Consider the following 288,358-nt stretch of genomic DNA (forward strand, 5'->3'; position numbering starts at 1 on the left):
AATGATTTGCATTTGTATAATAACCAGTAATTTCACAAGCAGAAACTTAAAACCAAACTGACAGTAGCAGAAGGGAGTGGGGAATGGGATAATGGGGGAAAGAAGGGGAAGGGTCAAGTCAAGGAACATGTATGAAGGGCCCATGGACAAAGTCAACAGGGTGGGGGAAGATTGAGTGTGGGAGGTGGGGGTGGGTAGGGCAGGGGAGAGTAATGGGGGAAATGGGGACAACTGTAATTGAACAACAATAAAAAATAAATAAAATTTAAAAAGAGACTTAGTAACAGAAAGAAACATTAGCACTTTTTAAATGACAAAACCTAAATCGTAAATGAGGGTTTTCTCTAATCTTAGGGAAAATATTAAGAATTCATTGCGATGTTTTAGCCTGGAGCTGAGGTTTCCATGATTCTGCACCTTCAGAGGTGGTGGGCTGGTCTTTACTGTTTTATGTCCTTCTCCTGAATGATGACGTAGAAAACCTGGTCGTGAACAGAATCACTACCATTTATTCCTTCAACAATTGCTTGTTGGATCCTTTATGTGTGGCCTTCAGGCTTAGTTTCTGAGAATGTAGAGATGATAAAGACAGCTTTTTGCATAATTTTTAATTGTTACAGAAAAGTGTGAGAATCTACTTTTGAAATCTCAGATTCCCTTTCTCATGTGTAATACAAGTAGTATTCTCCTTCTGCATCATCTTACTACTCACTGCTTTGACCTGAGAAGACGTTTGTGATATCCCATTTACATTCACTATTTGAGACATATTTAATTTTTATTTAATCCACGAGTTTCATAAAACATTTTGTTGCATAAGATGATTTCAATTAAATAGAAATTGTGATTATTTAATGATCTTAGATCCTAGACACTGTCTGAACAAAGATTTTTAAGATTATTTTTACTGTTTCTTTGGGAGACAAATGAAGTTAATCAACGTATATTGTTAGGCAATACATTATGCATACTGAGGTAGAGACTTTTGAAGCATAATAGCTGTTTAAACTCTAAGTAAACTGTTTTATTGATGATCAGTGTGAAGAACTTGAATAGTGTGCCATAAGCATGATGTTGAATTGCAAATCGCAAACATTGTCATAATAGTGTTTATATGATGTTCACCTGTAGATCTTAATATTATTTAGAATTTTATGTTATTGAGAACCTGTTATTAAATAAAGATATGTGGAAATTGCTTTAATATATGTGACCTTATGTTAACTTAAATGCATCTGCAAAGACCCCATTTCTAAATGTCATAATTACAGATTCCAGGAGAACATGAATCTTTGAAAGGAAAAATGCAAACCCATCCAGTACCCAAAACAAAAACTTCTTTTTCAACTAAATATAGTCGGATATTATTAGTTAATAACATTATATAGGTTTCAGGTGTACAGTTCTGTAATACATCATCTGTACATTGCACTGTGTGCTCACTACCCAAAAGCTACTCTCCTTCTGACCACGTAGTTGACAAGCCAGTACTTCCAACAGTGATTTTAGACAATAACATGCATCTCCACTGAGCACAGCAATGTGTGTGCTTTCTAAATTATTACTGAATCAGCTTCCTTTTATTAATGCTTATATATGTTTAATGTCATATGTTTTAATATTGGGTTAGAGGATTTTTCATCATCATTTTAATTGTGTATAACAAAAGTACTTAATGTTAAATAAAAGAAATAGTTAAGAAGCTGAAAATATTTGTATTTTAAATATATTTTTCCTGTCCTTGTTTTTATTTTAATGTTTCTACACATTCACTAAAAGATCCCTCCTTATGCACAGATCCATTGTATACCTTGTTTCTTTTGTCACACTTAATCAGGCAGCAGAAGCAGACACCCTGGTTTCAAAGATTGGCTCTGTTGCTATGGCTCCCTAGGCTGACTATCCCCTTAGCAGATCTGAACTCAGGACTGTATTTTGCCATATATAATGGGCACACAAGTTTTTGGCCCAAACAATTAGGAAAAAAATCTTTTGTTTTAATTTTTAATTCAATTATTTCCTCTAATTACAATTATATACATTTTGTTTTTGTATTATAAAGTAATTTAATATTTATTGTTGAACATATGGATATCATTATTGCTTTCTAGAGTTATGCTTTCATGCATAAGCATAAATAAAATAATTAAAAACATATAGACACAGAATTAATACTACCCTTGTATAATGCACATCCTTATTTTTCCCTCAAAATTTTGGGCAAAAATGTTTATGTCCTGATGCAACAATTTCATCCTGCAAAGAAGTACACTGCTCAATAAAACTTGCTTTGTATAACCTGTAGAAATACTTTTCATTTGGGATATTTTGATATTTAAAACCAGGTTTTTCTGATTTTCTTCAGTCGTGGGTTTTCAAATTCATTCAAACAAATCCAACATTTCTGTGAAATGTTCATGAACAATGGACTGTATGTACGAAGTCATCATAAAACTGAAGAAATGCAGTTTGGAAAGTTTTAGCAGTCTCTAAATTTGACCAGGTCTCTAATCACATTAGAACTACCACATCCTGCTGTAGTCACGTTGTATCACATGGAAGCATTGTTGATTGAACTATTATTTGGAATGTGGGACTGTGGATGTCATATGGATGAAAGCTGTAAAGAAAAGCAAACTTCTAAGGGGCAATTTAACAGTAAACACTTCATGTGGAAATGCCATGCTCTGGATTTTGTCACTGAGTATTTGCAAACCACAGCAGCATATATGGACAACTAAAGTGGTGAACCTATGTAATCAACCTGATAAAATACTGTATCATTTGTACTGAAGTGGGCACTGCAGCCACACATAAAAGTACCACTGCAAATAAACCAAGTGAGACAGGCCACAGAAAAACAGATGAACACGTGTCTTAATCTTCCAGCTGGTCTGTTTCTCAGATGTCATGGTCTCACTCTTTTTAAAAAATAAATTTCTACAGTTCTCCAATAAATGTTACTGCTGGGAAAAGATTCTCACTTTTTAAATGCCTTTACCACCTAGAGAGTAAGAGCCACTTTAAATGGGGTTTTATTTTCTCATATTTTTCTGATATTTGAGTTGATATTTTTTCCTTTGAATCATACTCTCTTTCTTGTATTAATGTTTTTGGTAGCTTACAGTATTCATGCCTTAAAGAAGTTTTTATTTTTGCTAGTTTATGTAAAATCTTATGATGTCAGAACGGATGGGGACTTTAGCATTATCTAATTCAAATGTCTTATTTTGTAGATGAGGAAACTGGAGATCCAAAAGAATAGTTTCCTCCAGTCAATAATGACAGAGGCAAGATCACAACTCATATTTTTGAGGCACTCAGCATCTAGTCAATGGATTACAGTAGAATACTTTCTGGATGAAAATAACTTAGTTTTTTAACATTTGGAACTTCTTCCAGGTGTATTTATCTTTTATTTTTACTTTAGAAGTAAGTGGTTCTCAAAAATGTTCTGTTTTTGGTGAAATGTGCTTCATATTAAAAGACCCTATGACCATCCATAACGTGAGCTCCAGAGACAATTCCTTTCCTCCTCTGCTTACACTTTCTGGCTCTGCAACTTCATTTGTGAAGATGTGGCTTTGAGAACCTGGTGGGAGTGTAGACTGGTGCAGCCACTGTGGAAAACAGTATGGAATTTCCTCAGAGAAATAAAAATGGAACTGCCTTTCGACCCAGCAATACCAATGTTGGGATTATACCCTAAGGATCCTGAAACACTGATCCAAAAGAACCTCTGCACCCCAATGTTCATAGCAGCACAATTTACAATAGCCAAGTGCTGGAAGCAACCTAAGTGCCCATCAGTAAATGAGTGGATCAAAAAACTGTGGTACATTTGCACAATGGAAAGTACACAGCATAAGGAAATAAAGTGGTGGCTAGTATTGTTGAAGGGTTATCGCTATTTCTATCTATGGTTCTGAAAAAAAGGCCTAGAAAACCCAGGCATATAAACTTTTTCAAATACGATGTCAGAGCAAGCAACCTTAATAGTTGATATAGGAAGTAGGCATTTAGAGACTTCTTAATATTTGTTGATTAATTTAACAAATATTTTTAGTCAATGCTACTCTACAATAAGCCCTTTGGTAAGCAATAAGGAACAAACTGTTATCTTTTGTTGAGAAATGCTCATAGTCCATTAATAAAGTCAAGAAAAATGAAATTTCAGTAAATTGTGAAAATTTCTACCATATTGGTAAGCATCCTGCACTGTTACCTGAGGCCCATGTGATCCTCTATGACTGTAAACTTCAAGAATACAGGTCCAGTGATATAGCTGGAGGAAAAAAAGGCAACTTGAACTTGACAACTGCAGCACAGGATACCTAACATCACAGGGATGCAGGGCATGATGTACATGAGAGAGCTTTGATTACTAAGAATTCAAAGGTTTACTGTGACTCAGACCAGACTGATGAAGTCATGCCAAAGTAATACCTATGAGTGAGAAAGTGAATTATCCACCACATATTCTATAGTCATGACTGAGATTAGTGTTGTGGATAAGTCAGAGCTCACTCCAAAAAGTACAGAGATAGCCACTCTACAGGTGTGAGGTGGTATCTCACTGTGGTTTTAACTTGCACCTCTCTGATGGCTAGTGATGTTGAGCACATTTTCTGATGTCTCTGGGCCCTCTATGTCCTCCTTGGAGAAGTGTCTGTTCAGGTCCTTTGCTCATTTTGTAATTGGATTTTTTGTCTTCCTCATGTGGATTTGTGTGTGCTCTTTATAAATTTTGGAGATCATTTCCTTGTCTGAGGTGTCATTTGCCACTATATTTTCCCATATGGTTGGTTCCCTTTTCATTTTACTGCTGTTTCTTTAGCCGTGCAGAGCTTTTTATTTTGATGAAGTCCCATTTGTTTATTCTTTCCTTTATGTCCCTTGCTCTAGGGAACATATTGGTGAAAACATTGCTGCATGGAATATCTGAAGTTTTCCTGCCTATATTCTCCTCTAGGACTTTTATGGTGCCCACAACTTATATTTAAGTTTTTTTATCCATCTTGAGTTTATTTTTGTGTATGGTGTAAGTTGGTGATCAAGTTTCTTTTTCTTTTCTTTCTTTCTTTTCTTTCCTTTTCTTTTTTCTTTCTTTTTTTTTTTTTTGCACGTAGCTGTCCAGATCTCCTAACAAACATGATTACTGAAGAGGCTATTTTTACTCCATTTTATGCTCCTGCCCCCTTTGTCAAATATTAACTGACCATAGACACTTGGGTTTATTTCTGAGCTCTCTATTCCATTCCATTGATCTGTGTGTCTGTTCCTTTTTTTTTTTTTTTTAATTTAAAAAAAAATTTTTTTTTTATTGTTATTCAATTACAGTTGTATGCCTTTTCTCTCCGTCCCTCCACCCCACCCCAGCTGAACCCACCTCCCTCCCCCCTCTCCACCCTCCCCCTTGGTTTTGTCCATGTGTCCTTTATAGTAGTTCCTGTAATCCCCTCTACCCACTGTCCCCGCACCCACCCCCCACCCCCGCCCTGGCTATTGTTAGATTGTTCTTAACTTCAATGACTCTGGTTATATTTTGTTTGCTTTTTCCTTCTATTGCTTATGTTCCAGTTAAAGGTGAGATCATATGGTATTTGTCCCTCACTTCCTGGCTTATTTCACTTAGCATAATGCTCTCCAGTTTCATCCATGCTGTTGCAAAGGGTATAAGCTCCTTCTTTCTCTCTGCTGCGTAGAATTCCATTGTGTAAATATACCATAGTTTTTGGATCCATTCGTTTGCTGATGGGCACTTCGGTTGCTTCCAGTACTTGGCTATTGTAAATTGTGCTGCTATGAACATTGGGGTGCACAGATTCTTTTGGATTGGTGTTTCAGTGTTCTTAGGGTATAATCCCAGCAGAGGAATTACTGGGTCAAAGGGCCGTTCCATTTTTAGTTTTCTGAGGAAATTCCATACTGTTTTCCACAGTGGCCTCACCAGTCTGCATTCCCACCAACAGTGCATGAGGGTTCCCTTTTCTCCACATCCTCTCCAACATTTGTTTGTGAATTTGTTTATGTTGGCCATTCTGATGGTGTGAGATGATACCTCATTGTGGTTTTAATTAGCATCTCTCTGATGGCTAGTGATGTTGAGCATCTTTTCATATGTCTCTGGGCCCTCTGTATGTCTTCCTTGGAGAAGTGTCTGTTCAAGTCCTTTGCCCATTTTTTAATTGGGTTGTTTGTCTTCCTGGAGTGGAGTCGTGTGAGTTCTTTATATATTTTGGAGATCAGGCCCTTGTCTGAGGTATCCTTGGCAAATATGTTTTCCCATACTGTTGGTTCTCTTTGTAATTTGGTGCTGTTTTCTTTAGCCATGCAGAAGCTTTTTATTTTGATGAGGTCCCATTTGTTTGTTCTTTCCTTTATGTCCCTTGCTTTAGGGGATGTGTCTGTGAGGATGTTGCTGCGTGGAATGTCTGAGATTTTCCTGCCAATGTTTTCCTCAAGGACTTTTATGGTGTTATGGCTTATATTTAAGTCTTTTATCCATCTTGAGTTTATTTTCGTGTATGGCGTAAGTTGGTGATCGAGTTTCATTTTTTTGCACGTAGCTGTCCAGATCTCCCAACACCATCTGTTGAAGAGACTGTTTTTTCTCCATTTTATGCTCCTGCCTCCTTTGTCAAATATTAATTGATCGTATAGGTTTGAGTTTATTTCTGGGCTCTCTATTTTCTTCCATTGGTCTATGTGCCTGTTTTTATGCCAGTACCAGGCTGTTTTGATTACAGTGGCCTTGTAATACAGTTTGATATCAGGTGTTGTGATCCCTCCTTCTTTGTTCTTCTTTCTCAAAATTGCTGCTGCTATTCGAGGTCGTTTATGGTTCCATATGAATTTCTGCAATGTTTGTTCTATATCCGTGAAATATGTCATGGGTACTCTAATAGGGATTGCATTGAATCTATAAATTGCTTTGGGTAGTATGGCCATTTTGATGATGTTAATTCTTCCAATCCATGAACATGGTACATGCTTCCATTTGTTTGTATCTTCCTTAATTTCTTTCTTCAGTGTTGTGTAGTTTTCTGAGTACAGGTCTTTTACCTCCTTGGTTAGGTTTATTCCTAGGTACTTTATTTTTCTTGTTGCTATATCGAATGGGATTTTTTTCCTGATTTCCGTTTCTGCAGTTTCGTTGTTGGTGTACAGGAATGCCTTTGATTTCTGGGTATTGACTCTGTATCCAGCTATTTTGCCAAATTCATTTATTAGGTCGAGTAGTTTTTGAGTGGATTCTATAGGGTTTTCCATGTACACTATCATGTCGTCTGCAAACAGTGACAGTTTCATTTCCTCCTTTCCAATTTGGATGCCTTTTATTGCTTTTTCTTGTCTGATTGCTGTGGCTAGGACTTCCAATACTATGTTGAATAGGAGTGGTGAGAGAGGGCATCCTTGTCTAGTTCCTGATCTTAGTGGGAAAGCTCTAAGTTTTTGTCCATTGAGTGTGATGTTGGCTGTAGGTCTCTCATATATGGCTTTAATTATGTTGAGGACTGCTCCCTTTATTCCCACTTTGCTGAGTGTTTTTATCAGAAATGGGTGCTGTACCTTATCGAATGCTTTTTCCACATCTATTGATATGATCATGTGGTTTTTGTCTTTGCTGTTGTTGATGTGATGTATTATGTTTATTGATTTGCGAATATTTTACCATCCTTGCATCCCTGGGATGAATCCCACTTGGTCATGGTGGGTGATCTTTTTAATATATTGCTGGATGCGGTTTGCTAATATTTTGTTGAGAATTTTAGCGTCTATGTTCATCAGCGATATTGGGCTGAAGTTTTCTTTCTTCTTTGTGTCTTTATCTGGTTTTGGGATTAGGATGATGTTGGCTTCATAAAAAGAGTTTGGGAGTCTTCCATCCGTTTGGATGTTTTCGAATAGTCTGTGAAGGATAGGGGTTAGTTCTTCCTTAAACGTTTTGTAGAAATCTCCTGTGAAACCATCTGGTCCAGGGCTTTTGTGTGATGGGAGTTTCTTGATGACTGCTTCAATTTCCTTTGCTGATATTGGTCTGTTCAGGTTTTCTGCTTCTTCTTCAGTCAGTTTTGGAAGATTATATTTTTCTAGAAATGTGTCCATTTCATCTAGGTTTTCAAATTTCTTAGCATACAGGTCTTCATAGTAATTTCTTACGATCCTTTGTATTTCTGTGGTATCAGTTGTAATCTCTCCACTTTCATTTCTAATTCTGTTTATTTGGATCCTCTCTCTTTTCTTCTTGATAAGCCTACTTAAAGGCTTGTCGATTTTGTTTATCTTTTCAAAGAACCAGCTTCTGGATTCATTGATCCTTACAATTGTGCTTTTAGTCTCTATGTCATTTAGTTCTGCTCTGATCTTGGTTATTTCCTTCCTTCTGCTTGCTCTGGGCTGTCTTTGTTGTTGTTCCTCCAGTTCTTGTAGGCATAGGGTTATGTTGTTTGTTTGAACTGTTTCTAACTTCTTAAGGTAGGCCTGTATTGCTATGAACTTCCCTCTCAGGACTGCCTTTGCTGTGTCCCATAGGTTTTGGGTTGTTGTGAGTTCGTTTTCATTTGTTTCCAGGAAGTTTTTGATTTCTTCCCTAATCTCGTTCTTGACCCATTCATTGTTTAATAGCATGCTATTCAGTCTCCATGATTTTGAGTGTTTTGGGTTTTTACCCTTGGGGTTGGTTTCTAGTTTCAGACCCTTGTGGTCAGAGAAGATGCTTGATATGATTTCAATTTTCTTGAATTTGTTGAGGGTTGCTTTGTGTCCTATCATGTGGTCTATCTTTGAAAAAGTTCCATGGACACTTGAAAAGACTGTGTATTTTGCTTCTTTGGGATGAAAAGCTCTGTATATATCAGTTAAGTCCTTTTCCTCTAGGGTATTGTTAAGTGACACAATATCTTTGTTGATCTTTTGTTTGGAAGACCTGTGCATTTTTGATAGTGGGGTGTTAAAATCCCCTACTATAATTGTGTTGCTGTCAATATCTTTCTTGAAATCCTCCAAGATTTTCTTTATGTATTTGGGTGCTCCTATGTTGGGTGCATATATATTTACAATGTTTATGTCTTCTTGGTGGATTCTTCCTTTGGGTATTATGAAGTGACCTTCTGGGTCTCTCTTTATGGCCCTTCTTTGGAAGTCTATTTTGTCTGATATGAGTATTGCTACCCCTGCTTTTTTTTCCTGTCCGTTTGCGTGGAAAATTTGTTTCCAGCCCTTCACTTTCAGTCTGTGTAAGTCTTTTGTCCTGAGATGGGTTTCTTGTAGGCAGCATATGTGTGGGTCATGTTTTCTTATCCATTCAGCTGTTCTATGTCTTTTGATTGTAGCATTTAATCCATTTACATTTAAGGTTATTATCGATAGGTAGTTATTCATTGCCATTATTTCCTACCTGTGTTCCTCTGTCTTTCTCTTTTCCTTCCTTTCCTTGAAGCAGTCCCTTTAGCATCTCTTGCAGAGCTGGTTTGGTGGAGCTGTATTCTTTTAGACTTCTTTTGTCTGGGAAACTCTGTATTTGGTCTTCTATCTTGATTGAGAGCCTTGCTGGGTAAAGTAGTCTTGGTTGCAGGCCTCTGGTTCTCAGTACTTGGAATATTTTTTGCCATTCTCTTCTGGCTTGGAGCGTTTCCATTGAGAAGTCAGTTGCTAACCTTATTGGGGCTCCCTTGTATGTTACTTCCTTTTTCCCCCTTGCTGCCTTTAAGATCCTCTCTTTGTCTTGGAAATTTGCCATTTTAATGATGATGTGTCTTGCAGTGGGTCTCTTTGGGTTCCTCTTGTTTGGGACTCTCTGTGATTCCTGGATTTGGGTGACTTTTTCTCTTCTCAGATTAGGGAAATTTTCCATCATTACTTTTTCAAACAGGTTTTCTATCCCTTGCTCTTCTTCTTCTCCTTCTGGTATTCCTATTATACGGATATTGTTACGTTTCATGTTGTCCTGCATTTCCCTTATTGCCTCTTCATTCTTTCTGAGCCTCTTTTCCTTTTCTTGCTCCTTCTGGGTGTTTTTTTCTACTTTATTCTCCAGCTCGCTGATCCGATCCTCTGCTTCATCAAGTCTGCTTTTCATTCCTTCTACTGTGTTCTTCAATTCAGAAATTGTATTCTTCATTTCCTCTTGGCTCTTGTTTATATTTTCTATTTCCTTTTTCATGTTTATATAGTTTGCAGTGAGTTCATTGTAGTTTCCTTGTCGTTTCTGGTAGTTCTCTTTGAGCTCAGAGAGCTCAGTGAGCTTCCTGATGACCATTGCTTTGACCTCAGTATCTGATAGTTGACTTGCCTCTTTTTCAGTTAGCATTCTTTCTGAGACTTCCTCCTTTCCTTTCATTTGGGAATTGTTTCTTTGTCTTCCCATTGTTTGTGAGGCTCTTCTTGTTGGCTTCTGCTTCTTAAATTGCTTTGTTCTGACTCCCTGGATTTATGATATGAACTTCTATGGTAGAATGCCAATGGGATTCGGTGGTGCTGTCTCCTTACTCTCCTGTGCTCACTGGTCTTGAGCTGACGTTTATGTGTTTAACACGGTCTAACTCTAGTCTTTTCAGCACTCCAGGTTTTGTTGTCTCACCATCAGATCTTTCAATGTCCTCTATCTTTGGTCTCTGATCTTCGTATATGCTGGAATACTGTTGGCTGTTCGCTCTGCTCCTCAGATCAGCTAGGTATTTCCCTGGCGCTGAGGGGAAGTGGATTCCGCTCCCACCTATGTTGCCGCCATCTTCCCGAAACTCTGTGTGTCTGTTCTTATGCTAGTACCAGGTTGTTATGATTACAGTGGCCTTGTAATATACTTTGATATTAGGAATTGTGTTCCCTCCTACTTTGTTGTCTTTCTCAAAATTGCTACGAGTGCTGGCAAGGCTGTCAAGGAAAGGGAACCCTAGTACACTGTTGGTGGGAATGAGGACTGGTGCAACCATTGTGGAAAACAGTATGGAATTTCCTCAAAAAGGTAAAATGGGGCTACCTTTCAACACAGCAATACTACTGCTGTGATTACATCCTAAGAATCCTGAAACACCAATTCAACAGAAGCTATGCACCCCAATGTTCATAACAGCACAATTTACAAGAGCCAAGTACTAGAAACAACAGCCTAAATGCCCATCAGGAAACGAGTGGATCAAAAAACTGTGGTAAATTTACACAATGGAACACTATGCAGCAGAAAGAAAGAAGGAACTCCTACCCTTCATGACAGCATGGTTGGAATTGGAGAGCATTATGCTAAGTGAAATAAGCCAGGTGGTGAAAGAGAAATACCGTATGATCTCACCTATGAGTGGAACCTAATCAACAAGACAAACAAATGAGCAAAATAGAACATGAGACATAAAGAAGAAATAAAGAAGAAACTGCCAGTTACAAGAGGGTAGGGGAATAACCGGGGAATGATGGGGAAGTGTTTCAAGGAACATGTATAAAGGACATGTGGAGAAAGCCAACTGTGTTTGCAGGGAGGATTGAATGTGGGAGGTGGGGGTCAATAGGATGGGGAATAGTAATGGGGAGGAAATGAGAACTGTAACTAAACAACAATACAAAATAATAAAATATTTTTAAAACAATTACAGAGTCTTGCCCATAGGAGACTGAATTTCCTTGCAGGTGTATATCACATCGGAAATTACCAATAGGAGAGTTGGCAATTCTGACTTTCTTTGCTAAAGTGATTTTCTGTCTCTAAGTTTAGAAATTCAAGCCTTTAGAATTAAATTTATTGGGGTGACATTGGTTAATAAGATTATTTAGGGTTCATGTGTACAATTCTATGATACTTCATCTGCATATTGCACTGTGTGCCCAGCGCCACCGTCAAATCTTCTCTCACCACATATTTGACCCTTTTACCTTTTACTATTCCCCCAACTCCACTTCCCTCTGGTAACCACCACACTGTTGTCTGCGTCTATTAGTTTTAATTCCAAAAGAGTAATTGTCATCTGAATGTTTAGTTTTCTGTGATACAAAATCCTCATAAGCCAAACCTGGCATTTTGGGATGGACTCATGGGGTATGTTTGTGAAAGAACAAATTATCTAAATAGCATTTTATTCTGCAATTCTAAATTTTTCTTGCATATGTTTATTTTGCAAGGTTTTTCCCCTTCCCAGAGAATTGGTACCATGGTTTATCTGGGGAGCATAACTCTGATTGGAATCACTGTTGTGATGTTTGTCAGCCCCATATAAGTTCCTATGAATTTTTATATTTCATACTTTAAAAGAAAGAAAAATCATATTCACTTAAAGAGACAAGTCTTAGATGGATAGGTAAAACATTTCCCTTTAAAACAATATTCACATTATAAAAGTGAGTATTGGTTTATAGAATTATTATTTTGTGCATAATAAGTTGAATCAATAAAATAGCTTATCGAAAGGAATTAATTATTACTGGTTGTTTTCTGTGTCTTTTCATATGATTCACCATCACTTCTCTAATTTTTACAACTGTTATTTGTGATAATAACTGTCTCAGCCCAGAATAGACATTTATTATATGTTTGTTTAGTATTTATTTGTTATTATATTAATTTATATTTATTATTTTACCTGTGAATTCTTACTGAACTACTGCAAATGTTGTGAGCAAACCTATCTTTTATATTGATATAGCACTTGGTATGTTTATAAAAAAGTAACTCATACATGTTTACCTTTCTATCTGTTACCTGAAATCCTACAGGCTGAAGATGGGATATTATATTAATCCAAATGACTAGCATGTGCCTGCAACTTAGTTGTTTAATAATAGACAACAATGTGGTAATTGTGGTAAAGGGGACTAAGTGGGTATGGAAAAAATACAATATTCACAATCATGTGAGAATTAGAAGAAATTGTCTGCAAGATTCTGATTCTGCTTATATGAAGCTGTTAATGTCCACACATAGATATTAAGGAAAAATACGGCATGGAAACTCTTATTATTTACAAGGTATCATCTTAGAGTATTCAATATATAGTATTGTTATTGGTTTTCTTTGTTTTGTTCATGGACTTAATTTGAGAAATATCCATCAGTGTTGCCTGGATATAGAATAGTCAGTGTTTGAAATAGTTTAACACCTCCTAGAAATCTAGACTGTGGTCACTAGTATCAATTCTTTCAAATAGACCTGAGGGAATAATAGACAGCAGTACACGGTAAAACTGAAATAATGATCAACCCAGGATTCCCAATGCAAGTTAGGGCTACAGGGAATCGTATTGGAGAGAGTTTTGATGACCATTGCAATTCAATTCCAAGTAACCTTTTTTTAAAAAAAATTTAGGAAATAATATGATTTTTGTAATACACAAGTTAATGACCAAGAAAGAGAATAAAAGTGAAAACTAAGATGGCCAACAAGGTTTATCAAATGCTTGTGATTCAAAGGTTAACATGAACATTTACAATTGTGCAATTGACCACAAATCTGCTAGAAGAGTCGGAAAGACTGACATTTGGTCAACATTACCTGTCCCATAGGCCACTCATATCTAAATTGTTGCACTTATCAAATTAAATTTTAATTATATTATTTTTCTTTGTGTTAGAATATCATATAACTTAGCAAGGATCACTCTCTTTCATCACTACATCCCCAACACCTGTCAGAAGTAAGTAAGACCTGAATGAGGTCACCACATATTAAAAGTCCCTTAGCAGTTCTGATATTTAACATAAACTTCTAGTCATAATGATTACTAGTGAAAACCAGTGTAAAAAATGAAAGAAATACTATTAGTCTGGATTTTGAGGTTAAAGAAAAGTGATTTAAATGCCAGTTTGCATGTTACGATCTCTGTGACAATGAACTCTCAACCTCAATTTCCTTATGTCCATTCACCTATAAATTAGAAATAATAATGCTCATGTTCTAAGAGGTTTTATAAAATATGTAATATAGTTTTCTAATAAAAATCATGTGTAGAATATTATCAAAGGATGTTATTTCTCTTCCCTACTTCCCAAATCCCTAAAGTCCTCAGTTCTAGATGCTCCAGTTAAAGCTCCGTTCTCCAGAAAGTTGAATTGTTATCAGTTTATCACAGTTTCATGCATTTTACTTGATATATTTTACATTGTATTTTCTCTACTAATATTTTAATTTTTAGAGGTAGTTAATCTAACTAATGAAAAATACCTCTGACTAAAGAGGAATAATAATTGTAGATACCTCATAAAGTAATTTGCAGGATTCAATGAACCAATACAAAGCAAACAATTGCTCTGGCATATAGTAATTGCTGAAAGAATTTTATTTTATTTTCTACCTTTCCTCCTCTTCCTTCTTCTCCTTCTCATTATATCAATAGCATAAATAATTTTAATATACATGAGTTTAAAATCACTTAATATATTTATGTAGGTGTTTAGATTTTGTTCCCAAGCCCCTGGTGATGGTGACTATTTGATTTCATTCAAATGCCACAGAAAATCTAAATTTTCTATTAACATTCATTTCTATTACCTGGTAAGAATGAAAAGTTCAGAATTTCAAATCTATCCCGGCATCTTACCATCAAACTAAATGCTCTGTCTCTCTTCAAAAGTAAATGCCTTCTACTGAAAATCCTAACCAGTAAGCCAGAAGTTTTTACTTCGTCCAAGTGCATTTGAATAAAACATTTGAATTTACAGAATATTCTGAAGCAACATTCAGCTTTTTCAAATTTACGGAGTTCAACATTTAGGAAATTTAATATGAGCATATGAAAGGAAAAATAACTGTAATGAAGGAAAGAGTGTTTTGAGAGAGTATGAATAACCGAAATCACTGATTAGAATTTTATTCTTTTAATGCTACTAGTACTTTCATTTACCAGAGAAAAAGATAACCTTTTGAATAGCATCCTTAAAGGCTTGCTTCACTTGCTGGTTCCTCAAGGTATATATAAATGGATTCATCATGGGAGCAACAGAAGTATTCAGAATAGCTACTCCTTTGGTCAAAGATGCCTTTTCTTTTGCTGAGGGATTGGCATACATGAATATGCAGCTTCCATAAGAGATGGAAATGACAATCATGTGAGAGGAGCATGTCGAAAAAGCCTTTTTTCTCTGGCTGGCAGAAGGCAGTTTTAGAATTGTTCTAGTGATGAGCGTGTAGGATAGAATTATTAATGCCAAAGTGAAAAGCAGGATCACTATTGCAGAGTAAAAACCAATCACTTCCAGGAGCCAGGTGTCTGAGCAGGATAATTGCAAGAGGGGAAAATAGTCACAGGCAAAGTGGTCAATGACATTGGAGCCACAGTAATCTAATTGGAGAAAAAGAATTGCAGGTGGGAAGATATTTAAGAATCCTGCCAGCCAAGCACAGAGGACAAGCACTATGCAGACTCTGTTGTTCATGATGACAGTGTAGTGCAGGGGTTTGCAGATGGCCACGTAGCGGTCATAGGACATGGCAGTTAGAAGATAAAATTCAGTTATACCCATGAAGATGAAGAAAAACAATTGAGCTATGCAATTATTGTATGAAATCGTTTTGTCTCTGGTGATAATTGTGCCCAAAAATCTAGGAATACAGACGGTTGTAAAGGATATTTCTAATACAGAGAAGTTCCTGAGGAAGAAATACATAGGGGTCTGTAGATGAGAATCCACCAAGGTGAGAGTGATGATGGTCAAATTTCCAGAGACACTTAATATATATGTGATGATTAAGAAGAGAAAAATCACAGTCTGAAGCTCTGGATCATCTGATAGTCCTAGAAGAATGAATTCTGTGGGTACTGTGTGGTTTCTCATCGTCGATGCTTTCCCCCTCTGTAGAACAGAAAATACATGTTTCCCCTACAGAACATAGAACAGTTAAAACAAAATTGATGACAGAGTATAAAATTTTTAAATATCTATGATGATAAATTATGAAATTCCAAACACAGTTCTCTTCAGCCACTCTCTCTCAAATAAAGCTTTTCATTTGACCTTACAATCAAGTAATGAATATTAGCTGAAGTTAAATATAACCTTTCCTTTGAAAATATACATACCATGGAAAAGAGGTTGTGCTAACACTTAAACAAAAGCTATTCCTTCTAATGTTTCTTTAAAGTAACCTTGTGATTATCCTTTAAAATATTTATCTCCTTTTAAATATGTGAAAATATTCTAATTGATCTTTTTCTATTTCTCAATATTATAAAAAATAATCTAAATTGTGGACAATCTAAATAACAGAGCTTAAAAGTTTACAGAGGTTAGTTTGGCCCATCATCACATTTTATATTTTGAGGATTACATAGTTTAGGACACTTTTACAAAGTGAAACAACTAGTCAACACAATAGTCATGTCACCCTAGAGCATACCTGTTTATCCATGGGAACACTTTGCTGGCACTCTGTTCCACGTTACTTTCTTAAGGGTTTGATTGGTGCTATTAGTCTCTCCACCTCATTTTCCCCTTTCCTGATAGAAAGGTCAGAACAAGAAAGGTAAACTTCTGTTATTAAAATAAATAATCACCTAGAAACAGTTTAATATATAAAAATTCACAATTCCGTTTTTTTGTTTTCATTATTGCTATAGCCTAGAAACAAGTGGACTAAATAGCACTTACTGAGGAGATATTCTTTCTAGTAGGAAATAATCCTATTAGAATCTTATTTGTCTAGTAGAATACCATTGCACTTAGCAAAGTATAACTGAACAACCCAAAGCTTATTTCTGAGTTCTTGCTTTAGGACTCCATGAATAGTTTTCTTGGTAGTAAACAATTATTTAACTTTTAATATTGAAAGGGATATAAATCCACAAATACCTATGGAAATAATATTTTAAAACATTTGAATAAAGTAGAATATTATATTGAAGAATAACAAATTTACTTACTTCTTGCCTCTTCTTGATGATTTAGCCTCAAATTTAATTGTCTAATTGGCTTAAACATTTACATAATTTCAGAGCTGATAAACTGAGTTAAAAATTTATTTGAATTTTCATTGTACTATCAGATCAAATGTGGCGGTTTAACTTTCTCAAGGTAACATAGTTCTCTTTGTTCTTAGACTAGTAATATTTGATAGTATCCATTATTCCTGGCATTATAAAATTTTTGGAACATTTTATTATCATACAGCTCATTCCTGCTTTTTGTCTTTCAGCCAAGATCCATGCACTAACTCAGTTACACCTGGTTGTAGACGGAAATAAAAAACATTTGTTGAAGATTTTCTTTGTATTTATGCAAATATTTGAAATAAATATTTTATAATTCTATGATTATATATCTATAATATCATATAGTTTTTCCTTACAATTCAGAGACTGTGATATTTTCTGTTTTAAAAAATAGAAAATAGGAATGTTCTTCTCTATATATGTCACAGAGGTAGAGCTGGACTTATTTTATGTGTCTTTTTTGTTAGCTCAGGGGAGTTCATTAAGTAAACAGAGTGCCAAGGAAAGGCATCATTAAAAGATATGAATGAATCATGTTTATAATATTGATAAAAGTTAATAAACAAAGTGATTGAGGTAATGAGGAAAATATATAAACAAGATGTGATAATGAGTGTATAAAGTTTGATTTAGAATATAACTCTTCTATGATTGTATAAGGGGTTCATATTTTTCTCATAGAAATCTGGACTTAACCTCAAGAGTTCTTTACTATGCCAGAATGAAATGATAGCTAACACTATTTTGAATTTCTAGTATTACTTATCTTCTGAAATGGAAAACATATTGAAAACCGATAAGAAGTTTATCCCAATAGGACTCTGAGTTCAGGGAAACCTTTCCCATGGCCTATGACTAATATTATAGCAATATTTGCTATGAGTTGCTGACTATGTTCCTTCACCATATCATTTACTTTCATTAAATCCTAACATTAACATTTTTTGCCTATATTTGCTATATGACATCTTCTCATTGTGAGAATATTTATAAACCAAGGATATAAATATTTGGAAATCAGGCATTCGATATATTTAACTTGTTTATTTCCACATTTTCTGCAATGAAAGATGCAAATTTTATAACTGAAATATAATACTCATTTACTATATATATATGCATGTGTAATGTGAACTTTCCACTTAGCAATTTAGCCATATTTTCTTCACATTGTAAATATGAACATAAAGCACGTGTGCACTTAATGCTGGGGTTGAAAATTATTTTTACAACTGAAAGATGAGCATATAAGTTCTTTGGCTTCCCCACCACCTGTATAGTTCTTAACATTCCCCTGTCTGTTTGGTACCTACCCAGTTATGCTTATAAATTTCTTTACTTAGCCCCTATTCTGCCCCTTCCTCCTCCCAACTGATAACCCTCCAAATGATCTCCACATCTATGATTCTATTCCTGTTCTAGGTTTATTTAGATTGTTTTTGTATTTTTTTAAGATTCAGTTGTTCATAGCTGTGAGTTTGCTGTCATTTTAATATTCATAGTTTTGATCTTTTTCTTTTTCTTAAGTAAGTCCCTTTATTTTTTTATTTCCTTTTTAATTGTTTTAATTTTTTAAATTGTTGTTCAAGTACAGTTGTTTCCATTTTCACCCCAATATGTCCCATCCTTGCTTCTGCCCCTCAAACCTACCCCATGTTGGTTTTGTTCATGTGTCCTTTATACATGTTCCTTGATGACCTTTCCCCTTCTTTCCTCTGTTATACCCCTTCTACCTCCCCTCTGTTTACTGTCAGTTTGTTCTTTATTTCAATGTCTCTGGTTATATTTTGCTTGCTTGTTTGTTTTGTTGACTAGGTTCCACTTATAGGTGATATGATAAGGTATTTGTCTTTTGCCGCCTGGCTTATTTCACTTAGCATAATGCTCTCTAGATCCATCCATGCTGTCACCAAGGGCAGGAGCTCCTTCTTCCTTTCTGTTGCGTAGTATTCTATTGTGTAAATGTAACTGATTTTTTTTTATCCACTCATTTATTGGTGGTACTTAGGTTCCTTTAGCACTTGGCTACTATAAATTGTGCTGTTATGAATGTTGGGGTGCATAGGTTCATTTGAATTGGTGTTTCCAGAACTTTACGGTATACACCCAGCTTTGGTTTTGCTGGGTGAAAAGCAGTTCCATTTTTAATGTTTGAGGACATTCCATACTGTTTTCCACAGTAGCTGCATCAGTCTGCATTCTCACCAACAGTGCACTAGGGTTCCCTGTTCTCCACAACCACTCCAGCACTTGTTTTTTGATCTGTTTATGATAGCCATTCTGACCGGTGTGAAGTGGTATGTCGTTGTGGCCTTAATTTACATCCCTCTGATGGCTAGAGATGCTGAACATCCTTTCATGTGTCTCTGGGCCCTCTGTATGCCCTCCTTGGAGAAGTGTCTGTTCAGGTCCTTTGCCCATTTTTTTAATTGGGTTTTTTGTCTTCCTGGTGTGAAGTCGTGTGAGTTCTTTCTATATTTTGGAGATCATTTCCTTGTCTGAGGTTCATTTGCAAATATATTTTCCCGTATGGCTTGTTCCCTGTTCATTTTATTGCTCTTTTCTTTGGCTGTGCAGCAGATTTTATTGTGATGAAGTCCCATTTGTTTATTCTTTCCTTTATGTCCCTTGCTCCAGGGGGCATATCAGTGAAAAAATGCTGTGTAGAATATCTGTGATTTCTTGCTTAAGTTCTCTAGAACTTTCATGTTGTCAAAACTTATTAAAGTCTTTTTTCCACCTTGAATTTATTTTTGCGTATGATATAAGTTGGTGATCGAGTTTCATTTTCTTACATGTAGCTGTCCAGATGTCCCTACACCATTTGTTGAACAGGCTATTTTTACTCCATTTTATGCTTCTACCCCCTCTGTTGAATATTACTTGGCCATAGAGACTTGGGGTTATTTCTGGGCTTTCTGTTCTGTTCCATTGGTCTATGTGTCTGTTTTTATGCCAATACCGGGTCGTTTAGATTACAGTGGCCTTGTAATACAGTTTGATATCAGGAATTGTGATCCCTCCTCCTGCTTTATTTTTCTTTCTCAAAATCACTGCAGCTATTCAGGGTCACTTATGGTTCCATATAAATTTTTGAAATGTTTGTTCTATAGCTGTCAAATATGTCATGGGTACTTTAATAGAGATTGTGTGAAATTGCTTTGGCTAGTACGGACCTTTTAATGTTAATTCTTCCTACCATGAACAACCTATATGCTTCCATTTATTTGTGTGTTCCTTAATTTCTTTCTTCAGTGTTGTGTAGTTTTCTGAGTACAGGTCTTTCACCTCCTTGGTAAGGTTTATTCCTAGGTATTTTATTTTTCTTGTTGCTATAGCAAATTGGATTTTTCCCTTGATTTCTGATTCCAACATTTCATTGTTGGTTTATAAAAGTGCCTTAAATTTCTGATTATTGACTTTGAATGCTGCTGTTCTGCCAAATTCACTTATTAGGTCAAGAAGTTTTTTGGTGGAGTCTATAGAGTCTTCTATGTACACTATCATAACATCTGCAAACAGTGACAGTTTTATTTCCTCCTTTCCAATTTGGATGCTTTTATTTCTTTTTTCTGTCTGATTGCTGTGACTAGAACTTCCAATATATGTTGAATGGAAGTGGTGAAAGTGGACACCCTTGTCTTATTCCTGATCTTAGGGGGAAGCTTTAGTTTTGCCTCTTGAGCATGATTTTGGCTGTAGGTTTCTCATATATGGCCTTTATCATGTTGAGGTGTGCTCCCTCTACTCCCACTTTGCTGAGTGTTTTTATCATAAATGGGTGCTGTTCCTTATCAAATGCTTTTTCCACATCTATTGATATGATAATGTGGTTGTTGTTTTTCTTTTTGTTTATATGATGTATTACATTTATTGCTTTGCTAATGTTGTACCATCCTTGCATCCCTGGGATGAATCCCAGTTGATCATGGTGTATGATCTCTTTAATGTATTGGTGGTTGTGGTTTGCCAACATTTTGTTGAGGATTTTAGCATTTATGTTCATCAGTGATATTGGCCTGAAGTTTTCTTTCTTTGTTGTGTCTTTATCTGCTTTTGGGATTAGGATGATGCTGTCCTCATTAAAAGGGTTTGGGAGTCTTCTGTTTTCTTGGATTTTTGGATTTTTTTCAGAAGCATAGGTGTTAGTTCTTCATTAAATGTTTTGTAAAATTCTCCTGTGAAACTGTCTGGTCCAGGGCTTTTGTGTGATGGGAGTTTTTTTTATTGCTGATTTGCTTTCATCAACTGTTATCTGTTCAGGCTTTCTGGTTCTTCCTCATTCAGTTTTGGAAGATTTTTTTTTTCTAGAAATTGGTCCATTTCACCTAGGTTTTCAAATTTCTTGGCATACAGTTCTTCATAGGAATTTCTTATACTCCTTTGCATTTCTGTGGTATCAGTTGTAATCTCTCCTCTTTTATTTCTGATTTTGTCTATTTGGGTTCTCTCTTTTTTTCTTGATGAGTCTGCTTAAAGGCTTGTCAATTTTGTTTATCTTTTCAAAGAACCATCTCCTGGATTTATTTATTCTTTGAATTGTTCTTTTAGTCTCTATGCTGTTTAATTCTGCTCTGACCTTGGTTATTTCCTTCCTTCTACTTGCTCTGGGCTGTCTTTGTTCTTGTAGATGTAGGGTTAGATTGTATATTTGAAATGTTTCTGTCATTTTAGTTAAGCTTGTGTCACTATGAACTTCCCTCTCAGGACTAACTTTCCTGTGTCCCATAAGTTAATGACTTTGTGTGTTCATTTTCATTTGTTTCCAAATTCTTTTTGATTTCTTACTTAATCTCTTATTAACCCATTCATTGTTCAATAGCATGCTATTTAATCTCCATGAATTTGAGTGTTTTTGAATGTTTTCCTGAGGTTAGTTTCTAGTTTCAGGCACTTAGGGTATGAGAAAATGCCTGATGTGATTTCAATTTTCTTAAATTTTTTGAGGCTTGTTTTGTATCCTATGATGTGGTCTATCTTTGAAAATGTTTCATGTGCATTGGAAAAGAATGTGTATTTTGCTTCTTTGGGATGAAAATTTCTATATATATCTGTTAAGACCATTTGATCTAGGGCATTGGTCAATGCCACAATCTATCCATTTTTGACAGTGGGGTGTTAAAATCCCACTGTATAAGTGTGTTGTTATCTACATATTTTTGAAGTCCTCCAAGATTTTGCTTATGTATTTAGGGACTCCTATGTTCAGTGCACATATGTTTACAATGGTTATGTCTTCTTGATGGAATTTTCCCTTGAGTATTATGAGTGTACTTCAGTGTCTCTTTTTTAAAAAAAAATTTTTTTATTGTTCTTCAATTACAGTTGTATGTCTTTTCTCCCCATCCCTCCACCCCACCCCAGCTGAACCCACCTCCCTCCCTCACCTTCAGTGTCTCTTTTTATGGCTTTTGTTTTGAAGTCTATTTTGTCTGATATAAGTACTGCACCCCAGCCCCCTTTTTTTTCTTCCTGTGCATTTGCTGGGTTTATTTTTTCCCAACCCTTCACTTTCAGTCTGTGTAGGTCCGCTTTCTGAGGTGGGTCTCTTCTAGGAAGTATATGTGTGGGTCATTTTTCATGTCAATTCACCTACCCTATGTGTTTTGATTGGAGCATTTAATCCATTAACATTTAAGGTTATTATTGATAGATACTTACTCATTTTCCCCATTTGTACGTGTGTTCCCCTTTCTCTCGCTCTTTTCCTACCTCTTCATACAGCAGTCCCTTTAGTATCTCCTGCAATGCTTGTTTCGGGGAGGAGTATTCTTTTAGCCTTCTTTTGTCTGGGAAACTCCTTATTTCACCATCCATTGCAATTGAGAGACTTGATGGGTAGAGTAGTCTTGGTTGCCCACCTTTGCTTTTCATTAGTTGGAATATTTCTTGCCATGCTCACCTGGCTTGCAGTGTTTCTGTTGAGAAATCAGCTGCTAGTCTTATTGTAACAGGGTGCAGCTGGGGCCCTCCCAAAAGAAGGATTTGTAATGGGGTCTAGAACTCAGAGTGTCCAGGCAATATTAAAAATATAGGATGTCCTCACCCTGTAAGTCTGAACTGGGTGATGGGACACATGGAGTAGGGCCATTGAGTTATTTAGCATATCAATAGTTTTGCAAATAACCTCTAGAATAGTCACTTAACATATCTATAAATTTTGACTGGTTTCATGGATATGTTAAATGGCTGTGGCCGAGCTTTGAGCCAGGGAGATGGGAGTGACTTCCATCCAGGATGTAACTGGGAGGCAACTCCCCCTGGCTTTTGCACCTGCTTGAGAGCTTGTAGATGGTTGGCTCCATGCCACAGGGCCATGCCTGTCCGGACTTACTATGGCAGCCCAGAAAAGCTGGAAAAAAAATGTGGGAGTGCTGACAGGTGTAGCCGATTGTGGGAAATGGGGATGCAGAGGAAGATTGGTGCCAGAACTTAAACCCAGGTGCAGCAGGCTTGTAGGTTGGAACCAGTAAGCTTTGATGCTCCATTTGCCACGGAGCTTAGGAAGCTGGAAAGCATGATGTAGCAGCGATGACGAACTCTCTGTTAGTAGTTTAGAAGAATGCAGGAGAGACATTGTGGGAGGAAAGAGGTAAAAGGACTCTTGCTGGTGGGCCATGAGAAGCTGCCCCACAGGTTTGGATTAAGAACTGGAGATCTCAGCAACACAGCTGATGGTGCTGGGAACTGCGGGAGGCCTGCTAGCTGAGCAGGGATTACTGCGAAGAACCAGGAGGTAGCTGAGCCACGGACTTCTTTGTTTTCTTGAGATAAGGTACCCCTGACTGGGCAAAGTGTGGGATGGAAGTACTGTGTGTGTTTTGGGGTGTTTTCAGGGACTTTGGGATTTTAACAAAGATATTAAGTCATTACTCTAAGTCTGTATAACTTTTGCATTAATAGTTCCTTTCCTTTCCACCAATCTCTGGCATTGAGAGGTATAATTACCTGGCAGTTGTGAAGGCTAACCTAGTACAGGGGGACTCCAGGAGAAGGGGGATCCATTTGGTAATAGTCTATCATCTCTCCCATGGGTCCGTTCTGTAACATTATCAGAGCTCCTTTGTATGTTACCTTTTGTTTCTCCTTTGGTACTTTGTCTTTAAAACTTGGCATTTTAATTATAGTGTGTCTTGCAGTAGCCCTCTCTGGGTTCATCTTGACCGAGAACCTCTATGCTTCCTGAACTTGTATGTTTTTTCCCCTCTGCAAGATCAGAAAGTTTTCTGTCATTATTTTTTCATACAGGCTCTCTATCCCTTCCTCCCTTTCTTCTCCTTCTAGTATTCCCATGATTCGAATGTTGTTGCATTTCATGTTGTCTTGAAGTTCCTTTAAGCTATATTCATATTTTTAAAATCTTTTTTCATGCAGTTGCTCTACCTGGGTATTTCTTTCTACCTTGTCTTCCAGCTTACGTATTCAGTCCTCTGCTTCATCCAGCCTGCTTGTAATTCCTTCTAGTGTGTTTTTTATGTCAGAAACTGTGTTCTTCATTTTTTCCTGGTTCTCATTTATAGTTTCTATTTCCTTTTTCATAATGCTGTAGTTCTTACTCAGTTTCTTGTAGTTGTCAGTGAGTTCCTTGAGAATCCTTATAACCATTCTTTTGAATTTCATATCTGAGAGTTTACCTGCCTCCATTTTGTTTAGCTCTTTTAGTGGGGAGTCTTCCATTCCTTTCAATTGCAGGTTCTTCCTTTGTCTCCCCATTTTAGATGACTCTTTTTCTTTGTTTCCGTTACTCCTGATCTTGGCTTTGCTTGCTGTCTTTGTAGGGTAACCTTCTATGGTAGGAGTTCTGTGGGACTCAGTGATGTGGTCTCTTTTAACTCCTTACCTGGACTCCCTAGGGTTGCCCTTTCTTCCCTTTGTGCAGGGTCTCTTGTTGTGCAGGAAGGTGAAGTGTGTATACCTACACCTCCATCCTGTCAAGGAGTCCCATGTAGTGATAATTTTTGATATTTTATTGACTACCAGACACTGATTCTACACTTAAATTATCTCATTTTCCCCCAAACAAAAATCCCTTTACGGTATGTATTTTTATTATTCATATAAAGAATTGGACACAGAAAGAAGTTAGTTCTGTACCTTATCTTCACCACATCTGTATTTGTGAGCAATTATGTCTTTATTGATTTCCTTAGATGAAATGGTAGTGAATACCTAGCTCATGAAGGATTGCATTTCATTTGAAACTTCTGTTAGATATGTTTCTTTTCCATTATGTCTTTTCTCAGAAACCTAGGTGCTGACTTCCCTGTCTGTCTTCCTTGATCACTCTTTCAGTCATCTTTCTCCCTTTATTTTTTATTCCTAGTCCCTAATAGCTTTCTATCTTTATCTACGTCTCCTAATAACTTACTTTTACTTTAATTTATTTATACCTCTTACACTTCTATCCACAAGCGAATAGGACTTCTGCATTTAAATATTGTATCTAATCATGTCCAAGGAATTATGGGGTTGAACAGTGACTAGGTTTCAAGGCAAGGAAATACATAGTTCTACTACCAGGTTTTACTCTCTACAGAGAATACAGGAAGAAATTCAGGTACAAGTAATATTTTGCCATAACATGTTCAAAATCCAAAAATAAAATTTATCAAATCAGAGTGGTTAAAGGATCCAGATATTTTTAGACTTCTCTGAAAAATATGCAAACTTGTCACAATATTATTGACTCTATGCCCCTTCACCTTTTCCACTCATCCTCCACCCCTGCCTCTCTCATAAACATCCCCTTTGGTCTCTGTTTCTGTGAATGTGCTTCTATTTTGTTTTGTTTGTTCAGTTGTTTTGTTTTTTAAATTCTACACTTTAGTGAAACCATGCAGTATTTGTCCTTCTGTGACTTATTTCACTTAGCATAATACCCTCTGGTTCCATATCTGTTGTTGCAAATGGCAACATTTCATTTTTTGTGTGGCTCAGTAATATCCCATTACACACACAAACACATGGTCTTTATCCATTCATCTATCAATGGACACCTAGGTTGCTTTTACATATTTATTGGCTATTGTAAATAATGGTGCAATCCACATAGAGGGTGCATATATCTTCTCAAATTAGTGTTTTTGTTTTCTTTGGATAAATACCCAGAACTGAGGTTCCATGGTTACATGGCAGATCTATGTTTAGTTTTTTGAGGAATCTCCATACTGTTTTCCATGGTGGCTGCACCAATTGTCAATCCCACCAACAGTGCACAAGGTTCCCTTTTCTCTACATCCTCACCAACACACTCTTTCTTGACTTTTTGATAATAGCCACTCTGACTATTGGAGGTGGTATCTCATTAGGTTTTCAATTTACATTTCCCTGATGATTAGTTGTGTTCAGCATCTTTTCATAAGTCTATTGGTCATTTTTCTTGTTCTCAGAGTTTATTTTTAGCAAGGAATGTTACCTAGAGCTCAGGATCTGGATGCTTTGTTGGCTCTTCACTATTCTGTTGTCATTCTTTGGAACTTTCATAGGACACAGAAAGGAAATACATTTACAGAAATAATAGCTTCACACTGACATTTCTTATTCCAGTCCATCAGCATAGAATTTTTCTACTGTTCTTATGCCACATTTGTATCTCTTTTCCTCTATGGTGAGAAACCTAGCTCCAACCATCTGCTTTCCAATTACTCCATTCTACAAAACATACATACTACAGTTTCTGAATTGTTATACTTCTATTATTTTATTAAAATTTAAATAAAGTTCAAAAATTTTTCAGTGTCTGTCTACTGATGGCCAGTTGTCAAAATACTATCTTGGAAAATTATTAGTATCAATTCATTATTCTTCCCAGCCCATGGTTATTGATTTATTTCACAATTATGTTCACTTGTATAGGGTTTCCCCCATGCTTGCTCTTTTAATTTTGTCTTGGGCATATGTGAAACAATAAGAATATTTTAAAAGTTAGAACTATTCAAATAGGTATATTCAAAATGTATCACTTATATTTTTACTACATTAATCATTCTGCCTTCATGACCCAGTGCATGTTTCAGTGATAGAAACTTTATATTATACTTAAATATTTCTATGATCAGTCCTCTCATATTGGCTTGTTTCCTAAGATTTCTTAATTACTACTGCATGTGTGATTTTCCAGATAAAGTTTAGGATTGATTTACAGAATTAGTGCTCTTCCACTTGGGTCAAATGATCAAGAAATTCTAATGTTATTCAAAGTGTCAGTGACAAATAGGGATGCTGTATGGCACTTCTGGTTTGCCACAACTGGAGGATTTACAACATAGTGTGTGCTTACGGAGCAATGTATTGCAGATGCACATTTTCCTTTGGAAGATCACTTCCTGGCTTACTAGTGTGACCTGGTAGAGACTATAGGTCAAACCATAGGATGCCATCAGTTGACAATTAGATTTGAGCTTGCTATAATTGGAGTGAGTGCAATTGGACTCTGAGTTATAATGCTGGTCATTCACAGCAACAATCTATCATCAAAGGGAGAGATATACTTAGGAGATCAGAGTTGAGCAGGTTGAGAAGGCACAAGTAAGGCTTATGAACAGATGACTCAGACTTCTTTAAAACAAATTTCTCCTGTATTTACATTCTCTTCCTCTGTCCACATGTATGGCCTTGTTGGGAGTACCTATCGTAGGTAACCAAGAAACAAAATTATGTACTGAGTCACAGATGTTCTGTACAATATGTTAGCCTCCACTCAAAAGCAAATGACTGATAAATAAAATATGTGATGTAAGCAAAATTTTTAAAAAACTGCTGGTGCATAGCTGCATCAACATTAGTCAATGTAGATGTTACTGAAAAAAAGTGTACTGCATTAAAAGAGGAATTCTTGTTTTTCATAATGATAACAAAAGTTATGTTCCAGAGAAGAAATGACAGTTTCAAATTTTGTCTGTATAAAAACACAGTGTTAAGATTTAAAAAAACCCAAACAATTGATATAACTACAAAGAAACCACCCCATATTTGTATAAGGATATTTACATAGCTCAGTAATAACACAAACAGTAAAAGTACAAATTTAAATCATGTGATTAACAAACTTGACCTAGTTAACTTATATAGAACACTGCACTCAACTGTCATTATACATAATTCTCAAATGGTCAAGAAATGATTACAAAAGTGACAACTATATTCTAGGCCATAAGGTGAGATTCAACTAATTTAGAAGGATTTAATGTAAAGAAAGTATGACACTATAACAGGATTTTCTGGATAATTTATGCTTCACCTATTTACAGCACTACATTGAAGCCAATACTGCTCAGTGGCCCCTCCCTCTGGAGGAAAGAAGAGTAGAACATGTGTACAACATTTGGGCTTTCCAGGGGCTGTCCAAGCACTGGTGTCTGCCAGGGTGACCAACCTGCAACCCGTGGTCCACATGCAGTCCATCATGGCTGTGAATGAAGCCCAACAAAAAATCATAAATTTACTTACAACATTGTGAGATCTTTTAGTGACTACATGTTGCAATGTATTTAATGTGTGGCCCAAGACAGATCTTCTCCTTCCAGTGTGGCACAGAGATGCCAAAGGGTGGGACACCCCTGGGTGATCTTGAGCCCTGATGGGAACTAACATACTGTTAATGCCTGAAAGCTGCTGAGGACCAAAGGAGCTGGGTGGGATCCTGGTGTTTACTTTTTTCCTAAATGAAACTCCACATATAAATTCACTTTTAAACATCATTATTGTTTAAGAAGTTGTGTTATAGTATACCTGAAATTAACATTACCAACATAAAATCTATACCAACTATACATAAAAAAAACATTAAATTAAAAAATTTGACATGTTCAGAAGAATGAGAGTCAGAAAGACAGAAGAAAAGTAACTTAAATTAATTATATAAAAGAAGTATATAAAATATATAAAAACAAACAGAAAAAAAAGACAATAAACCAGAATGACAGGGAGTTTACTGTGATTTGAAGAAGCTACTGAAATTTCATGCTTATATTTTTCCTTTTCCTGCAATGTGTCTCTAATTCATTATGCCACATTATTTAATTTGCTTGTGAGAAAGAGTCTTCCTCACCATGTTCATGAAGGCCTTCTTGACTTGCTGATTCCTTAAGCTGTAAATAAAGGGGTTCAGCATGGGTGCTACTGAGGTGTTCAGCACAGCAACTCCTTTGCTCAAGGACTCCCTATCATTCGCTGAAGGTTTAATATACATAAAAATGCAGCTGCCATAAGAGATGGAGATGACAATCATGTGAGATGAACACGTAGAAAAGGCCTTTGTCCTCTGGCTACTAGAAGGAATTCTTAAAATCGTTCTGATGATATAGAGATAGGACAGAAATATCAACGCCAACGTGAACATCAGAGTAAACACAGCACAGGAGAAACCAAGTGTCTCTAGAAATTTTGTTTCTGAACAAGAAAGTTGCAGCAGGGGGAAATAATCACAGGTAAAATGGTCAATAATATTTGATTTGCAGTAATCGAGGTTCAAGACCAACATGAGTCCAGGGAATACAATTAAGAATGAAACTAGCCAGGAAGAGAAGACAAGGAGTATACAGATTCTTCGATTCATGATGGTCGTGTAATGCAGAGGTTTGCAGATGGCAATATAGCGATCATAGGACATGGCAGCCAGAAGGTAAAATTCAGTGACTCCCAAAAGAATGAAAAAAAAAAACTGAGCAATGCAATCATTAAAGGAAATGGTTTTATCCCCTGAAATAATGGTGCCCAAGAACTTAGGTATACTGACAGTTGTGAATGAAACCTCTAATAAGGAGAAATTTCTGAGGAAGAAATACATAGGGGACTGGAGATGGGGATCCAGCAGGGTAAGGGTTATGATGGTCAGGTTTCCAGTGATGCTGAGCATGTAGGTGAAGAGCAGAAAGACAAAAATCACCACCTGAAGCTTTGGGTCATCTGACAGTCCCAGGAGGATGAATTCTGTTACTTCTGTATGGTTTCTCATTCTTCGGTTGCTTTTTTGTTTTCCTCCTGCCAGATCTATAAGAGAAAATACAAGGAACACATCATGAATTGTGGATGAAGAACTATCCATGTGTGGAATCAGAATTTGGCTGAAATAGTATGTTATTTTACCAGCAGGGGAAATTTAAAGGGAACCTATAACAGCAACGGACCTTTGATTTCTTCTCTTTCATATACAGATATCAGTATGGTGGTAACTAGGGAAGGAAGGGAATTGGAAGGGGTAGTATAGGAGCTTAAATATATGGTGACAGAGGATGGTTTGACTTTGGGTGTTGGACACACAATGCAAGGTACAGATTCATGTATCAGGGGAATGTACACTTGAAACCTATATAATCTTATTACTCAATGTCAGCTCCCTATAAATTTAATTCATAAAAAAGTAACTTTCTTGGCTTGAATGACACAAAGAGTCCTCAGGAAGACCCATCAAGTGTTAGGAAGGATTATTTTAACTGGATGCTGTTTCCGTGTGTCTACAATTCTTTTAGGTGACTACTTTCCTGGTGAAGTCTGCGTAATTTATATTTCATCATTTCAGTAATGTTGGCCAAATTCAATTCCCACAATTCATGCTAGTGTTCATAAAAATAGAGACAAAGTGCATATCATCAATCAAATTTAATAATAATTTTAGAAATAGTAACATATCTGCAGGGGTTTATGATGAATATTAACTAATAACCTCACACTTTTAATTCATTAGCTAGCCATCTACAATTTCAACAAGAAAAAAAGTAAATTAATAAGAAATTATGCAATCAGTGTTATTAGTTTATTATTTATGGCACTCTAAGGTAATTTATTATTATAGAAAGTATATGGATTAGGCAGTTAGAGAAATCTGGATTAAAATACAAATGGGCTGCTCAATGGATTTGTGACTTTAGATGAATTAATTTCTTGACGGTTTGTTTTCTCTGTTCAAAATGAAGTGATTATAATGAATAACCCTGTAATAAACTTAGGAGTGCATATATCTTTATGAGTACATAGTTTCAAATTTTCTGGGTAGATATTAAGAAGAGGGATTGTTGGGCCATATGACAGTTCTATTTGTAATGCTTTGAGAAACTTCCATACTGTTTTCTATAGTGGCTGCACCAATTTACATCCCTACCAGCAACTGAAATTTATATAATTTTATCAACCAACGTTACACCATGTTTAATTTTTATAAAAAATGATGTTAAAATTTCAAGGGTGTTTTTCTTAATTATATTTTTTCCACTACTGTTTAAGCCCCTTACTTCCTCCTTCACCTCCAACCAGCCTCCGTCCTCCCCACAATCACCACATTGCTGTCCGTGTCCATAAGCTATTTCTCTTTTTTCTTTTTTGCTCAATAATTTAAACAATATTAAACAATACAAATCAGGTGGCACTTAGTATGCTTTGTATAGAGTTTTTTTTATTACTTTAGTTTTCTTTTAGTTGGAGTTAATTCCCAACTTTGGGAAAGATATTTATAGTAATTGTGATTTAGCAAAAGCACTTTTTATCTTAGTGAAATGCTAAGGACTTTTATATATTCTCTCAGTTAGCCCTTACAACACACCCATGAAACTATTTTTATTCCCAGATAAAGAATTGAGACTCAGAGAGGTATGTACCTTTGATATATTCATATAACTGGTAAAAGTCAAATATAATCATAGACTACCTGAAATTAAAATCTGTTCTCTTACATAAAGTACTTCATAGTCTATATTCAATTAGAAACACTTAGACACAGAGATCATAATTTCCTGCCTTTATTTAATAGAGAATGACTAAATTGATATAATAAAACAAAATATGCTTAGCTCTTTTTACACTTTCTAATATATACAGCTAAAAATTTAACTTCAAATATATCTTATTTAACTTAAAGTTGTCTAATCAACAAAACAAGCAAGCAAGCAAAATATAACCAGAGACATTGAAATAAAGAACAAACTGTCAGTAACCAGAGGGGAGGGGGAGGGTGATAACAGGGGAAAGAGGGGGAAGGGTCATCAAGGAACTTGTATAAAGGACACATGGAGGGTGGGAAGTGGGGGTGGGTTGGGCAAGGGAGAGTGATGGAGGAAAATGGAAACAACTGTACTTGAACAACAATAGAAAAAAGTTGAGCTAGTAAGTGATGAATCAATGGTAACATTTGGGAGACTTTCATTGTCTCCTTCTTTAGAAAACATTTAGTTATTGATATGAGAGAGAGAGAGAGAGACAGAGAGAGACAGAGAGAGAGAGACATTGATTTGTTATTCTACTTATTTATGCATTCATTGGTTGCTTGATGAATGTGCCTGGACCAGAGATTGAACCTGTAACCCTGGTGTATGAGAATGACACTCTAACCAACTGAGCTACCTGGCCAGGGCTTCTCACTTATGTGTTGAAAGCCACAGATATACACATGCATATATATAGAAGTAGCTATAATATCCTTATGACTGACATTTTTCTCAAAATTATTTCATTATACTTTTATTACCCTTATTTATTTCCCTTACTCTCCTCTCCCCCACAATCACCATACTGTTGACAAGTTATACTTTAATAATCATATTTTGGTTTTGGTCTATTGACCTTAATCTTTAAATGACATACTCTAGTTTCTTAGTAGATAGAAATTATTTTCTTTGAATTATTTATAAATCAAAGAAAATGGAATATTGATTTTTGCATAGGAAATATTTAGGATACTTGTGGAGGAATCTGGTTATTTTTTAGCCAAGAGCAGTGAGGAGGGCATTGTCACCATCACTTACGTGGAAGCAGAAAGGGCTGTGCAGGCCAGCTCCAGAGACATTCCCAGATTCATGATCTCAGGTCACAGCCATTCTTAGGAGAATGGGAAAATTCCACTGTGTGTTTCAAACCACTTACAAAAGTAACATTGTTTCTTTTTATTTTTTTAACCTATACAGGTTCTTCAACCAAAAATGAGGGTCCTTTGTTTTCATTTTGTTTTTGTAGGTAGCTATAATACTGGGCAATTTTTGGTTCTGGTTGAACTAAGACAGTAAAAAAGACATGTAGTTATAAGATTTCCATTAAAAGATGGTTCATTTTTAATAATGGATCATTAGGTACACTATTGACTATATAACTTGAGTATATGATGGTTGTAGCCCGGATATGACAACTCAGGATTTTAAGCTGTCTCCATAGTCAAAGGATTTGCTTTTAGTTAACTTGTAATAAATGTAAAAGCTCACATTAATGTATGCTTGTATTTCCTTCTAAGAGCTCAAAGGAATTTTTTGGTGAGTAAAATACTGTTATTAATTTATTTATTTTAATTTAAAATGTATATTTTACTGTTTATGCTATTACAGTTGTCCTAATTTGCCCTAGTGTCTTCCTTATGCCCAACTTACCTCTGATTTTCAGAAAGGCTCACTAACAGTCAGAATATCTGGAATATGAAAAACAGCAGCAGCTACCATTGTATTCCAGAGAGCCCGACATTCCTGAAAATATTTCCTCTCATTTGACAAATTTGCTTTCCATTGCCAATGTTTTTGTATTAAATTTCCCACTTTATCCTGAGGGAATATATTTCTTTGACATAGAGAGTGAGAAAGGAACAAATACATAAAAGAGAAAAAATATCAAATGTTTTAAAACTCTCTGGTGTGTTTTCTATACAGACTTCACTCGCATAAGCTACTTCCTGTTTTATCTAGTCTCTCTGACCCTGGCTCAAGGGGACTAATTCAGTCAGAACAGGAATACACACAATACACTAAGGAATATAAAGGATAATACACACTAGTATTGAAATTTGAAAAGGAATCTTGGGGGTCAGTGTCCAGGGAAACAGAAAAACTTGCAACAAGCAAACCAGAATACTAAATGTGAAGTTTGTTTTTCTGTACATTTCTTTTCAGACAAAGATTAGCAACCTAATATCTTACTTTCCAATATAAATTTCTACCTAATACTCTATGTCATTTTAAAAATCTGATAATCTATCACATTGCACTAAGTACATTTATTAACTCTATTATTTTTAATCTGGCTTCTAATAAAAAACTTTGGTGCTCAAATACTGCTAATATTTTATGATTTTCTTTTCCTGTTCTGTCTGGCTCATCAGGAATGTCAGTTGAAGAATTTCTTGTTTTGATTGATTCGTGATATAATTTATATGCTAAGTATAATATTAGGAGTTACTACCTTCTGTGATAGACTACTACTAATAAATCACATCCTAATGAGATAAAGTGAGTTTAAAAGCCAGTAAAATTGTGCAGGTCATTAGTAAAGGCTATGTACAATTTGTAGGTACTTAAGGATTTTGGGTTTTGTTTTTTCACATCAGGCTATCTTATTGGCTGTTACAGCTCAAGACCTCCAACAAGTTATTCAGCTTTTCTGAACATCAATATACAGTTTGTAAAATCATCATCATCATCATCATCATGTCTAATCTTAGAGCTGTAAAGACTAAATAATATATGGTATAAAATATATCTGGCTCAGCATATGATACAAAATAAGTGTTCTGTATAGAAGAGATAGATAGTATTACTTATGAAATTCCTATCAAACTCCTAGTGGGCATAAGAGTAATGATGGCTGCCTAGTGCTTTTTTACATATTTTAAGAATAATACAGATAAACAAGGAGAGTTTATAAAATAAGACATACATGCCTTCAGCATGACTAAGACATATAGGATATAATAAAATTCAAATTTTTTGTAAGTCAAAAAATAAATATCCAAGTCCATCAGGTGAGTGGGAATAATTGAGCATATACAATCAATACTATGGAAAAAATGGTTGTTGTAGATGTTTAATTAATTTCATTTTTCATATACTTTCATGAAACTGTGATCTTAGTACCACAAGAGAAAACTTAAGAGTAAGTTGATTAAATCAGTGTATACTCCTTTAGATATTATAATATAAAGTATTTTCATTGTTCAGAAAAATCAATAAAATTACTTATATTCTAGAGCCACTGGCTTACTATCCAGATGTAAATCTGTGATTACATGGAACCTACCAGACAGCATGAAAGAAAAACACAACATAGTCACTTTTAGCTAAAAAAGAAAACTTAAGCAAATGAGGTCAACATTGCAGGTATTTGTGAGCGGGATATAGGGGGACACTGCAGAAGTTACAATGTCATTTTCTCCTTTCTTGAATCTTGACAGTGACATTCATTCTTGCTAATACATACTTTCATTTGTTTCTACAAAACACTTCTTTATGAACCAAGTTTGGAAAGCTTGCTTTACTTGCTGGTTACTCAGGGTATAAGTTAAAGAGTTCAACATGGGGGCAATTGATGTGTTGTGAATATGGCCAGCATTGTTCTTCCTTTGGTCAAAAGCCTGACATACATGAATATACAGACTATTTCCTCTGACTAGCAGACGGGAATCTCAGAATGGTGCTAATGCTGCACGTGTAGGACAGATCATTAATGCCAATGTGAAGAGCAGAGTAACAAAAGCAAAGTAAGAACCAATTCTTTCCAAAAACCATGTATCTGAGCATGAGAGGTGTAAAATGGGGACATAGTCCAAAGAGAAGATATCAATGACATTGGAAGCACAATAATCTTACTGGAGGATAAGTGTGAATGTCAGAAGATGGTAAGAAATCCTCCTAGTCTCAAACTAAAGACAAACAGGGTGCAGGGTTTTTTGATCGTGATGGTGGAATAATGAAGCTGCTTGAAGATGGCAACATAACAGTCAAAAGACATGGCAGTTCGAAGAAAAAAATTAGGCACACCCATGAAGATGAAGAAAAACAACTGAGCTAAACAATTGTTACAGTAAATGGTCTTGACATTAGTAATGATTGTATCCCCTGAAAAATCTGGAGATAGACACACTGGTGAATGTAATTTCTAAGAAGGAGAAATTTTGGAGGAAGTGATACCTAGGAGTAATTAGATGGCATCTATCAAGGTGAGGACAATGATGGTTGGGTTTCCAGTCATATTGAATACAAAGTAGGAAATAAAAGGATAAAAATTACCACCTGAAGGTCTGAGTTGTCTGATGTGCCCAGAAGTGCAAACTCTGCTATTGTTGTGTGATTTCGCATGCTGAGTTTTATTTTTTTAAGAAAAATCTATTCATAAAAACAGCACAAAAAGAAAAAAATAAGCAAAAGTAGAAATACTATGAAGATTTAAATATTGATATAAAACTCCAGTGAAATGAAGCAATGAACTTTTTCCCCATAAGCAGTTTTGCAATATCCACTAACTGTTATTAAAGCAGAGAAATTTTGCACATCTTCTATTGAAAAAGAAACAAGTGTGCAGAAATTTACGTTAAAAGTCCCCTCATCAGCCAATCATCACAAGCTAATATGAGACCAAGGTACTCAATTGTCCACAAATGATTGTTATCCAGTTGAGAGCATTCTGTAATATCCAGGATTCGAGGAAGACCCCATAGTAATATGAGTTAATGATGCTCAAACTTACAATAATATTAAAAACCTTTATTCTAAATAATCATTTAACTTTATGTTTGTCCGAATCAACTTTAAAGATGATTATTTACCAATGAAAAGAAATGACTTTATGTCTTCTACAATCACAGTATAATGTGGCAGTAATTGCCATGTAATTAAAAGAAGGTTATAGAACAAATATATTTTGTGCAATCCTTACATACTTGTAATTTGCCCTGTTGTCAAAGGAAAACTATTTTTGAAATTTTACCATGTGACATTAAATATGAGTATGCTTTTTGAAACCCTCTCAAAACATGACCTCCAACATACTCATATATCTGATATGTTTCTCACCAAACCTCACATTTGCAAACAAACCTTCATTGTTTCACAACACTTTAAAATAGTATTTCACTTTAAAGCATAATAATATTCCTTTTGGCAAGATCTATAGTAGTTTTCATATGTGTACACATATGGACATAGAATATGAGAATTAACTTCTTTGAATGCATTTCTATTTATCAACGGGATCAACTTTCTCTTACCCTCTTATTTTCCTCTTTCCTGTCTACCTACATACCCACTTATCACACGTATCATACATGTAGTGTACCTTCATTTAGTTAACATTTGCATGTTGCTCTCCCACACTCTTGATTTTCACTTTGCATTTGTATACTTGCTATAATCTTACAAAAGCAAACGTGTACTGTTTCATTTATTTATGAAAAACTCCAATAAATAATTCATAATCAAACAAAATTGTTTGTAACTTTCACTCTGTGGTAGTATTACCTTATATTTGAAAAAATGTAACCCATTCCTTGAAAGTACAATGGTAAGAAAGAGGTGAATGCTTAAGGGTGCACTTGTCTATGAGCAATAAGAGAAAGAATTTCTACTGTGGGTTGGGAAATATGTAGAGCCCTTCACATTAAGCTATATATCAGAAGAACAATCTGAAAATCAACAAAGTCAAAATACAGTTACCCTCTGTCCAGTTAGAATTCTACCTACTGTGCCAAGACAACCATTTTTTTTTTTAATTCATTAGAGTTGAGGGACTCATTAACTACAGGAACTAGACTTGAACTTCAGTGAGGGAGGCAGAACCATCTGTAAAAGGGACAGTGGAAATATGAAGACAGTGTTGTAGCTTTGCTAATAAAGGAAAACTGAGGCAGAAGTAATTTACATATTATCATTTCTAGGATAATCCCTGGAATGAATGTCTCACACCATTTCAGGTCCTGAGTTTGTTGTTTATTCATGTCAGTAAAAGGAGCATTTTTTTTGTATCAGCTGAAAAAGTCTGAATACAAAGTGAATTTTATCAAAGTAACTTAATTTGCCTTTGTAGACCATAGTTTATCTTCTCAATCATGATGGGCAGATATGGGGAAATCTGTGGTTAAAAATATCTATTATCTTAGGGAATATTAGCAAAGAAAAATAAGGTACATTTTGTATTCTCCATTGCACTGAAACTTTGCAATTTTTATAAAGGAAAACCAAAACAAAAATCAATATAACCTCAATTCTTGTTTTGATACCACATTTAATTTTTTTTTTAGTTTTTCTAATGTTTTAACTACATTGTATTAATGAATGCAAGTAGACATTTTAATAATTTTAAAAACTATGTAAAATGGTTTTTGAGATACAGAAGAATGCATTTGAGAGATTTCTATTAATACTTATTTCACATACATTTTATATTTATATGAGGTTTTTAGTGTCTTTATACAATATTATGTTTTGAATTAATTCATAATCTACTGTGATATGAGAGGTTATTTATTTACCTAGTATTTAGTTACACAGGTGAGAAATTTACCATCATCTATTATAACTTTAAACACTTAAGACCCATAGAAAAACAGGCATTGGCTGGATATAAACATATCTGATGGAAAGGCAGAAGTGAGGTGCTTAAATAATTTATCTGGAGAAGAACAGAAAGTTTCTATTAAGCTGTGCCTTCAGCAGTACACATTTCACATAATCACTTTCATTTATTTGAAAAAAAGACCATTCTCCAGACCATGTTCTTGAAGGCTTGCTTCACTTGCTTATTTCTTAGTGTGTATATGAAAGGATTCAAGAGAGGAGCCGCTGAGGTATTGAGCATGGCTACTCCTTTGCTTAAAGTCACCCTCTCCCTTGCAGAAGGCTTTATGTACATGAAAATGCAGCTACCATAAGTGAGGGAGATAACTATCACATGGGAGGAACAAGTGGAAAAAGCTTTCCTCCTTTGACCCATGGAAGGAATTCTCAGAATTGTCTGGATAATAAGTGTGTAGGAAACAGTAACTAGTGTTAGGGAGACCATGATGGTTACAATGGCTAAAACAAATGCCATAAGTTCTAGAAAGTGAGTGTTTGTGCAAGAAAGCTGCAGAACTGGAGAAGAGTCACAGAGAAAATGATCAATTATATTGGAGGCACAGAAATCCAACTGCAGTAGCAGAATTATTGGTGGACAGATGATCAGCAACCCTGTAAACCAGGAGCTAAAGACGAAAAGGGTGCAGACCCTGCTGCTCATGATGGCGGTGTAACGCAGAGGCTTGCAGATGGCCAGGTAGCGGTCGTAGGACATGGCGGCCAGAAAGTAAAATTCTGTCACCCCAAACAAAATGAGAAAGAAAAGCTGAGCCACACAGCCATTATAGGAAATGGTTCTGTCTCCTGTCCCAATAGTGACAAGGAATCTGGGAATGCAGACTGACGTGAGCAATATTTCTAGGACTGAGAAATTTCAAAGGAAGAAATACATTGGAGTCTGTAGATGTGGATCTGAAAGGGTGAGGACGATAATGATGAGGTTCCCGGTCACACTTAGCATGTAGTTAATGAGAAGAAATGTGAAAAGTACAACCTGCAACTTTGGGTCGTTAGTCAATCCAAGAAGAATAAACTCTGTTACTTCTGTGTAATTTCTCATGATTTTCCTGTTTTTTTTTTATGATGTACTGTTTTAGCTGTAAAATAGGTGAAGAAATAAGAAAGCCATGACACCAACAAACACACACATGTACACATACTTTTCATTTTTATTTATTTTCTTTTTTCCCTTTTCAGTTATATTTTATTGATTATGCTATTACTGTTGTCCTGGTTTTCCCCCCCTGCCCTTCTCCCCCCAGTGCTCCTTATTCCCTGAGACAAAACCCACTATTGTTAATGGATCATGTATGTAAGTTCTTTGGCTACTCCATTTCCTATACTGTACATTCCATCCCCACAGCTATTCTGTAAGTACCTATTTGTGCTTCTTAACCCCCTCACCACTTCACCCGTTCTCCCCCTTCCCCTCCTATCTGGCAACCTTCTGGTCACTAACTTCTTTTCTATTTCTTTTGAGAGACCCCCCATTTGCTTTTTTTAAAAAAAATTTATTTATTTATAGGGAGAGGTGAAGGGAGGGAGAAAGGGAGAGAAACATCCATGTGTGGTTGCCTCTCCTGCACCCCCTACTGGGGATCTGGTCTGCAACCCAGGCATTAGCCCTGACTCGGATTTGAACTGGCAACACTTAGGTTGTCAGGCTGGCACCCAATCCACTGAGTCACACTACTTTTTAAAAAAATCACTGCTGCCCTGACTGGTGTGGCTCAGTTGGTTGGGCATAGTTCCACTAACTGAGAGGTCGAGGGCTCCATTCTAGTCAGGGCAGTAGCGTGGGTTGTAGTCTACTCCCAGTCCAGGTGTGTATAAGAGGTAGCCAATTGATGTTTCTCTCGCACATCCTTATTTCTTTTCCTCTCTTTCTCCCTCCCTTTCACTTTCTCTAAAAAGACATAAATTTACAAAAATCATTGCTGTCTTTTTCTTTTAGAGAAAGATGACTTTGTAGTATATAGAAACAAAATATTTTTTAAAATTCTGTTTTGTGTTATGGCATATATTAAGTCATTATTCCTATATTTTCTTTATTCTATTCTCACATATTGCTGTATAAATATCTATTCTATGAACATTTTGATATATTCCTTAAAATAAAGAAACAAAAAAGGGGTTATTACCCTTCTCAAATAAAACTCTGGGAGCATTTCCAGCATACCACAATAGTCTTTGTAGATATGTATTTTTTGTTGCTCTCTATGTACTTTTTCAATTGTGCTACTTTGAATAAGCATTCCTTTCTTTTTCTGTATTCAAACTTTTCCAGTCTGTGAAGAAACACAGTTGCCCATCTGGTACAGTAATGTGTTCCTGATATAGTGTACAGAGGGATTTAATTAATGGGAGGCTACCCAATCTAATTCCAATACCTGCAAGGTATTCTAATTTTAATTAAAAGTCTGCTTTAATGGCTTTTTGTAAGATTTTACATATATTCTTGAGTGTATTTTTATTTATTGCGTACTTATCACGAGTCTGCTCCTGATACTAAAGCAGAAGTTTTACTTAAGTCCTAATTTTATTTTTGTAAACTGCAAGTGTTCTTTCTTATTTCTAAAATGATATATCACTCTCCCACAATATTGCCTATGCTTTTCTTGAGGAATGATAAAAGGAAATGGTTCAACGTTAAAGTTAAGTTTGGGGGAGGCAAATACTACTGCTTTTTCTTTTTCTTTTCCATTTGTGGCTTATTAAAAATAATTAAAAATAATTATTTTTAAAAAACAGGAGAAAGACAAATTTTAAAATGTTTGTGTGGAATATTCACATATACATGATACCATGAAAATCCCCAAGACAGAGAAGCAACAATAGGTATATATATCATTTTTGGATAAAGGAGAAGGGAGGTAGAAGATGGGGTATTCAATTTCAGGAGTGAGAATGGGTGATTTACAGGCAGTTGGGGGAGAGTGGAATACATATGATAATTCTTGATGTAATGCAAGATTCGCTTAATTGTGTTTCCTGTTTTAAATTGTTATTTTCCATCAAAGCTTTAGATGAATTGTCATCTAAGATCATTTTAAAAATTACTCAAGTTTTCAGATATCCTGCCTGTCTGCAATGTCTTATTTGTTTTCTATATTCTTCAGAGGTTTCAGAGCTTTCAAAAAGAACAATATTTTCTCAGGATTAGCCAATTAATAATATGTTAATGAACTTACTAAACATTTGTATCTACACAGTTTATGGAGGGGTATATTTCTACACTCAATCATTCGTTGTGTTTGTGGTCCTAAGATGTGCATTGTTTCTATCTTTTCCCTTTGTATGATGGGTGCTAGCCTTTACTGTCTGTGAAATTCACATTGTGAATAACTAAGACATAAAATATATCTTCTTAGTGTTAAGCACACCAATTAAAATGTTTGGAATCTTGTATAAAAATGACTCTTACATGGGATTTAAAACAAACTCATAGACACAGACAACAGTATGGTTGTAACCAGAGAAGGAAGGGAGTTGGGGAGGATAGTAAAGGGGCCCAATATATGGTGATGGAAGATGATTTGACTTTGGGTGGTGGGCACAAAATGCAATATACAGGTCATGTATCATAGAAATATACACTTGAAAGCATACGATCTTATGAACCAATGTCACTTCCAAATAAATTTTTAAAAAATGGTTACATGGTGTCTTGAATTTATTATTTTAAAGTGGTATTAGAGATATCTAGATAAGAGCACAAAATTCATGTAGTGTTGTCAATGAGAAAATATTTTTGTCACAATAAACAACAATGTCCTGTGAAACAAGTAAATTATAGTAGTTTTAAAATTGACTAATTTTCTGTAGCTCTTAAAAATTATGTGGTTGAGTTTGATTTATATTTACTGTTGCACATATTTGAGGTTACTTGTATAAAGCATAAATATACTCTTCTAAAGCAAAAATATATTCCAGAAAGAAAGTATCAATGATGTACTTACATTTTTGGTAAATATGACTGGTTTGTGCCAATACCATTAAAAATGGTTTCTTTGATTTATTTAAGCTAAGTGCTTTGGGATTTCTCAAAAGGCTTTGCCGTGCTTCTGCTCTGTCATTTTATGTTTGTAATCAGATATCCAAAATATTGATAATAAAAATAATTCCAAGAGCTCTCCAAGAATGTTAACAGAAAAGGGCATACATAAACCCATTTATCTATGTGAATCCAAATTTCTCTCAGGACCTGGGCTGCCAGAATATCCTACCTATGCAACTTCAGGACGCATTATCTTGATACTTGAAATAAGCTATAGTTAAAATGAGAGCGTGTGTCACATCTTTCCAAGCTTGGCAGGCAAGATGGTGTGATCTTTTGTGTGGAAATAATGTTTTCCAGGCTAACCATAATTTCACCTGCTTCTTTTACAATGGACTCAGGGGGATCAGCTGATGAATAAACAAAAGCCACTACAGAGCTGGGGATCTCAAGACACCCAGCATTAAACAATATCCAGATTAGTATGTCATTTAGAATAGAATGTATAAGAGGTAGTGGCCTCAGTTCAGAGCAAAACAATGTATAGAATGATTTGCATTTGTATAATAACCAGTAATTTCACAAGCAGAAACTTAAAACCAAACTGACAGTAGCAGAAGGGAGTGGGGAATGGGATAATGGGGGAAAGAAGGGGAAGGGTCAAGTCAAGGAACATGTATGAAGGGCCCATGGACAAAGCCAACAGGGTGGGGGAAGATTGAGTGTGGGAGGTGGGGGTGGGTAGGGCAGGGGAGAGTAATGGGGGAAATGGGGACAACTGTAATTGAACAACAATAAAAATAAATAAAATTTAAAAAGAGACTTAGTAACAGAAAGAAACATTAGCACTTTTTAAATGACAAAACCTAAATTGTAAATGAGGGTTTTCTCTAATCTTAGGGAAAATATTAAGAATTCATTGCGATGTTTTAGCCTGGAGCTGAGGTTTCCATGATTCTGCACCTTCAGAGGTGGTGGGCTGGTCTTTACTGTTTTATGTCCTTCTCCTGAATGATGACGTAGAAAACCTGGTCGTGAACAGAATCACTACCATTATTCCTTCAACAATTGCTTGTTGGATCCTTTATGTGTGGCCTTCAGGCTTAGTTTCTGAGAATGTAGAGATGATAAAGACAGCTTTTTGCATAATTTTTAATTGTTACAGAAAAGTGTGAGAATCTACTTTTGAAATCTCAGATTCCCTTTCTCATGTGTAATACAAGTAGTATTCTCCTTCTGCATCATCTTACTACTCACTGCTTTGACCTGAGAAGACGTTTGTGATATCCCATTTACATTCACTATTTGAGACATATTTAATTTTTATTTAATCCACGAGTTTCATAAAACATTTTGTTGCATAAGATGATTTCAATTAAATAGAAATTGTGATTATTTAATGATCTTAGATCCTAGACACTGTCTGAACAAAGATTTTTAAGATTATTTTTACTGTTTCTTTGGGAGACAAATGAAGTTAATCAACGTATATTGTTAGGCAATACATTATGCATACTGAGGTAGAGACTTTTGAAGCATAATAGCTGTTTAAACTCTAAGTAAACTGTTTTATTGATAGTCAGTGTGAAGAACTTGAATAGTGTGCCATAAGCATGATGTTGAATTGCAAATCGCAAACATTGTCATAATAGTGTTTATATGATGTTCACCTGTAGATCTTAATATTATTTAGAATTTTATGTTATGGAGAACCTGTTATTAAATAAAGACATGTGGAAATTGCTTTAATATATGTGACCTTATGTTAACTTAAATGCATCTGCAAAGACCCTATTTCCAAATGTCATAATTACAGATTCCTGGAGAACATGAATCTTTGAAAGGAACAATGCAAACCCATCCAGTACCAAAAACTTCTTTTTAAACTAAATATAGTGGGGCCCTGGCTGGTGTAGCTCAGTGGATTGAGTGTGGGCCTGCAAAACAAAGCATCACTGGTTCGATTCCCAGTCAGGGCACATGCCTGGGTTGTTGGCCAGGTCCCCAGTGGGGGCCACATGAGAGGCAACCACACATTGATGTTTCCCTCCCTCTCTTTCTCCTTCCCTTCCTCTCTTTCTAAAAATAAATAAATAAAATCTTTAAAAAGGGAATAAGAAAAAATTTTTTAAAAAGTAAATAAACTAAATATATTGGGATATTATTAGTTAATAACATTCTATAGGTTTCAGGTGTACAGTTCTGTAATACATCATCTGTACATTGCTTTGTGTGCTCACTACCCAAAACTACTCTCCTTCTGATCACGTAGTTGACAAGCCAGTACTTCCAATAGTGATTTTAGAGAATAACATACATCTCCACTGAGCACAGCAATGTGTGTTCTTTCTAAATTATTACAGAATCAGCTTCCTTTTTTTAATGCTTATATATGTTTAATGTCATATGTTTTAATATTGGGTTGGAGGTTTTTTTCGTCATCATTTTAATTGTGTATAACAAAAGTACTTAATGTTAAATAAAAGAAATAGTTAAGAAACACGAAATATTTCTATTTTAAAATATTAAAAATATTAAAAATATTTAAATATTTCTATATTTTTCCTATCCTCGCTTGTTGTTTTTATTTTGTTTCTTCACATTTACTCAAAGATCCCTCCTTATGCACAGATCCATTGTATACCTTGGAAATTTGTTTCTTTTGTCACACTTAATCAGGCAGCAGAAGCAGACACCCTGGTGTCAAAGATTGGCTCTGTTTCTATGGCTCCCCAGGCTGACTATCCCCTTGGCAGATCTGACCTCAAGACTGTATTTTGCCACATATAGTGGGGACCCAAGTTTTTGGCCCAAATGTTAAGGAAAAAAATCTTTTGCTTTAATTTTAATTCAATTATTCATTTACTTACATTTATGTACTTTTTTGTATTTTAAAGTAATTTAGCATTTATTTTTGAACATATGGACATCATTATTTCTTTTTAGAGTTATGCTTTTCATGCATAAGCATAAATAAAATAATTAAAAACATATAGATACAGAATTAATACTACCCTTGTATAATGCGCATCCTTATTTTTCCCTCAAAATTTTGGGCAAAAATGTTTATGTTCTCATGCAACAATTTCATCCTGCAAAGAAGTACACTGCTCAGTAAAACTTGCTTTGTGAAAGGTGTAGAAATACTTATCATTTGGATATTTCGATATTTAAAACCAGGTTTTTCTGATTTTCTTCAGTCATGGGTTTTCAAATTCATTCAAACAAATCCAACATTTCTGTGAAATGTTCATGAACAATGGAATGTATGTACAAAGTCATCATAAAACTGAAGAAATGCAGTTTTGAAAGTTTTAGCAGTCTCTAAATTTGACCAGGTCTCTAATCACATTAGAACTACCACATCCTCCTGTAGTCACGTTGTATCACATGGAAGCATTGTTTTTGTTTTTTTTTAAATTTTTATTGTTATTCAATTTCAGTTGTATGCCTTTTCTCCCCACCCTCCACCCCTCCCCAGGTGAACCCACCTCCCTCCCCCACCTCCACCCTCCCCCTTAGTTTTGTCCATGTGTCCTTTATAGTAGTTCCTGTAATCCCCTCTTCCCACTGTCCCCCCCCCCACCCCCCGGCTATTGTTAGATTGTTCTTAACTTCAATGTCTCTGGTTATATTTTGTTTGCTTTTTCCTTCTATTGCTTATGTTCCAGTTAAAGGTGAGATAATATGGTATTTGTCCCTCACCTCCTGGCTTATTTCACTTAGCATAATGCTCTCCAGTTTCATCCATGCTGTTGCAAAGGGTATAAGCTCCTTTTTTCTCTCTGCTGCGTAGAATTCCATTGTGTAAATATACCATAGTTTTTGGATCCACTCGTTTGCTGATGGGCACTTCGGTTGCTTCCAGTACTTGGCTAGTGTAAATTGTGCTGCTATGAACATTGGGGTGCACAGGTTCTTTTGGATTGGTGTTTCAGGGTTCTTAGGGTATAATCCCAGCAGCGGAATTGCTGGGTCAAAGGGCAGTTCCATTTTTAGTTTTCTGAAGAAATTCCATATTGTTTTCCACAGTGGCCTCACCAGTCTGCATTCCCACCAACAGTACACTAGGGTTCCCTCTTCTTTGCATCCTCTCCAACATTTTTTTGTGTATTTGTTTATGTTGGCCACTCTGACTGGTGTGAGATGGCACCTCATTGTGGTTTTAATTTCCATCTCTCTGATGGCTAGTGATGCTGAGCATCTTTTTATATGTCTCTGGGCCCTCTGTATGTCTTCCTTGGAGAAGTGTCTGTTCAAGTCCTTTGCCCATTTTTTAATTGGGTTGTTTGTCTTCCTGGAGTGGAGTCGTGTGAGTTCTTTATATATTTTGGAGATCAGGCCCTTGTCTGAGGTATCCTTGGCAAATATGTTTTCCCATACTGTTGGTTCTCTTTGTAATTTGGTGCTGTTTTCTTTAGCCATGCAGAAGCTTTTTATTTTGATGAGGTCCCATTTGTTTATTCTTTCCTTTATGTCCCTTGCTTTAGGGGATGTGTCTGTGAGGATGTTGCTGCGTGGAATGTCTGAGATTTTCCTGCCAATGTTTTCCTCTAGGACTTTTATGGTGTTACGACTTATATTTAAGTCTTTTATCCATCTTGAGTTTATTTTCATGTATGGCGTAAGTTGGTGATCGAGTTTCATTTTTTTGCACGTAGCTGTCCAGATCTCCCAACACCATCTGTTGAAGAGACTGTTTTTGCTCCATTTTATGCTCCTGCCTCCTTTGTCAAATATTAATTGATCGTATAGAATTGAGTTTATTTCTCGGCTCTCTGTTCTGTTCCATTGGTCTATGTGCCTGTTTTTATGCCAGTACCAGGCTGTTTTGATTACAGTGGCCTTGTAATACAGTTTGATATCCGGTATTGTGATCCCTCCTGCTTTGTTCTTCTTTCTCAAAATTGCTGCAGCTATTCGGGGTCGTTTATCGTTCCATATGAATTTCTGAAATGTTTGTTCTATATCTGTGAAATATGTCATGGGTACTCTAATAGGGATTGCATTGAATCTATAAATTGCTTTGGGTAATATGGCCATTTTGATGATGTTAATTCTTCCAATCCATGAACATGGTACATGCTTCCATTTGTTTGTATATTCCTTAATTTCTTTCTTCAGTGTTGTGTAGTTTTCTGAGTACAGGTCTTTTACCTCCTTGGTTAGGTTTATTCCTAGGTACTTTATTTTTCTTGTTGCTATATCGAATGGGATTTTTTTCCTGATTTCTATTTCTGCAGTTTCGTTGCTGGTGTACAGGAATGCCTTTGATTTCTGGGTATTGACTCTGTAACCCGCTGTTTTGCCAAATTCATGTATTAGGTTGAGTAGTTTTTTGGTGGAGTCTATAGGATTTTCCATGTACACTATCATGTCCTCTGCGAACAGTGACAGTTTCATTTCCTCCTTTCCAATTTGGATGCCTTTTATTGCTTTTTCTTGTCTGATTGCTGTGGCTAGGACTTCCAATACTATGTTGAATAGGAGTGGTGAGAGAGGGCATCCTTGTGTTGTTCCTGATCTTAGTGGGAAAGCTCTAAGTTTTTGTCCATTGAGTGTGATGATGGCTGTAGGTCTCTCATATATGGCCTTTATTATGTTGAGGACTGCTCCCTTTATTCCCACTTTGCTGAGTGTTTTTATCAGAAATGGTTGCTGTATCTTATTGAACGCTTTTTCCACATCTATTGAGATGATCATGTGATTTTTGTCTTTGCTGTTGTTGATGTGATGTATTATGTTTATTGATTTGCGAATATTGTACCATCCTTGCATCCCTGGGATGAATCCAACTTGGTCATGGTGGGTGATCTTTTTAATATATTGCTGGATGCGGTTTGCTAATATTTTGTTGAGAATTTTAGCATCTATGTTCATCAGCGATATTGGCCTGAAGTTTTCTTTCATCGTTGTGTCTTTATCTGGTTTTGGGATTAGGATGATGTTGGCTTCATAAAAAGAGTTTGGGAGTCTTCCATCCGTTTGGATGTTTTCGAATAGTCTGTGAAGGATAGGGGTTAGCTCTTCCTTAAATGCTTTGTAGAAATCTCCTGTGAAAACATCTGGTCCAGGGCTTTTGTGTGATGGGAGTTTCTTGATGACTGCTTCAATTTCCTTTGCTGTTATTGGTCTGTTCAGGTTTTCTGCTTCTTCTTCATTCAGTTTTCAAAGATTATATTTTTCTAGAAATGTGTCCATTTCATCTAGATTTTCAAATTTCTTAGCATACAGTTCTTCATAATAATTTCTTACAATCCTTTGTATTTCTGTGGTATCAGTTGTAATCTCTCCTCTTTCATTTCTAATTCTGTTTATTTGGATCCTCTCTCTTTTCTAATGCTGAGCCTACATAAAGGCTTGTCGATTTTGTTTATCTTTTCAAAGAACCAGCTCCCGGATTCATTGATCCTTACAATTGTGCTTTTAGTCTCTATGTCATTTAGTTCTGCTCTGATCTTGGTTATTTCCTTCCTTCTGCTTGCCCTGGGCTCTTTGTTGTTGTTCCTCCAGTTCTTGGAGGCATAGGGTTAGGTTGTTTGTTTGAATTGTTTCTAACTTCTTAAGGTAGGCCTGTATTGCTATGAACTTCCCTCTCAGGACTGCCTTTGCTGTGTCCCATAGGTTTTGGGTTGTGGTGAGTTCATTTTCATTTGTTTCCAGGAAGTTTTTGATTTCTTCCCTAATCTCGTTCTTGACCCATTCATTGTTTAATAGCATGCTATTCAGTCTCCATGATTTTGAGTGTTTTGGGTTTTTTCCTTTGGGGTTGGTTTCTAGTTTCAGACCCTTGTGGTCAGAGAAAATGCTTGATATGATTTCAATTTTCTTGAATTTGTTGAGGGTTGCTTTGTGCCCTATCATGTGGTCTATCTTTGAAAAAGTTCCAGGGACACTTGAAAAGAATGTCTATTTTGCTTCTTTGGGATGAAAAGCTCTGTATATATCAGTTAAGTCCATTTCCTCTAGGGTATTGTTAAGTGACACAATATCTTTGTTGATCTTTTGTTTGGAAGACCTGTGCATTTTTGATAGTGGGGTGTTAAAGTCCCCTACTATAATTGTGTTGCTGTCAATATCTTTCTTGAAATCCTCCAAGATTTTCTTTATGTTTTTGGGTGCTCCTATGTTGGGTGCATATCTATTTACAATGTTTATGTCTTCTTGGTGGATTCTTCCTTTGAGTATTATGAAGTGACCTTCTGGGTCTCTCTTTATGGCCCTTCTTTGGAAGTCTATTTTGTCTGATATGAGTATTGCTACCCCTGCTTTTTTTTCCTGTCCGTTTGCGTGGAAAATTTGTTTCCAGCCCTTCACTTTCAGCCTGTGTAAGTCTTTTGTCCTGAGATGGGTCTCTTGTAGGCAGCATATGTGTGGGTCATGTTTTCTTATCCATTCAGCTATTCTATGTCTTTTGACTGGAGCATTTAATCCATTTACGTTTAAGGTTATTATTGATTGGTAGTTATTCATTGCCATTATTTCCTACCTGTGTTCCTCTGTCTTTCTCTTTTCCATCCTTTCCTTAAAGCAGTCTCTTTATCATCTCCTGCAGAGCTGGTTTGGTGGAAGTGTATTCTTTTAGACTTCTTTTGTCTGGGAAACTCTTTATTTGGCCTTCTATCTTGATTGAGAGCCTTGCTGGGTAAAGTAGTCTTGGTTGCAGGCCTCTGATTCTCATTACTTGGAATATTTTTACCATTCTCTTCTGGCTTGGAGCGTTTCCATTGAGAAGTCAGTTGCTAACCTTATTGGGGCTCCCTTGTATGTTACTTCCTTTTTCTCCCTTGCTGCCTTTAATATCCTCTCTTTGTCTTGGAAATTTGCCATTTTAATGATGATGTGTCTTGCAGTGGGTCTCTTTGGGTTCCTCGTGCTTGGGACTCTCTGTGTTTCCTGGATTTGGGTGACTTTTTCTCTCCTCAGATTAGGGAAATTTTCCATCATTACTTTTTCAAACAGGTTTTTTATCCCTTGCTCTTCTTCTTCTCCTTCTGGTATTCCTATTATACGGATATTGTTACGCTTCATGTTGTCCTGGATTTCCCTTATTGCCTCTTCATTCTTTCTGAGCCTCTTTTCCTTTTCTTGCTCTTTCTGGATGTTTTTTTCTACTTTATCCTCCAGCTCGCTGATCCGATCCTCTGCTTCATCAAGTCTGCTTTTTATTCCTTCTACTGTGTTCTTCAATTCAGAAATTGTATTCTTCATTTCCTCTTGGTCCTTGTTGATAGTTTCTATTTCGTTTTTCATGTTGATATAGTTTGCAGTGAGTTCATTGTAGTTTCCTTGTCGTTTCTGGTAGTTCTCTTTGAGCTCAGAGAGGTCAGTGAGCTTCCTGATGACCATTGCTTTGAGCTCAGTATCTGATAGTTGACTTGCCTCTTTTTCAGTTAGCATTCTTTCTGAGACTTCCTCCTTTCCTTTCATTTGCGAATTGTTTGTTTGTCTTCCTATTGTTTGTGAGACTCTTCTTGTTAGCCTCTGCTTCTTAAATTGACCTGTTCTGACTCCCTGGGTTTATGGTATGAACTTCTATGGTAGAATAGCAGTGGGATTCGGTGGTGCTGTCTCCTTAATCTCCTGTGCTCACTGGTCTTGAGCTGACGTTTATGGGTTTAACACGGTCTAACTCTAGTCTTTTCAGCACTCCAGGTTTTGTTGTCTCACCTGTGGGAAAAAGAGAAAGGGGGGAAGAAAGAAAAAAAAAGATGGGAAGGAGGGAAAAAGGAAATAGAAAAGGAGGAAAGGAAGGAAGGAGGGAAGGAGGAATAAAGAAAGATCGGAGGCAAGATAAGAAGGGATTTTAACAAAAATTAAAACATAGAAATAGATAAAAGAAGGCAGGAAGAAGACATAAAAATGGTAAAGGATGGGAGGAAGAAGGAATGAAGAAAAAAAAGAGAGGAAGAAGGAATTCTGGGGGAAAGGAGGAAAGGAAAAAAAGAACAATCTTCTGTTGGCTTTAAACCTGTCAGGTTAGTTCTGCTGGTCGTCCTGTCTGTGCAACGGGAGGGGGTGGTTGGAAGGATTGGTTTCACTTTTCTCCCTTCCTGGGCCACACTCTTCGCTGTTGTTCAGCTTGCAGTCTCCCCTAGTCCTGCAGCTCCCCTCTGCTGGGTGTTCTGCCTTTGTCCTTGAGAGCTAGTAGGCCCTGCAGGGCTCTGTGCGCAGGTGTTAGGTACGCGTTGTAGGTGTGGTCCCTGGCAGGCAATCAGGCCGTTGATCAGCCAATCCAGGAGCTTTGTTCTTGGGACTCGCAAGCTGAGGCTCCAGCCGCTTTGGCTTGGGAGGCGTGCTAGCGAGGCAGCCGGATCCAGCCCCTTAGGGTTTGGGAAGCTCTCAAGCGGCTTTGTGCTGGGAGCACGCAGCTGGCCGATCTAGCCGCCCTGGGCTTGATTCTCTCGGGCAGGCGGAGCTGCCCTGGGACTGAATCACGCGGCACTTGGGTCCGAGGTTTTGGGCCTGTGGGTGGAGCTGCTAACCTCTGCTCCAGATGCACTTGGAGGTTTCAGGTGTGGGCGCCCCTCAGGGGTTTCATGTGTGTGCCCCCAGTTCGCTAATCTGCGTGCGAGCAACCGGGCCTCAGGTGAGCGCCAGGGCTGCTCACCTGGTGCTCGAAGTCCAGGGGCTGTGGGGGGAGGGGCGTCAGGGGCCTCGGTTACTACCGAGAGTTCTCTAACTAGCCCCTGAGTGTCTCTATTTTCTTTTTCTTTTTGAGAAATTCCTCCTTTTCAAGCCCCCCTGGTCCAATAAAGCACCTGGCTGCTCACAGCTCCACCTGGCCCTCTCCCAAGACTCCTGCAGCAGCCCCTGCGCCAGGGCTGGCGCTTCTGCCACCCTTGTACCCCGGGGACGTTATTGTCCTTGAGCACTCTTCTTACCGTCAGATCTTTCAATGTCCTCTATCTTTGGTCTCTGATCTTCGTATATGCTGGAATACTGTTGGCTGTTCGCTCTGCTCCTCAGATCAGCTAGGTATTTCCCTGGTGTTGAGGCGAAGTGGACTCTGCTCCCACCTATGTTGCCGCCATCTTCCGGAAGCATTGTTGATTGAACTATTATTTGGAATGTGGGACTGTGGATGTCATATGGATGAAAGCTGTAAAGAAAAGCAAACTTCTAAGGGGCAATTTAACAGTAAACACTTCATGTGGAAATGCCATGCTCTGGATTTTGTCACCGAGTATTTGCAAACCACAGCAGCATATATGGACAACTAAAGTGGTGAACCTATGTAATCAACCTGATAAAATACTGTATCATTTGTACTGAAGTGGGCACTGCAGCCACACATAAAAGTACCACTGCAAATAAACCAAGTGAGACAGGCCACAGAAAAACAGATGAACACGTGTCTTAGTCTTCCAGCTGGTCTGTTTCTCAGATGTCATGGTCTCACTCTTTTTAAAAAACAAATTTCTACAGTTCTCCAATAAATGTTACTGCTGGGAAAAGATTCTCACTTTTTAAATGCCTTTACCACCTAGAGAGTAAGAGCCACTTTAAATGGGGTTTTATTTTCTCATATTTTTCTGATATTTGAGTTGATATTTTTTCCTTTGAATCATACTCTTTCTTGTATTAATGTTTTTGGTAGCTTACAGTATTCATGCCTTAAAGAAGTTTTTAGTTTTGCTAGTTTATGTAAAATCTTATGATGTCAGAACGGATGGGGACTTTAGCATTATCTAATTCAAATGTCTTATTTTGTAGATGAGGAAACTGGAGATCCAAAAGAATAGTTTCCTCCAGTCAATAATGACAGAGGCAAGATCACAACTCATATTTTTGAGGCACTCAGCATCTAGTTAATGGATTACAGTAGAATACTTTCTGGATGAAAATAACTTAGTTTTTTAACATTTGGAACTTCTTCCAGGTGTATTTATCTTTTATTTTTACTTTAGAAGTAAGTGGTTCTCAAAAATGTTCTGTTTTTGGTGAAATGTGCTTCATATTAAAAGACCCTATGACCATCCATAACGTGAGCTCCAGAGACAATTCCTTTCCTCCTCTGCTTACACTTTCTGGCTCTGCAACTTCATTTGTGAAGATGTGGCTTTGAGAACCTGGTGGGAGTGCAGACTGGTGCAGCCACTGTGGAAAACAGTATGGAATTTCCTCAGAGAAATAAAAATGGAACTGCTTTTCGACCCAGCAATACCAATGTTGGGATTATACCCTAAGGATCCTGAAACACTGATCCAAAAGAACCTCTGCACCCCAATGTTCATAGCAGCACAATTTACAATAGCCAAGTGCTGGAAGCAACCTAAGTGCCCATCAGTAAATGAGTGGATCAAAAAACTGTGGTACATTTGCACAATGGAAAGTACACAGCATAAGGAAATAAAGTGGTGGCTAGTATTGTTGAAGGGTTATCGCTATTTCTATCTATGGTTCTGAAAAAAAGGCCTAGAAAACCCAGGCATATAAACTTTTTCAAATACGATGTCAGAGCAAGCAACCTTAATAGTTGATATAGGAAGTAGGCATTTAGAGACTTCTTAATATTTGTTGATTAATTTAACAAATATTTTTAGTCAATGCTACTCTACAATAAGCCCTTTGGTAAGCAATAAGGAACAAACTGTTATCTTTTGTTGAGAAATACTCATAGTCCATTAATAAAGTCAAGAAAAATGAAATTTCAGTAAATTGTGAAAATTTCTACCATATTGGTAAGCATCCTGCACTGTTACCTGAGGCCCATGTGATCCTCTATGACTGTAAACTTCAAGAATACAGGTTCAGTGATATAGCTGGAGGAAAAAAAGGCAACTTGAACTTGACAACTGCAGCACAGGATACCTAACATCACAGGGATGCAGGGCATGATGTACATGAGAGAGCTTTGATTACTAAGAATTCAAAGGTTTACTGTGACTCAAACCAGACTGATGAAGTCATGCCAAAGTAATACCTATGAGTGAGAAAGTGAATTATCCACCACATATTCTATAGTCATGACTGAGATTAGTGTTGTGGATAAGTCAGAGCTCACTCCAAAAAGTACAGAGATAGCCACTCTACAGGTGTGAGGTGGTATCTCACTGTGGTTTTAATTTGCACCTCTCTGATGGCTAGTGATGTTGAGTACCTTTTCTGATGTCTCTGGGCCCTCTATGTCCTCCTTGGAGAAGTGTCTGTTCAGGTCCTTTGCTCATTTTGTAATTGGATTTTTTGTCTTCCTCATGTGGAGCTGTGTGTGTTCTTTATAAATTGTGGAGATCATTTCCTTGTCTGAGGTGTCATTTGCAACTATATTTTCCCATATGGTTGGTTCCCTTTTCATTTTACTGCTGTTTCTTTAGCCGTGCAGAGCTTTTTATTTTGATGAAGTCCCATTTGTTTCTTCTTTCCTTTATGTCCCTTGCTCTAGGGCACATATTGGTGAAAACATTACTGCATGGAATATCTGAAGTTTTCCTGCCTATATTCTCCTCTAGGACTTTTATGGTGCCCACAACTTATATTTAAGTCTTTTATCCATCTTGAGTTTATTTTTGTGTATGGTGTAAGTTGGTGATAGAGTTTCTTTTTCTTTCCTTTTTTTTTTTTTTTTTTCTGCATGTAGCTGTCCAGATCTCCCAATGCCATTACTGTAGAGGCTATTTTTATTCCATTTTATGCTCCTGCCCCCTTTGTCAAATATTAACTGACCATAGACACTTGGGTTTATTTCTGAGCTATCTATTCCATTCCATTGATCTGTGTGTCTGTTCTTATGCCAGTACCAAGTTGTTATGATTACAGTGGCCTTGTAATATACTTTGATATCAGGAATTGTGACCCCTCCTACTTTGTTCTTCCTTCTCAAAATTGCTTAGAGTGCTAGAAGGCTGTGGAGGAAAGGGAACCCTAGTGCACTGTTGGTGGAAAAGAGGCCTGGTGCAGCCATTGTGGAAAACAGTATGGAATTCCCTCAAAGAAGGTAAAAATGGGGCTGCCTTTTCACACAGCAATACTACTGCTGTGATTACACCCTAAGAATCCTGAAACAGGAAACAGGATTCAAGAATCCTGGAAATCTAGACTGTGGTCACTAGTATCAATTCTTTCAAGTAAACCTGAGGGAATAATACATAGCAGTACACAGGTAAAACTAAAATGATGGTCAACCGAGGATTCCCAAATAAGTTGGGGCTAGAGGGAATTGTACTGGAGAGAGTTTTGATGGCCATTGTAATTCTATTCCCAGTAATCTTTTTTTTTTTTTCCCTAATGAAATAATGTGATTTTCATAATACACAAGATAATGACCAAGAAAGAGAATAAAAGTGAAAACTAAGATGGCCAACAAAGTTTATCAAATGCTTGTGGTTCAAAGGTAAAAATGAACATTTACAATTGTGCAATTGACCACAATTCTGCTAGAAGAGTCGGAAAGACTGACATTTGGTTAACATTACCTGTCCTATAGGCCAGTTGTACCTAAATTGTTGCACTTATCAAATTAAATTTTAATTATATTATTTTTTCTTTGTGTTAGAATATCAGATAACTTAGGGCAAGGATCACTCATTTTCATCACTACATCCCCAACACCTGTCAGAAGTAAGTAAGACCTGAATGAGGTCATCACATATTAAAAGTCCCTTAGCAGTTCTGATATTTAGCATAAACTTCTACTCATAATGATTACTAGTGAAAACCAGTGTAAAAAATGAAAGGAATCCTATTAGTGTCTATTTTGAGGTTAAAGAAAAGTGATTTAAGTGCCAGTTTAGGGTCGGGAAGATGGTGGCGAGATAGGTGGGAGCAGAGTCCACTTCCGCTCAGCACCAGTGAAACACCTAGCTAATCTGAGGAGCAGAGCGAACAGCCAATGGTATTCCAGCATATATGAAGATCGGAGACCAAAAAGATAGAGGACATTGAAAGATCTAATGACAGGAAGACCAGCAGAACTAACCTGACCAGTTTAAAGCCCGCAGAAGACCATTTTTTTTCTTTCCCTCCTTTCCCCCTGCATTCCTTCTTCCTTTCTGTCCTTCATGCTTTTTTCATTGCTTCTTCCTTCCATCCTTTACCTTTTTTATTCTTTCTTCCTGCTTTCTTTTATTTATTCTTTTGTTTTGATTTCTGTTAAAATTTCTTCTTATCTTTCCTCCAATCATTTTCATTCCTTCTTCTTTCCTTCCCTTTTCTATTCCTTTTTTCCCTCCTTCACTTCTTTTTTTTTCTCCTCTCCCACCCTTTCTCTTTTTCCCACAGGTGAGACAATAAAATGCAGAGTACTGAAAAGACGAGAGTTAGACCGTGTTACACCCATAAATGTCAGCTCAATACCAGTGACCACAGGAGATTAAGGAGACAGCACCACTGAATCCCATTGGCATTCTACCATAGAAGTTCATACCATAAACCCAGGGAGTCAGAACAGGTCAATTTAAGAAGCAGAGGCTAACAAGAAGAGTCTCACAAACAATGGGAAGACAAAGAAACAATCCCCAAATGAAAGGAAAAGAGGAAGCCTCAGAAAGAATGCTAACTGAAAAAGAGGCAAGTCAACTATCAGATACTGAGTTCAAAGCAATGGTTATCAGGAAGCTCACTGAGCTCAAAGAGAACTACCAGAAACTACAGGGAAACTACAATGAACTCACTGCAAAATATATCAACATGAAAAACAAAATAGAAACTATCAACAAGGGCCAAGAGGAAATGAAGAATACAATTTCTGAACTGAAGAACACAGGAGAAGGAATGAAAAGCAGACTTGATGAAGCAGAGAATCGGATCAGCGAGCTGGAGGTCAAAGTGGAAAAAAACATCCAGAAAGAGCAAGAAAAGGAAAAGAGGCTCAGAAAGAATGAAGAGGCAATAAGGGAAATGCAGGACAACATGAAACGTAACAATATCCGTATAATAGGAATACCAGAAGGAGAAGAAGAAGAGCAAGGGATAAAAAACCTGTTTGAAAAAGTAATGATGGAAAATTTCCCTAATCTGAGGAGAGAAAAAGTCACCCAAATCCAGGAAACACAGAGAGTACCAAGCAAGAGGAACCCAAAGAGACCCACTGCAAGACACATCATCATTAAAATGGCAAAATTCCAAGACAAAGAGAGGATCTTAAAGGCAGCAAGGGGGAAAAAGGAAGTAACATACAAGGGAGCCCCAATAAGGTTAGCAACTGACTTCTCAATGGAAACGCTCCAAGCCAGAAGAGAATGGCAAAAAATATTCCAAGTAATGAGAACCAGAGGCCTGCAACCAAGGCTACTTTACCCAGCAAGGCTCTCAATCAAGATAGAAGACCAAATATAGAGTTTTCCAGACAAAAGAAGTCTAAAAGAATACACTTCCACCAAACCAGCTCTGCAAGAGATGCTAAAGGGACTGCTTTAAGGAAAGGAAGGAAAAGAGAAAGACAGAGGAACACAGGTAGGAAATAATGGCAATGATAACTACCTATCGATAATAACCTTAAACGTAAACGGATTAAATGCTCCAATCAAAAGACATAGAAGAGCTGAATGGATAAGAAAACATGACCCACACATATGCTGCCTACAAGAGACCCATCTCAGGACAAAAGACTTACACAGACTGAAAGTGAAGGGCTGGAAACAAATTTTCCACGCAAATGGAAAGGAAAAAAAAGCAGGGGTAGCAATACTCATATCAGACAAAATAGACTTCCAAAGAAGGGCCATAAAGAGAGACCCAGAAGGTCACTTCATAATACTCAAAGGAAGAATCCACCAAGAAGACATAAACATTGTAAATATATATGCACCCAACATAGGAGCAGCCAAATACATAAAGAAAATCTTGGAGGATTTCAAGAAAGATATTGACAGCAACACAATTATAGTAGGGGATTTTAACACCCCACTATCAAAAATGCACAGGTCTTCCAAACAAAAGATCAACAAAGATATTGTGTCACTTAACAATACCCTAGAGGTAATGGACTTAACTGATATATACAGAGCTTTTCATCCCAAAGAAGCAAAATACACATTCTTTTCAAGTGTTCATGGAACTTTTTCAAAGATAGACCACATGATAGGGCACAAAGCAAGCCTCAACAAATTCAAGAAAATTGAAATCATATCAAGCATCTTCTCTGACCACAAGTGTCTGAAACTAGAAACCAACCCCAAAGGAAAAAACCCAAAACACTCAAAATCATGGAGACTGAATAGCATGCTATTAAACAATGAATGGGTCAAGAACGAGATTAGGGAAGAAATCAAAAACTTCCTGGAAACAAATGAAAACGAACTCACAACAACCCAAAACCTATGGGACACAGCAAAGGCAGTCCTGAGAGGGAAGTTCATAGCAATACAGGCCTACCTTAAGAAATTAGAAACAGTGCAAACAAACAACCTAACCCTATGCTTACAAGAACTGGAGGAACAACAACAAAGACAGCCCAGAGCAACAGAAGGAAAGAAAAACCAAGATCAGAGAACTAAATGACATAGAGACTAAAAGCACAATTGTAAGGATCAATGAATCCAGAAGCTGGTTCTTTGAAAAGATAAACAAAATCGACAAGCCTTTAAGTAGGCTCATCAAGAAGAAAAGAGAGAGGATCCAAATAAACAGAATTAGAAATGAAAGTGGAGAGATTACAACTGATACCACAGAAATACAAAGTGTTGTAAGAAATTACTATGAAGATCTGTATGCTAAGAAATTTGAAAACCTAGATGAAATGGACACATTTCTAGAAAAATATAATCGTCCAAAACTGAATGAAAAAGAAGCAGAAAACCTGAACAGACCAATATCAGCAAAGGAAATTGAAGCAGTCATCAAGAAACTCCCATCACACAAAAGCCCTGGACCAGATGGTTTCACAGGAGAATTCTACAAAGCATTTAAGGAAGAGCTAACCCCTATCCTTCACAGACTATTCGAAAAAATCCAAACTGATGGAAGACTCCCAGACTCTTTTTATGAAGCCAAAATCATCCTAAACCCAAAACCAGATAAAGACACAACGATGAAAGAAAACTTCAGGCCAATATCGCTGATGAACATAGACGCTAAAATTCTCAACAAAATATTAGCAAACCGCATCCAGCAATATATTAAAAAGATCACCCACCATGACCAAGTTGGATTCATCCCAGGGATGCAAGGATGGTACAATATTTGCAAATCAATAAACATAATACATCACATCAACAACAGCAAAGACAAAAATCACATGATCATATCAATAGATGTGGAAAAAGCGTTCGATAAGATACAGCACCCATTTCTGATAAAAACACTTAGCAAAGTGGGAATAAAGGGAGCGGTCCTCAACATAATTAAGGCCATATATGAGAGACCTACAGCCAACATCACACTCAATGGACAAGAACTTAGAGCTTTCCCACTAAGATCAGGAACAACACAAGGATGCCCTCTCTCAACACTCCTATTCAACATAGTATTGGAAATCCTAGCCACAGCAATCAGACAAGAAAAAGCAATAAAAGGCATCCAAATTGGAAAGGAGGAAATGAAACTGTCACTGTTTGCAGACGACATGATAGTGTACATGGAAAACCCTATAGACTCCACTCAAAAACTACTAGACCTAATAAATGAATTTGGCAAAACAGCTGGATACAGAGTCAATACTCAGAAATCAAAGGCATTCCTGTACACCAGCAACGAAACTGCAGAAGCAGAAATCAGGGAAAAAATTCCATTCGATATAGCAACAAGAAAAATAAAGTACCTAGGAATAAACCTAACCAAGGAGGTAAAAGACCTATACTCAGAAAGCTACACAACACTGAAGAAAGAAATTAAGGAAGATACAAACAAATGGAAGCATGTACCATGTTCATGGATTGGAAGAATTAACATCATCAAAATGGCCATATTACCCAAAGCAATTTATAGATTCAATGCAATCCCTATTAGAGTACCCATGACATATTTCACAGATATAGAACAAACATTTCAGAAATTCATATGGAACGATAAACGACCCCGAATAGCTGCAGCAATTTTGAGAAAGAAGAACAAAGCAGGAGGGATCACAATACCGGATATCAAACTGTATTACAAGGCCACGGTAATCAAAACAGCCTGGTACTGGCATAAAAACAGGCACATGGACCAATGGAACAGAACAGAGAGCCCAGAAATAAACTCAAGTCTTTACGGTCAATTAATATTTGACAAAGTAGGCAGAAGCATAAAATGGAGCAAAAACAGCCTCTTCAACAGATGGTGTTGGGAGATCTGGAGAGCTACGTGCCAAAAAATGAAACTCGATCACCAACTTACACCATACACAAAAATAAACTCAAGATGGATAAAAGACTTAAATATAAGTCGTAACACCCTAAAAGTCCTAGAGGAAAACATTGGAAGGAAGATCTGAGAATTTCCACGCAGCAACATCCTCACAGATATGTCCCCTAAAGCAAGGGACATAAAGGAAAGAATAAACAAATGGGACCTCATCAAAATAAAAAGCTTCTGCATGGCTAAAGAAAACAGCACCAAATTACAAAGAGAACCAACAGTATGGGAAAACATATTTGCCAAGGATACCTCAGACAAGGGCCTGATCTCCAAAATATATAAAGAACTCACACGACTCCACTCCAGGAAGACAAACAACCCAATTAAAAAATGGGCAAAGGACTTGAACAGACACTTCTCCAAGGAAGACATACAGAGGGCCCAGAGACATATGAAAAGATGCTCAGCATCACTAGCCATCAGAGAGATGCAAATTCAAACCACAATGAGGTACCATCTCACACCAGTCAGAGTGGCCAACATAAACAAATACACAAACAAATGTTGGAGAGGATGCGGAGAAGAGGGAACCCTAGTGCACTGTTGGTGGGAATGCAGACTGGTGAGGCCACTGTGGAAAACAGTATGGAATTTCCTCAGAAAACTAAAAATGGAACTGCCCTTTGACCCAGCAATTCCGCTGCTGGGATTATACCCTAAGAACCCTGAAACACCAATCCAAAAGAACATGTGCACCCCAATGTTCATAGCAGCACAATTTACAATAGCCAAGTACTGGAAGCAACCTAAGTGCCCATCAGCAAATGAGTGGATCCAAAAACTATGGTATATTTACACAATCGAATTCTATGCAACAGAGAGAATGAAGGAGCGTATACTCTTTGCATACTCTTTGAATGGATGGAACTGGAGAGCATTATGTTAAGTGAAATAAGCCAGATGGTGAGGGACAAAGACCATATGATCTCACTTTTAACTGGAACATAAGCAATAGAAGAAAAAAGTAAACAAAATATAACCAGAGACATTGAAGTTAAGAACTATCTAACAATGGTCAGGGGTGAGTGGGGAGGGGACAGTGAGGAGAGAGGATTACAGGAACTACTTTAAAAGACACATGGAACAAATCAAGGGGGAGGGTGGAGTTGGGGGAGGGAGAGGGGTTCAGCTGTGGTGGGGTGGAGGGATGGGGAGAAAAGGCACACAACTGTAATTGAATAAGAATATAAAATTAAAATAAAAAATAAATATATGCCAGTTTGAATGTTACGATCTCTTTGACAATGAACTCTCAACCTCAGTTTCCTTGTGTTCATTCACCTATAAATTAGAAATAATAATGCTCACATCTAAGAGTTTTTATAAAATATATGGTATAGTTTCCTTGTACAAATAGTGTGTAGAATATTATCAAAGATGTTATTTCTCTTCTCTACTTCCCAAATCCCTAAAGTCCTCAGTTCTAGATGCTCCAGTTAAAGCTCAGTTCTCCAGAAAGTTGAACTGTTACCAGTTTATCACAGTTTCATGCATTTTACTTGATATATTTTACATTGTATTTTCTCTACTAATATTTTAATTTTTAGAGGTAGTTAATCTAACTAATGAAAAATACCTCTGACTAAAGAGGAATAATAATTTTAGATACCTCCTAAAGTTACTTGCAGGATTCAATGAAGCAATACAAAGCAAACAATACCTCTGGCATATAGTAATTGCTGAAAGAATTTTATTTTATAATTACCTTTCCTCCTCCTTTATCTTCTCCTTCTCATTAAATTGTTATTAACGGCATATGTAACTTTAATACATATGGGTTTAAAATCATTTCATACATTGAGATAGATGTTTAGATTTTGTTCCCAACCCTCTGGTGATGGTGACTATTTGATTTTATTCAAATGACAAATACAATCAAACTTTTCTAATAATATTCATTTGTATTACCTGGTAAGAATGAAATGTCCAGAATTTCAAATCTATCTTAGCATGTTTCCAACAAATTAATTCTCTGTCTCTCTTCAAAAGTAAATGCCTTCTACTGAAAATCCTAACCAGTAAGCCAGAAGTTTTTACTTCATCCAAGTGCATTTGAATAAAACATTTGAATTTACAGAATATTCTGAAGCAACATTCAGCTTTTTCAAATTTATGGGGTTCAACATTTAGGAAATTTAATATGAGCATACAAAAGGAAAAATAATTGTAAGGAAGGAAAAGTGGTTTGAGAGAGTATGAATAACCGACATCACTGATTAGAATTTTATTCTTTTAATGCTACTAGTACTTTCATTTACCAGAGAAAAAGATAACCTTTTGAATAGCATCCTTAAAGGCTTGCTTCACTTGCTGGTTCCTCAAGGTATATATAAACGGATTCATCATAGGAGCAACAGAAGTATTCAGAATAGCTACTCCTTTGATCAAGAATGCCTTTTCTTTTGCTGAGGGATTGGCATACATGAATATGCAGCTTCCATAAGAGATGGAAATGACAATCATGTGAGAGGAGCATGTCGAAAAAGCCTTTTTTCTCTGGCTGGCAGAAGGCAGTTTTAGAATTGTTCTAGTGATGAGCGTGTAGGATAGAACTATTAATGCCAAAGTGAAAAGCAGGATCACTATTGCAGTGTAAAAACCAATCACTTCCAGGAGCCAGGTGTCTGAGCAGGATAATTGCAAGAGGGGAAAATAGTCACAGGCAAAGTGGTCAATGACATTGGAGCCACAGTAATCTAATTGGAGAAAAAGAATTGCAGGTGGGAAGATATTTAAGAATCCTGCCAGCCAAGCACAGAGGACAAGCACTATGCAGACTCTGTTGTTCATGATGACAGTGTAGTGCAGGGGTTTGCAGATGGCCACGTAGCGGTCATAGGACATGGCAGTTAGAAGATAAAATTCAGTTACACCCATGAAGATGAAGAAAAACAATTGAGCTATGCAATTATTGTATGAAATCGTTTTGTCTCTGGTGATAATTGTGCCCAAAAATCTAGGAATACAGACGGTTGTAAAGGATATTTCTAATACAGAGAAGTTCCTGAGGAAGAAATACATAGGGGTCTGTAGATGAGAATCCACCAAGGTGAGAGTGATGATGGTCAAATTTCCAGAGACACTTAATATATATGTGACGATTAAGAAGAGAAAAATCACAGTCTGAAGCTCTGGATCATCTGATAGTCCTAGAAGAATGAATTCTGTGGGTACTGTGTGGTTTCTCATCGTCAATGCTTTCCCCCTCTGTAGAACAGAAAATACATGTTTCCCCTGCAGAACATAAACTAGTTAAAACAAAATTGATGACAGAGTATAAAATTTTAAAATATCTATGATGGTAAATTATCAATGAAATTCCAAACACAGTCCTCTTCAGCCACTCTCTCTGGTTTCATTTGACCTTACAATCAAGTAATCAGTGTGAAGTCAAATATAACCTTTCCTTTGAAAATATACATACCATGGAAAAGAGCTTGTGCTAACACTTAAACAAAATCTATTCCTTCCAATGTTTTTTTAAAGTAACCTTGTGATTATCCTTTAAAATATCCTTTATCTCCTTTTAAAAGTATAAAAATATTCTAATTGATCTTTTTCTATTTCTCAATATTATAAAAATAATCTAAATTGTGGATAATCTAAATAACAGAGTTTAAAAGTTTACAGAGGTTAGTTTGGCCCATCATCACATTTTATATTTTGAGGATTACATAGTTTAGGAGACTTTTACAAAGTGAAACAACTAGTCAACACAGTAGTCATGTCACCCTAGAGCATACCTGTTTATCCATGGGAATGCTTTGCTGGCACTCTGTTCCACGTTACTTTCTTAAGGGTTTGATTGGTGCTATTAGTCTCTCCACCTCATTTTTCCCTTTCCTGATAGAAAGGTCAGAACAAGAAAGGTAAACTTCTGTTATTAAAATAAATAATCACCTAGAAACAGTTTAATTTATACAATGCATAATTCCTTTCTTTTGCTTTCATTATTGCTATAGCCTAGAAACAAGTGGACTAAATAGCACTTCCTGAGGAGATATTCTTTCTAGTAGGAAATAATCCTATTAGAATCTTATTTGTCTAGTAGAATACCATTGAACTTAGCAAAGTATAACTGAACGACCCAAAACTTATTTCTGAGTTCTTGCTTTAGGACTCCATGAATAGTTTTCTTGGTAGTAAACAATTATTTAACTTTTAATGTTGAAAGGGATGTAAATCCACAAATACCTATGCAAATAATATTTTAAAACATTTGAATAAAGTAGAATATTATATTGAAGAATAACAGATTTACTTACTTCTTGCCTCTTCTTGATGATTTAGCCTCAAATTTAATTGTCTAATTGGCTTAAATATTTGCATAATTTCAGAGCTGATAAACTGAGTTAAAAATTTCTTTGAATTTTCATTGTACTATCAGATCAAATGTGGTGGTTTAACTTTCTCAAAGTAACATAGTTCTCTTTGTTGTTACACTAGTAATATTTCATAGTATCCTCTATTCCTGGCATTATAAAATTTTTGGAACATTTTATTATCATACAGCTCATTCCTGCTTTTTGTCTTTCACCCAAGATCCATGCAGTAACTCAGTTACACCTGGTTGTAGATGGAAATAAAAAACATTTGTTGAAGATTTTCTTTGTATTTATGCAAATATTTGAAATAAATATTTTATAATTCTATGATTACACATCTGTAAAATCATACAATGTTTTCCTTACAACTCAAAGACTGTGATATTTTCCTGCAAGTGCTGTTTTAAAAAATAGAAAATAGGAATGTTCTTCTCTATATATGTCACAGAGGTAGAGCTGGACTTATTTTATGTGTCTTTTTTGTTGGCTCAGGGGACTTCATTAAGTAAACAGAGTGCCAAGGAAAGGCATCATTAAATGATATGAATGAATCATGTTTATAATATTGATAAAAGTTAATAAACAAAGTGATTGAGGTAATGAGGAAAATATATAAACAAGATGTGATAATGAGTGTGTAAAGTTTCATTTAGAATATAACTCTTCTATGATTGTATAAGGGGTTCATATTTTTCCCATAGAAATCTGGACTTACCCTCAAGAGTTCTTTACTATGCCAGAATGAAATGATAGCTAACACTATTTTGAATTTCTAATATTACTTGTGCTCTGAAATGGAAAACATATTGAAAACCGATAAGAAGTTTATCCCAATAGGACTCTGAGTTCAGGGAAACTTTTCCCATGGCCTATGACTAGTACTATAGCAAGATCTGCTATGAGTTGCTGACTATGTTCCTTCACCATATCATTTACTTTCATTAAATCCTAACATTGAAATTTTTTGCCTGTATTTGCTATATGACATCTTCTCATTGTGAGGATATTTATAAACCAAGAATATAAATATTTGGAAATCAGGCATTCAATATATTTAACTTGTTTATTTCCACATTTTCTTCAATGAAAGATGCAAATTTTATAACTAGAATATAATACTCATTTACTATATATACACAAGTGTAATGTGAACTTTCCATTTAGCAATTTAGTCATATTTTCTTCACATTGTAAATATGAACATGAAGCACGTGTGCACTTAATGCTGGGGTTGCAAATTATTTATACAACTGAAAGATGAGCTTATATGCAATTGTGACTGAAGAAAAAAATAAGAAAGGATGAACAAGGCACTAGTTCATACATAAGACAATATACATAGACATCAAGATGTGTTGACTTTATAATTGATACATGTTAAAATAGGCAATAAAAGTATTTATTCAACATGTTTCACTTGAAATAGTGAAATTAATTTTCTACTAATGAACATTGTAGTCATTAGTCTTTATTTTATATACAAATATTAAAACTATTTATGTTTTGTATCTTAACCTCTTTAACAATAATACATGTAGCAATACTTTTTTTAAGTATATTTTATTGATTATGCTATTACAGTTGTCCCAAATTTTCCCCCTTGCGCCCCCTCTGCCCAGTACCCTCCTTCCCTCCATCAATTCTCCCCTTAGTTCATGTCCATGGGTAGTGCTTCCCCACTGCCTGTATTGTTGTTAACTTTCCCCTCTCTATTATGTACCTACACAGTTATGCTTCTAAATTTCTTTACTTATCCCCTATACTCCCCCTCCCAGCTGATAACCCTCTAAATGATCTCCATATCTATGATTCTATTCGTGTTGTAGCTGTTTACTTAGTTTGTTTTGGTGTCTTTTTAGATTCAGTTATTCTTAGTTGTGAATTTGTTGTCATTTTAATGTTCATAGTTTTGATGTTCTTCTTTTTCTTAAATAAGTTCCTTTATTTTTTATTTCTTTTGAAAATTCTTTTTATTTTTAATTTTTTAAATTGTTGCTCAAGTACAGTTGTCTCCATTTTCACCCCGACCCACCCCACCACCCCACCCATCCCTGCCTCCCACCCTCAGACCTACCCTGGTTGGCTTTGTCAATGTGTCCTTTATTCATGTTCCTTGATGACCTTTCCCCTTCATTCCTCTTTTACACCCCTCCTACCTCCACTCTGTTTATTGTCAGCTTGTTCTTTATTTCAAAGTCTCTGGTTATATTTTGTTAATATGTTTGTTGTATTGATTAGGTTCCACTTATAGGTGATATCATATGGTATATGTCTTTCGTCACCTGGGTTATTTCACTTAGCTTAATGCTCTCCAGTTCCATCCATGCTGTCATGAAGGGTAGGAGTTCCTTTTACTTTCTGCTGTGTAGTATTCTATTGTTTAAATGTACCATTGTTTTGTTATCCTGTCATTTAGTGGTGAGTCCTTAGGTTCCTTCTAGCACTTGGCTATTGTAAATTCTGCTGCTATGAATATGGGGTACATACATTCATTTGAATTAGTGTTTCTGGATTCTCAGAGTATAATTTCAACAGTGGTTTTACAGGGTGGAAAGCAGTTCCATTTTTAATTTCTGAGGAAATTCCATACTGTTTTCCACAGTGGCTGCACCAGTCCTCATTCCCACCAACAGTGCACTAGGGTTCCCCTTTCTCCACAACTTCTCTAACACTTGTTGCTTGTTGATTTGTTTATGATGGCCATTCTGACCAGTGTGAAGTGGTATCTCATTGTGGTCTTAGTTTACATCCCTCTGATGGCTAGTGATGCTGAACATTGTCTCAAATATCTCTGGGTCCTCTGTATGCTCTCCTTGGAGAAGTATCTGTTTAGATCCTTTGCCCATTTTTAAATTGGGTTGTTTATCTTCCTAGAGTGGAGTAGTGTGAGTTCTTTTTATATTTTGGAGATCATTTCCTTGCCTGAGGTATCATTTGCAAATATATTTTCCCTTATGGTTGGTTCCCTGTTTATTTTACTGTTGTTTTCTTTAGCCATGTAGAAGATTTTATTTTGATGAAATCCCATTTGTTTATTCTTTTCTTTATGTGCCTGGCTTGTAGTTCTTCATAGTAATTTCTTACACTCTTTTGTATTTCTGTGGTATCAGTAATAATCTCTCCTCTTTCATTTTTGATTTTGTTTATTTGGGTCCTCTCTCTTTTTTTCTGGATTAGTCTGCTTAAAGTCTTGTCGATTTTGTTTATCTTTTCAAAGAACCAGCTTCTGTATTTATTGATCTTTTGCATTGTTCTTTTAGTCTCTATGCTGTTTAATTATGCTCTGATCTTGGTTTTTTCCTTCCTTCTACTTGCTCTGGGTTGTCCTTGTTCTTGTAGATGTAGGGTTATGTGGTTTATTTGAAATTTTCTATCATTTTAGTTAAGCCTGTATTGCCATGCACTTCCCTCTGAGGACTACCTTTGCTGTGTCTCATAAGTTATGGAGACTTATGTATTCATATTCATTGGTTTCCAATACCTTTTTGATTTTCTCCTTGATGTCATTATTAACCTATTCATTATTTAATAGCGTGCTGTTCAATCTCCATGAATTTGAGTGTTTTTGAGTGATTACTCTGAGGTTGGTTTCTGTTTTAGTCCCTGGGTGTATGAGAAAATGCTTGATATGATTTCAACTTTCTTGAATTTGTTGAGGCTTGTTTTATGTCCTATGATTTGTTCTATCTTTGAAAGTGTTCCATGTGCATTTGAAAAGAATGTGTATTTTGCTTCTTTGGGATGAAGTGTGCTATGTATATCTGCTAAGTTCATTTGATCTAGTGCATTGGTCAATGTGGCAATCTATCCATTTTTGACAGTGGGGTGTTAAAATCCCTTAGTATAAGTGTATTGCTGTTTACATAGTTTTGAAGTCATCCAAGATTTTGCTTATGTATTTGGGGGCTCCTATGTTGGGTGCATGTATGTTTACAATGGTTATGGCTTCTTGATGGATTCTTCCCTTGAGTATTATGAAGTGTAATTCAGTGTCTCTTTTTATGGCTTTTGTTTTGAAGTCTATTTTGTCTGATACAAGTATTGCTACCTCAGCTTTTTTTCCCTGTGCATTTGCTTTGGATATTTTTTTCCAACCCTTCACTTTCAGTCTGAGTAGGTCTTTTTTTCTGAGGTGGATCTTTCATAGGAAGTATATCTCTGGGTCATGTTTTTTTTTTCCATTCAGCTACCCTATGTCTTTTGATTGGAGCATTTAATCCATTAACTAATGTTAAGAATACCAACAAGTAGAAAAGAGGTAGGAGATCCTTTGGAGATGTACATCAATAACCATGATATTTCACCCAACTAGCGACATTTTTTAAAATGTGAAAAAGTGGTTAAGACTCTTACTAGAGGGGAAAAAGAATGTGAGCTGACTGCAGAAAGCAGAGCACTTATACTAGGTTAGTTGGTGAGATATAGTGAGAGTAGGGATAGCAACTTGGTGTAGTGTATGAGAGAATGAATTTAACCACACAGCAATAAGCTCAGGAAGATAGTAAAATGGACCAAGACCAGGAAAGTGTGCTGCGTGGGAATCGTAAAAACATTAATATGGAAAGGAATATATGATCTGAATAAAAAGAATAAGAAGTAAAAGATCAAGGGTAGTGTGTTATTGGAATACGAGTAAAGTGAAGGAAGAGAAATTAAAGTGCAATACGAAAGGGAGAATAAAGAAAATCAGTCAAACATTGAAATCAAACAGAAAAAAAAGAAAAGTAAATGGAAGGAAGAGAATAAAAGAATAAAATAATTATAATAAAATCATAATAATATAAAAAAATAAAAACGAAAAGTAAAAAATAAAATGCCAGTTCTATAGGACAGCAAAGTGAATTTTGTCTCAGCTGTTGGCATTAGCCTTTTGATCTCTCTCTGAATCTGCCTTTGATCTTTTTACAGCTCCAGATCCTATTGTCTTACACTTGGGAAAAAAAAGGGAAAAGAAAAAGCAAAAAAGCCTCTTGTTGACTTGAACCTAATGAGCAGGTTCCCCTGGTCTTCCTGAATGCTGCAGGCAAAAGGGGCTAGGCCTGATTTTTCTTTCCCTTCCTGTGGTTCTGTGTTGGGGGATTGGTCTGGGCTCCAATATTCACAGGTGTCCAGACTCCAGCCCAAGCCCTCTGAGTGCTGTGTGGCCCCCACTGTCCATGTGTGCCAGGCTGGTGCCTTTAATCTACCTCATTGTGTCACCCTTTGCTTAGTCTGGAGGTGCATCAAGTGGGAGCAACTCGCACCCCTCCTCCCTCTTTGCTGTTCTGGCCACTGCACATTAGAGTTCCTTAAACAGCGGCTGAGAGTCTTTTTTTGAGCAAATTCCCTTTGATTGGGCCAAGACAGCCCCACTTTCTGACCAGTCCTGAGACTATTTGGGCCAGCGTTTGTTGCAGTCCAACTTTTCTCCCATCTCCAGGTGTCACCTGACTCCCCAATTTCTCTGATACTGTCCCAGCCAACAATCACAGTTCCAGCTGGGGAATACCACCTCTGTGTGTTTCCCACTGTGTCTTTATCCTTCCCAGTGACTTGAAGCATCCAGGTGACTCCTGGTGTGGGACTGACTTCCCTGCTCTGGGAGGGGAGAGAGCTGTGAAGTTATAATCGCTGATCTGGCTCTCCTCCAAAATTCTTGCAGCAGCTGCCATCCCTGGTGCCAGGCCAGAGACCCCAGCAGTCATGGCCCTGGCCAGGGTCCCTGGGACTAACTTACTGTTCCTAAACAATCTCCTTATCATCTGTTTTTCAATGTCTTCTGCAATCTTTAGCTTCCAAATATCACATAAACTGGGATTCTGTTGGCTGTTCACTCTGTTCTTCAGAAGATTGGGTAGGTGTCCCAGTTGGGTGCACAAGCCAGAGGGTTCAGCTCCCACCTACCTCACTGCCATCTTGCATTCCCAGATTCTACTGTGAATACTTTAATCGTTTCTGTGATGCTTAAGAGTAGAAAACCTTTCTTAACTCCTCCTGATCATTTTAAATGATAACCCACACCAATGTTTCACAAAGTTATAAGATTACAGACTCTGTTGTTAAGTATTAAAACCCAAAACATGTATAAAGCTCAAAGCCTAGCCCATTGAATTTCTGAAGGTTTTTAATTACATCCGCAGGGTGTTTTGGGTCTACTGGTTAGTGAACTCTGGTATACTTTAGTAAACTAGTTTGTGGAAGTCCTCACACACACATAAATAGTTTATGTATTTTGAAAGCACAACTCTTGGGACTTTGTTTATTTTTAGTACTTCCTTCCATAGTTAAAATGTGTATTGAGATTATTTGTTGCCTTACGAATATTTACTAATTAATGCTACATCCTAAAAATTTAAAAATGTTTTATATAATTGCGTATAAAACATAATTGCATTAGTATCATACAATTATACAATTTTACTGTATTGCCAATACTTCAAATATTATGAATTGATAAGATTTATGCTTGTCTCACATTTTTATATTGTAATTGCAAAAGCTTCTTTCTTTTATTAATTAACCTTTGCATCAATAATACTATTTTCTTTATTTTTGTTAATTTCCATATATCTTTACTTTCTTTGTTTTCACACACTGAATTTTTCTTTTTTAACTATTAGGGTTTTGAATTTTACCTTTAACATCATATTCTCAGTCCTACTAATTTAATAGAGAGGGCACTTAGGGTGACTGTTGGAAAACATCAGGCAGATGACTTGTCTATTTGAGTACCAATGAATGATTTATCTGGTCCTCATGTTCATGTTAAATAGCCTGTAAAAATCCTGCACTGATTTCAGTAACGTCATGGCCTGAGTCTTTATGATTTCTGAATTCTATTTCTGATAATATGCTATGTCTAAAAATGTCACTCCATGCAGGGTAAAAGTAATCATCCCTAATAACCATGTCTTTAAAAAATTTTTATTGTTATTCAATTACAGTTGTATGCCTTTTCTCCCCATCCCTCCACCCCACCACAGCCGAACCCCCTCTCTCCCCCATCTCCACCCTCCCCCTTGATTTGGTCCATGTGTCCTTTAAAGTAGTTCCTGTAATCCTCTCTCCTCACTGTCCCCTCCCCACTCCCCCCTGGCTATTGTTAGATTGTTCTTAACTTCAATGTCTCTGGTTATATTTTGTTTACTTTTTTCTTTTGTTGATTATGTTCCAGTTAAAGGTGAGATTGTATGGTATTTGTAACTCACCATCTGGCTTATTTCACTTAGCATAATGCTCTCCAGTTCCATCCATGCTGTTGCAAAGGGTATAAGCTCCTTCATTCTCTCTGCTGCATAGAATTCCATTGTGTAAATATACCATAGTTTTTTGATCCACTCATTTGCTGATGGGCACTTAGGTTGCTTCCAGTACTTGGCTATTGTAAATTGTGCTGCTATGAACATTGGGGTGCACAGGTTCTTTTGGATTGGTGTTTCAGGGTTCTTAGGGTATAATCCCAGCAGCGGAATTGCTGGGTCAAAGGGCAGTTCCATTTTTAGTTTTCTGAGGAAATTCCATACTGTTTTCCACAGTGGCCTCACCAGTCTGCATTCCCACCAACAGTGCACTAGGGTTCCCTCTTCTCCGCATCCTCTCCAACATTTGTTTGTGTATTTGTTTATGTTGGCCACTCTGACTGGTGTGAGATGGTACCTCATTGTGGTTTGAATTTGCATCTCTCTGATGGCTAGTGATGCTGAGCATCTTTTCATATGTCTCTGGGCCCTCTGTATGTCTTCCTTGGAGAAGTGTCTGTTCAAGTCCTTTGCCCATTTTTTAATTGGGTTGTTTGTCTTCCTGGAGTGGAGTCGTGTGATTTCTTTATATATTTTGGAGATCAGGCCCTTGTCTGAGGTATCCTTGGCAAATATGTTTTCCCATACTGTTGGTTCTCTTTGTAATTTGGTGCTGTTTTCTTTAGCCATGCAGAAGCTTTTTATTTTGATGAGGTCCCATTTGTTTATTCTTTCCTTTATGTCCCTTGCTTTAAGGGACATGTCTGTGAGGATGTTGCTGCGTGGAAAGTCTGAGATTTTCCTGCCAATGTTTTCCTCAAGGACTTTTATGGTGTTACGGCTTATATTTAAGTCTTTTATCCATCTTGAGTTTATTTTCGTGTATGGCGTAAGTTGGTGATCGGGTTTCATTTTTTTGCACGTAGCTGTCCAGATCTCCCAACACCATCTGTTGAAGAGGCTGTTTTTGCTCCATTTTATGCTCCTGCCTCCTTTGTCAAATATTAATTGATCGTATAGGTTTGAGTTTATTTCTGGGCTCTCTATTTTCTTCCATTGGTCTATGTGCCTGTTTTTATGCCAGTACCAGGCTGTTTTGATTACAGTGGCCTTGTAATACAGTTTGATATCAGGTATTGTGATCCCTCCTGCTTTGTTCTTCTTTCTCAAAATTGCTGCAGCTATTCGAGGTCGTTTATGGTTCCATATGAATTTCTGCTATGTTTGTTCTATATCTGTGAAATATGTCATGGGTACTCTAATAGGGATTGCATTGAATCTATAAATTGCTTTGGGTAGTATGGCCATTTTGATGATGTTAACTCTTCCAATCCATGAACATGGTACAGGCTTCCATTTGTTTGTATCTTCCTTAATTTCTTTCTTCAGTGTTGTGTAGTTTTCTGACTACAGGTCTTTTACCTCCTTGGTTAGGTTTATTCCTAGGTACTTTATTTTTCTTGTTGCTATATCGAATGGGATTTTTTTCCTGATTTCCGTTTCTGCAGTTTCGTTGTTGGTGTAGAGGAATGCCTTTGATTTCTGGGTATTGACTCTGTATCCAGCTATTTTGCCAAATTCATTTATTAGGTCGAGTAGTTTTTGAGTGGAGTCTATAGGGTTTTCCATGTACACTATCATGTCGTCTGCGAACAGTGACAGTTTCATTTCCTCCTTTCCAATTTGGATGCCTTTTATTGCTTTTTCTTGTCTGATTGCTGTGGCTAGGACTTCCAATACTATGTTGAATAGGAGTGGTGAGAGAGGGCATCCTTGTCTTGTTCCTGATCTTAGTGGGAAAGCTCTAAGTTTTTGTCCATTGAGTGTGATGTTGGCTGTAGGTCTCTCATATATGGCCTTAATTATGTTGAGGACTGCTCCCTTTATTCCCACTTTGCTGAGTGTTTTTATCAGAAATGGATGCTGTACCTTATCGAATGCTTTTTCCGCATCTATTGATATGATCATGTGGTTTTTGTCTTTGCTGTTGTCGATGTGATGTATTATGTTTATTGATTTGCGAATATTGTACCATCCTTGCATCCCTGGGATGAATCCCACTTGGTCATGGTGGATGATCTTTTTAATATATTGCTGGATGCGGTTTGCTAATATTTTGTTGAGAATTTTAGCGTCTATGTTCATCAGCGATATTGGCCTGAAGTTTTCTTTCTTCGTTGTGTCTTTATCTGGTTTTGGGATTAGGATGATGTTGGCTTCATAAAAAGAGTCTGGGAGTCTTCCATCAGTTTGGATTTTTTCGAATAGTCTGTGAAGGATAGGGGTTAGTTCTTCCTTAAATGCTTTGTAGAAATCTCCTGTGAAACCATCTGGTCCAGGGCTTTTGTGTGATGGGAGTTTCTTGATGACTGCTTCAATTTCCTTTGCTGATATTGGTCTGTTCAGGTTTTCTGCTTCTTCTTCAGTCAGTTTTGGAAGATTATATTTTTCTAGAAATGTGTCCATTTCATCTAGGTTTTCAAATTTCTTAGCATACAGTTCTTCATAGTAATTTCTTACGATCCTTTGTATTTCTGTGATATCAGTTGTAATCTCTCCACTTTCATTTCTAATTCTGTTTATTTGGATCCTCTCTCTTTTCTTCTTGATAAGCCTACTTAAAGGCTTGTCGATTTTGTTTATCTTTTCAAAGAACCAGCTTCTGGATTCATTGATCCTTAGAATTGTGCTTGTAGTCTTTATGTCATTTAACTCTGCTCTGATCTTGGTTATTTCCTTCCTTCTGCTTGCTCTGGGCTGTCTTTGTTGTTGTTCCTCCAGTTCTTGTAGGCATAGGGTTAGGTTGTTTGTTTGAACTGTTTCTAACTTCTTAAGGTAGGCCTGTATTGCTATGAACTTCCCTCTCAGGACTGCCTTTGCTGTGTCCCATAGGTTTTGGGTTGTTGTGAGTTCGTTTTCATTTGTTTCCAGGAAGTTTTTGATTTCTTCCCTAATCTCGTTCTTGACCCATTCATTGTTTAATAGCATGCTATTCAGTCTCCATGTTTTTGAGTGTTTTGGGTTTTTACCCTTGGGGTTGGTTTCTAGTTTCAGACCCTTGTGGTCAGAGAAGATGCTTGATATGATTTCAATTTTCTTGAATTTGTTGAGGCTTGCTTTGTGCCCTATCATGTGGTCTATCTTTGAGAAAGTTCCATGGACACTTGAAAAGAATGTGTATTTTGCTTCTTTGGGATGAAAAGCTCTGTATATATCAGTTAAGTCCATTTCCTCTAGGGTATTGTTAAGTGACACAATATCTTTGTTGATCTTTTGTTTGGAAGAGCTGTGCATTTTTGATAGTGGGGTGTAAAATCCCCTACTATAATTGTGTTGCTGTCAATATCTTTCTTGAAATCCTCCAAGATTTTCTTTATGTATTTGGGTGCTCCTATGTTGGGTGCATATATATTTACAATGTTTATGTCTTCTTGGTGGATTCTTCCTTTGAGTATTATGAAGTGACCTTCTGGGTCTCTCTTTATGGCCCTTCTTTGGAAGTCTATTTTGTCTGATATGAGTATTGCTACCCCTGGTTTTTTTTCCTGTCCGTTTGCTTGGAAAATTTGTTTCCAGCCCTTCACTTTCAGTCTGTGTAAGTCTTTTGTCCTGAGATGGGTTTCTTGTAGGCAGCATATGTGTGGGTCATGTTTTCTTATCCATTCAGCTGTTCTATGTCTTTTGATTGGAGCATTTAATCCATTTACATTTAAGGTTATTAGCGATAGGTAGTTATTCATTGCCATTATTTCCTACCTGTGTTCCTCTGTCTTTCTCTTTTCCTTCCTTTCCTTAAAGCAGTCCCTTTAGCATCTCTTGCAGAGCTGGTTTGGTGGAGCTGTATTCTTTTAGACTTCTTTTGTCTGGGAAACTCTTTATTTGGTCTTCTATCTTGATTGAGAGCCTTGCTGGGTAAAGTAGCCTTGGTTGCAGGCCTCTGGTTCTCAGTACTTGGAATATTTTTTGCCATTCTCTTCTGGCTTGGAGCGTTTCCATTGAGAAGTCAGTTGCTAACCTTATTGGGGCTCCCTTGTATGTTACTTCCTTTTTCTCCCTTGCTGCCTTTAAGATCCTCTCTTTGTCTTGGAAATTTGCCATTTTAATTATGATGTGTCTTGCAGTGGGTCTCTTTGGGTTCCTCTTGTTTGGGACTCTCTGTGATTCCTGGATTTGGGTGACTTTTTCTCTCCTCAGATTAGGGAAATTTTCCATCATTACTTTTTCAAACAGGTTTTCTCTCCCTTGCTCTTCTTCTTCTCCTTCTGGTATTCCTATTATACGGATATTGTTACGTTTCATGTTGTCCTGCATTTCCCTTATTGCCTCTTCATTCTTTCTGAGCCTCTTTTCCTTTTCTTGCTCTTTCTGGGTGTTTTTTTCTACTTTGTCCTCCAGCTCGCTGATCCGATCTTCTGCTTCATCAAGTCTGCTTTTCATTCCTTCTCCTGTGTTCTTCAGTTCAGAAATTGTATTCTTCATTTCCTCTTGGTCCTTGTTGATAGTTTCTATTTCGTTTTTCATGTTGATATAGTTTGCAGTGAGTTCATTGTAGTTTCCTTGTCGTTTCTGGTAGTTCTCTTTGAGCTCAGTGAGCTTCCTGATGACCATTGCTTTGAGCTCGGTATCTGATAGTTGACTTGCCTCTTTTTCAGTTAGCATTCTTTCTGAGGCTTCCTCCTTTCCTTTCATTTGGGAATTGTTTCTTTGTCTTTCCATTCTTTGTGAGACTCTTCTTGTTAGCCTCTGCTTCTTAAATTCCTCTATTCTAACTCCCTGGGTTTATGGTATGAACTTCTATGGTAGAATGCCAATGGGATTCAGTGGTGCTGTCTCCTTAATCTCCTGTGGTCACTGGTATTGAGCTGACATTTATGGGTGTAACACGGTGTAACTCTAGCCTTTTGAGCACTCCAGGTTTAGTTGTCTCACCTGTGGGAAAAAGAGAAAGGGGGAAAGAAAAAAAAAGGAGAAATAAAAGGAAGGGAAGGAGAGAAAAAGGAAATAGAAAAGGAAAGGAAGGAAGGAAGAGGGAATAAAGAAAGATCGGAGGCAAGATAAGAAGGAATTTTAACAAAAATTAAAACATAGGAATAAATAAAAGAAGGCAGGAAGAAGGCTTAAAAAAGGTAAAGGATGGGTGGAAGAAGGAATGAAAAAAAAAGAAAGGAAGAAGGAATTTAGGGGGAAAGGAGGAAAGGGGAAAAAAAAATCTGCTGGCTTTAAACCGGTCAGGTTAGTTCTGCTGGTCGTCCTGTCTGTGGAACAGGAGGGGGTGGTTGGAAGGATTGGTTTCACCTTTCTCCCTTCCTGGGCCACACTCTTCGCTGTTGTTCAGCGTGCCGTTCAGTTCCTCATGGACCTTGTGCTCCCCATTAGGCCTTTAGTTCACCAGTTGTGCTGTCCTTGAGTTGCACCAATTAGGTGCAATTCACACTCTATCTTCTTGCTCTTTGCTGTCTTAGATGCTAGGGACTCTGGGTGCTGCTATGGGGTAGTTCAGCCCCCTACTGGGTTGTGTCTTTCTGGGGAATGCAGTCTCCCCTAGCCCTGCAGCTCCCCTCTGCTAGGTGTTCTGCCTTTGTCCTAGAGAGCTAGTAGGCCCTGCAGGGCTGTGTGTGCAGGTGTTAGGTAGGCGTTGTAGGTGTGGTCCCTGGCAGGCAGCCAGGCCGTTGATCAGCCAGTCCAGCAGCTTTGTGCTTGGGAAGGTCCGGTGGGCGGGGGCCGCCCTGGGACTGAGTCACACCCCACTCGGATCCATTGTTTTGGGCCTGTGGGTGGAGCAGCTAGCCTCTGCTCCAGATGCTCTCCCACCTGAGGTTTCAATTGTGGGCACCCTGCCAGGTTTTCATGCGTGGGCCCCCAGTTCGCTAATCTGTGTGCATGCAACCGGGCTTTAGGTGAGCGCTGGGCTCCGGGGCTGCTTATCCCGAGCTCCAGTCCAGGGGCTGAGGGGGGAGGGGCTCCAGGGGCCTCGGCTGCTGCCGAGAGTTCTCTAACCAACCCCTGAGTGCCTCTATTTTCTTTTTCTTTTTGAGAAATTCTTCCTATTCAAGCCCCCCTGGTCCAAACAAGCACCTGGCTGCTCACAGGTCAGCCTGGCCCTCTCCCAAGACTGCTGCAGCAGCCCTTGCGCCTGGGCTGGGGCTTCTGCCGCCCTTGACCCTGTGCGGGTCCCGGGTCCTGGGGACTTTACCATCCTTAAGCACTCTTCTTACCGTCAAATCTTTCAGTGTCCTCTGTCTTTGGTCTCTGATCTTCATATATGCTGGAAAACTGTTGGCTGTTCGCTCTGCTCCTCAGATCAGCTAGGTATTTCCCTGGCGTTGAGGGGAAGTGGACTCCACTCCCACCTATGTTGCCGCCATCTTCCCGAGAAAATAGAAGAAGCCATTTTTAATGGTAAAAATGGAGAATCCAAGCACTGAGAATTTAGATGAATATTAGGAAAAGTGCCCTGATGGTAAATTAAATGATCTTTTGTGTTCATGCATCACTTGTGAAAGAAGATGGGAAAGAGGCAGATGGATGAACATTAAATGAAGGTTTATTCTTAGAAGTATAGATCTATAATTAAGTACTTATAGAAAAAAAAATGGGTAAAGTTTTGAACAGAGCAAACATAAGTAAAACCACAATCTCCAATGTTAACAAGAATTCTGGAAAAGATATATTTTTAAAAATACTGTAACCATATAGACACTGAAAAACATTTTAGGGTATCATCAATATACCAGAAAATGGAAGACTATCTGGGAGATAGAGAGCATAATGTTTTAATTACCAAAAGTGTCAAAAGGGAGGATATTGGATCTTAGGAAACCAAAGACATGCCAGGTTATTCCCAAGGGAAACCTTAGATGTGCTCTAGGCTCAGCATCAACAAATAAAAAGAAAGTAATAGGTTATGGACTGATAGGTTCATAATCATCAGTGTTGTTTATTAAAGATGCTTTGTGGTGAGAGCATTGGGGTCTTACAGAAATATCAATGCCATACATGTGGTAACATTGAAATTTTATCCAAAAAACATTAAACAAGATATGTTATAATATTAAAGGATGGAAGTGGCAATGAAGATATAACACCTATATCCCAAGTAGCTTAAACATTCATAATGTAAAAACTAAAGGAAGGAGATACCAGGACAAATAGAATGACATTAGAAGTAGGAGACTTTTCCTCACGGAAAATCTCATTTTAATACTCTGTGCATATCCACTGGAATAAATAACTTTTCAGAATTCCTTGATGATAACTTTTATTTAGCTTTTGATTAGTGTCCGAAGGGAAAGTTCTTTGATGATTTTTTAAACTAAATTCTGGCATTCTTTGGAAATGGCCTTCTCATTTATGGAACATCAAATTACTCATGCTCAGAAAATTTTCAGGGCATGTAAATTTAAAAAGATAGTTGAAAATGGTGGAAAGAAGGGACTAGTCAAAAGACATGTATGAATGACCCATGGACATGGAGAACAGTGTGGAGATTGATGGTGGGAGCAGGGGGTAGGCTGGGGACAGGAGGGCAAAAGGGCAAAAATTGGGACAATTGTAATAGAATAACAATTACAAATTTGAAAAAAGATAGTTGAGCTAAGAGAGGTCAAAATGATATAAATGAAGAAAAAACTTGAAAGAAAAGGCAGTGGAATACAGTAATGGATGGAGAGATATATTAATGTTTATATTATGTAAGGCACAAGGTTCCATTTAAATAAAGTTCAGGCCTTAAATTTCTTTTTTTTTTTCAGGGACCAACTATACACACTTTATTTTATTGTTTTCATTTTAGGTCATCTTTAAAATTTTTTTTTATTATTTATTGGTTTTGAGTTACAGTTGTCCCACCTTTTTCCCCATTCCTCACCCCTACTCCATCCCCCACTCCCACAGTCACCCCCTGCCTTTGTCCATGTCCATGAGCCCTCTATTCATGTTCCTTGACTTGCCCCTTCCCCTTCTTTCCCCACTTAGCCCTCTCCCCCCTTCCCTCTGGTTGTTCTGTATTTCCAAGTCTCTCGTTCTATTTTGCTCATTTGTTTTTTGGTTGATTAGGTTCCTCTTATAGGTGAGATCATACGGTATTTGTCTTTATGATAAAAATTCATTTGAGAAGCATTTTTTTTACCAAGTTCTTAAAGGACTGCTTTACCTGTTGGTTTCTCAAGGAGTAAATAAATGGATTTAGCATTGGGGCAACAGAAGTATTGAGCACAGCTATACCTTTGGTCAAAGCCACTCCCTCTTTTGCTGAAATTTTGACGTACATGAAAATGCAACTTCCGTAAGAAATAGAGACCACAATCACGTGTGAGGAACAAGTGGAAAAGGCCTTTCTTCTTTGCTCAGCAGAAGGGATTCTCAGAATTGTTTTAAGGATGAATGCATAGGAAAGAATCACTAATGTTAAGGTTACCATAAGTGTGAATAGTGCCAGAAAAAATCCCATGAGCTCTAGGAATGCTGTGTCTGTGCAGGAGATCAGTAGCATAGGAGAAGAGTCACAGGTGAAGTGGTCAATGATGTTGGAGTCACAGAAATCCAGCTGAAGTCCCATGATCACAGGTGGAAAAATAATGAGAAATCCAGCCAGCCAAGAACTGATCACGAGCTGGTTGCAGGTTCTGCTATTCATTATTACTGTGTAATGCAGTGGCCTACAGATAGCCACGTACCAATCGTAGGACATAGCAGTCAAAAGGAAAAATTCTGTTGAACCAAGGAGAATCAAGAAAAACACCTGGGCCATGCAGGAATTATAGGAAATGGTCATATCCCCTGTTACAATGCTTACCAGGAATCTAGGAATGCAAACTGTTGTGAATAAGACTTCTAGGAAAGAGAAATTCCTAAGGAAAAAGTACATGGGGGTTTTGAGGTGCATATCCATCAGAGTAAGGGTGATAATCGTCATGTTTCCAGTTATACTCAGTATATATGTGAAGAGCAGAAATAGAAAAACCAAAACATTTAGCTGTGGGTCATCTGTTAATCCCAGAAGAATGAACTCTTTCACAGATGTTTGATTTTTCATTTCTTATTGCTGCCTTCCACGTCTGTCAATGCATACAAGAAACAATGGTGTAGTGCGTGCATGATTACTTTTTCTGTAAAATCAACTCTGCTGGCTTAAGAAATACATAATGGAATGGGCCAATAAGTTAGCTGCCAAGTTCTACTGAATTATGAAAATATATGTGAGCCGGGATAAAAACAGTTATACATAACATCTACCTTGTACATCACTACTTATTTAATATTGAGTCACTTGATAGGTCTAATAAATGCATCTGTATTAGAAATATATACTTGTCAAATATGTTTTCTGTTCTTTAAAAAATTGTTCATATGTATATGAAACTTAGGTATAAAATATAAAATAATATTTTATTTTTATTAGAATATTTTTACCAATGTCCACATGTTCTAATGATTCTCTGAATATGAAACATTTTGAAGTCTGTTTTTTTAGTTATTTGCCACAATTTTTTTCAGGATATTTCATGTCAGCACTGCCTATAGAGAGAATTAGTAACTTAACAAAGGAATCATTGCCTAAAAAACTAATACACCCATATATTTATATGTATATATTCCTAAACAAACAAATAGAATGTAAAGTTTTTTCTTTTTGAATTAAATAATAATCTGTTGCTTTTTAGAAGGGATTCTAACAATCAAACTTAAGTGATCTAAGTTATAAACTGATTAGAAAATGGAAGAAATAATTGAGGTGAGAAATGAAAAATATACTTACAATAATATAATCCCATGTGGTAGCAATTTGACTGCGGAAACCAAAGTACTCTGTTGCCTTTCTTTAGCTGTCAGTGTTTGATACTACAAAATAAGCATCAAACACTGATAATTAAATTAAGGCAATAGAATATTTGAAGTCTATGAAGACTTCACAACTTGTTTCTGCCTTTGATTTTCTTATGTAATAACATACTTTTGTAGTGTGTAGGTAGAATTTGCTGGGATGACACGGGTTACATAGAGTGAGATGAGGCACGCAGGGGAATAAGTCCAGTACAAAATTCTTGAAGTAAGGAGGCCCAGGTAGAAAGATGACATATTCCCAGTTGTTGGTAGAAGGTGCTACATCCAGAGTGCAAGCAAAGTATTCAAGAGGTCCTGCAACTTGTGATCAAGGACAGAGTTGGGGACATGGTGGCAAAAGCTCTATGGGTAGTCCCAAGTAGTCAATGTATATTAAGTCTCAAAGACTGAGATTAAGGTAGGTTTGCAACATTTTTCCTTGTGTAACTGTGGCCCTTGTACTAAGTCATTTAGGAGCAAAGCTAGAGTCTTGGAAATGGGCGAGGGAAGCAGAAAATAGAGCCCTGTCTTAAGTTTTGAACAGGTGACAACAGAATCAGAGACTAAATTTTCTTGGAATGTGGGTAACACTCCCCCCAAAACTAAATACATAAAAGAAAAAGAAAAAGAAAGTGAGGAAGAAACAGGAAAATGGGGGATTGTGAAAATAGCAGTGAAGTAGATAAACAAAGGTGAGAAAGTTTTGTATTTTTCTGGTTAGGTAAAGCGCTTTGTTCATAAGACAAGAGCTCAAAACCATGAGTGAAAAGCAAGAAATAACAGCTATGGAAAAGAGGTGAGCTGCATGGCATAGGAGTAAAAGTTTGTGAGAAAGAAAATGCTCAAAATGTAAAGAACTATCTCCAGTTGCACAATCCAAAGCCACACATTTAGTTATCTCTTGTTTTGTAAAATTTACATAAAAATAACATCCTAATCTTAGATGCTAGGAAAATCTTACTTGGCTCTCAGTAGCTTTAGTAAAAGGATGATGGGTTATAATTATTTTTTTACATTCTTTACCTTCCAGCAGGAAGACTTGGTTTTCTAACTATTGTTTCCAAAACGGACTGGTTTTATATTTTTTTTCCTAAAAATAGTCACAGGGGACTCCTGCAGAAAAACAGAGGTAAAATGTCTCAGGAGAGGAATGGCACAGATGAGTGCCCTCCAGATTTTGTTGAATAATTTTAATTAGGTACCCTTGGGAAGTGGGTTTTTAAAAAACATTTAACATGAGAGATATACAATGCAAAGAACTGTGAAGATTTTAATTTCAGCAACTTAGACCACTGGGCCACTCCACCAAACCCCAAACCTCACAAAAATAACATACAGACACACCCACCCGCACAAACTACAGACCAATATCTCAGATGAATGTAGATGCAGAAATCCTAAACTAAATACTAGCAAATGGAATACAACAATACATTAAAAATTACACATGATGATTGCGGGTCAGGGTTGTCAAGGAACATGTATAAAGGACACATGGACAAGGCCAAAGGGGGTAGGATTGGGGCGGGGCTGGAATGGGTGGGGCAGGGGGCGAGTGGTGGGGTGAAAATAGAGTAAACTGTATTTGAACAAGAATAAAAAAAATAAATGCAATTGACTAAAAAAAATTTATACATCATGATCAAATTCCAGGGGCACAAGAATGGTTCAAAATATACAAACAAATCAATATAACATATTATATTAACAAAATAAAAGATAAAAATCATACATCCTTATCAATACACACAGAAAAAAATTCGATAAGATACATCATCCGTTTATGATTAAAACACTCAGTAACTTGGGTATAGAAGGAACACACCTCAACTTAATGAGGCCCTATATGACAAACCCTAAGCTATCTTCAGTGTTGAAAAACTGAAAGGTTTTTCTCTAAGATAAGATACAAGACAAGGATGCCCACTCTTACACTCTTATCTAACATAGAACTGGAAGCCCTAGGCAGGGCAATCAGGCAAGAGAAAGAAATAAAAGTCATCCAAATTGGAAATGAAGAAGTAAAAGTGTCACTTTTTGCAGATGAAATGATTATTTTGATAGAAAACCCTACTGACTGCACCAAAATACTATTAGAAACAATAAAAAATACAGTAAATTTGAAGGATGCAGCAATGTACAAAAATCCACTACTTTTCTATATACTAACAATGTACCTTCAGAAAAAGAAATGAAAAAGATTTTCTTCTGCAATTTCAACCCAAAGAATAAAATACCTAGGAATAAACTTAACAAAGGATATGAAGGACCTATATACTGAAAACTACAAAGCACTAGTAAAAGAGATTGTGATAGAAACCAGGAAATAGACAGACATTCCATGTTCATGGACTGGAAGAATCAACATACTTATATTAGCCAAAGCAATATACATATTTAATACAATCCACATGAAATTCTCAAAGTTATTTTTAAAAGAAATATAACAAAAAATCATCAGATTTGTATGGAACCACAAAAGACCTCAAAAAGCCAAAGCAATCCTGAGAAGAAAGAACAAAGCCAGAGGTATCACACTACCTCACTTCAAATTATACTACAGAGCTACAATAATCACAACAGCATGGTATTGGCAGAAAGACAGACACACAGACCAGTGGAATAGAATTGAGAACCCAGAAATAAAACCACATGTTTATGGGCAAATAATTTTCAACAAAGGAACCAAAAACATACAATGGAAAAAGCAAGCCTCTTCAATAAATGGTGCTGGAAAAATTGTGAAGCCACATGCAAAAGAATAAAAGTAGACTACCATTTGTCCCCATGTACAAAAATTAATTCTAATGAGATCAAAGACCTAAATATAAGATCTGAAACAGTAAATTACATAAAAGAAAACATTGGTATCTCTCATTATTTTTGTAATTTTCCTGGGAAGAAGCTTGATCCACCAATAAAATCACATGTATTTTATTTGAATAACTGTAAATAAATATGGGAAATTTTTTTCTAAGGAAAATCAAAGGGAAAAAAAGTCCCTGGAGAGAGAAATAGCTGAGGGATGCACACTGTACTTAAGCAGAACCATTTTAGTTAGATGGCCTTGGGCGACATTACTTGAGGTGGCTAAGAACAATTAAATATTAATGAAGGGACTCTATTTTAGCTCATGGATGTAGAAACACCATATGATCTTACTCATATGTGGTATCTGAAGAAGAAAATAAACTGATGAACAAATTAAAACCAGAGGCATGGAATCGACCTTCAGATGTCAGAGGGGAGTGAGTGGGGGGCACTGGAAGAGATTAGCCAAAGAGTGCATGTGCGTAAATGCATAGCCTGTGAACACAGACAACAATGTGGTGAAGACGAGGTGGGAGGATGTGGGGGGAGGTGGAGAGACTGTGTGGAGGGAAGCAATGGGGGGAAAACGGGGGTCATCTCTAATAGTGTAAACAAATAAAATGGTTAAAAATTAAAAAAATGGAAAAGTGTCCACTTTTATTACAACATAAAACAACTGTTAAACTACAAAGTAAGCTTGTAAATGATTGAGCATTCAGGTAGAGATATTATTTATTTTTTATTGTTGTTCAATTTCAGTTGTCCCCATTTTCTCCCCCATTACTCTCCCCAGCCCCACTCACCCCCACCTCCCACATTCAATCCTTGTCCCCATTGTCTTTTCTGTGGGTCCTTTATACATTTCCTTGATGACCCTTCCCCATCTTTTCCCCCTTATCCCCCTCTCCTCCCCTCCACCCCAGTTACTGTCAGTTTGTCCTTTATTTTTATATCTCCAGTTCTACTGTGCTCGCCTGTTTGTTTTGTTGATTTTCTAACTGATTACTGTATGCTAAGTATGGCTAGCAAGAGAGCATGTTGCCATTAGCAGTTACAAACAAAAGGTTTTTGAACTCTCTTCTGTCTGCTTTCTGTAGGAAGCCCACCAGGGGGAATCCTGAGCCAGCACTCTCCACGGTGTGATTTTAAGTGTGTTCCACATATAAGTTATGTCATACAGTGTTTCTCTTACTCTGGCTTATTTCACGTAGCATAAAACCCTCCAGATTCGTCCATGCTGTTGCAGGATTCCTTTTCTTTCTTTTTTTAGTTTTTGTGGCTGAATAAGATTCCATCAATCTTTGGTTGTTTCCACATCCTGGTTACTGTGAAAATGCTGCAGTGAACATGGGAGGGCAGTGATTGCTTCCGGATACTGATTTCATTTCCTTCAGATATATTTCCAGTAGTGCAATTGCTACATTATGTAATAGTTCCATTAAAAAATTTGAAAGGAACCCCCATACAGTTTTCCAGAGTGGCTGTGCTAATTCACATTCCCACCAACAGCGTACAAGGTTTTGTTCTTCTCCACCTCCTCAAACACTTGTCCTCATTGGTAATTTTGGTAACAGTGATTCTAACACATGTGAGGTGATGCCTCCTTGTGGTTTTGGTTTACATTATTCTTTTCTATGTTTTAAGACGTAATATTCAATTTAGCACCCATGAACCCTTTGGTCAGATGATTAGTGATTTTCAGCACCTTTTCATGTAACTGTTGGCCATTCACGACTTCTTTGAAAAAAATGTCCCTGTAGGTCCTTTACCTCATAATGTATCTTTATTATCATTTAATGACAATAGGATCAGTAGTGGTGGGTTCTTTTTCATTTCTGATTAATTTGTGTCTTCTTTTTTTCTTTTTTGTTGAACAAGACTGTAGATTTGTCAATATTAATAATTTTTTCCTTTGACTTAAGGGTGTTAGTTATATTAATTTTTATTTATTTTCTGTTTCCTGTATTCTGTTTCTTTCTGCCTTAAATGGCTCTTCTCTATAGTTTCTAAGTATATATAATTTGTCTGAAATTAATATTGCTACTCTAGCTTTCTTTTGGCTAGTGTTAGCAGGATATAGCCTTTCCTTTCCCTTGCTTTTAGCCTAAGAGAATCTTTATATTTAAATTCAGGTTCTTCCATTCCATACTGATTTTTGTTTTCTTAATTTTCTGTGTCAATCTGTCTTTTAATTTGTGTAGTTATTTAATTCAGAGTTAAAATAATCGTTGAGATAGCTGAGCTCATATCTATTGTTTGTTGATATTTATTAATTTATTCTTTGCCCCTTTTTCTGTTTTTACTTGAAAATTTATATAATTCTATTTTACTTCCCCTATTAGTGTATAAATTATAGTCTTTAAAATTTTAAATTATTGCTCTAGAGTTTATAGTATTTATTTTTATACTAATCTATGTCAACCTTCAAATAACACTATATATTTTCCTGTATTGGGTGGTACCTTAGAGCACTCTCCAGAGTATGAGACTGACGTGCTGCCCAGTGCACTGAGACGCAACTTCCTTAGAGTAGTCTCAGTTATGCATCCCATCCTTGTGACACTGACATCATTCATTTCATATATCAATATCTTCTACCCAATACAGTGATATTAACGATTTGAACAAACATTTAACTTTTAGTTAATTAAGATAAAAATGATTTTATTTTAACCTTAGTTATTTCTTCTTCAATGTTCCTCCTTTCTTATGGGGTTTGGACATTTTTTTTGCAGGTCAAGTCTGCTGATGCTGAATTCACTGTTTCTCTTTGTCTGATAAAGTCCTTTTACTCCACTTTTGAAAGATAATTTAACTGGATATATGTAGCTTAGTGGTTTTTCTCTTTGAACACTTTAGATATTTCATTCTAGTTTCCTCTTGCTTGCATATTTTCTGATTAAAAGTATGTTGTAATTTTAACCTTGCTTCTCTCGGGAAAGCTGTATTTTCCTCCCTCTGCTTTATTTGTTGCTTTTCTTTCTTTTTTTATGTGTTTTGAATATGGTATAGTTTTTTTTTTCTTTTTGCTATTTATCCCTCTTGGTGTTCTCTAATTTCTTGTATCTGTTTTTTTTTTTTTGGTTTCAGTCATTAATTTTAGAAAATTCTACAGCCATTATTTCTTCAAATACACATACTTCCTTTTCACTCTTATCTCTCTGTTCCGTTTCTGGCATTCCAATTATTGTTATTTTATACAGTTTGGAATTGTCCCATAATCTTTAGGTGCAGTGCTCTGTTGCTACTTCATTCTTTTTTCCCTTCCCATTTGTTTGATAAGTTCGTACTGAGCTATCTTCAAGATCACTGGTTATTTCCTCTGCCATGTCCAATATATTTCTATACTAATGTGCCTATCAAAGGCATTCTTGTTTAATTGAACTTATAGGGGTGGAATTTGTTCACCAGATCATACAGGTTGCAAGTGTACAATCCAAAACATCATCATCTGCACCCTGGAGTGCACCATCTGCACTCACATAGCCTCAAGCAAAGTCTTTTTTCTTCCCCATTTCACCCCCTCACTTTGTTCACCTCCACCTACTCCTCATCTCCCTTTCCCCTGGCTATATATATTGTGTCTATGTGTGTCATGTATATATATTTGTTTAATCCCTTCCCCTTGTTCCTTCCATGTTCCCAACCCTTCTCGCCTTTGACAGGCGTCAGTCTGTTTCATGTGTGCATGCCTTTTTCCCCCTATTTTGTTTGTAAGTTATGTTCATTAGATTCCACAGATAGGTGAGATCATATGGCATTTGTCTTTCTCTTACTGGCTTATTTTATTTGGCATAATAACCTCTAGGTCCATCAGTGGTGTTGCAAAACATAAGTTTTCCCCTTTTTATGGCCACATAGTATTCCATTATGTAAATGTGCCACAGCTATTGTATCCACTCATCTACTGATGGGCACTTGGGCTGTTTCCAGATCTTGGCTATTGTAAATAATGTTACAGTGAACATAAGGGTGCATATATTCTTTCAAATTAGTGTTTCCAGTTTCTTTGGACATAATCCCAGGAGTGGAATCACAGGGTCAAAATGCATTTCCGTCTTTAATTTTTTGAGGAGACTCCACACTGGCCTCTTAGCAGGACAGGCAGTGTGTCAGTCTAATGATCAAAGTCATTCTTTTTTTTTTTTAGTTGGTGTTTTTGATTTCTAGCATTTCCTTTCAATTTTTCTTATAGTTTCCATTTCTCTAATTATACTAGTCATCTATTATTGCATGCTGTTAACTTTAAAAAATTTGGGGGTGATATTGGTTAATACAATTTTATAGGTTTCAAATGTAGAATTCTGTGATACATCATCTATATATTGCACTGTGTGTCCACCACCCAAAGTCAAATCTCCGTCACCATGTATTTGACTCCCTTTGCCCTTTACTACTCTCCAACCCTCCTCCCTCTTGTTACCACCATACTGTGTCTGTGGCTGAGGTTTTGTTCATTTTTTTTTGTTTATTCATTTGTTGCTTTCAGTTTTATATCCTGTGTATGAGTGGAACCATATGGCTCTTGACATTTTCTGTCTGACTTATTTAGCTTAACATGTTGTCAAGATCCACCCATGTTAACACATATGGCAGTTAACATTCTATACTACATATAGTTCAGTTCAATTCCCTCTTAGATATTGCTAACATTTGTGTTACACCTGGCTCTGGTTCTAGTGCTTGCTTCATCTCTTCAGATGACGACTCATTGTTGTCGTTATTTTGTTTTTGCCTTTTGTCATTCCTTATAATGTTTTTGTTGAAAGCAGGACAAGTATTATGCACTAGATAATAGAAACTGGTGCAGCCACTGTGAAAACAGTGTGGAATTTCCTCAAAAACTAAAAATGGATCTGCCTTTTGGCCCGGCAATTCCACTGCTGGGATCATACCCTAAGAGCCCTGAAACACCAATCCAAAAGAACCTATGTACCCCAATGTTCATGACAGCACAATTTACAATAGCCAAGTGCTGGAAACAGCCTCAGTGCCCATCAGTAAATGAGTGGATCAAAAAACTGTGGTACATTTGCACAATGCAATGCCACACAGCAGAAAGAGAGAAGGAGCCTCTACTCTTCACAACAGCATGGATGGAACTGGAGAGCATTATGCCAAGTGAAAGAAGCCAGGTGGTGAAAGACAAATACTGTATGATCTCACCTGTAAGTGGAACCTAATCAACAAAACAAACAAGCAAGCAAAATATAACCAAAGACATAGAAATAAAGAACAAATTGACAGTAACCAGAGGGGTGGAGGAAGGGATATTGGGGGGAGAACAAGGGGAAGGGTCATCAAGGAACATGTGTAAAGGACATATGGATAAAGCCAAAGGGAGGTAGGACTGAGGGTGGGAGGTAGGGAAGAGTTAGGTTATGGGGGGCAGTGGAGGTGGGGAAATGGAGACAACTGCACTTGAGCAATAATAAAAAGGGGAAATAAATAAATAAATAAAATCTTTAAAATTAAAGTTAGAAAAGAAAACAAATGAACCATTTCGAGGGGAATGTTGATAGTGGGGGAGGTTGTGCATATTGTAGGGGGGCAGGGAGTATGAAGGAATCTCTGTTTCTTTGCCTCAATTTTTCTGGGAACTTGAAGCTACTTTAAAAATAAAGTCCTATTTTTCCAAATTATTAAAAAGTATTAGATCACTCAAATATATAGTCAATGAATTTCTTTTCTTTTTTAATAACCTTTATTACACATGTTCCATTACCACTTAGTCTCCTCCTATGCTTTTTAGTAATCTCTTTAGTCAAATATGAAAGGAGGATTTTTTAAAATTTCATTTTTATTGTATTTTTTCCATTACCATTTATACCTCTTATAGCTTCTTCTACTTCCACCCACCCTCCTCCACCTCCACAATCAACAACCGAATATGCTAAAAAAGCTATTCACATAGTTCCTAAGTAATGCATATTTTTGAACTGTAATTTTTTTCATGAGGAGCGTTCCTTAATAGTAATTTTTCCCACACAGGGGGAATATCATTTGGCTGTCCAATTCAAATTATTAATATTCCTTCTGTGCTTCTAGGCAATTTGTCCCCTGCCTTTTCGTCTCCTTTCTCAAAGTGGAACTGTTTAAAATTTCAGTTTAAGGAGAGATTGAAGATAGAATTAGGAAAGGACTGTATTTAAAAATTTCTCTTAGGAAAATGGAGACAACTGTACTTGAACAACAATAAAAAACCATTTAAAACAATAAAAAATCCCCTTGGCATTGTATGAATTAATGACAAAAAATAACTGAGTAATATGAAAGCAAATGGATAAAATAAAAGGTAGTTATAGAGAACTGTCAAATGCCACCATCACTCATGAGTTATAAAGTTGTTGCTAAATTCAAAAAATGTGGTTTACATTTTATAGAAATACATGTAAGGAGACTGTCTTAGAAAATGGTACCAGCGTTTTCTTACATAGAGGGATTTGACATTTAAGTTCAGGAAATCTGGCTGAGACCAAGGCAGAAATGTAATGGACAGTACAAAGTAACTGGTGTCTTCCTTTCTTATTCCAATTATCTATTGACTTTCTTCATTTTCCTTTGGAATATTTTTACATTCAAGACAAAAGCTAAGGATTTCCAAAATTCTCTGATTGCTTGATTGCTACTGAGATTTTATGATCAATAACTCTTCATGATTATAACTTTTCCTTTGGCCAATCATCACAAGTCATTATGAGACCAAGGTACTCAATTGTCCACAAATGATTGTTATCCAGTTGAGAGCATTCTGTAATATCCAGAATTCGAGGAAGACCCCATGGTAATATGAGTTAATGATGCTCAAACTTACAATAATATTAAAAACCTTTATTCTAAATAATCATTTAACTTTATGTTTGCCCGAATCAACTTTAAAGATGATTATTTACCAATGAAAAGAAATGACTTTATGTCTTCTACAATCACAGTATAATGTGGCAGTAATTGCCATGTAATTAAAAGAAGGTTATAGAACAAATATATTTTGTGCAATCCTTACATACTTGTAATTTGCCCTGTTGTCAAAGGAAACCTAGTTTTGAAATTTTACCATGTGATATTAAATATGAGTATGCTTTTTGAAAGCCTCTCAAAACATGACCTCCAACATACTCATATACCTGATATGTTTCTCACCAAACCTCACATTTGCAAACAATTGTTTCACAACACTTTAAAATAGTATTTCACTTAAAAGCATAATAATATTCCTTTTGACAAGATCTGTAGTAGTTTTCATATGTGTACACATATTGAGTTAAAATATGAGAATTAACTTCTTTAAATACATATCTATTAATCAACAAGATCGACTTTCTCTTACCCTCTTATTTTCCTCTTTCTCTCCTGTCTACCTACATACCCACTTATCACACATATCATACATGTAGTGTACCTTCATTTAGTTAACATTTGCATGTTGCTCTCCCACACTCTTGATTTTCACTTTGCATTTGTATACTTGCTATAATCTTACAAAAGCAAACGTGTACTGTTTCATTTATTTATGAAAAACTCCAATAAACAATTCATAATCAAATAAAATTGTTTGTAACTTTTCATTTTGTGGTAGTATTACCTTATATTTGAAAAAATGTAACCCATTCCTTCAAAGTACAATGGTAAGAAAGAGGTGAATGCTTAAGGGTGCACTTGTCTATGAGCAATATGAGAAAGAGTTTCTACTGTGGGATGGAAAATATGTAGAGCTCTTCACATTAAGCTATATATCAGCAGATCAATCTGAAAATCAACAAAGTCAAAGTACAGTTACCCTCTGTCTAGTTAGAATTCTACCTACTGTGCCAAGACAACCATTTTTTTTTTTAATTCATTAGAGTTGAGGAACTCATTAACTACAGGAACTAGACTTGAACTTCAGTGAGGGAGGCAGAACCATCTGTGAAAGGGACAGTGGTAATATAAAACAGCTGGGGTGGGGAGAAAAGGCATACAACTGTAATTGAATAACAAAAATTAAAAAAAAGAAATATAAAGGCAGTGTTGTAGCTTTGCTAATAAAGGAAAACTGAGGCAAAGGTAATTTATATATTATCATTTCTAGGATACTCTCTGGAGTGCAAATCTCACACCATTCCAGGTCCTGAGTTTGTTGTTTTTTCATGTCAGTAAAAAGAGCATTTTTTTGTATCAGCTGAAAAAGTCTGAATACAAAGTGAATTTTATCAAAGTAACTTAATTTGCCTTTGTAGACCATAGTTTATCTTTTCAATCATGGTGGGCAGATACAGGCAAATCTGTGGTTAAAATATCTATTATTTTAGGGAATATTAGCAAAGAAAAATAAGGTAAATTTTGTATTCTCTATTGCACTGAAACTTTGCAATTAAAGGAAAACCAAAACAAAAATCAATATAACCTTAATTCTTGTTTTGATACCACATTTAAGGTTTTTTTTAGTTTTTCTAATGTTTTAACTACATTTTATTGATGAATGCAAGTAGACATTTTAATAATTTTAAAAATTATGTAACATGGTTTTTGTGATACAGAAGAATGCATTTGAGAGATTTCTATTAATATTTATTTCACATACATTTTATATTTATATGAGGTTTTTAGTGTCTTATAACAATATTATGTTTTGAATTAATTCATAATCTACTGTGATATCAGAGGTTATTTACTTACCTAATATTTAGTTACACAGGTTATGAATTTACTATCATCTATTATAACTTTAAACACTTAGGACCCATAGAAAAACAGTCATTGGCTGTATATAAACATATCTGACGGAAAGGCAGAAATGAGGTGTTTAAATAATTTATCTGGAGAACAACAGAAAGTTTTAATTCAGCTGTGTCTTCAGCAGTACACATTTCACATAATCACTTTCATTTATTTGAAAAAAAGACCATTCTCTGGACCATGATCTTGAATGCTTGCTTCACTTGCTTATTTCTTAGTGTGTATATGAAAGGATTCAAGAGAGGAGCCGCTGAGGTATTGAGCATGGCTACTCCTTTGCTTAAAGTCACCCTCTCCCTTGCAGAAGGCTTAATGTACATGAAAATGCAGCTACCATAAGTGAGGGAGATAACTATCATATGGGAGGAACAAGTGGAAAAAGCTTTCCTCCTTTGACCCATGGAAGGAATTCTCAGAATTGTCCGGATAATAAGGGTGTAGGAAAAAGTAACTAGTGTTAAGGAGACCATGATGGTTACAATGGCTAAAACAAATGCCATGAGTTCTAGAAAGTGAGTGTTTGTGCAAGAAAGCTGCAGAACTGGAGAAGAGTCACAGAGAAAATGATCAATTATATTGGAGGCACAGAAATCCAACTGCAGTAGCAGAATTATTGGTGGACAGATGATCAGCAACCCTGTAAACCAGGAGCTAAAGACGAAAAGGGTGCAGACCCTGCTGCTCATGATGGCGGTGTAATGCAGAGGCTTGCAGATGGCCAGGTAGCGGTCGTAGGACATGGCGGCCAGAAAGTAAAATTCTGTCACCCCAAACAAAATGAAAAAGAAAAGCTGAGCCACACAGCCATTATAGGAAATAGTTCTGTCTCCTGTCCCAATAGTGACAAGGAATCTGGGAATGCAGACTGACGTGAGCAATATTTCTAGGACTGAGAAATTTCGAAGGAAGAAATACATTGGAGTCTGTAGATGTGGATCTGAAAGGGTGAGGACGATAATGATGAGGTTCCTGGTCATACTTAGCATGTAGTTAATGAGAAGAAATGTGAAAAGTACAACCTGCCACTTTGGGTCGTTAGTCAATCCAAGAAGAATAAACTCTGTTACTTCTGTGTAATTTCTCATGATTTTCTTGTTTTTTTCAATGATGTACTGTGTTTTAGCTGTAAAGTAGGTGAAGAAATAAGAAAGCCATGACACCAACAAACACACACATGTGCACATACTTTTCATTTTTATTTATTTTCTTTTTTCCTTTTTCAGTTATATTTTATTGATTATGCTACTACTGTTGTCCCGGTTTTCCCCCCTTTGCCCTTCTCCCCCCAGTGCTCCTTATTCCCTGAGACAAAACCCACTATTGTTAATGGATCATGTATGTAAGTTCTTTGGCTACTTCATTTCCTATACTGTACATTCCATCCCCATGGCTATTCTGTAAGTACCTATTTGTGCTTCTTAACCCCCTCACCACTTCACCTGTTCTCCCCCTTCCCCTCCTATCTGGCAACCTTCTGGTCACTAACTTCTTTTCTATTTCTTTTGAGAGACCCCCTTTTGCTTTTTTTAAAAAAGACTTTATTTATTTATAGGGAGAGGTGAAGGGAGGGAGAAAGGGAGAGAAACATCCATGTGTGGTTGCCTCTCCTGCACCCCCTACTGGGGATCTGGTCAGCAACCCAGGCATTAGCCCTGAGTCCGATATGAACTGGCGACACTTAGGTTGTCAGGCTGGCACCCAATCCACTGAGTCACACTACTTTTTAAAAAAGTCACTGCTGCCCTGACTGGTGTGGCTCAGTTGGTTGGGCATGGTTCCACTAACTGAAAGGTCGAGGGCTCCATTCTGGTCAGGGCAGTAGCGTGGGTTGTGGTCTACTCCCAGTCCAGGTGTGTATAAGAGGTAGCCAATTGATGTTTCTCTCGCACATCGTTATTTCTTTTCCTCTCTTTCTCCCTCCCTTTCCCTTTCTCTAAAAAGACATAAATTAAAAAAAAATCATTGCTGCCTTTTTCTTTTAGAGAAAGATGACTGTGTAGTATATGGAAACAAAATATTTTCTAAATTCTGTTTTGTGTTATGGCATATTTTAAGTCATTATTCCTATATTTTCTTTATTCTATTCTCACATATTTCTGTATAAATATCTATTCTCTGAACATTTTGATATATTCCTTAAAATAAAGAAACAAAAGGGGTTATTACCCTTCTCAAATAAAACTCTGAGAGCATTTCCAGCATACCACAATGGTCTTTGTAGATATGTATTTTTTGTTGCTCTCTATGTACTTTTTCAATTTTGCTATTTTGAATAACCATTCCTTCTTTACTCTCTATTTGACCTTTTACAGTCTGTGAAGAAACACAGTTGCCCATCTGGTACAGTAATGTGTTCCTGATATAGTGTACACAGGTATTTAATTAATGGGAGGGTACCCAATCTAATTCCAATATCTGCAAGGTATTCTAATTTTAATTAAAAGTCTGTTTTAATGGCTTTTTGTAAGAATGTACATATATTCTTGAGTGTATTTTTATTCAGTGCTTATTTATCACGAGTCTGCTCCTGATACTAAAGCAGAAGTTTTACCTAAGTCCTAATTTTATTTTTGTAAACTGCAAGTGTTCTTTCTTATTTCTAAAATGATATATCACTCTCCCACAATATTGCCTATGCTTTTCTTGAGGAATGATAAAAGGAAATGGTTCAACATTAAAGTTAAGTTTGGGGGAGGCAAATACTACTGCTTTTTCTTTTTCTTTTCCATTTGTGGCTTATTAAAAATAATTAAAGATAATTATTTTTTAAAAACAGGAGAAAGACAAATTTTAAAATGTTTGTGTGGAATATTTACATATACATGATACCATGAAAATTCCCAAGACACAGAAGCAACAATAGGTATATATAACTTTTTTGGATAAAGGAGAAGGGAGGTAGAATATGAGGTATTCAATTTCAGGAGTGAGAATGGGTGATTTACAGGTAGTTGGGGGAGGGTGGAATACATATGATAATTCTTGATGTAATGCAAGATTCGCTTAATTGTGTTTCCTGTTTTAAGTTCTTATTTTCAATCAAAGCTTTAGATGTATTGTCATCTAAGATCATTTTAAAAATTACTCAAGTTTTCAGATATCCTGCCTGTCTGCAATGTCTTATTTGTTTTCTATATTCTTCAGAGGTTTCAGAGCTTTCAAAAAGAACAATATTTTCTCAGGATTAGCCAATTAATAATATGTTAATGAACTTACTAAACATTTGTATCTACACAGTTTATGGAGGGGTATATTTCTACACTCAATCATTCGTTGTGTTTGTGGTCCTAAGATGTGCGTTGTTTCTATCTTTTCCCTTTGTATGATGGGTGCTAGCCTTTACTGTCTGCGAAATTCACATTGTGAATAACTAAGACATAAAATATATCTTCTTCCTGTTAAACACACCAATTAAAATGTTTGGAATCTTGTATAAAAATGACTCTTACATGGGATTTAAAACAAACTCATAGACACAGACAACAGTATGGTTGTAACCAGAGAAGGAAGGGAGTTGGGGGGGATAGTAAAGGGGCCCAATATATGGTGATGGAAGATGAATTGACTTTGGGTGGTGGGCACAAAATGCAATATACAGGTCATGTATCATAGAAATATACACTTGAAAGCATACGATCTTATGAACCAATGTCACTTCCAAATAAATTTAATAAAAATGATTTCATGGTGTCTTGAATTTATTATTTTAAAGTGGTATTAGAGATATCTAGATAAGAGCACAAAATTCATGTAGTGTTGTCAATGACAAAGTATTTATGTCACAATGAACAACAATGTCCTGTGAAACAAGTAAATTATAGTAGTTTTAAAATTGACTAATTTTCTGTAGGTCATAAAAATTATGTGGTTGAGTTTGATTTATATTTATTGTTGCACATATGTGAGGTTACTTGTATAAACCATAAATATACTCTTCTAAAGCAAAAATATATTCCTGAAAGACAGTATCAAAGATGTACTTACGTTTTTGGTAAATATGACTGGTTTGTGCCAATACCATTAAAAATGGTTTCTTTGATTTATTTAAGTATAAGTGCTTTGGGATTTCTCAAAAGGCTTTGCCGTGCTTCTGCTCTGTCATTTTATGTTTGTAATCAGATATCCAAAATATTGATAATAAAAATAATTCCAAGAGTTCCCCAAGAATGTTAACAGAAAAGGGCATACATAAACCCATTTCTCTATGTAAATCCAAATTTCTCTCAGGACCTGGGGTGCCAGAATATCCTACCTATGCAATTTCAGGACGTATTATCTCGATACTTGAAATAAGCTATAGTTAAAATGAGAGCGTGTGTCACATCTTTCCAAGCTTGGCGGGCAAGATGGTGTGATCTTTTGTGTGGAAATAATGTTTTCCAGGCTAACCATAATTTCATCTGCTTCTTTTACAATGGACTCAGGGGGATCAGCTGATGAATAAACAAAAGCCACCACAGAGTCGGGGATCTCAAGACACTCAGTGTTAAACAATAATCCAGATTAGTACGTCATTTAGAATAGAATGTATAAGAGGTAGTGGCCTCAGTTCAGAGCAAAACAATGTATAGAATGATTTGCATTTGTATAATAACCAGTAATTTCACAAGCAGAAACTTAAAAGCAAACTGTCAGTAAGCAGAAGGGAAGGGGGAGTGGGATAATGGGGGAAAGAAGGCGAAGGGTCAAGTCAAGGAACATGTATGAAGGGCCCATGGACAAAGCCAACAGGGTGGGGAAACATTGAGTGTGGGAGGTGGGGATGGGTAGGGCAGGGGAGAGTAATGGGAGAAATGGGGACAACTGTAATTGAACAACAATAAAACATAAATAAAATTTAAAAAGAAACTTAGTAACAGAAAGAAACATTAGCACTTTTTAAATGACAAAACCTAAATTGTAAATGAGGGTTTTCTCTAATCTTAGGGAAAATATTAAGAATTCATTGTGATGTTTTAGCCTGGGGCTGAGGTTTCCATGATTCTGTACCATCAGAGGTGGTGGGCTGGTCTTTACTGTTTTATGTCCTTCTCCTGAATGATGACATAGAAAACCTGTTGGTGAACAGAATCACTACCGTTTATTCCTTCAACAATTGCTTGTTGGATCCTTTATGTGTGGCCTTCAGGCTTAGTTTCTGAGAATGTAAAGATGATAAAGACAGCTTTTTTGAATAATTTTTAATTGTTACAGAAAAGTGTGAGAACTCTACTTTTGAAATCTCAGATTCCCTTTCTCATGTGTAATACAAGTACTATTCTCCTTCTGCATCATCTTACTACTCACTGCTTTGACCTGAGAAGACGTTTGTGATATCCCATTTACATTCACTATTTGAGACATATTTAATTTTTATTTAATCCACGAGTTTCATAAAACATTTTGTTGCATAAGATGATTTCAATTAAATAGAAATTGTGATTATTTAATGATCTTAGATCCTAGACACTGTCTGAACAAAGATTTTTAAGATTATTTTTACTGTTTCTTTGGGAGACAAATGAAGTTAATCAATGTATATTGTTAGGCAATACATTATGCATACTGAGGTAGAGACTTTTGAAGCATAATAGCTATTTAAACTCTAAGTAAACTGTTTTATTGATGATCAGTGTGAAGAACTTGAATAGTGTGCCATAAGCATGATGTTGAATTGCAAATAGCAAATGTTGTCATAATAGTGTTTATATGATGTTCACCTGTAGACCTTAATATTATTACAATTTTATGTTGTGGAGAACCTGTTATTAAATAAAGATATGTGGAAATTGCTTTAATATATGTGACCTTATCTTAACTTAAATGCATCTGCAAAGGCCCTGTTTCCAAATGTCATAATTACAGATTCCGGGAGAACATGAATTTTTGAAAGGAAAAATGCAAACCCATCCAGTACCAAAAACTTCTTTTTAAACTAAATATAGTGGGGCCCTGGCTGGTGTAGCTCAGTGGATTGAGTGTGGGCCTACAAAACAAAGCATCACTGGTTCGATTCCCTGTCAGGGCACATGCCTCGGTTGTGGGCCAGGTCCCCAGTGGGGGCCACATGAAAGGTAACCACACATTGATGTTTCCCTCCCTCTCTTTCTCCTTCCCTTTCCCTCTTTCTAAAAATGAATAAGTAAAATCTTTAAAAAGGGAATAAGAAAAAAATTTTTTAAAAGAAAATAAACTAAATATAGTGGGATATTATTAGTTAATAACATTCTATAGGTTTCAGGTGTACAGTTCTGTAATATATCATCTGTACATTGCACTGTGTGCTCACTACCCCAAAGCTACTCTCCTTCTGACCACGTAGTTGACAAGCCAGTACTTCCAATAGTGATTTTAGAGAATAACATACATCTCCATTGAGCACAGCAATGTGTGTGCTTTCTAAATTATTACAGAATCAGCTTCCTTTTTTTAATGCTTATATATGTTTAATGTCATATGTTTTAATATTGGGTTGGAGGTTTTTTTCATCATCATTTTAATTGTGTATAACAAAACTACTTAATGTTACATAAAAGAAATAGTTAAGAAACACAAAATATTTCTATTTTAAAATATTAAAAATATTAAAAATATTTAAATATTTCTATATTTTTCCTATTCTCACTTGTTTTTTTTATTTTGTTTCTACACATTTACTCAAAGATCCCTCTTATGCAGAGATCCATTGTATACCTTGTAAATTTGTTTCTTTTGTCACACTTAATCAGGCAGCAGAAGCAGACACCCTGGTTTCAAAGATTGGCTCTGTTTCTATGGCTCCCAAGGTTGACTATCCCCTTGGCAGATCTGACCTCAACTGTATTTTGCCACATATAATGGGGACCCAAGTTTTTTGCCCAAACGTTAAGGAAAAAAATCTTTTGCTTTAATTTTAATTCAATTATTCATTTACTTACATTTATGTACTTTTCTTGTATTATAAAGTAATTTAGCATTTAATTTTGAATATATGGATATCATTATTGCTTTCTAGAGTTATGCTTTTCATGCATAAGCATAAATAAAATAATTAAAAACATATAGATACAGAATTAATACTACCCTTGTATAATGCGCATCCTTATTTTTCCCTCAAAAGTTTGGGCAAAAATGTTTATGGCCTGATGCAACAATTTCATCCTGCAAAGAAGTACACTGCTCAATAAAACTTGCTTTGTGAAAGCTGTAGAAATACTTATCATTTGGATATTTCGATATTTAAAACCAGGTTTTTCTGATTTTCTTCAGTCATGGGTTTTCAAATTCATTCAAACAAATCCAACATTTCTGTGAAATGTTCAAGAACAGTGGATTGTATGTACGAAGTCATCATAAAACTGAAGAAATGCAGTTTCAAAAGTTTTAGCAGTCTCTAAATTTGACCAGATCTCTAATCACATTAGAACTACCACATCCTGCTGTAGTCACGTTGTATCATATGGAAGCATTGTCGATTGAACTATTATTTGGAATGTGGGACTGTGGATGTCATATGGATGAAAGCTGTAAAGAAAAGCAAACTTCTAAGGGGCAATTTAACAGTAAACACTTCATGTGGAAATGCCATGCTCTGGATTTTGTCACCGAGTATTTGCAAACCACACCAGCATATATGGACAATTAAAGTGGTGAACCTATGTAATCAACCTGATAAAATACTGCATCATTTGTACTGAAGTGGGCACTGCAGCTACACATAAAAGTACCGCTGCAAATACACCAAGTGAGACAGGCCACAGAAAAACAGATGAACACGTGTCTTAGTCTTCCAGCTGGTCTGTTTCTCAGATGTCATGGTCTCACTGTTTTTAAAAAATAAATTTCTACAGTTCTCCAATAAATGTTACTGCTGGGAAAAGATTCTCACTTTTTAAATGCCTTTACCACCTAGAGAGTAAGAGCCACTTTAAATGGGGTTTTATTTTCTCATATTTTTCTGATATTTGAGTTGATATTTTTTCCTTTGAATCATACTCTCTTTCTTGTATTAATATTTTTGGTAGCTTACAGTATTCATGCCTTAAAGAAGTTTTTATTTTTGCTAGTTTATGTAAAATCTTATGATGTCAGAACGGATGGGGACTTTAGCATTATCTAATTCAAATGTCTTATTTTGTAGATGAGGAAACTGGAGATCCAAAAGAATAGTTTCCTCCAGTCAATAATGACAGAGGCAAGATCACAACTCATATTTTTGAGGCACTCAGCATCTAGTCAATGGATTACAGTAGAATACTTTCTGGAAGAAAATAACTTAGTTTTTTAACATTTGGAAATTCTTCCAGGTGTATTTATCTTTTATTTTTACTTTAGAAGTAAGTGGTTCTCAAAAATGTTCTGTTTTTGGTGAAATGTGCTTCATATTAAAAGACCCTATGACCATCCATAACGTGGGCTCCAGAGACACTTCCTTTCCTCCTGTACTCTACACTATCTGGCTCTGCAACTTCATTTGTGAAGATGTGGCTTTGAGAACCTGGTGGGAGTGCAGACTGGTGCAGCCACTGTGGAAAACAGTATGGAATTTCCTCAGAGAAATAAAAATGGAACTGCCTTTCGACCCAGCAATACCAATGTTGGGATTATACCCTAAGGATCCTGAAACACTGATCCAAAAGAACCTCTGCACCCCAATGTTCATAGCAGCACAATTTACAATAGCCAAGTGCTGGAAGCAACCTAAGTGCCCATCAGTAAATGAGTGGATCAAAAAACTGTGGTACATTTGCACAATGGAAAGTACACAGCATAAGGAAATAAAGTGGTGGCTAGTATTGTTGAAGGGTTATCGCTATTTCTATCTATGGTTCTGAAAAAAAGGCCTAGAAAACCCAGGCATATAAACTTTTTCAAATACGATGTCAGAGCAAGCAATCTTAATAGTTTATATAGGAAGTAGGCATTTAGAGACTTCTTAATATTTGTTGATTAATTTAACAAATATTTTTAGTCAATGCTACCCTACAATGAGCCTTTTGGTAACCAATAATGAACAAACTGTCATCTTTTGTTGAGAAATGCTCATAGTCCATTAATAAAGTCAAGAAAAATGAAATTTCAGTAAATTGTGAAAATTTCTACCATATTGGTAAGCATCCTGCACTGTTACCGGAGGCCCATGTGATCCTCTATGAGTGTAAACTTGAAGAATACAGATCCAGTGATATAGCTGGAGCAAATAAGGCAACTTGAACTTGACAACTGCAGCACAGGATACCTAACATCACAGGGATGCAGGGCATGATGTACATGAAAGAGTTTTGATTACTAAGAATCCAAAGGTTTACTGTGACTCAGACCAGACTGATGAAGTAACCACTAGGTAATGCCTATGAGTGAGAAAGTGAATTATCCACCACATATTCTATAGTCATGACTGAGATTAGTGTTGTGGATAAGTCAGAGCTCACTCCAAAAAGTGCAGAGATAGCCACTCTACAGGTGTGAGGTGGTATCTCATTGTGGTTTTAATTTGCACCTCTCTGATGGCTAGTGATGTTGAACACCTTTTCTGATGTCTCTGGGCCCTCTGTATGTCCTCCTTGGAGAAGTGTCTGTTCAGGTCCTTTGCTCATTTTTTAATTGGAGTTTTTGTCTTCCTCATGTGGAGTTGTGTGTGTTCTTTATAAATTTTGGCGATCATTTCCTTGTCTGAGGTATCATTTGCCACTATATTTTCTCATGTGGTTGGTTCCCTTTTCATTTTACTGCTGTTTTCTTTAGCCGTGCAGAGCTTTTTATGTTGATGAAGTCCCATTTGTTTATTCTTTCCTGTATGTCCCTTGCTCTAGGGCACATATTGGTGAAAACATTACTGCATGGAATATCTGAAGTTTTCCTGCCTATATTCTCCTCTAGGACTTTTATGGTGCCCACAACTTATATTTAAGTCTTTTATCCATCTTGAGTTTATTTTTGTGTATGGTGTAAGTTGGTGATAGAGTTTCTTTTTCTTTCCTTTTTTTTTTTTTTTTTTTTTTTTGCATGTAGCTGTCCAGATCTCCCAATGCCATTACTGTAGAGGCTATTTTTATTCCATTTTATGCTCCTGCCCCCTTTGTCAAATATTAACTGACCATAGACACTTGGGTTTATTTCTGAGCTCTCTATTCCATTCCATTGATCTGTGTATCTGTTCTTATGCCAGTACCAGGTTGTTATGATTACAGTGGCCTTGTAATATACTTTGATATCAGGAATTGTGACCCCTCCTACTTTGTTCTTCCTTCTCAAAATTGCTTAGAGTGCTAGCAAGGCTGTGGAGGAAAGGAACCCTAGTGCACTGTTGGTGGAAAAGAGGCCTGGTGCAGCCATTGTGGAAAACAGTATGGAATTCTCTCAAAGAAGGTAAAAATGGGACTGCCTTTTGACACAGCAATACTACTGCTGTGATTACACCCTAAGAATCCTGAAACAGGAAACAGGGTTCAAGAATCCTGGAAATCTAGACTGTGGTCACTAGTATCAATTCTTTCAAGTAAAACTGAGGGAATAATACATAGCAGTACACAGGTAAAACTAAAATGATGGTCAACCAAGGATTCCCAAACAAGTTGGGGCTAGAGGGAATTGTACTGGAGAGAGTTTTGATGGCCATTGTAATTCTATTCCCAGTAATCTTTTTTTTTTTTACTCAGGAAATAATGTGATTTTTATAATACACAAGATAATGACCAAGAAAGAGAATAAAAGTGAAAACTAAGATGGCCAACAAAGTTTATCAAATACTTGTGGTTCAAAGGTAAAAATGAATATTTACAATTGTGCAATTGACCACAATTCTGCTAGAAGAGTCGGAAAGACTGACATTTGGTCAACATTACCTGTCCTATAGGCCAGTTGTACCTAAATTGTTGCACTTATCAAATTAAATTTTAATTATATTATTTTTTCTTTGTGTTAGAATATAAGATAACTTAGGGCAAGGATCACTCATTTTCATCACTACATCCCCAACACCTGTCAGAAGTAAGTAAGACCTGAATGAGGTCATCACATATTAAAAGTCCCTTAGCAGTTCCGATATTTAACATCCACTTACACTCATAATTATTACTAGTGAAAACCAGTGTAAAAAATGAAAGGAATCCTATTAGTGTCTATTTTGAGGTTAAAGAAAAGTGATTTAAATGCCAGTTTAGGGTCAGGAAAATGGCGGCGAGATAGGTGGGAGCAGAGTCCACTTCCCCTCAGCACCAGTGAAACACCTAACTGATCTGAGGAGCAGAGCGAACAGCCAATGGTATTCCAGCATATATGAAGATAGGAGACCAAAGATAGAGGACATTGAAAGATCTAATGACAGGAAGACCAGCAGAACTAACCTGACCAGTTTAAAGCCCGCAGAAGACCATTATTTTTCTTTTCCTCCTTTCCCCCTGCATTCCTTCTTCCTTTCTGTCCTTCGTTGTTTTTTATTGCTTCTTCCTTCCATCCTTTACCTTTTTTATTCTTTCTTCCTGCCTTCTTTTATTTATTCTTTTGTTTTAATTTCTGTTAAAATTCCTTCTTATCGTTCCTCCAATCTTTTTCATTCCTTCTTCCTTCCTTCCCTTTTCTATTCCCTTTTGCTCTCCTTCACTTCTTTTTTTTCTCCCCCTCCACCTTTCTCTTTTTCCCACAGCTGAGTCAATAAAACCCGGAGTACTGAAAAGACCAGAGTTAGACCGTGTTACACCCATAAACGTCAGCTCAAGACCAGTGAGCACAGGAAATTAAGGAGACAGCACCACTGAATCCCATTGGCATTCTACCATAGAAGTTCATACCATAAACCCAGGGAGTTAGAACAGGTCAATTTAAGAAGCAGAGGCTAACAAGAAGAATCTCACAAAGAATGGGAAGACAAAGAAACAATCCCCAAATGAAAGGAAAGGAGGAAGCCTCAGAAAGAATGCTAACTGAAAAAGAGGCAAGTCAACTATCAGATACTGAATTCAAAGCAATGGTTATCAGGAAGTTCACTGAGCTCACTGAGCTCACAGAGAACTACAAGAAACTACAGGGAAACTGCAATGAACTCACTGCAAAGTATATCAACATGAAAAATGAAATAGAAACTATCAACAAAAGCCAAGAGGAAATGAAGAATACAATTTCTGAATTGAAGAACACAGTAGAAGGAATGAAAAGCAGACTTGATGAAGCAGAGGATCAGATCAGCGAGCTGGAGGACAAAGTAGAAAAAAACACCCCGAAAGAGCAAGAAAAGGAAAAGAGGCTCAGAAAGAATGAAGAGGTAATAAGAGAATTGCAGGACAACATGAAATGTAACAATATCCATATAATAGGAATACCAAAAGGAGAAGAAGAAGAGCAAGGGAGAGAAAACCTGTATGAAAAAGTAATGATGGAAAATTTCCCTAATCTGAGGAGAGAAAAAGTCACCCAAATCCAGGAAACACAGAGAGTCCCAAGCAAGAGGAACCCAAAGAGGCCCACTGCAAGACACATCATAATTAAAATGGCAAAATTCCAAGACAAAGAGAGGATCTTAAAGGCAGCAAGGGGGAAAAAGGAAGTAACATACAAGGGAGCCCCAATAAGGTTAGCAACTGACTTCTCAATGGAAACGCTCCAAGCCAGAAGAGAATGGCAAAAAATATTCCAAGTAATGAGAACCAGAGGCCTGCAACCAAGGCTATTTTACCCAGCAAGGCTCTCAATCAAGATAGAAGACCAAATATAGAGTTTTCCAGACAAAAGAAGTCTAAAAGAATACACTTCCACCAACCCAGCTCTGCAAGAGATGCTAAAGGGAGTGCTTTAAGGAACGGAAGGAAAAGAGAAAGACAGAGGAACACAGGCAGGAAAAAATGGCAATGAATAACTACCTATTGATAATAACCTTAAACATAAATGGATTAAATGATCCAATCAAAAGATATAGAATAGCTGAATGGATAAGAAAACATGACCCACACATATGCTGCCTACAAGAGACCCATCTCAGGACAAAAGACTTACACAGACTGAAAGTGAAGGGCTGGAAACAAATTTTCCAAGCAAACGGACAGGAAAAAAAAGCAGGGGTAGCAATACTCATATCAGACAAAATAGACTTTCAAAGAAGGGCCATAAAGAGAGACCCAGAAGGTCACTTCATAATACTCAAAGGAAGAATTCACCAAAAGACATAAACATTGTAAATATATATGCACCCAACATAGGAGCACCCAAATACATAAAGAAAATCTTGGAGGACTTTAAGAAAGATATTGACAGCAACACAATTATAGTAGGGGACTTTAACACACCACTGTCAAAAATGGACAGGTCTTCCAAACAAATATCAACAAAGATATTGTGTCACTTAACAATACCCTAGAGGAAAGGGACTTAACTGATATATAGAGACATTTTCATCCCAAAGAAGCAAAATACACATTCTTTTCAAGTGTCCATGGAACTTCTTCAAAGATAGACCACATGAGAGAACACAAAGCAAGCCTCAAAAAATTCAAGAAAATGGAAAACATATCAAGCATTTTCTCTGACCACAAGGGACTGAATCCAGAAACCAACTGCAAAGGAAAAAACCCAAAACACTCAAAAATCATGGAGACTGAATAGCATACTATTAAACAATGAATGGGTCCAGAACGAGATTAGGGAAGAAATCAAAAAGTTTCTGGAAACAAATGAAAATGAACTCACAACAAACCAAAACCTATGGGGCACAGCAAGGGCAGCCCTGAGAGGGAATTTCATAGCAATACAGGCTTACCTTTAAAAGATAGAAACGTTTCAAACAAACAACCTAACCCCATGCCTACAAGAATTCGAGGGACAACAACAAAGACAGCCCAGAGCAAGCAGAAGGAAGGAAATAACCAAGATCAGAGCAGAGTTAAATGACATAAAGACTACAAGCACAATTCTAAGGATCAATGAATCCAGGAGCTGGTTCTTTGAAAAGATAAACAAAATTGACAAGCCTTTAAGTAGGCTCATCAAGAAAAACGAGAGAGGATCCAAATAAACACAATTAGAAATGAAAGAGGAGAGATTACAACTGATACCACACAAATACAAAGGATTGTAAGAAATTACTACGAAGAACTGTATTTCAAGAAATTTGAAAACCTAGGTGAAATGGACACATTTCTAGAAAAATATAATCTTCCAAATCTGAATGAAGAAGAAGCAGAAAGCCTGAACAGGTCAATAACAGCTGATGAAATCAAAGCAGTCATCAAAAAACTCCCAACACACAAAAGCCCTGGACCAGATGGTTTCCCAGGAGAATTCTACAAAGCATTTCAGGAAGAGCTAACCCCTATACTTCACAGACTATTCGAAAAAATCCAAACTGATGGAAGACTCCCAAACTCGTTTTATGAAGCCAGCATCATCCTAATCCCAAAACCAGATAAAGACACAACAAACAAAGACAACTTCAGGCCAATATCGCTGAAGAACATAGACACTAAAATTCTCAACAAAATATTGGCAAACCGCACCCAGCAATACCTTCAAAAGATCATCCACCATGACCAAGTGGGATTCATCCCAGGAATGCAAGGATGGTACAATATTCGCAAATCAATAAACATAATACATCACATCAACAACAGCAAAGACAAAAATCACATGATCGTATCAATAGATGCAGAAAAAGCATTTGATAAGATACAGCACCATTTCTTATAAAAACACTCAGCAAAGTGGGAATAGAGGGAGCATTCCTTAATATAATAAAGGCCATATATGAGAGACCTACAGCCAACATCATACTCAATGGACAAACTTAGAGCTTTCCCACTAAGATCAGGAACAAGACAAGGATGCCCTCTCTCACCACTCCTATTCAACATAGTATTGGAAATCCTAGCCACAGCAGTCAGACAAGAAAAAGCAATAAAAGGCATCCAAATTGGAAAGGAGGAAATGAAACTGTCACTGTTTGCAGATGACATGATAGTGTACATGGAAAATCCTATAGACTCCACCAAAAAACTACTCAACCTAATAAATGAATTTGGCGAAACAGCTGGATACAAAGTCAATACTCAGAAATCAAAGGCATTCCTGTATACCAACAACGAAACTGCAGAAAGAGAAATCAGGAAAAATATCCCATTTGATATAGCAACTAGAAAAATAAAGTACCTAGGAATAAACCTAACCAAGGAGGTAAAAGACCTGTACTCAGAAAACTACACAACACTGAAGAAAGAAATTAAGGAAGACACAAACAAATGGAAGCATGTACCATGTTCATGGATTGGAAGAATTAACATCATCAAAATGGCCATACTACCCAAAGCAATTTATAGATTCAATGCAATCCCTATTAGAGTACCCATGACATATTTCACAGATATAGAACAAACATTTCAGAAATTCATATGGAACCATAAACAACCCCGAATAGCTGCACCAATTTTGAGAAAGAAGAACAAAGCAGGAGGGATCAAAATACCTGATATCAAACTGTATTACAAGGCCACTGTAAACAAAACAGCCTGGTACTGGCATAAAAACAGGCACATAGACCAATGGAACAGAACAGAGAGCCCAGAAATGAACCCAAGTCTTTACGGTCAATTAATATTTGACAAAGGAGGCAGGAGCATAAAATGGAGCAAAACAGCCTCTTCAACAGATGGTGTTGGGAGATCTGGACAGCTACGTGCAAAAAAATGAAACTTGATCACCAACTTACACCATACACGAAAATAAACTCAAGATGGATAAAAGACTTAAATATAAGTTGTAACACCATAAAAGTTCTCGAGGAAAACATTGGCGGGAAAATTTCAGACATTCCATGCAGCAACATCCTCACAGACACATCCCCTAAAGCAAGGGACATAAAGGAAAGAATAAACAAATGGGTCCTCATCCAAATAAAAAGCTTCTGCATGGCTAAAGAAAACAGCACCAAATTACAAAGAGAACCAACAGTATGAGAAAACACATTTGCTAATGATACCTCAGACAAGGGCCTGATCTCCAAAATACATAAAGAACTCACACTACTCCACTCCAGGAAGACAAACAACCCAATTAAAAAATGGGCAAAGGACTTGAATAGACACTTCTCCAAGGAAGACGTACAGAGGGCCCAGAGACATATGAAAAGATGCTCAGCCTTACTAGCCATCAGAGAGATGCAAATTAAAACCACAATGAGGTACCATCTCACACCAGTCAGAGTGGCCAACATAAACAGAGTGGCCACAAACAAATGTTGGAGAGGATGTGGAGAAGAGGGAACCCTAGTGCACTGTTGGTGGGAATGCAGACTGGTGAGGCCACTGTGGAAAACAATATGGAATTTCCTCAGAAAACTAAAAATGGAACTGCCCTTTGACCCAGCAATTCTGCTGCTGGGATTACACCCTAAGAACCCTGAAACACCAATCCAAAAGAATCTGTGCACCCCAATGTTCATAGCAGCACAATTTACAATAGCCAAGTACTGGAAGCAACCTAAGTGCCCATCAACAACGAGTGGATCCAAAAACTATGGTATATTTACACAATGGAATTCTATGCAGCAGAGAGAATGAAGAAGCTTATACTCTTTGCATACTCTTTGAATGGATGGAACTGGAGAGCATTATGCTAAGTGAAATAAGCCAGGCGGTGAAGGATAAATACCATATGATCTCACCTTTAACTGGAACATAATCAATAGAAGAAAAATGTAAACAAGATATAACCAGAGACATTGAAGTTAACAACGATCTAACAATGGTCAGGGGGGAGTGGGGAGGGGACAGTGAGGAGAGAGGATTACAGGAACTACTTTAAAGGACACATGGATGAAATCAAGCGGGAGGGTGGAGGTGGGGGAGGGAGGGGGGTTCAGCTGGGGTGGGGGGTGGGATGGGGAGAAAAGTCACACAACTGTAAATAAATAAGAATATAAAATTATAATAAAAAATAAATGTCGGTTTGAATGTTACGTTCTCTCTGGCAATGAACTCTCAACCTCAATTTCCTTGTGTTCATTCACCTATAAATTAGAAATAATAATGCTCACATCTAAGAGTTTATATAAAATATATGGTATAGTTTCCTTGTACAAATAGTGTGTAGAATATTATCAAAGATGTTATTTCTCTTCTCTACTTCCCAAATCCCTAAAGTCCTCAGTTCTAGATGCTCCAGTTAAAGCTCAGTTCTCCAGAAAGTTGAACTGTTACCAGTTTATCAGTTTCATGCATTTTACTTGATATATTGTACATTGTATTTTCTCTACTAATATTTTAATTTTTAGAGGTAGTTAATCTAACTAATGAAAAATACCTCTGACTAAAAAGGAATAATAATTGTAGATATATCCTAAAGTAATTTGCAGGATTCAATGAACCAATACAAAGCAAACAATTGCTCTGGCATATAGTAATTGCTGAAAGAATTTTATTTTATATTTACCTTTCCACCTCCTTTATCTTCTCCTCATTAAATTGTTATTAATAGCATACATAATTTTAATATATATGGGTTTTAAATCATTTCATACATTGATATAGATGTTTAGATTTTGTTCCCCACCCCCTGGTGAGGGTGACTATTTGATTTCATTCAAATGACAAATACAATCAAACTTTTCTAATAAAATTCATTTCCATTACCTGGTAAGAATGAAAAGTTCAGAATTTCAAATCTATCCTGGCATCTTCCCAACAAACTAAATGCTCTGTCTCTCTTCAAAAGTAAATGCCTTCTACTGAAAATCCTAACCATTAAGCCAGAAGTTTTTACTTCATCCAAGTGCATTTGATAAAACATTTGAATTTACAGAATATTCTGAAGCAACATTCAGCTTTTTCAAATTTACGGAGTTCAACATTTAGGAAATTTAATATGAGAATACAAAAGGAAAAATAATTGTAAGGAAGGAAAAGTGGTTTGAGAGAGTATGAATAACCAAAATCACTGATTAGAATTTTATTCTTTTAATGCTACCATTACTTTCATTTACCAGAGAAAAAGATAACCTTTTGAATAGCATCCTTAAAGGCTTGCTTCACTTGCTGGTTCCTCAAGGTATATATAAACGGATTCATCATGGGAGCAACAGAAGTATTCAGAATAGCTACTCCTTTGGTCAAAGATGCCTTTTCTTTTGCTGAGGGATTGGCATACATGAATATGCAGCTTCCATAAGAGATGGAAATGACAATCATGTGAGAGGAGCATGTCGAAAAAGCCTTTTTTCTCTGGCTGGCAGAAGGCAGTTTTAGAATTGTTCTAGTGATGAGTGTGTAGGATAGAATTATTAATGCCAAAGTGGAAAGCAGAATCAGTATTGCAGAGTAAAAACCAATCACTTCCAGGAGCCAGGTGTCTGAGCAGGATAATTGCAAGAGGGGAAAATAGTCACAGGCAAAGTGGTCAATGGCATTGGAGCCACAGTAATCTAATTGGAGAAGAAGAATAACGGGTGGGAAGATAGTTAAGAATCCTGCCAGCCAAGCACAGAGGACAAGCAATATGCAGATTCTGTTGTTCATGATGACAGTGTAGTGCAGGGGTTTGCAGATGGCCACGTAGCGGTCATAGGACATGGCAGTTAGAAGATAAAATTCAGTTACACCCATGAAGATGAAGAAAAACAATTGAGCTATGCAATTATTGTATGAAATCGTTTTGTCTCTGGTGATAATTGTGCCCAAAAATCTAGGAATACAGACGGTTGTAAAGGATATTTCTAATACAGAGAAGTTCCTGAGGAAGAAATACATAGGGGTCTGTAGATGAGAATCCACCAAGGTAAGAGTGATGATGGCCAAATTTCCAGAGACACTTAATATATATGTGATGATTAAGAAGAGAAAAATCACAGTCTGAAGCTCTGGATCATCTGATAGTCCTAGAAGAATGAATTCTGTGGGTACTGTGTGGTTTCTCATTGTCATGCTTTCCCCCTCTGTAGAACAGAAAATACATGTTTCCCCTACAGAACATAAAACAATTAAAACAAAATTGGTGACAGAGTATAAAATTTTTAAGTATCTATGATGACAAATAATCTATGAAATTCCCAACACAGTTTTCTTCAGCCACTCTCTCTCAAATAAAGCTTTTTATTTGACCTTACAATCAAGTAATGAATATTAGCTGAAGTCAAATATAACCTTTCCTTTGAAAATATACATACCATGGAAAAGAGCTTGTGCTAACACTTAAACAAAATCTATTCCTTCCAATGTTTCTTTAAAGTAACCTTGTGATTATCCTTTAAAATATCCTTTATCTCCTTTTAAATATGTGAAAATATTCTAATTGATCTTTTTCTATTTCTCAATATTATAAAAAATAATCTAAATTGTGGATAATCTAAATAACAGAGTTTAAAAGTTTACAGAGGTTAGTTTGGCCCATCATCACATTTTATATTTTGAGGATTACAGAGTTTAGGACACTTTTACAAAGTGAAACAACTAGTCAACACAGTAGTCATGTCACCCTAGAGCATACCTGTTTATCCATGGGAACACTTTGCTGGCACTCTGTTCCACGTTACTTTCTTAAGGGTTTGGTTGGTGCTATTAGTCTCTCCACCTCATTTTTCCCTTTCCTGATAGAAAGGTCAGAACAAGAAAGGTAAACTTCTGTTATTAAAATAAATAATCACCTAGAAACAGTTTAATTTATACAATGCACAATTCCTTTCTTTTGCTTTCATTATTGCTATAGCCTAGAAACAAGTGGACTAAATAGCACTTACTGAGGAGATATTCTTTCTAGTAGGAAATAATCCTATTAGAATCTTATTTGTCTAGTAGAATACCATTGAACTTAGAAAAATATAACTGAAAAACCCAAAACTTATTTCTGAGTTCTTGCTTTAGGATTCCATTAATAGTTTTCTTGGTAGTAAACAATTATTTAACTTTTGATATTGAAAGGGATGTAAATCCACAAATACTTATGCAAATAATATTTTAAAACATTTGAATAAAGTAGAATATTATATTGAAGAATAACAGACTTACTTACTTCTTGCCTCTTCTTGATGATTTAGCCTCAAATTTAATTGTCTAATTGGCTTAAATATTTACATAATTTCAGAGCTGATAAACTGAGTTAAAAATTTATTTGAATTTTCATTGTACTATCAAATCAAATGTGGGGGTTTAACTTTCTCAAGGTAACATAGTTCTCTTTGTTCTTAGACTAGTAATATTTGGTAGTATCCTTTATTCCTGGCATTATAAAATTTTTGGAACATTTTATTATCATACAGCTCATTCCTGCTTTTTGTCTTTCATCCAAGATCCATGCACTAACTCAGTTACACGTGGTTGTAGACGGAAATAAAAAACATTTGTTGAAGATTTTCTTTGTATTTATGCAAATATTTGAAATAAATATTTTATAATTCTATGATTACACATCTGTAAAATCATACAATGTTTTCCTTACAACTCAAAGACTGTGATATTTTCCTGCAAGTGCTGTTTTAAAAAATAGAAAATAGGAATGTTCTTCTCTATATATGTCACAGAGGTAGAGCTGGACTTATTTTATGTGTCTTTTTTGTTGGCTCAGGGGACTTCATTAAGTAAACAGAGTGCCAAGGAAAGGCATCATTAAATGATATGAATGAATCATGTTTATAATATTGATAAAAGTTAATAAACAAAGTGATTGAGGTAATGAGGAAAATATATAAACAAGATGTGATAATGAGTGTGTAAAGTTTCATTTAGAATATAACTCTTCTATGATTGTATAAGGGGTTCATATTTTTCCCATAGAAATCTGGACTTACCCTCAAGAGTTCTTTACTATGCCAGAATGAAATGATAGCTAACACTATTTTGAATTTCTAATATTACTTGTGCTCTGAAATGGAAAACATATTGAAAACCGATAAGAAGTTTATCCCAATAGGACTCTGAGTTCAGGGAAACTTTTCCCATGGCCTATGACTAGTACTATAGCAAGATCTGCTATGAGTTGCTGACTATGTTCCTTCACCATATCATTTACTTTCATTAAATCCTAACATTGAAATTTTTTGCCTGTATTTGCTATATGACATCTTCTCATTGTGAGGATATTTATAAACCAAGAATATAAATATTTGGAAATCAGGCATTCAATATATTTAACTTGTTTATTTCCACATTTTCTTCAATGAAAGATGCAAATTTTATAACTAGAATATAATACTCATTTACTATATATACACAAGTGTAATGTGAACTTTCCATTTAGCAATTTAGTCATATTTTCTTCACATTGTAAATATGAACATGAAGCACGTGTGCACTTAATGCTGGGGTTGCAAATTATTTATACAACTGAAAGATGAGCTTATATGCAATTGTGACTGAAGAAAAAAATAAGAAAGGATGAACAAGGCACTAGTTCATACATAAGACAATATACATAGACATCAAGATGTGTTGACTTTATAATTGATACATGTTAAAATAGGCAATAAAAGTATTTATTCAACATGTTTCACTTGAAATAGTGAAATTAATTTTCTACTAATGAACATTGTAGTCATTAGTCTTTATTTTATATACAAATATTAAAACTATTTATGTTTTGTATCTTAACCTCTTTAACAATAATACATGTAGCAATACTTTTTTTAAGTATATTTTATTGATTATGCTATTACAGTTGTCCCAAATTTTCCCCCTTGCGCCCCCTCTGCCCAGTACCCTCCTTCCCTCCATCAATTCTCCCCTTAGTTCATGTCCATGGGTAGTGCTTCCCCACTGCCTGTATTGTTGTTAACTTTCCCCTCTCTATTATGTACCTACACAGTTATGCTTCTAAATTTCTTTACTTATCCCCTATACTCCCCCTCCCAGCTGATAACCCTCTAAATGATCTCCATATCTATGATTCTATTCGTGTTGTAGCTGTTTACTTAGTTTGTTTTGGTGTCTTTTTAGATTCAGTTATTCTTAGTTGTGAATTTGTTGTCATTTTAATGTTCATAGTTTTGATGTTCTTCTTTTTCTTAAATAAGTTCCTTTATTTTTTATTTCTTTTGAAAATTCTTTTTATTTTTAATTTTTTAAATTGTTGCTCAAGTACAGTTGTCTCCATTTTCACCCCGACCCACCCCACCACCCCACCCATCCCTGCCTCCCACCCTCAGACCTACCCTGGTTGGCTTTGTCAATGTGTCCTTTATTCATGTTCCTTGATGACCTTTCCCCTTCATTCCTCTTTTACACCCCTCCTACCTCCACTCTGTTTATTGTCAGCTTGTTCTTTATTTCAAAGTCTCTGGTTATATTTTGTTAATATGTTTGTTGTATTGATTAGGTTCCACTTATAGGTGATATCATATGGTATATGTCTTTCGTCACCTGGGTTATTTCACTTAGCTTAATGCTCTCCAGTTCCATCCATGCTGTCATGAAGGGTAGGAGTTCCTTTTACTTTCTGCTGTGTAGTATTCTATTGTTTAAATGTACCATTGTTTTGTTATCCTGTCATTTAGTGGTGAGTCCTTAGGTTCCTTCTAGCACTTGGCTATTGTAAATTCTGCTGCTATGAATATGGGGTACATACATTCATTTGAATTAGTGTTTCTGGATTCTCAGAGTATAATTTCAACAGTGGTTTTACAGGGTGGAAAGCAGTTCCATTTTTAATTTCTGAGGAAATTCCATACTGTTTTCCACAGTGGCTGCACCAGTCCTCATTCCCACCAACAGTGCACTAGGGTTCCCCTTTCTCCACAACTTCTCTAACACTTGTTGCTTGTTGATTTGTTTATGATGGCCATTCTGACCAGTGTGAAGTGGTATCTCATTGTGGTCTTAGTTTACATCCCTCTGATGGCTAGTGATGCTGAACATTGTCTCAAATATCTCTGGGTCCTCTGTATGCTCTCCTTGGAGAAGTATCTGTTTAGATCCTTTGCCCATTTTTAAATTGGGTTGTTTATCTTCCTAGAGTGGAGTAGTGTGAGTTCTTTTTATATTTTGGAGATCATTTCCTTGCCTGAGGTATCATTTGCAAATATATTTTCCCTTATGGTTGGTTCCCTGTTTATTTTACTGTTGTTTTCTTTAGCCATGTAGAAGATTTTATTTTGATGAAATCCCATTTGTTTATTCTTTTCTTTATGTGCCTGGCTTGTAGTTCTTCATAGTAATTTCTTACACTCTTTTGTATTTCTGTGGTATCAGTAATAATCTCTCCTCTTTCATTTTTGATTTTGTTTATTTGGGTCCTCTCTCTTTTTTTCTGGATTAGTCTGCTTAAAGTCTTGTCGATTTTGTTTATCTTTTCAAAGAACCAGCTTCTGTATTTATTGATCTTTTGCATTGTTCTTTTAGTCTCTATGCTGTTTAATTATGCTCTGATCTTGGTTTTTTCCTTCCTTCTACTTGCTCTGGGTTGTCCTTGTTCTTGTAGATGTAGGGTTATGTGGTTTATTTGAAATTTTCTATCATTTTAGTTAAGCCTGTATTGCCATGCACTTCCCTCTGAGGACTACCTTTGCTGAGTCTCATAAGTTATGGAGACTTATGTATTCATTTTCATTGGTTTCCAATACCTTTTTGATTTTCTCCTTGATGTCATTATTAACCTATTCATTATTTAATAGCGTGCTGTTCAATCTCCATGAATTTGAGTGTTTTTGAGTGATTACTCTGAGGTTGGTTTCTGTTTTAGTCCCTGGGTGTATGAGAAAATGCTTGGTATGATTTCAACTTTCTTGAATTTGTTGAGGCTTGTTTTGTGTCCTATGATTTGTTCTATCTTTGAAAGTGTTCCATGTGCATTTGAAAAGAATGTGTATTTTGCTTCTTTGGGATGAAGTGTGCTATGTATATCTGCTAAGTTCATTTGATCTAGTGCATTGGTCAATGTGGCAATCTATCCATTTTTGACAGTGGGGTGTTAAAATCCCTTAGTATAAGTGTATTGCTGTTTACATAGTTTTGAAGTCATCCAAGATTTTGCTTATGTATTTGGGGGCTCCTATGTTGGGTGCATGTATGTTTACAATGGTTATGGCTTCTTGATGGATTCTTCCCTTGAGTATTATGAAGTGTAATTCAGTGTCTCTTTTTATGGCTTTTGTTTTGAAGTCTATTTTGTCTGATACAAGTATTGCTACCTCAGCTTTTTTTCCCTGTGCATTTGCTTTGGATATTTTTTTCCAACCCTTCACTTTCAGTCTGAGTAGGTCTTTTTTTCTGAGGTGGATCTTTCATAGGAAGTATATCTCTGGGTCATGTTTTTTTTTCCATTCAGCTACCCTATGTCTTTTGATTGGAGCATTTAATCCATTAACTAATGTTAAGAATACCAACAAGTAGAAAAGAGATAGGAGATCCTTTGGAGATGTACATCAATAACCATGATATTTCACCCAACTAGCGACATTTTTTAAAATGTGAAAAAGTGGTTAAGACTCTTATTAGAGGGGAAAAAGAATGTGAGCTGACTTCAGAAAGCAGAGCACTTATACTAGGTTAGTTGGTGAGATATAGTGAGAGTAGGGATAGCAACTTGGTGTAGTGTATGAGAGAATGAATTTAACCACACAGCAATAAGCTCAGGAAGATAGTAAAATGGACCAAGACCAGGAAAGTGTGCTGCGTGGGAATCGTAAAAACATTAATATGGAAAGGAATATATGATCTGAATAAAAAGAATAAGAAGTAAAAGATCAAGGGTAGTGTGTTATTGGAATACGAGTAAAGTGAAGGAAGAGAAATTAAAGTGCAATACGAAAGGGAGAATAAAGAAAATCAGTCAAACATTGAAATCAAACAGAAAAAAAAGAAAAGTAAATGGAAGGAAGAGAATAAAAGAATAAAATAATTATAATAAAATCATAATAATATAAAAAAATAAAAACGAAAAGTAAAAAATAAAATGCCAGTTCTATAGGACAGCAAAGTGAATTTTGTCTCAGCTGTTGGCATTAGCCTTTTGATCTCTCTCTGAATCTGCCTTTGATCTTTTTATAGCTCCAGATCCTATTGTCTTACACTTGGGAAAAAAAAGGGAAAAGAAAAAGCAAAAAAGCCTCTTGTTGACTTGAACCTAATGAGCAGGTTCCCCTGGTCTTCCTGAATGCTGCAGGCAAAAGGGGCTAGGCCTGATTTTTCTTTCCCTTCCTGTGGTTCTGTGTTGGGGGATCGGTCTGGGCTCCAATATTCACAGGTGTCCAGACTCCAGCCCAAGCCCTCTGAGTGCTGTGTGGCCCCCACTGTCCATGTGTGCCAGGCTGGTGCCTTTAATCTACCTCATTGTGTCACCCTTTGCTTAGTCTGGAGGTGCATCAAGTGGGAGCAACTCGCACCCCTCCTCCCTCTTTGCTGTTCTGGCCACTGCACATTAGAGTTCCTTAAACAGCGGCTGAGAGTCTTTTTTTGAGCAAATTCCCTTTGACTGGGCCAAGACAGCCCCACTTTCTGACCAGTCCTGAGACTATTTGGGCCAGCGTTTGTTGCAGTCCAACTTTTCTCCCATCTCCAGGTGTCACCTGACTCCCCAATTTCTCTGATACTGTCCCAGCCAACAATCACAGTTCCAGCTGGGGAATACCACCTCTGTGTGTTTCCCACTGTGTCTTTATCCTTCCCAGTGACTTGAAGCATCCAGGTGACTCCTGGTGTGGGACTGACTTCCCTGCTCTGGGAGGGGAGAGAGCTGTGAAGTTATAATCGCTGATCTGGCTCTCCTCCAAAATTCTTGCAGCAGCTGCCATCCCTGGTGCCAGGCCAGAGACCCCAGCAGTCATGGCCCTGGCCAGGGTCCCTGGGACTAACTTACTGTTCCTAAACAATCTCCTTATCATCTGTTTTTCAATGTCTTCTGCAATCTTTAGCTTCCAAATATCACATAAACTGGGATTCTGTTGGCTGTTCACTCTGTTCTTCAGAAGATTGGGTAGGTGTCCCAGTTGGGTGCACAAGCCAGAGGGTTCAGCTCCCACCTACCTCACTGCCATCTTGCATTCCCAGATTCTACTGTGAATACTTTAATCGTTTCTGTGATGCTTAAGAGTAGAAAACCTTTCTTAACTCCTCCTGATCATTTTAAATGATAACCCACACCAATGTTTCACAAAGTTATAAGATTACAGACTCTGTTGTTAAGTATTAAAACCCAAAACATGTATAAAGCTCAAAGCCTAGCCCATTGAATTTCTGAAGGTTTTTAATTACATCCGCAGGGTGTTTTGGGTCTACTGGTTAGTGAACTCTGGTATACTTTAGTAAACTAGTTTGTGGAAGCTCTCACACACACATAAATAGTTTATGTATTTTGAAAGCACAACTCTTGGGACTTTGTTTATTTTTAGTACTTCCTTCCATAGTTAAAATGTGTATTGAGATTATTTGTTGCCTTAGGAATATTTGCAAATTAATGCTACATCCTAAAAATTTAAAAATGTTTTATATAATTGCATATAAAACATAATTGCATTAGTATCATACAATTATACAATTTTACTGTTTTGCCATTACTTCAAATATTATGAATTGATAAGATTTATGCTTGTCTCACATTTTTATATTGTAATTGCAAAAGCTTCTTTCTTTTATTAATTAACCTTTGCATCAAACATACTATTTTCTTTATTTTTGTTAATTTCCATATATCATTACTTTCTTTGTTTTCACACACTGAATTTTTCTTTTTTAACTATTAGGGTTTTGAATTTTACCTTTAACATCATATTCTCAGTCCTACTAATTTAATAGTGAGGGCACTTAGGGGGACTGTTGGAAAACATCAGGCAGATGACTTGTCTATTTGAGTACCAATGAATGTTTTCTCTGGTCCTTATGTTCATGTTAAATAGCCTGTAAAAATACTGCACTGACTTCAGTAACGTCATGGCCTGAGTCTTTATGATTTCTGAATTCTATTTCTGATAATATGCTATGTCTAAAAATGTCACTCCATGCAGGGTAAAAGTAATCATCCCTAATAACCATGTTTTTAAAAAATTTTCATTGTTATTCAATTACAGTTGTATGCCTTTTCTCCCCATCCCTCCACCTCACCCCAGCCGAACCCCTTCTCTCCCCCACCTCCACCCTCCCCCTTGATTTGGTCCATGTGTCCTATATAGTAGCTCCTGTAATCCCCTCTCCCCACTGTCCCCGCCCCACTCCCCTCTGGCTATTGTTAGATTGTTCTTAACTTCAATGTCTCTGGTTATATTTTGTTTACTTTTTTCTTTTGTTGATTATGTTCCAGTTAAAGGTGAGATCGTATGGCATTTGTCCCTCACCATCTAGCTTATTTCACTTAGCATAATGCTCTCCAGTTCCATCCATGCTGTTGCAAAGGGTATAAGCTCCTTCATTCTCTCTGCTGCATAGAATTCCATTGTGTAAATATACCATAGTTTTTTGATCCACTCATTTGCTGATGGGCACTTAGGTTGCTTCCAGTACTTGGCTATTGTAAATTGTGCTGCTATGAACATTGGGGTGCACAGGTTCTTTTGGATTGGTGTTTCAGGGTTCTTAGGGTATAATCCCAGCAGCGGAATTGCTGGGTCAAAGGGCAGTTCCATTTTTACTTTTCTGAGGAGATTCCATACTGTTTTCCACAGTGGCCTCACCAGTCTGCATTCCCATCAACAGTGCACTAGGGTTCCCTTTTCTCCGCATCCTCTCCAACATTTGTTTGTGGATTTGTTTATGTTGGCCACTCTGACTGGTGTGAGATGGTAACTCATTGTGGTTTTAATTTGCATCTCTCTGATGGCTAGTGATGCTGAGCATCCTTTCATATGTCTCTGGGCCCTCTGTATGTCTTCCTTGGAGAAGTGTCTGTTCAAGTCCCTTGCCCATTTTTTAATTGGGTTGTTTGTCTTCCTGGAGTGGAGTCGTGTGAGTTCTTTATATATTTTGGAGATCAGGCCCTTGTCTGAGGTATCCTTGGCAAATATGTTTTCCCATACTGTTGGTTCTCTTTGTAATTTGGTGCTATTTTCTTTAGCCATGCAGAAGCTTTTTATTTTGATGAGGTCCCATTTGTTTATTCTTTCCTTTATGTCCCTTGCTTTAGGGGATGTGTCTGTGAGGATGTTGCTGCATGGAATGTCTGAGATCTTCCTTCCAATGTTTTCCTCTAGGACTTTTATGGTGTTACAACTTATATTTAAGTCTTTTATCCATCTTGAGTTTATTTTCGTGTATGGCGTAAGTTGGTGAACGAGTTTCATTTTTTTGCACATAGCTGTCCAGATCTCCCAACACCATCTGTTGAAGAGGCTGTTTTGGCTCCATTTTATGCTCCTGCCTCCTTTGTCAAATATTAATTGACCATAAAGACTTGGGTTCATTTCTGGGCTCTCTGTTCTGTTCCATTTGTCTATGTGCCTGTTTTTATGCCAGTACCAGGCTGTTTTGTTTACAGTGGCCTTGTAATACAGTTTGATATCAGGTATTTTGATCCCTCCTGCTTTGTTCTACTTTCTCAAAATTGGTGCAGCTATTCGGGGTCATTTATGGTTCCATATGATTTCTGAAATGTTTGTTCTATATCTGTGAAATATGTCATGGGTACTCTAATAGGGATTGCATTGAATCTATAAATTGCTTTGGGTAGTATGGCCATATTGATGATGTTAATTATTCCAATCCATGAACATGGTACATGCTTCCATTTGTTTGTGTCTTCCTTAATTACTTTCTTCAGTGTTGTGTAGTTTTCTGAGTACAGGTCTTTTACCTCCTTGGTTAGGTTTATTCCTAGGTACTTTATTTTTCTTGTTGTATATCAAATGGGATATTTTTCCTGATTTCTCTTTCTGCAGTTTCGTTGTTGGTATACAGGAATGCCTTTGATTTCTGAGTATTGACTGTGTATCCAGCTGTTTTGCCAAATTCATTTATTAGGTCGAGTAGTTTTTTGGTGGAGTCTATAGGATTTTCCATGTACATTATCATGTCATCTGCAAACAGTGACAGTTTCATTTCCTCCTTTCCAATTTGGATACCTTTTATTGCTTTTTCTTGTCTAATTGCTGTGGCTAGGATTTCCAATACTATGTTGAATAGGAGTGGTGAGAGAGGGCATCCTTGTCTTGTTCCTGATCTTAGTGGGAAATCTCTAAGTTTGTCCATTGAGTATGATGTTGGCTGTAGGTCTCTCATATATGGCCTTTATTATATTAAGGAATGCTCCCTCTATTCCCACTTTGCTGAGTGTTTTTATAAGAAATGGTGCTGTATCTTATGAAATGCTCTTTCTGCATCTATTGATACGATCATGTGATTTTTGTCTTTGCTGTTGTTGTTGTATTATGTTTATTGATTTGCAAATATTGTACCATCCTTGCATCCCTGGAATGAATCCCACTTGGTCATGGTGGATGATCTTTTTAATGTATTGCTGGATGCGGTTTGCCAATATTTTGTTGAGAATTTTAGTGTCTATGTTCATCAGCGATATTGGCCTGAAGTTTTCTTTCTTCTTGGTGTCTTTATCTGGTTTTGGGATTAGGATGATGCTGGCTTCATAAAAAGAGTTTGGGAGTCTTCCATCCGTTTGGATTTTTTCAAATAGTCTGTGAGAGATAGGGGTTAGGTCTTCCTTAAATGCTTTGTAGAATTCTCCTGGGAAACCATCTGGTCCAGGGCTTTTGTGTGTTGGGAGTTTTTTGATGACTGCTTTGATTTCATCAGCTGTTATTGACCTGTTCAGGCTTTCTGCTTTTTCTTCATTCAGATTTGGAAGATTATAATTTTCTAGAAATGTGTCCATTTCACCTAGGTTTTCAAATTTCTTGGAATACAGTTCTTCGTAGTAATTTCTTACAATCCTTTGTATTTGTGTGGTATCAGTTGTAATCTCTCCTCTTTCATTTCTAATTGTGTTTATTTGGATCCTCTCTCGTTTTTCTTGATGAGCCTACTTAAAGGCTTGTCAATTTTGTTTATCTTTTCAAAGAACCAGCTCCTGGATTCATTGATCCTTAGAATTGTGCTTGTAGTCTCTTTGTCATTTAACTCTGCTCTGATCTTGGTTATTACCTTCCTTCTGCTTGCTCTGGGCTGTCTTTGCTGTTGTCCCTCGAATTCTTGTAGGCATGGGGTTAGGTTGTTTGTTTGAAACGTTTCTATCTTTTAAAGTAGGCCTGTATTGCTATGAACTTCCCTCTCAGGGCTGCCCTTGCTGTGTCCCATAGGTTTTGGGTTTTTGTGAGTTAATTTTCTTTTGTTTCCAGAAACTTTTTGATTTCTTCCCTAATCTTGTTCTTGACCCATTCATTGTTTAATAGCATGCTATTCAGTCTCCATGATTTTGAGTGTTTTGGGTTTTTTCCTTTGGGGTTGGTTTCTGGTTTCAGTCCCTTGTGGTCAGAGAAAATGCTTGATATGATTTCCATTTTCTTGATTTTGTTGAGGCTTGCTTTGTGTTCTCTCATGTGGTCTATCTTTGAAAAAGTTCCATGTACACTTGAAAAGAATGTGTATTTTTGCTTCTTTGGGATGAAAAGCTCTATATATATCAGTTAAGTCCATTTCCTCTAGGGTATTGTTAAGTGACACAATATCTTTGTTGATCTCTTGTTTGGAAGACCTGTCCATTTTTGACAGTGGTGTGTTAAAGTCCCCTACTATAATTGTGTTGCTGTCAATATCTTTCTTGAAGTCCTCCAAGATTTTCTTTATGTATTTGGGTGCTCCTATGTTGGGTGCATATATATTTACAATGTTTATGTCTTTTGGTGGATTCTTCCTTTGAGTATTATGAAGTGACCTTCTGGGTCTCTCTTTATGGCCCTTCTTTGGAAGTCTATTTTGTCTGATATGAGTATTGCTACCCCTGCTTTTTTTTCCTGTCCATTTGCTTGGAAAATTTGTTTCCAGCCCTTCACTTTCAGTCTGTGTAAGTCTTTTGTCCTGAGATGGGTCTCTTGTAGGCAGCATATGTGTGGGTCATGTTTTCTTATCCATTCAGCTATTCTATGTCTTTTGATTGGAGCATTTAATCCATTTACGTTTAAGTTTATTATCAATAGGTAGTTATTCATTGCCATTTTTTCCTGCTTGTATTCCTCTGTCTTTCTCTTTTCCTTCCTTTCCTTAAAGCAGTCCCTTTAGCATCTCTTGCAGAGCTGGTTTGGTGGAAGTGTATTCTTTTAGACTTCTTTTGTCTGGGAAACTCTTTATTTGGTCTTCTATCTTGATTGAGAGCCTTGCTGGGTAAAGTAGTCTTGGTTGCAGGCCTCTGGTTCTCATTACTTGGAATATTTTTTGCCATTCTCTTCTGGCTTGGAGCGTTTCCATTGAGAAGTCAGCTGCTAACCTTATTGGGGCTCCCTTGTATGTTACTTCCTGTTTCTCCCTTGCTGCCTTTAAGATCCTCTCTTTGTCTTGGAATTTTGCCATTTTAATTATGATGTGTCTTGCAGTGGGCCTCTTTGGGTTCGTCTTGCTTGGGACTCTCTGTGTTTCCTGGATTTGGGTGACTTTTTCTCTCCTCAGATTAGGGAAATTTTCCATCATTACTTTTTCATACAGGTTTTCTATCCCTTGCTCTTCTTCTTCTCCTTCTGGTATTCCTATTATATGGATATTGTTACTTTTCATGTTGTCCTGCATTTCCCTTATTGCCTCTTCATTCTTTCTGAGCCTCTTTTCCTTTTCTTGCTCTTTCTGGGTGTTTTTTTCTACTTTGTCCTCCAGCTCGCTGATCCGATCTTCTGCTTCATCAAGTCTGCTTTTCATTCCTTCTACTGTGTTCTTCAGTTCAGAAATTGTATTCTTCATTTTCTCTTGGTCCTTGTTGATAGTTTCTATTTCGTTTTTCATGTTGATATAGTTTGCAGTGAGTTCATTGTAGTTTCCTTGTAGTTTCTGGTAGTTCTCTTTGAGCTCAGTGAACTTCCTGATAACCATTGCTTTGAACTCAGTATCTGCTAGTTGACTTACCTCTTTTTCAGTTAGCATTCTTTATGAGGCTTCCTCCTTTCCTTTCATTTGGGGATTGTTTCTTTGTCTTCCCATTGTTTGTGAGACTCTTCTTGTTAGCCTCTGCTTCTTAAATTGATCTATTCTGATTCCCTGGGTTTATGGTATGAACTTCTATGGTAGAATGCCAATGGGGTTCAGTGGTGCTGTCTCCTTAATCTCTTGTGCTCAGTGGTCTGGAGCTGACATTTATGGGTGGAACCTGGTCTAACTCTGGTCTTTTCAGAGCTCCAGGTTTTATTGTCTCACCTGTGGGAAAAAGAGAAAGAAGGGGCGGGAAAAGGAGAATGGAAGGAGGGTAAAAGGGAATGGAAAAGGAAAGGAAGGAAGGAAGAAGGAATGAAAAAGATTGGAGGAAAGATAAGAAGGAATTTTAACACAAATTAAAACCAAAAAATAAATAAAAGAAGGCAGGAAGAAACAATAAAAAAGGTAAAGGATGGAAGGAAGAAGGAATACAAAAAGAAAGAAGGACAGAAAGGAAGAAGGAATTTAGGGGGAAAGGAGAAAAAAAAAAGTCTTTTGCTGGCTTTAATCCGGTCAGGTGAGTTCTGGTGGTCTTCCTGTCTGTGAAATGGCTGGGGGTGGTTTTAGGGATTGGTTTAACTTTTCTCCCTTTCTGAGTCACACTCTTCACTGTTGTTCATCCTTCAGTCTAGTTCCTCAGTGTCCTTCTGCTCCCCATTAGGCCTTTAGTTCACCAGTTGTGCTGTCCTTGAGTTGCACCAATTAGGGGCAACTCACACTCCACCTTCTTGCTCTTTGCTGTCTTAGATGCTAGGGGCTGTCAGTGCTCCTTTGGGGTAGGTCAGCCCCCTACTGTGTCAAGTCTTTCTGGGGAATGCAGTCTCCCCTAGCCTAGCATCTCCCCTGTGCTGGGCATTCTGCCGTCTTCCTAGAGAGCCAGTAGGCCCTGCAGGGCTCTGTGCTCAGGGGCTAGGTAGGAGTTTTTCAGAACCTGTGCTTTTAGGTGTGGTCGCCCACAGGCAGCCAGGGCATTGATCGGGTTGCGCGGCCCATCCATTGCTTTGGGTCTGTTGAGGGGGGCAGCCAGCCACTGATCCTGTTGCTCACCCACTCGAGGTTTCTGGTGTGGGTGCCAAGCTGGGGTTTTAGGTGTGCACTCCAACCCAGGTGCTTTGTGTCTGTGCGCCCAGGCAGCCGGGCCACTTATCAGGGCGAGCACCCCCTCACCCAGGGTTTCAGGTGTTGGCCCCAGGCCGCTGATTGGGGTACGCACCCACTGAGGCACTTGGGGTCTGGCGCCCAGGCAGCTGGGCCGCTTATCAGGGCTTGTGCTCACCCGGAGTTTCAGGTGTGGGCCCCTAGACCGCTAATCTGGGTGCGTGCCAGCCAGGCTTCAGGTGAGCTCTGGGGCTGCTTTTCCATGCTCACAGTCCAGGGGCTGAGGGGGGAGGGGCGCCAGAGGCCGTGGCTGCTGCGGAGAGTTCTCTAGCCGCTGAGTGCCTCTCTTTTCTCTTTTTTCTTTTTGAGAAATTCTTCCTATTCAAGCCCCCTTGGTCCAAACAAGCACCTGGCCTCTCACACAGCCCAGCCTGGCTCTCTCCCAAGAATCCTGCAGCAGACCCTGCACCCAGGCCAGGGCTTCAGCCGCCCTGGTCCCCACGCAGGTCCCGGGGACCTTATTGTCCTTAAGCACTCTTCTTACCATCAGATCTTTCAATGTCCTCTATCTTTGGTCTCCGATCTTCATATATGCTGGAATACCGTTGGCTGTTCGCTCTGTTCATCAGATCAGCTAGGTGTTTCACTGCTGCCGAGGGGAAGTGTAATCTGCTCCCACCTATCTCGCCGCCATCTTCCCCCAATCTCCAGTAACCATGTTTAGAGCACTCACAAGACATCACCCTCCAGGACCACTGTAGCCTCTCATAATTTCAGTTTATTGTTTAATAGAACGTGTGTATTCTGTAAATATCTAGATAAATATTTCTGATGGAGCAGAGTTTGTGGGAAAGTACCTGACAGCTTAAAATTACCCATTTTCATATTCATTGATAATTATTCATCAATTATTTATTTCCCTGTACAGCTCCTGAATGCCTGATTCAACAGAATGAGAGTCAGTCCATTGCCAGACATTGTCATAAAATATAGTGCTCTAAGTATTCCATTCATTAGCTCTTGGTTGCCAGCATTTTATTTCGGATCACTGATTTTGATGTAAGATTTAAATAGGTTATCTGGAATTTGCTATTCATATTTTGAGATTAAAGACCAGTACTTAGTTAAAGTCACACCTCACAATCTCCTTATGTTTTACCTGTGTAAAATAGATGGCTATATAGACTTGGGAAAATTACAAAAAAGAAAAAAGGTAAAGAATACAGAAAAATATATTTGAATGTAGAAAAATGAAATTAAAGAAGAGCCATAAAATGACTTTGAATTCTTTGACCACCCAATATTATATGCTTAAAGTATTTTAGTTTTCTCATAGCATGTGGTTTATTTGTGGTTTCAGTTACAGATTTTATATTAGTTAATGTTTGTTTGGTAACATCTATTTGTTGAAATCCTGAAGGGCCTGTTTCACCTGCTGGTTCCTTAAAGCATAAATAAAAGGATTCAGCATGAGAGCAGCAGAGTGATTAAGAACTGCTATCTCTTTGCTCAAAGCCACATATTCTTTTGCAGATGTTGTCACACATCTTCCATAAGAATGGAAATTCCCAAAAGAAATGGAAACCAGCCTTGGCTGGTGTGGCTCAGTGGATGGAGTGCTGGCCTCTGAACCACAGGGTTGCTGGTTTGATCTCCAACCAGGGCACATGCCTGGGTTGCAGGCCAGATCTCCAGTAGGGGGTTCGTGAGAGGCATCCACGCATTGATGTTTTCTCTTCTTCTCTTTCTCCTTCCCTTAATCCTCTCTCTAAAAATGAATCAATAAAATCTTTAAAAAAACGAAATGGATTCCATAATCATATGAGAAGCACAAGCAGAAAAGGACTTTTTCCTTTGCCGAGCAGAGGGCATCTTCAGAATTGTTCAAAGGATGATTGTCTAAGAGAGAATCACCATGGCCAAAGTTACCATGAGTGTGAATACTGCTAAGAAAAATGTCATAATCTGTAGAAATTTTGTGGAAGCAATTAGCAGCATAGGGAAAAAGTCACAAATGAAGTGGTCAATAATATTTGACTCACAGAAATCCAGCTGGAGGCCCATACTCACAGAGGGACAGACAACGAGGAAAGCAGCCAGCCAGGAGCTAATTTCAAGTTGATTACAGACTTTGTTACTCATGATAGTTATGTAATGTAGAGGTTTGCAGATAGCCACATAACAATTATAAGACATTACAGCCAGAAGACAAAAATCTGTGGAGCCCAGAAGCAGAGGGCAAAAAAAAAATTGTGTCGCACGAGCATTATGGGAAGTAGTTGTGTCTCTTGTAGTGATACTGACCAGAAACCTGGAAATGCAGACAGTTGTGAATAGAATTTTTAAGAAAGAGTAATTCCTGAGGGAGAAATACATGGGAATTATTGTTAACATGATGATGGTCATGTCTCCAGTCACACTGAACAAGTAGGTGAACAGCAGAAGGAAGAACATCACTGCTAAGTTTTGTAACTAAGTCCCAGAAGAATGAATTTGCTTACTGATGTCTTCTTTGGCATGGTTAAATTCTTCAGTCTGTAGGTTAAAATAACCATGGATATCAACTCCTGATATGATCTTTTTTTCCCATAGATGATAAATTTTAATTGGCTTCATTTCAAAACTTTATTTTGTCTCCATTTTTCCCCACCACAGCCCCCCACCCCACCCATCCCTGCCTCTTACCCTTGAATCTACCCCCTTTGGCTTTGTCCATGTGTCCTTTATACATGTTCCTTGATAGCCCTTCCCCTATTTTCCTCCATTATCCCTCTTCCCACTCTCCTCTGTTTACTGTCATTTTGTTCTTTATTTCAACGTCTCTGGTTATATTTTGCCTGCTTGTTTGTTTTGTTGCTTAGGTTCCACTTATAGGTGACATCATATGGTATCGGTGATTTCAGATACATTTGTAGTGTTCTTATTCAGCACAACGAACAATAAAATATGCATTAACAAAATGTGACAACATAGTTATTCATCAAATTTGCAAATCCATATCAGCAATTAATTTGCTTTATATTACTAATAAATCTTAGATTTTAATCACAGCTTTTATAATTCTGATATATATAAATATATGTATATTTCTCACCTGAGGATATATTCATTGGTTTTTAGAGAGATAGGAAGTGAAAGAGAGAGAGAGAGACATTGATAAGTTGCCTCCTATATGTACCCCAATGGGGGATTAAACCTGCAACCTAGGTATGTGCCCTGACCAGGGCCCCTGTTACATATTTTTGATTACTTACTTACTTAACGCAGATAAAGTCTCCCTTCTTTAAAATGATGATTTGAAGAAATATTTGAAAAATGCTTAAGGAAGAGATAATTTTTGATCAGTCATTCCTTCTGCTTCATGCAAATTCTAATATTATAGATAGAATACTATATTCTGTCAGGATGGGCAGGGATATCCTCCTGGCAACCTAAGCCTGCCCCTTATCCTATCAAAGAGGTCGGAATGTCAGGATGGGCGGGGATATCCACCTGGCAGCCTGAGCCCGAGGGGAACCACCAATGATGGACTGCAGCTTTCTTCCAGGAGACCAATCCCTAGCCCCCGAGGGAGCCAATCAGAATTTGGTGCAAAAAACCCCAACATATTCCTTGCTTCTGCATGACTTCCTCGGCCCCTCCGTGGGACTGGAGAATCTCGCGGGGTCGCAAACCTCAGTAAAGCTCTGTACTGCCTAATTTTGTGGCTGATTGGCATTTCTTCCTCAGCAGAGCCTGAGAAAACCTTTCATATTCCTCAAATACCTAATGCCTAAAGTGTGTTGCCAAAATTAATTGCATTATAGATGCACTATATTATTTTGTCTCCAGGGAGATTTGTATAATGTTTCCCTTAATCAACAAACCTAATCAACAAAACAAATACACAAAAAGCAAAATAGAACCAGAGACATGGAAATAAAGAACAAACTGACATTGCCCAGAGGGGCATGGGGGCGGGGGATAAAGGGGAAAAGAAGGGGAAGAGTCATCAAGGAATATGTATAAAGGACACACTGACAAAGAAAACGGGGGAGGAGGAGATTGAATGTGGGAAGTGCGGGTGGGTTAGGTGGAAGAGAGTAATGGGGGGAAAATGAGGACAACTGAATTTGAACAACAATAATAAAGAAAATAAAGACAGAAAGAAATCAAACAAGATACAAATGAAACACAAAAATTAAAACAATTAGACAAAATCATCTTTAACATTATACTCAAAACTTCTTACAGTGTGTCTGTTTTTTTTTTTTTTTTGATAAAATGTTTTTGGAAAACCTATATTTTAAGCAATACCAGCAAAATCATAAAATGCATGATCTTTAAATTCCAAACCAAAATATTTTTGGAAGTGTGCTCATTATATTTCACAGATTGAATTTTTTGATTGAGACATGGATAGTTTATGACAAGGGGGATGTTGAACAAATCTTTAATTTTTAAATCATGAGTGTACAAAAGTGAATTAGTTTTATAAAATAAGTAAAAATGAAGGAATCATTTCCTATCTAAAACATTAACATAAAAATATTTTTTATTTAAGAAAAATATTTAAGTGTAAACTATGACTCAAATCAATCAGGGACTATTGTAAAAATGACTATGTTTTCTGTTAACCCACATTTCAATTTATCTTCTAAATCATATAACGACCACAATTCCTCTCTTCAAAATGCATCATGAGGGAATTTTGTCAATTCTTGCATTATTTGCTCTCCCTATAGCTTCCTAAATTTATCAGAGCTGAGCTCATAAATGTATCTCACTTGCTTCAGGAAGGAATCAGGTAGCATTTTTTTTTGTGCCTAACCAAGCTGTTAACAGCAGCTTTTCCACATGAATAGCTAGTCTTGGCTCATGCCTTACAACTTGCTAAATCCTCCCAAACAAGTAACAGCTGGTCTCAGTGAACCCCCAACTCCCTCACCTCTTGCTAAATGGCCCCAGATTCAACACTTGGCAACAGCCAGCTTAGGTGCACAGCTTAGCTTCACCTGGGAAACTCCAAGCCCAGCATGAGTAGCAGCCATCTTAGATTGCTTTATTGCCCATGCAGAGTGGCCCTGGGCATAAAAAGGTGGGGGCTGACCTAGGCTTGCACCACCTGGGAAAGCCCTGAGCCTGGACACCCAGTGGAGAGCTACAGACCACACTGGAGCACCATTACTCTGTCCCCACACAGCTGATCTGCCACAGAAGGTGGAGGTTGGTGGTCAGTGGTAACAACCAGTCCTTGGAGCTGACTGGTCTGGGTAAAGCTCTCCAATTGACCTGCCAGCAGCCACCAAGGCTCAACAAGAGGAGGATGTACTCAGCCCACATGAGGGCACACCTCAAGTACCCTGCTTGGGTGATAGAAGAGGCCAGGCCACTGGATCCAACAGGACACCTACTATATGAGGCCATGCTACCAAGACAGGGAGTGATAGTAGCTCTACCTACTACACAGAAACAAACACAAGGAGGCTGCCAAAAAGAGGAGACAAAGAAACATAGCCCAAATGAAAAATTCAGATCAAAACTCCAGAAAAAGAAGTAAACCAAATGGAAGTAAATAATCTATCAGATGCAGAGTTCAAAATACTGGTTACAAGGATGCTCAAGGAACTTAGTGAGGACATAAAAAAGACAGCATAAAAAAGAACCAGTCAGAAACAAAGCACACACTAGTTGAAATAAGGAACAATTTACAGGAAAGAACAGTAGAATGGATGAAGCCGAGAATCAAATCAATGATTTGGGACATAAGGAAGCAAAAAACAACCAAACAGAAACATGAAGAAGAAAAAAGAATCCAAAAACAAAAGCAAAACCTGAGGATAGTGTCAGCAGCCTCTGGGACAACTTCGAGCATTCCAATATTTGTATCCTAGGGGTGGCCAGAAGGAGAAAAGAAAAAACAAGAAACTGGAAATCTGTTTGCAAAAATAGTGAAAGAAAACTTCCCTAATTTGGTGAAGGAAATAGACATGCAAGTCCAGAGAATCCCAAACAAGATGGATGCAAAGAGGCACACTCCAAGACACATAATTTAAATGCCAAAGTTTAAAGATAAAGAGAGAATCTTAAAAGCAGCAAGAGAAAGGAAGTTTTTCTTTGTTTTTCTTGTTTGTTCGTTCATTTGTTGCTTTCAGTTATATCCCACACGTGAGTGAAATCATATGGTTTTTTTATGTTTTTTGCCTGACTTATTTTGCTTAGAATGATATTCTCAAGATTTACTGCAAACAGCAGCTCCAGCAAGGGGTTGATATTCAAAATATAATTAGAACTCACAGGACTCAACATGAAAAAAACCAAAGAATCCAATTAAAAAATGGCAGAGAATCTGAACCGACAGTTCTCCCAAGAAGACATACAAATGGCCATGAGATATAAGAAAAATGCTCAGCTTCACTAGCTATTAGGGAAATGCAAATCAAAACTACAATGAGAAACCACCTCACACCAGTTACAAGGCAAGTAATGACACTGTTGGAGAGGTTGTGGAGGAAAAGGACCCTCATTCACTGTTGAGATGTAAACTGGTACAGCCACTATGGAAAACAGTATGGCGGTTCATCAGAAAATTAAGAATAGAATTACCATATGAACCAGCAATCCCTATTCTGGTTATCTACCCCAAAATTTTGAAAACATTTATTTGCAATGATATGTACACCCCTACATTCATTACAGCATTATTCACAATGGTCCAGATATGGAAACAAAAGAAGTGTCCCTTGGTAGATGATTGGATAAAGAAAAGGTGGTACATAAATACAGTGGAATACTACTCAGTCATAAGCAAAGATGAAATACTGCCATTTGTGACAATATGAATAGATCTTGAGAATATCCTGATTTTTTGGATGTCTTTTGGTATTTGCTGCTAATTAGATACCCTTGCTGGAAGGTTTTTGTTTATTGTCAAATATACATGTTAGATGTTTTCAGTTGTTTCTCTGCAACTATTGAGATAAGCTTCATTTGACAAAAATTAGTTAAAAGTTTTATATATTATTATACTTTGGCCATTTATTTTATTAATTTTAAACAGATTTTCTTTATTTATTTTAGAGAGAGGAGAAGGGAGGAATAAAGAGAGGGAGGGAAACATCAGTATGGGAGAGAAACATCAACTGGTTGCCTCTCATATGCTCCCTAAGTGGGTACTGAACCCACAACCCTGTTCCCTGACCACCAATTGAACAAGCAACCTTTTTTTCTTCTTCTCTAATTTTATTGTTATTCAAGTACAGTTCTCTGCCTTTCCCCCTCCCAGCTTAACCCCCAGCCCTCCCCACCTCCTTCCCATTACACCATCCCACCCTACCCCCTGTTATTGTCCATGTGTCCTTTATAGTTGTTCCTACAAACCCTTCCCCCTTTTACCCTGAAATTCCCTCCCCTCTCCCCTCTGGTCACTTTTGGCCTCTTCTCAATTTCAGTGTCTTTGGTTATATTTTGCTTGCTTCTGTGTTTAATTAGTTAGGTTCCTGTTAAAGGTGAGATCAAATGGTATTTGTCTTTCACCGCCTGGCTTATTTCACTTAGCATAATGCTCTCCAGTTCCATCCATGTTGTCAGAAAGGGTAGGAGCTCCTTTTTTCTTTCTGCTGCATAGAATTCCATTGTGTAAATGTACCATAGTTTTTTGATCCATTCATTTACTGATGGGCACCTAAGTTGCTTCCAGCACTTGGCTATTGTAAATTGTGCTGCTATGAACATTGGAGTGCATAGGTTCTTTTGGATTGGTGTTTCAGGGCTCTTAGGATATAATCCTAACAGTGGAATTACCGGGTCAAAAGGCAGATCCATTTTTAGTTTTCTGAGGAAATTCCATACTGTTTTCCATAGGGGTTGCACCAGTCTACAATCTCAGCAACAGTGCAGTAGGGTGCCCTTTTCTCCACAACCTCTCCAACACTTGTTTGTTGCTTTGGTATGATGGTCATCTGATTGGGTGTGAGGTGGTATGTCATTGTGGTTTTAATTTGCATCTCTCTGATAGCTAGTGATACTGAGCATCTTTTCATATGTCTCTAGGCCCTCTGTATGTCCTCCTTGGAGAAGTGTCTGTTCAAGTCCTTTGCCCATTTTTAATTGGGTTGTTTGTCTTCCTGGAGTGGAGTCAAGTGAGTTCTTTAAATATTTTGGAGATTAAACCCTTGTCTGAGGTATCATTGGCAAGTATGTTTTCCTGTACAGTTGGTTCTCTTTTTATTTTAATACTGTTTTCTTCAGTCATGCAGAAGCTTTTTATTTTGATGAGATCCCATTTGTTTATTCTTTCCTTTATGTCTCTTGATCCAGGGGACATATCAGTGAAAATACTGCTGTGTGAAATATCCGAGATTTTCCTGCCTATGATTTCTTCTATGACTTTAATGGTGTCAAAACTTATATTTAAGCCTTTTGTCCACTTCAATTTATTTTTGTGTATGGTATAAGTTGGTGCTCGAGTCATTTTTTTTGCATGTAGCTGTCCAGCTCTCCCAACACCATTTGTTGAAGAGGCTATTTTTACTCCAATTTAGACTGCTGCCCCCTTTGTCAAAAATTAATTGAACATAGAGACTTGGGTTTATTTCTGGGCTCTGTTGAACCAGCAACCTTTTGCTTTGTGGGACAATACCCAGTCAATTTAGCCACAGTGATCAGAGCTTTGCCATTTATTTTAAGACATTGTAACTGTATTCATTGTCGAGATTAGGCACTTTTTTCCATATAATGTGTATTTTCTAGTTTTGTGATAAGGATAATTCTTCTCATAGGATAAAATAGAAAATATTCTCTATTCCAATATATTCTGGGATAGTGTTAGTGTTAAACTAATAAACAATTATTAGTGTAGGTTTCTGAAAGAATAGCATTTACCAGTGAATGCAGTTTTCTTTGTCAAATATTTTTTTAAATTTTAAGTTTAATATCTACAATAGATATAGGCCTATCATATCTATTTTTTGAGTGAGCTTTTATTGTTTATGTCTTTCAAAGAATTTTTCATATTATTTATTTATTTTTAATTAATTAGCATAGCATTGTTCAAAAATCTCCATGTTATCCATTTAATTACTGTGAAATATCAGTGGTATAACCTTGGCCATCCCTGATACTGGTAATTTCTATTTTCTCTGTATTTTGTATCATCAGTCTGGCTAAAAATTTATCAAATTTATGGTATTCTTAAGTGGCCAGATTTGGTTTAATTGATATTTTAAAATGTATTTTTCTGACTTTTATTTCATTAATTTCCCCATTAGTCTTTATTATTCCCTTTCACATTTTGTGTGACACTGGACAGAATAAATACCCTGTTGTTGTTTGGTGCAATATTCTGAAAATGTCAATTAGATCAATTTGGTTCATTCTGTTGTTGAAGTCTTCCATATCCTTACTTGCTATTTTTATAATTTTTTCTATAAGCTATTGAGTGTATTGACACATCTGACTATAGTTGTGCATTTGCATGCCGAGCTGAACTACATAGTGTTAAATTCAACTACATTTGTCAAATTGTGGTTGGTTTTGGATATGCAATTGTTAAAAATCAATGAAATAATTCTGTAGAAATCTATTGGATATATAAAATTTATAATGAATTTTATTGTATATTTTATTTGTAAATTATATTTTGAATTTTATAGAATATGTATGTATATCTTTCATAACTGGTTGGTACGCACTTACTAGCTCACTATTTCTCTCTGCCCATATGCACTGAAGGACCTGGACTTTACTGAGCACTAAATTGCTTGAGTCATGTCTTCATCAATAGATGCACAGCAAGCATTTGGATTTACATAGATTCTCCCAAGCAACAACTGAAAAATGAAAAGCCTTATAAAGCAAAGAGAGAAAATAATAAAAATTCTGTTATAGCCAGAAAAGTCACATGTAAAAGAGAGTCTATTTTGCTTCTCAACTCTCACTGAAGTTGAGCAAATCAAGTTGAGCAAAATCCTTTTTGCAAGCAGATGTAGTAAATGATTTTGCTAAGATAGAAAAATGTAAATATCATGTGGGTGTTTTAGATATTAATACTCTGCAATAGTTTGTTAATTTTTACCTGCTTTTGATTAAGTATGACCCTGTTTCTATTAGCACTTGTTAGAAGAAGCCATTTTTAATGGTAAAAAAAGAGAATCCAAGCACTGAGAATTTAGATGAATATTAGGAAAAGTGTCCTGATGGTAAATTAAATGATCTTTTGTGTTCATGCATCACTTGTGAAAGAAGATGGGAAAGAGGCAGATGGATGAACATTAAATGAAGGTTTATTTTTAGAAGTATAGATCTATAATTAAGTACTTACAGAAAAAAATTGGGTAAAGGTTTGAACAGAGCAAACATAAGTAAAACCACAATCTCCAATGTTAACAAGAATTCTGGAAAAGATATATTTTTAAAAATACTGTAACCATACAGACACTGAAAAGCATTTTAGGGTATCATCAATATACCAGAAAATGGAAGAACTATCTGGGAGATAGAGAGCATAATGTTTTAATTGCCAAAAGTGTCAAAAGGGAGGATATTGGGTCTTAGGAAACCAAAGACATGCCAGGTTATTCCCAAGGGAAACCTTAGATGTGCTCTAGGCTCAGCATCAACAAATAAAAAGAAAGTAATAGGTTATGGACTGATAGGTTCATAATCATCAGGGTTGTTTATTAAAGATGCTTTGTGGTGAGAGCATTGGGGTCTTACAGAAATATCAATGCCATACATGTGGTAACATTGAAATTTTATCCAAAAAACATTAAAAAGATATGTTATAATATTAAAGGATGGAAGTGGCAATGAAGATATAACACCTATATCCCAAGTAGCATAAACATTCATAATGTAAAAACTAAAGGAAGGAGATACAAGGACAAATAGAACGACATTAGAAGTAGGAGACTTTTCCTCACGGAAAATCTCATTTTAATACTCTGTGCATATCCACTGGAATAAATAACTTTTCAGAATTCCTTGATGATAACTTTTATTTAGCTTTTGATTAGTGTCCGAAGGGAAAGTTCTTTGATGATTTTTAAAAATAAATTCTGGCATTCTTTGGAAATGGCCTTCTCATTTATGGAACATCAAATTACTCATGCTCAGAAAATTTTCAGGGCATGTAAATTTAAAAAGATAGTTGAAAATGGTGGAAAGAAGGGACTAGTCAAAAGACATGTATGAATGACCCATGGACATGGAGAACAGTGTGGAGATTGATGGTGGGAGCAGGGGGTAGGCTGGGGAGAGGAGGGCAAAGGGGCAAAAATTGGGACAATTGTAATAGAATAACAATTACAAATCTGAATAAAGATAGTTGAGCTAAGAGAGGTCAAAATGATATAAATGAAGAAAAAACTTGAAAGAAAAGGCAGTAGAGTACAGTAATGGATGGAGAGATATATTAATGTTTATTTTATGTAAGGCACAAGGTTCCATTTAAATAAAGTTCAGGCCTTAAATTTCTTTTTTTTTTTTCAGGGACCAACTATACACACTTTATTTTATTTTTTTCATTTTAGGTCATCTTTACAATTTTTTTTTTATTATTTATTGGTTTTGAGTTACAGTTGTCCCACCTTTTTCCCCATTCCTCACCCCTACTCCATCCCCCACTCCCACAGTCACCCCCTGCCTTTGTCCATGTCCATGAGCCCTCTATTCATGTTCCTTGACTTGCCCCTTCCCCTTCTTTCCCCACTTAGCCCTCTCCCCCCTTCCCTCTGGTTGTTCTGTATTTCCAAGTCTCTCGTTCTATTTTGCTCATTTGTTTTTTGGTTGATTAGGTTCCTCTTATAGGTGAGATCATACGGTACTTGTCTTTATGATAAAAATTTATTTGAGAAGCATTTTTTTTACCAAATTCTTAAAGGACTGCTTTACCTGTTGGTTTCTCAAGGAGTAAATAAATGGATTTAGCATTGGGGCAACAGAAGTATTGAGCACAGCTATACCTTTGGTCAAAGCCACTCCCTCTTTTGCTGAAGTTTTGACGTACATGAAAATGCAACTTCCGTAAGAAATAGAGACCACAATCACGTGTGAGGAACAAGTGGAAAAGGCCTTTCTTCTTTGCTCAGCAGAAGGGATTCTCAGAATTGTTTTAAGGATGAATGCATAGGAAAGAATCACTAATGTTAAGGTTACCATAAGTGTGAATAGTGCCAGAAAAAATCCCATGAGCTCTAGGAATGCTGTGTCTGTGCAGGAGATCAGTAGCATAGGAGAAGAGTCACAGGTGAAGTGGTCAATGATGTTGGAGTCGCAGAAATCCAGCTGAAGTCCCATGATCACAGGTGGAAAAATAATGAGAAATCCAGCCAGCCAAGAACGGATCACGAGCTGGTTGCAGGTTCTGCTATTCATTATTACGGTGTAATGCAGTGGCTTACAGATAGCCACGTACCGATCGTAGGACATAGCAGTCAGAAGGAAAAATTCTGTTGAACCAAGGAGAATCAAGAAAAACACCTGGGCCATGCAGGAATTATAGGAAATGGTCATATCCCCTGTTACAATACTTACCAGGAATCTAGGAATGCAAACTGTTGTGAATAAGACTTCTAGGAAAGAGAAATTCCTAAGGAAAAAGTACATGGGGGTTTTGAGGTGCATATCCATCAGAGTAAGGGTGATAATCGTCATGTTTCCAGTTATACTCAGTATATATGTGAAGAGCAGAAATAGAAAAACTAAAACATTTAGCTGTGGGTCATCTGTTAATCCCAGAAGAATGAACTCTTTCACAGATGTTTGATTTTTCATTTCTTATTGCTGCCTTCTTCCACGTCTGTCAATGCATACAAGAAACAATGGTGTAGTGCGTGCATGATTACTTTTTCTTTAAAATCAACTCTGCTGGCTTAAGAAATACATAATGGAATGGGCCAATAAGTTAGCTGCCAAGTTCTACTGAATTATGAAAATATATGTGAGCCGGGATAAAAACAGTTATACATAACATCTACCTTGTATATCACTACTTATTTAATATTGAGTCACTTGATAGGTCTAATAAATGCATCTGTATTAGAAATATATACTTGTCAAATATGTTTTCTGTTCTTTAAAAAATTATTCATATGAATATGAAACAGGTATAAAATATAAAATAATATTTTATTTTTATTAGAATATTTTTACCAATGTCCACATGTTCTAATGATTCTCTGAATATAAAACATTTTGAAGTCTGTTTTTTTAGTTATTTGCCACAATTTTTTTCAGGATATTTCATGTCAGCACTGCCTATAGAGAGAATTAGTAACTTAACAAAGGAATCATTGCCTAAAAAACTAATACACCCATATATTTATATGTATATATTCCTAAACAAACAAACAGAATGTAAAGTTTTTCTTTTTGAATTAAATAATAATCTGTTGCTTTTTAGAAGGGATTCTAACAATCAAACTTAAGTGATCTAAGTTATAAACTGATTAGAAAATGGAAGAAATAAGTGAGGTGAGAAATGAAAAATATACTTACAATAATATAATCCCATGTGGTAGCAATTTGACTGCGGAAACCAAAGTACTCTGTTGCCTTTCTTTAGCTGTCAGTGTTTGATGCTACAAAATAAGCATCAAACACTGATAATTAAATTAAGGCAATAGAATATTTGAAGTCTATGAAGACTTCACAACTTGTTTCTGCCTTTGATTTTCTTATGTAATAACATACTTTTGTAGTGTGTAGGTAGAATTTGCTGGGATGACACGGGTTACATAGAGTGAGATGAGGCACGCAGGGGAATAAGTCCAGTACAAAATTCTTGAAGTAAGGAGGCCCAGGTAGAAAGATGACATATTCCCAGTTGTTGGTAGAAGGTGCTACATCCAGAGTGCAAGCAAAGTATTCAAGAGGTCCTGCAACTTGTCATCAAGGAAAGAGTTGGGGACATGGTGGCAAAAGCTCTATGGGTAGTCCCAAGTAGTCAATGTATATTAAGTCTCAAAGACTGAGATTAAGGTAGGTTTGCAACATTTTTCCTTGTGTAACTGTGTGGCCCTTGTACTAAGTCATTTAGGAGCAAAGCTAGAGTCTTGGAAATGGGCGAGGGAAGCAGAAAATAGAGCCCTGTCTTAAGTTTTGAACAGGTGACAGCTGAATCAGAGACTAAATTTTCTTGGAATGTGGGTAACACTCCCCCCAAAACTAAATACATAAAAGAAAAAGAAAGTGAGGAAGAAAAAGGAAAATGGGGGATTGTGAAAATAGCAGTGAAGTAGATAAACAAAGGTGAGAAAGTCTTGTATTTTTCTGGTTAAGTAAAGCTCTTTGTTCATAAGACAAGAGCTCAAAACCATGAGTGAAAAGCAAGAAATAACAGCTATGGAAAAGAGGTGAGCTGCATGGCATAGGAGTAAAAGTTTGTGAGAAAGAAAATGCTCAAAATGTAAAGAACTATCTCCAGTTGCACAATCCAAAGCCACACATTTAGTTATCTCCTGTTTTGTAAAATTTACATAAAAATAACATCCTAATCTTAGATGTTAGGAAAATCTTACTTGGCTCTCAGTAGCTTTAGTAAAAGGATGATGGGTTATAATTATTTTTTTACATTCTTTACCTTCCAGCAGGAAGACTTGGTTTTCTAACTATTGTTTCCAAAACGGACTGGTTTTATATTTTTTTTCCTAAAAATATTCCTAAAAATATTTTTCCTAAAAATAGTGACAGGGGACTCTTGCAGAAAAACAGAGGTAAAATGTCTCAGGAGAGGAATGGCACAGATCAGTGCCCTCCAGATTTTGTTGAATAATTTTAATTAGGTACCCTTGGGAAGTGGGTTTTTAAAAAACATTTAACATGAGAGATATACAATGCAAAGAACTGTGAAGATTTTAATTTCAGCAACTTAGACCACTGGGCCACTCCACCAAACCCCAAACCTCACAAAAATAACATACAGACACACCCACCCACACAAACTACAGACCAATATCTCAGATGAATGTAGATGCAGAAATCCTAAACTAAATACTAGCAAATGGAATACAACAATACATTAAAAATTACACATGATGATTGCGGGTCAGGGTTGTCAAGGAACATGTATAAAGGACACATGGACAAGGCCAAAGGGGGTAGGATTGGGAGGGGCTGGAATGGCTGGGGCAAGGGGCGAGTGGTGGGGTGAAAATAGAGTAAACTGTATTTGAACAAGAATTAAAAAAATAAATGCAATTGACTAAAAAATATTTATACATCATGATCAAATTCCAGGGGCACAAGAATGGCTCAAAATATACAAACAAATCAATATAACATATTATATTAACAAAATAAAAGATAAAAATCATACATTCTTATCAATACACACAGAAAAAAATTCGATAAGATACATCATCCATTTATGATTAAAACACTCAGTAACTTGGGTATAGAAGGAACACACCTCAACTTAGTGAGGCCCTATATGACAAACCCTAAGCTATCTTCAGTGTTGAAAAACTGAAAGGTTTTTCTCTAAGATAAGATACAAGACAAGGATGCCCACTCTTACACTCTTATCTAACATAGAACTGGAAGCCCTAGGCAGGGCAATCAGGCAAGAGAAAGAAATAAAAGTCATCCAAATTGGAAATGAAGAAGTAAAAGTGTCACTTTTTGCAGATGAAATGATTATTTTGATAGAAAACCCTACTGACTGCACCGAAATACTATTAGAAACAATAAAAAATACAGTAAATTTGAAGGATGCAGCAACGTACAAAAATCCACTACTTTTCTATATACTAACAATGTACCTTTAGAAAAAGATATGAAAAAAATTTTCTTCTGCAATTTCAACCCAAAGAATAAAATACCTAGGAATAAACTTAACAAAGGATATGAAGGACCTATATACTGAAAACTACAAAGCACTAGTAAAAGAGATTGAGATAGAAACCAGGAAATAGACAGACATTCCATGTTCATGGACTGGAAGAATCAATGTACTTATATTAGCCAAAGCAATATACATATTTAATACAATCCACATGAAATTCTCAAACTTATTTTTAAAAGAAATATAACAAAAAATCATCAGATTTGTATGGAACCACAAAAGACCTCAAAAAGCCAAAGCAATCTTGAGAAGAAAGAACAAAGCCAGAGGTATCACACTACCTCACTTCAAATTATACTACAGAGCTACAATAATCACAACAGCATGGTATTGGCAGAAAAACAGACACACAGACCAATGGAATAGAATTGAGAACCCAGAAATAAAACCACATGTTTATGGGCAAATAATTTTCAACAAAGGAACCAAAAACATACAATGGGAAAAAGCAAGCCTCTTCAATAAATGGTGCTGGAAAAATTGTGAAGCCACATGCAAAAGAATAAAAGTAGACTACCATTTGTCCCCATGTACAAAAATTAATTCTAATGAGATCAAAGACCTAAATATAAGATCTGAAACAGTAAATTACATAAAAGAAAACATTGGTATCTCTCATTATTTTTGTAATTTTCCTGGGAAGAAGCTTGATCCACCAATAAAATCACATGTATTTTATTTGAATAACTGTAAATAAATATGGGAAATTTTTTTCTAAGGAAAATCAAAGGGAAAAAAAGTCCCTGGAGAGAGAAATAGCTGAGGGATGCACACTGTACTTAAGCAGAACCATTTTAGTTAGATGGCCTTGGGCGACATTACTTGAGGTGGCTAAGAACAATTAAATATTAATGAAGGGACTCTATTTTAGCTCATGGATGTAGAAACACCATATGATCTTACTCATATGTGGTATCTGAAGAAGAAAATAAACTGATGAACAAATTAAAACCAGAGGCATGGAATCGACCTTCAGATGTCAGAGGGGAGTGAGTGGGGGGCACTGGAAGAGATTAGCCAAAGAGTGCATGTGCGTAAATGCATAGCCTGTGAACACAGACAACAATGTGGTGAAGACAAGGTGGGAGCATGTGGGGGGAGGTGGAGAGGCTGTGTGGAGGGAAGCAAAGGGGGGAAAACGGGGGTCATCTCTAATAGTGTAAACAAATAAAATGGCTAAAAATTTAAAAAGATGAAAAAGTGTCCACTTTTATTACAACATAAAACAACTGTTAAACTACAAAGTAAGCTTGTAAATGATTGAGCATTCAAGTAGATATTTTATTTATTTTTATTTATTTTTTATTGTTGTTCAATTTCAGTTGTCCCCATTTTCTCCCCCATTACTCTCCCCAGCCCCACTCACCCCCACCTCCCACATTCAATCCTTGTCCCCATTGTCTTTTCTGTGGGTCCTTTATACGTTTCCTTGATGACCCTTCCCCATCTTTTCCCCCTTATCCCCCTCTCCTCCCCTCCACCCCAGTTACTGTCAGTTTGTCCTTTATTTTTATATCTCCAGTTCTACTGTGCTCGCCTGTTTGTTTTGTTGATTTTCTAACTGATTACTGTATGCTAAGTATGGCTAGCAAGAGAGCATGTTGCCATTAGCAGTTACAAACAAAAGGTTTTTGAACTCTCTTCTGTCTGCTTTCTGTAGGAAGCCCACCAGGGGGAATCCTGAGCCAGCACTCTCCACGGTGTGATTTTAAGTGTGTTCCACATATAAGTTATGTCATACAGTGTTTCTCTTACTCTGGCTTATTTCACGTAGCATAAAACCCTCCAGATTCGTCCATGCTGTTGCAGGATTCCTTTTCTTTCTTTTTTTACTTTTTATGGCTGAATAAGATTCCATCAATCTTTGGTTGTTTCCACATCCTGGTTACTGTGAAAATGCTGCAGTGAACATGGGAGGGCAGTGATTGCTTCCGGATACTGATTTCATTTCCTTCAGATATATTTCCAGTAGTGCAATTGCTACATTATGTAATAGTTCCATTAAAAAATTTGAAAGGAACCCCCATACAGTTTTCCAGAGTGGCTGTGCTAATTCACATTCCCACCAACAGCGTACAAGGTTTTGTTCTTCTCCACCTCCTCAAACACTTGTCCTCATTGGTAATTTTGGTAACAGTGATTCTAACACATGTGAGGTGATGCCTCCTTGTGGTTTTGGTTTACATTATTCTTTTCTATGTTTTAAGACGTAATATTCAATTTAGCACCCATGAACCCTTTGGTCAGATGATTAGTGATTTTCAGCACCTTTTCATGTAACTGTTGGCCATTCACGACTTCTTTGAAAAAAATGTCCCTGTAGGTCCTTTACCTCATAATGTATCTTTATGATCATTTAATGACAATAGGATCAGTAGTGGTGGGTTCTTTTTCATTTCTGATTAATTTGTGTCTTCTTGTTTTCTTTTTTGTTTAACAAGACTGTAGATTTGTCAATATTAATAATTTTTTCCTTTGACTTAAGGGTGTTAGTTATATTAATTTTTATTTTCTGTTTCCTGTATTGTTTCTTTCTGCCTTAAATGGCTCTTCTCTATAGTTTCTAAGTATATATAATTTGTCTGAAATTAATATTGCTACTCTAGCTTTCTTTTGGCTAGTGTTAGCAGGATATATCCTTTCCTTTCCCTTGCTTTTAGCCTAAGAGAATCTTTATATTTAAATTCAGCTTCTTCCATTCCATACTGATTTTTGTTTTCTTAATTTTCTGTGTCAATCTGTCTTTTAATTTGTGTAGTTATTTAATTCAGAGTTAAAATAATCGTTGAGATAGCTGAGCTCATATCTATTGTTTGTTGATATTTATTAATTTATTCTTTGCCCCTTTTTCTGTTTTTACTTGAAAATTTATATAATTCTATTTTATTTCCCCTATTAGTGTATAAATTATAGTCTTTAAAAATTTTTAATTATTGCTCTAGAGTTTATAGTATTTATTTTTATACTAGTCTATGTCAACCTTCAAATAACACTATATATTTTCCTGTATTGGGTGGTACCTTAGAGCACTCTCCAGAGTATGAGACTGACGTGCTGCCCAGTGCACTGAGAGGCAACTTCCTTAGAGTAGTCTCAGTTACTGCATCCCATCCTTGTGACACTGACATCATTCATTTCATATATCAATATCTTCTACCCAATACAGTGATATTAATGATTTGAACAAACATTTAACTTTTAGTTAATTAAGATAAAAATGATTTTATTTTAATCTCAGTTTTTTCTTCTTCAATGTTCCTCCTTTCTTATGGGGTTTGGACATATTTTTTGCAGGTCAAGTCTGCTGGTGCTGAATTCACTGTTTCTCTTTGTCTGATAAAGTCCTTTTACTCCACTTTTGAAAGATAATTTAACTGGATATATGTAGCTTAGTGGTTTTTCTCTTTGAACACTTTAGATATTGCATTCTTGTTTCCTCTTGCTTGCATATTTTCTGATTAAAAGTATGTTGTAATTTTAACCTTGCTTCTCTCGGGAAAGCTGTATTTTCCTCCCTCTGCTTTATTTGTTGCTTTTCTTTCTTTTTTTATGTGTTTTGAATATGGTATAGTTTTTTTTCTTTTTGCTATTTATCCCTCTTGGTGTTCTCTAATTTCTTGTATCTGGTTTTTTTTTTTTTTGGTTTCAGTCATTAATTTTAGAAAATTCTACAGCCATTATTTCTTCAAATACACATACTTCCTTTTCACTCTTATCTCTCTGTTCTGTTTCTGGCATTCCAATTATTGTTATTTTATACAGTTTGGAATTGTCCCATAATCTTTAGGTGCAGTGCTCTGTTGCTACTTCATTCTTTTTTCCCTTCCCATTTGTTTGATAAGTTCGTACTGAGCTATCTTCAAGATCACTGGTTATTTCCTCTGCCATGTCCAATATATTTCTATACTAATGTGCCTATCAAAGGCATTCTTGTTTAATTGAACTTATAGGGGTGGAATTTGTTCACCAGATCATACAGGTTGCAAGTGTACAATCCAAAACATCATCATCTGCACCCTGGATGGTGCTCACATAGCCCCAAGCAAAGTCTTTTTTCTTCCCCATTTCACTCCCTCACTTTGTTCACCTCCACCTACTCCTCATCTCCCTTTCCCTCTGGATATTACACTGTGTCTATGTGTGTCATGTATATATATTTGTTTAATCCCTTCCCCTTGTTCCTTCCATGTTCCCAACCCTTCTCGCCTTTGACAGGCGTCAGTCTGTTTCATGTGTGCATGCCTTTTTCCCCCTATTTTGTTTGTAAGTTATGTTCATTAGATTCCACAGATAGGTGAGATCATATGGCATTTGTCTTTCTCTTACTGGCTTATTTTATTTGGCATAATAACCTCTAGGTCCATCAGTGGTGTTGCAAAACATAAGTTTTCCCCTTTTTATGGCCACATAGTATTCCATTATGTAAATGTGCCACAGCTATTGTATCCACTCATCTACTGATGGGCACTTGGGCTGTTTCCAGATCTTGGCTATTGTAAATAATGTTACAGTGAACATAAGGGTGCATATATTCTTTCAAATTAGTGTTTCCAGTTTCTTTGGACATAATCCCAGGAGTGGAATCACAGGGTCAAAATGCATTTCCGTCTTTAATTTTTTGAGGAGACTCCACAATGGCCTCTTAGCAGGACAGGCAGTGTGTCAGTCTAATGATCAAAGTCATTCTTTTTTTTTTTTTTTAGTTGGTGTTTTTGATTTCTAGCATTTCCTTTCAATTTTTCTTATAGTTTCCATTTCTCTAATTATACTAGTCATCTATTATTGCATGCTGTTAACTTTAAAAAATTTGGGGGTGATATTGGTTAATACAATTTTATAGGTTTCAAATGTAGAATTCTGTGATACATCATCTATATATTGCACTGTGTGTCCACCACCCAAAGTCAAATCTCCGTCACCATGTATTTGACTCCCTTTGCCCTTTACTACTCTCCAACCCTCCTCCCTCTTGTTACCACCATACTGTGTCTGTGGCTGAGGTTTTGTTCATTTTTTTTGTTTGTTTGTTCATTTGTTGCTTTCAGTTTTATATCCTGTGTATGAGTGGAACCATATGGCTCTTGACATTTTCTGTCTGACTTATTTAGCTTAACATGTTGTCAAGATCCACCCATGTTAACACATATGGCAGTTAACATTCTATATTACATATAGTTCAGTTCAATTCCCTCTTAGATATTGCTAACATTTGTGTTACACCTGGCTCTGGTTCTAGTGCTTGCTTCATCTCTTCAGATGACGACTCATTGTTGTCGTTATTTTGTTTTTGCCTTTTGTCATTCCTTATAATGTTTTTGTTGAAAGCAGGACAAGTATTATGCACTAGATAATAGAAACTGGTGCAGCCACTGTGAAAACAGTGTGGAATTTCCTCAAAAACTAAAAATGGATCTGCCTTTTGGCCCGGCAATTCCACTGCTGGGATCATACCCTAAGAGCCCTGAAACACCAATCCAAAAGAACCTATGTACCCCAATGTTCATGACAGCACAATTTACAATAGCCAAGTGCTGGAAACAGCCTCAGTGCCCATCAGTAAATGAGTGGATCAAAAAACTGTGGTACATTTGCACAATGCAATGCCACACAGCAGAAAGAGAGAAGGAGCCTCTACTCTTCACAACAGCATGGATGGAACTGGAGAGCATTATGCCAAGTGAAAGAAGCCAGGTGGTGAAAGACAAATACTGTATGATCTCACCTGTAAGTGGAACCTAATCAACAAAACAAACAAGCAAGCAAAATATAACCAAAGACATAGAAATAAAGAACAAATTGACAGTAACCAGAGGGGTGGAGGAAGGGATATTGGGGGGAGAACAAGGGGAAGGGTCATCAAGGAACATGTGTAAAGGACATATGGATAAAGCCAAAGGGAGGTAGGACTGAGGGTGGGAGGTAGGGAAGAGTTAGGTTATGGGGGGCAGTGGAGGTGGGGAAATGGAGACAACTGCACTTGAGCAATAATAAAAAGGGGAAATAAATAAATAAATAAAATCTTTAAAATTAAAGTTAGAAAAGAAAACAAATGAACCATTCCGAGGGGAATGTTGATAGTGGGGGAGGTTGTGCACATTGTAGGGGGGCAGGGAGTATGAAGGAATCTCTGTTTCTTTGCCTCAATTTTTCTGGGAACTTGAAGCTACTTTAAAAATAAAGTCCTATTTTTCAAAATTATTAAAAAGTATTAGATCACTCAAATATATAGTCAATGAATTTCTTTTCTTTTTTAATAACCTTTATTACACATGTTCCATTACCACTTAGTCTCCTCCTATGCGTTTTAGTAATCTCTTTAGTAAAATATGAAAGGAGGATTTTTAAAATTTCATTTTTATTGTATTTTTTCCATTACCATTTATACCTCTTATAGCTTCTTCTACTTCCACCCACCCTCCTCCACCTCCACAATCAACAACCAAATATGCTAAAAAAGCTATTCACATAGTTCCTAACTAATGCATATTTTTGAACAGTAATTTTTTTCATGAGGAGCGTTCCTTAATAGTAATTTTTCCCACACAGGGGGATTATCATTTGGCTGTCCAATTCAAATTATTAATATTCCTTCAAAAAATGTGGTTTACATTTTATAGGAATACATGTAAGGAGACTGTCTTAGAAAATGGTACAAGCGTTTTCTTACATAGAGGGATTTGAGATTTAAGTTCAGGAAATCTGGCTGAGACCAAGGCAGAAATGTGATGGACAGTACGAAGTAACTGGTGTCTTCCTTTCTTATTCCAATTATCTATTGACTTTGTTCATTTTCCTTTGGAATAATTTTACATTCAGACAAAAGCTAAGGATTTCCAAAATTCTCTGATTGCTTGATTGCTACTGAGATTTTATGATCAATAACTCTTCATGATTATAACTTTTCCTTCAGCCAATCATCACAAGTTACTGAAATGAGACCAAGGTACTCAATTGTCCACAAATGATTGTTATCCAGTTGAGAGCATTCTGTAATATCCAGGATTCGAGGAAGTCCCCATGGTAATATGAGTTAATGATGCTCAAACTTACAATAATATTAAAAACCTTTATTCTAAATAATCATTTAACTTTATGTTTGCCCAAATCAACTTTAAAGATGATTATTTACCAATGAAAAGAAATGACTTTATGTCTTCTACAATCACAGTATAATGTGGCAGTAATTGCCATGTCATTAAAAGAAGGTTATAGAACAAATATATTTTGTGCAATCGTTACATACTTGTAATTTTCCCTGTTGTCAAAGGAAAACTATTTTTGAAATTTTACCATGTGACATTAAATATTGTATGCTTTTTGAAACCCTCTCAAAACATGACCTCCAAAATACTCATATATCTGATATGTTTCTCACCAAACCTCACATTTGCAAACAATTGTTTCACAACACTTTAACATAGTATTTCACTTTAAAGCATAATAATATTCCTTTTGGCAAGTTCTATAGTAGTTTTCATATGTGTACACAAATGGACTTAGAATATGAGAATTAACTACTTTAAATACATTTCTATTGATCAACAAGATCGACTTTCTCTTACCCTCTTATTTTCCTCTTTCTCTCCTGTCTACCTACATACCCACTTATCACACGTATCAAACATGTAGTGTACCTTCATTTAGTTAACATTTGCATGTTGCTCTCCCACACTCTTGATTTTCACTTTGCATTTGTATACTTGCTATAATCTTACAAAAGCAAACATGTACTGTTTCATTTATTTATGAAAAACTCCAATAAATAATTCATAATGAAATAAAATTGTTTGTAACTTTTCATTTTGTGGTAGTATTACCTTATATTTGAAAAAAATGTAACCCATTCCTTGAAAGTACAATGGTAAGAAAGAGGTGAATGCTTAAGGGCTCACTTGTCTATGAGCAATAAGAGAAAGAATTTCTACTGTGGGTTGGGAAATATGTAGAGCTCTTCACATTAAGCTATATATCAGAAGAACAATCTGAAAGTCAAAAAAGTCAAAATACAGTTACCCTCTGTCTAGTTAGAATTCTACCTACTGTGCCAAGACAACCATTTTTTTTTTTTTAATTCATTAGAGTTGAGGGACTCATTAACTACAGGAACTAGACTTGAACTTCAGTGAGGGAGGCAGAACCATCTGTGAAAGGGACAGTGGAAATATAAAGACAGTGTTGTAGCTTTGCTAATAAAGGATAACTAAGGCAAAAGTAATTTACATATTATCATTTCTAGGATAATCCCTGGAATGAATGTCTCACACCATTTCAGGTCCTGAGTTTGTTGTTTATTCATGTCAGTAAAAGGAGCATTTTTTTTGTATCAGCTGAAAAAGTCTGAATACAAAGTGAATTTTATCAAAGTAACTTAATTTGCCTTTGTAGACCATAGTTTATCTTCTCAATCATGATGGGCAGATATGGGGAAATCTGTGGTTAAAAATATCTATTATCTTAGGGAATATTAGCAAAGAAAAATAAGGTAAATTTTGTATTCTCTATTGCACTGAAACTTTGCAATTTTTATAAAGGAAAACCAAAACAAAAATCAATATAACCTCAATTCTTGTTTTGATACCACATTTAATTTTTTTTTAGTTTTTCTAATGTTTTAACTACATTGTATTAATGAATGCAAGTAGACATTTTAATAATTTTAAAAATTATGTAAAATGGTTTTTGTGATACAGAAGAATGCATTTGAGAGATTTCTATCAATATTTATTTCACATACATTTTATATTTATATGAGGTTTTTAGTGTCTTTATACAATATTATGTTTTGAATTAATTCATAATCTACTGTGATATGAGAGGTTATTTACTTACCTGATATTTAGTTACACAGGTTATGAATTTACCATCATCTATTATAACTTTAAACACTTAGGACCCATAGAAAAACAGGCATTGGCTGGATATAAACATATCTGATGGAAAGGCAGAAGTGAGGTGTTTAAATAATTTATCTGGAGAACAACAGAAAGTTTCTATTCAGCTGTGCCTTCAGCAGTACACATTTCACATAATCACTTTCATTTATTTGAAAAAAAGACCATTCTCCGGACCATGTTCTTGAAGGCTTGCTTCACTTGCTTATTTCTTAGTGTGTATATGAAAGGATTCAAGAGAGGAGCCACTGAGGTATTGAGCACGGCTACTCCTTTGCTTAAAGTCACCCTCTCCCTTGCAGAAGGCTTTATGTACATGAAAATGCAGCTACCATAAGTGAGGGAGACAACTATCACATGGGAGGAACAAGTGGAAAAAGCTTTTCTTCTTTGACCCATGGAAGGAATTCTCAGAATTGTCCGGATAATAAGTGTGTAGGAAAAAGTAACTAGTGTTAAGGAGACCATGATGGTTACAATGCCTAAAACAAATGCCATGAGTTCTAGAAAGTGAGTGTTTGTGCAAGAAAGCTGCAGAACTGGAGAAGAGTCACAGAGAAAATGATCAATTATATTGGAGGCACAGAAATCCAACTGCAGTAGCAGAATTATTGGTGGACAGATGATCAGCAACCCTGTAAACCAGGAGCTAAAGACGAAAAGGGTGCAGACCCTGCTGCTCATGATGGCGGTGTAATGCAGAGGCTTGCAGATGGCCAGGTAGCGGTCGTAGGACATGGCGGCCAGAAAGTAAAATTCTGTCACCCCAAACAAAATGAAAAAGAAAAGCTGAGCCACACAGCCATTATAGGAAATGGTTCTGTCTCCTGTCCCAATAGTGACAAGGAATCTGGGAATGCAGACTGACGTGAGCAATATTTCTAGGACTGAGAAATTTCGAAGGAAGAAATACATTGGAGTCTGTAGATGCGGATCTGAAAGGGTGAGGACGATAATGATGAGGTTCCCGTTCACACTTAGCATGGAGTTAATGAGAAGAAATGTGAAAAGTACAACCTGCCACTTTGGGTCGTTAGTCAATCCAAGAAGAATAAACTCTGTTACTTCTGTGGAATTTCTCATGATTTTCCTTTATTTTCAATGATGTACTGTGTTTTAGCTGTAAAATAGGTGAAGAAATAAGAAAGCTGTACACCAACAAACACACACATGTACACATACTTTTCATTTTTATTTATTTTCTTTTTTCCCTTTTCATTTATATTTTATTGATTATGCTACTACTGTTGTCCTGGTTTTCCCCCCTTTGCCCTTCTCCACCCAGTGCTCTTTATTCCCTGAGACAAAACCCACTATTGTTAATGGGTCATGTATGTAAGTTCTTTGGCTACTCCATTTCCTATACTGTACATTCTATCCCCACAGCTATTCTGTAAGTACCTATTTGTGCTTCTTAACCCCCTCACCACTTCACCCGTTCTCCCCCTTCCCCTCCTATCTGGCAACCTTCTGGTCACTAACTTCTTTTCTATTTCTTTTGAGAGACCCCCTTTGCTTTTTTTAAAAAAGATTTTATATCTTTATAGGGAGAGGTGAAGGGAGGGAGAAAGGGAGAGAAACATCCATGTGTGGTTGCCTCTCCTGCACCCCCTACTGGGGATCTGGTCTGCAACCCAGGCATTAGCCCTGAGTAGGATTTGAACTGGCGACACTTAGGTTGTCAGGCTGGCACCCAATCCACTGAGTCACACTACTTTTTAAAAAAATCAGTGCTGCCCTGACTGGTGTGGCTCAGTTGGTTGGGCATAGTTCCACTAACTGAGAGTCGAGGGCTCCATTCTGGTCAGGGCAGTAGCGTGGGTTGTGGTCTACTCCCAGTCCAGGTGAGTATAAGAGGTAGCCAATTGATGTTTCTCTCGCACATCCTTATTTCTTTTCCTCTCTTTCTCTCTCCCTTCACTTTCTCTAAAAAGACATAAATTAAAAAAAATCATTGCTGCCTTTTTCTTTTAGAGAAAGATGACTGTGTAGTATATAGAAACAAAATATTTTTTAAAATTCTGTTTTGTGTTATGGCATATATTAAGTCATTATTCCTATAGTTTCTTTATTCTATTGTCACATATTTCTGTATAAATATCTATTCTCTGAACATTTTGATATATTCCTTAAAATAAAGAAACAAAAGGGGTTATTACCCTTCTCAAATAAAACTCTGAGAGCATTTCCAGCATACCACAATAGTCTTTGTAGATATGTATGTTTTGTTGCTCTCTATGTACTTTTTCAATTTTGCTATTTTGAATAAGCATTCCTTCTTTTTCTCTATTCGACCTTTTACAGTCTGCGAAGACAACAGAGTTGCCCATCTGGTACAGTAATGTGTTCCTGATATAGTGTACAGAGGGATTTAATTAATGGGAGGGTACCCAATCTAATTCCAATATCTGCAAGGTATTCTAATTTTAATTAAAAGTCTGTTTTAATGGCTTTTTATAAGATTGTACATATATTCTTGAGTGTATTTTTATTCAGTGCTTACTTATCATGAGTCTGCTCCTGATACTAAAGCAGAAGTTTTACTTAAGTCCTAATTTTATTTTTGTAAACTGCAAGTGTTCTTTCTTATTTCTAAAATGATATATCACTCTCCCACAATATTGCCTATGCTTTTCTTGAGGAATGGTAAAAGGAAATGGTTCAACATTAAAGTTAAGTTTGGGGGAGGCAAATACTATTGCTTTTTCTTTTTCTTTTCCATTTGTGGCTTATTAAAAATAATTAAAGATAATTATTTTTTAAAAACAGGAGAAAGACAAATTTTAAAATGTTTGCGTGGAATATTCACATATACATGATACCATGAAAATTCCCAAGACAGAGAAGCAACAATAGGTATATATAACTTTTTTGGATAAAGGAGAAGGGAGGTAGAAGATGGGGTATTCAATTTCAGGAGTGAGAATGGGTGATTTCCAGGTAGTTGGGGAGGGTGGAATACATATGATAATTCTTGATGTAATGCAAGATTCGCTTAATTGTGTTTCCTGTTTTAAATTCTTATTTTCCACCAAAGTTTTAGATGAATTGTCATCTAAGATCATTTTAAAAATTACTCAAGTTTTCAGATATCCTGCCTGTCTGCAATGTCTTATTTGTTTTCTATATTCTTCAGAGGTTTCAGAGCTTTCAAAAAGAACAATATTTTCTCAGGATTAGCCAATTAATAATATGTTAATGAACTTACTAATCATTTGTATCTACACAGTTTATGGAGGGGTATATTTCTACACTCAATCATTCGTTGTGTTTGTGGTCCTAAGATGTGCACTGTTTCTATCTTTTCCCTTTGTATGATGGGTGCTAGCCTTTACTGTCTGCGAAATTCACATTGTGAATAAGTAAGACATAAAATATATCTTCTTCCTGTTAAACACACCAATTAAAATGTTTGGAATCTTGTATAAAAATGACTCTTACATGGGATATAAAACAAACTCATAGACACAGACAACAGTATGGTTGTAACCAGAGAAGGAAGGGAGTTGGGGAGGATAGTAAAGGGGCCCAATATATGGTGATGGAAGATGATTTGACTTTGGGTGGTGGGCACAAAATGCAATATACAGGTCATGTATCATAGAAATATACACTTGAAAGCATACGATCTTATGAACCAATGTCATTTCCAAATAAATTTAATAAAAATGATTTCATGGTATCTTGAATTTATTATTTTAAAATGGTATTAGAGATATCTAGATAAGAGCACAAAATTCATGTAGTGTTATCAATCACAAAGTATGTCACAATGAACAACAATGTCCTGTGAAACAAATAAATTATAGTAGTTTTAAATTGACTAATTTTCTGTAGCTCATAAAAATTATGTGGTTGAGTTTGATTTATATTTATTGTTGCACATATTTGAGGTTACTTGTATAAAACATAAATATACTCTTCTAAAGCAAAAATATATTCCTGAAAGACAGTATCAAAGATGTACTTACGTTTTTGGTAAATATGACTGGTTTGTGCCAATACCATTAAAAATGGTTTCTTTGATTTATTTAAGTATAAGTGCTTTGGGATTTCTCAAAAGGCTTTGCCGTGCTTCTGCTCTGTCATTTTATGTTTGTAATCAGATATCCAAAATATTGATAATAAAAATAATTCCAAGAGTTCTCCAAGAATGTTAACAGAAAAGGGCATACATAAACCCATTTCTATATGTAAATCCAAATTTCTCTCAGGACCTGGGCTGCCAGAATATCCTACCTATGCAACTTCAGGACATATAGTGTGAAATAAGCTATAGTTAAAATGAGAGCATATGTCACATCTTTCCAAGCTTGGTGGGCAAGATGGTGTGATCTTTTGTGTGGAAATAATGTTTTCCAGGCTAACCATAATTTCATCTGCTTCTTTTACAATGGACTCAGGGGGATCAGCTGATGAATAAACAAAAGCCACTACAGAGCTGGGGATCTCAAGACACCCAGTGTTAAACAATAGTCCAGATTAGTATGCCATTTAGAATAGAATGTATAAGAGGTAGTGGCCTCAGTTCAGAGCAAAACAATGTATAGAATGATTTGCATTTGTATAATAACCAGTAATTTCACAAGCAGAAACTTAAAAGCAAACTGACAGTAAGCAGAAGGGAGGGGGGAGTGGGATCATGGGGGAAAGAAGGGGAAGGGTCAAGTCAAGGAACATGTATAAAGGACCCATGGAGATAGCCAATGGGGTGGGGGAGGAAGAGGTGTGGGAGGTGGGGGTGGGTAGGGCAGGGGAGAGTAATGGGGGAAATGGGGACAACTGTAATTGAACAACAATAAAAATAACTAAAATTTAAAAAGAAACTTAGTAACAGAAAGAAACATTAGCACTTTTTAAATGACAAAACATAATCATAAATGAGGGTTTTCTCTAATCTTAGGGAAAATATTAAGAATTCATTGCGATGTTTTAGCCTGGGGCTGAGGTTTCCATGATTCTGTACCATCAGAGGTGGTGGGCTGGTCTTTACTGTTTTATGTCCTTCTCCTGAATGATGACATAGAAAACCTGTTGGTGAACAGAATCACTACCATTTATTCCTTCAACAATTGCTTGTTGGATCCTTTATGTGTGGCCTTCAGGCTTAGTTTCTGAGAATGTAGAGATGATAAAGACAGCTTTTTGCATAATTTTTAATTGTTACAGAAAAGTGTGAGAACTCTACTTTTGAAATCTCAGATTCCTTTTCTCATGTGTAATACAAGTAGTATTCTCCTTCTGCATCATCTTACTACTCACTGCTTTGACCTGAGAAGACGTTTGTGATATCCCATTTACATTCACTATTTGAGACATATTTAATTTTTATTTAATCCACGAGTTTCATAAAACATTTTGTTGCATAAGATGATTTCAATTAAATAGAAATTGTGATTGTTTAATGATCTTAGATGCTAGACACTCTCTGAACAAAGATTTTTAAGATTATTTTTACTGTTTCTTTGGGAGACAAATGAAGTTAATCAACATATATTGTTAGGCAATACATTATACATACTGAGGTAGAGACTTTTGAAGCATAATAGCTGTTTAAACTCTAAGTAAACTGTTTTATTGATGGTGAGTGTGAAGAACTTGAATAGTGTGCCATCAGCATGATGTTGAATTGCAAATCTCAAACATTGTCATAATAGTGTTTATATGATGTTCACCTGTAGACCTTAACATTATTTAAAATTTTATGTTATGGAGAACCTGTTATTAAATAAATATATGTGGAAATTGCTTTAATATATGTGACCTTATCTTAACTTAAATGCATCTGCAAAGACCCTATTTCTAAATGTCATAATTACAGATTCCAGGAGAACATGAATCTTTGAAAGGAACAATCCAAACCCATCCAGTACCCAAAACAAAAACTTTTTCAACTAAATATAGTGGGATATTATTAGTTAATAACATTCTATAGGTTTCAGGTGTACAGTTCTGTAATACATCATCTGTACATTGCACTGTGTGCTCACTACCCAAAAGCTACTCTCCTTCTGACCACGTAGTTGACAAGCCAGTACTTCCAACAGTGATTTTAGACAATAACATACATCTCCATTGAGCATAGTAATGTGTGTGCTTTCTAAATTATTACAGAATCAGCTTCCTTTTTTTAATGCTTATATATGTTTAATGTCATATGTTTTAATATTGGGTTGGAGGATTTTTCATCATCATTTTAATTGTGTATAACAAAAGTACTTAATGTCACATAAAAGAAATAGTTAAGAAGCAGAAAATATTTGTATTTTAAATATATTTTTCCTGTCCTTGTTTTTATTTTAATGTTTCTACACATTCACTAAAAGATCCCTCCTTATGCACAGATCCATTGTATACCTTGTAAATTTGTTTCTTTTGTCACACTTAATCAGGCAGCAGAAGCAGACACCCTGGTTTCAAAGATTGGCTCTGTTGCTATGGCTCCCCAGGCTGACTATCCCCTTAGCAGATCTGAACTCAGGACTGTATTTTGCCATATATAATGGGCACGCAAGTTTTTGGCCCAAACATTTAGGAAAAAAATCTTTTGTTTTAGTTTTTAATTCAATTATTCCTCTACTTACAATTATATACATTTTGTTTTTGTATTATAAAGTAATTTAATATTTATTGTTGAACATATGGATATCATTATTGCTTTCTAGAGTTATGCTTTTCATGCATAAGCATAAATAAAATAATTAAAAACATATAGATACAGAATTAATACTACCCTTGTATAATGCGCATCCTTATTTTTCCCTCAAAATTTTGGGCAAAAATGTTTATGTCCTGATGCAACAATTTCATCCTGCAAAGAAGTACACTGCTCAATAAAACTTGCTTTGTGAAAGCTGTAGAAATACTTATCATTTGGATATTTTGATATTTAAAACCAGGTTTTTCTGATTTTCTTCAGTCGTGGGTTTTCAAATTCATTCAAACAAATCCAACATTTCTGTCAAATGTTCATGAACAATGGACTGCATGTACGAAGTCATCATAAAACTGAAGAAATGCAGTTTGGAAAGTTTTAGCAGTCTCTAAATTTGACCAGATTTCTAATCACATTAGAACTACCACATCCTCCTGTAGTCACGTTGTATCACATGGAAGCATTGTTGATTGAACTATTATTTGGAATGTAGGACTGTGGATGTCATATGAATGAAAGCTGTAAAGAAAAGCATATTTCTAAGGGGCAATTTAACAGTAAACACTTCATGTGGAAATGCCATGCTCTGGATTTTATCACCGAGTATTTGCAAACCACAGCAGCATATATGGACAACTAAAGTGGTGAACCTATGTAATCAACCTGATAAAATACTGTATCATTTGTACTGAAGTGGGCACTGCAGCCACACATAAAAGTACCACTGCAAATAAACCAAGTGAGACAGGCCACAGAAAAACAGATGAACACGTGTCTTAGTCTTCCAGCTGGTCTGTTTCTCAGATGTCATGGTCTCACTCTTTTTAAAAAACAAATTTCTACAGTTCTCCAATAAATGTTACTGCTGGGAAAAGATTCTCACTTTTTAAATGCCTTTACCACCTAGAGAGTAAGAGCCACTTTAAATGGGGTTTTATTTTCTCATATTTTTCTGATATTTGAGTTGATATTTTTTCCTTTGAATCATACTCTCTTTCCTGTATTAATGTTTTTGGTAGCTTACAGTATTCATGCCTTAAAGAAGTTTTTATTTTTGCTAGTTTATGTAAAATCTTATGATATCAGAACGGATGGGGGCTTTAGCATTATCTAATTCAAATGTCTTATTTTGTAGATGAGGAAACTGAAGATCCAAAAGAATAGTTTCCTCCAGTCAATAATGACAGAGGCAAGATCACAACTCATATTTTTGAGGCACTCAGCATCTAGTCAATGGATTACAGTAGAATACTTTCTGGATGAAAATAACTTAGTTTTTTAACATTTGGAAATTCTTCCAGGTGTATTTATCTTTTATTTTTACTTTAGAAGTAAGTGGTTCTCAAAAAATGTTCTGTTTTTGGTGAAATGTGCTTCATATTAAAAGACCCTATGACCATCCATAACGTGAGCTCCAGAGACAATTCCTTTCCTCCTCTACTTACACTTTCTGGCTCTGCAACTTCATTTGTGAAGATGTGGCTTTGAGAACCTGGTGGGAGTGCAGACTGGTGCAGCCACTGTGGAAAACAGTATGGAATTTCCTCAGAGAAATAAAAATGGAACTGCCTTTCGACCCAGCAATACCAATTTTGGGATTATACCCTAAGGATCCTGAAACACTGATCCAAAAGAACCTCTGCACCCCAATGTTCATAGCAGCACAATTTACAATAGCCAAGTGCTGGAAGCAACCTAAGTGCCCATCAGTAAATGAGTGGATCAAAAAACTGTGGTACATTTGCACAATGGAAAGTACACAGCATAAGGAAATAAAGTGGTGGCTAGTATTGTTGAAGGGTTATCGCTATTTCTATCTATGGTTCTGAAAAAAAGGCCTAGAAAACCCAGGCATATAAACTTTTTCAAATACGATGTCAGAGCAAGCAACCTTAATAGTTGATATAGGAAGTAGGCATTTAGAGACTTCTTAATATTTGTTGATTAAATTAACAAATATTTTTAGTCAATGCTACCCTACAATGAGCCTTTTGGTAACCAATAATGAACAAACTGTCATCTTTTGTTGAGAAATGCTCATAGTCCATTAATAAAGCCAAGAAAAATGAAATTTCAGTAAATTGTGAAAATTTCTACCATATTGGTAAGCATCCTGCACTGTTCCCCGAGGCCCATGTGATCCTCTATGACTGTAAACTTCAAGAATACAGGTCCAGTGATATAGCTGGAGGAAAAAAAGGCAACTTGAGCATGACAACTGCAGCACAGGATACCTAACATCATAGGGATGCAGGGCATGATGTACATGAAAGAGCTTTGATTACTAAGAATCCAAAGATTTACTGTGACTCAGACCAGACTGATGAAGTAATCACTAGGTAATGCCTATGAGTGAGAAAGTGAATTATCCACCACATATTCTATAGTCATGACTGAGATTAGTGTTGTGGATAAGTCAGAGCTCCAAAAAGTGCAGAGATAGCCACTCTACAGGTGTGAGGTGGTATCTCATTGTGGTTTTAATTTGCACCTCTCTGATGGCTAGTGATGTTGAGCACCTTTTCTGATGTCTCTGGGCCCTCTGTATGTCCTCCTTGGAGAAGTGTCTGTTCAGGTCCTTTGCTCATTTTGTAATTGGATTTTTTGTCTTCCTCATGTGGAGCTGTGTGTGTTCTTTATAAATTTTGGCGATCATTTCCTTGTCTGAGGTATCATTTGCCACTATATTTTCTCATGTGGTTGGTTCCCTTTTCATTTTACTGCTGTTTTCTTTAGCCTTGCAGAGCTTTTTATGTTGATGAAGTCCCATTTGTTTATTCTTTCCTTTATGTCCCTTGCTCTAGGGCACATATTGGTGAAAACATTGCTGCATGGAATATCTGAAGTTCTCCTGCCTATATACTCCTCTAGGACTTTTATGGTGCCCACAACTTATATTTAAGTTTTTTTATCCATCTTGAGTTTATTTTTGTGTATGGTGTAAGTTGGTGATCAAGTTTCTTTTTCTTTTCTTTCTTTCTTTCCTTTCCTTTTTTTTTTTGCACGTAGCTGTCCAGATCTCCTAACAAACATGATTACTGAAGAGGCTATTTTTACTCCATTTTATGCTCCTGCCCCCTTTGTCAAATATTAACTGACCATAGACACTTGGGTTTATTTCTGAGCTCTCTATTCCATTCCATTGATCTGTTTGTCTGTTCTTATGCTAGTACCAGGTTTTTATGATTACAGTGGCCTTGTAATATACTTTGATATTAGGAATTGTGGTCCCTCCTACTTTGTTGTCTTTCTCAAAATTGCTAAGAGTGCTGGCAAGGCTGTCAAGGAAAGGGAACCTTAGTACATTGTTGGTGGGAATGAGGACTGGTGCAACCATTGTGGAAAACAGTATGGAATTTCCTCAAAAAGGTAAAATGGGGCTACCTTTCAACACAGCAATACTACTGCTGTGATTACACCCTAAGAATCCTGAAACACCAATTCAACAGAAGCTATGCACCCCAATGTTCATAACAGCACAATTTACAAGAGCCAAGTACTAGAAACAACAGCCTAGATGCCCATCAGGAAACGAGTGGATCAAAAAACTGTGGTAAATTTACACAATGGAACACTATGCAGCAGAAAGAAAGAAGGAACTCCTACCCTTCATGACAGCATGGTTGGAATTGGAGAGCATTATGCTAAGTGAAATAAGCCAGGTGGTGAAAGAGAAATACCGTATGATCTCACCTATGAGTGGAACCTAATCAACAAGACAAACAAATGAGCAAAATAGAACATGAGACATAAAGAAGAAATAAAGAAGAAACTGCCAGTTACAAGAGGGTAGGGGAATAACCGGGGAATGATGGGGAAGTGTTTCAAGGAACATGTATAAAGGACATGTGGAGAAAGCCAACTGTGTTTGCAGGGAGGATTGAATGTGGGAGGTGGGGGTCAATAGGATGGGGAATAGTAATGGGGAGGAAATGAGAACTGTAACTAAACAACAATACAAAATAATAAAATATTTTTAAAACAATTACAGAGTCTTGCCCATAGGAGACTGAATTTCCTTGCAGGTGTATATCACATCGGAAATTACCAATAGGAGAGTTGGCAATTCTGACTTTCTTTGCTAAAGTGATTTTCTGTCTCTAAGTTTAGAAATTCAAGCCTTTAGAATTAAATTTATTGGGGTGACATTGGTTAATAAGATTATTTAGGGTTCATGTGTACAATTCTATGATATTTCATCTGCATATTGCACTGTGTGCCCAGCGCCACCGTCAAATCTTCTCTCACCACATATTTGACCCCTTTTACCTTTTACTATTCCCCCAACTCCACTTCCCTCTGGTAACCACCACACTGTTGTCTGCGTCTATTAGTTTTAATTCCAAAAGAGTAATTGTCATCTGAATGTTTAGTTTTCTGTGATACAAAATCCTCATAAGCCAAACCTGGCATTTTGGGATGGACTCATGGGGTATGTTTGTGAAAGAACAAATTATCTAAATAGCATTTTATTCTGCAATTCTAAATTTTTCTTGCATATGTTTATTTTGCAAGGTTTTTCCCCTTCCCAGAGAATTGGTACCATGGTTTATCTGGGGAGCATAACTCTGATTGGAATCACTGTTGTGATGTTTGTCAGCCCCATATAAGTTCCTATGAATATTTATATTTCATACTTTAAAAGAAAGAAAAATCATATTCACTTAAAGAGACAAGTCTTGAGGAGAACCAAGATGGCGGCGTAGGTAGACACACTGCGCCTCCTCGCACAACCAGAACTGACAGAGAACCGAACAGCAAGGGGGACCAACACCAAGGAAATAGAAAATAAACATTCATCCAGACTGGTAGGAGGGGCGGAGACGGGCACCGGGGCGGAGAGGACTCTCGTGGTTGTGGCGGGACTGAGACTGGCGGAGTGTGGGACAAATGGCGCAGGCAGTCCAAGCACTAGCAGACCCTGCGACCCCACATTTGCACAGATAAGCCCAGAGGGCCGGACTCAGAGTGGCAGAGAACGGGGCAGGCAGAGCAGCGGGTAGCACCCCGAGGCACCACATTCGCCCATAGATAAACCGGACAAACGGCAGGGAGCGAAGCAGACCGCGTAACCCAGGGCTCCAGCTCAGGGAAATAAAGCCTCAAACCTCTGATTGAAAACGCCCCTGGGGGTTGGGGCGGCAGCAGGAGAGACTCCCAGCCTCACAGGAGAGGTTGTGGGAGAGACCCACAGGGGCCTAGAGTGTGCACAGGCCCACTTACTCGGGAACCAGCACCAGAGTGGCCCAGTTTGATTGTGGGTAGCGGAGTGAAACATTGAAAGCCGGAGGAGAGTGAGGCGGGCGCCATTGCTCCCACTTGGCCCCTCCCCCACGTACAGCGTCACAGCACAGCAACCAGCGTTACCCCGCCCCGGTGAACACCTAAGGCTCCGCCCCTTAAAGTAACAGACGCGCGAAGACAAAAAAAAAAAAAAAAAAAAATGGCCCAAATGACAGAACACTTCAAAGCTCCAGAAAAAATACAACTAAGCGACGAAGAGATAGCCAACCTATCGGATGCACAGTTCAAAGCACTGGTTATCAATATGCTCACAGACTTGGTTGAATCTATTCGAAAAACAGATGAAAAAATGAAGCCTATGCTAAGAGAAACAAAGGAAAATGTTCAGGGAACCAATAGTGATGAGAAGGAAACTGGGACTCAAATCAATGGTGTGGACCAGAAGGAAGAAACAAACATCCAACCAGAAAAGAATGAAGAAACAAGAACTTGGAAAAATGAGGAGAGGCTTAGGAACCTCCAGGACACCTTGAAACGTTCCAACATCCGAATTATAGGGGTGCCAGAAGGAGAAGAGGAAGAACAAAAAATTGAAAACTTATTGGAACAAATAATGAAGGAGAACTTCCCTAATCTGGCGAAGGAAATAGGCTTCTGGGAAGTCCAGGAAGCTCAGAGAGTCCCAAAGAAGCTGGACCCAAGGAGGAACACGCCAAGGCACATCATAATTACATTACCCAAGATTAAATGCAAGGACCTACATCCAAGATTACTGTATCCAGCAAAGCTATCATTTAGAATGGAAGGGAAGATAAAGTGCTTCTCAGATAAGGTCAAGTTAAAGAAGCTCATCATCACCAAGCCCTTATTATATGAAATGTTAAAGGGAGTTACCTAAGAAAAAGAAGATCAAAAATAGGAACAGTAAAAATGACAGCAAACTCACAGTTATTAACGGCCACACATAAAACAAAAACGAGAGCAAACTAGGCAAACAACTAGAACATGAGGGTTGTCATTAGGGGAGTGGGAGGGGGAGAGGGGGGGAAAGGTACAGAGAATAAGTAGCATAGATGAGAGGTGGAAAATAGACAGGGGGAGGGTAAAAATAGTGTAGGAAATGTAGAAGCCAAAGAACTTATAAGTATGACCTATGGACATGAACTATAGGGGGGGAATGTGGGAGAGAGGGGGTGGGCAGGATGGAGTGGAGTGGGGGGGAAATGGGACAACTGTAATAGCATAATCAATAAATATATTTAAAAAAAAAAAAAGACAAGTCTTAGATGGATAGGTAAAACATTTCCCTTTAAAACAATATTCACATTATAAAAGTGAGTATTGGTTTATAGAATTATTATTTTGTGCATAATAAGTTGAATCAGTAAAATAGCTTATCGAAAGGAATTAATTATTACTGGTTGTTTTCTGTGTCTTTTCATATGATTCACCATCACTTCTCTAATTTTTACAACTGTTATTTGTGATAATAACTGTCTCAGCCCAGAATAGACATTTATTATATGTTTGTTTAGTATTTATTTGTTATTATATTAATTTATATTTATTATTTTACCTGTGAATTCTTACTGAACTACTGCAAATGTTGTGAGCAAACCTATCTTTTATATTGATATAGCACTTGGTATGTTTATAAAAAAGTAACTCATACCTGTTTACCTTTCTATCTGTTACCTGAAATCCTACAGGCTGAAGATGGGATATTATATTAATCCAAATGACTAGCATGTGCCTGCAACTTAGTTGTTTAATAATAGACAACAATGTGGTAATTGTGGTAAAGGGGACTAAGTGGGTATGGAAAAAATACAATATTCACAATCATGTGAGAATTAGAAGAAATTGTCTGCAAGATTCTGATTCTGCTTATATGAAGCTGTTAATGTCCACATATAGATATTAAGGAAAAATACGGCATGGAAACTCTTATTATTTACAAGGTATCATCTTAGAGTATTCAATATATAGTATTGTTATTGGTTTTCTTTGTTTTGTTCATGGACTTAATTTGAGAAATATCCATCAGTGTTGCCTGGATATAGAATAGTCAGTGTTTGAAATAGTGTAACACCTCCTAGAAATCTAGACTGTGGTCACTAGTATCAATTCTTTCAAATAGACCTGAGGGAATAATAGACAGCAGTACATGATAAAACTGAAATGATGATCAACCCAGGATTCCCAATGCAAGTTGGGGCTACAGGGAATCGTACTGGAGAGAGTTTTGATGACCATTGCAATTCAATTCCAAGTAACCTTTTTTTAAAAAAAAATTTAGGAAATAATATGATTTTTGTAATACACAAGTTAATGACCAAGAAAGAGAATAAAAGTGAAAACTAAGATGGCCAACAAGGTTTATCAAATGCTTGTGATTCAAGGTTAACATGAACGTTTACAATTGTGCAATTGACCACAATTCTGCTAGGAGAGTCGGAAAGACTGACATTTGGTCAACATTACCTGTCCCATAGGCCACTTATATCTAAACTGTTGCACTTATCAAATTAAATTTTAATTATATTATTTTTCTTTGTGTTAGAATATCAGATAACTTAGGGCAAGGATCACTCTCTTTCATCACTACATCCCCAGCACCTGTCAGAAGTAAGTAAGACCTGAATGAGGTCACCACATATTAAAAGTCCCTTAGCAGTTCTGATATTTAACATAAACTTCTACTCATAATGATTACTAGTGAAAACCAGTGTAAAAAATCAAAGAAATACTATTAGTCTGGATTTTGAGGTTAAAGAAAAGTGATTTAAATGCCAGTTTGCATGTTACGATCTCTGTGACAATGAACTCTCAACCTCAATTTCCTGATGTTCGTTCACTTATAAATTAGAAATAATAATGCTCATGTTCTAAGAGGTTTTATAAAATATGTAATATAGTCTTCTAATAAAAATAGTGTGTAGAATATTATCAAAGGATGTTATTTCTCTTCCCTACTTCCCAAATCTCTAAAGTCCTCAGTTCTAGATGCTCCAGTTAAAGCTCCGTTCTCTAGAAAGTTGAATTGTTATCAGTTTATCACAGTTTCATGCATTTTACTTGATATATTTTACATTGTATTTTCTCTACTAATATTTTAATTTTTAGAGGTAGTTAATCTAACTAATGAAAAATACCTCTGACTAAAGAGGAATAATAATTGTAGATACCTCATAAAGTAATTTGCAGGATTCAATGAACCAATACAAAGCAAACAATTGCTCTGGCATATAGTAATTGCTGAAAGAATTTTATTTTATTTTCTACCTTTCCTCCTCTTCCTTCTTCTCCTTCTCATTATATCAATAGCATAAATAATTTTAATATACATGAGTTTAAAATCACTTAATATATTTATGTAGGTGTTTAGATTTTGTTCCCAAGCCCCTGGTGATGGTGACTATTTGATTTCATTCAAATGCCACAGAAAATCTAAATTTTCTATTAACATTCATTTCTATTACCTGGTAAGAATGAAAAGTTCAGAATTTCAAATCTATCCCGGCATCTTACCATCAAACTAAATGCTCTGTCTCTCTTCAAAAGTAAATGCCTTCTACTGAAAATCCTAACCAGTAAGCCAGAAGTTTTTACTTCGTCCAAGTGCATTTGAATAAAACATTTGAATTTACAGAATATTCTGAAGCAATATTCAGCTTTTTCAAATTTACGGAGTTCAACATTTAGGAAATTTAATATGAGCATATGAAAGGAAAAATAACTGTAATGAAGGAAAGAGTGTTTTGAGAGAGTATGAATAACCGAAATCACTGATTAGAATTTTATTCTTTTAATGCTACTAGTACTTTCATTTACCAGAGAAAAAGATAACCTTTTGAATAGCATCCTTAAAGGCTTGCTTCACTTGCTGGTTCCTCAAGGTATATATAAACGGATTCATCATGGGAGCAACAGAAGTATTCAGAATAGCTACTCCTTTGGTCAAAGATGCCTTTTCTTTTGCTGAGGGATTGGCATACATGAATATGCAGCTTCCATAAGAGATGGAAATGACAATCATGTGAGAGGAGCATGTCGAAAAAGCCTTTTTTCTCTGGCTGGCAGAAGGCAGTTTTAGAATTGTTCTAGTGATGAGCGTGTAGGATAGAATTATTAATGCCAAAGTGAAAAGCAGGATCACTATTGCAGAGTAAAAACCAATCACTTCCAGGAGCCAGGTGTCTGAGCAGGATAATTGCAAGAGGGGAAAATAGTCACAGGCAAAGTGGTCAATGACATTGGAGCCACAGTAATCTAATTGGAGAAAAAGAATTGCAGGTGGGAAGATATTTAAGAATCCTGCCAGCCAAGCACAGAGGACAAGCACTATGCAGACTCTGTTGTTCATGATGACAGTGTAGTGCAGGGGTTTGCAGATGGCCACGTAGCGGTCATAGGACATGGCAGTTAGAAGATAAAATTCAGTTATACCCATGAAGATGAAGAAAAACAATTGAGCTATGCAATTATTGTATGAAATCGTTTTGTCTCTGGTGATAATTGTGCCCAAAAATCTAGGAATACAGACGGTTGTAAAGGATATTTCTAATACAGAGAAGTTCCTGAGGAAGAAATACATAGGGGTCTGTAGATGAGAATCCACCAAGGTGAGAGTGATGATGGTCAAATTTCCAGAGACACTTAATATATGTGTGATGATTAAGAAGAGAAAATCACAGTCTGAAGCTCTGGATCATCTGATAGTCCTAGAAGAATGAATTCTGTGGGTACTGTGTGGTTTCTCATCGTCAATGCTTTCCCCCTCTGTAGAACAGAAAATACATGTTTCCCCTACAGAACATAGAACAGTTAAAACAAAATTGATGACAGAGTATAAAATTTTAAAATATCTATGATGATAAATTATGAAATTCCAAACACAGTTCTCTTCAGCCACTCTCTCTCAAATAAAGTTTTTTATTTGACCTTACAATCAAGTAATGACTATTAGCTGAAGTCAAATATAACCTTTCCTTTGAAAATATACATACCATGGAAAAGAGCTTGTGCTAACACTTAAACAAAATCTATTCCTTCCAATGTTTCTTTAAAGTAACCTTGTGATTATCCTTTAAAATATCCTTTATCTCCTTTTAAATATGTGAAAATATTCTAATTGATCTTTTTCTATTTCTCAATATTATAAAAAATAATCTAAATTGTGGACAATCTAAATAACAGAGCTTAAAAGTTTACAGAGGTTAGTTTGGCCCATCATCACATTTTATATTTTGAGGATTACATAGTTTAGGACACTTTTACAAAGTGAAACAACTAGTCAACACAATAGTCATGTCACCCTAGAGCATACCTGTTTATCCATGGGAACACTTTGCTGGCACTCTGTTCCACGTTACTTTCTTAAGGGTTTGATTGGTGCTATTAGTCTCTCCACCTCATTTTCCCCTTTCCTGATAGAAAGGTCAGAACAAGAAAGGTAAACTTCTGTTATTAAAATAAATAATCACCTAGAAACAGTTTAATATATAAAAATTCACAATTCCGTTTTTTTGTTTTCATTATTGCTATAGCCTAGAAACAAGTGGACTAAATAGCACTTACTGAGGAGATATTCTTTCTAGTAGGAAATAATCCTATTAGAATCTTATTTGTCTAGTAGAATACCATTGCACTTAGCAAAGTATAACTGAACAACCCAAAGCTTATTTCTGAGTTCATGCTTTAGGACTCCATGAATAGTTTTCTTGGTAGTAAACAATTATTTAACTTTTAATATTGAAAGGGATATAAATCCACAAATACCTATGGAAATAATATTTTAAAACATTTGAATAATGTAGAATATTATATTGAAGAATAACAAATTTACTTACTTCTTGCCTCTTCTTGATGATTTAGCCTCAAATTTAATTGTCTAATTGGCTTAAATATTTACATAATTTCAGAGCTGATAAACTGAGTTAAAAATTTATTTGAATTTTCATTGTACTATCAGATCAAATGTGGTGGTTTAACTTTCTCAAGGTAACATAGTTCTCTTTGTTCTTAGACTAGTAATATTTGATAGTATCCATTATTCCTGGCATTATAAAATTTTTGGAACATTTTATTATCATACAGCTCATTCCTGCTTTTTGTCTTTCAGCCAAGATCCATGCACTAACTCAGTTACACCTGGTTGTAGACGGAAATAAAAAACATTTGTTGAAGATTTTCTTTGTATTTATGCAAATATTTGAAATAAATATTTTATAATTCTATGATTATATATCTATAATATCATATAGTTTTTCCTTACAATTCAGAGACTGTGATATTTTCTGTTTTAAAAAATAGAAAATAGGAATGTTCTTCTCTATATATGTCACAGAGGTAGAGCTGGACTTATTTTATGTGTCTTTTTTGTTAGCTCAGGGGAGTTCATTAAGTAAACAGAGTGCCAAGGAAAGGCATCATTAAAAGATATGAATGAATCATGTTTATAATATTGATAAAAGTTAATAAACAAAGTGATTGAGGTAATGAGGAAAATATATAAACAAGATGTGATAATGAGTGTATAAAGTTTGATTTAGAATATAACTCTTCTATGATTGTATAAGGGGTTCATATTTTTCTCATAGAAATCTGGACTTAACCTCAAGAGTTCTTTACTATGCCAGAATGAAATGATAGCTAACACTATTTTGAATTTCTAGTATTACTTATCTTCTGAAATGGAAAACATATTGAAAACCGATAAGAAGTTTATCCCAATAGGACTCTGAGTTCAGGGAAACCTTTCCCATGGCCTATGACTAATATTATAGCAATATTTGCTATGAGTTGCTGACTATGTTCCTTCACCATATCATTTACTTTCATTAAATCCTAACATTAACATTTTTTGCCTATATTTGCTATATGACATCTTCTCATTGTGAGAATATTTATAAACCAAGGATATAAATATTTGGAAATCAGGCATTCGATATATTTAACTTGTTTATTTCCACATTTTCTGCAATGAAAGATGCAAATTTTATAACTAGAATATAATACTCATTTACTATATATATATGCATGTGTAATGTGAACTTTCCATTTAGCAATTTAGCCATATTTTCTTCACATTGTAAATATGAACATAAAGCATGTGTGCACTTAATGCTGGGGTTGAAAATTCTTTATACACATGAAAGATGAGCATATAAGTTCTTTGGCTTCCCTACTGCCTGTATTGTTCTTAACATCCCCCCTGTCTGTTTGGTACCTACCCAGTTATGCTTATAAATTTCTTTACTTAGCCCCTATTCTGCCCCTTCCTCCTCCCAACTGATAACCCTCCAAATGATCTCCACATCTATGATTCTATTCCTGTTCTAGGTTTATTTAGATTGTTTTTGTATTTTTTTAAGATTCAGTTGTTCATAGCTGTGAGTTTGCTGTCATTTTAATATTCATAGTTTTGATCTTTTTCTTTTTCTTAAGTAAGTCCCTTTATTTTTTTATTTCCTTTTTAATTGTTTTAATTTTTTAAATTGTTGTTCAAGTACAGTTGTTTCCATTTTCACCCCAATATGTCCCATCCTTGCTTCTGCCCCTCAAACCTACCCCATGTTGGTTTTGTTCATGTGTCCTTTATACATGTTCCTTGATGACCTTTCCCCTTCTTTCCTCTGTTATACCCCTTCTACCTCCCCTCTGTTTACTGTCAGTTTGTTCTTTATTTCAATGTCTCTGGTTATATTTTGCTTGCTTGTTTGTTTTGTTGACTAGGTTCCACTTATAGGTGATATGATAAGGTATTTGTCTTTTGCCGCCTGGCTTATTTCACTTAGCATAATGCTCTCTAGATCCATCCATGCTGTCACCAAGGGCAGGAGCTCCTTCTTCCTTTCTGTTGCGTAGTATTCTATTGTGTAAATGTAACTGATTTTTTTTTATCCACTCATTTATTGGTGGTACTTAGGTTCCTTTAGCACTTGGCTACTATAAATTGTGCTGTTATGAATGTTGGGGTGCATAGGTTCATTTGAATTGGTGTTTCCAGAACTTTACGGTATACACCCAGCTTTGGTTTTGCTGGGTGAAAAGCAGTTCCATTTTTAATGTTTGAGGACATTCCATACTGTTTTCCACAGTAGCTGCATCAGTCTGCATTCTCACCAACAGTGCACTAGGGTTCCCTGTTCTCCACAACCACTCCAGCACTTGTTTTTTGATCTGTTTATGATAGCCATTCTGACCGGTGTGAAGTGGTATGTCGTTGTGGCCTTAATTTACATCCCTCTGATGGCTAGAGATGCTGAACATCCTTTCATGTGTCTCTGGGCCCTCTGTATGCCCTCCTTGGAGAAGTGTCTGTTCAGGTCCTTTGCCCATTTTTTTAATTGGGTTTTTTGTCTTCCTGGTGTGAAGTCGTGTGAGTTCTTTCTATATTTTGGAGATCATTTCCTTGTCTGAGGTTCATTTGCAAATATATTTTCCCGTATGGCTTGTTCCCTGTTCATTTTATTGCTCTTTTCTTTGGCTGTGCAGCAGATTTTATTGTGATGAAGTCCCATTTGTTTATTCTTTCCTTTATGTCCCTTGCTCCAGGGGGCATATCAGTGAAAAAATGCTGTGTAGAATATCTGTGATTTCTTGCTTAAGTTCTCTAGAACTTTCATGTTGTCAAAACTTATTAAAGTCTTTTTTCCACCTTGAATTTATTTTTGCGTATGATATAAGTTGGTGATCGAGTTTCATTTTCTTACATGTAGCTGTCCAGATGTCCCTACACCATTTGTTGAACAGGCTATTTTTACTCCATTTTATGCTTCTACCCCCTCTGTCGAATATTACTTGGCCATAGAGACTTGGGGTTATTTCTGGGCTTTCTGTTCTGTTCCATTGGTCTATGTGTCTGTTTTTATGCCAATACCGGGTCGTTTAGATTACAGTGGCCTTGTAATACAGTTTGATATCAGGAATTGTGATCCCTCCTCCTGCTTTATTTTTCTTTCTCAAAATCACTGCAGCTATTCAGGGTCACTTATGGTTCCATATAAATTTTTGAAATGTTTGTTCTATAGCTGTCAAATATGTCATGGGTACTTTAATAGAGATTGTGTGAAATTGCTTTGGCTAGTACGGACCTTTTAATGTTAATTCTTCCTACCATGAACAACCTATATGCTTCCATTTATTTGTGTGTTCCTTAATTTCTTTCTTCAGTGTTGTGTAGTTTTCTGAGTACAGGTCTTTCACCTCCTTGGTAAGGTTTATTCCTAGGTATTTTATTTTTCTTGTTGCTATAGCAAATTGGATTTTTCCCTTGATTTCTGATTCCAACATTTCATTGTTGGTTTATAAAAGTGCCTTAAATTTCTGATTATTGACTTTGAATGCTGCTGTTCTGCCAAATTCACTTATTAGGTCAAGAAGTTTTTTGGTGGAGTCTATAGAGTCTTCTATGTACACTATCATAACATCTGCAAACAGTGACAGTTTTATTTCCTCCTTTCCAATTTGGATGCTTTTATTTCTTTTTTCTGTCTGATTGCTGTGACTAGAACTTCCAATATATGTTGAATGGAAGTGGTGAAAGTGGACACCCTTGTCTTATTCCTGATCTTAGGGGGAAGCTTTAGTTTTGCCTCTTGAGCATGATTTTGGCTGTAGGTTTCTCATATATGGCCTTTATCATGTTGAGGTGTGCTCCCTCTACTCCCACTTTGCTGAGTGTTTTTATCATAAATGGGTGCTGTTCCTTATCAAATGCTTTTTCCACATCTATTGATATGATAATGTGGTTGTTGTTTTTCTTTTTGTTTATATGATGTATTACATTTATTGCTTTGCTAATGTTGTACCATCCTTGCATCCCTGGGATGAATCCCAGTTGATCATGGTGTATGATCTCTTTAATGTATTGGTGGTTGTGGTTTGCCAACATTTTGTTGAGGATTTTAGCATTTATGTTCATCAGTGATATTGGCCTGAAGTTTTCTTTCTTTCTTGTGTCTTTATCCGCTTTTGGGATTAGGATGATGCTGTCCTCATTAAAAGGATTTGGGAGTCTTCTGTTTTCTTGGATTTTTGGATTTTTTTCAGAAGCATAGGTGTTAGTTCTTCATTAAATGTTTTGTAAAATTCTCCTGTGAAACTGTCTGGTCCAGGGCTTTTGTGTGATGGGAGTTTTTTTTATTGCTGATTTGCTTTCATCAACTGTTATCTGTTCAGGCTTTCTGGTTCTTCCTCATTCAGTTTTGGAAGATTTTTTTTTTCTAGAAATTGGTCCATTTCACCTAGGTTTTCAAATTTCTTGGCATACAGTTCTTCATAGGAATTTCTTATACTCCTTTGCATTTCTGTGGTATCAGTTGTAATCTCTCCTCTTTTATTTCTGATTTTGTCTATTTGGGTTCTCTCTTTTTTTCTTGATGAGTCTGCTTAAAGGCTTGTCAATTTTGTTTATCTTTTCAAAGAACCATCTCCTGGATTTATTTATTCTTTGAATTGTTCTTTTAGTCTCTATGCTGTTTAATTCTGCTCTGACCTTGGTTATTTCCTTCCTTCTACTTGCTCTGGGCTGTCTTTGTTCTTGTAGATGTAGGGTTAGATTGTATATTTGAAATGTTTCTGTCATTTTAGTTAAGCTTGTGTCACTATGAACTTCCCTCTCAGGACTAACTTTCCTGTGTCCCATAAGTTAATGACTTTGTGTGTTCATTTTCATTTGTTTCCAAATTCTTTTTGATTTCTTACTTAATCTCTTATTAACCCATTCATTGTTCAATAGCATGCTATTTAATCTCCATGAATTTGAGTGTTTTTGAACGTTTTCCTGAGGTTAGTTTCTAGTTTCAGGCACTTAGGGTATGAGAAAATGCCTGATGTGATTTCAATTTTCTTAAATTTTTTGAGGCTTGTTTTGTATCCTATGATGTGGTCTATCTTTGAAAATGTTTCATGTGCATTGGAAAAGAATGTGTATTTTGCTTCTTTGGGATGAAAATTTCTATATATATCTGTTAAGACCATTTGATCTAGGGCATTGGTCAATGCCACAATCTATCCATTTTTGACAGTGGGGTGTTAAAATCCCACTGTATAAGTGTGTTGTTATCTACATATTTTTGAAGTCCTCCAAGATTTTGCTTATGTATTTAGGGACTCCTATGTTCAGTGCACATATGTTTACAATGGTTATGTCTTCTTGATGGAATTTTCCCTTGAGTATTATGAGTGTACTTCAGTGTCTCTTTTTAAAAAAAAATTTTTTTATTGTTATTCAATTACAGTTGTATGTCTTTTCTCCCCATCCCTCCACCCCACCCCAGCTGAACCCACCTCCCTCCCTCACCTTCAGTGTCTCTTTTTATGGCTTTTGTTTTGAAGTCTATTTTGTCTGATATAAGTACTGCACCCCAGCCCCCTTTTTTTTCTTCCTGTGCATTTGCTGGGTTTATTTTTTCCCAACCCTTCACTTTCAGTCTGTGTAGGTCCGCTTTCTGAGGTGGGTCTCTTCTAGGAAGTATATGTGTGGGTCATTTTTCATGTCAATTCACCTACCCTATGTGTTTTGATTGGAGCATTTAATCCATTAACATTTAAGGTTATTATTGATAGATACTTACTCATTTTCCCCATTTGTACGTGTGTTCCCCTTTCTCTCGCTCTTTTCCTACCTCTTCATACAGCAGTCCCTTTAGTATCTCCTGCAATGCTTGTTTCGGGGAGGAGTATTCTTTTAGCCTTCTTTTGTCTGGGAAACTCCTTATTTCACCATCCATTGCAATTGAGAGACTTGATGGGTAGAGTAGTCTTGGTTGCCCACCTTTGCTTTTCATTAGTTGGAATATTTCTTGCCATGCTCACCTGGCTTGCAGTGTTTCTGTTGAGAAATCAGCTGCTAGTCTTATTGTAACAGGGTGCAGCTGGGGCCCTCCCAAAAGAAGGATTTGTAATGGGGTCTAGAACTCAGAGTGTCCAGGCAATATTAAAAATATAGGATGTCCTCACCCTGTAAGTCTGAACTGGGTGATGGGACACATGGAGTAGGGCCATTGAGTTATTTAGCATATCAATAGTTTTGCAAATAACCTCTAGAATAGTCACTTAACATATCTATAAATTTTGACTGGTTTCATGGATATGTTAAATGGCTGTGGCTGAGCTTTGAGCCAGGGAGATGGGAGTGACTTCCATCCAGGATGTAACTGGGAGGCAACTCCCCCTGGCTTTTGCACCTGCTTGAGAGCTTGTAGATGGTTGGCTCCATGCCACAGGGCCATGCCTGTCCGGACTTACTATGGCAGCCCAGAAAAGCTGGAAAAAAAATGTGGGAGTGCTGACAGGTGTAGCCGATTGTGGGAAATGGGGATGCAGAGGAAGATTGGTGCCAGAACTTAAACCCAGGTGCAGCAGGCTTGTAGGTTGGAACCAGTAAGCTTTGATGCTCCATTTGCCACGGAGCTTAGGAAGCTGGAAAGCATGATGTAGCAGCGATGACGAACTCTCTGTTAGTAGTTTAGAAGAATGCAGGAGAGACATTGTGGGAGGAAAGAGGTAAAAGGACTCTTGCTGGTGGGCCATGAGAAGCTGCCCCACAGGTTTGGATTAAGAACTGGAGATCTCAGCAACACAGCTGATGGTGCTGGGAACTGCGGGAGGCCTGCTAGCTGAGCAGGGATTACTGCGAAGAACCAGGAGGTAGCTGAGCCACGGACTTCTTTGTTTTCTTGAGATAAGGTACCCCTGACTGGGCAAAGTGTGGGATGGAAGTACTGTGTGTGTTTTGGGGTGTTTTCAGGGACTTTGGGATTTTAACAAAGATATTAAGTCATTACTCTAAGTCTGTATAACTTTTGCATTAATAGTTCCTTTCCTTTCCACCAATCTCTGGCATTGAGAGGTATAATTACCTGGCAGTTGTGAAGGCTAACCTAGTACAGGGGGACTCCAGGAGAAGGGGGATCCATTTGGTAATAGTCTATCATCTCTCCCATGGGTCCGTTCTGTAACATTATCAGAGCTCCTTTGTATGTTACCTTTTGTTTCTCCTTTGGTACTTTGTCTTTAAAACTTGGCATTTTAATTATAGTGTGTCTTGCAGTAGCCCTCTCTGGGTTCATCTTGACTGAGAACCTCTATGCTTCCTGAACTTGTATGTTTTTTCCCCTCTGCAAGATCAGAAAGTTTTCTGTCATTATTTTTTCATACAGGCTCTCTATCCCTTCCTCCCTTTCTTCTCCTTCTAGTATTCCCATGATTCGAGTGTTGTTGCATTTCATGTTGTCTTGAAGTTCCTTTAAGCTATATTCATATTTTTAAAATCTTTTTTCATGCAGTTGCTCTACCTGGGTATTTCTTTCTACCTTGTCTTCCAGCTTACGTATTCAGTCCTCTGCTTCATCCAGCCTGCTTGTAATTCCTTCTAGTGTGTTTTTTATGTCAGAAACTGTGTTCTTCATTTTTTCATGGTTCTTATTTATAGTTTCTATTTCCTTTTTCATAATGCTGTAGTTCTTACTCAGTTTCTTGTAGTTGTCAGTGAGTTCCTTGAGAATCCTTATAACCATTCTTTTGAATTTCATATCTGAGAGTTTACCTGCCTCCATTTTGTTTAGCTCTTTTAGTGGGGAGTCTTCCATTCCTTTCAATTGCAGGTTCTTCCTTTGTCTCCCCATTTTAGATGACTCTTTTTCTTTGTTTCCGTTACTCCTGATCTTGGCTTTGCTTGCTGTCTTTGTAGGGTAACCTTCTATGGTAGGAGTTCTGTGGGACTCAGTGATGTGGTCTCTTTTAACTCCTTACCTGGACTCCCTAGGGTTGCCCTTTCTTCCCTTTGTGCAGGGTCTCTTGTTGTGCAGGAAGGTGAAGTGTGTATACCTACACCTCCATCCTGTCAAGGAGTCCCATGTAGTGATAATTTTTGATATTTTATTGACTACCAGACACTGATTCTACACTTAAATTATCTCATTTTCCCCCAAACAAAAATCCCTTTACGGTATGTATTTTTATTATTCATATAAAGAATTGGACACAGAAAGAAGTTAGTTCTGTACCTTATCTTCACCACATCTGTATTTGTGAGCAATTATGTCTTTATTGATTTCCTTAGATGAAATGGTAGTGAATACCTAGCTCATGAAGGATTGCATTTCATTTGAAACTTCTGTTAGATATGTTTCTTTTCCATTATGTCTTTTCTCAGAAACCTAGGTGCTGACTTCCCTGTCTGTCTTCCTTGATCACTCTTTCAGTCATCTTTCTCCCTTTATTTTTTATTCCTAGTCCCTAATAGCTTTCTATCTTTATCTACGTCTCCTAATAACTTACTTTTACTTTAATTTATTTATACCTCTTACACTTCTATCCACAAGCGAATAGGACTTCTGCATTTAAATATTGTATCTAATCATGTCCAAGGAATTATGGGGTTGAACAGTGACTAGGTTTCAAGGCAAGGAAATACATAGTTCTACTACCAGGTTTTACTCTCTACAGAGAATACAGGAAGAAATTCAGGTACAAGTAATATTTTGCCATAACATGTTCAAAATCCAAAAATAAAATTTATCAAATCAGAGTGGTTAAAGGATCCAGATATTTTTAGACTTCTCTGAAAAATATGCAAACTTGTCACAATATTATTGACTCTATGCCCCTTCACCTTTTCCACTCATCCTCCACCCCTGCCTCTCTCATAAACATCCCCTTTGGTCTCTGTTTCTGTGAATGTGCTTCTATTTTGTTTTGTTTGTTCAGTTGTTTTGTTTTTTAAATTCTACACTTTAGTGAAACCATGCAGTATTTGTCCTTCTGTGACTTATTTCACTTAGCATAATACCCTCTGGTTCCATATCTGTTGTTGCAAATGGCAACATTTCATTTTTTGTGTGGCTCAGTAATATCCCATTACACACACAAACACATGGTCTTTATCCATTCATCTATCAATGGACACCTAGGTTGCTTTTACATATTTATTGGCTATTGTAAATAATGGTGCAATCCACATAGAGGGTGCATATATCTTCTCAAATTAGTGTTTTTGTTTTCTTTGGATAAATACCCAGAACTGAGGTTCCATGGTTACATGGCAGATCTATGTTTAGTTTTTTGAGGAATCTCCATACTGTTTTCCATGGTGGCTGCACCAATTGTCAATCCCACCAACAGTGCACAAGGTTCCCTTTTCTCTACATCCTCACCAACACACTCTTTCTTGACTTTTTGATAATAGCCACTCTGACTATGGGAGGTGGTATCTCATTAGGTTTTCAATTTACATTTCCCTGATGATTAGTTGTGTTCAGCATCTTTTCATAAGTCTATTGGTCATTTTTCTTGTTCTCAGAGTTTATTTTTAGCAAGGAATGTTACCTAGAGCTCAGGATCTGGATGCTTTGTTGGCTCTTCACTATTCTGTTGTCATTCTTTGGAACTTTCATAGGACACAGAAAGGAAATACATTTACAGAAATAATAGCTTCACACTGACATTTCTTATTCCAGTCCATCAGCATAGAATTTTTCTACTGTTCTTATGCCACATTTGTATCTCTTTTCCTCTATGGTGAGAAACCTAGCTCCAACCATCTGCTTCCCAATTACTGCATTCTACAAAACATACATACAACAGTTTCTGAATTGTTATACTTCTATTATTTTATTAAAATTTAAATAAAGTTCAAAAATTTTGCAGTGTCTGTCTACTGATGGCCAGTTGTCAAAATACTATCTTGGAAAATTATTAGTATCAATTCTTTATTCTTCCCATCCCATGGTTGTTTATTTATTTCACAATTATGTTCACTTGTATAGGGTTTCCCCCATGCTTGCTCTTTTAATTTTGTCTTGGGCATATGTGAAACAATAAGAATATTTTAAAAGTTAGAACTATTCAAATAGGTATATTCAAAATGTATCACTTATATTTTTACTACATTAATCATTCTGCCTTCATGACCCAGTGCATGTTTCAATGATAGAAACTTTATATTATACTTAAATATTTCTATGATCAGTCCTCTCATATTGGCTTGTTTCCTAAGATTTCTTAATTACTACTGCATGTGTGATTTTCCAGATAAAGTTTAGGATTGATTTACAGAATTAGTGCTCTTCCACTTGGGTCAAATGATCAAGAAATTCTAATGTTATTCAAAGTGTCAGTGACAAATAGGGATGCTGTATGGCACTTCTGGTTTGCCACAACTGGAGGATTTACAACATAGTGTGTGCTTACGGAGCAATGTATTGCAGATGCACATTTTCCTTTGGAAGATCACTTCCTGGCTTACTAGTGTGACCTGGTAGAGACTATAGGTCAAACCATAGGATGCCATCAGTTGACAATTAGATTTGAGCTTGCTATAATTGGAGTGAGTGCAATTGGACTCTGAGTTATAATGCTGGTCATTCACAGCAACAATCTATCATCAAAGGGAGAGATATACTTAGGAGATCAGAGTTGAGCAGGTTGAGAAGGCACAAGTAAGGCTTATGAACAGATGACTCAGACTCCTTTAAAACAAATTTCTCCTGTATTTACATTCTCTTCCTCTGTCCACATGTATGGCCTTGTTGGGAGTACCTATCGTAGGTAACCAAGAAACAAAATTATGTACTGAGTCACAGATGTTCTGTACAATATGTTAGCCTCCACTCAAAAGCAAATGACTGATAAATAAAATATGTGATGTAAGCAAAATTTTTAAAAAACTGCTGGTGCATAGCTGCATCAACATTAGTCAATGTAGATGTTACTGAAAAAAAGTGTACTGCATTAAAAGAGGAATTCTTGTTTTTCATAATGATAACAAAAGTTATGTTCCAGAGAAGAAATGACAGTTTCAAATTTTGTCTGTATAAAAACACAGTGTTAAGATTAAAAAAAACCCAAACAATTGATATAACTACAAAGAAACCACCCCATATTTGTATAAGGATATTTACATAGCTCAGTAATAACACAAACAGTAAAAGTACAAATTTAAATCATGTGATTAACAAACTTGACCTAGTTAACTTATATAGAACACTGCACTCAACTGTCATTATACATAATTCTCAAATGGTCAAGAAATGATTACAAAAGTGACAACTATATTCTAGGCCATAAGGTGAGATTCAACTAATTTAGAAGGATTTAATGTAAAGAAAGTATGACACTATAACAGGATTTTCTGGATAATTTATGCTTCACCTATTTACAGCACTACATTGAAGCCAATACTGCTCAGCGGCCCCTCCCTCTGGAGGAAAGAAGAGTAGAACATGTGTACAACATTTGGGCTTTCCAGGGGCTGTCCAAGCACTGGTGTCTGCCAGGGTGACCAACCTGCAACCCGTGGTCCACATGCAGTCCATCATGGCTGTGAATGAAGCCCAACAAAAAATCATAAATTTACTTACAACATTGTGAGATCTTTTTGTGACTACATGTTGCAATGTATTTAATGTGTGGCCCAAGACAGATCTTCTCCTTCCAGTGTGGCACAGAGATGCCAAAGGGTGGGACACCCCTGGGTGATCTTGAGCCCTGATGGGAACTAACATACTGTTAATGCCTGAAAGCTGCTGAGGACCAAAGGAGCTGGGTGGGATCCTGGTGTTTACTTTTTTCCTAAATGAAACTCCACATATAAATTCACTTTTAAACATCATTATTGTTTAAGAAGTTGTGTTATAGTATACCTGAAATTAACATTACCAACATAAAATCTATACCAACTATACATAAAAAAAACTTTAAATTAAAAAATTTGACATGTTCAGAAGAATGAGAGTCAGAAAGACAGAAGAAAAGTAACTTAAATTAATTATATAAAAGAAGTATATAAAATATATAAAAACAAACAGAAAAAAAAGACAATAAACCAGAATGACAGGGAGTTTACTGTGATTTGAAGAAGCTACTGAAATTTCATGCTTATATTTTTCCTTTTCCTGCAATGTGTCTCTAATTCATTATGCCACATTATTTAATTTGCTTGTGAGAAAGAGTCTTCCTCACCATGTTCATGAAGGCCTTCTTGACTTGCTCATTCCTTAAGCTGTAAATAAAGGGGTTCAGCATGGGTGCTACTGAGGTGTTCAGCACAGCAACTCCTTTGCTCAAGGACTCCCTATCATTCGCTGAAGGTTTAATATACATAAAAATGCAGCTGCCATAAGAGATGGAGATGACAATCATGTGAGATGAACACGTAGAAAAGGCCTTTGTCCTCTGGCTACTAGAAGGAATTCTTAAAATCGTTCTGATGATATAGAGATAGGACAGAAATATCAACGCCAACGTGAACATCAGAGTAAACACAGCACAGGAGAAACCAAGTGTCTCTAGAAATTTTGTTTCTGAACAAGAAAGTTGCAGCAGGGGGAAATAATCACAGGTAAAATGGTCAATAATATTTGATTTGCAGTAATCGAGGTTCAAGACCAACATGAGTCCAGGGAATACAATTAAGAATGAAACTAGCCAGGAAGAGAAGACAAGGAGTATACAGATTCTTTGATTCATGATGGTCGTGTAATGCAGAGGTTTGCAGATGGCAATATAGCGATCATAGGACATGGCAGCCAGAAGGTAAAATTCAGTGACTCCCAAAAGAATGAAAAAAAAAAACTGAGCAATGCAATCAAAAAGGAAATGGTTTTATCCCCTGAAATAATGGTGCCCAAGAACTTAGGTATACTGACAGTTGTGAATGAAACCTCTAATAAGGAGAAATTTCTGAGGAAGAAATACATAGGGGACTGGAGATGGGGATCCAGCAGGGTAAGGGTTATGATGGTCAGGTTTCCAGTGATGCTGAGCATGTAGGTGAAGAGCAGAAAGACAAAAATCACCACCTGAAGCTTTGGGTCATCTGACAGTCCCAGGAGGATGAATTCTGTTACTTCTGTATGGTTTCTCATTCTTCGGTTGCTTTTTTGTTTTCCTCCTGCCAGATCTATAAGAGAAAATACAAGGAACACATCATGAATTGTGGATGAAGAACTATCCATGTGTGGAATCAGAATTTGGCTGAAATAGTATGTTATTTTACCAGCAGGGGAAATTTAAAGGGAACCTATAACAGCAACGGACCTTTGATTTCTTCTCTTTCATATACAGATATCAGTATGGTGGTAACTAGGGAAGGAAGGGAATTGGAAGGGGTAGTATAGGAGCTTAAATATATGGTGACAGAGGATGGTTTGACTTTGGGTGTTGGACACACAATGCAAGGTACAGATTCATGTATCAGGGGAATGTACACTTGAAACCTATATAATCTTATTACTCAATGTCAGCTCCCTATAAATTTAATTCATAAAAAAGTAACTTTCTTGGCTTGAATGACACAAAGAGTCCTCAGGAAGACCCATCAAGTGTTAGGAAGGATTATTTTAACTGGATGCTGTTTCCGTGTGTCTACAATTCTTTTAGGTGACTACTTTCCTGGTGAAGTCTGCGTAATTTATATTTCATCATTTCAGTAATGTTGGCCAAATTCAATTCCCACAATTCATGCTAGTGTTCATAAAAATAGAGACAAAGTGCATATCATCAATCAAATTTAATAATAATTTTAGAAATAGTAACATATCTGCAGGGGTTTATGATGAATATTAACTAATAACCTCACACTTTTAATTCATTAGCTAGCCATCTACAATTTCAACAAGAAAAAAAGTAAATTAATAAGAAATTATGCAATCAGTGTTATTAGTTTATTATTTATGGCACTCTAAGGTAATTTATTTTATTTTATTTTTTTTTTTATTGTTATGCAATTACAGTTGTATGCCTTTTCTCCCCATCCCTCTACCCCACCCCAGGTGAACCCACCTCCCTCCCCCCTCTCCACCCTCCCCCTTGGTTTTGTCGATGTGTCCTTTATAGTAGTTCCTGTAATACCCTCTTCCCACTATCCCCGCCCCCACCCCCCACCCCCGCCCTGGCTATTGTTAGATTGTTCTTAACTTCAATGTCTCTGGTTATATTTTGTTTGCTTTTTTCTTCTATTGCTTATGTTCCAGTTAAAGGTGAGATCATATGGTACTTGTCCCTCACTTCCTGGCTTATTTCACTTAGCATAATGCTCTCCAGTTTCATCCATGCTGTTGCAAAGGGTATAAGCTCCTTCTTTCTCTCTGCTGCGTAGAATTCCATTGTGTAAATATACCATAGTTTTTGGATCCACTCGTTTGCTGATGGGCACTTCGGTTGCTTCCAGTACTTGGCTATTGTAAATTGTGCTGCTATGAACATTGGGGTGCACAGATTCTTTTGGATTGGTGTTTCAGTGTTCTTAGGATATAATCCCAGCAGCGGAATTACTGGGTCAAAGGGCAGTTCCATTTTTAGTTTTCTGAGGAAATTCCATATTGTTTTCCACAGTGGCCTCACCAGTCTGCATTCCCACCAACAGTGCACAAGGGTTCCCTTTTCTCCGCATCCTCTCCAACATTTGTTTGTGGATTTGTTTATGTTGGCCATTCTGACTGGTGTGAGATGATACCTCATTGTGGTTTTAATTTGCATCTCTCTGATGGCTAGTGATGCTGAGCATCTTTTCATATGTCTCTGGGCCCTCTGTATGTCTTCCTTGGAGAAGTGTCTGTTCAAGTCCTTTGCCCATTTTTTAATTGGGTTGTTTGTCTTCCTGGAGTGGAGTCGAGTGAGTTCTTTATATATTTTGGAGATCAGGCCCTTGTCTGAGGTATCGTTGGCAAATATGTTTTCCCATACTGTTGGTACTCTTTGTAATTTGGTGCTGTTTTTTTTAGCCATGCAGAAGCTTTTTATTTTGATTAGGTCCCATTTGTTTATTCTTTCCTTTATGTCCCTTGCTTTAGGGGATGTGTCTGTGAGGATGTTGCTGCGTGGAATGTCTGAGATTTTCCTGCCAATGTTTTCCTCAAGGACTTTTATGGTGTTACGGCTTATATTTAAGTCTTTTATCCATCTTGAGTTTATTTTCGTGTATGGCGTAAGTTGGTGATCGAGTTTCATTTTTTTGCACGTAGCTGTCCAGATCTCCCAACACCATTTGTTGAAGAGGCTGTTTTTGCTCCATTTTATGCTCCTGCCTCCTTTGTCAAATATTAATTGATCGTATAGACTTGAGTTTATTTCTGGGCTCTCTATTCTGTTCCATTGGTCTATGTGCCTGTTTTTATGCCAGTACCAGGCTGTTTTGATTACAGTGGCCTTGTAATACAGTTTGATATCAGGTATTGTGATCCCTCCTGCTTTGTTTTTCTTTCTCAAAATTGCTGCAGCTATTCGAGGTCGTTTATGGTTCCATATGAATTTCTGCAATGTTTGTTCTATATCTGTGAAATATGTCATGGGTACTCTAATAGGGATTGCATTGAATCTATAAATTGCTTTGGGTAGTATGGCCATTTTGATAATGTTGATTCTTCCAATCCATGAACATGGTACATGCTTCCATTTGTTTGTATCTTCCTTAATTTCTTTCTTCAGTGTTGTGTAGTTTTCTGAGTACAGGTCTTTTACCTCCTTGGTTAGGTTTATTCCTAGGTACTTTATTTTTCTTGTTGCTATATCGAATGGGATTTTTTTCCTGATTTCTGTTTCTGCAGTTTCGTTGCTGGTGTACAGGAATGCCTTTGATTTCTGGGTATTGACTCTGTATCCCGCTGTTTTGCCAAATTCATTTATTAGGTCGAGTAGTTTTTTGGTGGAGTCTATAGGGTTTTCCATGTACACTATCATGTCGTCTGCAAACAGTGACAGTTTCATTTCCTCCTTTCCAATTTGGATGCCTTTTATTGCTTTTTCTTGTCTGATTGCTGAGGCTAGGACTTCCAATACTATGTTGAATAGGAGTGGTGAGAGAGGGCATCCTTGTCTAGTTCCTGATCTTAGTGGGAAAGCTCTAAGTTTTTGTCCATTGAGTGTGATGTTGGCTGTAGGTCTCTCATATATGGCCTTAATTATGTTGAGGACTGCTCCCTTTATTCCCACTTTGCTGAGTGTTTTTATCAGAAATGGGTGCTGTATCTTATCAAATGCTTTTTCCGCATCTATTGATATGATCATGTGATTTTTGTCTTTGCTGTTGTTGATGTGATGTATTATGTTTATTGATTTGCGAATATTGTACCATCCTTGCATCCCTGGGATGAATCCCACTTGGTCATGGTGGATGATCTTTTTAATATATTGCTGGATGCGGTTTGCTAATATTTTGTTGAGAATTTTAGCGTCTATGTTCATCAGCGATATTGGCCTGAAGTTTTCTTTCTTCGTTGTGTCTTTATCTGGTTTTGGGATTAGGATGATGTTGGCTTCATAAAAAGAGTTTGGGAGTCTTCCATCAGTTTGGATTTTTTCGAATAGTCTGTGAAGGATAGGGGTTAGTTCTTCCTTAAATGCTTTGTAGAAATCTCCTGTGAAACCATCTGGTCCAGGGCTTTTGTGTGATGGGAGTTTCTTGATGACTGCTTCAATTTCCTTTGCTGATATTGGTCTGTTCAGGTTTTCTGCTTCTTCTTCATTCAGTTTTGGAAGATTATATTTTTCTAGAAATGTGTCCATTTCATCTAGGTTTTCAAATTTCTTAGCATACAGGTCTTCATAGTAATTTCTTATGATCCTTTGTATTTCTGTGGTATCAGTTGTAATCTCTCCACTTTCATTTCTAATTCTGTTTATTTGGATCCTCTCTCTTTTTTTCTTGATGAGCCTACTTAAAGGCTTGTCGATTTTGTTTATCTTTTCAAAGAACCAGCTCCTGGATTCATTGATCCTTACAATTGTGCTTTTAGTCTCTATGTCATTTAGTGCTGCTCTGATCTTGGTTATTTCCTTCCTTCTGCTTGCTCTGGGCTGTCTTTGTTGTTGTTCCTCCAGTTCTTGTAGGCGTAGGGTTAGGTTGTTTGTTTGAACTGTTTCTAACTTCTTAAGGTAGGCCTGTATTGCTATGAACTTCCCTCTCAGGACTGCCTTTGCTGTGTCCCATAGGTTTTGGGTTGTTGTGAGTTCGTTTTCATTTGTTTCCAGGAAGTTTTTGATTTCTTCCCTAATCTCATTCTTGACCCATTCATTGTTTAATAGCATGCTATTCAGTCTCCATGTTTTTGAGTGTTTTGGGTTTTTACCCTTGGCGTTGGTTTCTAGTTTCAGACCCTTGTGGTCAGAGAAGATGCTTGATATGATTTCAATTTTCTTGAATTTGTTGAGGCTTGCTTTGTGTCCTATCATGTGGTCTATCTTTGAAAAAGTTCCATGGACACTTGAAAAGAACGTGTATTTTGCTTCTTTGGGATGAAAAGCTCTGTATATATCAGTTAAGTCCATTTCCTCTAAGGTATTGTTAAGTGACACAATATCTTTGTTGATCTTTTGTTTGGAAGACCTGTCCATTTTTGATAGTGGGGTGTTAAAATCCCCTACTATAATTGTGTTGCTGTCAATATCTTTCTTGAAATCCTCCAATATTTTCTTTATGTATTTGGGTGCTCCTATGTTGGGTGCATATATATTTAAAATGTTTATGTCTTCTTGGTGGATTCTTCCTTTGAGTATTATGAAGTGACCTTCTGGGTCTCTCTTTATGGCCCTTCTTTGGAAGTCTATTTTGTCAGATATGAGTATTGCTACCCCTGCTTTTTTTTCCTGTCCATTTGCTTGGAAGATTTGTTTCCAGCCCTTCACTTTCAGTCTGTGTAAGTCTTTTGTCCTGAGATGGGTTTCTTGTAGGCAGCATATGTGTGGGTCATGTTTTCTTATCCATTCAGCTGTTCTATGTCTTTTGATTGGAGCATTTAATCCATTTACGTTTAAGGTTATTATCGATAGGTAGTTATTCATTGCCATTATTTCCTACCTGTGTTCCTCTGTCTTTCTCTTTTCCTTCCTTTCCTTAAAGCAGTCCCTTTAGCATCTCTTGCAGAGCTGGTTTGGTGGAGCTGTATTCTTTTAGACTTCTTTTGTCTGGGAAACTCTTTATTTGGTCTTCTATCTTGATTGAGAGCCTTGCTGGGTAAAGTAGTCTTGGTTGCAGGCCTCTGGTTCTCAGTACTTGGAATATTTTTTGCCATACTCTTCTGGCTTGGAGCGTTTCCATTGAGAAGTCAGTTGCTAACCTTATTGGGGCTCCCTTGTATGTTACTTCCTTTTTCTCCCTTGCTACCTTTAAGATCCTCTCTTTGTCTTGGAAATTTGCCATTTTAATTATGATGTGTCTTGCAGTGGGTCTCTTTGGGTTCCTCTTGTTTGGGACTCTCTGTGATTCCTGGATTTGGGTGACTTTTTCTCTTCTCAGATTAGGGAAATTTTCCATCATTACTTTTTCAAACAGGTTTTCTATCCCTTGCTCTTCTTCTTCTCCTTCTGGTATTCCTATTATACGGATATTGTTACGTTTCATGTTGTCCTGCATTTCCCTTATTGCCTCTTCATTCTTTCTGAGCCTCTTTTCCTTTTCTTGCTCCTTCTGGGTGTTTTTTTCTACTTTGTCCTCCAGCTCGCTGATCCGATCCTCTGCTTCATCAAGTCTGCTTTTAATTCCTTCTACTGTGTTTTTCAATTCAGAAATTGTATTCTTCATTTCCTCTTGGCTCTTGTTGATATTTTCTATTTCCTTTTTCATGTTGATATAGTTTGCAGTGAGTTCATTGTAGTTTCCTTGTAGTTTCTGGTAGTTCTCTTTGAGCTCAGAGAGCTCAGTGAGTTTCCTGATGACCATTGCTTTGAACTCAGTATCTGATAGTTGACTTGCCTCTTTTTCGGTTAGTATTCTTTCTGAGACTTCCTCCTTTCCTTTCATTTGGGAATTGTTTCTTTGTCTTCCCATTGTTTGTGAGGCTCTTCTTGTTGGCCTCTGCATCTTAAATTGCTTTGTTCTGACTCCCTGGATTTATGATATGAACTTCTATGGTAGAATGCCAATGGGATTCGGTGGTGCTGTCTCCTTACTCTCCTGTGCTCACTGGTCTTGAGCTGACGTTTATGTGTTTAACACGGTCTAACTCTAGTCTTTTCAGCACTCCAGGTTTTGTTGTCTCACCTGTGGGAAAAAGAGAAAGGGGGGGCAAAAGAAAAGAAAAAAAAAAAAACACACACACACACACAAAACAAACCAAAACAAAGATGGGAAGGAGGGAAAAAGGAAATAGGAAAGGAGGAAAGGAAGGAAGGAGGGAAGAAGGAATAAAGAAAGATCGGAGGCAAGATAAGAAGGAATTTTAGCAAAAATTAAAACATAGAAATAGATAAAAGAAGGCAGGAAGAAGACATAAAAATGGTAAAGGATGGGAGGAAGAAGGAATGAAAAAAAAGAAAAAAAGAGAGAGGAAGAAGGAATTCAGGGGGAAAGGAAAAAAAAGAAAAAGGATAAAAAAAAAAAAATCTTCTGTTGGCTTTAAACCGGTCAGGTTATTTCTGCTGGTGTCCTGTCTGTGAAACGGGAGGGGGTGGTTGGAAGGATTGGTTTCACTTTTCTCTCTTCCTGGGTCACACTCTTCGCTGTTTTGTAGGTGTGGTCCCTGGCAGTCAATCAGTCCGTTGATCAGCCAATCCAGCGGCTTTGGCTTGTGACGCGTGCGTGCGCAGCAGGGGAATCCAGCCGCTTTTGGTCTGTGACGTTATTTTGTGCCCTGAGCGCCCAGCCGGCGGACCAATCGAGCCGCCAGGGCTTGGAACGCTGGCGCGCAGGTGGCGGATTCAGCCGCCTTGGGGTTAGGACACTCGCCAGCAGCTTTGTATTTGGAAAACGGGCACCCAGCCGGCCCTGTGCTTGGTGAGCGCGCGCAGCCCGCTGAGCCACAGGCTCTGTGCTTGGGGGCCCGATCCAGCCGCCCTGGGCTTGAGTCTCTCGGGCGGTCGGGGCCGCCCTGGGACTGAATCACGCGGCACTCGGTTCCGAGGTTTTGGGCCTGTGGGTGGAGCAGCTAGTCTCTGCTCCAAATTATCTCAGAGGTTTCAGGTGTGGGCGCCCCTCCGGGGTTTCAAGTGTGGGTCCTGTTCGCTAATCTGCTCGCGCGCGCGACCGGACCTCAGGTGAGCGTAGCAGTCCAGGGGTGGAGGGGGAGGGGCACCAGGGGCCTCGGCTACTACCGAGAGTTCTCTAATTAGCCCCTGAGTGTCTCTATTTTCTTTTTCTTTTTGAGAAATTCCTCCTTTTCAAGCCCCCCTGGTCTAATCAAGCACCTGGCTGCTCACAGCGCAGCCTGGCCCTCTCCCAAGACTCCTGCCGCAGCCCCTGCGCCAGGGCTGGCGCTTCTGCAGCCCTTGTACCGTGCGGTCCTGGGTCCCGTGGACCTTATTGTCCTTGAGCACTCTTCTTACCGTCAGATCTTTCAGTGTCCTCTATCTTTGGTCTCTGATCTTTGTATATGCTGGAATACTGTTGGCTGTTCGCTCTGCTCCTCAGATCAGCTAGGTATTTCCCTGGCGTTGAGGGGAAGTGGACTCCGCTCCCACCTATGTTGCCGCCATCTTGGGGCTCCGGTAATTTATTATTATAGAAAGTATATGGATTAGGCAGTTAGAGAAATCTGGATTAAAATACAAATGGGCTGCTCAATGGATTTGTGACTTTAGATGAATTAATTTCTTGACGGTTTGTTTTCCCTGTTCAAAATGAAGTGATTATAATGAATAACCCTGTAATAACCTTAGGAGTGCATATATCTTTATGAGTACATAGTTTCAAATTTTCTGGGTAGATATTAAGAAGAGGGATTGTTGGGCCATATGACAGTTCTATTTGTAATGCTTTGAGAAACTTCCATACTGTTTTCTATAGTGGCTGCACCAATTTACATCCCTACCAGCAACTGAAATTTATATAATTTTATCAACCAACGTTACACCATGTTTAATTTTTATAAAAAATGATGTTAAAATTTCAAGGGTGTTTTTCTTAATTATATTTTTTCCACTACTGTTTAAGCCCCTTACTTCCTCCTTCACCTCCAACCAGCCTCCGTCCTCCCCACAATCACCACATTGCTGTCCGTGTCCATAAGCTATTTCTCTTTTTTCTTTTTTGCTCAATAATTTAAACAATATTAAACAATACAAATCAGGTGGCACTTAGTATGCTTTGTATAGAGTTTTTTTTTATTACTTTAGTTTTCTTTTAGTTGGAGTTAATTCCCAACTTTGGGAAAGATATTTATAGTAATTGTGATTTAGCAAAAGCACTTTTTATCTTAGTGAAATGCTAAGGACTTTTATATATTCTCTCAGTTAGCCCTTACAACACACCCATGAAACTATTTTTATTCCCAGATAAAGAATTGAGACTCAGAGAGGTATGTACCTTTGATATATTCATATAACTGGTAAAAGTCAAATATAATCATAGACTACCTGAAATTAAAATCTGTTCTCTTACATAAAGTACTTCATAGTCTATATTCAATTAGAAACACTTAGACACAGAGATCATAATTTCCTGCCTTTATTTAATAGAGAATGACTAAATTGATATAATAAAACAAAATATGCTTAGCTCTTTTTACACTTTCTAATATATACAGCTAAAAATTTAACTTCAAATATATCTTATTTAACTTAAAGTTGTCTAATCAACAAAACAAGCAAGCAAGCAAAATATAACCAGAGACATTGAAATAAAGAACAAACTGTCAGTAACCAGAGGGGAGGGGGAGGGTGATAACAGGGGAAAGAGGGGGAAGGGTCATCAAGGAACTTGTATAAAGGACACATGGAGGGTGGGAAGTGGGGGTGGGTTGGGCAAGGGAGAGTGATGGAGGAAAATGGAAACAACTGTACTTGAACAACAATAGAAAAAAGTTGAGCTAGTAAGTGATGAATCAATGGTAACATTTGGGAGACTTTCATTGTCTCCTTCTTTAGAAAACATTTAGTTATTGATATGAGAGAGAGAGACAGAGAGAGAGAGACATTGATTTGTTATTCTACTTATTTATGCATTCATTGGTTGCTTGATGAATGTGCCTGGACCAGAGATTGAACCTGTAACCCTGGTGTATGAGAATGACACTCTAACCAACTGAGCTACCTGGCCAGGGCTTCTCACTTATGTGTTGAAAGCCACAGATATACACATGCATATATATAGAAGTAGCTATAATATCCTTATGACTGACATTTTTCTCAAAATTATTTCATTATACTTTTATTACCCTTATTTATTTCCCTTACTCTCCTTTCCCCCACAATCACCATACTGTTGACAAGTTATACTTTAATAATCATATTTTGGTTTTGGTCTATTGACCTTAATCTTTAAATCACATACTCTAGTTTCTTAGCAGATAGAAATTATTTTCTTTGAATTATTTATAAATCAAAGAAAATGGAATATTGATTTTTGCATAGGAAATATTTAGGATACTTGTGGAGGAATCTGGTTATTTTTTAGCCAAGAGCAGTGAGGAGGGCATTGTCACCATCACTTACGTGGAAGCAGAAAGGGCTGTGCAGGCCAGCTCCAGAGACATTCCCAGATTCATGATCTCAGGTCACAGCCATTCTTAGGAGAATGGGAAAATTCCACTGTGTGTTTCAAACCACTTACAAAAGTAACATTGTTTCTTTTTATTTTTTTAACCTATACAGGTTCTTCAACCAAAAATGAGGGTCCTTTGTTTTCATTTTGTTTTTGTAAGTAGCTATAATACTGGGCAATTTTTGGTTCTGGTTGAACTGAGACGGTAAAAAAGACATGTAGTTATAAGATTTCCATTAAAAGATGGTTAATTTTTAATAATGGATCATTAGGTACACAACTGACTATATAACTTGTGTATATGATGGTTGTAGCCTGGATATGACAACTCAGGATTTTAAGCTGTCTCCATAATCAAGGGATTTGCTTTTAGTTAACTTGTAATAAATGTAATAGCTCACATTAATGTATGCTTATATTTCCTTCTAAGAGTTCAAAGGAATTTTTTGGTGAGTAAAATACTGTTATTAATTTATTTATTTTAATTAAAAATGTATATTTTACTGTTTATGCTTTTACAGTTGTCTGAATTTGCCCTAGTGTCTTCCTTATGCCCAACTTACCTCTGATTTTCAGAAAGGCTCACGAACAGTCAGAATATCTGGAATATGAAAAACAGTAGCAGCTACCATTGTATTCCAGGGAGCCCGACATTCCTGAAAATATTTCCTCTCATTTGACAAATTTGCTTTCCATTTCCAGTGTTTTTGTATTAAATTTCCCATTTTATCCTGAGGGAATATATTTCTTTGACATAGAGAGTGAGAAAGGAACAAATACATAAAAGAGAAAAAATATCAAGTGTTTCAAAACTCTCTGGTGTGTTTTCTATATAGACTTCACTCGCATAAGCTACTTCCTGTTTTATCTAGTCTCTCTGACCCTGGCTCAAGGGGACTAATTCAGTCAGAACAGGAATACACACAATACACTAAGGAATATAAAGGATAATACACACTAGTATTGAAATTTGAAAAGGAATCTTGGGGGTCAGTGTCCAGGGAAACAGAAAAACTTGCAACAAGGAAACCAGAACACTAAATGTGAAGTTTGTTTTTCTGTACATTCCTTTTCAGACAAAGATTAACAACCTAATATCTTACTTTCCAATATAAATTTCTACCTAACACTCTATGTCATTTAAAAAATCTGATAATCTATCACATTGCACTAAGTACATTTATTAACTCTATTATTTTTAATCTGGCTTCTAATAAAAAACTTTGGTGCTCTAATACTGCTAATATTTTATGATTTTCTTTTCCTGTTCTGTCTGGCTCACCAGGAATGTCAGTTGAAGAATTTCTTGTTTTGATTGATTCATGATATAATTTATATGCTAAGTATAATATTAGGAGTTACTACCTTCTGTGATAGACTACTACTAATAAATCACATCCTAATGAGATAAAGTTAGTTTAAAAGCCAGTAAAATTGTGCAGGTCATTACTAAAGGCTATGTACAATTTGTAGGTTCTTAAGGATTTGGGGTTTTGCTTTTTCAAATCAGGCTATCTTATTGGCTGTTACAGCTTGAGACCTACAACAAGTTATTCAGCTTTCTGAGCATCAATTTACAGTTTGTAAAATCATCATCATCATCATCATCATGTTGTCTAATCTTAGAGCTGTAAAGTCTAAATAATATATGGTATAAAATATATCTGGCTCAGCATATGATACAAAATAAGTGTTCTGTATAGAAGAGATAGATAGTATTACTTATGAAATTCCTATCAAACTCCTAGTGGGCATAAGAGTAATGATGGCTGCCTAGTGCTTTTTTACATATTTTAAGAATAATACAGATAAACAAGGAGAGTTTATAAAATAAGACATACATGCCTTCAGCATGACTAAGAAATATAGGATATAATGAAATTCAAATTATTTGTAAGTCAAAAAATAAATATCCAAGTCCATCAGGTGAGTGGGAATAATTGAGCAGATACAATCAATACTATGGAAAAAATGGTTGTTGTAGATATTTAATTAATTTCATTTGTCATATACTTTCATAAAACTGTGATCTTAGTACCACAAGAGAAAACTTAAGAGTAAGTTGATTAAATCAGTGTATACTCATTTAGCTATTATAATATAAAGTATTTTCATTGTTCAGAAAAATCAATAAAATCACTTATATTCTAGAGCCACTGGCTTACTATCCAGATGTAAATCTGTGATTACATGGAACCTACCAGACAGCATGAAAGTAAAACACAACATAGGCACTTTTAGCTAAAAAAGAAAACTTAAGCACATGAGGTCAACATTGCAGGTATTTGTGAGAGGGATATAGGGGGACACTGCAGAAGTTACAATTTCACTTTTTCCTTCCTTGAATCTTGACAGTGACATTCATTCTTGCTAATACATACTTTCATTTGTTTCTAGAAAACACTTCTTTATGAACCAAGTTTGGAAAGCTTGCTTTACTTGCTGGTTACTCAGGGTATATATTAAAGAGTTCAACATGGGGGCAATTGATGTGTTGTGAATATGGCCAACATTGTTCTTCCTTTGGTCAAAAGCCTGACATACATGAATATACAGACTATTTCCTCTGACTAGCAGATGGGATTCTCAGAATGGTGCTAATGCTGCACGTGTAGGACAGATCATTAATGCCACCGTGAAGAGCAGAGTAACAAAAGCAAAGTAAGAACCAATTCTTTCCAAAAGCCATGTATCTGAGCATGAGAGGTGTAAAATGGGGGACATAGTCCAAAGAGAAGATATCAATGACATTGGAAGCACAATAATCTTACTGGAGGATAAGTGTGAATGTCAGAAGATGGTAAGAAATCCTCCTAGTCTCGAACTAAAGACAAACAGGGTGCAGGGTTTTTTGATCGTGATGGTGGAATAATGAAGCTGCTTGAAGATGGCAACATAACAGTCAAAAGACATGGCAGTTCGAAGAAAAAAATTAGGCACACCCATGAAGATGAAGAAAAACAACTGAGCTAAACAATTGTTACAGTAAATGGTCTTGACATTAGTAATGATTGTATCCCCTGAAAAATCTGGAGATAGACACACTGGTGAATGTAATTTCTAAGAAGGAGAAATTTTGGAGGAAGTGATACCTAGGAGTAATTAGATGGCATCTATCAAGGTGAGGACAATGATGGCTGGGTTTCCAGTCATATTGAATACAAAGTAGGAAATAAAAGGATAAAAATTACCACCTGAAGCTCTGAGTTGTCTGATATGCCCAGAAGTGCAAACTCTGCTATTGTTGTGTGATTTTACATGCTGAGTTTTATTTTTTTAAGAAAAATCTATTCATAAAAACAGCACAAAAAGAAAAAAAATAAACAAAAGTAGAAATACTATGAAGATTTAAATATTTGTATTAAAACTCCAGTGAAATGAAGCAATGAACTTTTTCCCCATAAGCAGTTTTGCAATATCCACTCACTGTTACTAAAGCAGAGAAATTTTGCACATCTTCTATTGAAAAAGAAACAAGTGTGCAGAAATTTACGTTAAAAGTCCCCTCATCAGCCAATCATCACAAGCTAATATGAGACCAAGGTACTCAATTGTCCACAAATGATTGTTATCCAGTTGAGAGCATTCTGTAATATCCAGGATTCAAGGAAGACCCCATGGTAATATGAGTTAATGATGCTCAAACTTACAATAATATTAAAAACCTTTATTCTAAATAATCATTTAACTTTATGTTTGCCCAAATCAACTTTAAAGATGATTATTTACCAATGAAAAGAAATGACTTTATGTCTTCTACAATCACAGTATAATGTGGCAGTAATTGCCATGTCATTAAAAGAAGGTTATAGAACAAATATATTTTGTGCAATCGTTACATACTTGTAATTTTCCCTGTTGTCAAAGGAAACCTATTTTTGAAATTTTACCATGCGATATTAAATATGAGTATGCTTTTTGAAAGCCTCTCAAAACATGACCTCCAACATACTCATATATCTGATATGTCTCTCACCAAACCTCACGTTTGCAAACAAAGCTTCATTGTTTCACAACACTTTAAAATAGTATTTCACTTTAAAGCATAATAATATTCCTTTGGCAAGATCTGTAGTAGTTTTCATATGTGTACACATATGGACTTAGAATATGAGAATTAAGTTCTTTAAATACATTTCTATTTATCAACGAGATCAACTTTCTCTTACTCTCTTATTTTCCTCTTTCTCTCCTGTCTACCTACATCCCACTTATCACACGTATCATACATGTAGTGTACCTTCATTTAGTTAACATTTGCATGTTGCTCTCCCACACTCTTGATTTTCACTTTGCATTTGTATACATGCTATAATCTTATAAAAGCAAACGTGTACTGTTTCATTTATTTATGAAAAACTCCGATAAATAATTCATAATCAAACAAAATTGTTTGTAACTTTCTTTTTTTTGGGGGGGGGTTTAAAGATTTTTTTTTTATTGTTATTCAATTACAGTTGTATGCCTTTTCTCCCCATCCCTCCACCCCACCCCAGGTGAACCCACCTACCTCCCCCACCTCCACCCTCCCCCTTGGTTTTGTCCATGTGTCCTTTATAGTACTTCCTGTAATCCCCTCTACCCACTGTCCCCGCCCCCACCCCCCACCCCCGCCCTGGCTATTGTTAGATTGTTCTTAACTTCAATGTCTCTGGTTATATTTTGTTTGCTTTTTTTCTTCTATTGCTTATGTTCCAGTTAAAGGTGAGATCATATGGTATTTGTCCCTCACCTCCTGGCTTATTTCACTTAGCATAATGCTCTCCAGTTTCATCCATGCTGTTGCAAAGGGTATAAGCTCCTTCTTTCACTCTGCTGTGTAGAATTCCATTGTGTAAATATACCATAGTTTTTGGATCCACTCGTTTGCTGATGGGCACTTCGGTTGCTTCCAGTACTTGGCTATTGTAAATTGTGCTGCTATGAACATTGGGGTGCACAGATTCTTTTGGATTGGTGTTTCAGTGTTCTTAGGGTATAATCCCAGCAGCGGAATTAAAAGTCCTTGAGGAAAACATTGGCAGGAAAATCTCAGACATTCCACGCAGCAACATCCTCACAGACACATCCCCTAAAGCAAGGGACATAAAGGAAAGAATAAACAAATGGGACCTCATCAAAATAAAAAGCTTCTGCATGGCTAAAGAAAACAGCACCAAATTACAAAGAGAACCAACAGTATGGGAAAACATATTTGCCAATGATACCTCAGACAAGGGCCTGATCTCCAAAATATATAAAGAACACACATGACTCCACTCCAGGAAAACAAACAACCCAAGTAAAAAATGGGCAAAGGACTTGAACAGACACTTCTCCAAGGAAGACATACAGAGGGCCCAGAGTCATATGAAAAGATGCTCAGCATCACTAGCCATCAGAGAGATGAAAATCAAAACCACAATGAGGTATCATCTCACACCAGTCAGAATGGCCAACATAAACAAATCCACAAACAATTGTTGGAGAGGATGCGGAGAAAAGGGAACCCTCGTGCACTGTTGGTGGGAATGCAGACTGGTGAGGCCACTGTGGAAAACAATATGGAATTTCCTCAGAAAACTAAAAATGGAACTGCCCTTTGACCCAGTAACTTTCATTCTGTGGTAGTATTACCTTATATTTGAAAAAATGTAACCCATTCCTTGAAAGTACAATGGTAAGAAAGAGGTGAATGCTTAAGGGTGCACTTGTCTATGAGCAATAAGAGAAAGAATTTCTACTGTGGGTTGGGAAATATGTAGAGCTCTTCACATTAAGCTATATATCAGAAGAACAATCTGAAAATCAACAAAGTCAAAATACAGTTACCCTCTGTCTAGTTAGAATTCTACCTACTGTGCCAAGACAACCATTTTTTTTTTTTTAATTCATTAGAGTTGAGGGACTCATTAACTATAGGAACTAGACTTGAACTTCAGTGAGGGAGGCAGAACCATCTGTGAAAGGGACAGTGGAAATATAAAGACAGTGTTGTAGCTTTGCTAATAAAGGAAAACTGAGGCAAAGGTAATTTATATATTATCATTTCTAGGATACTCTCTGGAGTGCAAATCTCACACCATTCCAGGTCCTGAGTTTGTTGTTTTTTCATGTCAGTAAAAAGAGCATTTTTTTGTATCAGCTGAAAAAGTCTGAATACAAAGTGAATTTTATCAAAGTAACTTAATTTGCCTTTGTAGCCCATAGTTTATCTTTTCTATCATGATGGGCAGATATGGGGAAATCTGTGGTTAAAAATATGTATTATTTTAGGGAATATTAGCAAAGAAAAATAAGGTAAATTTTGTATTCTCTATTGCACTGAAACTTTGCAATTTTTTTAAAGGAAAACCAAAACAAAAATCAATATAACCTCAATTCTTGTTTTGATACCATATTTAATTTTTTTTTTAGTTTTTAATGTTTTAACTACATTTTATTGATGAATGCAAGTAGACATTTTAATAATTTTTAAAATTATGTAACATGGTTTTTGTGATACAGAAGAATGCATTTGAGAGATTTCTATCAATATTTATTTCACATACATTTTATATTTATATGAGGTTTTTAGTGTCTTATAACAATGTTTTGAATTAATTCATAATCTACTGTGATATGAGAGGTTATTTACTTACCTAGTATTTAGTTACACAGATTATGAATTTACCATCATCTATTATAACTTTAAACACTTAGGACCCATAGAAAAACAGGCATTGGCTATATATAAACATATCTGAAGGAAAGGCAGAAGTGAGGTGTTTAAATAATTTATCTGGAGATGAATAGAAAGTTTTAATTCAGCTGTGTCTTCAGCAGTACACATTTCACATAATCACTTTCATTTATTTGAAAAAAAGATCATTCTCCGGACCATGATCTTGAATGCTTGCTTCACTTGCTTATTTCTTAGTGTGTATATGAAAGGATTCAAGAGAGGAGCCACTGAGGTATTGAGCATGGCTACTCCTTTGCTTAAAGTCACCCTCTCCCTTGCAGAAGGCTTAATGTACATGAAAATGCAGCTACCATAAGTGAGGGAGACAACTATCACATGGGAGGAACAAGTGGAAAAAGCTTTTCTCCTTTGACCCATGGAAGGAATTCTCAGAATTGTCCGGATAATAAGTGTGTAGGAAAAAGAAACTAGTGTTAAGGAGATCATGATGGTTACAAAAGCTAAAACAAATACCATAAGTTCTAGAAAGTGAGTGTTTGTGCAAGAAAGCTGCAGAACTGGAGAAAAGTCACAGAGGAAATGATCAATTATATTGGAGGCACAGAAATCCAACTGCAGTAGCAGAATTATTGGTGGACAGATGATCAGCAACCCTGTAAACCAGGAGCTAAAGACGAAAAGGGTGCAGACCCTGCTGCTCATGATGGCGGTGTAACGCAGAGGCTTGCAGATGGCCAGGTAGCGGTCGTAGGACATGGCGGCCAGAAAGTAAAATTCTGTCACCCCAAACAAAATGAAAAAGAAAAGCTGAGCCACACAGCCATTATAGGAAATAGTTCTGTCTCCTGTCCCAATAGTGACAAGGAATCTGGGAATGCAGACTGACGTGAACAATATTTCTAGGACTGAGAAATTTCGAAGGAAGAAATACATTGGAGTCTGTAGATGCGGATCTGAAAGGGTGAGGACGATAATGATGAGGTTCCCGGTCACACTTAGCATGTAGTTAATGAGAAGAAATGTGAAAAGTACAACCTGCCACTTTGGGTCATTAGTCAATCCAAGAAGAATAAACTCTGTTACGTCTGTGGAATTTCTCATGATTTTCCTTTTTTTTTCAATGATGTACTGTGTTTTAGCTGTAAAATAGGTGAAGAAATAAGAAAGCCATGACACCAACAAACACACACATGTACACATACTTTTCATTTTTATTTATTTTCTTTTTTCCTTTTTCAGTTATATTTTATTGATTATGCTACTACTGTTGTCCTGGTTTTCCCCCCTTTGCTCTTCTCCACCCAGTGCTCCTTATTCCCTGAGACAAAACCCACTATTGTTAATGGGTCATGTATGTAAGTTCTTTGGCTACTCCATTTCCTATACTGTGCATTGCATCCCCACGGCTATTCTGTAAGTACCTATTTGTGCTTCTTAACCCCCTCACCACTTCACCCGTTCTCCCCCTTCCCCTCCTATCTGGCAACCTTCTGGTCACTAACTTCTTTTCTATTTCTTTTGAGAGACCCCCTTTGCTTTTTTTAAAAAAGATTTTATTTCTTTATAGGGAGAGGTGAAGGGAGGGAGAAAGGGAGAGAAACATCCATGTGTGGTTGCCTCTCCTGCACCCCCTACTGGGGATCTGGTCTGCAACCCAGGCATTAGCCCTGAGTAGGATTTGAACTGGCGACACTTAGGTTGTCAGGCTGGCACCCAATCCACTGAGTCACACTACTTTTTAAAAAAGTCACTGCTGCCCTGACTGGTGTGGCTCAGTTGGTTGGGCATAGTTCCACTAACTGAAAGGTCGGGGGCTCCATTCTGGTCAGGGCAGTAGCGTGGGTTGTGGTCTACTCCCAGTCCAGGTGAGTATAAGAGGTAGCCAATTGATGTTTCTCTCGCACATCGTTATTTCTTTTCCTCTCTTTCTCCCTCCCTTTCATTTTCTCTAAAAAGACATAAATTAAAAAAAATCATTGCTGCCTTTTTCTTTTAGAGAAAGATGACTGTGTAGTATATAGAAACAAAATATTTTTTAAAATTCTGTTTTGTGTTATGGCATATATTAAGTCATTATTCCTATATTTTCTTTATTCTATTCTCACATATTTTTGTATAAATATCTATTCTATGAACATTTTGATATATTCCTTAAAATAAAGAAAAAAAAAGGGGTTATTACCCTTCTCAAATAAAACTCCGAGAGCATTTCCAGCATACCACAATGGTCTTTGTAGATATGTATTTTTTGTAGTTCTCTATGTACTTTTTCAATTTTGCTATTTTGAATAAGCATTCCTTCTTTTTCTCTATTCGACCTTTTACAGTCTGCGAAGACAACACAGTTGCCCATCTGGTACAGTAATGTGTTCCTGATATAGTGTACAGAGGGATTTAATTAATGGGAGGGTTCCCAAACTAATTCCAATTTCTGCAAGGTATTCTAATTTTAATTAGAAGTCTGTTTTAATGGCTTTTTGTAAGATTGTACATATATTCTTGAGTGTATTTTATTCAGTGCTTACTTATCACGAGTCTGCTCCTGATACTAAAGCAGAAGTTTTACTTAAGTCCTAATTTTATTTTTGTAAACTGCAAGTGTTCTTTATATTTCTAAAATGATATATCACTCTCCCACAATATTGCCTATGCTTTTCTTGAGGAATGATAAAAGGAAATGGTTCAACATTAAAGTTAAGTTTGGGGGAGGCAAATACTATTGCTTTTTCTTTTTCTTTTCCATTTGTGGCTTATTAAAAATAATTAAAGATAATTATTTTTTAAAAACAGGAGAAAGACAAATTTTAAAATGTTTGTGTGGAATATTCACATATACATGATAGCATGAAAATTCCCAAGACAGAGAAGCAACAATACGTATATATAACTTTTTTGGATAAAGGAGAAGGGAGGTAGAAGATGGGGTATTCAATTTCAGGAGTGAGAATGGGTGATTTACAGGCAGTTGGGGGAGAGTGGAATACATATGATAATTCTTGATGTAATGCAAGATTTGCTTAATTGTGTTTCCTGTTTTAAATTTTTATTTCCACCAAAGCTTTAGATGAATTGTCATCTAAGATTATTTTAAAAATTACTCAAATTTTCAGATATCCTGCCTGTCTGCAATGTCTTATTTGTTTTCTATATTCTTCAGAGGTTTCAGAGCTTTCAAAAAGAACAATATTTTCTCAGGATTAACCAATTAATAATATGTTAATGAACTTACTAATCATTTGTATCTACACAATTTATGGAGGGGTATATTTCTACATTCAGTCATTCATTGTGTTTGTGGTCCTAAGATGTGCGTTGTTTCTATCTTTTCCCTTTGTATGATGGGTGCTAGCCTTTACTGTGTACAAAATTCACATTGTGAATAACTAAGACATAAAATATATCTTCTTCCTGTTAAACACACCAATTAAAATGTTTGGAATCTTGTATAAAAATGACTCTTACATGGGATTTAAAACAAACTCATAGACACAGACAACAGTATGGTGGTAACCAGAGAAGGAAGGGAGTTGGGGAGGATAGTAAAGGGGCCCAATATATGGCGATGGAAGATGATTTGACTTTGGGTGGTGGGCACAAAATGCAATATACAGGTCATGTATCATAGAAATATACACTTGAAAGCATACGATCTTATGAACCAATGTCACTTAAAAATAAATTTTTTAAAAATGGTTACATGGTGTCTTGAATTTATTATTTTAAAATGGTATTAGAGATATCTAGATAAGAGCACAAAATTCATGTGGTGTTGTCAATGACAAAGTATTTATGTCACAATGAACAGCAATGTCCTGTGAAACAAGTAAACTATAGTAGTTTTAAAATTGACTAATTTTCTGTAGCTCATAAAAATTATGTGGTTGAGTTTGATTTATATTTATTGTTGCACATATTTGAGGTTACTTGTATAAAGCATAAATATACTCTTCTAAAGCAAAAATATATTCCTGAAAGAAAGTATCAGAGATGTACTTACGTTTTTGGTAAATATGACTGGTTTGTGCCAATACCATTAAAAATGGTTTCTTTGATTTATTTAAGCATAAGTGCTTTGGGATTTCTCAAAAGGCTTTGCCGTGCTTCTGCTCTGTCATTTTATGTTTGTAATCAGATATCCAAAATATTGATAATAAAAATAATTCCAAGAGCTCTCCAAGAATGTTAACAGAAAAGGGCATACAGAAACCCATTTCTATATGTAAATCCAAATTTCTCTCAGGACCTGGGCTGCCAGAATATCCTACCTATGCAATTTCAGGACGTATTATCTCAATACTTGAAATAAGCTATAGTTAACATGAGAGCATATGTCACATCTTTCCAAGCTTGGTGGGCAAGATGGTGTGATCTTTTGTGTGGAAATAATGTTTTCCAGGCTAACCATAATTTCATCTGCTTCTTTTACAATGGACTCAGGGGGATCAGCTGATGAATAAACAAAAGCCACCACAGAGCTGGGGATCTCAAGGCACCCAGCATTAAACAATATCCAGATTAGTATGTCATTTAGAATAGAATGTATAAGAGGTAGTGGCCTCAGTTCAGAGCAAAACAATGTATAGAATGATTTGCATTTGTATAATAACCAGTAATTTCACAAGCAGAAACTTAAAACCAAACTGACAGTAGCAGAAGGTAGTGGGGAATGGGATAATGGGGGAAAGAAGGTGAAGGGTCAAGTCAAGGAACGTGTATGAAGGGCCCATGGACAAAGCCAACAGGGTGGGGGAAGATTGAGTGTGGGAGGTGGGGGTGGGTAGGACAGGGGAGAGTAATGGGGGAAATGGGGACAACTGTAATTGAACAACAATAAAAAATAAATAAAATTTAAAAAGAGACTTAGTAACAGAAAGAAACATTAGCACTTTTTAAATGACAAAACATAATCATAAATGAGGGTTTTCTCTAATCTTAGGGAAAATATTAAGAATTCATTGTGATGTTTTAGCCTGGGGCTGAGGTTTCCATGATTCTGTACCATCAGAGGTGGTGGGCTGGTCTTTACTGTTTTATGTCCTTCTCCTGAATGATGACTTAGAAAACCTGTTGGTGAACAGAATCACTACCATTTATTCCTTCAACAATTGCTTGTTGGATCCTTTATGTGTGGCCTTCAGGCTTAGTTTCTGAGAATGTAGAGATGATAAAGACAGCTTTTTGCATAATTTTTAATTGTTACAGAAAAGTGTGAGAACTCTACCTTTGAAATCTCAGATTCCCTTTCTCATGTGTAATACAAGTAGTATTCTCCTTCTGCATCATCTTACTACTCACTGCTTTGACCTGAGAAGACGTTTGTGATATCCCATTTACATTCACTATTTGAGACATATTTAATTTTTATTTAACCCATGAGTTTCATAAAACATTTTGTTGCATAAGATGATTTCAATTAAATAGAAATTGTGATTATTTAATGATCTTAGATGCTAGACACTCTCTGAACAAAGATTTTTAAGATTATTTTTACTGTTTCTTTGGGAGACAAATGAAATTAGTCAACGTATATTGTTAGGGAATACATTATGCATACTGAGGTAGAGACTTTTGAAGCACAATAGATGTTTAAACTCTAAGTAAACTGTTTTTATTGATCATCAGTGTGAAGAACTTGAATAGTGTGCCATAAGCATGATGTTGAATTGCAAATCACAAACATTGTCATAATAGTGTTTATATGATGTTCACCTGTAGACCTTAATATTATTTAGAATTTTATGTTATGGAGAACCTGTTATTAAATATATATATATGTGGAAATTGCTTTAATATATGTGACCTTGTCTTAACTGAAATGTATCTGCAAAGACCCTATTTCCAAATGTCATAATTACAGATTCTAAGGGAACATGAATTTTTGAAAGGAACAATCCAAAACCCATCCAGTACCCAAAACAAAAACTTCTTTTTCAACTAAATATAGTGGGATATTATTAGTTAATAACATTCTATAGGTTTCAGGTGTACAGTTCTGTAATACATCATCTGTACATTGCACTGTGTGCTCACTACCCAAAAGCTACTCTCCTTCTGACCACGTAGTTGACAAGCCAGTACTTCCAATAGTGATTTTAGACAATAACATGCATCTCCACTTTGCACAGCAATGTGTGTGCTTTCTAAATTATTACAGAATCAGCTTCCTTTTTTAATGCTTATATATGTTTAATGTCATATGTCTTAATATTGGGTTGGAGGTTTTTTTCATCATCATTTTAATTGTGTATAACAAAAGTACTTAATGTTACATAAAAGAAATAGTTAAGAAACACCAAATATTTCTATTTTAAAATATTAAAAATATTTAAATATTTCTATATTTTTCCTATCCTCGCTTGTCGTTTTTATTTTGTTTCTACACATTTATTCAAAGATCCCTCCTTATGCACAGATCCATGCACAGAACTCATAAATTTGTTTCTTTTGTCACACTTAATCAGGCAGCAGAAGCAGACACCCTGGTTTCAAAGATTGGCTCTGTTTCTATGGCTCCCCAGGCTGACTATCCCCTTGGCAGATCTGACCTCAGGACCGTGTTTGCCACATATAATGGGTACCCAAGTTTTTGGTGCAAATGTTTAGGAAAAAAATATTTTGTTTTAATTTTTAATTTAATTATTCATTTACTTACATTTATATACTTGTTTTTGTATTATAAAGTAATTTAGCATTTATTTTTGAATGTATGGATATCATTATTGCTTTCTAGAATTATGTTTTTCATGCATAAGCATAAATAAAATAATTAAAAACATATAGATACAGAATTAATACTACCCTTGTATAACGCATATCCTTATTTTTCCCTATAAAGTTTGGGCAAAAATATTTATGTCCTGATGCAACAATATCATCCTGCAAAGAAGTACACTGCTCAATAAAACTTGCTTTGTATAACCTGTAGAAATACTTTTCATTTGGGATATTTTGATATTTAAAACCAGGTTTTTCTGATTTTCTTCAGTCATGGGTTTTCAAATTATTCATACAAATTCAACATTTCTGTGAAATGTTCATGAACAATAGAATGTATGTACGAAGTCATCATAAAACTGAAGAAATGTGGTTTGGAAAGTTTTAGCAGTCTCTAAATTTGACCAGATTTCTAATCACATTAGAACTACCACATCCTCCTGTAGTCACGTTGTATCACATGGAAGCATTGTCGATTGAACTATTATTTGGAATGTAGGACTGTGGATGTCATATGGATGAAAGCTGTAAAGAAAAGCAAACTTCTAAGGGGCAATTTAACAGTAAACACTTCATGTGGAAATGCCATGCTCTGGATTTTGTCACTGAGTATTTGCAAACCACAGCAGCATATACGGACAACTAAAGTGGTGAACCTATGTAATCAACCTGATAAAATACTGTATCATTTGTACTGAAGTGGGCACTGCAGCCACACATAAAAGTACCGCTGCAAATACACCAAGTGAGACAGGCCACAGAAAAACAGATGAACACGTGTCTTAGTCTTCCAGCTGGTCTGTTTCTCAGATGTCATGGTCTCACTCTTTTTAAAAAACAAATTTCTACAGTTCTCCAATAAATGTTACTGCTGGGAAAAGATTCTCACTTTTTAAATGCCTTTACCACCTAGAGAGTAAGAGCCACTTTAAATGGGGTTTTTATTTTCTCATATTTTTCTGATATTTGAGTTGATATTTTTTCCTTTGAATCATACTCTCTTTCCTGTATTAATGTTTTTGGTAGCTTACAGTATTCATGCCTTAAAGAAGTTTTTATTTTTGCTAGTTTATGTAAAATCTTATGATGTCAGAACGGATGGGGGCTTTAGAATTATCTAATTCAAATGTCTTATTTTGTAGATGAGGAAACTGGAGATCCAAAAGAATAGTTTCCTCCAGTCAATAATGATAGAGGCAAGATCACAACTCATATTTTTGAGGCACTCAGCATCTAGTCAATGGATTACAGTAGAACACTTTCTGGAAGAAAATAACTTAGTTTTTTTAACATTTGGAAATTCTTCCAGGTGTATTTATCTTTTTTTTTTACTTTAGAAGTAAGTGGTTCTCAAAAATGTTCTGTTTTTGGTGAAATGTGCTTCATATTAAAAGACCCTATGACCATCCATAACGTGAGCTCCAGAGACAATTCCTTTCCTCCTCTACTTACACTTTCTGGCTCTGCAACTTCATTTGTGAAGATGTGGCTTTGAGAACCTGGTGGGAGTGCAGACTGGTGCAGCCACTGTGGAAAACAGTATGAAATTTCCTCAGAGAAATAAAAATGGAGCTGCCTTTCGATCCAGCAATACCAATGTTGGGATTATACCCTAAGGATCCTGAAACACTGATCCAAAAGAACCTCTGCACCCCAATGTTCATAGCAGCACAATTTACAATAGCCAAGTGCTGGAAGCAACCTAAGTGCCCATCAGTAAATGAGTGGATCAAAAAACTGTGGTACATTTGCACAATGGAAAGTATACAGCATAAGGAAATAAAGTGGTGGCTAGTATTGTTGAAGGGTTATCGCTATTTCTATCTATGGTTCTGAAAAAAAGGCCTAGAAAACCCAGGCATATAAACTTTTTCAAATACGATGTCAGAGTAAGCAACCTTAATAGTTGATATAGGAAGTAGGCATTTAGAGACTTCTTAATATTTGTTGATTAAATTAACAAATATTTTTAGTCAATGCTACCCTACAATGAGCCTTTTGGTAACCAATAATGAACAAACTGTCATCTTTTGTTGAGAAATGCTCATAGTCCATTAATAAAGCCAAGAAAAATGAAATTTCAGTAAATTGTGAAAATTTCTACCATATTGGTAAGCATCCTGCACTGTTCCCCGAGGCCCATGTGATCCTCTATGACTGTAAACTTCAAGAATACAGGTCCAGTGATATAGCTGGAGGAAAAAAAGGCAACTTGAGCATGACAACTGCAGCACAGGATACCTAACATCACAGGGATGCAGGGCATGATGTACATGAAAGAGCTTTGATTACTAAGAATCCAAAGGTTTACTGTGACTCAGACCAGACTGATGAAGTAACCACTAGGTAATGCCTATGAGTGAGAAAGTGAATTATCCACCACATATTCTATAGTCATGACGGAGATTAGTGTTGTGGATAAGTCAGAGCTCACTCCAAAAAGTGCAGAGATAGCCACTCTACAGGTGTGAGGTGGTATCTCACTGTGGTTTTAATTTGCACCTCTCTGATGGCTAGTGATGTTGAGCACCTTTTCTGATGTCTCTGGGCCCTCTGTATGTCTTCCTTGGAGAAGTGTCTGTTCAGGTCCTTTGCTCATTTTTTAATTGGATTTTTTGTCTTCCTCATGTGGAGTTGTGTGTGTTCTTTATAAATTTTGGAGATCATTTCCTTGTCTGAGGTATCATTTGCCACTATATTTTCTCATGTGGTTGGTTCCCTTTTCATCTTACTGCTGTTTTCTTTAGCCTTGCAGAGCTTTTTATGTTGATGAAGTCCCATTTGTTTATTCTTTCCTTTATGTCCCTTGCTCTAGGGCACATATTGGTGAAAACATTGCTTCATGGAATATCTGAAGTTTTCCTGCCTATATTCTCCTCTAGGACTTTTATGGTGGCCACAACTTATATTTAAGTCTTTTATCCATCTTGAGTTTATTTTTGTGTATGGTGTAAGTTGGTGATAGAGTTTCTTTTTCTTTCCTTTTTTTTTTTTTTTGCATGTAGCTGTCCAGATCTCCCAATGCTATTACTGAAGAGGCTATTTTTACTCCATTTTATGCTCCTGCCCCCTTTGTCAAATATTAACTGACTATAGACACTTGGGTTTATTTCTGAGCTCTCTATTCCATTCCATTGATCTGTGTGTCTCTTCTTATGCCAGTACCAGGTTGTTATGATTACAGTGGCCTTGTAATATACTTTGATATCAGGAATTGTGACCCCTCCTACTTTGTTCTTCCTTCTCAAAATTGCTTAGAGTACTAGAAGGCTGTGGAGGAAAGGGAACCCTAGTGCACTGTTGGTGGAAAGAGGCCTGGTGCAGCCATTGTGGAAAACAGTATGGAATTCCCTCAAAGAAGGTAAAAATGGGGCTGCCTTTTGACACAGCAATACTACTGCTGTGATTACACCCTAAGAATCCTGAAACAGGAAACAGGATTTAAGAATCCTGGAAATCTAGACTGTGGTCACTAGTATCAATTCTTTCAAGTAAACCTGAGGGAATAATACATAGCAGTACACAGGTAAAACTAAAATGATGGTCAACCAAGGATTCCCAAACAAGTTGGGGCTAGAGGGAATTGTACTGGAGAGAGTTTTGAAGGCCATTGTAATTCTATTCCCAGTAATCTTTTTTTCTTTTTTACTCAGGAAATAATGTGATTTTCATAATACACAAGATAATGACCAAGAAAGAGAATAAAAGTAAGAACTAAGATGGCCAACAAGGTTTATCAAATCCTTGTGGTTCAAAGGTAAAAATGAACATTTACAATTGTGCAATTGACCACAATTCTGCTAGAAGAGTCGGAAAGTCTGACATTTGGTCAACATTACCTGTCCCATAGGCCAGTTGTACCTAAATTGTTGCACTTATCAAATTAAATTTTAATTATATTATTTTTTCTTTCTGTTAGAATATCAGATAACTTAGGGCAAGGATCACTCTTTTTCATCACTACATCCCCAGCCCCTGTCAGAAGTAAGACCTGAATGAGTTCATCACACATTAAATGTCCCTTAGCAGTTCTGATATATAACATAAACTTCTAGTCATAATGATTACTAGTGAAAACCAGTGTAAAAAATCAAAGAAATACTATTAGTCTGGATTTTGAGGTTAAAGAAAAGTGATTTAAATGCCAGTTTGCATGTTACGATCTCTGTGACAATGAACTCTCAACTTCAATTTCCTGATGTCCATTCACCTATAAATTAGAAATAATAATGCTCATGTTCTAAGAGGTTTTATAAAATATGTAATATAGTCTTCTAATAAAAATCATGTGTAGAATATTATCAAAGGATGTTATTTCTCTTCCCTACTTCCCAAATCCCTAAAGTCCTCAGTTCTAGATGCTCCAGTTAAAGCTCAGTTCTCCAGAAAGTTGACCTGTGACCAGTTTATCACAGTTTCATGCATTTTACTTGATATATTTTACATTGTATTTTCTCTACTAATATTTTAATTTTTAGAGGTAGTTAATCTAACTAATGAAAAATACCTCTGACTAAAAAGGAATAATAATTGTAGATACCTCATAAAGTAATTTGCAGGATTCAATGAACCAATACATAATAAACAATAGCTCTGGCATATAGTAATTGCTGAAAGAATTTTATTTTATATTTACCTTTCCTCCTCCTTCATCTTTTCGTTCTCATTATAATTATTATTAACAGCATATGTAACTTTAATATATATGAGTTTAAAATCATTTAATATATTCATGTAGATGTTTAGATTTTGTTCCCAACCCCCTGGTGATGGTGACTATTTGATTTCATTCAAATGACAAATACAATCAAACTTTTCTAAGAACATTCATTTCCATTACCTGGTAAGAATGAAAAGTTCAGAATTTCAAATCTATCCTGACATCTCTCCATCAAACTAAGTGCTCTGTCTCTCTTCAAAAGTAAATGCCTTCTACTGAAAATCCTAACCATTAAGCCAGAAGTTTTTATTTTATCCAAGTGCATTTGAATAAAACATTTGAATTTACAGAATATTCTGAAGCAACATTCAGCTTTTTCAAATTTATGGAGTTCAACATTTAGGAAATTTAATATGAGCATACAAAAGGAAAAATAATTGTAATGAAGGAAAGAGTGTTTTGAGAGAGTATGAATAACCGAAATCACTGATTAGAATTTTATTCTTTTAATGCTACCATTACTTTCATTTACCAGAGAAAAAGATAACCTTTTGAATAGCATCCTTAAAGGCTTGCTTTACTTGCTGGTTCCTCAAGGTATATATAAACGGATTCATCATGGGAGCAACAGAAGTATTCAGAATAGCTACTCCTTTGGTCAAAGATGCCTTTTCTTTTGCTGAGGGATTGGCATACATGAATATGCAGCTTCCATAAGAGATGGAAATGACAATCATGTGAGAGGAACATGTAGAAAATGCCTTTTTTCTCTGGCTGGCAGAAGGCAGTTTTAGAATTGTTCTAGTGATGAGCATGTAGGATAGAATTATTAATGCCAAAGTGGAAAGCAGGATCACTATTGCAGAGTAAAAACCAATCACTTCCAGGAGCCAGGTGTCTGAGCAGGATAATTGCAAGAGGGGAAAATAGTCACAGGCAAAGTGGTCAATGACATTGGAGCCACAGTAATCTAATTGGAGAAAAAGAATAACAGGTGGGAAGATAGTTAAGAATCCTGCCAGCCAAGCACAGAGGACAAGCACTATGCAGATTCTGTTGTTCATGATGACAGTGTAGTGCAGAGGTTTGCAGATGGCCACGTAGCGGTCATAGGACATGGCAGTTAGAAGATAAAATTCAGTTATACCCATGAAGATGAGGAAAAACAATTGAGCTATGCAATTATTGTATGAAATCGTTTTGTCTGTGGTGATAATTGTGCCCAAAAATCTAGGAATACAGAAAGTTGTAAAGGATATTTCTAATACAGAGAAGTTCCTGAGGAAGAAATACATAGGGGTCTGTAGATGAGAATCCACCAAGGTGAGAGTGATGATGGTCAAATTTCCAGAGACACTTAATATATATGTGATGATTAAGAAGAGAAAAATCACAGTCTGAAGCTCTGGATCATCTGATAGTCCTAGAAGAATGAATTCTGTGGGTACTGTGTGGTTTCTCATCGTCGATGCTTTCCCCCTCTGTAGAACAGAAAATACATGTTTCCCCTACAGAACATAGAACAGTTAAAACAAAATTGATGACAGAGTATAAAATTTTTAAATATCTATGATGATTAATAATCTATGAAATTCCCAACACAGTTTTCTTCAGCCACTCTCTCCAGTTTTTTATTTGACCTTACAATCAAGTAATGAATATTAGCTGAAGTTAAATATAACCTTTCCTTTGAAAATATACATACCATGGAAAAGAGCTTGTGCTAACATTCAAATAAAAGCTGTTCCTTCTAATGTTTCTTTAAAGTAACCTTGTGATTATCCTTTAAAATATTTATCTCCTTTTAAAAATGTGAAAATATTCTTATTGATCTTTTTCTATTTCTCAATATTATAAAAAATAATCTAAATTGTGGATAATCTAAATAACAGAGTTTAAAAGTTTACAGAGGTTAGTTTGGCCCATCATCACATTTTATATTTTGAGGATTACAGAGTTTAGGAGACTTTTACAAAGTGAAACAACCAGTCAACACAGTAGTCATGTCACCCTAGAGCATACCTGTTTATCCATGGGAACGCTTTGCTGGCACTCCCTTCCATGGTACTTTCTTAAGGGTTTGGCTGGTGCTATTAGTCTCTCCACCTCATTTTTCCCTTTCCTGATAGAAAGGTCAGAACAAGAAAGGTAAACTTCTGTTATTAAAATAAATAATCACCTAGAAACAGTTTAATTTATACAATGCACAATTCCTTTCTTTTGCTTTCATTATTGCTATAGCCTAGAAACAAGCGGACTAAATAACACTTACTGAGGAGATATTCTTTCTAGTAGGAAATAATCCTATTAGAATCTTATTTGTCTAGTAGAATACCATTGAACTTAGAAAAATATAACTGAACAACCCAAAACCTATTTCTGAGTTCTTGCTTTAGGATTCCATTAATAGTTTTCTTGGTAGTAAACAATTATTTAACTTTTGATATTGAAAGGGATGTAAATCCACAAATACCTATGCAAATAATATTTTAAAACATTTGAATAAAATGGAATATTATATTGAAGAATACCAAATTTACTTACTTCTTGCCTCTTCTTGATGATTTAGCCTCAAATTTAATTGTCTAATTGGCTTAAATATTTACATAATTTCATAGCTGATAAAGTGAGAAATTTATTTGAACATGTGGTGGTTTAACTCTTCATGGTAAGATAGTTGTCTTTTTCTTAGACTAGTAATATTTGATAGTATCCTTTATTCCTGGCATTATAAAATTTTTGGAACATTTTATTATCATACAGCTCATTCCTGCTTTTTGTCTTTCACCCAAGATCCATGCACTAACTCAGTTACACCTGGGTGGATAAGGAAATAAAACATATTTGTTAAAGATTTTCTTTGTATATTTATGCAAATACTTTGAATGAATATTATGTAATTCTATGATTATACATCTATGAAATTTAAGTAATGTTTTCCTTACAATTCAAAGACTGTGATATTTTCCTGCAAGTGCTGTTTTAAAAAATAGAAAATAGGAATGTTCTCTATATATGTCATACAGGTAGAGCTGGACTTATTTTATGTGTTTGTTTTGTTGGCTCAGGGGACTTCATTAAGTAAACAGAACACCAAGGAACGGCATCATTAAAATATATGAATGAATCATGTTTATAATATTGATAAAAGTTCCACAAAATGATTGAGGTAAATGGGGCAAATATATAAACAAGATGTGATAATGAGTGTGTGAACTTTGATTTAGAATACAACTCTTGTATGATTGTACAAGGAGTCCATATTTTTCTCATAAAATTCTGGACTTAACCTCAAGAGTTCTTTACTATGCCAGAATGAAATGATAGCTAACACTATTTTGAATTTCTAGTATTACTTGTCTTCTGAAATGGAAAACATATTGAAAACTGATAAGTTTATCTCAATATTGACTCTGAATTCAGGGAAACCTTTCCCATGGCCTATGGCTAATACTATGGCAATATTTGCTATGAGTTGCTGACTACATTCCTTCACCATATCATTTACTTTCATTAAATCCTAACATTAAAATATTTTGCCTATATTTGCAATATGACATCTTCTCATTGTGAGAATATTTATAAACCAAGGATATAAATATTTGGAAATCAGGCATTCAATATATTTAACTTGTTTATTTCCACATTTTCTTCAATGAAAGATGCAAATTTTATAACTAGAATATAATACTCATTTACTGTATATACACATGTATAATCTGAACTTTCCATTTAGCAATTTAGCCATATTTTCTTCACATTGTAAATATGAACATAAAGCATGTGTGCACTTAATGCTGGGGTTGAAAATTCTTTATACACATGAAAGATGAGCATATAAGTTCTTTGGCTTCCCTACTGCCTGTATTGTTCTTAACATCCCCCCTGTCTGTTTGGTACCTACCCAGTTATGCTTATAAATTTCTTTACTTAGCCCCTATTCTGCCCCTTCCTCCTTCCAACTGATAACCCTCCAAATGATCTCCACATCTATGATTCTATTCCTGTTCTAGGTTTATTTAGATTGTTTTTGTATTTTTTTAAGATTCAGTTGTTCATAGTTGTGAGTTTGCTGTCATTTTAATGTTCATAGTTTTGATCTTTTTCTTTTTCTTAAGTAAGTCCCTTTATTTTTTTATTTCCTTTTTAATTGTTTTAATTTTTTAAATTGTTGCTCAAGTACAGTTGTCTCCATTTTCACCCCAATATGTCCCATCCTTGCTTCCGCCCCTCAAACCTACCCCATGTTGGTTTTGTCCATGTGTCCTTTATACATGTTCCTTGATGACCTTTCCCCTTCTTTCCTCTGTTATACCCCTTCTTACCTCCCCTCTGTTTACTGTCAGTTTGTTCTTTATTTCAATGTCTCTGGTTATATTTTGCTTGCTTGTTTGTTTTGTTGACTAGGTTCCACTTATAGGTGATATGATAAGGTATTTGTCTTTTGCCGCCTGGCTTATTTCACTTAGCATAATGCTCTCTAGATCCATCCATGCTGTCACCAAGGGCAGGAGCTCTTTCTTCCTTTCTGTTGTGTAGTATTCTATTGTGTCAATGTAACTGATTTTTTTTTATCCACTCATTTACTGGTGGTACTTAGGTTCCTTTAGCACTTGGCTACTATAAATTGTGCTGTTATGAATGTTGGGGTGCATAGGTTCATTTGAATTGGTGTTTCCAGACCTGTACAGTATACACCCAGCTTTGGTTTTGCTGGGTGAAAAGCAGTTCCATTTTTAATTTCTGAGGACATTCCATACTGTTTTCCACAGTAGCTGCATCAGTCTGCATTCCTACCAACAGTGCACAAGGTTCCCTGTTCTCCACAACCACTCCAGCACTTGTTTTTTGATCTGTTTATGATAGCCATTCTGACTGGTGTGAAGTGGTATGTCATTGTGGCCTTAATTTACATCCCTCTGATGGCTAGAGATGCTGAACATCTTTTCATGTGTCTCTGGGCCCTCTGTATGCCCTCCTCAGAGAAGTGTCTGTTCAGGTCCTTTGCCCATTTTTTAATTGGGTTTTTTGTCTTCCTGGTGTGAAGTCATGTGAGTTCTTTATATATTTTGGAGATCATTTTCTTGTCTGACGTTCATTTGCAAATATATTTTCCCGTATGGCTTGTTCCCTGTTCATTTTGTTGCTCTTTTCTTTGGCTGTGCAGCAGATTTTATTGTGATGAAGTCCCATTTGTTTATTCTTTCCTTTATGTCCCTTGCTCCAGGGGGCATATCAGTGAAAAAATGCTGTGTAGAATATCTGTGATTTCTTGCTTAAGTTCTCTAGAACTTTCATGGTGTCGAAACATATTAAAGTCTTTTTTCCACCTTGAATTTATTTTTGCGTATGATATAAGTTGGTGATCGAGTTTCATTTTCTTGCATGTCGCTGTCCAGATGTCCCTACACCTTTTGTTAAACAGGCTATTTTTACTCCATTTTATGCTTCTGCCCCCTCTGTCGAATATTACTTGACCATAGAGACTTGGGGTTATTTCTGGGCTTTCTGTTCTGTTCCATTGGTCTATGTGTCTGTTTTTATGTCAATACCAGGTTGTTTAGATTACAGTGGCCTTGTAAGTACAGTTTGATATCAGGAATTGTGATTCCTCCTCCTGCTTTATTTTTCTTTCTCAAAATCACTGCAGCTATTCAGGGTCACTTATGGTTCCATATAAATTTTTGAAATGTTTGTTCTATATCTGTCAAATATGTCATGGGTACTTTAATAGAGATTGGGTGAAATTGCTTTGGCTAGTACGGACCTTTTGATGTTAATTCTTCCTACCATGAACAACCTATATGCTTCCATTTATTTGTGTGTTCCTTAATTTCTTTCTTCAGTGTTGTGTAGTTTTCTGAGTACAGGTCTTTCACCTCCTTGGTAAGGTTTATTCCTAGGTATTTTATTTTTCTTGTTGCTGTAGCAAATTGGATTTTTCCCTGATTTCTGATTCCAACATTTCATTGTCGGTTTATAAAAGTGCCTTAAATTTCTGAGTATTGACTTTAAATGCTGCTGTTCTGCCAAATTCACTTATTAGGTCAAGAAGTTTTTTGGTGGAGTCTATAGAGTCTTCTATGTACACTATCATAACATCTGCAAACAGTGACAGTTTTATTTCCTCCTTTCCAATTTGGATGTTTTTATTTCTTTTTTCTGTCTGATTTCTGTGACTAGGACTTCCAATATATGTTGAATGGAAGTGGTGAAAGTGTACGCCCTTGTCTTATTCCTGATCTTAGAGGGAAAGCTTTAGTTTTGCCTCTTGAGCATGATTTTGTCTGTAGGTTTCTCATATATGGCCTTTATCATGTTGAGGTGTGCTCCCTCTACTCCCACTTTGCTGAGTGTTTTTATCTAAATGGGTGCTGTTCCTTATCAAATGCTTTTTCCACATCTATTGATATGATCATGTGGTTGTTGTTTTTCTTTGTGTTTATATGATGCATTACATTTATTGATTTGCTAATGTTGTACCATCCTTGCATCCCTGGGATGAATCCAGTTGATCATGGTCTACGATCTCTTTAATGTATTGGTGGTTGTGGTTTGCCAATATTTTATTGAGGATTTTAGCATCTATGTTCATCAGTGATATTGGCCTGAAGTTTTCTTTCTTTGTTGTGTCTTTATCTGCTTTTGGGATTAGGATGATGCTGTCCTCATTAAAAGAGTTTGGGAGTCTTCTGTTTTCTTGGATTTTTTGGATTTTTTTCAGAAGCATAGGTGTTAGTTCTTCATTGAATGTTTTGTAAAATTCTCCTGTGAAACTGTCTGGTGTGTGATGGGATTTTTTTTTATTACTGATTTGGTTTCATCAACTGTTATCTGCTCAGGCATTCTGTTTCTTCCTCATTCAGTTTTGGAAGATTGTTTTTTTCTAGAAATTGTTCCATTTCACCTAAGTTTTCAAATTTCTTGGCATACAGTTCTTCATATTAATTTCTTATACTCGTTTGCATTTCTGTGGTATCGGTTGTAATCTCTCCTCTTTTATTTCTGATTTTGTCTATTTGGGTCCTCTCTCTTTTTTTCTTGATGAGTCTGCTTAAAGGCTTGTCAATTTTGCTTATCTTTTCAAAGAACCACCGCCTGGATTTATTTATTCTTTGAATTGTTCTTTTAGTCTCTATGCTGTTTAATTCTGCTCTGACCTTGGTTATTTCCTTCCTTCTACTTGCTCTGGGGTGTCTTTGTTCTTGTAGATGTAGGGTTAGATTGTATATTTGAAACGTTTCTGTCATTTTAGTTAAGCTTGTGTCATTATGTACTTCCCTCTCAGGACTACCTTTCCTGTGTCCCATAAGTTAATGACTTTTTGTGTTGATTTTCATTTGTTTCCAAAATCTTTTTGATTTCTTCCTTGATCTCTTATTAACCCATTTATTGTTTAGTAGCATGCTGTTTAATCTCCATGAATTTGAGTGTTTTCCTTGAGGCTGGTTTCTAGTTACAGGCCCTTAGAGTATGAGAAAATGCCTGATGTGATTTCAATTTTCTTGAATTTTTTGAGGCTTGTTTTGTGTCCTATGTTGTGGTCTATCTTTGAAAATGTTTCACATGTATTGGAAAAGAATGCCTATTTTGCTTCTTTGGGATGAAAATTTCTATATATATCTGTTAAGACCATTTGATCTAGGGCATTGTTGGGCAATGCCGAAAGGTATCCATTTTTTACAGTGGGGTGTTAAAATCCCAGTGTATAAGTGTGTTGCTTTCTACATATTTTTTGAAGTCCTCCAAGATTTTGCTTATATATTTGGGGGCTCCTATGTTCGGTGCACATATGTTTACAATGGTTATGTCTTCTTGATGGATTTTTCCCTCTAGTATTATGAAGTGTACTTCAGTGTCTTTTTTTATGGCTTTTGTTTTGAAGTCGATTTTGTCTGATATAAATACTGCTACCCCAGCCTTTTCGTTTTTTCTTGTGCATTTGCTTGGCTTATTTTTTCCCAACCCTTCACTTTCAGTCTGTGTAGGTCCACTTTCTGAGGTGGGTCTCTTCTAGGAAGTATATGTGTGTGTCATGTTTTCATATTAATTCAGCTACCCTATGTCTTTTGATTGGAGCATTTAATCCATTAACATTTAAGGTTATTATTGATGGATACTGATTCATTTTTCCCTGTTTGTACGTGTGTTCCCCTCTCTCTTGCTCTTTTCCTACCTCTTCATACAGCAGTCCCTTTAGTATCTCCTGCAATGCTTGTTTGGGGGAGGAGTATTCTTTTAGCCTTCTTTTGTCTGGGAAATTCCTTATTATACCTTCCATTGCAATTGAGAGACTTGATGGGTAGAGTAGTCTTGGTTGCCCACCTTTGCTTTTCATTAGTTGGAACATTTCTTGCCATGCTCACCTGGCTTGCAGTGTTTCTGTTGAGAAATCAGCTGCTAGTCTTATTGTAACAGGGTGCAGCTGGGGCCCTCCCAAAAGAAGGATTTGTAATGGGGTCCAGAACTCAGAGTGTCCAGGCAATATTAAAAATATAGGATGTCCTCACCCTGTAAGTCTGAACTGGGTGATGGGACACATGGAGCAGGGTCAGTGAGTTATTTAGCATATCAATAGTTTTGCAAATAACCTCTAGAATAGTCACTTAACATATCTATAAATTTTGACTGGTTTCATGGATATGTTAAATGGCTGTGGCCGAGCTTTGAGCCAGGGAGATGGGAGTGACTTCCATCCAGGATGTAACTGGGAGGCAACTCCCCCTGGCTTTTGCACCTGCTTGAGAGCTTGTAGATGGTTGGCTCCATGCCACAGGGCCATGCCTGTCTGGACTTACTATGGCAGCCCAGAAAAGCTGGAAAAAAAAATGTGGGAGAGCTGACAGGTGTAGCCGATTGTGGGAAATGGGGATGCAGAGGAAGATTGGTGCCAGAACTTAAACCCAGGTGCAGCAGGCTTGTAGGTTGGAACCAGTAAGCTTTGATGCTCCATTTGCCATGGAGCTTAGGAAGCTGGAAAGCATGATGTAGCAGCGATGACGAGCTCTCTGTTAGTAGTTTAGAAGAATTCAGGAGAGACATTGTGGGAGGAAAGAGGTAAAAGGACTCTCGCTGGTGGGCCATGAGAAGCTGCCCCACAGGTTTGGATTAAGAACTGGAGATCTCAGCAACACAGCTGATGGTTCTGGGAACTGCTGATGGCCTGCTAGCTGAGCAGGGATTACTGCGAAGAACCAGGAGGTAGCTGAGCCAGGGACTTCTTTGTTTTCTTGAGATAAGGTACCCCTGACTGGGCAAAGTGTGGGATGGAAGTACTGTGTGTGTTTTGGGGTGTTTTCAGGGACTTTGGGATTTTAACAAAGATATGAAGTCATTACTCTAAGTCTGTATAACTTTTGCATTAATAGTTTCTTTCCTTTCCACCAATCTCTGGCATTGAGAGGTATAATTACCTGGCAGTTGTGAAGGCTAACCTAGTACAGGGGGACTCCAGGAGAAGGGGGATCCATTTGGTAATAGTCTATCATCTCTCCCATGGGTCCATTCTGTAACATTATCAGAGCTCCTTTGTATGTTACCTTTTGTTTCTCCTTTGATACTTTGTCTTTAAAACTTGGCATTTTAATTATAGTGTGTCTTGCAGTAGCCCTCTCTGGGTTCATCTTGACTGAGAACCTCTGTGCTTCCTGAATTTGTATGTTTTTTCCCCTCTGCCAGATCAGAAAGTTTTCTGTCATTATTTTTTCATACAGGCTTTCTATCCCTTCCTCCCTTTCTTCTCCTTCTAGTATTCCCATGATTCGAATGTTGTTGCATTTCATGTTGTCTTGAAGTTCCTTTAAGCTATATTCATATTTTTAAAATCTTTTTTCATGCAGCTGCTCTACCTGGGTATTTCTTTCTACCTTGTCTTCCAGCTTACGTATTCAGTCCTCTGCTTCATCCAGCCTGCTTGTAATTCCTTCTAGTGTGTTTTTTATGTCAGAAACTGTGTTCTTCATTTTTTCCTGGTTCTCATTTATAGTTTCTATTTCCTTTTTCATAATGCTGTAGTTCTTACTCAGTTTCTTGTAGTTGTCAGTGAGTTCCTTGAGAATCCTTATAACCATTCTTTTGAATTCTATATCTGAGAGTTTACCTGCCTCCATTTTGTTTAGCCCTTTTAGTGGGGAGTCTTCCATTCCTTTCAATTGCAGGTTCTGTCTTTTTGTCCCCATTTTAAATGACTGGTTTTCTTTGTTTCTGTTAATCCTGATCTGGGCTTTGCTATCTTGTCTTAGCTTTGCTCTCTTTGTAGGGTAAAATTCTATGATAGGAGTTCTGTGGGACTCAGTGATGTGGTCTCTTTTAACTCCTTACCTGGACTCTCTAGGGTTGCCTTTTCTCCCTTTGTGCAGGGTCTCTTGTTGTACTTCGGTTTCACCTGTTGGTGGTTCCTTTGTTGGTAGGTTCTCTCCTCCAGTGTGTTTTTTGGTATGCACAACTCCCACCTCACCTTGTGTGTGATCAGGGCTGGGTGAAAGCAAATGGATTAAGACAGTGGGAGAGTATTTTATGAGATGTAAAGTACCAACATGTATAAAACAGATAGGAGATCCTTTGGAGGACACCAATAACTGATATTTCACCCATCTAGCCAACTTTTTATAAAAGGCGCAAAAGAGGTAAGACTCTTGTTAGATCAGAAAAAGAATGTGAGCTGCCATTAGAAACAGAGTGCTTATGTGAGGTTAGACAGTGAAATTTAGTGAGAATAAGGCCTACGAAATTGGTGTAGTGTGTGAGACAATGAAGTGAACCATAACAGTAATAAAGCTCAGGAAGATAGTATAATAGACCAAGGCCAGTGAAGGGTGCTCTGTAGGAATTAGAACAACAATAATATGACAAGAATTATATGATGTGAATAAAAAGAATAAAGAGTAAAATACTAAGAGTAGTGTGTTATTGGAATACAAGTGAAGTGAAGGAAGGAATTTAAAATGCAATAAAAGGGAGAACAAAGAAAACCAGTCAAACAATGAAATCAAGCACAACAAAGAAGTAACCAAAAAGAAGAGAAATGAAATAATAATAGTAATAATAAAATGCTAATAACAACAAAAAACAAAAAAAAAAGTAAAAAATAAAATGCAAGTTCTGTAGGATAGAAGAGTGAATTTTGTCTGAGTTTTTGGCATTTGTCCTCTGATCTCTAAAATAAGTCCCTTTAACATTTCATATAATAAGGGCTTGGTGATGATGAACTCCTTTAGCTTTACCTTGTCTGGGAAGCACTTTACCTGCCCTTCCATTCTGAATGATAGCTTTGCTGGCAAGAATAATCTTGGTTATAAGTCCTTGCTTTTCATCACTTTGAATACTTCTTGCCAGACCCTTCTAGCCTGCCAAGTTTCTTTTCAGAAATACGCTGATAGTCTTATGGGTAATCCTCTGTAGGTAATCATCTTTTCTCTTGCTGTTATAAAAATTCTGTATTTTTAACTTTCGGTATTCTAATTATGATGTATCTTGGTGTTGCCTTCTTTGGGTTGAACTTATTTAGGACTCTCTGTGCCTCCTGGACTTGTATGTGTATTTCCTTTGCCAAATTAAAGAAGTTTCATGATTTTTTTTCAAATAACTTTTCAATATCTTGGTCTTCTTCTTCTTCTCCTTCTGGCATCTTTATGTTTCTGATGCTGGCACATTTGGAGATGTCCCAATTCTTCTTATTCTCTCCTTGTTTTTTTGAATTCTTGTTTCTTCATTCTGGTCTGGTTGACTATTTCTTCCTTATATTCCCAATCACTGATTTGAACCCTGGCTTCCTTCTCTTCATTATTCCCTTTGGATTTTTCTTTATTGCACTTAGTGTAGCCTTCATTTCTTCCCTTATTCATTTTCCATACTAGGTGAAATCTCTAAGCATCCTTATCACCTGTGTGTTTTGAACTCTGCATCTGATAGGTTGGCTATCTCCGTTTCTCTTAATTCTTCTTCTGGAGTTTTGATCTGTTCTTCATATTTCTTTGTCTCTTGAATTTTGCAGTCTCCCTGTGTTTCTTTCTGTGTATTGGGTAGAGCTGCTTTGACTCCACCTTTTATGCCCCTTACAACCTGTTATGTTGTAAAGGGCGGAGCCTTAGGTGTTCACCAGGGTGGGACAATCCACTTTCTGGCACTGTATGTGAGGGAGGAGTCTGAGTGAGAACAGTGCCATTTGCTGGGTTTTTTGCCCTATTTCCAGTCACTTTCCCCATTTCCTGTATGCTGATGGCACCCTTCTAGCTACTGCTCTTGTGCTGATTCCCAGAGTAGGTGGGTTTGTGTACATTCTAGGGCCATGTGGTCCTTTAAACAGACTCTCTTGAGAGACTGGCAGTTTCTTCCACCATGCCATGCTCCACTGATTTTTACAACCAGAAGTTTTGAGGTTTTATATTGCCAGCACTGGAATCTGGGATGCATGGACTAGCCTGGGGCTGGAATGGCTTGCTCCCCAGGTATCCTCCCAGTTTCCATCTGCCACAGGTGAATGTGGGACTGCCTGTTCTGCCAGCTGCTGCTACCAGGGCCTTGCTGCCACTGCCACACTGTGTCCTCCTCACCCCGACTCCCTGTATCCATCTGGATGAATATTGCTTCTTTAAATCTTGGTTGTGGGACTTCCATACAGTTAAATATTCTGGCAGTTCTCATTGTATTTTGTTTTAAGATTAGTTGTGATCCTTCTTATGGCTGTGCAAGAAGGTGAAGCATGTCTATCTATACCTCCATCCTGGCCAGGAGTCCCACGTAGTGATAATTTTTGATATTTTCTTGATTACCAGGCATTGACTCTACACTTAAATTATCTCATTTCCCCCCAAACAACTGAAAAACCCTTTCAGGTATGTATATTTAATATTCATTTAAAAATATGACACAGAAAGGAGTTAGTTATGTATCTTGTCTTCACCACTCGTGCATTTGTGAGCAATGTAGTCTTTATTGATTTCCTTAGTTGAAATGGCAATGAGTTTCTAGCTCATGAAGCATTGCATTTTATTTGAAAATTCTATTAGATATGTTTCTTTTCCATTTTGTCTTTTCTCAGAAACCTAGGTGCTGACTTCCCTGTCTGTCTTCCTTGATCACTCTTTCACTCTCTTTCTCCCTTTATTTTTTATTCCTAGTCCCTAATAACTTTCTATCTTTATCTAGGCCTCCTAATAACTTACTTTTACTTTAGACTGATTTATACCTCTTACACTTCTATCCACAGCAAGTAGGACTTTTCTGCTTTTAAGTATTGTATCAAATTATGTCCAAGAAATTATAGGGTTGAACAGTGACTAGGTTTCAAGGCAATGGAATACATAGATCTACTATCAGGTTTCACTCTCTACAGAGAATGCAGAAGAAATTCAGGTACAAATAATATTTTGCCATAACATGTTCAAAATCCAAATATAAAATGTATCAAATCAGAGTGGTTAAAGGATCCAGATATTTTTAGACTTCTCTGAAAAATATGCAAACTTGTCACAATATTATTGACTATATGTCCCTTCACCTTTTCCACTCATACTCCACCCCCACCTCTCTCATAAACATCCCCTTTGGTCTCTGTTTCTGTGAATCTGTTTATGTTTTGTTTTGTTTGTTCACTTGTTTTGTTTTTTTAATTCTACGTATTAGTAAAACCATGCAGTATTTGTCTTTCTGTGACTTATTTCACTTAGCATAGGATGCTCTAGTTCCATATCTGTTGTTGCAAATGGCAACATTTCATTTTTTGTGTGGCTTAGTGATATTCTAATACACACACACACACACATACACATATATTCTTTATCCATTCATCTATCAGTGGATACCTAGGTTGCTTTTACATATTTATTGGCTATTGTAAATAATGGTGCAATCCACATGGAGGGTGCATATATCTTCTCAAATTAGTGTTTTTGTTTTCTTTGGATAAATACCCAGAACTGAGGTTCCATGGTTACATGGCAGATCTATGTTTAGTTTTTTGAGGAATCTCCATACTGTTTTCCATGGTGGCTGCACCAATTGTCAGTCCCATCAACAGTGCACAATGGTTCCCTTTTTTTCTACATCCTCATGAACACACTCTTTGTTGACTTTTTGATAATAGCCATTCTGACTATGGGAGGTGGTATCTCATTAGGTTTTCAATTTACATTTACCTGATGATTAGTTGTGTTCAGCATCTCTTCATATGTCTATTGGTCATTTCTCTGGTTCTCAGAGGTTATTTTTAGCAAGAAATGTTACCTAGAGCCCAGGATCTGGATGTTTTGTTGGCTCCTCACTATTCCAGTGTCATTCTTTGGAACTTCCGTAGGACAGACAATGAAATACATTTAGAGAAATAATAGCCTCACACTGACATGACTTATTCCAGTCCATCAGCATAGAATTTTTCTACTGTTCTTATGCCACACTTGTATCTCTTTTCCTCCACAGTGAGAAACTTAGCTCCACTCTTCTGCTTCCCAATTACTCCATTCTACAAACACACATACAACAGTATCTGAATTGTTATACTTCTATAATTTTTTTAAATCTAAATAAAGTTCAAAAATTTTGCAGGATCTGTCTTACTGATGGCCAGTTATCTTGAAAAATTACTTGTATCAATTCTTTATCAGTTGATTTATTTCACAATTATGTTCACTTTTATAAGGTTTCCCCCATTCTTGCTCATTTAATTTTGTCTTGGGCTTATGTAAAACAGTAAGAATATTTTAAAAGTTAGAACTACTCAAATAGGTATATTCAAAATGTACCACTTATATTTTTACTGCATTAATCTTCCTGCCTTCATGCCCCAGTGCATGTTTCAGTGATAGAAACTTTATATTATACTTAAATATTTCTATGATTAGTCCTCTCATATTGCTTGTTTCCCAAGATTTCTTAAATATTAGTGCATGTTTGATTTTCCAGATATAATTTAGGATTGATTTTAGAATTGGTACTCTTCCATTTGGGTCAAATGATCAAGAAATTCTAATGTTATTTACAGTGTCAGTGACAAATAGGGATGCTATCTGGCACTTCTGCTTTGCCTCAGTTGGAAGATTCACAACACAGTGTGTGCTTATGGAGCAATGTATTGCAGATGTACATTTTCCTTTGGAAGATCACTTCCTGGCTTACTACTGTGACCTGGTAGAGACTATAAGTCAATTCATAGGATGTCATTAGTTGACAATTAGATTTGGGCTTGTCATAATTGGGGTGAGTGTAATTGGACTCTGAGTTATAATGCTGGTCATTCACAGCAACAATCTATCATCAAAGGGAGATATACTTAGGAGAACAGTGTTAAGCAGGTTGAGAAGGCACACACAAGTAAGGCTTATGAACAGATGACTCAGACTCCTTTGAAGCAGATTTCTCCTGTATTTACATTCTCTTCCTGTATCCACATGTATATAGCCTTGTTGGGAGTACCTATCGTAGGTAACCAAGAAATGAAAATATGTACTGAGTCACAGGTGTTCTGTACAATATGCTAGCTTCCACTGAAAAGCAAATGACTGATAAATAACATATGTTATATATGCAATATATTTTAAATAATGCTGGTCTGTAGCTGCATTGATATTAGTCAATGTAGATGTTACTGAAAAAAGTGTACTGCATAAGAAGTGGAATTGCTCTTTTTCATAATGATAAGAAAAGTCATGTTCCAGAGAAGATATGCCAGTTTCAAATTTGTGTCTGTATAAAAACACAGTGTTAATATTAAAAAAAAATAAGCAATTGATATGATTACAAAGAGAAAGAAACCATCCCATCATTGTATAAAGAGATTTAAATAGCTCAGTAATAACAGAAACAGTAAAAGTACAAATTTAAATCATGAGATTAATAAACTTGACCTAGTTGACTCATATAGAACACTGCACTCAAGTGTCATTATACATAATTTTTCAATGGCCAAGAAATGATTACAAACGTAACTACTATATTCTAGGCCATCAAGTGATATTCAACTAAATTAAAAGGATTTCATGTAAAGAAGGTATGACATTATAAACAATTTTCTGGATATTTTATGATTCACCCATTTACAGCAGTACATTGAGGCCAATACTGCTCAGTGGCCCCTCCCTCTGGAGGAAAGGAGAAGAGGAGAACATGTATATAATAGTTGGGCTTTCTAGGGGCTATTCAAGCACTGGTGTCTGCCAGGGTGTCCAACCTGCAACCCATGGGCTGCATGCAACCCAGCATGGCTGTGAATGTGGCCCAATACAAAAACATAAATTTACTTGAAACGTTATGAGATCTTTTTGTGACTACATGTCACAATGTATTAACTGTGTGGCCCAAGACAGCTCTTCTTCTTCCAGTATGGAACAGAGATGACAAAGGGTGGGACACCCTGGATGATCTTGGAGACCTGATGGCAACTAACATACTCTTGATGCCTGAAGGCTGCTGAGGACCAAAGGAGGTGGGTGGGATCCTGGTGGTTATTTTTTCCTAAACAGAACTCCACATATAAATTCAGTTTTAAACATCATTATTGTTTAAGAAGTTGTGTTATAGTATACCTGAATTTAACATTATCAACCTAAGATCTATACCAACTATACATAAATAAAAAATTAAATTACAAATGTTGACATGTTCAGAAGAATGAGAGTCAGAAAGACAGAAGAAAAGTGATTTAAATTAAATGGTAAGTATATAGAAGAAACAGAAAAAACAAAGAGAATAAACAAGAATGACAGGGAGTTTACTGAGACTTGAAGAAGCTACTGAAATTTTATGCTTATATTTTTAGATTTTCCTGCAATGTGTCTCTACTTCACTATGCCACATTATTTAATTTGCTTGTGAGAAAGAGTCTTCCTTACCATGTTCACGAAGGCTTTCTTGACTTGCTCATTCCTTAAGCTGTATATAAAAGGATTCAGCATGGGCGCTACTGAGGTGTTCAGAACAGCAACTCCCTTGCTCAGGGACACCCTATCTTTCGCTGAAGGATTAATATACATAAAAATGCAGCTGCCATAAGAGATGGAGATGACAATCATGTGAGAGGAACACGTAGAAAAGGCCTTTGTCCTCTGACTAGTAGAAGGAATTCTTAAAATCGTTCTGATATATAGAGATAAGACAGAAATATCAACGCCAAAGTGAACATCAGAGTAAACACAGCACAGGAGAACCCCATTATCTCTAGAAGTTTTGTTTCTGAACAAGAAAGTTGCAGCAGGGGTAAGTAATCACAGGTAAAATGGTCAATAATATTTGATCTGCAGTAATCGAGATTCAAGAGCAACATGAGTAAGGGGAATATGATTATGAATGAAGCTAGCCAGGAAGAGAAGACAAGGAGTATACAGATTCTTCGATTCATGATGGTCATGTAATGCAGAGGTTTGCAGATGGCAATATAGCGATCATAGGACATGGCAGCCAGAAGGTAAAATTCAGTGACTCCCAAGAGAATGTAAAAAAATAACTGAGCAATGCAATTGTTAAAGGAAATGGTTTTATCCCCTGAAATAATGGTGCCCAAGAACTTAGGCATAGTGACAGTTGTGAATGAAATCTCTACTAAGGAGAAATTTCTGAGGAAGAAATACATAGGGGACTGGAGATGGGGATCCAGCAGGGTAAGGATTATGATGGTCAGGTTTCCAGTGATGCTGAGCATGAAGGTGATGAGCAGAAAGACAAAGATCACCACCTGTAGCTTTGGGTTATCTGACAGTCCCAGGAGGATGAATTCTGTTACTTCTGTATGGTTTCTCATTCTTCAGTTGCTTTTTTGTTTTCCTCCTGCCAGATCTACAGGAGAAAACACAAGGAACACATCATGAATTGTGGATTAAGAACTATCCAAGTGTGGAACCAGAATTTGGCTTATGATTTGGCTTTTTGATTTGTTGTTCTACTTATTTATGCATTCATTGGTTGCTTGTTGAATGTGCCTGGACCAGAGATCGAACCTGTGAACTTGGTATATGGGAACGACACTCTAACCAACTGAGTGCCTGGCCAGGCCTTCTCACTTATGTGTGTAAAGTCACAGATATACATATCCATATATAATAAGTAGCTATACTATCCTTATGACCGACATTTTTCTCAAAATTATTTCATCATATTTCTCCATTACCATTTATTTCCCTTACATCCCTCTTCCCCACAATCACCACACTGTTTACAAGTTATACTTTAATAATCATATTTTGGTTTTGGCTTATTGACATTAATCTTTAAATGACATACTCTAGTTTCTTAGTAGACAGAAATTATTTTCTTTGAATTATTTATAAATCAAAGGAAATGGAATATTGATTTTTGCATAGGAAATATTTATGATACTTGTGGAGGAATCTGGTTATTTTTTAGCCAAGAGCAGTGAGGAGGGCATTGTCACCATCACTTACGTGGAAGCAGAAAGGGCTGTGCAGGCCAGCTCCAGAGACATTCCCAGATTCATGATCTCAGGTCACAGCCCTTCTTAGGAGAATGGGAAAATTCCACTGTGCGTTTCAAACCAGTTACAAAAGTAACATTGTTTCTTTTTATTTTTTTTAACCTATATAGGTTCTTCAGACAAAAATGAGGGTCTTTTGTTTTTGTTTTGTTTTTGTAAGTAGCTATAATACTGGGCAATTGTTGGTTCTGGTTGAACTGAGACAGTAAAGAAGACATGTAGTTACAAGATTTCCATTGAAAGATGGTTCATTTTTATAAAGGTATCATTAGGTACACTATTGACTATATAACTTGATGTTGTATCAAGTTATGATATTTTTAGCCAGGATATGACAAGTCAAGATTTTAAGCTGTCTCCATAGTCAAGGGATTTGTTTTTAGTTGACTTGTTGTAATAAAAGTAATACCTCACATTATCATATGTTTATATTTCCTTGAGCTAAGAGCTCAAAGGAATTTTTTGGTGAGAAAAATACTTTTATTTGTTTGTTTATTTATTTATTTATTTATAAACTATATTCTACTGTTTATGCTATTACAATTTTCTGAATTTGCCCCATTGTCTTCCTTATGCCCCACTTACCTCTGATTTTCAGAAAGGCTCACTAACAGTCAGAATATACACAATATTAAAAACAGTAGCAGTTGTCATTGTTATATTCCAGGGAGCTCAACATTTCTAAAAATATTTCCTCTCATTTAACAAATTTGCTTTCCATTGTCCATTTTTTTGTATTAAATTTCCCACATTGTCCAGAGGGAATATATTTCTCTGACATAGAGAGTGAGAGAGGAACAAATACATAAAAGAGAAAACATACCAAATGTTTTTAAAACTCTCTGGTGTGTTTTCTATATAGACTTCACTTGCATAAGCTACTTCCTGTTTTATCTATTCTCTGTGACCCTGGCTCAAGGGGACTAATTCAGTCAGGACAGGAATACACAAAACACACTAAGGAATATAAAGGATAATACACACTAGTATTGAAATTTGAAAAGGACTCTTGGGAGTCAGTGTCCAGGGAAACAGAAAAAATTTCAACAAGCAAACCAGAACACTAAATGTGAAGTTTGTTTTTCTCTACATTACTTTTCAGACCAATTGGCAACCTAATATGTTAGTTTCCAATATAAATTTGAGAATATAAAGTTGAGAGTTTTCTGAATACTGCTTCAATTTCCTTAGTGTAAAAAAAGTTTTTAAAAATCATTTTATACAAATTCAGTACTTATGTTAATTGTATTTCAAGTACTCAATAGTCAAATGTAGCTAGTAGCTCATCTATTGGACAGCAAAGATTATAGAACATTTCCATAAATGTTCAAAGCAAATAATTACTTTTGACAGTTATTAATGTTACTCTTAAATAATTACCTGAGTGAAGGTATCTTTTCTAGAACAATAGTCCTGTGTGACCTTTCCTATGACCTCATCAAATATTCACCATTTCTTGTAATTCTTAGGCATTTTTTCTCTCTCTCTCTCTCATACACACACACACACACACATATATCCTTAAGTTTTCATATAAATGTCATATAGTCTTTGAAATCTTCCTTGTTTGCAAAACCAGGATTAGATGCTTTCTTCCAAAAGTTTGTGCTTTTACCTTATTTTATTGCAATTATTTTATATATGTCCATTTCCATAAAAGCTACATAACATTGGGCTTTGGTTAATATATATTTATATATCTACTGGGAAGTAAACATACATAATACCAAATCTGAATGTGATGTATGTATGTTGTATATATTACTGTATTTGAATTACTATTCAAATTTTGTTAAGAACTTTTCAGCTATGTTCAGAGATATTGGGCTGCTGTTTCCTTTTATTTTACTTTTCTGGTTTCAAATGAGATAATGTTAATCTTATAAAAGCATGGGTAAATTTTCTCTACTCATCTGATTTCTGGAAGAGTTGTGCAGATTTAGTATATTTTTTCCCATGAAAAGAAAATAAAAGTTTGGTAGAATTTACCAAATTCTAATGAAAGTGAACCAACTGAGACTAGAATTTTATTTTTAGAATTTCAACTATAAATTCAAATTCTGTCATAGATATAGAGATATCCATGTTTTATTATGTAAATTTTGGTATTTTATATGTTTTAGAATTGGTCTATTTCATTTAATTATCAAATTTATGAGCATAGTGTGGCTTGTACTTTTTCCTTATTTTCCTTTTACTATCTGTGGCATCATAGTTACACCTTCTTCTTCCTTCATTCTGGTAGTACTTTCTGTCTTTTCTCTTTTTTCTTTTGTTAGTTTTGCTAGACATTTAACGATTAATCATTTTTTTAAATAGCTTTGGTTTTGTTGAATTTTTTTATTGTTTTTCTTTTTTCAAGTTCATTTAATAGTATTGTAATATTTATGACAGCTTCACTTCCACTTGCTTTTTGCTTAATTTGAAGTTTTTTCTTAAATTCTTTAGGGTGGAAATATTGTTGATTTAAATTATGTATATTTACTTTGGTGTATACACACAGATGGACACACACACACATATTTTTAATGATTTTAATTCTTCTGCAAATTATGAATTTTATGTTGTAATGTTCTCATTAATTACTTGGGGTACAAATAGCGTTTTGAGGTAATGACTTCACTTGCTTCAGATATACAAGGTGTGTCTGGATAAAATACAGCCATTGTTAATATAATGAGAATGGTTTGCACAACATCTGTGTAACATAGTAGCCAAGGAGAGTCAACTAGAATGGGCATATGTGAACAATGATGACTCCACTGTACTAGTGAGTGGGAGCAGTAGACACCATTGAATGAACATGTGAACTGTGTGGCTATTGCACTCAAAATGAGAAAATGAGTAGAGCAACAAATCAGCATCAAATTTGGCATTAAGCTTGAATATTCCTGTGGAGAAACTACTTGGATGATTCAGAATACTGCAGCAATGGGCACCTGTGATTGGCAGCTTCATCATAACAACACACATGTTCATGGAGGGTTTTTTTGTGAAACATCAAATCACTCAGGTGACTCAGCTCTACTATAGCCCAGATTTGTAACTCTGTGACTCCTGGCTTTTCCCAAAACTAAAAAAAAAAAACCACACAAAAAAAACCCCACCTTTGAAAGGGAAGACATTTCAGACTGTTGATGAGATTCAGGAAAATATGATGGGGCAGCTGATAGGGATTGGGAGAGGTGTGTGAGGTCCCAAGGTGCCTACTTTGAAGGGGACTGAAGCATCATTGTCCTATATACAATGTTTCTTATATCTTGTATCTTCTTCAATAAATGTCAATATTATATTACATGGCTGGATACTTTCTGGTTAGACCCTTTACCCAGAAGTGGAAATGCTGAATCCTATGATAGTTCTATTTTTAATTTTTAGAGGAACCTCCAAACTGTTTTCCATAGTGGCTGCACCAATATACACTTCCACCAACAGTGTTCAAGGGTCCGTTTTCTCCACATTCTCACTGGAAATTATCTCTTGTCTTTTTGATAATAGCCATTCTTACAGGCATGAGGTAACATCTCACTGTCATTTTGTTTTGCATTCCTTTAAAGATTAGTGATATTAAATACCCTTCCATTCCAGATAGCATTTTAATATATTCTTTAGAAAATGCCTAGTTAGGTCATTTTTCCACTAACTAGTCAGATTATTTGGTGTGTTTTGCTATTGAATTGTATGAATTCCTTATATTTTGGGCAGTATTAACCCTTTCTGAGATGTGAAGTTTGCAAAATATTGTCTATTATTTTGTAGGCCATCTTTTCACTTTATTGACTGTTTCTTTGTTGTGCAGCAGCTTTTTAGTTTGATTAGTTTGACTTGCTGATTTTTGCTTTTGGTGCCATAATCCAAATGGCATCGCGAAGATCAATGTCAGGAAGTTTTTCCCTATGCTTTCTTGTATGAGTTTACACATTCTAGGTTTTACATTTAAGGTTTGTTTTTTGTGTGTGTGCTGATTAAGTGTTAATGAAGCTATTTTGAGTTAATTTTTGTGTGTGGCTGTTAGTTTTCTCAAAGCTACTTACTGAGGATATTGTTCTTTCCCCACTGTATATTCCCAGTGCTATCTATTGAGGGGAATTTTCTTGGCACTATTCTCAAAAATTAATTGACCATATATGTGTATATTTATTTCTGTGCTTTTTCTATTTATGGGTCAGTTTTTATACCAGTATATATTCATCAGGATCATCTTCTGTAGATGCATTCTATTTTAATGTCTTTGCCCATTTTGAGTATCATGGTAATGCTGGATAAACATAATTTGGAAGACTTCCATCCTATTTAATTTTTGGAAAGCCTGTGTATATAATTAGTATTCTTAAATTTTTGGTAGAATTAATGTTTTATTTTCTTCAGATAAGCTCCCCAAAGTGGAATTGCTGGGTCCTGTGTTCATTGCAGCATTATTTATAATATTCAAGTTATTGAAGCAACCTGGGTGTTTATCAGTAGATGAATGGACAGAGAAGTGAATACATGCACACACACATCTACACTAGGATGTTACTCACCCATGGGGAAAAAATGAAATCGTGCCATTCGTGACAACATGAGTAGATCTAAAGGGCATTATGCTCAGTGAAATAAGCCAAGAAAGAGAAATGCTACATCATTTTGCTTATGTGAAGAATCTAAAAAAAACTAAAGAAATGAACAAATAAAACAAACTCATAGATACAGAAAAACTGATAAATTGCCAGAAGGTAGGGCTGTGGGGATATGGGCAAAATGATGAAGGTGATTAAGAGGCACAAACATAATATAAATCAGTCACAGGGATATAAAGTACAGCATAGTCAAGATCAATAACATGATAATAACTTTGGACAGTGACAGATGGGTAGTGGAGGTTTTGTGGTGATCACTTTCTAGGGGATATAAATGTGAAATCTCATCATGTTCTATACCTGAAACGAATATAATGTATGTGAACTGCATTTTAATTGAAAAGATCTATACATTCCAGAATAAAAATTAGACATGACTGATGTTTTGGTAGAAATCACCAGTGAGGCCATCTAAATCTAGATTTTTCTCTTTTCTTCTTTTATTCTGTTTTTTAGTAGGGACATTTTTAACTACAAATAAATTATGTTAACAAATAATAGGGCTATACAAGTTTTATTTTTTATCGAGAGATTTGGCAGTTTATGTCCTATAAGGATTTTGTTCATTTCAAATAAATCGTTCATTTTGTGGCATAAAAGTGTTTGTAGTATTGATCAGGGTCAGAGCAGATCACCTCAGAATGTGCCAATTTGGCACGTGAATTATTTTGAGCTGGAGACAAACAAGGCCCAATAAACTCAAGAAGGGCTTTTGGCCTCTTCCTTAACTTCCTAAATAATTTAGATAGAAAGCCTGCACCAGGAAAGCAGCTATTACCAAAGATCATATTTTTTACATAAGAAGGGCTTCTCCACATGGCAGAACAATTGTTTGTTTACCAAACGTCTCCTTCTCATCTCCTTGTGAATTGTCTTTCCCCCTTTGAAGTTCAGGCTCCAACCCCTTCCTCCTTAGTCAGAATAATGTATAAAACTCAATTGCCTGAATGCCTGTAGGTCTCATAACCTTTTTTCAAATTCTTACCCAGGGATGTGTCTCATTATTGATTTTAGAGAGAGAAGAAGGGAGAGGGAGACGCATGGATGTGAGAGAAAAACATTGATCAGTTGCCTCCCATACAAGCCCCGAATGGGGATGGAACCCACCATTACGGGGTGATGCTCCAACCAACTTAGCCACCTGGCCAGAGCAGGCCTCCTGTTCTTGTGGACCCCTGTGGGTACATATAAAATTAAATTTCATTTTCACCTGTTAATCTGTCTCATGTCAATTTAATTCTTAGAGCAGCCAGAAGAACACAGAAAAGTAGAGGATAAAAATTTCCTCCTCAATATCACATTTCTAAACTTTAAAATCAATAATTTGTGCCCTGTCATTTCCTTCTCTGATGACCACAATTAGAGATATTAAACATATTTATCTTCTCAAGTAATTGGATTTTGTTTTTATTGTTTTTTATTGTTTTCTGTATCAAAAGCTCTGCTCTGGTGATTCAGTGGATACAGAACAGTCCTCTCAGCAAATGGTGCCAAAACAGTTGTATATTTGTAAGCCAAAAATTGGACTTCATTCCCAGATGCACACCTGAAATACATAGAAGTCTATAAATTCATGAAAAAAGAAAACATATCATAAATATTTGTGGCTATTAAGGTGTCAGACAAATACCAAGAAAAGCATATATATTTTTGCTTTTTTATACAAATAATGTTAAGTATTTAAATAAATAAGTTTCTTGAATAGAATAATTCTGAATAGTATATAGAATAAAAGATTAAATGGGAAAATAAGTATTTTTCAACATCTAATGAAATAGCAAAACACTTTAGGAAGAAACAAATGACAACATTCATAAAAAAATGTTAACGATTTAGATAGGGAAAATGAGCAGAAACTACTACATAAAGCCAATTATAACCATGGCATCACTAGTGAGTGCTTTAAGATGTGGTGCAATAGGATTTACATAGAGAGAAAGCAATAAATCAAATTCAGAATGTGGGATATTCTAAAGGACAAACAACCAGTCTATACACACATGTGCACAGGTAAACATGTACACAATAGGTACAATGAGGAAATTTTAATGTGAACTGGGTTGTAGGTAATGTTCAGGGGTTTTGTTAATGGAGCTAGGCATGATACTAATATAATACCAAATATGTATTACTTTATTAATCTGATAATAAATTGTACTTAATTATCCTTATAAGTAGTAGATATACTCTGCTGGGTGCCAGACAGTATGCTGGGTTAATGCAATAAAGAAGGTGCAATCCATAACCTCAATAATTGAATAGATCACTTAGTTTTATGATAACATAAATAAATAACTAGAATGTCACTTTTATATATAGACAGATGACTTCACTGGACCCCAGGAGAAGAATTTATTCATCCTCTGAGGATATAGCTGCACACTTAAAGCGATAACAAGAATTTACCAGAGTGAAACCATAGGAAACTATATTCTAGGTAGAACAACAAAAGAAAACAAAAAAGCCCTCTTTTGAATGACAGTTAATGTTCCTATGTATACAATTATTTTAGGGAATGATTGGATCATGGAGTAGAAATTGAAAATAGTTTCCATACAGAAATTATTTTCAAACTCCTAATTTCTTCCTGAGAAAGAAAAGTTTAAGAGCTACATCAGTTTTGGAAGAGATAAATTACAACATAAATTTCTCCTGTGTAATAACCACTCACATGAGTCAAGAGAATTGTGATAACTACATTTATATTCTATGTAGTTTTCCATGCTTACGTGTGCTGGACACTGTTCTGAGTTACATGAACAACCCCCATGAACTATGTAGTTTTATTACTCATTCACATTACAGGGATGAAGGGAAAGAGGCACAAAGCGCTTAAGAATTTTTCCAGAATTACCAGGGCTTATAAGTGGCAAAGTCAGGATGATTCCAGATAGTTCTCTGAACAAATGTACTATACTGCCTAATCTGTTGAACTTCCTCATGATTTTGTTTTGTTTATTACTATTAATAAAAAATGAAAATAAATTATTTCTTCTGGGTTATCAAGTGAGGGAAGAGCTCAGATACTGTATCTTATTCTGCAGCAACACTTAGTGAGGAAAATAACTGCAAATGTTAAAACGATTGCTGGTTCCTCTTAAAAAAAAGACAAAAAGGTGAAGAATCTGGCAGACTGGGCCTAACAAAAAAGATCTACATTGCAGCTAATTTATGGATGAAAAGGAGCCTGGAACAAGGCAAAAAAAAATTAATGAAACTGTTTACACATGTCTTTCTACTTTTCCTCTTGTGTCAATACCTTGTCATGTTTTCTGGGGGAAAGGTACAATAAAGAGAAGGTTTCTGAAGACGAGAGTGAGAAAAATATTTACCTTTGGCATTTTTTTTTGTTTTAATGCCAATAAAATTCATGTAATATAAAATTCACCATTTCCAACATTTTAAAATACACAAGTAATTGGTTTTTAGATATAGTAATGTGCTGATTAACCATTAGAAGGCAATCTGAGAGATGTGTTCTTCAGAGATTTTGTCACTGGGTGAACATCACAGGGTACACTTACACAAACTTAGATGGAATAGCCTACTCCACACCTAGGATGTATCATATTGGTCCTGGGCTGTAAGCCCCGTGCAGCATGTTATTGCACACAACAACATGAGGTTAAATCAAGCACAAGATAAAATGATGAATCCAGGGACACAGTAAACATGAGATATGTGAGGAGCTACTAGCACAACATGGCATACTGATTTACAGCAGAAAGGTTTATTATTAAGAAGAATACATTTATTTTAAAATTTTTATTGTTATTCAATTACACTTGTCTACCTTTTCTCTCCATCCCCCCACCCCACCTAGCCGAAACCCCATCCCTCCCCTGCCTCCACCCTCCCCCTTGATTTTGTCCATGTGTCCTTTATAGTAGCTCCTGTAATCCCCTCTATCCACTGTCCCCTCCCCACTCCTCCCTGGCTATTGTTAGATTGTTCTTAACTTCAGTGTCACCGGTTATATTTTCTTTCCTTTTTCTTTTGTTGATTATGTTCCTGTTAAAGGTGAGATCATATGGTATTTGTCCCTCACCACCTGGTTTATTTAACATAGCATAATGCTCTCCAGTTCCACCCATGCTGTCACAAGAGGGTATAAACTCCTTCTTTCTCTCTGCTGCATAGAGTTCCATTGTGTAAATGTACCATATTCTTTGGTTCCACTCATTTGCTGATGGGCACTTAGGTTGCTTCCAGTACTCGGCTATTGTAAATTGTACTGCTATAAACATTGGGGTGCATAGGTTCTTTTGGGTTGGTGTTTCAGGGTTCTTTGTGTATAATCCCAGCAGTGGAAATGCTGGGTCAAAGGACAGTTCCGTTTTTAGTTTTCTGAGGAAATTCCATACTGTTCTCTACAGTGGCCTCACCAGTCTGCATTCCCACCAACAGTGTACTAGGGTTCCCTTCTCTCCACATCCTCTCCAACATTTGTTTGTTGTTTTGTTTATGTTGGCCACTCTAACCAGTGTGAGATGGTACCTCATTGTGGTTTTAATTTGCACCTCTCTGATGGCTAGTGATGCTGAGCATCCTTTCATATGTCTCTGGGCCCTCTGTATGTCTTCCCTGGAGAAGTGTCTGTTCAAGTCCTTTGCCCATTTTTTAATTGGGTTGTTTGTCTTCCTGGAGTGGAGTTGTGTGAGTTCTTTATATATTTTGGAAATCAGGCCCTTGTCTGAGGTATCATTGGCAAATATGTTTTCCCATACTGTTGGTTCTCTTTGTAATTTGGTGCTGTTTTCTTTAGCCATGCAGAAGCTTTTTATTTTGATGAGGTCCCATTTGTTTATTCTTTCCTTTATGTCCCTTGCTTTAGGGGACATGTCTGAGAGGATGTTGCTGTGTGGAATGTCTGAGATTTTCCTGCCAATGTTTTCCTCAAGGACTTTTATGGTGTTACAGCTTATATTTAAGTCTTTTATCCATCTTGAGTTTATTTTCGTGTATGGCGTAAGTTGGTGATCGAGTTTCATTTTTTTGCACGTAGCTGTCCAGATCTCCCAACACCATCTGTTGAAGAGGCTGTTTTTGCCCCATTTTATGCTCCTGCCTCCTTTGTCAAATATTAATTCACCGTAAAGACTTGAGTTTATTTCTGGGCTCTCTGTTCTGTTCCATTGGTCTATGTGCCTGTTTTTATGCCAACACCAGGCTGTTTTGATTACAGTGGCCTTGTAATACAGTTTGATATCAGGTATTGTGATCCCTCTTGCTTTGTTCTTCTTTCTCAAAATTGCTGCAGCTATTCGGGGTCGTTTATCGTTCCATATGAATTTCTGAAATGTTTGTTCTATATCTGTGAAATATGTCATGGGTACTCTAATAGGGATTGCATTGAATCTATAAATCGCTTTGGGTAGTATGGCCATTGTGATGATGCTAATTCTTCCAATCCATGAGCATGGTACATGCTTCCATTTGTTTATGTCTTCCTTAATTTCTTTAGAAGAATACATTCTAAAATAATAAAAAGTGTAGTATTGTAAATTCATAAGAAGCAACATAGCTGTTATCACAATGAAGTGTTATGTACTATTCATAATTGTATGAGCTGTACTTTATATGACTGGCAGTACATTAGGTTTGTTTATATCGGCATAATCACAAATCTTTAAGTAATATATTGTGCCATTCTGTTTAATGGCTACAGTATCACCAGGTAGTAGGATTTTTCAACGCTATTGTAATCTTATGGGACCACCACTGTTTACGTGGTTCATTGTTCACCAAAACTTGTTACACTGTGCATAGCAGTATTCATAATGTTATGCAATCTTCACCATTATACTATAATTCCAGAACATTTTTATAACCTCCAAGAGAAATCCAATACCCATTAAAGAACCATATTTCTATCTTCCCAACCTCCATTTCTATATGACTACTCACCTACCTTCTGTCTCTATGGACTGACTATTCTGGATTCTTATGTGGACTTTTGCATGTGACTTTCTTCACTAACATAATTTTCACAGGGTTCATTCATGCTGTAGTGTGTATCAGTACTTCCTTCCTTTTTATGGCCAAATAATGTTCCATTGCATTGATAATCCACATTTTCTCTCTCCTTTCATCACTCGAAGGATATTTGGGTGGTTTCCACTTTTTGGCTGTTATGCATAATGCTTCTGTGAACATTTATGTAGAACTGTTTGTGTGAACATATATTTTGAAGTCCTAGAAATAAAATTGTTAAGTCATATGCTAACTTTATACTTAGATTTATGAGGAACTGCCAAACTGTTTACGAATATATATATGTACTACATATATATATAATCTCATATTAATACATAATTAAAGAAGTTTTGAGGAAGTCACCACTATTTCCTATAGAGTAAAGAAAATATAATATTTGTGTTGATAACTTAAGAGAGGACTCTCACTCTAGCACAGAAAGGAATGCTAATCATAAAGAACAGTAGAAAGAAAAGGAACATTATCCTAAAAGATTAAGTGGACTTAACTGATACATATAGAGAACAATTTATCCCAAAGAAGCAAAATAAACATTCTTTTCCAATGCATGTGAAACATTTTCAAAGATAGACCATGTGGTAAAATATAAAACAAGCCTCAAGAAATTCAAAAAAATTGAAATCACATCAGGCATTTTCTCATACCCCAAGGGCCTGAAACTACAGAACAACCTCAAGGAAAACACTCAGAAACACTCAAATTCATAGAGATTAAATAGCATACTATTAAACAACGAATTGGTTAATAAGGAGATCAAAGAAGAAATCAAAAAGTTTCTGTAAACAAATGAAAATGAACACTCAGCAGTCCAAAACTAATGGGACACAGTGAAGGCAATCCTGAGAGGGAAGTTCATAGCGATACAAGCCTACCTTAAAAAGATAGAAACATTTCAAATAAACAACCTAAACCTACATTTACAAGCACTGGAGGAAAAACAACAAATCAAGCCAGGAGTGAGTAGAAGGAAGGAAATAATCAACATCAGAGCAGAATTAAATAACATAGAGACTAAAAGAATAATTCAAAGGATCAATAAATCCAGGATCTTGTTCTTTAAAAAGATATACAAAATCTCCAGTTCCATCCATGGTCTCGCAAAGGGTATAAGCTCCTTCTTCCTCTCTGCTGCATAGAATTCCATTGTGTAAAGGTACCATATTCTTTGGTTCCACTCATTTGCTGATGGGCACTTAGGTTGCTTCCAGTACTTGGCTATTGTAAATTTTGCTGCTATGAACGTTGGGGTGCATAGGTTCTTTTGGATTGGTGTTTCAGGGTTCTTAGGGTAAATTCCAGCGGCGGGATTGCTGGGTCAAAGCGCAGTTCCATTTTTAGTTTTCTGAGGAAATTCCATACTGTTTTCCACAGTGGCCTCATCAGTCTGCATTCCCAGTAACCATGTACTAGGGTTCCCTTTACTCCGCATCCTCTCCAACATTTGTTTATTGATTTGTTTATGTTGGCCACTCTAACCAGTGTGAGATGGTACCTCATTGTGGTTTTAATTTGCATCTTTCTGATGGCTAGTGATGCTGAGCATCTTTTCATATGTCTCTGTGCCCTCTGTATGTCTCCCTTGGAGAAGTGTCTGTTCAAGCCCTTTACCCATTTTGTAATTGGGTTGTTTGTCTTCCTGGAGTGCAGTCGTGTGCGTTCTTTATATATTTTGGAGATCAGGCCCTTTTCTGAAGTATTGTTGGCAGATATGTTTTCCCATACTGTTGGTTCTCTTTTTATTTAATTCTGTTTTCTTTAGCTATGTAGAAATAAGCCCTGCAGTGAGGGATAAATACCATATGATCTCACCTTTAAGGGGAACATAATAAAAGAAAAAAGCAAACAAAATATAACCAGAGACATTGAAGTTAAGAACAATCTAACAATAGCCAGAGGGGAGTGGGGAGGGGACATTGGGGAGAGGGGTTTAGAGGAGCTAATATAAAGGACACATGGACAAAATCAAAGGGGCGGGTGGAGACGCAGGAGGGAGGTGTGTTTGGATGGGGTTGGGTGGTAGGATGTGGAGAAAATAAAGACAACTGTAATTGAATAACAATAAAAATTTTTTTAAAAGAAAAGATATACAAAATCGACAAGCCTTTAACCAGACTCCACGAGAAAAACAAAAGAGAGAGAGAGAGAGCACCGAGATAAATAATATCAGAAGTGGAAGAGGAGAGATTACAACTGATACTCCAGAAATACAAAGGAGTATAAGAAATTACTACAAACAACTATATGCCACAAAAATTGAAACTCTAGGTGAAATGGACACATTTCTAGAAAAATGTAATCGCTCAAAACTGAATGAGAAAGAAGCAGACAGCCTGAACAGACCAATAACGGTTGGTGAAATTGAAGCAGTAATCAAACGCCTGGTATAAAAAAGCCCCGGACTGGACATAAGGAGAATTTGACAAAACATTTAAGGGAGAGCTAACCCCATCCCTCTAAAAAAAAATTCCAAAAAATCCCAGAAGACAGAAGACTGTCATATTCTTTTAATGAAGCCAGCATCATCTTAATCCCAAAACCAGATAAAGACACAACAGATAAAAATTACAGACCAATATCATTGATGAACATAGATGCTAAAATCCTCAACAAAATATTGGCAAACCATACCCAGAAATACATTAAAAAGATCATACACCACGATCAAGTGGATTCAACACAGGGATGCAAAGGTGGTATAATTTCCACAAATCAGTAGGTATAATACATCTATAAATAAAAGAAAAGACAAAACCGCATGATCATATCAGTAGATTCAGAAAAAACATGTGGTAAGGTACAGCACTGATTTATAATAAAAACAGTCAGCAAAGTGAGAGTAGAGGGAGCATATCTCAACAAAATAAAGGCAATATATGAAAACCTATGGCCTACATGATACTCAACAGGCAAAGACTAAAAGCTTTCCTACTAAGATCAGGAATAAGACAAGGATGTCCACTTTCACTATTTCTATTCAACATAGTATTGGAAGTCCTAGCCACAGCAATCAGACAAGAAAAAGAAATAAAAGGAATCCAAATTGGAAAGGAGGAAGTGAAACTGTCACTGTTTCTAGATGACACGATAGTGTCCATAGAAACCCTATGAACTCCACCAAAAAGCTACTCCACCTAATAAGTGAATTTGGCAAAAGAGCCGTATACAAAGACAATATTCAGAAATGGAGTCTATTTTTGTACACCAACAATGAAATATGAGAAACAGAAATCAGGGGGGGAAATCCCATTTGCTCCGGCAACAACAAAAAATAAATTATCTAAGAATAAATCTAACCAAGGATATAATAGACGTGTACTCAGAAAACTACACAACACTGAAGAAAGAAATTAAGGAAGACACAAATAAATGAAGCATATACCACATTCATGGATTGGAAGAATTAACATCATCAAAATGCCCATACTATCCAAAGCAATATTTTTTCACTTGAAATACACTTTACTGAATAAGAATTTTATATTCAGCAGTGTTCAGTCCCAGGAGTAACAGTGATTTAGTACTTTTATGATACTTTGCAGTACTTCATCATCTTTTGATAATTTCTCTTAAGCCTGCTTTTATTTTTTCTATTCCCAGAACCATGAAGGGAATAATCCTGGGAAATGTATTTCCAAATTATCTAAGCAAACATAACATGATACCTACATAGCCCACTTCTTATCAACTAGATATCCAGATCAGATATCCTCTTTTAACTCTTCTCAACTTCCCAAAATGTGCAACTTAAAATCACTACCATGAAATATAATGCAATCACTATTCCTTGTAAAACCCAAAAAACAATAATTCCCCCAAGAGGCTGTAGATGCCATATATCATTTATTTTAATTTGAAATTTGAGTTCACTTGAAAAAAAAGAAAGGAGTGGACCCAAAGCAATTTACAGATTCAACGAAATCCCTATCAAAATACCAATCACATATTTCACACACATAGAACAAACATTTCAAACACTTATATGGAACCATAAACAACTGGGAATAGCCTCAGCAAATCTGAGAAACAAGAATAAAGAAGGTGAGATGACAATACCTGCTATCAAATTATATTACAAGGCCACAATAATCAAATCAGTCTGATACTGGCATAAAAACAGACACATAGATCAATGGAATGGAATAGAGAGCCCAGAAATAAACCCCTGTCTCTATGGTCAATTAATATTCAACAAAGGGTACAGGAACATAAAATGCAGTAAAGGTAGCCTCTTCAGCAAACGGTGTTTGGATATCTGGACAGCTACATGCAAAAAGTGAAACTTGACCACCAACTTACACCATACACAAAAATAAACTCAGGATGGAAAAAGACATAAGTCATGATACCCTAAAAGTTCTAGAGGAGAACGTAGGCAGGAAAATCTCAGATATTCCACACAGCTATATTGTCCCTGATTTGTCTCCTAGAGCAGGGGACATAAAGGAGAGAATAAAGAAATTGGTCTTCATCAAAATAAAAACCTTCTGCACAGCTAAAGAAAACATAAACAAAGTGAAAAGGGAACCCACCATATGGGGAAATATATTTGCAAATGATGCCCCAGACAAGGGTCTAAACTCCAAAATATATAAAGAACTCACACATCTCCTCTCCAGGAAGACAAACAATCCAATTAAAAAATGGCAAAGGACCTGAACAGACCCTTCTCCAAGGAGAACATACAGAGCACCCAAAGTCATATGAAAGGATGCTCAGCATCACTAGCCATCAGAGAGATGCAAATTAGAACCACAATGACATACCACTTCACACCAGTCAGAATGGCCATCATAACCAAGTCAACAAACAAGTGTTGGAGAGGATGTGGATAAAAGGGAACCCAAGTACAATGTTTGTGGGAATGCAGACTGTTGCAACTACTGTGGAAAAGAGTATGGAATCTTTTCAGAAAACTAAAAATGGAACTGCCTCTTACCCAGCAACTCCACTGCTGGGATTATACCCTAAGCTTCCTGAAGCACCATTTCAAAAGAACCTATGCACCCCAATGTCTATAGCAGCACAATTTACAAGGGCTAAGGGCTAGAGGGAACCTAAGTGCACATCATGGAGTGAGTGGAACAAAAAGCTATGATATATTTAACAATGGAATACTATGCAGCAGAAAGAAAAAAGGTGCTGCTACCTTTTGTAAGAGCATGGATGGAGCTGGAGAACATTATGCTAAGTGAAATAAGCCAGGTGGTGAAAGACAAATACCATATAGTCTCACTCATAAGTGGCCCCAATCAACAAAACAAGGAAGCAAGCAAAATGTAAGCAGACTCATTGAAATAAAGAGCAAACTGACAGTAACCTGAGGGGAGGTAAGAGGGGATAATGGAGGAAAAAGGGGAAGGGTCATCAAGGAACATTTTCCCTTTCTTCCCTTTGTGCAGGCTCTCTTGTTGTACTTGGGTTTTACCTGTTGGTGGGTCCTTTGTTGGTAGGTTCTGTCCTCCAGTGTGTTTAGTGGTATGCACAACTCCCACCTCACCTTGTGTGTGATCAGGGGCTGGTGAAGGCCAAATGGATTAAGACAAAGGAAAGTATTTGTGAGATTTAAAGTACCAACAGGTATAAAACAGATATGAGATCCTTCAGAAAAGTACACCAATAACTGTGATATTTCACCCAACTGGCACTTTTTATAAAAGGTGAAAAAGAGATAAGACTCTTATTAGAGAGGAAAAGAATGTGAGCTGACTTTAGAAACAGAATGCTTATGTGAAGTTAGATGGTGAGATTTAGTGAGAATAACACCTACAAAATTGGTGTAGTGTGTGAGAAAATAAAGTAAACCATAACAGTAATAAAGCTCAGGAAGATAGTAAAATACAGCAAGACCTGTGAAGGGTACTGTGTAGGAATTAGAACAACCCTAATATGACAGACATATATGATGTGAATAAAAAGAATAAAGAGTAACAGACCAAGAGTAGTGTGTTATTGGAATACAAGTGAAGTGAAGGAAGAGAATTTAAAATGCCATATGAAAGGGAGAACAAAGAAAACCAGTCAAACAATGAAATCAAACAAAAAAGATAAATAATAAATATAAAATAATAATAACAAAAAACAAAAATAAAAACTAAAAACTAAAAAATAAAATGCACGTTCCGTAGGATAGAGGAGTGAATTTTGTCTGAGTTTTTGGTATTAGTCTTCTGATCTCTAAAATAAGTCTCTTCACAGTTCATATAATAAGGGTTTGGTGATGATGAACTCCTTTATCCCTACCTTGTCTGGGAAACACTTTACCTGCCCTTCCATTCTGAATGTAGCTTTGCTGGCAAGAGCAATCTTGGTTATAGGTCCTTGCTTTTCATCACTTTGAATACTTCTTGCCAGATCGTTCTTGCCTGCCAAGTTTCTTTTAAGAAATCTGCTGATAGTCTTATGGGTACTCCTTTGTAGGTAATCCTCTTCTTTTCTCTTGCTGCCTTTAAGATTCTCTATTTTTAACCTTTGGTGTTCCAAATATGATGTATCTTGATGTTGCCTTCTTTGGGTTGAACTTATTTAGGACTCTCTGGACTTGTGCCTCCTGGACTTGTATGTGTATTTCCTTTGCCAAGTAAAAGAAGTTTCATTATTTTTTGAAATAACTTTTCAATATCTTGCTCCTCTTCTTCTCCTTCTGGCATCCCTGTGATTCTGATGTTGGCATGTTTAGAGATGTCCAGAGTCTTCTTATTTTCTCCTTGTTTTTTTGAATTCTTGTTTCTTCATTCAGTTCTGGTTGACTATTTCTTCCTTATATTCCAAATCACTGATTTGAACCTTTGCTTCCTTCTCTTCACTCTTGGTTCCCTGTGGATTTTTCTTTATTTCACTTAGTGTAGCCTTCATTTCTTCCCTCATGCATTTGCCATACTCAGTGAAATCTCTAAGCATCCTTATCACCTGTGTGTTTTGAACTCTGCATCTGATAGGTTGGCTATCTCTGTTTCTCTTAGTTCTTCTTCTGGAGTTTAGATCTGTTCTTACATTGGCCCATATTTCTTTGTCTCTTCATTTGGCAGCCTCCCTGTGTTTCTTTCTGTGTATTCGGGAGAGCTGCTTTGACTCTACCTTTTATGCCCTTTACAACCTGTTATGCTGTGAAGGACAGACCTGAGGTATTCAGCAGGGTGTGACAACCCACTTTGTAGCACTGTATGTGATAGAGGGGTCTGAGAGGGAACACTGCCATTTGCTGGGCTCTTGCCCTATTTCCACTCACGTCCTCCACTTCCTTTATGCTATTGACACCCTTCTGGCTGCTGCTTTGGTGGTGAATCCCAGAGTAGGTGGGTTTGTGTACATCTAGGGCCATGTGGGTCCTGTAAACAGACTCTCCTGAGAGACTGGCAGTTTCTTCCACCATGCCATCCTCCACTGATTTTTACAACCAGAAGTTCTGAGGTTTTATATTCCCAGCACTGGAACCTGGGCTGCATGGAGTAGCCTGAGGTTGAAATGGCTTGCTCTCCAGGTATCCTCCCAGTTCCTATCTGCCACAGGTGAATGTGGGACTTCCTGTTATGACAGCTGCTGCTACTACTACCTTGCTGCCACTGCCTCACTGTGTCCTCCTCACCCAGCCTCCTTGTATCCATCTGGATGAGTATCGACTCTTTAAATCTTGGTTGTGGGACTTCCATACAGTTAAATTTTTCTGGCAGTTCTGGTTGTATTTTATTTTAAGATTAGCTGTGATCCCTCTTATGGCTGTGCAAGAAGGTGAAGTGTGTATACCTACACCTCCATCCTGGCCAGGAGTCCCATGAAGTGATAATTTTTTCATATCTTATTGATTACCGGGCATTGACTCTACACTTAAATTATCTCATTTTCCCTGGAACAAACAAAAAACCCTTTGAGTATGTATTTTTATTATTCAAATAAAGAATGTGACACAGAAAAAAGTTATGTATCTTATCTTCACCACATGTGTATTTGTGGGCAATGCAGCCTTTATTGATTTCCTTAGATGAAATGATAGTGAGTTGCTAACTCATGAAGCATTGCATTTTATTTGAAAATTCTGTTAGATATGTTTCTTTTTTTCTTTTTAAAAAAAATATATTTATTGATTATGCTATTACAGTTGTCCCATTCCCCCCCTTCCGTCAACTCCACCCTACCACCCCCTCCGTCCCACATTCCCCACCATAGTTCATGTCCATGGATCATACTTATAAGTTCTTTGGCTTCTACATTTCCTATACTATTCTTACCCTTCCCCTGTCTATTTTCTTTTTTTTTTTTTTTAATTTTTTTTATTGTTATGCAATTACAGTTGTATGCCTTTTCTCCCCATCCCTCTACCCCACCCCAGGTGAACCCACCTCCCTCCCCCCTCTCCACCCTCCCCCTTGGTTTTGTCCATGTGTCCTTTATAGTAGTTCCTGTAACACCCTCTTCCCACTATCCCCGCCCCCACCCCCCACCCCCGCCCTGGCTATTGTTAGATTGTTCTTAACTTCAATGTCTCTGGTTATATTTTGTTTGCTTTTTTCTTCTATTGCTTATGTTCCAGTTAAAGGTGAGATCATATGGTACTTGTCCCTCACTTCCTGGCTTATTTCACTTAGCATAATGCTCTCCAGTTTCATCCATGCTGTTGCAAAGGGTATAAGCTCCTTCTTTCTCTCTGCTGCGTAGAATTCCATTGTGTAAATATACCATAGTTTTTGGATCCACTCGTTTGCTGATGGGCACTTCGGTTGCTTCCAGTACTTGGCTATTGTAAATTGTGCTGCTATGAACATTGGGGTGCACAGATTCTTTTGGATTGGTGTTTCAGTGTTCTTAGGGTATAATCCCAGCAGCGGAATTGCTGGGTCAAAGGGAAGTTCCATTTTTAGTTTTCTGAGGAAATTCCATATTGTTTTCCACAGTGGCCTCACCAGTCTGCATTCCCACCAACAGTGCACAAGGGTTCCCTTTTCTCCACATCCTCTCCAACATTTGTTTGTGGATTTGTTTATGTTGGCCATTCTGACTGGTGTGAGATGATACCTCATTGTGGTTTTAATTTGCATCTCTCTGATGGCTAGTGATGCTGAGCATCTTTTCATATGTCTCTGGGCCCTCTGTATGTCTTCCTTGGAGAAGTGTCTGTTCAAGTCCTTTGCCCATTTTTTAATTGGGTTGTTTGTCTTCCTGGAGTGGAGTCGAGTGAGTTCTTTATATATTTTGGAGATCAGGCCCTTGTCTGAGGTATCGTTGGCAAATATGTTTTCCCATACTGTTGGTACTCTTTGTAATTTGGTGCTCTTTTCTTTAGCCATGCAGAAGCTTTTTATTTTGATGAGGTCCCATTTGTTTATTCTTTCCTTTATGTCCCTTGCTTTAGGGGATGTGTCTGTGAGGATGTTGCTGCGTGGAATGTCTGAGATTTTCCTGCCAATGTTTTCCTCAAGGACTTTTATGGTGTTACGGCTTATATTTAAGTCTTTTATCCATCTTGAGTTTATTTTCGTGTATGGCGTAAGTTGGTGATCGAGTTTCATTTTTTTGCACGTAGCTGTCCAGATCTCCCAACACCATCTGTTGAAGAGGCTGTTTTTGCTCCATTTTATGCTCCTGCCTCCTTTGTCAAATATTAATTGATCGTATAGACTTGAGTTTATTTCTGGGCTCTCTATTCTGTTCCATTGGTCTATGTGCCTGTTTTTATGCCAGTACCAGGCTGTTTTGATTACAGTGGCCTTGTAATACAGTTTGATATCAGGTATTGTGATCCCTCCTGCTTTGTTTTTCTTTCTCAAAATTGCTGCAGCTATTCGAGGTCGTTTATGGTTCCATATGAATTTCTGCAATGTTTGTTCTATATCTGTGAAATATGTCATGGGTACTCTAATAGGGATTGCATTGAATCTATAAATTGCTTTGGGTAGTATGGCCATTTTGATAATGTTGATTCTTCCAATCCATGAACATGGTACATGCTTCCATTTGTTTGTATCTTCCTTAATTTCTTTCTTCAGTGTTGTGTAGTTTTCTGAGTACAGGTCTTTTACCTCCTTGGTTAGGTTTATTCCTAGGTACTTTATTTTCCTTGTTGCTATATCGAATGGGATTTTTTTCCTGATTTCTGTTTCTGCAGTTTCGTTGCTGGTGTACAGGAATGCCTTTGATTTCTGGGTATTGACTCTGTATCCAGCTGTTTTGCCAAATTCATTTATTAGGTCGAGTAGTTTTTGAGTGGAGTCTATAGGGTTTTCCATGTACACTATCATGTCGTCTGCAAACAGTGACAGTTTCATTTCCTCCTTTCCAATTTGGATGCCTTTTATTGCTTTTTCTTGTCTGATTGCTGTGGATAGGACTTCCAATACTATGTTGAATAGGAGTGGTGAGAGAGGGCATCCTTGTCTAGTTCCTGATCTTAGTGGGAAAGCTCTAAGTTTTTGTCCATTGAGTGTGATGTTGGCTGTAGGTCTCTCATAAAAGGCCTTAATTATGTTGAGGACTGCTCCCTTTATTCCCACTTTGCTGAGTGTTTTTATCAGAAATGGGTGCTGTATCTTATCAAATGCTTTTTCCGCATCTATTGATATGATCATGTGATTTTTGTCTTTGCTGTTGTTGATGTGATGTATTATGTTTATTGATTTGCGAATATTGTACCATCCTTGCATCCCTGGGATGAATCCCACTTGGTCATGGTGGATGATCTTTTTAATATATTGCTGGATGCGGTTTGCTAATATTTTGTTGAGAATTTTAGCGTCTATGTTCATCAGCGATATTGGCCTGAAGTTTTCTTTCTTCGTTGTGTCTTTATCTGGTTTTGGGATTAGGATGATGTTGGCTTCATAAAAAGAGTTTGGGAGTCTTCCATCAGTTTGGATTTTTTCGAATAGTCTGTGAAGGATAGGGGTTAGTTCTTCCTTAAATGCTTTGTAGAAATCTCCTGTGAAACCATCTGGTCCAGGGCTTTTGTGTGATGGGAGTTTCTTGATGACTGCTTCAATTTCCTTTGCTGATATTGGTCTGTTCAGGTTTTCTGCTTCTTCTTCATTCAGTTTTGGAAGATTATATTTTTCTAGAAATGTGTCCATTTCATCTAGGTTTTCAAATTTCTTAGCATACTGGTCTTCATAGTAATTTCTTATGATCCTTTGTATTTCTGTGGTATCAGTTGTAATCTCTCCACTTTCATTTCTAATTCTGTTTATTTGGATCCTCTCTCTTTTCTTTTTGATGAGCCTACTTAAAGGCTTGTCAATTTTGTTTATCTTTTCAAAGAACCAGCTCCTGGATTCATTGATCCTTACAATTGTGCTTTTAGTCTCTATGTCATTTAGTTCTGCTCTGATCTTGGTTATTTCCTTCCTTCTGCTTGCTCTGGGCTGTCTTTGTTGTTGTTCCTCCAGTTCTTGTAGGCGTAGGGTTAGGTTGTTTGTTTGAACTGTTTCTAACTTCTTAAGGTAGGCCTGTATTGCTATGAACTTCCCTCTCAGGACTGCCTTTGCTGTGTCCCATAGGTTTTGGGTTGTTGTGAGTTCGTTTTCATTTGTTTCCAGGAAGTTTTTGATTTCTTCCCTAATCTCGTTCTTGACCCATTCATTGTTTAATAGCATGCTATTCAGTCTCCATGCTTTTGAGTGTTTTGGGTTTTTACCCTGGGCGTTGGTTTCTAGTTTCAGACCCTTGTGGTCAGAGAAGATGCTTGATATGATTTCAATTTTCTTGAATTTGTTGAGGCTTGCTTTGTGTCCTATCATGTGGTCTATCTTTGAAAAAGTTCCATGGACACTTGAAAAGAACGTGTATTTTGCTTCTTTGGGATGAAAAGCTCTGTATATTATCAGTTAAGTCCATTTCCTCTAAGGTATTGTTAAGTGACACAATATCTTTGTTGATCTTTTGTTTGGAAGACCTGTCCATTTTTGATAGTGGGGTGTTAAAATCCCCTACTATAATTGTGTTGCTGTCAATATCTTTCTTGAAATCCTCCAATATTTTCTTTATGTATTTGGGTGCTCCTATGTTGGGTGCATATATATTTACAATGTTTATGTCTTCTTGGTGGATTCTTCCTTTGAGTATTATGAAGTGACCTTCTGGGTCTCTCTTTATGGCCCTTCTTTGGAAGTCTATTTTGTCTGATATGAGTATTGCTACCCCTGCTTTTTTTTCCTGTCCGTTTGCTTGGAAAATTTGTTTCTAGCCCTTCACTTTCAGTCTGTGTAAGTCTTTTGTCCTGAGATGGGTTTCTTGTAGGCAGCATATGTGTGGGTCATGTTTTCTTATCCATTCAGCTGTTCTATGTCTTTTGATTGGAGCATTTAATCCATTTACGTTTAAGGTTATTATCGATAGGTAGTTATTCATTGCCATTATTTCCTGCCTGTGTTCCTCTGTCTTTCTCTTTTCCTTCCTTTCCTTAAATCAGTCCTTTTAGCATCTCTTGCAGAGCTGGTTTGGTGGAGCTGTATTCTTTTAGACTTCTTTTGTCTGGGAAGCTCTTTATTTGGCCTTCTATCTTGATTGAGAGCCTTGCTGGGTAAAGTAGTCTTGGTTGGAGGCCTCTGGTTCTCATTACTTGGAATATTTTTTGCCATTCTCTTCTGGCTTGGAGCGTTTCCATTGAGAAGTCAGTTGCTAACCTTATTGGGGCTCCCTTGTATGTTACTTCCTTTTTCTCCCTTGCTGCCTTTAAGATCCTCTCTTTGTCTTGGAAATTTGCCATTTTAATTATGATGTGTCTTGCAGTGGGTCTCTTTGGGTTCCTCTTGCTTGGGACTCTCTGTGTTTCCTGGATTTGGGTGACTTTTTCTCTCCTCAGATTAGGGAAATTTTCCATCATTACTTTTTCAAACAGGTTTTCTATCCCTTGCTCTTCTTCTTCTCCTTCTGGTATTCCTATTATACGGATATTGTTACGTTTTATGTTGTCCTGCATTTCCCTTATTGCCTCTTCATTCTTTCTGAGCCTCTTTTCCTTTTCTTGCTCCTTCTGGGTGTTTTTTTCTACTTTGTCCTCCAGCTCGCTGATCTGATCCTCTGCTTCATCAAGTCTGCTTTTAATTCCTTCTACTGTGTTCTTCAATTCAGAAATTGTATTCTTCATTTCCTCTTGGCTCTTGTTGATATTTTCTATTTCCTTTTTCATGTTGATATAGTTTGCAGTGAGTTCATTGTAGTTTCCTTGTAGTTTCTGGTAGTTCTCTTTGAGCTCAGAGAGCTCAGTGAGTTTCCTGATGACCATTGCTTTGAACTCAGTATCTGATAGTTGACTTGCCTCTTTTTCGGTTAGTATTCTTTCTGAGACTTCCTCCTTTCCTTTCATTTGGGAATTGTTTCTTTGTCTTCCCATTGTTTGTGAGGCTCTTCTTGTTGGCCTCTGCGTCTTAAATTGCTTTGTTCTGACTCCCTGGATTTATGATATGAACTTCTATGGTAGAATGCCAATGGGATTCGGTGGTGCTGTCTCCTTACTCTCCTGTGCTCACTGGTCTTGAGCTGACGTTTATGTGTTTAACACGGTCTAACTCTAGTCTTTTCAGCACTCCAGGTTTTGTTGTCTCACCTGTGGGAAAAAGAGAAAGGGGGGGCGAAAGAAAAGGAAAAAAAGAAAAAAAACACACACACACACACACACACACAAAACAAACCAAAAGAAAGATGGGAAGGAGGGAAAAAGAAAAAGGAAATAGGAAAGGAGGAAAGGAAGGAAGGAGGGAAGAAGGAATAAAGAAAGATCGGAGGCAAGATAAGAAGGAATTTTAGCAAAAATTAAAACATAGAAATAGATAAAAGAAGGCAGGAAGAAGACATAAAAATGGTAAAGGATGGGAGGAAGAAGGAATGAAAAAAAGAAAAAAAGAGAGAGGAAGAAGGAATTCAGGGGGAAAGGAAAAAAAAAGAAAAAGGATAAAAAAAAAAACAAAAAACAAACAAAAAAAAACCCTTCTGTTGGCTTTAAACCGGTCAGGTTATTTCTGCTGGTGTCCTGTCTGTGCAACGGGAGGGGGTGTTTGGAAGGATTGGTTTCACTTTTCTCTCTTCCTGGGTCACACTCTTCGCTGTTTTGTAAGTGTGGTCCCTGGCAGTCAATCAGTCCGTTGATCAGCCAATCCAGCTGCTTTGGCTTGTGACCCGTGCGCGCGCAGCAGGGGAATCCAGCCGCTTTGGGTCTGTGACGTTATTTTGTGCCCTGAGCGCGCAGCTGGCGGACCAATCGAGCCGCCAGGGCTTGGAACGCTGGCGCGCAGGTGGCGGATTCAGCCGCCTTGGGGTTAGGACACTCGCCAGCAGCTTTGTATTTAGAAAACAGGCACCCAGCCGGCCCTGTGCTTGGTGAGCGCGCGCAGCCCGCTGAGCCACAGGCTCTGTGCTTGGGGGCCCGATCCAGCCGCCCTGGGCTTGAGTCTCTCGGGAGGGCGGGGCTGCCCTGGGACTGAATCACGCGGCACTCGGTTCCGAGGTTTTGGGCCTTTGGGTAGAGCAGCTAGAATCTGGTCCAAATTATCTCGGAGGTTTCAGGTGTGGGCGCCCCTCCGGGGTTTCAAGTGTGGGTCCCGTTCGCTAATCTGCTCGCGCGCGCGACTGGACCTCAGGTGAGCGTAGCAGTCCAGGGGTGGAGGGGGAGGGGCGCCAGGGGCCTCGGCTACTACCGAGAGTTCTCTAATTAGCCCCTGAGTGTCTCTATTTTCTTTTTCTTTTTGAGAAATTCCTCCTTTTCAAGCCCCCCTGGTCTAATCAAGCACCTGGCTGCTCACAGCGCAGCCTGGCCCTCTCCCAAGACTCCTGCCGCAGCCCCTGCGCCAGGGCTGGCGCTTCTGCCGCCCTTGTACCGTGCGGTCCTGGGTCCCGTGGACCTTATTGTCCTTCAGCACTCTTCTTACCGTCAGATCTTTCAGTGTCCTCTATCTTTGGTCTCTGATCTTCGTATTTGCTGGAATACTGTTGGCTGTTCGCTCTGCTCCTCAGATCAGCTAGGTATTTCCCTGGCGTTGAGGGGAAGTGGACTCCGCTCCCACCTATGTTGCCGCCATCTTCCCCCTGTCTATTTTCCACCTATCATTTATGCTACTTATTCTCTGTGCCTTTCCCCCCTCTCTCCCCCTCCCACTCCCCTGTTGATAACCCTCCCTGTGATCTCCATTTCTGTGGTTCTGTTCCTCTTCTAGTTGTTTGCTTAGTTTGCCTTTGTTTTGGTTTTAGATGTGGTTGTTAATACCTGTGGGTTTGCTGTCATTTTTACTGTTCCTATTTTTTATCTTCTTTTTCTTAGATAAATCCCTTTAACATTTGATATAAGAAGGGCTTGGTGATGATGAACTCCTTTAACTTGACCTTATCTGAGAAGCACTTTATCTTCCCTTCCATTCTAAATGATAGCTTTGCTGGATAGAGCAATCTTGGATGTAGGTCCTTGCCTTTCATGACTTAGAATACTTCTTTCCAGCCCCTTCTTGCCTGCAAAGTTTCTTTTAAGAAAGCAGCTGACAGTCCTATGGGAACTCCTTTGTCGGTAACTGTGTTCTTTTCTCTTGCTGCTTCTAAGATTCTCTCCTTCTGTGTAATCTTAGGTAATGTAATTATGATGTGCCTTGGTGTGTTCCTCCTTGGCTCCAGCTTCTTTGGGACTCTCTGAGCTTCCTGGACTTCCTGGAAGTCTATTTCCTTTGCCAGATTAGGGAAGTTCTCCTTCATTATTTGTTCAAATAAGTTTTCAATTTTTTGTTCTTCCTCTTCCTTCTGGCACCCCTAGAATTTGGATGTTGGAACGTTTAAAGATGTCCTGGAGGTTCCTAAGCCTCTCCTCATTTTTCTGAATTCTTGTTTCTTCATTCTTTTCTGATTGGATGTTTCTTTCTTCCTTCTGGTCCACACCATTGATTTGAGTTCCAGTTTCCTTCCCATCACTATTGGTTCCCTGTAATTTTCCTTTGTCTCTCTTAGCATAGCCTTCATTTTTTCATCTAGTTTTCGACCAAATTCAACCAATTCTGTGAGTATCCTTATTACCAGTGTTTTGAACTGTGCATCTGATAGGTTGGCTATCTGTTTGCTGCTTAGTTGAATTATTTCTGGACTTTGATCTGTTATTTCATTTGGGCCATTTTTTTTTGACTTGGTGAATCTGTTACTTAAAGGGGCAGAGCGTTAGGTGTTCCCTAGGGCGGGGTAACACTGGTTGCTGTGCTGTGACACTGTATGTGGGGGAGGGGCCAAGAGGGAACAATGGTGCTCGCTCCACTCTCCACTGGGTTTCAGTCACTCCCTCTGCTACCCATAATCAAATTGGGCCTCTCTGGTGCTGATTCCCGAGTGGGTAGGCTTGTGCACGCTCTAGGCTTCTGTGGGTCTCTCCAACGACCTCTCCTGTGAGGCTGGGAGTTTGTCTTGCTGCCGCCCCAACCCACACAGGTGTTTTCAGTCAGAAAAGCTCCAACTTTATTTCCCTGCACTGGAGCCCTGGGTTGCACAGTCTGCTTCACTCCCCCGCTGTTCCTCCCAGTTTATCTATGCACGAATGTGGGGCCATGGGGTGCTACCCACCGACCTGCCTGCCCTGTTCTCTGCCACTCTGAGTCCGGCCCTCTTGGTTTATCTGTGCACAAATGTAGGGCCTCAGGGTCTGCTAGTGGTCAGACTGCCTGCCCCATTCGTCCCACACTCTGCCAGTCTCAGTCCCGCCACAGCAATGCGAGTCCTCTTGGCCCTGGTTGCCCATCTCTGCCCCTCCTACCTGTCTGGATGAATGTTTCTTTTTCATCTACTTGGTGTCGGACTTTCTTGCCATTCGATTTTCTGTCAGTTCTGGTTGTGCGAGGAGGCGCAGTGTGTCTACATATGCCTCCATATTGGGTCTTTTAGATATGTTTCTTTTCCATTATGTCTTTTCTCAGAAACCTAGGTGCTCACTTTCCTGTCTGTCTTCCTTGATCACTCTTTCACTCTCTTTCTCCCTTTATATTTGATTCCTAGTCCCTAATATCTTTCTATCTTTATCTAGGCCTCCTAATATGTTCCTTTACTTTAGATTGATTTATTGATTTATACCTCTTACACATGTATCCACAAGCAAGTAGGACTTTTCTGCTGTTAAGTATTGTATCCAATCATGTCCAAGGAATATGGGGTTGAACAGTACCTAGGTCAATGCAAGGAAACACAGTTCTACTACCAGGTTTATGTCTCTACAGAGTTTGCAGGAAGAAATTCAGGTACAAATAATATTTTGCCATAACATGTTCAAAATCCAAAAATAAAATGTATCAAATCAGAGTGGTTAAAGGATCCAGATATTTTTAGACTTCTCTGAAAAATATGCAAACTTGTCACAATATTATTGACTCTATGCCCCTGCACCTTTTCCACTCATACTCCACCCCCACCTCTCTCATAAACATCCCCTTTGGTCTCTGTTTCTGTGAATCTGTTTATGTTTTGTTTTGTTTGCTCACTTGTTTTGTTTTTTAAATTCTACAAATTAGGAAAACCATGAAATTTTTGTCTTTCTGTGACTTATTTCACTTAGCATAATACCCTCCAGTTCCATATCTGTTGTTGCAAATGTCAACATTTTATTTTTTGTGTGGCTCATTAATATCCCATTGTACACGCACACACACACACACAAACATGTAAATTCTTTATCCATCGATGGATACCTAGGTTGCTATTGTCTGTTTATTAGCTATTGTACATAATGCTGCGATCAACATAGAGTGTCCATGTATCTTCTCAAATTAGTGTTTTTGTTTTCTTTGGATAAATACCCAGAAGTGAGGTTCTTGTGTTATATGGTAGATCTGTGTTTAGTTTTTTGAGGAATCTCCACGCTGTTTTCCATGGTGGCTGCACCAATTGTCAATCCAATCAAGAGTGCACAAGGGTTCCCTTTCTCTACATCCTCACCAACACACTCTTTGTTGACTTTTTGATAATAGCCATTCTGACTTTGGGAGGTGGTATCTCATTAGGTTTTCAATTTACATTTACCTGATGATTAGTTGTGTTCAGCATCTCTTCATATGTCTATTGGTCATTTCTCTGGTTCTCAGAGGTTATTTTTAGCAAGAAATGTTACCTAGAGCCCAGGATCTGGATGTTTTGTTGGCTCCTCACTATTCCAGTGTCATTCTTTGGAACTTCCGTAGGACAGACAATGAAATACATTTAGAGAAATAATAGCCTCACACTGACATGACTTATTCCAGTCCATCAGCATAGAATTTTTCTACTGTTCTTATGCCACACTTGTATCTCTTTTCCTCCACAGTGAGAAACTTAGCTCCACTCTTCTGCTTCCCAATTACTCCATTCTACAAACACACATACAACAGTATCTGAATTGTTATACTTCTATAATTTTTTTAAATCTAAATAAAGTTCAAAAATTTTGCAGTGTCTGTCTTACTGATGGCCAGTTGTCCAAATACTATCTTGAGAAATTTTTAGTATCAATTCTTTATTCTTCCCATCCCATGGCTGTTGATTTATTTCACAATTATATTCCCTTATATAGGGTTTTCTCCATTCGTGCTCATTTAATTTTGTCTTGGGCATATGTGAGACAATAAGAATATTTTAAAAGTTAGAACTATACAAATAGGTATATTCAAAATGTATCACTTATATTTTTACTACATTAATCTTCCTGCCTTCATACCCCAGTGCATATTTTGATGATAGAAACATTATATTATACTTAAATATTTCCATGATTAGTCCTCTCACATTGCTTGTTTCTCAAGTTTCTTAGTTATTAGTGCATGTTGATTTTCCAGATATAATTTAGGATTGATTTTAGAATTACTGCTCTTCCATTTGGGTCAAATGATCAAGAAATCCTAATGTTATTTAAAGTGTCAGTGACAAATAGGGATGCTATCTGGCACTTCTGCTTTGCCACAATTGGAGGCTTCATAACACATCATGTGCTTATGGAGCAATGTATTGCAGATGTACATTTTCCTTTGGAAGATCACTTCCTGGCTTACTACTGTGACCTGGTAGAGACTATAAGTCAATCCATAGGATGTTATCAGTTGACAATTAGATTTGAGCTTGCTATAATTGGAGTGAGTGTAATTGGACTCTGAGTTATAATGCTGGTAATTCACAGCAACAATCTATCATCAAAGGGAGATATACTTAGGAGGACAGAGTTGAGCAGGTTGAGAAGGCACAGGTAAGGCTTATGAACAGATGACTCAGACTCCTTTGAAGCAAATTTCTCCTGTATTTACATTCTCTTCCTGTATCCGCATGTATATAGCCTTGTTGGGAGTACCTAATCTAGGTAACCAAGAAATAAAAATATGTACTGAGTCACAGATGTTCTGTAAATATACTATCATCCACTCAAAAGCACATGACTGATAAATAAAATATGTGATGTAAACAATATTTTAAAATAATGCTTTTGTATAGCTGCATTGATATTAGTCAATGTCGATGTTACTGAAAAAAGTGTACTGCATAAAAAGAGGAATTGTTCTTTTTCATAATGATAAGAAAAGTCATGTTCCAGAGAAGATATGCCTGTTTCAAATTTGTGTCTGTATAAAAACACAGTGTTAATATTTTAAAAAATAAACAACTGATATAATTACAAGAGAAAGAAACCACCCCATAGTTGTACAAGGAGATTTAAATAGCTCAGTAATAACACAAACAGTAAAAGTACAAATTTAAATCATGTGATTAATAAACTTGACCTAGTTGACTTACATACAACACTGCACTCAACTGTTATTATACATAATTTTCAAATGGTCAAGGAATGATTACAAAAGTGACTATATTGTGGCCATAAAGTGATATTCAACTACTTTAGAAGGATTTAATGTAAAGAAAGTATGACACTATAAAAGGATTTTCTGAATAGTTTATGCTTCACCTATTTACAGCAGTACATTGAGGCCAATACTGCTCAGCGGCCCCTCCCTCTGGAGGAAAGGAGAAGAGTAGAACATGTGTACAACATTTGGGTTTTCCAGGGGTTGTCCAAGCACTGGTGTCTGCCAGGGTGACCAACCTGCAACCCGTGGTCCACATGCAGCCCGGAATGGCTGTCAATGAGGCCCAATAAAAAACCATAAATTTACTTGAAACATTATGAAATCTTTTTGTGACCACATTTTGCAATGTATTTAATGTGTGGCCCAGGACAGCTCATCTTCTTCCAGTGTAGCTCAGACATGCCAAAGGTTTGGACACCCCTGCATGACCTTGGAGCCTCATGGGAACTAACTTACTGTCGATAGCTGAAAGCTGCTGAGAACCTAAGGAGCTGGGTGGGATCCTGGTGGTTATTTTTTCCTAAACAGAACTCAACATAGAAATTCACTTTTAAACATCATTATTGTTTAAGAAGTTGTGTTATAGTATACCTGAATTTAACATTATCAACCTAAGATCTATACCAACTATACATAAATAAAAAATTAAATTAAAAAATTTGACATGTTCAGAAGACTGAGAGAAAAACAGAAAAAAGTAATTTAAATTAAATTATATAAAATATGTATATAAAGTATAGAAACAAACAGAAAACACAAAAAGAATAAACAAGATTGACAGGGAGTTTACTGTGATTGGAAGAAGCTACTGAAATTTCATGTTTATATTTAAAATTTTCCTGCAATGTGTCTCTACTTCATTATGCCACATTATTTAATTTGCTTGTGAGAAAGAGTCTTCCTCACCATGTTCACTAAGGCTTTCTTGACTTGCTCATTCCTTAAGCTGTAAATAAAGGGGTTCAGCATGGGTGCTACTGAGGTGTTCAGAACAGCAACTCCTTTGCTCAAGGACACCCTATCTTTTGCTGAAGGTTTAATGTACATAAAAATGCAGCTACCATAAGAGATGGAGATGACAATCATGTGAGAGGAACACGTAGAAAAGGCCTTTGTCCTCTGACTAGTAGAAGGAATTCTTAAAATCGTTCTGATGATATAGAGATAGGAAAGAAATATCAACGCCAATGTGAACATCAGAGTAAACACAGCACAGGAGAACCCCATTATCTCTAGAAGTTTTGTTTCTGAACAAGAAAGTTGCAGCAGGGGGAAATAATCACAGGTAAAATGGTCAATAATATTTGATCTGCAGTAATCGAGATTCAAGAGCAACATGAGTAAGGGGAATATGATTAAGAATGAAGCTAGCCAGGAAGAGAAGACAAGGAGTATACAGATTCTTCGATTCATGATGGTCGTGTAATGCAGAGGTTTGCAGATGGCAATATAGCGATCATAGGACATGGCAGCCAGAAGGTAAAATTCAGTGACTCCCAAGAGGATGAAAAAAAATAACTGAGCAATGCAGTCATTAAAGGAAATGGTTTTATCCCCTGAAATAATGGTGCCCAAGAACTTAGGTATACTGACAGTTGTGAATGAAACCTCTACTAAGGAGAAATTTCTGAGGAAGAAATACATAGGGGACTGGAGATGGGAATCCAGCAGGGTAAGGGTTATGATGGTCAGGTTTCCAGCGATGCTGAGCATGTAGGTGATGAGCAGAAAGACAAAGATCACCACCTGAAGCTTTGGGTCATCTGACAGTCCCAGGAGGATGAATTCTGTTACTTCTGTATGGTTTCTCATTCTTCAGTTGCTTTTTTGTTTCCCTCCTACTCGGTCTATAGGAGAAAACACAAGGAACACATCATGAGTTGTGGATTAAGAACTATCCAAGTGTGGATCCAGAATTTGGCTGAAATAGTATGTTACTTTAGCATCAGGGGAAATTTAAGGGGAACCTATAATAGCAACGGACCTTTGATTTCTTCTCTTTCATATACAGATAACAGTATGGTGGTAACTAGGAAGGAAGGGAATTGGTAGCGGTAGTATAGGAGCTTAAATATATGGTGACAGAGGATGGTTTGACTTTGGATGTTGGACACACAATGCAAGGTACAGATTCATGTATCAGGGAAATGTACACTTGAAACCTATATAATCTTATTACCCAGGGTCAGCCCCCAATAAATTTAATTCATAAAAAGGTAACTTTCTTGGCTTGAATGACACAAAGTGTCCTCAGGAAGACCCATCAAGTATTAGGAAAGATTATTTTACCTAGATGCTGTTTACATTTTTCTACAATACTTTTAGGTGACTACTTTCCTGGTGAAGTCTGCATAATCGATATTTCATCATTTTAATAATGATGGGCAAATTCAATTCCCAGCATTCATACTAGTGTTTGTAGAAACAAATAAAGTGAACGTGCATATCGTCAATCACATTTAATAATAATTTTAGAAATAGTAACACATATCTGCAGGGGTTTATGATGAGTATCAAGTAATAACCTCACACTTTTAATTCATTAGCTAGCCATCTACAATTTCAACAAGAAAGAAAAAAATAAATAAAAAATTATACAAAGTGTTTTAGTTTATTATTCATGGTATTATAAGGCAAATTATTATTATAGAAAGTATATGGATTAAGCAGTTAGAGAAATCTATTAAAATACAAATGGGCTGCTCAATGGATTTGTGACTTTAGATGAATTACTTAATTTCTTGAAGCTTCAGCTTTCTGTGTTCAAAATGAAGGTGACTATAATGAAGAATCCTGTAATAAACATAGGAGTGCATTTACCTTCATGAGTAAATGTTTTCAAATTTTCTGCGTAGATATTAACAAGAGGGATTGCTGAGCCATATGACAGCTCTATTTGTAATGCTTTGAGAAACTTCCATACTATTTTCCATAGTGGCTGTACCAATTTACATCCCTACCAGCATTTGAAATTTATATGATTTTATCAATGAATGTTACCCCATGTTTAATTTTTTTTAAAAATGAAGTTAAAATTTCAAGGGTGCTTTTTCTTACTTATATTTTTTCATTACTGTTTAACCCCCTCCCTTCCTCTTTCACCTGCAACCAGCCTCCATCCTCCCCACAGTCACCACATTGTTGTCCGTGCCCATAAGCTGTTTCTCTTTTTATTTTTTGCTCAATAATTTAAATAATGTAAATGAAAGTGCTCTACAAATCATGTGGTACTTAGTATGCTTTGCATAGAGCTCTTTTATTTACTTTAGTTTTCTTTTAGTTGGTGTTAATTCCCAACTTTGTGAAAGATATTTATAGTAGTTGTTATTTAGCAAAAGCACTTTTTATCTTAGTGAAATGCTAAGGACTTTTAGATATTCTCTCAGTTAGCCCTTACAACACACCCATGAAACTATTTTTATTCGCAGATAAAGAATTGAGGCTCGTAGAGTTATGTACCTTTGATGTATTCATATAACTGGTAAAAGTCAAGTATAACCATAGACTATCTTAAATTAAAATATGTTCTCTTAAATAAAGTACTTCATAGTCAAATAGAAACACATAGACACAGTGATAATAATTTCCTGCCTTTATTTAATAATGACTAAATTGATATAATAAAACAAAATGCACTTAGCTCTTTTTGCACTTTTTAATATATACAGGTATAAAATTTAACTCCAAATATGTCTTATTTAATTTAATTAAAATTTCCCTAATCAACAAAACAAAGAAGCAAGGAAAATATAATGAGAGACATTCAAATAAAGAACAAAATGACAATAACTAGAGGGAATGGGGAGGGAGATAACAGGGGAAAGAAGGGAAAGGGTCATCAAGGAACATATGTAAAGGACACAGAGAGGGTTGGAGGTGGCGGTGTGTTGGCGAGAGAGAGTGATGGAGGATAATGGAAACAACTGTACCTGAACAACAATAAAAAACAGTTGAGCTAGTAAGTGATGAATCAATGATAAGATTGGAGAGACTTTCATTGTCTCCTTTATTTATTGATTTGAGAGACACAGAGATATTGATTTCTTGTTCTACTTATTTATGCATTCATTGGTTGCTTGTTGAATGTGCCTGGACCAGAGATCGAACCTGTAACCTTGGTATATGGGAACAACACTCTCACCAAATAAGCTTCCTGGACAGGCCTTCTCACTTATGTGTGTAAAATCAAAGATATATATATGCATGTATAATAAGTAGCTATACTATCCTTATAACTGACATTTTTCTCAAAATTATTTCACTTACCATTTATTTCCCTTACATCCCTCTCCCCCACAATCGCCATAATGTTGACAAGTTATACTTTAGTAATCATATTTTGGTTTTGTCTATTGACCTTAATTTTTAAATCACATACTCTAGTTTCTTTTTTTTTCCACTGTGAAAATTTTGGTCTTTTTTCCATGTAGTCTTTTGTATATTTTTAGTTAAAATTATACAGGTTTGTATTTTGTCCCCCCTTCCACATTATACATCAAAAACACTTCTTCAAATAATTAAAGACTCTTTGTAAACATACTTTTTTTTGTTTTTCTACTTACAAAGTTTTTTATACCATATTTAAAAATATGTAGTTCAGAATGTAACAGATATCTACATCCCTACCCCTACCATCAGAAACAATTTACAATAGCCAAGTACTGGAAGCAACCTAAGTGCCCATCAGCAAACAAGTGGATCCAAAAACTATGGTATATTTACACAATGGAATTCTACACAGCAGAGAGAAAGAAGGAGCTTATACCCTTTGAAACAGCATGGATGGAACTGAAGAGCATTATGTTAAGTGAAATAAGCCAGACAGTGAGTGACAAATGCCATATGATCTCACCTTTAACTGGAACATAATAAATAGAAAAAAAAAAAGTAAACAAAATATAACCAGAGACATTGAAGTTAAGAACAATCTAACAATGGACAAGGGGGAGTGGGGAGGGGACAGTGAGGACAGGGGATTAAAGGAAGTACTATAAAGGATACTCTAGTTTCTTAGTAGATAGAAATTTTTTTCTTTAAATTATTTATAAACCAAAGGGAATGGAATATTGATTTTTGCATAGGAAATATTTATGATACTTGTGGAGGAGTCTGGTTATTTTTTAGCCAAGAGCAGTGAGGAGGACATTGTCACTATCACTTACGTGGAAGCAGAAAGGGCTGTGCAGGCCAGCTCCAGAGACATTCCCAGATTCATGATCTCAGGTCACAGCCATTCTTAGGAGAATGGGAAAATTCCACTGTGTGTTTCAAACCACTTACAAAAGTAACATTGTTTCTTTTTATTTTTTTTAACCTATATAGGTTCTTCAGACAAAAATGAGGGTCTTTTGTTTTTGTAAGTAGCTATAATACTGGGCAATTGTTGGTTCTGGTTGAACTGAGACAGTAAAGAAGACATGTAGTTACAAGATTTCCATTGAAAGATGGTTCATTTTTATAAAGGCATCATTAGGTACACTATTGACTATATAACTTGAGTGTATGATGTTTTTAGTCAGGATATGACAACTAGAGATTTAAGCTGTCTCCATAGTCAATATATCAAGGCATTTGCTTTTAGTTGACTTGTAATAAAAGTAATATCTCACATTATAATATGCTTATATTTCCTTCTAAGAGCTCAAAGGAAATTTTTTGGTGACTAATACTTTTATTTATTTGTTTGTTTATAAACTAAATTTTACTGTTTGTGCTATTACAGTGTTCCTAATTTGCCCCATTGTCTTCCTTATGCCCAACTTACCTCTGATTTTCAGAAAGGCTCACTAACAGTCAGAATATCTGGAATATGAAAAACAGTAGCAGCTGTCACTGTTGTATTCCAAGGAGTCCAACATTTCTGAAAATATTTTCTCTCATTTAACAAATTAGCTCTCCATTGCCAATGTTTTTATATTAAATTTCCCATTTTATCCAGAGGGAATATATTTCTCTGACATAGAGGTGGAGAAGGGAAGAAATACATAAAAGAGAAAAAATATCAAATGTTTCAAAAATCTCTGGTGTGTTTTCTATATAGACTTTACTCACATAAGCTACTTCTGCTTTATCCAGTCTCTGTGACCCTGGCTCAAGGGGACTAATTCAGTCAGAACAGGAATACACACAACACACTAAGGAATATAAAGGATAATACACACTAGTATTAAAATTTGAAAAGGAATCTGGGGGGTCAGTGACCAGGGAAAGAGAAAACATTGCAACAAGCAAACTGGAACACAAAATGTGAAGTTTGTTTTTCTCTAAATTACTTTTCAGACAAAGATTGGCAACCTAATATATTAGTTTACAATATAAATTTCTACCTAATACTCTATGCCACATAAAAATCTGGTCATCTATCATATTGTACTAAGTACATTTATTAACTCTATTATTTTAATCTGGCTTCTAATAAAAATATGGGTGCTATAATACTGCTAATATTTTATACCTTTTCTTTTCCTGTTCTGTCTGGCTCTCCAGGAATGTCAGTTGAAGAATTTCTTCTTTTGACTGATTCTTCTTGTAATTTATATGCTAAGTATAATATTAGGAGTTACTACCTTCCGTGACAGACTAATAATAATAAATCATGACCTAATAAGATAAGGTGAGTTTAAAAAGCCAGTAAAATTGTGCAGGTCATTAGTAAAAGCTATGTACAATTTGTAGGTTCTTAAGGATTTGGGGTTTTCTTTTTGAAATCAGGCTCTCTTATTGGCTGTTACAGCTCAAGACCTCCAACAAGTAATTCAGCTCTTCTGAGCATCAATTTACAGTTTGTAAATTCATCCTCCTCCTCCTCCTCCTCCTCATCATCATGTTGTCTAACCTTACAGAGAGCTGTAAAGATTAAATAATATATGGTATAAAATATATCTGGCTCAGCATATGATACAAAATAAGTGTTCTGTATAGAAGAGATAGATAGTATTACTTATGAAATTCCTATCAAACTCCTAGTGGGCATAATAAGAGTAATGATGGATGCCTACACTTTTTTTATATATTTTAAGAATAATACAGATAAACACAGGAGAGTTTATAAAATAAGACATACATGCCTTCAGCATGACTAAGAAATATAGGATATAATGAAATTAAAATTATTTGTAAGTCAAAAAATAAATATCCAAGTCCATCAGGTGAGTGGGAATAATTAAACAGATACTACAGATATTATAGGGTAAATGGTTGTTGCAGATATTTAATTAATTTCATTTTTCATATACTTTCATGAATGAAACTGTGATCTTAGTACCAGAAGAGAAAATTAAAGAATAAGTTGATTCAAACAGTGTATACTTCCTTAGCCATTATAATATAAAAGATTTTCATTTTCAGAAAAATCAATAAAATCATTTATATTTTAGAGCCACTGGTTACTATCCAGATGTAAATCAGTGATTACATGGAATCTACCAGACAGCATGAAAGAAAAACACAACAAAGTCATTTTCAGGTTAAAAAGAAAACTTGAGCAAATGAGGTCAACATTGCAGGTGCCTGTAAGAGGGATATAGGGGGACATTGCAGAAGTTACAATTTCATTTTTCCTTTCTTGAATCTTCACAGTGACATTCATTCTTGCGAACACATACTTTCATTTCACTTGTTTCTAGAATACGCTACCTTATGAACTAAGTTGGGAAAGCTTGTTTTAGGTGCTGGTTACACAGGGTATAAATTAAAGAGTTCAATATGGGTGCAATTGAAGTGTGAATATAGCCAACGATGCTATTCCTTTGGTGAAAAGCCTGACATACATGAATATATGGAGTTTTTCCTCTGACTAGCAGCCAGGATTCTCAGAATGATGCTAATGCTGCACGTGTAGGACAGATCATTAATGCCAATGTGAAGAGTAGAGTGACAAAAGCAAAGTAAGAACCAATTCTTTCCAAAAACCATGTATCTGACCATGAGAGGTGTAAAATGGGAAAATAGTCCAAAGAGAAGATATCAATGACATTGGAAGCGCAGGAATCTCACTGGAGGATAAGTGTGAATGTCGGAATATGGAAAGAAATCCTCTTAGCCATGAAGTAAAGACAAAGAGGGTGCAGGAATTTACATCCCTGTTTTCATGATCAAACAGGGTTTTTTGATCTGGATGGTGTAATAATGAAGCTGCTTGAAGATGGCAACATTAGAGTCAAAAGACATGGCAGTTCAAAGAAAAAAATTAGGCACACCCATGAAGATGAAGGAAAATGACTGGGCTAAACCATCGTTACAGTAAATGGTCATTTTCTAAAAATTAATTTCTTTTTTAAAAATTTTAATTTTGTATTGTTATTCAATTACAGTTGTGTGCCTTTTCTCCCCATCCCTCCACCCCACCCCAGCTCCGAGCTGAACCTCCCTCCCTCCCCCACCTCCACCCTCCCCCTTCATTTTGTCCATGTGTCCTTTATAGTAGTTCCTGTAATACCCTGTCCTCACTGTCCCCTCCCCACTCCCCCCTGTTCATTGTTAGATTGTTCTTAATTTCAATGTCTCTGGTTATATTTTGTTTCCTTTTTTTTTCTATTTATTATGTTCCAGTTAAAGGTGAGATCATATGGTATTTGTCCCTCAACACCTGACTTATTTCACTTAGCATAATGCTCTCCAGTTCTATCCATGCTGTTGCAAAGGGTATAAGCTCCTTCTTTCTCTCTGCTGCATAGAATTCCATTGTGTAGATATACCATGGTTTTTTGGATCCACTTGTTTGCTGATGGGCACTTAGGTTGCTTCCAGTACTTGGCTATTGTAAATTGTGCTGCTATGAACATTGGGGTGCACAGGTTCTTTTGGATTGGTGTTTCAGGGTTCTTAGGGTATAATCCCAGCAGTGGAATTGCTGGGTCAAAGGGCAGTTCCATTTTTAGTTTTCTGAGGAAATTCCATACTGTTTTCCACAGTGGCCTCACCAGTCTGCATTCCCACCAACAGTGCACGAGGGTTCCCTTTTCTCCGCATCCTCTCCAACATTTGTTTGTGGATTTGTTTATGTTGGCCACTTTGACTGGTGTGAGATGGTACCTCATTGTGGTTTTAATTTCCATCCCTTTGATAGCTAATGATGCTGAGCATCTATTCATATGTCTCTGGGCCCTCTGTATGTCTTCCTTGGAGAAGTGTCTGTTCAAGTCCTTTGCCCATTTTTTAATTGGGTTGTTTGTCTTCCTGGAGTGGAGTCGTATGAGTTCTTTATATATTTTGGAGATCAGGCCCTTGTCTGAGGTATCATTAGCAAATATGTTTTCCCATACTGTTGGTTCTCTTTGTAATTTGGTGCTGTTTCCTTTGGCCTTACAGAAGCTCTTTATTTTGATGAGGTCTCATTTGTTTATTCCTCCCTTTATGTCCCTTACTTTAGGGGACATGTCTGTGAGGATGTTGCTGTGTGGAATGTCTGAGATTTTCCTGCCAATGTTTCCCTCTAGGACATTTATGGTGTTACGGCTTATATTTAAGTCTTTTACCCATCTTGAGTTTATTTTCGTGTATGGCATAAGTTGATGATCGAGTTTCATTTTTTTGCACGTAGCTGTCCAGATCTCCCAACACCATCTGTTGAAGAGGCTGTTTTTGCTCCATTTTATGCTCCTGCCTCCTTTGTCAAATATTAATTGATCGTATAGACTTGAGTTTATTTCTGGGCTCTCTATTCTGTTCCATTGGTCTATGTGCCTGTTTTTATGCCAGTACCAGGCTGTTTTGATTACAGTGGCCTTGTAATACAGTTTGATATCAGGTATTGTGATCCCTCCTTCTTTGTTCTTCTTTCTCAAAATTGCTGCAGCTATTCAGGGTCGTTTATGGTTCCATATGAATTTCTGAAATGTTTGTTCTATATCTGTGAAATATGTCATGGGTACTCTAATAGGGATTGCATTGAATCTATAAATTGCTTTGAGTAGTATGGCCATGTTGATGATATTAATTCTTCCAATCCATGAACATGGTACATGCTTGCATTTGTTTGTATCTTCCTTAATTTCTTTCTTCAGTGTTGTGTAGTTTTCTGAGTACAGGTCTTTTACCTCCTTGGTTAGGTTTATTCCTAGGTACTTTATTTTTCTTGTTGTATATCGAATGGGATTTTTTTCCTGATTTCTGTTTCTGCAGTTTCGTTGTTGGCATACAGGAATGCCTTTGATTTCTGGGTATTGACTCTGTATCCAGCTGTTTTGCCAAATTCATTTATTAGGTCGAGTAGTTTTTTGGTGGAGTCTATAGGGTTTTCCATGTACACTATCATGTCGTCTGCAAACAGTGACAGTTTCATTTCCTCCTTTCCAATTTGGATGCCTTTTATTGCTTTTTCTTGTCTGATTGCTGTGGCTAGGACTTCCAATACTATGTTGAATAGGAGTGGTGAGATGGGCATCCTTGTCTTGTTCCTGATCTCAGTCGGAAAGCTCTAAGTTTTTGTCCATTGAGTGTGATGTTGGCTGTAGGTCTCTCATATATGGCCTTAATTATGTTGAGGACTGCTCCCTTTATTCCCACTTCTGAGTGTTTTTATCAGAAATGGGTGCTGTATCTTATCGAACGCTTTTTCTGCATCTATTGATATGATCATGTGATTTTTGTCTTTGCTGTTGTTGATGTGATGTATTATGTTTATTGATTTGTGAATATTGTACCATCCTTGCATCCCTGGTATGAATCCCACTTGGTCATGGTAGTTGATCTTTTTAATGTATTGCTGCATGCGGTTTGCCAATATTTTGTTGAGAATTTTAGCGTCTATGATCATCAGCGATATTGGCCTGAAGTTTTCTTTCTTCGTTGTGTCTTTATCTGGTTTTGGGATTAGGATGATGCTGGCTTCATAAAACGAGTTTGGGAGTCTTCCATCAGTTTGGATTTTTTCGAATAGTCTGTGAAGGATAGGGGTTAGCTCTTCGTTAAATGCTTTGTAGAATTCTCCTGGGAAACCATGTGGTCCAGGGCTTTTGTGTGTTGGGAGTTTTTTGATGACTGCTTGAATTTCGTCTGTTGTTATTGGTCTGTTCAGGCTTTGTGCTTCTTCTTCCTTCAGTTTTGGAAGATTATATTTTTCTAGAAATGTGTCCATTTCATCTAAGTTTTCAAATTTCTTAGCATACAGTTCTTCATAGTAATTTCTTACAATCCTTTGTTTTTCTGTGATATCAGTTGTAATCTCTCCTTTTTCATTTTTAATTGTGTTTATTTGGATCCTCTCTCTTTTTGCCTTGATGAGCCTGCTTAAAGGCTTGTCGATTTTGTTTATCTTTTCAAAGAACCAGCTCCTGGATTCATTGATCCTTACAATTGTGCTTTTAGTCTCTGTATCATTAAACTCTGCTCTGATCTTGGTTATTCCCTACCTTCTGCTTGCTCTGGGCTGTCTTTGTTGTTGTTCCTCAAGTTCTTGTAGGCATAGGGTTAGGTTGTTTGTTGAAATGTTTCTATCCTTTTAAGGTAGGCCTGTATTGCTATGAACTTCCCTCTCAGGACTGCCTTTGCTGCGTCCCATAGGTTTTGGGTTGTTGTGAGTTTATTTTCATTTGTTTCCAGAAACTTTTTGATTTCTTCCCTAATCTCGTTCTTGACCCATTCATTGTTTAATAGCATGCTATTCAGTCTCCATGATTTTGAGTGTTTGGGGTTTTTTTCCTTTGGGGTTGGTTTCTAGTTTCAGTCCCTTGTGGTCAGAGAAAATGCTTGATATGATTTCGATTTTCTTGAACTTGTTGAGGCTTGCTTTGTGTCCTATCATGTGGCCTATCTTTGAAAAAGTTCCATGGACACTTGAAAAGAATGTGTATTTCGCTTCTTTGGGATGAAAAGCTCTATATATATCAGTTAAGTCCATTTCATCTAGGGTATTGTTAAGTGACACAATATCCTTCTTGATATTTTGTTTGGAAGACCTGTCCATTTTTGACAGTGGGGTGTTAAAGTCTCCTACTATAATTGTGTTGCTGTCAATATCTTTCTTGAAGTCCTCCAAGATTTTCTTTATGTATTTGGGTGCTCCTATGTTGGGTGCATATATATTTATAAAATTTATGTCTTCTTGGTGGATTCTTCCTTTGAGTATTATGAAGTGATCTTCTGGGTCTCTCTTTATGGCCCTTCTTTGGAAGTCTATTTTGTCTGATATGAGTACTGCTACCCCTGCTTTTTTTTCCTGTCTGTTTGCTTGGAAAATTTGTTTCCAGCCCTTCACTTTCAATCTGTTTAGGTCTTTTGTCCTGAGATGGGTCTCTTGTAGGCAGCATATGTGTGGGTCATGTTTTCTTATCCATTCAGCTATTCTACGTCTTTTGATTGGAGCATTTAATCCATTTAGTTTTAGGGTTATTATCAAGAGGTAGTTATTCATTGCCATTTTTTCCTACCTGTGTTCCTTTCTCTCTGTTCCTTCCTTTCCTTAAAGCAGTCCCTTTAGCATCTCTTGCAGAGCTGGTTTGGTGGAAGTTTATTCTTTTAGACTTCTTTTGTCTGGGAAACTCTTTATTTGGCCTTCTGTCTTGATTGAGAGCCTTGCTGTGTAAAGTAGTCTTGGTTGCAGGCCTCTGGTTCTCATTACTTGGAGTATTTTTTGCCATTCTCTTCTGGCTTGGAGCGTTTCCATTGAGAAGTCAGTTGCTAACCTTATTGGGGCTCCCTTGTATGTTACTTCCTGTTTCTCCCTTGCTGCCTTTAAGATCCTCTCTTTGTCTTGGAATTTTGCCATTTTAATTATGATGTGTCTTGCAGTGGGCCTCTTTGGGTTCCTCTTGTTTGGGACTTGCTGTGTTTCCTGGATTTGGGTGACTTTTTCTCTCCTCAGATTAGGGAAATTTTCCATCGTTACTTTTTCAAACAGGTTTTCTATCCCTTGCTCTTCTTCTTCTCCTTCTGGTATTCCTATTATATGGATATTGTTACTTTTCATGTTGTCCTGCATTTCCGTTATTACTTCTTCATTCTTTCTGAGCCTCTTTTCCTTTTCTTTCTCTTTCTGGGTGTTTTTTTCTACTTTGTCCTCCAGCTCGCTGATCCAATCCTCTGCTTCATCAAGTCTGCTTGTCATTCCTTCTACTGTGTTCTTCAGTTCAGAAATTCTATTCTTCATTTCCTCTTGGCCCTTGTTGATAGTTTCTATTTCCTTTTTCATGTTGATATAGTTTGCAGTGAGTTCATTGTAGTTTCCCTGTAGTTTCTGGTAGTTCTCTTTGCACCCAGAGAGCTCAGTGAGCTTCCAGGTGACCATTACTTTGAACTCAGTATCTGATAGTTGACTTGCCTCTTTTTCAGTTAGCATTCTTTCTGAGGCTTCCTCCTTTCCTTTCATTTGGGGATTGTTTCTTTGTCTTCCCATTGTTTGTGAGACTCTTCTTGTTAGCCTCTGCTTCTTAAATTGATCTATTCTAACTCCCTGGGTTTATGGTATGAACTTCTATGGTAGAATGCCAATGGGGTTCAGTGGTGCTGTCTCCTTAATCTCCTGTGCTCACTGGTCTTGAGCTGATGTTTATGGGTGTAACACAGTCTAACTCTGATCTTTTAGCACTCCAGGTTTTATTGTCTCACCTGTGGGAAAAAGACAAAGGGGGGGAATGAAAAGAAAAAGAAGGGAAGGAGGGAAAAAGGGAATAGAAAAGGAAAGGAAGGAATGAAGAAGGAATGAAAAAGTTTGGAGGAAGGATAAGAAGGAATTTTAACAAAAATTAAAACAAAAAAATAAATAAAAGAAGGCAGGAAGAAAGAATCAAAAAGGTAAAGGATGGAAGGAAGAAGAAATAGTAAAAAGAAAGAAGTATAGAAAGGAATAAGGAATTCAGGGGGAAAGGAGGAAAGAAAAACAAAAAATAGTCTTCTGCTGGCTTTAAACCGGTCAGGTTAGTTCTGCTGGTCTTCCTGTCTGTGAAACGGGAGGGGGTGGTTGGAAGGATTGTTTTCACTTTTCTCCCTTCCTGAGCCACACTCTTGGCTCTTGTTCAGCCTCCAGTCCAGTTCCTCAGGGTCCTTCTGCTGCCCACTAGGCCTTTAGTTCACTAGTTGTGCTGTCCTTAAGTTGCACCAGTTAGGGGCAACTCACACTGCCCCTTCTTGCTCTTTGCTGTTTTAGATGCTAGGGGCTCTCAGTGCTGCTATGGGGTAGTTCAGGCCCCTACTGGGTCGAGTCTTTCCGGGACATGCAGTCTCCCCTAGCCCTGCAAATCCCCTCTGCTGGGTGTTCTGCCTTTGTCCTAGAGAGCCAGTCCAACTATCCAGCCACTTTGGGCCTGATTCAGCAGGCAGGCCCGCTGCTTTGGGCCTGTGGGTGGTGCAGCTAGCCTCTGCTCCCAGTGCACACCCACCCGAGGTTTCAGGTGTGGCCCCCCACTCCGCTAATCTGGGTGCGGTCAACCGGGCTTCAGGTGAGCGCCAGGGCTGCTTGTCCCACGTTCACGGTCCAGGGGCTGAGGGGGCAGGGGCGCCAGAGGCCGTGGCTGCTGTGGAGAGTTCTCTAATTAGCCACTGGGTGCCTGTTATTTTCTTTTTCTTTTCGAGAAATTCTTCCTATTCAAGCCCCCCTGGTCCAAACATGTACCTGGCTGCTCACACAGCTCAGCCTGGCTCTCTCCCAAAAATTCTGCAGCAGACCCTGCCCCTGGGCCAGGGCTTCAGCCGCCCTGGTCCCCACGCAGGTGGTCCCGGGGACCTTATTGTCCTTAAGCACTCTTCTTAACGTCAGATCTTTCAATGTCCTCTATCTTAGTCTCCAATCTTCATATATGCTGGAATAACGTTGGCTGTTCGCTCTGTTCCTCAGATCAGCTAGGTATTTCACTGGTATTGAGGGGAAGTGGACTCCGCTCCCACCTATCTGCCCGCCATCTTCCCACTGATCGATGGCCTTCATTTTTTCATCTAGTTTATGACCAAATTCAACCAATTCTGTGAGCATCCTAATTACCAGTGTTTTGAACTGTGCATCTGATAGGTTAGCTATCTGTTCACTGCTTAGTTGAATTATTTCTGGGGCTTTGATCTGTTCTTTCATTTGGGCCTTTTTTTTTTTTTTTTGTCTCGGCACGCCTGTTTCTTTTTTCTTTTCTTTTTCTTTGATATATTTATTGATTATGCTATTACAGTTGTCCCTTTTCCACCCCTTCACTCAACTCCATCCTGCCCAACCCCTCCCTCCCACATTCCCCCCCTAGAGTTCATGTCCATGGGTCATACTTATAAGTTCTTCGGCTTCTACATTTCCTACACTATTCTTACCCTCCCCCTGTCTATTTTCCACTATCATTTATGCTATTTATTCTCTGTACCTTTCCCCCCTCACTCCCCCTCCCAATCCCCTATTGATAACCCTCCATGTGATCTCCATTTCTGTGGTTCTGTTGCTGTTCTAGTTGTTTGCTTAGTTTTCTTTTGTTTTGGTTTTAGGTGTGGTTGTTTATAACTGTAAGTTTGCTGTCATTTTTACTGTTCCTATTTTTATCTTCTTTTTCTTAGGTAAGTCCCTTTAGCATTTCATATAATAATGGCTTGTTGACGATGAACTCCTTTAACTTGACCTTATATGAGAAGCACTTTATCTGCCCTTCCATTCTAAATGATAGCTTTGCTGGATACAGTAATCTTGGATGTAGGCCCTTGCCTTTCATGACTTGGAATACTTCTTGCCAGTCCCTTCTTGCCTGTAAGGTCTCTTTGGAGAAATCAGCTGACAGTCTTATGGGACGTCCTTTGTAGGTAACTGTCTCCTTTACTCTTGCTGCTTCTAAGATTCTCTCCTGTTTAATCTTAGGTAATGTAATTATGATGTGCCTTGGTGTGTTCCTCCTTGGCTCCAGCTTCTTTGGGACTCTCTGAGCTTCCTGGACTTCCTGGAAGTCTATTTCCTTTGCCAGACTGGGGAAGTTCTCCTTCATTATTTGTTCAAATAAGTTTTCAATTTTTTGCTCTTCCTCTTCTCCTTCTGGCACCCCTATAATTCAGATGTTGGAACGTTTCAAGATGTCCTGGAGGTTCCTAAGCCTCTCCTCATTTTTCCGAATTCTTGTTTCTTCATTCTTTTCTGGTTGGATGTTTCTTTCTTCCTTCTGGTCCACACCGTTGATTTGAGTCCCAGTTTCCTTTGCATCCCTATTGGTTCCCTGTACATTTTCCTTTGTTTCTCTTAGCATAGGCTTCATTTTTTCATCTGGTTTTTGAACAAATTCAACCAATTCTGTGAGCGTCTTGATAACCAGTGTTTTGAACTGTGCATCTGATAGGTTGGCTATCTCTTCCTCACTTAGTTGTATTTTTTCTGGAGCTTTGAAGTGTTCTGTCATTTGGGCCATTTTTTTTTTTTTTTTTGTCTTGGCGTGTCTATTACTTAAAGGGGCAGAGCCTTAGGTGTTCCCTGGGTGGGGTAACGCTGGTCTCTGCGCTGTGATGCTGTATATGGGGGAGGGGCCGAGAGGGAGCAATGACGCCTGCTCCACCCCCCGCAGGGTTCCAGCCACTCCCTCTGCTTCCCACAATCAAACTGGGCTCCCCTGGTGCTGGCTGCCGAGTGGGTGGGCCTGTGCACACTCCAAGCACCTGGTGGGTCTCCCCAACAATCTCTCCTGTGAGGCTGGGAGTCCCCCTTGCCGCTGCCCCAACACCCACGGGCATCCTCAATCAGAGGTTTGAGGCTTTATTTCCCCGCGCTGGAGCCCTGGGTTACTCGGACCGCCCCACCCCCCTCTGTTTGTCCCAGTTTATCTGTGTGCGAGTAGGGCGCGGTGTGCCACCCGTGCTCTGCCTGCCCCGCTCTCTGCCACCCCGAGTCCGGCCCTCTTGGTTTATCTGCACAAATGTGGGGCCACAGGGCCTGCAGGTGGTCAGACTGCCCGCCCCATGCACCCCACACTCCGCCAGTCTTGGTCCGCCCCAGCAACACGAGTCCTCTCCACCCCGGCTGCCTGTCTCAGCCCCTCCCACTGGTCTGGATGAATGTTTATTTTTTATTTACTTGGTGTCGGATTTCCTTGCCGTTGGATTTTCCGTCAGTTCTGGTTGTGCAAGGAGGCGCAATGTGTCCACCTATGCTGCCATCTTGGTTCTCCTGGCACGCCTGTTTCATAAAGGGGTAGAGCCTTAGGTGTTCACCAGGGCGGGGTAGCACTGGTCCCTGTGCTGTGATGCTATACGAGGGAGAGGAGAAGAGGAGCCGAGAGGGAGCAATGGCACCTGCTGCACTCTCTGCTGGATTTCAGTCACTCCCTCCACTACCCACAATCAATCTGGGACCCTCTAGTGCTGATTCCTGAGTGGGTGGGCTTGTGCATGCTCTCGGCCCCTGTGAGTCTCTCCAATGACCTCTCCTGTGAGGCTGGGAGTTTCTTCTGCTGCTGCCTCAACCCCCATGGGTGTTTTCAATCAGAGGTTTGAGGCTTTATTTCCCCGCACCAGAGCCCTGGGTTGTGCCATCTGCTTCACTCCCCCACCGTTCCTCCTGGTTTACCTATGTGCCAATGTGGGGCCGTGGGGTCTGCTAGCAGTCGCACTGCCTGCCCCATTCCTTCCAGAATACCCCAGTCTCTGGGTCTGGCTGTGTTGCCACGAGTCCCGTCAACCCTGTCTGCCCGTCTCCACCCTTCCTACCTGTCTGGACGAATGTCTTCTTTATCTACTTGGATGTTGGACTTCCATGAGGTTGGATTTCCTGTCAGTTCTTTTGTTTTTTGTTTTTAAATTGTTGTTGTCCTGTTTTTGGTTATTCAAGGAGATGCAGTGTGTCTATCTATGCCTCCATCTTGGTTTTTTTCCTGTTTCATGAATACTTATATAAATATATATATAGCTGTCTACAAAATGTCATGATTAATACAAAATTAAAGGAGTTCTGAGGAAGTCACCACTAGGTCCTGTAGAGTAAATAAAATACAATATTTGTGTTGATAAGCTGAAGAGAGGCCTCCCACTCTAGCACAGAAAGGAATGCTAATCATAAAGAACAGTAGGAAGGAAAAAGGTGCATTATGCTAAAAGGTTAAGTGGAATTAACTGATTATATATATAAAAACTTTTATCCCAAAGAAGCAAAATAAACATTCTTTTCCATTGCATGTGAAACATTTTCAAAGATACACCACATCATAGGACACAAAACAAGCCTCAACAAATTCAAGAAAATTGAAATCACATCAGGCATATTTTCATACCCCAAGGGCCTGACACTACAAACCAACCTGAAGGAACATATTCAGAAACACTCAAAGTCACAGAGATTGAATAGCATACTATTAAACAAAGAATGGGTTACTAATGAGATCAAAGAAGAAATCAAAAAGTTTCTGTAAACAAATGAAAATGAACACACAACAGTCCAAAACTAATGGGACACAGTGAAGGCAATCCTGAGAGGGAAGTTCATAGCAATACAAGCCTACCTTAAAAAGATAGAAACATTTCAAATAAACAATCTAACCCTACATTTACAAGCACTGGAGGAAAAACAACAAACAAACCCCAGAGTGAGTAGAAAGAAGGAAATAATCAAGATCAGAGCAGAATCAAATAACATAGAGACTAAAAGAAAAATTCAAAGGATCAAAAACCCAGGATCTTGTTCTTTGAAAAGATATACAAAATTGACAACCCTTTAAACAGACTCCACAAGAAAAAAAAAGAGAGAGAGAGGGGAACAAAATAAATAAAATCAGAAGGAAGGAAGAGGAGCGATTACACCTGATACTACAGAAATACATAGGAGTGTAAGAAAGTACTACAAACAACTATATGCGAAGAAATTTGAAAACCTAGGTGAAGTGGAGAAATTTCTAGAAAAATGTAATCTCTCGAAAATGAATGAAGAAGAAGGAGACAGCCTAAACAGACCAAAACAGCTGGTGAAATTCAAGCAGTAATCAAACCTCTGGCATACAAAAGCGCTGGACTGGACATAGGAGAATTTGACAAAACATTTAAGGGAGAGCTAAGCCCTTTCCTTCTAAAAAAATTCAAAAAAATCCAAGGAGATGGAAGACTCCCACATCCTTTTCAGGAAGCCAGCATCATCCTAATCACAAAAACAGAAAAAGACACAACAGAAAAAAACTACAGAGCAATACCACTGATGAACATAGATGTTAAATCCTTGACAAAATATTGGCAAACTGTACCCAGCAATACATTAAAAAGATCATACACCATGATCAAGTGGGATTCATTCCAGGGATGCAAAGGTGGTATAATTTTCACAAATCAATAAATATAATACATCATATAAACAAAAGAAAAGACAAAACCACATGATCATATCAGTAGATGCGGAAAAAAAGATGTGATAAGGTACAGAACTCATTTCTGATAAAAACACTCAGCAAAGTGGGAGTAGAGGGAGCATATCTCAACATAATAAGGCAATATATGAAAAACCTATGGCCTACATCATACTCAACAGGCAAACACTAAAAGCTTTCCCACTAAGATCAGGAACAAGACAAGGATGTCCACTTTCACCATTTCTATTCGGCATAGTATTGGAAGTCCTAGCCACAGTGATCAGACAAGAAAAAGAAATAAAGAAGTAAAAGAAATAGAGAATTAAAGAAGTTTCATTATTTTTTCAAATAACTTTTCACTATCTTGCTCTTCTTCTCCTCCTTCTGGCATCCCTATGATTCTGACATTGGCACGTTTCGAGATGTCCCAGAGTCTTCTTATTCTCTCCTTGTTTCATTAAATTCTTCTTTCTTCATTCTGGTGTGGTTTACTATTTTCTTCCTTATGTGCCAAATCGCTGATTTGAACCCTGGCTTCCTTCTCTTCACTGTTGGTTCCCTTCGGATTTTTCTTTATCTCACTTAGCGTAGCCTTCATTTCTTCCCTTATGCATTTGCCATACTCAGTGAAATCTCTAAGCATCCTTACCACCAGTGTTTTGAACTCTGAGTCTGATAGATTGGCTATCTGCATTTCACTTAGTTTTTTTCTGGAGTTTTGATCTGTTCTTGCACTTGGGCCATATTTCTTTGTGTCTTCAATTTGGCAGCCTCCCTGTGCTTCTTCCTGTGTATTGGGTAAAGTGGCTTTGACTCCACCTTTTATGCCAATACAACCTGTTTTGGTGTGAAAGGCCAAGCCTTAAGTATTCAGCAGCGTGTGACAATCTGCTTTGTAGCACTGTATGTGATAGAGGGGTCTGAGAGGGAACACTGCCATTTGCTGGGCTCTTGGCCTTTTTCCAGGCACTTCCCCCACTTCCTGTATGCTGCTGGCACCCTTCTAGCTGCTTCTCTGGTGCTGAATCCCAGAGTAGGTGGGTTTGTGTACATTCTAGGGCCATGTGGGTCCTTTGAACAGTCTCCTGAGAGACTGGCAGTTTCTTTCACCATGCCATCCTCCACTGGTTTTTACAGCCAGAAGTTATGAGGTTTTATATTCCCAGCACAGGAACTTGGGCTGCATGGACTAGCCTGGAGCTGGAAGGGCTTGCTCCCCAGGTATCCTCCCAGTTTCCATCTGCCACAGGTGAATGTGGGACTGCCTGTTCTGCCAGCTGCTGCTACCACTGCCTTGTTGCCACTACCACACTGTGTCCTCCACACCCCAGCTCCCTGTATCCATCTGGATGAATATTGCTTCTTTAAATCTTGGTTGTGGGACCTCCATACAGTCAAATTTTTCTGGCAGTCCTGGTTGTATTTTATTTTAAGATTAGTTGTGATCCTTCTTATGGCTGTGCAAGAAGGTGAAGTGTGTCTACCTACACCTCCATCCTGGCAAGGAGTCCCATGTTGTGAAATTTTTTGATATTTTATTGATTACCAGGCATAGACTCTACACTTAAATTATCTCATTTCCCCAGGAACAAACAAAAAACCCTTTGAGGTATGTATTTTTATTATTCAAATAAAGAATGTGACACAGAAAAGAATTAGTTATGTATCTTGTCTTCATCACGCGTCTATTTGTGGGCAATGCAGCCTTTATTGATTTCCTTAGATGAAATGATAGTGACTTGCTAACTCATGAAGCATTGCATTTTATTTGAAAATTCTGTTAGATATGTTTCTTTTCCATTATGTCTTTTCTCAGAAACCTAGGTGCTGACTTCCCTGTCTGTGTTCCTTGATCATTTTTCACTCTCTTTCTCCTTTTATTGTTTCTTCCTAGTCCCTAATTGCTGTCTGTCTTTGTCTAGCCCTCCTAATAACTTACTTTTACTTTAGACTGATTTATACCTCTTACACTCCTATCCACAAGCAAGTAGGACTTCTGCTTTTCACTATTGTACCCAATCATGTCCAAGGAATTATGGGGTGGAACAGTGACTAGGTTTCAAGGCAATGAAAGACATAGATCACCAGGTTTCTCTCTCTACAGAGAATGCAGGAAGAAATTGATGTACAAATAATATTTTGCCGTAACATGTTGAAACTCCAAAAATAAAATTTATCATATCAGAGTGGTTAAAGGATCCAGATAGTTTTAGACTTCTCTGAAAAATATGCAAATTTGTCACCATATTATTGACTATATATGCCCCTTCACCTTTTCTTTTTTTAAAAATTAACATGACATCTTTTAATTATAAAGGCTGTACACAGTGTTCACAACTAGGTATTATCTTTAAGGGACATGTTACCCATCAATCAGCAACTTTGCTTCCTTAAGTCATCACATATATTGTCTAAAAGCTTATTCTCACAAATTAGGAAGCACTGAGATACATGTATGATATGTCAGAGTACAACCTATTTATCCACTTTAGCTTTGTCAAAGAATAAAATGTTTGGAGTTTTATAGTTAAATATGTGTGACATAATAGTTAAGATGCATTGTATCCTATGCTATTTTTTTAAAGATAAGAGACAATCTCTTTATCTTTAAAAGAATATTTTTATTGTTCAACTATAGTTGTCCCCATTTTCCCCTTACCACTCTACCTTACCTGACCCACTCCTACCTCCCACCCTCAATCCTACACTGACCTTTGGCTTTGTCCATGGGTCTTCTCCAAAGAGGACATACAGAGGGCCCAGAGACATATGAAAGGATGCTCAGCATCACTAGCCATCAGAGAGATGCAAATTAAAACCACAATGAGATACCACTTCACACCAGTCAGAATGGCCATCAACAAAATCAGCAAACAACAAGTGATGACAAGGTTGTAGAGAAAAGGAAACCCTATTACACTATTGGTGGGAATGCAGACTGGTGCAACCACTATGGAAAACAGTATAGAATTTCCTCAAAAAATGAAAAATTAAACTGCCTTTTGACCCAGCAATTACACTGCTAGGATTACACCCTAAGAATCCCGAGGCACCAATCAAAAGAACCTATGTACACCAATATTCATAGCAGCACAATTTGCAATAGCCAAATGCTGGAAGCAACCTAAGTGCCCATCAGTAAATGACTGCACCAAACAACAGTGGTACATTTACACAATGAATTACTATGCAGCAGGAAAAAAGAAGGAACTACTACTCTTCACAACAGCATAGATGGAACTGAAGAGTATTAAGTGAAATAATCTGGGCAGTGAAAGACAAATACCATATGATCTCACCTATAAATGGAACCTAATCAACAAAACAAACAAGCAAGGAAAATATAACCAGAGGAATTGAAATAAAGAACAAACTGACAGTAACCAGAGGGGACAGGCGAGGGGAGTAACAGGAGAAAGAAGGGGAAGAGTCATCAAGGAACACGTATAAAGCCCCTTCACCTTTTCCACTCATCCTCCACCCCCACTTCTCTCATAAACTTCCCCTTTGGCCTCTGATTCTGTGAATGTGTTTTTCTATTGTTTTGTTTTTTCACTTGTTTTGTTTTTTAAATTCTATGTATTAGTAAAACCATGCAGTATTTGTCTTTCTGTGACTTATTTCACTTAGCTTAGTACCCTCTAGTTTCATATCTGTAGTTGCAAATGGCAACATTTCATTTTTTGTGTGGCTCAGTAATATTCCATTACACACACACACACACACACACACGGTCTTTATCCATTCATCTATCAATGGACACCTAGGTTGCTTTTACATATTTATTGGCTATTGTAAATAATGGTGCAATCCACATAGAGGGTGCATATATCTTCTCAAATTAGTGTTTTTGTTTTCTTTGGATAAATACCAAGAAGTGAGGTTCCAGGGTTATATGGTAGATCTATGTTTAGTTTTTTGAGGAATCTCCATACTGTTTTCCATGGTGGCTGCACCAATTGTCAATCCCACCAACAGTGCACAAGGTTCCTTTTTCTCTACATCCTCAACAACACACTCTTTCTTGACTTTTTGATAATAGCCATTCTGACTATGGGAGGTGGTATCTCATTAGGTTTTCAATTTACATTTCCCTGATGATTAGTAGTGTTCAGCATCTCTTCATATATCTATTCGTCATTTCTCTAGTTCTCAGAGGTTATTTTTAGCAAGAAATGTTCCCTAGAGCCCAGGAAGTGGATGCTTTGTTGACTCCTCACTATTCCAGTGTCATTCTTTGGAACTTTCATAGGACACAGAAAGGAAATACACTTAGAGAAATGATAGCCTCACACTGACATTTCTTATTCCAGTCCATCAGCATAGAATTTTTCTACTGTTCTTATGCCACATTTGTATCTCTTTTCCTCCACACTGAGAAACCTAGCTCCAACCATCTGCTTCCCAATTACTCCATTCTACAAAAACACATACAACAGTTTCTGAATTGTTATACTTCTATTATTTTATTAAAATCTAAATAAAGTTCAAAATTTTGCAGTGTCTGTCTCACTGATGGCCAGTTGTCAAAATACTATCTTGAGAAATTTTTAGTATCAATTCTTTATTCTTCCCATCCCATGGTTGTTGATTTTTTTCACAGTAATGTTCACTTGTATAGGGTTTCCCCCATTCTTGCTCATTTAATTTTGTCTTGGGCATATGTTAAACAGTAAGAATATTTTAAAAGTTAGAACTGTTCAATTGGTATATTCAAAATGTATCACTTATAGTTTTACTACATTAATCTTTCTGCCTTCATGCTCCAGTGCATGTTTCAATGATAGAAACTTTATATTATACTTAAATATTTCCATGATTAGTCCTCTCATATTGGCTTGTTTCCCAAGATTTCTTAATTATTACTGATGTTTGATTTTCCAGATAAAATTTAGGATTGATTTTAGAATTAGTGCTCTTCCATTTGGGTCAAATGATCAAGAAATTCTAATGTTATTTAAAGTGTCAGTGATAAATATGGATGCTATATGACACTTCTGCTTTGCCACAATTGAAGGCTTCTTAACACAGTGTGTGGTTATGGAGCAATGTATTGCAGATGTACATTTTCCTTTAGAAGATCACTTCTTGGATTACTATTGCAACCTGGTAGAGACTACTGGTCAAACCATAGGATGTCATCAGTTGACAATTACATTTGAACTTGCTATAATTGGAGTGAGTGTAATTGGACTCTGAGTTACAATGCTGATCATTCACAGCAACACTCTATCATCAAAGGGAGATGTACTTAGGAGAATAGAGTTGAGTGGGTTGAAAAGGCACAAGTAAGGCTTATGAACAGATGACTCAGACTCCTTTGAAACAAATTTCTCCTGTATTTACATTCTCTTCCTCTGTCCACATGTATGGCCTTGTTGGGAGTACCTATCGTAGGTAACCAAGAAAGAAAATTATGCACTGAGTCACAGATGTTCTGCACAATATGCTAGCATCCACTCAAAAGCAAATGACTGATAAATAAAATATGTGATGTAAGCAATATTCTTTTTAAAATGCTGGTGTATTGTTGCATCGATATTAGTTAATGTAGATGTTACTGAAAAAAGTATAGTGCATAAAAAGAGGAATTGTTGTTTTTCATAAAGATAACAGAAGTTATGTTGCAGAGAAGACATGACAGCTTCAAATTTTGTCTGTATAAAAACACAGTGTTAATATTTTTAAAAAATAAACAACTGATATAATTACAAGAGAAAGCACCCCATAGTTGTACAAGGAGATTTAAATAGCTCAGTAATAACACAAACAGTAAAAGTACAAATTTAAATCATGTGATTAATAAACTTGACCTAGTTGACTTACATACAACACTGCAGTCAACTGTCATTATACATAATTTTGAAATGGTCAAGGAATGATTACAAAAGTGACAACTATATTGTGGCCATAAAGTGATATTCAACTACTTTAGAAGGATTTAATGTAAAGAAAGTATGACACTATAAAAGGATTTTCTGAATAGTTTATGCTTCACCTATTTACAGCAGTACATTGAGGCCAATACTGCTCAGTGACCCCTCCCTCTGGAGGAAAGGAGAAGAGTAGAACATTTGTACAACATTTGGGTTTTCCAGGGGTTGTCCAAGCACTGGTGTCTGCCAGGGTGACCAACCTGCAACCCGTGGTCCACATGCAGCCCGGCATGGCTGTCAATGAGGCCCAACAAAAAACCATAAATTTACTGGAAACATTATGAAATCTTTTTGCGACCACATTTTGCAATGTATTTAATGTGTGGCCCAGGACAGCTCATCTTCTTCCAGTGTAGCACAGACATGCCAAAGGTTTGGACACCCCTGCATGACCTTGGAGCCTCATGGGAACTAACTTACTGTCGATAGCTGAAAGCTGCTGAGAACCTAAGGAGCTGGGTGGGATCCTGGTGTTTATTTTTTCCTAAACAGAACTCAACATAGAAATTCACTTTTAAACATCATTATTGTTTAAGAAGTTGTGTTATAGTATACCGGAATTTAACATTATCAACCTAAGATCTATACCAACTATACATAAATAAAAAATTAAATTAAAAAATTTGACATGTTCAGAAGACTGAGAGAAAAACAGAAAAAAGTAATTTAAATTAAATTATATAAAATATGTATATAAAGTATAGAAACCAACAGAAAACACAAAAAGAATAAATAAGATTGACAGGGAGTTTACTGTGATTGGAAGAAGCTACTGAAATTTCATGTTTATATTTAAAATTTTCCTGCAATGTGTCTCTACTTCATTATACCACATTATTTAATTTGCTTGTGAGAAAGAGTCTTCCTCACCATGTTCACTAAGGCTTTCTTGACTTGCTCATTCCTTAAGCTGTAAATAAAGGGGTTCAGCATGGGTGCTACTGAGGTGTTCAGAACAGCAACTCCTTTGCTCAAGGACACCCTATCTTTTGCTGAAGGTTTAATATACATAAAAATGCAGCTACCATAAGAGATGGAGATGACAATCATGTGAGAGGAACACGTAGAAAAGGCCTTTGTCCTCTGACTAGTAGAAGGAATTCTTAAAATCGTTCTGATGATATAGAGATAGGAAAGAAATATCAACGCCAATGTGAACATCAGAGTAAACACAGCACAGGAGAACCCCATTATCTCTAGAAGTTTTGTTTCTGAACAAGAAAGTTGCAGCAGGGGGAAGTAATCACAGGTAAAATGGTCAATAATATTTGATTTGCAGTAATCGAAGTTCAAGAGCAACATGAGTCCAGGGAATACAATTAAGAATGAAACTAGCCAGGAAGAGAAGACAAGGAGTATACAGATTCTTCGATTCATGATGGTCGTGTAATGCAGAGGTTTGCAGATGGCAATATAGCGATCATAGGACATGGCAGCCAGAAGGTAAAATTCAGTGACTCCCAAGAGGATGAAAAAAAATAACTGAGCAATGCAGTCATTAAAGGAAATGGTTTTATCCCCTGAAATAATGGTGCCCAAGAACTTAGGTATACTGACAGTTGTGAATGAAACCTCTACTAAGGAGAAATTTCTGAGGAAGAAATACATAGGGGACTGGAGATGGGAATCCAGCAGGGTAAGGGTTATGATGGTCAGGTTTCCAGTGATGCTGAGCATGTAGGTGATGAGCAGAAAGACAAAGATCACCACCTGAAGCTTTGGGTCATCTGACAGTCCCAGGAGGATGAATTCTGTTACTTCTGTATGGTTTCTCATTCTTCAGTTGCTTTTTTGTTTTCCTCCTGCCAGATCTATAGGAGAAAACACAAGGAACACGTCATGAATTGTGGATTAAGAACTATCCAAGTGTGGATCCAGAATTTGGCTGAAATAGTATGTTACTTTACCATCGGGGGAAATTTAAAGGGAACCTATAATAGCTATGGTCCTTTGATTTCTTCTCTCTTATATACAGACAACAGTATGGTGGTAACTAGGGAAGGAAGGGAATTGGAAGGGGTAGTAAAGGAGCTTAAATATATGGTGACAGAGGATGGTTTCACTTTGGGTGTTGGACACACAATGCAAGGTACAGATTCATGTATCGGGTAAATGTACACTTGAAACCTATATAATCTTATTACCCAATGTCAGCCTCCAATAAATTTAATTCATAAAAAAGCAACTTTCTTGTCTTGAATGACACAAAGAGTCCTCAGGAAGGCCCATCAAGTATTAGAAAGGATTATTTTAACTAGATGCTGTTTCCGTTTTTCTACAATTCTTTTCGGTGACTACTTTCCTGCTGAAGTCTGCATAATTTATATTTCATCATTTCAGTTATAATGGCCAAATTCAATTCCCACAATTCATGCTAGTGTTCATAAAAATAGAGAGAAAGTGCATATCATCAATCACATTTAATAATAATTTTAGAAATAGTAACACTTATCTGCAGGGGTTTATGATGAATATTAACTGATAACCTCACACTTTTAATTCGTTAGCTAGCCATCTATAATTTGAAGAAGAAGGAAAAACAAATTAATAAGAAATTATGCAATCAAAGTGTTTTTAATTCATTATTTATGGCATTCTAAAGTAATTTATTATTATAGAATGTATATTGATTAGGTAGTTAGAGAAATCTATTAAAATACAAATGGGCTGCTTAATGGATTTGTGACTTTAGATGAAGTTCTTAATTTCTTGAAGCTTCAGCTTTCTGTGTTCAAAACGAAGGTGACTAATCTGAGGAGAGAAAAAGTCACCCAAATCCAGGAATCACAGAGAGTCCCAAGCAAGAGGAACCCAAAGAGACCCACTGCAAGACACATCATAATTAAAATGGCAAATTTCCAAGACAAAGAGAGGATCTTAAAGGCAGCAAGGGAGAAACAGGAAGTAACATACAAGGGAGCCCCAATAAGGTTAGCAACTGACTTCTCAATGGAAACGCTCCAAGCCAGAAGAGAATGGCAAAAAATACTCCAAGTAATGAGAACCAGAGGCCTGCAACCAAGACTACTTTACCCAGCAAGGCTCTCAATCAAGACAGAAGGCCAAATAAAGAGCTTCCCAGACAAAAGAAGTCTAAAAGAATACACTTCCACCAAACCAGCTCTGCAAGAGATGCTAAAGGGACTGCTTTAAGGAAAGGAAGGAAAAGAGAAAGACAGAGGAACACAGGCAGGAAATAATGGCAATGAATAACTACCTATCGATAATAACCTTAAACGTAAATGGATTAAATGCTCCAATCAAAAGACATAGAACAGCTGAATGGATAAGAAAACATGACCCACACATATGCTGCCTACAAGAGACCCATCTCAGGACAAAAGACTTACACAGACTGAAAGTAAAGGGCTAGAACAAATTTTCCAAGCAAACAGACAGGAAAAAATAGCAGGGGTAGCAATACTCATATCAGACAAAATAGACTTCCAAAGAAGGGCCATAAAGAGAGACCCAGAAGATCACTTCATAATACTCAAAGGAAGAATCCACCAACAAGACATAAACATTATAAATATATATGCACCCAACATAGGAGCACCCAAATACATAAAGAAAATCTTGGAGGACTTCAAGAAAGATATTGACAGCAACACAATTATAGTAGGAGACTTTAACACCCCACTGTCAAAAATGGACAGGTCTTCCAAACAAAATATCAAGAAGGATATTGTGTCACTTAACAATACCCTAGATGAAATGGACTTAACTGATATATATAGAGCTTTTCATCCCAAAGAAGCAAAATACACATTCTTTTCAAGTGTCCATGGAACTTTTTCAAAGATAGGCCACATGATAGGACACAAAGCAAGCCTCAACAAGTTCAAGAAAATCGAAATCATATCAAGCATTTTCTCTGACCACAAGGGACTGAAACTAGAAACCAACCCCAAAGGAAAAAAACCCCAAACACTCAAAATCATGGAGACTGAATAGCATGCTATTAAACAATGAATGGGTCAAGAACGAGATTAGGGAAGAAATCAAAAACTTCCTGGAAACAAATGAAAATGAACTCACAATAACCCAAAACCTATGGGACACAGCAAAGGCAGTGTTGAGAGGGAAGTTCTTAGCAATACAGGCCTACCTTAAGAAGTTAGAAACAGTTCAAACAAACAACCTAACCCTATGCCTACAAGAACTGGAGGAACAACAACAAAGACAGCCCAGAGCAAGCAGAAGGAAGGAAATAACCAATATCAGAGCAGAACTAAATGACATAGAGACTAAAAGCACAATTGTAAGGATCAATGAATCCAGGAGCTGGTTCTTTGAAAAGATAAACAAAATCGACAAGCCTTTAAGTAGGCTCATCAAGAAGAAAAGAGAGAGGATCCAAATAAACACAATTAAAAATGAAAGTGGAGAGATTACAACTGATACCACAGAAATACAAAGGATCGTAAGAAATTACTATGAAGACCTGTATGCTAAGAAATTTGAAAACCTAGATGAAATGGACACATTTCTAGAAAAATATAATCTTCCAAAACTGAATGAAGAAGAAGCAGAAAACCTGAACAGACCAATATCAGCAAAGGAAATTGAAGCAGTCATCAAGAAACTCCCATCACACAAAAGCCCTGGACCAGATGGTTTCACAGGAGATTTCTACAAAGCATTTAAGGCAGAGCTAACCCCTATCCTTCACAGACTATTCGAAAAAATCCAAACTGATGGAAGACTCCCAAACTCTTTTTATGAAGCCAACATCATCCTAATTCCCAAACCAGATAAAGACACAACGAAGAAAGAAAACTTCAGGCCAATATCGCTGATGATCATAGACGCTAAAATTCTCAACAAAATATTAGCAAACCGCATCCAGCAATATATTAAAAAGATCATCCACCATGACCAAGTGGGATTCATCCCAGGGATGCAAGGATGGTACAATATTCGCAAATCCATAAACATAATACATCACATCAACAACAGCAAAGACAAAAATCAC

At 36.8% G+C, this 288,358-nt stretch overlaps 12 protein-coding genes and 4 pseudogenes across 27 annotated transcripts in view; all 16 read right to left on the reverse strand.

Moving 5' to 3' along the window:
• Positions 1-12,935: 12,935 nt before the first annotated feature.
• LOC128780600 (olfactory receptor 6C3) lies at positions 12,936-17,338 on the reverse strand. Of its 7 annotated transcripts, XM_053921724.1 has the most exons (4): positions 17,267-17,338; positions 16,842-17,142; positions 16,319-16,418; positions 12,936-15,801 (listed from the first exon to the last, which is right to left on the reverse strand). In XM_053921724.1, exons 3-4 carry the CDS (start codon positions 16,328-16,330, stop codon positions 14,818-14,820), a joined length of 996 nt encoding a protein of 331 aa, XP_053777699.1. In that variant the 5' UTR covers positions 16,331-16,418; positions 16,842-17,142; positions 17,267-17,338; the 3' UTR covers positions 12,936-14,817. The 7 variants fall into 7 exon arrangements, with proteins under 7 accessions (XP_053777699.1, XP_053777701.1, XP_053777698.1 ...); XM_053921726.1 differs by having other exon boundaries at positions 12,936-15,774; positions 16,842-17,337; XM_053921723.2 differs by having other exon boundaries at positions 16,842-17,335.
• An 11,585-nt stretch (positions 17,339-28,923) lies between these two features.
• LOC128780478 (olfactory receptor 6C1) lies at positions 28,924-33,441 on the reverse strand. 2 transcript variants are annotated; one of them, XM_053920677.1, is made up of 3 exons: positions 33,257-33,441; positions 32,645-32,890; positions 28,924-29,900 (listed from the first exon to the last, which is right to left on the reverse strand). In XM_053920677.1, exon 3 carries the CDS (start codon positions 29,863-29,865, stop codon positions 28,924-28,926), a length of 942 nt encoding a protein of 313 aa, XP_053776652.1. In that variant the 5' UTR covers positions 29,866-29,900; positions 32,645-32,890; positions 33,257-33,441. The 2 variants fall into 2 exon arrangements, with proteins under 2 accessions (XP_053776652.1, XP_053776653.1); XM_053920678.1 differs by lacking the exon at positions 32,645-32,890.
• Positions 33,442-38,324: 4,883 nt separating this feature from the next.
• Positions 38,325-39,263, reverse strand: LOC128780512 (olfactory receptor 6C75-like; annotated as a pseudogene).
• Positions 39,264-62,185: 22,922 nt separating this feature from the next.
• Positions 62,186-169,365, reverse strand: LOC112296808 (olfactory receptor 6C3). 5 transcript variants are annotated; one of them, XM_053921386.1, is made up of 4 exons: positions 169,265-169,365; positions 64,742-65,042; positions 64,220-64,319; positions 62,186-63,710 (listed from the first exon to the last, which is right to left on the reverse strand). In XM_053921386.1, the coding sequence occupies exons 3-4, from the start codon at positions 64,229-64,231 to the stop codon at positions 62,727-62,729; spliced, it is 996 nt and encodes a 331-aa protein (XP_053777361.1). In that variant the 5' UTR covers positions 64,232-64,319; positions 64,742-65,042; positions 169,265-169,365; the 3' UTR covers positions 62,186-62,726. The 5 variants fall into 5 exon arrangements, with proteins under 5 accessions (XP_053777361.1, XP_053777360.1, XP_045044406.2 ...); XM_053921385.2 differs by lacking the exon at positions 169,265-169,365 and adding an exon at positions 65,168-65,231; XM_045188471.2 differs by lacking the exon at positions 169,265-169,365 and having other exon boundaries at positions 64,742-65,215.
• Positions 80,086-81,052, reverse strand: LOC128780568 (olfactory receptor 6C76-like). Its single transcript, XM_053921400.1, has one exon. The coding sequence runs from the start codon at positions 81,050-81,052 to the stop codon at positions 80,123-80,125; it is 930 nt and encodes a 309-aa protein (XP_053777375.1). The 3' UTR covers positions 80,086-80,122.
• Positions 93,513-94,451, reverse strand: LOC128780565 (olfactory receptor 6C75-like). Its single transcript, XM_053921397.1, has one exon. It carries the CDS (start codon positions 94,449-94,451, stop codon positions 93,513-93,515), a length of 939 nt encoding a protein of 312 aa, XP_053777372.1.
• Positions 110,760-211,514, reverse strand: LOC128780561 (olfactory receptor 6C3-like). 4 transcript variants are annotated; one of them, XM_053921392.1, is made up of 2 exons: positions 211,468-211,514; positions 110,760-112,258 (listed from the first exon to the last, which is right to left on the reverse strand). In XM_053921392.1, exon 2 carries the CDS (start codon positions 112,218-112,220, stop codon positions 111,276-111,278), a length of 945 nt encoding a protein of 314 aa, XP_053777367.1. In that variant the 5' UTR covers positions 112,221-112,258; positions 211,468-211,514; the 3' UTR covers positions 110,760-111,275. The 4 variants fall into 4 exon arrangements, with proteins under 4 accessions (XP_053777367.1, XP_053777368.1, XP_053777365.1 ...); XM_053921393.1 differs by lacking the exon at positions 211,468-211,514 and adding an exon at positions 113,305-113,383; XM_053921390.1 differs by lacking the exon at positions 211,468-211,514 and adding an exon at positions 112,783-112,867 and having other exon boundaries at positions 110,760-112,231.
• LOC128780567 (olfactory receptor 6C65-like) lies at positions 138,198-139,916 on the reverse strand. The gene is made up of 2 exons (XM_053921399.1): positions 139,851-139,916; positions 138,198-139,152 (listed from the first exon to the last, which is right to left on the reverse strand). The coding sequence occupies exon 2, from the start codon at positions 139,125-139,127 to the stop codon at positions 138,198-138,200; it is 930 nt and encodes a 309-aa protein (XP_053777374.1). The 5' UTR covers positions 139,128-139,152; positions 139,851-139,916.
• LOC128780564 (olfactory receptor 6C75-like) lies at positions 151,204-152,171 on the reverse strand. The gene has a single exon (XM_053921396.1). The coding sequence runs from the start codon at positions 152,169-152,171 to the stop codon at positions 151,233-151,235; it is 939 nt and encodes a 312-aa protein (XP_053777371.1). The 3' UTR covers positions 151,204-151,232.
• Positions 166,657-211,507, reverse strand: LOC128780560 (olfactory receptor 6C3-like; annotated as a pseudogene).
• LOC128780562 (olfactory receptor 6C1-like) lies at positions 180,836-181,890 on the reverse strand (annotated as a pseudogene).
• On the reverse strand, positions 198,234-199,172 carry LOC128780566 (olfactory receptor 6C75-like). Its single transcript, XM_053921398.1, has one exon. It carries the CDS (start codon positions 199,170-199,172, stop codon positions 198,234-198,236), a length of 939 nt encoding a protein of 312 aa, XP_053777373.1.
• LOC128780563 (olfactory receptor 6C3-like) lies at positions 209,831-212,066 on the reverse strand. 2 transcript variants are annotated; one of them, XM_053921395.1, is made up of 2 exons: positions 211,990-212,066; positions 209,831-210,926 (listed from the first exon to the last, which is right to left on the reverse strand). In XM_053921395.1, exon 2 carries the CDS (start codon positions 210,906-210,908, stop codon positions 209,970-209,972), a length of 939 nt encoding a protein of 312 aa, XP_053777370.1. In that variant the 5' UTR covers positions 210,909-210,926; positions 211,990-212,066; the 3' UTR covers positions 209,831-209,969. The 2 variants fall into 2 exon arrangements, with proteins under 2 accessions (XP_053777370.1, XP_053777369.1); XM_053921394.1 differs by having other exon boundaries at positions 209,836-210,953.
• Positions 212,067-224,848: 12,782 nt separating this feature from the next.
• LOC128780465 (olfactory receptor 6C1-like) lies at positions 224,849-228,573 on the reverse strand (annotated as a pseudogene).
• Positions 228,574-258,791: 30,218 nt separating this feature from the next.
• Positions 258,792-264,174, reverse strand: LOC128780461 (olfactory receptor 6C1). The gene is made up of 2 exons (XM_053920620.1): positions 264,001-264,174; positions 258,792-260,083 (listed from the first exon to the last, which is right to left on the reverse strand). Exon 2 carries the CDS (start codon positions 260,046-260,048, stop codon positions 259,107-259,109), a length of 942 nt encoding a protein of 313 aa, XP_053776595.1. The 5' UTR covers positions 260,049-260,083; positions 264,001-264,174; the 3' UTR covers positions 258,792-259,106.
• A 19,976-nt stretch (positions 264,175-284,150) lies between these two features.
• Positions 284,151-288,358, reverse strand: part of LOC128780464 (olfactory receptor 6C1-like) — a 9,105-nt gene continuing 4,897 nt past the window's right edge. Inside the window, exon 2 of the mRNA XM_053920625.1 lies at positions 284,151-285,191. Coding sequence (XP_053776600.1) covers positions 284,215-285,156 — 942 coding nt within the window. The 5' untranslated portion in view covers positions 285,157-285,191 and the 3' untranslated portion in view covers positions 284,151-284,214. The remainder of the gene's footprint in view (positions 285,192-288,358) is intronic.

The sequence above is a fragment of the Desmodus rotundus genome, chromosome 3 (assembly GCF_022682495.2).
Source record: "Desmodus rotundus isolate HL8 chromosome 3, HLdesRot8A.1, whole genome shotgun sequence".
Lineage (NCBI taxonomy): Eukaryota > Metazoa > Chordata > Mammalia > Chiroptera > Phyllostomidae > Desmodus > Desmodus rotundus.

What these genes read in the sequence shown, in the direction of transcription:
- LOC128780478 (XM_053920678.1), bottom strand. Translation starts at nt 29,865, where the DNA reads ATGAGAAACCATACAGAAGTAACAGAATTCATCCTCCTGGGACTGTCA.
- LOC128780568 (XM_053921400.1), bottom strand. Translation starts at nt 81,052, where the DNA reads ATGAAAAATCAAACATCTGTGAAAGAGTTCATTCTTCTGGGATTAACA.
- LOC128780565 (XM_053921397.1), bottom strand. Translation starts at nt 94,451, where the DNA reads ATGAGAAATTACACAGAAGTAACAGAGTTTATTCTTCTTGGATTGACT.
- LOC128780561 (XM_053921392.1), bottom strand. Translation starts at nt 112,220, where the DNA reads ATGACAATGAGAAACCACACAGTACCCACAGAATTCATTCTTCTAGGA.
- LOC128780567 (XM_053921399.1), bottom strand. Translation starts at nt 139,127, where the DNA reads ATGAAAAATCAAACATCTGTGAAAGAGTTCATTCTTCTGGGATTAACA.
- LOC128780564 (XM_053921396.1), bottom strand. Translation starts at nt 152,171, where the DNA reads ATGAGAAATTCCACAGAAGTAACAGAGTTTATTCTTCTTGGATTGACT.
- LOC128780566 (XM_053921398.1), bottom strand. Translation starts at nt 199,172, where the DNA reads ATGAGAAATTCCACAGACGTAACAGAGTTTATTCTTCTTGGATTGACT.
- LOC128780563 (XM_053921395.1), bottom strand. Translation starts at nt 210,908, where the DNA reads ATGAGAAACCACACAGTACCCACAGAATTCATTCTTCTAGGACTATCA.
- LOC128780461 (XM_053920620.1), bottom strand. Translation starts at nt 260,048, where the DNA reads ATGAGAAACCATACAGAAGTAACAGAATTCATCCTCCTGGGACTGTCA.